The sequence below is a fragment of the Colletes latitarsis genome, chromosome 3 (assembly GCF_051014445.1).
Source record: "Colletes latitarsis isolate SP2378_abdomen chromosome 3, iyColLati1, whole genome shotgun sequence".
In the NCBI taxonomy this organism is placed as follows: domain Eukaryota; kingdom Metazoa; phylum Arthropoda; class Insecta; order Hymenoptera; family Colletidae; genus Colletes; species Colletes latitarsis.
This window is the reverse complement of record NC_135136.1, coordinates 25,780,273-26,068,630: the sequence shown is the minus strand read 5'-3', so window position 1 is coordinate 26,068,630 and position 288,358 is coordinate 25,780,273.

The window sequence follows — 288,358 nt, the reverse complement described above, 5'->3', positions numbered from 1 at the left end:
CACCGGTTAGGTCTGGGTTATGCCCGCATCTGGCTCATGATTTTGCCTTCTTCGCATACTTGTTGGCCAGATCCTGGGTTTTTTCAGGTTTGAATCACATAGTAATTACGATACCACACTGAAACAGTCCATTAAACTTGGTTTCGATCAACATATTAGAGGATAAGACCGGTTAGGTCTGGGTTAGTTCTGGGTTAGGTCTGGGTTATGCCCGCATCTGGCTCATGATTTTGCCTTCTTCGCACACTTGTTGTTCAGATCCTGGGTTTTTTCAGGTTTGAATCACATAGTAATTACGATACCACACTGAAACAGTCCATTAAACTTGGTTTCGATCAATATATTAGAGGATAAGACCGGTTAGGTCTGGGTTAGTTCTGGGTTAGGTCTGGGTTATGCCCGCATCTGGCTCATGATTGTGCCTTCTTCGCATACTTCTTGGCCAAATCCTGAGTTTTTTAGGGATTGACACACGTAGTAATGTGGTACCACGTTGAAACAGACAATTAAACGTGGTTCCGATCAATATTTTAGAGGATAACACCGGTTAGGTCTGGGTTAGGTCTGGGTTATGCCCCCATCTGGCTCATGATTTTGCCTTTTCCGCATTCTTGTTGGCCAGATCCTTGGTTTTCTCTGGTTTCAATCACGTAGTAACGTGGTACCACACTGAAACAGACAATTAAACCTGGTTTCGATCAATATTTTAGAGGATGAAACCGATTAGGTCTGGGTTAGGTCTGGGTTATGCCCGCATCTGGCTCATGATTTTGCCTTCTTCGCATACTTGTTGGTCAGATCCTGGGTTTTTTCGGGTATGAATCACGTAGTAATCATGGTACCACACTGAAACAGTCCATTAAACTTGGTTTCGATCAATATTTTAGTGGATAAGACCGGTTAGGTCTGGGTTAGGTCTGGGTTATGCCCGCATCTGGCTCATGATTTTGCTTTCTTCGCATACTTGTTGTTCAGATCCTGGGTTTTTTCGGGTTTGAATCACGTAGTAATCATGGTACCACACTGAAACAGTCCATTAAACTTGGTTTCGATCAATATTTTAGTGGATAAGACCGGTTAGGTCTGGGTTATGCCCGCATCTGGCTCATGATTTTGCCTTCTTCGCATTCTTGTTGGCCAGATCCTTGGTTTTCTCTAGTTTGAAACACGTAGTAATGTGGAGCCACACTGGAACAGACAATTACACCTGGTTTCGATCAATATTTTAGAGGATAAAAACCGGTTAGGTCTGGGTTATGCCCGCATCTGGCTCATGATTTTGCCTTTCCGCATTCTTGTTGGCCAGATCCTGGTTTTTCTCTGGCTTGAATCACGTAGTAATGTGGTACCACAATGAAACAGACAATTAAACCTGGTTTCGATCAATATTTTAGAGGATAACACCGGTTAGGTCTGGGTTAGGTCTGGGTTATGCCCGCATCTGGCTCATGATTTTGCCTTCTTCGCATACTTGTTGGCCAGATCCTGGGTTTTTTAGGGTTTGAATCACGTAGTAATGTGGTACCACGTTGAAACAATCAATTACACCTGGTCTCGATCAATATTTTAGAGGATAAAAACGGTTAGGTCTGGGTTAGGTCTGGGTTATGCCCGCATCTGGCTCATGATTTTGCCTTCTTCCATACTTGTTGGCCAGATCCATGGTTTTTTCGGGTTTGAATCACATAGTAATGTGGTACCATACAGTAACAGTCAATTAAACCTGGATTCGGTCAGTTTTTTAGTCGGGAACACCGGTTAGGTCTGGGTTAGGTCTGGGTTATGCCCGCATCTGGCTCATGATTTTGCCTTTTCCGCATTCTTGTTGGCCAGATCCTTGGTTTTCTCTGGTTTCAATCACGTAGTAATGTGGTACCACACTGAAACAGACAATTAAACCTGGTTTCGATCAATATTTTAGAGGATGAAACCGATTAGGTCTGGGTTAGGTCTGGGTTATGCCCGCATCTGGCTCATGATTTTGCCTTTCCGCATTCTTGTTGGCCAGATCCTGGTTTTTCTCTGGCTTGAATCACGTAGTAATGTGGTACCACACTGAAACTGACAATTAGAACTGGTTTCCATCAATATTTTAGAGGATCAGGCCGGTTAGGTCAAGGTTAGGTCTGGGTTATGCCCGCATCTGGCTCATGATTTTGCCTTCTTCCATACTTGTTGGCCAGATCCATGGTTTTTTCGGGTTTGAATCATGTAGTAATGTGACACCTCACTGAAACAGACAATTAAACGTGGTTCCGATCAATATTTTAGAGGATAACACCGGTTACGTCTGGGATTGGTCTGGGTTATGCCCCCTTCTGGCTCATGATTTTGCCTTTTCCGCATTCTTGTTGGCCAGATCCTTGGTTTTCTCTGGTTTGAATCATGTAGTAATGTGACACCTCACTGAAACAGACAATTAAACGTGGTTCTGATCAATATTTTAGAGGATAACACCGGTTAGGTCTGGGTTAGGTCTGGGTTATGCCCCCATCTGGCTCATGATTTTGCCTTTTCCGCATTCTTGTTGGCCAGATCCTTGGTTTTCTCTGGTTTCAATCTCGTAGTAATGTGGTACCACATTGAAGCAGACAATTAAACCTGGTTTCGGTCAATATTTTAGAGGATGAAACCGATTAGGTCTGGGTTAGGTCTGGGTTATGCCCGCATCTGGCTCATGATTTTGCCTTCTTCGCACACTTGTTGGTCAGATCCTGGGTTTTTTCGGGTATGAATCACGTAGTAATCATGGTACCACACTGAAACAGTCCATTAAACTTGGTTTCGATGAATATTTCAGTGGATAAGACCGATTAGGTCTGGGTTAGGTCTGGGTTATGCCCGCATCTGGCTCATGATTTTGCTTTCTTCGCATACTTGTTGTTCAGATCCTGGGTTTTTTCAGGTTTGAATCACATAGTAATTACGATACCACACTGAAACAGTCCATTAAACTTGGTTTCGATCAATATATTAGTGGATAAGACCGGTTAGGTCTGGGTTAGGTCTGGGTTATGCCCGCATCTGGCTCATGATTGTGCCTTCTTCGCACACTGTTGGTCAGATCCTGGGTTTTTTCGGGTATGAATCACGTAGTAATCATGGTACCACACTGAAACAGTCCATTAAACTTGGTTTCGATCAATATTTTAGTGGATAAGACCGGTTAGGTCTGGGTTAGGTCTGGGTTATGCCCGCATCTGGCTCATGATTTTGCCTTTCCGCATTCTTGTTGGCCAGATCCTGGTTTTTCTCTGGCTTGAATCACGTAGTAATGTGGTACCACACTGAAACTGACAATTAGAACTGGTTTCCATCAATATTTTAGAGGATCAGGCCGGTTAGGTCTGGGTTAGGTCTGGGTTATGCCCGCATCTGGCTCATGATTTTGCCTTCTTCCATACTTGTTGGCCAGATGCTGAGTTTTTTCGGGTTTGAATCACGTACTAATGTGGTACCACACTGAAACAGTCAATTAAACCTGGTTTCGATCCACATTTTAGGGGATAACACCGGTTTGGCCTGGGTTAGGTCTGGGTTATGCCCGCATCTGGCTCATGATTTTGCCTTCCTCGCATACTAATTGGCCAGATCCTGGTTTTTCTCTGGCTTGGATCACGTAGTAATGTGGTACGACACTGAAACTGACAATTAGACCTCGTTTCCATCAATATTTTAGAGGATAAGGCCGGTTAAGTCTGGGTTAGGTCTGGGTTATGCCCGCATCTGGCTCATGATTTTGCCTTCTTCGCATACTTGATGGCCAGATCCGAAGTTTTTTCGGGTTTGAATCACGTACTAATGTGGTACCACACTGAAACAGTCAATTAAACCTGGTTTCGATCCACATTTTAGGGGATAACACCAGTTAGGTCTGCGTTAGGTCTGGGTTATGCCCCCATTTGGCTCATGATTTTGCCTTCCTCGCATTCTTGTTGGCCAGATCCTTGGTTTTCTCTGGTTTCAATCACGCAGTAATGTGGTACCATAATGAAACAGACAATTAAACCTGGTTTCGATAAATATTTTAGAGGATAACACCGGTTAGGTCTGGTTTAGGTCTGGGTTATGCCCCCATCTGGCTCATGATTTTGCCTTTCCCGAATACTTGTTGGCCAGATCCTTGGTTTTCTCTGGTTTCAATCACGTAGTAATGTGTTACCACACTGAAACAGACAATTAAACCCGGTTTCGATGAGTATTTTAGAGGATAACACCGGTTAGGTCTGTGTTAGGTCTGGGTTATGCCCGCATCTGGCTCATGATTTTGCCTTCTTCGCATACTTGTTGGTCAGATCCTGGGTTTTTTTGGGTTTGAATCACGTAGTAATTACGGTACCACACTGAAACAGTCCATTAAACTTGCTTTCGATCAATATTTTAGAGGATAACACCGGTTGGGTCTGGGTTAGGTCTGGGTTATGCCCGCATCTGGCTCACGATTTTGCCTTCTTCGCATAGTTGTTGGCTAGATCCTGGGTTTTTTTGGATTTGAATCACGTAGTAATGTGGTACCACGTTGAAACAGTCAATTAAACCTGGTTTCGATCCACATTTTAAAGGATATCACTGGTGAGGTCTGGGTAAGGTCTGGGTTATGCCCGCATCTGGCTCATGATTTTGCCTTCTTCGCATAGTTGTTGGCTAGATCCTGGGTTTTTTTGGATTTGAATCACGTAGTACTGTGGTACCACGTTGAAACAGTCAACTAAACCAGGTTTCGATCAATATTTTAGAGGATAAAACCGGTTAGGTCTGGGTTAGGTCTGGGTTATGCCCACATAAGGCTCATGATTTTGCCTTCTTCGCATACTTGTTGGCCAGATCCTTGGTTTTCTCTGGTTTCAATCACGTAGTAATGTGTTACCACACTGAAACAGACAATTAAACCCGGTTTCGATGAGTATTTTAGAGGATAACACCGGTTAGGTCTGTGTTAGGTCTGGGTTATGCCCGCATCTGGCTCATGATTTTGCCTTCTTCGCATACTTGTTGGCCAGATCCTGGGTTTTTTAGGGTTTGAATCACGTAGTAATGTGGTATCACGTTGAAACAATCAATTACACCTGGTCTCGATAAATATTTTAGAGGATAAAAACGGTTAGGTCTGGGTTAGGTCTGGGTTATGCCCACATCAGGCTCATGATTTTGCCTTTCCCGAATACTTGTTGGCCAGATCCTTGGTTTTCTCTGGTTTCAATCACGTAGTAATGTGTTACCACACTGAAACAGACAATTAAACCCGGTTTCGATGAGTATTTTAGAGGATAACACCGGTTAGGTCTGTGTTAGGTCTGGGTTATGCCCGCATCTGGCTCATGATTTTGCCTTCTTCGCATACTTGTTGGCCAGATCCTGGGTTTTTTAGGTTTTGAATCACGTAGTAATGTGGTACCACGTTGAAACAATCAATTACACCTGGTCTCGATCAATATTTTAGAGGATAAAAACGGTTAGGTCTGGGTTAGGTCTGGGTTATGCCCACATCAGGCTCATGATTTTGCCTTCTTCGCATACTTGCAGGCCAGATCCATGGTTTTTTCGGGTTTGAATCACGTAGTAATGTGGTACCACACTGAAACAGACAATTAAACCCGGTTTCGATGAGTATTTTAGAGGATAACACCGGTTAGGTCTGTGTTAGGTCTGGGTTATGCCCGCATCTGGCTCATGATTTTGCCTTCTTCGCATACTTGTTGGCCAGATCCTGGGTTTTTTAGGGTTTGAATCACGTAGTAATGTGGTACCACGTTGAAACAGTCAACTAAACCAGGTTTCGATCAATATTTTAGAGGATAAAACCGGTTAGGTCTGGGTTAGGTCTGGGTTATGCCCACATCAGGCTCATGATTTTGCCTTCTTCGCATACTTGTTGGCCAGATCCTTGGTTTTCTCTGGTTTCAATCAAGTAGTAATGTGTTACCACACTGAAACAGACAATTAAACCCGATTTCGATGAGTATGTTAGAGGATAACACCGGTTAGGTCTGTGTTAGGTCTGGGTTATGCCCGCATCTGGCTCATGATTTTGCCTTCTTCGCATACTTGTTGGCCAGATCCTGGGTTTTTTAGGGTTTGAATCACGTAGTAATGTGGTACCACGTTGAAACAGTCAATTAAACCTGGTTTCGATCCACATTTTAAAGGATATCACTGGTGAGGTCTGGGTTAGGTCTGGGTTATGCCCGCATCTGGCTCATGATTTTGCCTTCTTCGCATAGTTGTTGGCTAGATCCTGGGTTTTTTTGGATTTGAATCACGTAGTACTGTGGTACCACGTTGAAACAGTCAACTAAACCAGGTTTCGATCAATATTTTAGAGGATAAAACCGGTTAGGTCTGGGTTAGGTCTGGGTTATGCCCACATCAGGCTCATGATTTTGCTTTCTTCGCATACTTGTTGGCCAGATCCTGGGTTTTTTAGGGTTTGAATCACGTAGTACTGTGGTACCACGTTGAAACAGTCAACTAAACCAGGTTTCGATCAATATTTTAGAGGATAAAACCGGTTAGGTCTGGGTTAGGTCTGGGTTATGCCCACATCAGGCTCATGATTTTGCCTTCCTCGCATTCTTGTTGGCCAGATCCTTGGTTTTCTCTGGTTTGAATCACGTAGTAATGTGGAGCCACACTGGAACAGACAATTAAACCTGGTTTCAATCAATATTTTAGAGGATAAAAACCGGTTAGGTCAGAGTTAGGTCTGGGTTATGCCCACATCAGGCTCATGATTTTGCCTTCCTCGCATTCTTGTTGGCCAGATCCTTGGTTTTCTCTGGCTTGAATCACGTAGTAATGTGGTACGACACTGAAACTGACAATTAGACCTCGTTTCCATCTATATTTTAGAGGATAAGGCCGGTTAAGTCTGGGTTAGGTCTGGGTTATGCCCGCATCTGGTTCATGATTTTGCCTTCTTCCCATACTTGATGGCCAGATCCTGGGTTTTTTAGGGTTTGAATCACGTAGTAATGTGGAACCACACTGAAACAGACAATTAAGCCTGGTTTCGATCAATATTTTAGAGGACAACACCGGTTAGGTCTGGGTTAGGTCTGGGTTATGCCCGCATCTGGCTCATGATTTTGCCTTCTTCGCATACTTGTTGGCCAGATCCTGGGTTTTTTCGGGTTTGAATCACGTAGTAATGTGGTACCACACAGTAACAGTCAATTAAACCTGGATTCGGTCAGTTTTTTAGTCGGGAACACCGGTTAGGTCTGGGTTAGGTCTGGGTTATGCCCCCTTCTGGCTCATGATTTTGCCTTTTCCGCATTCTTGTTGGCCAGATCCTTGGTTTTCTCTGGTTTGAATCATGTAGTAATGTGACACCTCACTGAAACAGACAATTAAACGTGGTTCTGATCAATATTTTAGAGGATAACACCGGTTAGGTCTGGGTTAGGTCTGGGTTATGCCCCCATCTGGCTCATGATTTTGCCTTTTCCGCATTCTTGTTGGCCAGATCCTTGGTTTTCTCTGGTTTCAATCTCGTAGTAATGTGGTACCACATTGAAGCAGACAATTAAACCTGGTTTCGGTCAATATTTTAGAGGATGAAACCGATTAGGTCTGGGTTAGGTCTGGGTTATGCCCGCATCTGGCTCATGATTTTGCCTTCTTCGCACACTTGTTGGTCAGATCCTGGGTTTTTTCGGGTATGAATCACGTAGTAATCATGGTACCACACTGAAACAGTCCATTAAACTTGGTTTCGATGAATATTTTAGTGTTTAAGACCGATTAGGTCTGGGTTAGGTCTGGGTTATGCCCGCATCTGGCTCATGATTTTGCTTTCTTCGCATACTTGTTGTTCAGATCCTGGGTTTTTTCAGGTTTGAATCACATAGTAATTACGATACCACACTGAAACAGTCCATTAAACTTGGTTTCGATCAATATATTAGAGGATAAGACCGGTTAGGTCTGGGTTAGTTCTGGGTTAGGTCTGGGTTATGCCCGCATCTGGCTCATGATTGTGCCTTCTTCGCACACTGTTGGTCAGATCCTGGGTTTTTTCGGGTATGAATCACGTAGTAATCATGGTACCACACTGAAACAGTCCATTAAACTTGGTTTCGATCAATATTTTAGTGGATAAGACCGGTTAGGTCTGGGTTAGGTCTGGGTTATGCCCGCATCTGGCTCATGATTTTGCCTTTCCGCATTCTTGTTGGCCAGATCCTGGTTTTTCTCTGGCTTGAATCACGTAGTAATGTGGTACCACACTGAAACTGACAATTAGAACTGGTTTCCATCAATATTTTAGAGGATCAGGCCGGTTAGGTCTGGGTTAGGTCTGGGTTATGCCCGCATCTGGCTCATGATTTTGCCTTCTTCCATACTTGTTGGCCAGATGCTGAGTTTTTTCGGGTTTGAATCACGTACTAATGTGGTACCACACTGAAACAGTCAATTAAACCTGGTTTCGATCCACATTTTAGGGGATAACACCGGTTTGGCCTGGGTTAGGTCTGGGTTATGCCCGCATCTGGCTCATGATTTTGCCTTCCTCGCATACTAATTGGCCAGATCCTGGTTTTTCTCTGGCTTGGATCACGTAGTAATGTGGTACGACACTGAAACTGACAATTAGACCTCGTTTCCATCAATATTTTAGAGGATAAGGCCGGTTAAGTCTGGGTTAGGTCTGGGTTATGCCCGCATCTGGCTCATGATTTTGCCTTCTTCGCATACTTGATGGCCAGATCCGAAGTTTTTTCGGGTTTGAATCACGTACTAATGTGGTACCACACTGAAACAGTCAATCAAACCTGGTTTCGATCCACATTTTAGGGGATAACACCGGTTAGGTCTGCGTTAGGTCTGGGTTATGCCCCCATTTGGCTCATGATTTTGCCTTCCTCGCATTCTTGTTGGCCAGATCCTTGGTTTTCTCTGGTTTCAATCACGCAGTAATGTGGTACCATAATGAAACAGACAATTAAACCTGGTTTCGATAAATATTTTAGAGGATAACACCGGTTAGGTCTGGTTTAGGTCTGGGTTATGCCCCCATCTGGCTCATGATTTTGCCTTTCCCGAATACTTGTTGGCCAGATCCTTGGTTTTCTCTGGTTTCAATCACGTAGTAATGTGTTACCACACTGAAACAGACAATTAAACCCGGTTTCGATGAGTATTTTAGAGGATAACACCGGTTAGGTCTGTGTTAGGTCTGGGTTATGCCCGCATCTGGCTCATGATTTTGCCTTCTTCGCATACTTGTTGGTCAGATCCTGGGTTTTTTTGGGTTTGAATCACGTAGTAATTACGGTACCACACTGAAACAGTCCATTAAACATGCTTTCGATCAATATTTTAGAGGATAACACCGGTTGGGTCTGGGTTAGGTCTGGGTTATGCCCGCATCTGGCTCACGATTTTGCCTTCTTCGCATAGTTGTTGGCTAGATCCTGGGTTTTTTTGGATTTGAATCACGTAGTAATGTGGTACCACGTTGAAACAGTCAATTAAACCTGGTTTCGATCCACATTTTAAAGGATATCACTGGTGAGGTCTGGGTAAGGTCTGGGTTATGCCCGCATCTGGCTCATGATTTTGCCTTCTTCGCATAGTTGTTGGCTAGATCCTGGGTTTTTTTGGATTTGAATCACGTAGTACTGTGGTACCACGTTGAAACAGTCAACTAAACCAGGTTTCGATCAATATTTTAGAGGATAAAACCGGTTAGGTCTGGGTTAGGTCTGGGTTATGCCCACATCAGGCTCATGATTTTGCCTTCTTCGCATACTTGTTGGCCAGATCCTTGGTTTTCTCTGGTTTCAATCACGTAGTAATGTGTTACCACACTGAAACAGACAATTAAACCCGGTTTCGATGAGTATTTTAGAGGATAACACCGGTTAGGTCTGTGTTAGGTCTGGGTTATGCCCGCATCTGGCTCATGATTTTGCCTTCTTCGCATACTTGTTGGCCAGATCCTGGGTTTTTTAGGGTTTGAATCACGTAGTAATGTGGTATCACGTTGAAACAATCAATTACACCTGGTCTCGATGAATATTTTAGAGGATAAAAACGGTTAGGTCTGGGTTAGGTCTGGGTTATGCCCACATCAGGCTCATGATTTTGCCTTTCCCGAATACTTGTTGGCCAGATCCTTGGTTTTCTCTGGTTTCAATCACGTAGTAATGTGTTACCACACTGAAACAGACAATTAAACCCGGTTTCGATGAGTATTTTAGAGGATAACACCGGTTAGGTCTGTGTTAGGTCTGGGTTATGCCCGCATCTGGCTCATGATTTTGCCTTCTTCGCATACTTGTTGGCCAGATCCTGGGTTTTTTAGGTTTTGAATCACGTAGTAATGTGGTACCACGTTGAAACAATCAATTACACCTGGTCTCGATCAATATTTTAGAGGATAAAAACGGTTAGGTCTGGGTTAGGTCTGGGTTATGCCCACATCAGGCTCATGATTTTGCCTTCTTCGCATACTTGCTGGCCAGATCCATGGTTTTTTCGGGTTTGAATCACGTAGTAATGTGGTACCACACTGAAACAGACAATTAAACCCGGTTTCGATGAGTATTTTAGAGGATAACACCGGTTAGGTCTGTGTTAGGTCTGGGTTATGCCCGCATCTGGCTCATGATTTTGCCTTCTTCGCATACTTGTTGGCCAGATCCTGGGTTTTTTAGGGTTTGAATCACGTAGTAATGTGGTACCACGTTGAAACAGTCAACTAAACCAGGTTTCGATCAATATTTTAGAGGATAAAACCGGTTAGGTCTGGGTTAGGTCTGGGTTATGCCCACATCAGGCTCATGATTTTGCCTTCTTCGCATACTTGTTGGCCAGATCCTTGGTTTTCTCTGGTTTCAATCACGTAGTAATGTGTTACCACACTGAAACAGACAATTAAACCCGATTTCGATGAGTATGTTAGAGGATAACACCGGTTAGGTCTGTGTTAGGTCTGGGTTATGCCCGCATCTGGCTCATGATTTTGCCTTCTTCGCATACTTGTTGCTCAGATCCTGGGTTTTTTAGGGTTTGAATCACGTAGTAATGTGGTACCACGTTGAAACAGTCAATTAAACCTGGTTTCGATCCACATTTTAAAGGATATCACTGGTGAGGTCTGGGTTAGGTCTGGGTTATGCCCGCATCTGGCTCATGATTTTGCCTTCTTCGCATAGTTGTTGGCTAGATCCTGGGTTTTTTTGGATTTGAATCACGTAGTACTGTGGTACCACGTTGAAACAGTCAACTAAACCAGGTTTCGATCAATATTTTAGAGGATAAAACCGGTTAGGTCTGGGTTAGGTCTGGGTTATGCCCACATCAGGCTCATGATTTTGCTTTCTTCGCATACTTGTTGGCCAGATCCTGGGTTTTTTAGGGTTTGAATCACGTAGTACTGTGGTACCACGTTGAAACAGTCAACTAAACCAGGTTTCGATCAATATTTTAGAGGATAAAACCGGTTAGGTCTGGGTTAGGTCTGGGTTATGCCCACATCAGGCTCATGATTTTGCCTTCCTCGCATTCTTGTTGGCCAGATCCTTGGTTTTCTCTGGTTTGAATCACGTAGTAATGTGGAGCCACACTGGAACAGACAATTAAACCTGGTTTCAATCAATATTTTAGAGGATAAAAACCGGTTAGGCCAGAGTTAGGTTTGCGTTTTGGCCGCATCTGGCTAATGATTTTACCTTCTTCGCATACTTGTTGGCCAGATCCTGGGTTTTTTAGGGTTTGAATCACGTAGTAATGTGGTACCACGTTGAAACAGTCAACTAAACCAGGTTTCGATCAATATTTTAGAGGATAACACCGGTTAGGTCTCGGTTAGGTCTGGGCTATGCCCGCATCTGGCTCATGATTCTGCCTTCTTCGCATAGATATTGCTCAGATCCTGGGAATTTCCCGGTTTGATTCACGTAGTAATGTGGTACCACACAGTAACAGTCAATTAAACATGGATTCCGTCAGTATTTTAATCGCTAACACCGGTTAGGTCTGGGTTAAGTCTGGGTTATGCCCGCATCTGGCTCATGTTTTTGACTTTTCCGCATACATCTTGGCCAGGTCCTGGGTTTTTTCGGGTTTGTATCGCGTCGTAATGTGGTACGACATTGAAACAGTCAATTAAACCTGGTTTCTATCCACATTTTAGAGGATAAAACCGGTTAGGTCTGAGTTAGGACTGGGTTATGCCCGCATCTGGCTCATGATTTTGCCTTCTTCGCATACTTGTTGGCCAGATCCTGGGTTTTTTAGGGTTTGAATCACGTAGTAATGTGGAACCACACTGAAACAGACAATTAAGCCTGGTTTCGACCAATATTTTAGAGGATAAATCTGAGTAGGTCTGGGTTAGGTCTGGGTTATGCCCGCATCTAGCTCATGATTTTGCGTTCTTCGCATACTTGTTGGCCAGGTCCTGGGAATTTTCGGGTTTGTACCACGTAGTAATGTGGTACCACACAGTAACAGTCAATTAAACCTGGATTCGGCCAGTATTTTAGTCGGTAAGACCGGTTAGGTCTGGGTTAGGTCTGGGTTATGCCCGCATCTGGCTCATGATTTCGCCTTTTCCGCATTCTTGTTGGCCAGATCGCGGGTTTTCCCTGGTTTGAAGCACGTAGTAATGTGACACCTCACTGAAACAGACAATTAAACCTGGTTCCGACCAATATTTTAGTCGGTAACACCGGTTAGGTCTGGGTTAAGTCTGGGTTATGCCCGCATCTGGCTCATGTTTTTGCCTTCTCCGCATACTTGTTGGCCAGGTCCTTGGTTTTTTCGGGTTTGAATCGCGTCGTAATGTGGTACGACATTGAAACAGTCAATTAAACCTGGTTTCTATCCACATTTTAGAGGATAAAACCGGTTAGGTCTGAGTTAGGACTGGGTTATGCCCGCATCTGGCTCATGATTTTGCCTTCTTCGCATACTTGTTGGCCAGATCCTGGGTTTTTTAGGGTTTGAATCACGTAGTAATGTGGAACCACACTGAAACAGACAAGTAAAGCTGGATTCGATCCACATTTTAGAGGATAAAACCGGTTAGGTCTGAGTTAGGACTGGGTTATGCCCGCATCTGGCTCATGATTTTGCCTTCTTCGCATACTTGTTGGCCAGATCCTGGGTTTTTTTGGGTTTGTATCACGTAGTAATGTGGAACCACACTGAAACAGACAATTAAGCCTGGTTTCGACCAATATTTTAGAGGATAAATCTGATTAGGTCTGGGTTAGGTCTGGGTTATGCCCGCATCTGGCTCATGATTTTGCGTTCTTCGCATACTTGTTGGCCAGGTCCTGGGAATATTCGGGTTTGTACCACGTAGTAATGTAGTACCACACAGTAACAGTCAATTAAACCTGGATTCGGTCAGTATTTTAGTCGGTAAGACCGGTTAGGTCTGGGTTAGGTCTGGGTTATGCCCGCATCTGGCTCATGATTTCGCCTTTTCCGCATTCTTCTTGGCCAGATCCTGGGTTTTCTCTGGTTTGAAACACGTAGTAATGTGACACCTCACTGAAACAGACAATTAAACCTGGTTCCGACCAATATTTTAGTCGGTAACACCGGTTAGGTCTGGGTTAAGTCTGGGTTATGCCCGCATCTGGCTCATGTTTTTGCCTTCTCCGCATACTTGTTGGCCAGGTCCTGGGTTTTTTCGGGTTTGAATCGCGTCGTAATGTTGTACGACATTGAAACAGTCAATTAAACCTGGATTCGGTCAGTATTTTAGTCGGTAAGACCGGTTAGGTATGGGTTAGGTCTGGGTTATGCCCGCATCTGGCTCATGTTTTTGCCTTTTCCGCATACTTGTTGGCCAGGTCCTGGGTTTTTTCGGGTTTGTATCGCGTCGTAATGTGGTACGACATTGAAACAGTCAATTAAACCTGGTTTCTATCCACATTTTAGAGGATAAAACCGGTTAGGTCTGAGTTAGGACTGGGTTATGCCCGCATCTGGCTCATGATTTTGCCTTCTTCGCATACTTGTTGGCCAGGTCCTGGGAATTTTCGGGTTTGTACCACGTAGTAATGTGGTACCACACAGTAACAGTCAATTAAACCTGGATTCGGCCAGTATTTTAGTCGGTAAGACCGGTTAGGTCTGGGTTAGGTCTGGGTTATGCCCGCATCTGGCTCATGATTTCGCCTTTTCCGCATTCTTGTTGGCCAGATCACGGGTTTTCCCTGGTTTGAAGCACGTAGTAATGTGACACCTCACTGAAACAGACAATTAAACCTGGTTCCGACCAATATTTTAGTCGGTAACACCGGTTAGGTCTGGGTTAAGTCTGGGTTATGCCCGCATCTGGCTCATGTTTTTGCCTTCTCCGCATACTTGTTGGCCAGGTCCTGGGTTTTTTCGGGTTTGAATCGCGTCGTAATGTTGTACGACATTGAAACAGTCAATTAAACCTGGTTTCTATCCACATTTTAAAGGATAAAACCGGTTAGGTCTGAGTTAGGACTGGGTTATGCCCGCATCTGGCTCATGATTTTGCCTTCTTCGCATACTTGTTGGCCAGATCCTGGGTTTTTTAGGGTTTGAATCACGTAGTAATGTGGAACCACACTGAAACAGACAATTAAAGCTGGATTCGATGCACATTTTAGAGGATAAAACCGGTTAGGTCTGAGTTAGGACTGGGTTATGCCCGCATCTGGCTCATGGTTTTGCCTTCTTCGCATACTTGTTGGCCAGATCCTGGGTTTTTTTGGGTTTGAATCACGTAGTAATGTGGAACCACACTGAAACAGACAATTAAGCCTGGTTTCGACCAATATTTTAGAGGATAAATCTGATTAGGTCTGGGTTAGGTCTGGGTTATGCCCGCATCTGGCTCATGATTTTGCGTTCTTCGCATACTTGTTGGCCAGGTCCCGGGAATATTCGGGTTTGTACCACGTAGTAATGTAGTACCACACAGTAACAGTCAATTAAACCTGGATTCGGTCAGTATTTTAGTCGGTAAGACCGGTTAGGTCCGGGTTAGGTCTGGGTTATGCCCGCATCTGGCTCATGATTTCGCCTTTTCCGCATTCTTGTTGGCCAGATCCTGGGTTTTCTCTGGTTTGAAACACGTAGTAATGTGACACCTCACTGAAACAGACAATTAAACCTGGTTCCGACCAATATTTTAGTCGGTAACACCGGTTAGGTCTGGGTTAGGCTTGGGTTATGCCCGCATCTGGCTCATGATTTTGCCCTTCCGCATTCTTGCTGGCCAGATCCTGGTTTTTCTCTGGCATGATCACGTAGTAATGTGGTACCACACTGAAACTGACAATTAGACCTGGTTTCCATCAATATTTTAGAGGATCAGACCGGTTAGGTCTGGGTTAGGCCTCGGTTATGCCCGCATCTGGCTCATGATTTTGCCTTCTTCGCATACTTGTTGGCCAGATCCTGGGTTTTTTAGGGTTTGAATCACGTAGTAATGTGGAACCACACTGAAACAGACAATTAAAGCTGGATTCGATGCACATTTTAGAGGATAAAACCGGTTAGGTCTGAGTTAGGACTGGGTTATGCCCGCATGTGACTCATGATTTTGCCTTTTCCGCATTCTTGTTGGCCGGATCCTTGGTTTTCTCTGGTATCAATCACGTAGTAATGTGGTACCACAATGAAACAGACAATTAAAATTGGTTTCGATCAATATTTTAGAGGATAACACCGGTTAGGTCTGGGTTAGGTCTGGGTTATGCCCGCATCTGGCTCATGATTTTGCCTTCTTCGCATCCTTGTTGGCCAGATCCTGAGTTTTTTCGGGTTTGAATCACATAGTAATGTGGTACCATAATGAAACAGACAATTAAACCTGGAATCGATCAATATTTAAGAGGATAACACCGGTTAGGTCTGGGTTAGGTCTGGGTTATGCCCCCATCTGGCTCATGATTTTGCCTTTTCCGAATTCTTGTTGGCCAGATCCTGGTTTTTCTCTGGCTTGAATCACGTAGTAATGTGGTACGACACTGAAACTGACAATTAAACCTGGTTTCGATCAATATTTTAGAGGATAAGACCGGTTAGGTCTGGGTTAGTTCTGGGTTAGGTCTGGGTTATGCCCGCATCTGTCTCATGATTGTGCCTTCTTCGCATACTTGTTGCTCAGATCCTGGGAATTTTCGGGTTTGAATCACGTAGTAATGTGGTACCACACAGTAACAGTCAATTAAACCCGGATTCGGTCAGTACTTTAGTCGGGAACACCGATTAGGACTGGGTTAGGTCTGGGTTATGCCCGCATCTGGCTCATGATTTTGCCTTCTTCGCATACTTGTTGGCCAGATCCTGGGTTTTTTCGGGTTTGAATCATGTAGTAATGTGGTACCACACAGTAACAGTCAATTAAACCTGGATTCGATCAATATTTTAGAGGATAAAACCGGTTAGGTCTGGGTTAGGTCTGGGTTATGCCCGCATCTGGCTCATGATTTTGCCTTCTTCGCATACTTGTTGGCCAGATCCTTGGTTTTTTCGGGTTTGGATCACGTACTAATGTGGTTCCACACTGAAACTGTCAATTAAACCTGGTTTCGATCCACATTTTAGAGGATAAAACCGGTTAGGTCTGAGTTAGGTCTGGGTTATGCCCGCATCTGGCTCATGATTTTGCCTTCTTCGCATACTTGTTGCCCAGATCCTTGTTTTTTTCGGGTTTGGATCACGTACTAATGTGGTTCCACACTGAAACAGTCAATTAAACCTGGTTTCGATCCACATTTTAGAGGATAAAACCGGTTAGGTCTGAGTTAGGACTGGGTTATGCCCGCATCTGGCTCATGATTTTGCCTTCTTCGCATACTTGTTGGCCAGGTCCTGGGAATTTTCGGGTTTGTACCACGTAGTAACGTGGTACCACACAGTAACAGTCAATTAAACCTGGATTCGGCCAGTATTTTAGTCGGTAAGACCGGTTAGGTCTGGGTTAGGTCTGGGTTATGCCCGCATCTGGCTCATGGTTTTGCCTTCTTCGCATACTTCTTGGCCAGATCCTGGGTTTTTTTGGGTTTGAATCACGTAGTAATGTGGAACCACACTGAAACAGACAATTAAGCCTGGTTTCGACCAATATTTTAGAGGATAAATCTGATTAGGTCTGGGTTAGGTCTGGGTTATGCCCGCATCTGGCTCATGATTTTGCGTTCTTCGCATACTTGTTGGCCAGGTCCCGGGAATATTCGGGTTTGTACCACGTAGTAATGTAGTACCACACAGTAACAGTCAATTAAACCTGGATTCGGTCAGTATTTTAGTCGGTAAGACCGGTTAGGTCCGGGTTAGGTCTGGGTTATGCCCGCATCTGGCTCATGATTTCGCCTTTTCCGCATTCTTGTTGGCCAGATCCTGGGTTTTCTCTGGTTTGAAACACGTAGTAATGTGACACCTCACTGAAACAGACAATTAAACCTGGTTCCGACCAATATTTTAGTCGGTAACACCGGTTAGGTCTGGGTTAGGCTTGGGTTATGCCCGCATCTGGCTCATGATTTTGCCCTTCCGCATTCTTGCTGGCCAGATCCTGGTTTTTCTCTGGCATGATCACGTAGTAATGTGGTACCACACTGAAACTGACAATTAGACCTGGTTTCCATCAATATTTTAGAGGATCAGACCGGTTAGGTCTGGGTTAGGTCTCGGTTATGCCCGCATCTGCCTCATGATTTTGCCTTCTTCGCATACTTGTTGGCCAGATCCATGGTTTTTTCGGGTTTGAATCACGTAGTAATGTGGTACCACACAGTAACAGTCAATTAAACCTGGATTCGGTCAGTTTTTTAGTCGGGAACACCGGTTAGGTCTGGGTTAGGTCTGGGTTATGCCCGCATGTGACTCATGATTTTGCCTTTTCCGCATTCTTGTTGGCCGGATCCTTGGTTTTCTCTGGTATCAATCACGTAGTAATGTGGTACCACAATGAAACAGACAATTAAAATTGGTTTCGATCAATATTTTAGAGGATAACACCGGTTAGGTCTGGGTTAGGTCTGGGTTATGCCCGCATCTGGCTCATGATTTTGCCTTCTTCGCATCCTTGTTGGCCAGATCCTGAGTTTTTTCGGGTTTGAATCACATAGTAATGTGGTACCATAATGAAACAGACAATTAAACCTGGTTTCGATCAATATTTAAGAGGATAACACCGGTTAGGTCTGGGTTAGGTCTGGGTTATGCCCCCATCTGGCTCATGATTTTGCCTTTTCCGAATTCTTGTTGGCCAGATCCTGGTTTTTCTCTGGCTTGAATCACGTAGTAATGTGGTACGACACTGAAACTGACAATTAAACCTGGTTTCGATCAATATTTTAGAGGATAAGACCGGTTAGGTCTGGGTTAGTTCTGGGTTAGGTCTGGGTTATGCCCGCATCTGGCTCATGATTGTGCCTTCTTCGCATACTTGTTGCTCAGATCCTGGGAATTTTCGGGTTTGAATCACGTAGTAATGTGGTACCACACAGTAACAGTCAATTAAACCTGGATTCGGTCAGTACTTTAGTCGGGAACACCGATTAGGACTGGGTTAGGTCTGGGTTATGCCCGCATCTGGCTCATGATTTTGCCTTCTTCGCATACTTGTTGGCCAGATCCTGGGTTTTTTCGGGTTTGAATCATGTAGTAATGTGGTACCACACAGTAACAGTCAATTAAACCTGGATTCGATCAATATTTTAGAGGATAAAACCGGTTAGGTCTGGGTTAGGTCTGGGTTATGCCCGCATCTGGCTCATGATTTTGCCTTCTTCGCATACTTGTTGGCCAGATCCTTGGTTTTTTCGGGTTTGGATCACGTACTAATGTGGTTCCACACTGAAACAGTCAATTAAACCTGGTTTCGATCCACATTTTAGAGGATAAAACCGGTTAGGTCTGAGTTAGGTCTGGGTTATGCCCGCATCTGGCTCATGATTTTGCCTTCTTCGCATACTTGTTGCCCAGATCCTTGTTTTTTTCGGGTTTGGATCACGTACTAATGTGGTTCCACACTGAAACAGTCAATTAAACCTGGTTTCGATCCACATTTTACAGGATAAAACCGGTTAGGTCTGAGTTAGGACTGGGTTATGCCCGCATCTGGCTCATGATTTTGCCTTCTTCGCATACTTGTTGGCCAGGTCCTGGGAATTTTCGGGTTTGTACCACGTAGTAATGTGGTACCACACAGTAACAGTCAATTAAACCTGGATTCGGCCAGTATTTTAGTCGGTAAGACCGGTTAGGTCTGGGTTAGGTCTGGGTTATGCCCGCATCTGGCTCATGATTTCGCCTTTTCCGCATTCTTGTTGGCCAGATCACGGGTTTTCCCTGGTTTGAAGCACGTAGTAATGTGACACCTCACTGAAACAGACAATTAAACCTGGTTCCGACCAATATTTTAGTCGGTAACACCGGTTAGGTCTGGGTTAAGTCTGGGTTATGCCCGCATCTGGCTCATGTTTTTGCCTTCTCCGCATACTTGTTGGCCAGGTCCTGGGTTTTTTCGGGTTTGAATCGCGTCGTAATGTTGTACGACATTGAAACAGTCAATTAAACCTGGTTTCTATCCACATTTTAAAGGATAAAACCGGTTAGGTCTGAGTTAGGACTGGGTTATGCCCGCATCTGGCTCATGATTTTGCCTTCTTCGCATACTTGTTGGCCAGATCCTGGGTTTTTTAGGGTTTGAATCACGTAGTAATGTGGAACCACACTGAAACAGACAATTAAGCCTGGTTTCGACCAATATTTTAGAGGATAAATCTGATTAGGTCTGGGTTAGGTCTGGGTTATGCCCGCATCTGGCTCATGATTTTGCGTTCTTCGCATACTTGTTGGCCAGGTCCCGGGAATATTCGGGTTTGTACCACGTAGTAATGTAGTACCACACAGTAACAGTCAATTAAACCTGGATTCGGTCAGTATTTTAGTCGGTAAGACCGGTTAGGTCCGGGTTAGGTCTGGGTTATGCCCGCATCTGGCTCATGATTTCGCCATTTCCGCATTCTTGTTGGCCAGATCCTGGGTTTTCTCTGGTTTGAAACACGTAGTAATGTGACACCTCACTGAAACAGACAATTAAACCTGGTTCCGACCAATATTTTAGTCGGTAACACCGGTTAGGTCTGGGTTAGGCTTGGGTTATGCCCGCATCTGGCTCATGATTTTGCCCTTCCGCATTCTTGCTGGCCAGATCCTGGTTTTTCTCTGGCATGATCACGTAGTAATGTGGTACCACACTGAAACTGACAATTAGACCTGGTTTCCATCAATATTTTAGAGGATCAGACCGGTTAGGTCTGGGTTAGGTCTCGGTTATGCCCGCATCTGGCTCATGATTTTGCCTTCTTCGCATACTTGTTGGCCAGATCCATGGTTTTTTCGGGTTTGAATCACGTAGTAATGTGGTACCACACAGTAACAGTCAATTAAACCTGGATTCGGTCAGTTTTTTAGTCGGGAACACCGGTTAGGTCTGGGTTAGGTCTGGGTTATGCCCGCATGTGACTCATGATTTTGCCTTTTCCGCATTCTTGTTGGCCGGATCCTTGGTTTTCTCTGGTATCAATCACGTAGTAATGTGGTACCACAATGAAACAGACAATTAAAATTGGTTTCGATCAATATTTAAGAGGATAACACCGGTTAGGTCTGGGTTAGGTCTGGGTTATGCCCCCATCTGGCTCATGATTTTGCCTTTTCCGAATTCTTGTTGGCCAGATCCTGGTTTTTCTCTGGCTTGAATCACGTAGTAATGTGGTACGACACTGAAACTGACAATTAAACCTGGTTTCGATCAATATTTTAGAGGATAAGACCGGTTAGGTCTGGGTTAGTTCTGGGTTAGGTCTGGGTTATGCCCGCATCTGGCTCATGATTGTGCCTTCTTCGCATACTTGTTGCTCAGATCCTGGGAATTTTCGGGTTTGAATCACGTAGTAATGTGGTACCACACAGTAACAGTCAATTAAACCTGGATTCGGTCAGTACTTTAGTCGGGAACACCGATTAGGACTGGGTTAGGTCTGGGTTATGCCCGCATCTGGCTCATGATTTTGCCTTCTTCGCATACTTGTTGGCCAGATCCTGGGTTTTTTCGGGTTTGAATCATGTAGTAATGTGGTACCACACAGTAACAGTCAATTAAACCTGGATTCGATCAATATTTTAGAGGATAAAACCGGTTAGGTCTGGGTTAGGTCTGGGTTATGCCCGCATCTGGCTCATGATTTTGCCTTCTTCGCATACTTGTTGGCCAGATCCTTGGTTTTTTCGGGTTTGGATCACGTACTAATGTGGTTCCACACTGAAACAGTCAATTAAACCTGGTTTCGATCCACATTTTAGAGGATAAAACCGGTTAGGTCTGAGTTAGGTCTGGGTTATGCCCGCATCTGGCTCATGATTTTGCCTTCTTCGCATACTTGTTGGCCAGATCCTTGTTTTTTTCGGGTTTGGATCACGTACTAATGTGGTTCCACACTGAAACAGTCAATTAAACCTGGTTTCGATCCACATTTTAGAGGATAAAACCGGTTAGGTCTGAGTTAGGTCTGGGTTATGCCCGCATCTGGCTCATGATTTTGCCCTCTTCGAATACTTGTTGGCCAGATCCTTGGTTTTTTCGGGTTGGATCACGTACTAATGTGGTACCACACTGAAACAGTCAATTAAAGCTGGATTCGATCCACATTTTAGAGGATAAGACCGGTTAGGTCTGAGTTAGGACTGGGTTATGCCCGCATCTGGCTCATGATTTTGCCTTCTTCGCATACTTGTTGGCCAGATCCTGGGTTTTGTTGGGTTTGAATCATGTAGTAATGTGGAACCACACTGAAACAGACAATTAAGCCTGGTTTCGACCAATATTTTAGAGGATAAATCTGATTAGGTCTGGGTTAGGTCTGGGTTATGCCCGCATCTGGCTCATGATTTTGCGTTCTTCGCATACTTGTTGGTCAGGTCCTGGGAATTTTCGGGTTTGTACCACGTAGTAATGTGGTACCACACAGTAACAGTCAATTAAACCTGGATTCGGTCAGTATTTTAGTCGGTATGACCGGTTAGGTCTGGGTTAGGTCTGGGTCATGCCCGCATCTGGCTCATGATTTCGCCTTTTCCGTATTCTTGTTGGCCAGATCCTGGGTTTTCTCTGGTTTGAAACACGTAGTAATGTGACACCTCACTGAAACAGACAATTAAACCTGGTTCCCAGCAATATTTTAGTCGGTAACACCGGTTAGGTCTGGGTTAGGCCTGGGTTATGCCCGCATCTGGCTCATGATTTTGCCTTTCCGCATTCTTGCTGGCCGGATCCTGGTTTTTCTCTGGCATGATCACGTAGTAATGTGGTACCACACTGAAACTGACAATTAGACCTGGTTTCCATCAATATTTTAGAGGATCAGACCGGTTAGGTCTGGGTTAGGTCTGGGTTATGCCCGCATCTGGCTCATGATTTTGCCTTCTTCGCATACTTGTTGGCCAGATCCTGGGTTTTTTAGGGTTTGAATCACGTAGTAATGTGGAACCACACTGAAACAGACAATTAAGCCTGGTTTCGACCAATATTTTAGAGGATAAATCTGATTAGGTCTGGGTTAGGTCTGGGTTATGCCCGCATCTGGCTCATGATTTTGCGTTCTTCGCATACTTATTGGCCAGGTCCCGGGAATATTCGGGTTTGTACCGCGTAGTAATGTAGTACCACACAGTAACAGTCGATTAAACCTGGATTCGGTCAGTATTTTAGTCGGTAAGACAGGTTAGGTCCGGGTTAGGTCTGGGTTATGCCCGCATCTGGCTCATGATTTCGCCATTTCCGCATTCTTGTTGGCCAGATCCTGGGTTTTCTCTGGTTTGAAACACGTAGTAATGTGACACCTCACTGAAACAGACAATTAAACCTGGTTCCGACCAATATTTTAGTCGGTAACACCGGTTAGGTCTGGGTTAGGCTTGGGTTATGCCCGCATCTGGCTCATGATTTTGCCCTTCCGCATTCTTGCTGGCCAGATCCTGGTTTTTCTCTGGCATGATCACGTAGTAATGTGGTACCACACTGAAACTGACAATTAGACCTGGTTTCCATCAATATTTTAGAGGATCAGACCGGTTAGGTCTGGGTTAGGTCTCGGTTATGCCCGCATCTGGCTCATGATTGTGCCTTCTTCGCATACTTGTTGCTCAGATCCTGGGAATTTTCGGGTTTGAATCACGTAGTAATGTGGTACCACACAGTAACAGTCAATTAAACCTGGATTCGGTCAGTTTTTTAGTCGGGAACACCGGTTAGGTCTGGGTTAGGTCTGGGTTATGCCCGCATGTGACTCATGATTTTGCCTTTTCCGCATTCTTGTTGGCCGGATCCTTGGTTTTCTCTGGTATCAATCACGTAGTAATGTGGTACCACAATGAAACAGACAATTAAAATTGGTTTCGATCAATATTTAAGAGGATAACACCGGTTAGGTCTGGGTTAGGTCTGGGTTATGCCCCCATCTGGCTCATGATTTTGCCTTTTCCGAATTCTTGTTGGCCAGATCCTGGTTTTTCTCTGGCTTGAATCACGTAGTAATGTGGTACGACACTGAAACTGACAATTAAACCTGGTTTCGATCAATATTTTAGAGGATAAGACCGGTTAGGTCTAGGTTAGTTCTGGGTTAGGTCTGGGTTATGCCCGCATCTGGCTCATGATTGTGCCTTCTTCGCATACTTGTTGCTCAGATCCTGGGAATTTTCGGGTTTGAATCACGTAGTAATGTGGTACCACACAGTAACAGTCAATTAAACCTGGATTCGGTCAGTACTTTAGTCGGGAACACCGATTAGGACTGGGTTAGGTCTGGGTTATGCCCGCATCTGGCTCATGATTTTGCCTTCTTCGCATACTTGTTGGCCAGATCCTGGGTTTTTTCGGGTTTGAATCATGTAGTAATGTGGTACCACACAGTAACAGTCAATTAAACCTGGATTCGATCAATATTTTAGAGGATAAAACCGGTTAGGTCTGGGTTAGGTCTGGGTTATGCCCGCATCTGGCTCATGATTTTGCCTTCTTCGCATACTTGTTGGCCAGATCCTTGGTTTTTTCGGGTTTGGATCACGTACTAATGTGGTTCCACACTGAAACAGTCAATTAAATCTGGTTTCGATCCACATTTTAGAGGATAAAACCGGTTAGGTCTGAGTTAGGTCTGGGTTATGCCCGCATCTGGCTCATGATTTTGCCTTCTTCGCATACTTGTTGGCCAGATCCTTGTTTTTTTCGGGTTTGGATCACGTACTAATGTGGTTCCACACTGAAACAGTCAATTAAACCTGGTTTCGATCCACATTTTAGAGGATAAAACCGGTTAGGTCTGAGTTAGGTCTGGGTTATGCCCGCATCTGGCTCATGATTTTGCCCTCTTCGCATACTTGTTGGCCAGATCCTTGGTTTTTTCGGGTTGGATCACGTACTAATGTGGTACCACACTGAAACAGTCAATTAAAGCTGGATTCGATCCACATTTTAGAGGATAAGACCGGTTAGGTCTGAGTTAGGACTGGGTTATGTCCGCATCTGGCTCATGATTTTGCCTTCTTCGCATACTTGTTGGCCAGATCCTGGGTTTTGTTGGGTTTGAATCATGTAGTAATGTGGAACCACACTGAAACAGACAATTAAGCCTGGTTTCGACCAATATTTTAGAGGATAAATCTGATTAGGTCTGGGTTAGGTCTGGGTTATGCCCGCATCTGGCTCATGATTTTGCGTTCTTCGCATACTTGTTGGTCAGGTCCTGGGAATTTTCGGGTTTGTACCACGTAGTAATGTGGTACCACACAGTAACAGTCAATTAAACCTGGATTCGGTCAGTATTTTAGTCGGTATGACCGGTTAGGTCTGGGTTAGGTCTGGGTCATGCCCGCATCTGGCTCATGATTTCGCCTTTTCCGTATTCTTGTTGGCCAGATCCTGGGTTTTCTCTGGTTTGAAACACGTAGTAATGTGACACCTCACTGAAACAGACAATTAAACCTGGTTCCCAGCAATATTTTAGTCGGTAACACCGGTTAGGTCTGGGTTAGGCCTGGGTTATGCCCGCATCTGGCTCATGATTTTGCCTTTCCGCATTCTTGCTGGCCGGATCCTGGTTTTTCTCTGGCATGATCACGTAGTAATGTGGTACCACACTGAAACTGACAATTAGACCTGGTTTCCATCAATATTTTAGAGGATCAGACCGGTTAGGTCTGGGTTAGGTCTGGGTTATGCCCGCATCTGGCTCATGATTTTGCCTTCTTCGCATACTTGTTGGCCAGATCCATGGTTTTTTCGGGTTTGTATCACGTAGTAATGTGGTACCACACAGAAACAGTCCGTTACACTTGGATTCGATCAATATTTTAGAGTACAACACCGGTTAGGTCTGGGTTAGGTCTGGGTTATGCCCGCATCTGGCTCATGATTTTGCCTTCTTCGCATACTTGTTGGCCAGATCCTTGGTTTTTTCGGGTTGGATCACGTACTAATGTGGTACCACACTGAAACAGTCAATTAAACCTGGATTCGATCAGTTTTTTAGTCGGGAACACCGGTTAGGTCTGGGTTAGGTCTGGGTTATGCCCGCATGTGACTCATGATTTTGCATTTTCCGCATTCTTGTTGGCCGGATCCTTGGTTCTCTCTGGTATCCATCACGTAGTAATGTGGTACCACAATGAAACAGACAATTAAACTTGGTTTCGATCAATATTTTAGAGGATAACACCGGTTAGGTCTGGGTTAGGTCTGGGTTATGCCCGCATCTGGCTCATGATTTTGCCTTCTTCGCATCCTTGTTGGCCAGATCCTGAGTTTTGTCGGGTTTGAATCACGTACAAATGTGGTTCCACACTGAAACAGTCAATTAAACCTGGTTTCGATCCACATTTTAGAGGATAACACCGGTTAGGTCTGGGTTAGGTCTGGGTTATGCCCGCATCTGGCTCATGATTTTGCCTTCTTCGCATCCTTGTTGGCCAGATCCTGAGTTTTTTCGGGTTTGAATCACGTACTAATGTGGTACCACACTGAAACAGTCAATTAAACCTGGTTTCGACCCACATTTTAGGGGATAACACCGGTTAGGTCTGCGTTAGGTCTGGGTTATGCCCCCATCTGGCTCATGATTTTGCCTTCTTCGCATTCTTGTTGGCCAGATCCTTGGTTTTCTCTGGTTTCAATCACATAGTAATGTGGTACCATAATGAAACAGACAATTAAACCTGGTTTCGATCAATATTTAAGAGGATAACACCGGTTAGGTCTGGGTTAGGTCTGGGTTATGCCCCCATCTGGCTCATGATTTTGCCTTTTCCGAATTCTTGTTGGCCAGATCCTGGTTTTTCTCTGGCATGAATCACGTAGTAATGTGGTACGACACTGAAACTGACAATTAGACCTGGTTTCCATCAATATTTTAGAGGATCAGACCGGTTAGGTCTGGGTTAGGTCTCGGTTATGCCCGCATCTGGCTCATGATTTTGCCTTCTTCGCATACTTGTTGGCCAGATCCATGGTTTTTTCGGGTTTGAATCACGTAGTAATGTGGTACCACACAGTAACAGTCAATTAAACCTGGATTCGGTCAGTTTTTTAGTCGGGAACACCGGTTAGGTCTGGGTTAGGTCTGGGTTATGCCCGCATGTGACTCATGATTTTGCCTTTTCCGCATTCTTGTTGGCCGGATCCTTGGTTTTCTCTGGTATCAATCACGTAGTAATGTGGTACCACAATGAAACAGACAATTAAAATTGGTTTCGATCAATATTTAAGAGGATAACACCGGTTAGGTCTGGGTTAGGTCTGGGTTATGCCCCCATCTGGCTCATGATTTTGCCTTTTCCGAATTCTTGTTGGCCAGATCCTGGTTTTTCTCTGGCTTGAATCACGTAGTAATGTGGTACGACACTGAAACTGACAATTAAACCTGGTTTCGATCAATATTTTAGAGGATAAGACCGGTTAGGTCTGGGTTAGTTCTGGGTTAGGTCTGGGTTATGCCCGCATCTGGCTCATGATTGTGCCTTCTTCGCATACTTGTTGCTCAGATCCTGGGAATTTTCGGGTTTGAATCACGTAGTAATGTGGTACCACACAGTAACAGTCAATTAAACCTGGATTCGGTCAGTACTTTAGTCGGGAACACCGATTAGGACTGGGTTAGGTCTGGGTTATGCCCGCATCTGGCTCATGATTTTGCCTTCTTCGCATACTTGTTGGCCAGATCCTGGGTTTTTTCGGGTTTGAATCATGTAGTAATGTGGTACCACACAGTAACAGTCAATTAAACCTGGATTCGATCAATATTTTAGAGGATAAAACCGGTTAGGTCTGGGTTAGGTCTGGGTTATGCCCGCATCTGGCTCATGATTTTGCCTTCTTCGCATACTTGTTGGCCAGATCCTTGGTTTTTTCGGGTTTGGATCACGTACTAATGTGGTTCCACACTGAAACAGTCAATTAAACCTGGATTCGGTCAGTTTTTTAGTCGGGAACACCGGTTAGGTCTGGGTTAGGTCTGGGTTATGCCCGCATGTGACTCATGATTTTGCCTTTTCCGCATTCTTGTTGGCCGGATCCTTGGTTTTCTCTGGTATCAATCACGTAGTAATGTGGTACCACAATGAAACAGACAATTAAAATTGGTTTCGATCAATATTTAAGAGGATAACACCGGTTAGGTCTGGGTTAGGTCTGGGTTATGCCCCCATCTGGCTCATGATTTTGCCTTTTCCGAATTCTTGTTGGCCAGATCCTGGTTTTTCTCTGGCTTGAATCACGTAGTAATGTGGTACGACACTGAAACTGACAATTAAACCTGGTTTCGATCAATATTTTAGAGGATAAGACCGGTTAGGTCTGGGTTAGTTCTGGGTTAGGTCTGGGTTATGCCCGCATCTGGCTCATGATTGTGCCTTCTTCGCATACTTGTTGCTCAGATCCTGGGAATTTTCGGGTTTGAATCACGTAGTAATGTGGTACCACACAGTAACAGTCAATTAAACCTGGATTCGGTCAGTACTTTAGTCGGGAACACCGATTAGGACTGGGTTAGGTCTGGGTTATGCCCGCATCTGGCTCATGATTTTGCCTTCTTCGCATACTTGTTGGCCAGATCCTGGGTTTTTTCGGGTTTGAATCATGTAGTAATGTGGTACCACACAGTAACAGTCAATTAAACCTGGATTCGATCAATATTTTAGAGGATAAAACCGGTTAGGTCTGGGTTAGGTCTGGGTTATGCCCGCATCTGGCTCATGATTTTGCCTTCTTCGCATACTTGTTGGCCAGATCCTTGGTTTTTTCGGGTTTGGATCACGTACTAATGTGGTTCCACACTGAAACAGTCAATTAAACCTGGTTTCGATCCACATTTTAGAGGATAAAACCGGTTAGGTCTGAGTTAGGTCTGGGTTATGCCCGCATCTGGCTCATGATTTTGCCTTCTTCGCATACTTGTTGGCCAGATCCTTGTTTTTTTCGGGTTTGGATCACGTACTAATGTGGTTCCACACTGAAACAGTCAATTAAACCTGGTTTCGATCCACATTTTAGAGGATAAAACCGGTTAGGTCTGAGTTAGGTCTGGGTTATGCCCGCATCTGGCTCATGATTTTGCCCTCTTCGCATACTTGTTGGCCAGATCCTTGGTTTTTTCGGGTTGGATCACGTACTAATGTGGTACCACACTGAAACAGTCAATTAAAGCTGGATTCGATCCACATTTTAGAGGATAAGACCGGTTAGGTCTGAGTTAGGACTGGGTTATGCCCGCATCTGGCTCATGATTTTGCCTTCTTCGCATACTTGTTGGCCAGATCCTGGGTTTTGTTGGGTTTGAATCATGTAGTAATGTGGAACCACACTGAAACAGACAATTAAGCCTGGTTTCGACCAATATTTTAGAGGATAAATCTGATTAGGTCTGGGTTAGGTCTGGGTTATGCCCGCATCTGGCTCATGATTTTGCGTTCTTCGCATACTTGTTGGTCAGGTCCTGGGAATTTTCGGGTTTGTACCACGTAGTAATGTGGTACCACACAGTAACAGTCAATTAAACCTGGATTCGGTCAGTATTTTAGTCGGTATGACCGGTTAGGTCTGGGTTAGGTCTGGGTCATGCCCGCATCTGGCTCATGATTTCGCCTTTTCCGTATTCTTGTTGGCCAGATCCTGGGTTTTCTCTGGTTTGAAACACGTAGTAATGTGACACCTCACTGAAACAGACAATTAAACCTGGTTCCCAGCAATATTTTAGTCGGTAACACCGGTTAGGTCTGGGTTAGGCCTGGGTTATGCCCGCATCTGGCTCATGATTTTGCCTTTCCGCATTCTTGCTGGCCGGATCCTGGTTTTTCTCTGGCATGATCACGTAGTAATGTGGTACCACACTGAAACTGACAATTAGACCTGGTTTCCATCAATATTTTAGAGGATCAGACCGGTTAGGTCTGGGTTAGGTCTGGGTTATGCCCGCATCTGGCTCATGATTTTGCCTTCTTCGCATACTTGTTGGCCAGATCCTGGGTTTTTTAGGGTTTGAATCACGTAGTAATGTGGAACCACACTGAAACAGACAATTAAGCCTGGTTTCGACCAATATTTTAGAGGATAAATCTGATTAGGTCTGGGTTAGGTCTGGGTTATGCCCGCATCTGGCTCATGATTTTGCGTTCTTCGCATACTTATTGGCCAGGTCCCGGGAATATTCGGGTTTGTACCACGTAGTAATGTAGTACCACACAGTAACAGTCAATTAAACCTGGATTCGGTCAGTATTTTAGTCGGTAAGACCGGTTAGGTCCGGGTTAGGTCTGGGTTATGCCCGCATCTGGCTCATGATTTCGCCATTTCCGCATTCTTGTTGGCCAGATCCTGGGTTTTCTCTGGTTTGAAACACGTAGTAATGTGACACCTCACTGAAACAGACAATTAAACCTGGTTCCGACCAATATTTTAGTCGGTAACACCGGTTAGGTCTGGGTTAGGCTTGGGTTATGCCCGCATCTGGCTCATGATTTTGCCCTTCCGCATTCTTGCTGGCCAGATCCTGGTTTTTCTCTGGCATGATCACGTAGTAATGTGGTACCACACTGAAACTGACAATTAGACCTGGTTTCCATCAATATTTTAGAGGATCAGACCGGTTAGGTCTGGGTTAGGTCTCGGTTATGCCCGCATCTGGCTCATGATTGTGCCTTCTTCGCATACTTGTTGCTCAGATCCTGGGAATTTTCGGGTTTGAATCACGTAGTAATGTGGTACCACACAGTAACAGTCAATTAAACCTGGATTCGGTCAGTTTTTTAGTCGGGAACACCGGTTAGGTCTGGGTTAGGTCTGGGTTATGCCCGCATGTGACTCATGATTTTGCCTTTTCCGCATTCTTGTTGGCCGGATCCTTGGTTTTCTCTGGTATCAATCACGTAGTAATGTGGTACCACAATGAAACAGACAATTAAAATTGGTTTCGATCAATATTTAAGAGGATAACACCGGTTAGGTCTGGGTTAGGTCTGGGTTATGCCCCCATCTGGCTCATGATTTTGCCTTTTCCGAATTCTTGTTGGCCAGATCCTGGTTTTTCTCTGGCTTGAATCACGTAGTAATGTGGTACGACACTGAAACTGACAATTAAACCTGGTTTCGATCAATATTTTAGAGGATAAGACCGGTTAGGTCTAGGTTAGTTCTGGGTTAGGTCTGGGTTATGCCCGCATCTGGCTCATGATTGTGCCTTCTTCGCATACTTGTTGCTCAGATCCTGGGAATTTTCGGGTTTGAATCACGTAGTAATGTGGTACCACACAGTAACAGTCAATTAAACCTGGATTCGGTCAGTACTTTAGTCGGGAACACCGATTAGGACTGGGTTAGGTCTGGGTTATGCCCGCATCTGGCTCATGATTTTGCCTTCTTCGCATACTTGTTGGCCAGATCCTGGGTTTTTTCGGGTTTGAATCATGTAGTAATGTGGTACCACACAGTAACAGTCAATTAAACCTGGATTCGATCAATATTTTAGAGGATAAAACCGGTTAGGTCTGGGTTAGGTCTGGGTTATGCCCGCATCTGGCTCATGATTTTGCCTTCTTCGCATACTTGTTGGCCAGATCCTTGGTTTTTTCGGGTTTGGATCACGTACTAATGTGGTTCCACACTGAAACAGTCAATTAAATCTGGTTTCGATCCACATTTTAGAGGATAAAACCGGTTAGGTCTGAGTTAGGTCTGGGTTATGCCCGCATCTGGCTCATGATTTTGCCTTCTTCGCATACTTGTTGGCCAGATCCTTGTTTTTTTCGGGTTTGGATCACGTACTAATGTGGTTCCACACTGAAACAGTCAATTAAACCTGGTTTCGATCCACATTTTAGAGGATAAAACCGGTTAGGTCTGAGTTAGGTCTGGGTTATGCCCGCATCTGGCTCATGATTTTGCCCTCTTCGCATACTTGTTGGCCAGATCCTTGGTTTTTTCGGGTTGGATCACGTACTAATGTGGTACCACACTGAAACAGTCAATTAAAGCTGGATTCGATCCACATTTTAGAGGATAAGACCGGTTAGGTCTGAGTTAGGACTGGGTTATGTCCGCATCTGGCTCATGATTTTGCCTTCTTCGCATACTTGTTGGCCAGATCCTGGGTTTTGTTGGGTTTGAATCATGTAGTAATGTGGAACCACACTGAAACAGACAATTAAGCCTGGTTTCGACCAATATTTTAGAGGATAAATCTGATTAGGTCTGGGTTAGGTCTGGGTTATGCCCGCATCTGGCTCATGATTTTGCGTTCTTCGCATACTTGTTGGTCAGGTCCTGGGAATTTTCGGGTTTGTACCACGTAGTAATGTGGTACCACACAGTAACAGTCAATTAAACCTGGATTCGGTCAGTATTTTAGTCGGTATGACCGGTTAGGTCTGGGTTAGGTCTGGGTCATGCCCGCATCTGGCTCATGATTTCGCCTTTTCCGTATTCTTGTTGGCCAGATCCTGGGTTTTCTCTGGTTTGAAACACGTAGTAATGTGACACCTCACTGAAACAGACAATTAAACCTGGTTCCCAGCAATATTTTAGTCGGTAACACCGGTTAGGTCTGGGTTAGGCCTGGGTTATGCCCGCATCTGGCTCATGATTTTGCCTTTCCGCATTCTTGCTGGCCGGATCCTGGTTTTTCTCTGGCATGATCACGTAGTAATGTGGTACCACACTGAAACTGACAATTAGACCTGGTTTCCATCAATATTTTAGAGGATCAGACCGGTTAGGTCTGGGTTAGGTCTGGGTTATGCCCGCATCTGGCTCATGATTTTGCCTTCTTCGCATACTTGTTGGCCAGATCCATGGTTTTTTCGGGTTTGTATCACGTAGTAATGTGGTACCACACAGAAACAGTCCGTTACACTTGGATTCGATCAATATTTTAGAGTACAACACCGGTTAGGTCTGGGTTAGGTCTGGGTTATGCCCGCATCTGGCTCATGATTTTGCCTTCTTCGCATACTTGTTGGCCAGATCCTTGGTTTTTTCGGGTTGGATCACGTACTAATGTGGTACCACACTGAAACAGTCAATTAAACCTGGATTCGATCAGTTTTTTAGTCGGGAACACCGGTTAGGTCTGGGTTAGGTCTGGGTTATGCCCGCATGTGACTCATGATTTTGCATTTTCCGCATTCTTGTTGGCCGGATCCTTGGTTCTCTCTGGTATCCATCACGTAGTAATGTGGTACCACAATGAAACAGACAATTAAACTTGGTTTCGATCAATATTTTAGAGGATAACACCGGTTAGGTCTGGGTTAGGTCTGGGTTATGCCCGCATCTGGCTCATGATTTTGCCTTCTTCGCATCCTTGTTGGCCAGATCCTGAGTTTTGTCGGGTTTGAATCACGTACTAATGTGGTTCCACACTGAAACAGTCAATTAAACCTGGTTTCGATCCACATTTTAGAGGATAACACCGGTTAGGTCTGGGTTAGGTCTGGGTTATGCCCGCATCTGGCTCATGATTTTGCCTTCTTCGCATCCTTGTTGGCCAGATCCTGAGTTTTTTCGGGTTTGAATCACGTACTAATGTGGTACCACACTGAAACAGTCAATTAAACCTGGTTTCGACCCACATTTTAGGGGATAACACCGGTTAGGTCTGCGTTAGGTCTGGGTTATGCCCCCATCTGGCTCATGATTTTGCCTTCTTCGCATTCTTGTTGGCCAGATCCTTGGTTTTCTCTGGTTTCAATCACATAGTAATGTGGTACCATAATGAAACAGACAATTAAACCTGGTTTCGATCAATATTTAAGAGGATAACACCGGTTAGGTCTGGGTTAGGTCTGGGTTATGCCCCCATCTGGCTCATGATTTTGCCTTTTCCGAATTCTTGTTGGCCAGATCCTGGTTTTTCTCTGGCATGAATCACGTAGTAATGTGGTACGACACTGAAACTGACAATTAAACCTGGTTTCGATCAATATTTTAGAGGATAAGACCGGTTAGGTCTGGGTTAGGTCTGGGTTAGGTCTGGGTTATGCCCGCATCGGGCTCATGATTCTGCTTTCTTCACATACTTATTGCTCAGATCCTGGGAATTTCCGGGTTTGATTCACGTAGTAATGTGGTACCACAGTAACAGTCAATTAAACCTGGATTCCGTCAGTATTTTAATCGCTAACACCGGTTAGGTCTGGGTTAAGTCTGGGTTATGCCCGCATCTGGCTCATGTTTTTGCCTTTTCCGCATACTTGTTGGCCAGGTCCTGGGTTTTTTCGGGTTTGAATCGCGTCGTAATGTGGTACCACATTGAAACAGTCAATTAAACCTGGTTTCTATCCACATTTTAAAGGATAACACTGGTTAGGTCTGGGTTATGCCCGCGTCTGGCTCATGATTTTGCCTTCTTCGCATACTTGTTGGCCAGATCCTGGGTTTTTTCGGGTTTGAATCATGTAGTAATGTGGTACCACACTGAAACAGTCAATTAAAGCTGGATTCGATCCACATTTTAGAGGATAAAACCGGTTAGGTCTGAGTTAGGACTGGGTTATGGCCGCATCTGGCTCATGATTTTGCCTTCTTCGCATACTTGTTGGCCAGATCCTGGGTTTTTTAGGGTTTGAATCACGTAGTAATGTGGAACCACACAGAAACAGACAATTAAGCCTGGTTTCGACCAATATTTTAGAGGATAAATCTGATTAGGTCTGGGTTTGGTCTGGGTTATGCCCGCATCTGGCTCATGATTTTGCGTTCTTCGCATACTTGTTGGCCAGGTCCTGGGAATTTCCGGGTTTGTACCACGTAGTAATGTGGTACCACACAGTAACAGTCAATTAAACCTGGATTCGGCCAGTATTTTAGTCGGTAAGACCGGTTAGGTCTGGGTTAGGTCTGGGTTATGCCCGCATCTGGCTCATGATTTCGCCTTTTCCGCATTCTTGTTGGCCAGATCACTGGTTTTCTCTGGTTTGAAACACGTAGTGATGTGACACCTCACTGAAACAGACAATTATACCTGGTTCCGACCAATATTTTAGTCGGTAACACCGGTTAGGTCTGGGTTCGGTCTGGGTTATGCCCGCATCTGGCTCATGATTTTGCCTTTCCGCATTCTTGCTGGCCAGATCCTGGTTTTTCTCTGGCTTGATCACGTAGTAATGTGGTACCACACTGAGACTGACAATTAGACCTGGTTTCCATCAATATTTTAGAGGACCAGGCCGGTTAGGTCTGGGTTAGGTCTAGGTTATGCCCGCATCTGGCTCATGATTTTGCCTTCTTCGCATACTTGTTGGCCAGTTCCTTGGTTTTCTCTGGTTTCAATCACGTAGTAATGTGGTACGACACTGAAACTGACAATTAGACCTCGTTTCCATCAATATTTTAGAGGATAAAACCGGTTAGGTCTGAGTTAGGACTGGGTTATGCCCGCATCTGGCTCATGATTTTGCCTTCTTCGCATACTTGTTGGCCAGATCCTGAGTTTTTTAAGGTTTGAATCACGTAGTAATGTGGTACCACGTTGAAACAGTCAATTAAACCTGGTTTCGATCAGTATTTTAGAGGATAACACCGGTTGGGTCTGGGTTAGGTTTGGGTTATGCCCACATCTGGCTCATGATTGTGCCTTCTTCGCATACTTGTTGCTCAGATCCTGGGAATTTCCGGGTTTGAATCACGTAGTAATGTGGTACCACACAGTAACAGTCAATTAAACCTGGATTCGGTCAGTATTTTAGGCGGGAACACCGGTTAGGTCTGGGTTAGGTCTGGGTTATGCCCGCATCTGACTCATGATTTTGCCTTTTCCGCATTCTTGTTGGCAGGATCCTTGGTTTTCTCTGGATTCAATCACGTAAGTAATGTGGTTCCACAATGAAACAGGCAATTAAACCTGGTTTCGATCAATATTTTAGAGGATAACACCGGTTTGGTCTGGGTTAGGTCTGGGTTATGCCCCCATCTGGCTCCTGATTTTGCTATTTCCGCATTCTTGTTGGCCAGATCCTTGGTCCTCTCTGGTTTGAAACATGTAGTAATGTGACACCTCACTGAAACAGACAATTAAACGTGGTTCCGATCAATATTTTAGAGGATAACACCGGTTACGCCTGGGTTAGGTCTGGGTTATGCCCGCATCTGGCTCGTGATTTTGCCTTCTTCGCATACTTGTTGGCCAGATCCTGGGTTTTTTAGGGTTTGAATCACGTAGTAATGTGGTACCACACTGAAACAGTCAATTGAACCTGGTTTCGATCCACATTTTAGAGGATAAAACCGGTTAAGTCTGTGTCAGGTCTGGGTTATGCCCGCATCTGGCTCATGATTTTGCCTTCTTCGCATACTTGTTGGCCAGATCCTTGGTTTCTTCGGATTTGTATCACGTAGTAATGTGGTACCACACAGTAACAGTCAATTAAACCTGGATTCGGTCAGTATTTTAGTCGGTAACACCGGTTAGGTCTGGGTTAGGTCTGGGTTAAGCCCGCATCTGGCTCATGATTTTGCGTTCTTCGCATACTGGTTGGCCAGATCCTGGGATTTCTCTGGTTTGAAACACGTAGCAATGTGACACCTTATTGAAACAGACAATTAAACCTGGTTCCGACCAATATTTTAGTCGGTAACACCGGTTAGGTCTGTGTTAGGTCTGGGTTATGACCGCATCTGGCTCATGATTTTGCCTTTTCCGCATTCTTGTTGGCCAGGTCCTGGGTTTTTTCGGGTTTGAATCACGCAGTAATGTGGTACCACACAGAAATAGTCCGTTAAACTTGGATTCGTTCAATATTTTAGAGTATAACACCGGTTAGGTCTGGGTTAGGTCTGGGTTATGCCCGCATCTGTCTCATGATTTTGCCGTTCCGCATTCTTGTTGGCCAGATCCTGGTTTTTCTCTAGCTTGAATCACGTAGTAATGTGGTACGACACTGAAACTGACAATTAGACCTGGTTTCCATCAATATTTTAGAGGATCAGACCGGTTAGGTCTGGGTTAGGTCTGGGTTATGCCCGCATCTGGCTCATGATTTTGCCTTCTTCGCATACTTGTTGGCCAGGTCCTGGGTTTTTTCGGGTTTGAATCGCGTCGTAATGTGGTACCACACAGTAACAGTCAATTAAACCTGGATTCGGTCAGTTTTTTAGTCGGGAACACCGGTTAGGTCTGGGTTAGGTCTGGGTTATGACCGCATGTGACTCATGATTTTGCATTTTCCGCATTCTTGTTGGCCGGATCCTTGGTTTTCTCTGGTATCCATCACGTAGTAATGTGGTACCACAATGAAACAGACAATTAAACTTGGTTTCGATCAATATTTTAGAGGATAACACCGGTTAGGTCTAGGTTAGGTCTGGGTTATGCCCGCATCTGGCTCATGGTTTTGCCTTCTTCGCATCCTTGTTGGCCAGATCCTGAGTTTTTTCGGGTTTGAATCACGTACTAATGTGGTACCACACTGAAACAGTCAATTAAACCTGGTTTCGACCCACATTTTAGGGGATAACACCGGTTAGGTCTGCGTTAGGTCTGGGTTATGCCCCCATCTGGCTCATGATTTTGCCTTCTTCGCATTCTTGTTGGCCAGATCCTTGGTTTTCTCTGGTTTCAATCACATAGTAATGTGGTACCATAATGAAACAGACAATTAAACCTGGTTTCGATCAATATTTAAGAGGATAACACCGGTTAGGTCTGGGTTAGGTCTGGGTTAGGTCTGGGTTATGCCCGCATCGGGCTCATGATTCTGCCTTCTTCGCATACTTATTGCTCAGATCCTGGGAATTTCCGGGTTTGATTCACGTAGTAATGTGGTACCACAGTAACAGTCAATTAAACCTGGATTCCGTCAGTATTTTAATCGCTAACACCGGTTAGGTCTGGGTTAAGTCTGGGTTATGCCCGCATCTGGCTCATGTTTTTGCCTTTTCCGCATACTTGTTGGCCAGGTCCTGGGTTTTTTCGGGTTTGAATCGCGTCGTAATGTGGTACCACATTGAAACAGTCAATTAAACCTGGTTTCTATCCACATTTTAAAGGATAACACTGGTTAGGTCTGGGTTATGCCCGCGTCTGGCTCATGATTTTGCCTTCTTCGCATACTTGTTGGCCAGATCCTGGGTTTTTTCGGGTTTGAATCATGTAGTAATGTGGTACCACACTGAAACAGTCAATTAAAGCTGGATTCGATCCACATTTTAGAGGATAAAACCGGTTAGGTCTGAGTTAGGACTGGGTTATGCCCGCATCTGGCTCATGATTTTGCCTTCTTCGCATACTTGTTGGCCAGATCCTGGGTTTATTAGGGTTTGAATCACGTAGTAATGTGGAACCACACAGAAACAGACAATTAAGCCTGGTTTCGACCAATGTTTTAGAGGATAAATCTGATTAGGTCTGGGTTAGGTCTGGGTTATGACCGCATCTGGCTCATGATTTTGCCTTTTCCGCATTCTTGTTGGCCAGATCCTGGGTTTTTTCGGGTTTGAATCACGCAGTAATGTGGTACCACGCAGAAACAGTCCGTTAAACTTGGATTCGATCAATATTTTAGAGTATAACACCGGTTAGCTCTGGGTTAGGCCTGGGTTATGCCCGCATCTGGCTCATGATTTTGCCTTTCCACATTCTTGCTGGCCAGATCCTGGTTTTTCTCTGGCTTGATCACGTAGTAATGTGGTACCACACTGAGACTGACAATTAGACCTGGTTTCCATCAATATTTTAGAGGACCAGGCCGGTTAGGTCTGGGTTAGGTCTGGATTATGCCCGCATCTGGCCCATGATTTTGCCTTCTTCGCATACTTGTTGGCCAGATCCATGGTTTTTTCGGGTTTGTATCACATAGTAATGTGGTACCACACTGAAACAGACAATTAAACCTGGTTTCGATCAATATTTTAGAGGATAACACCGGTTAGGTCTGGGTTAGGTCTGGGTTATGCCGGAATCTGGCTCATGATTTTGCCTTCTTCGCATTCTTGTTGGCCAGTTCCTTGGTTTTCTCTGGTTTCAATCACGTAGTAATGTGGTACGACACTGAAACTGACAATTAGACCTCGTTTCCATCAACATTTTAGAGGATAAAACCAGTTAGGTCTGAGTTAGGACTGGGTTATGCCCGCATCTGGCTCATGATTTTGCCTTCTTCGCATTCTTGTTGGCCAGATCCTGGGTTTTCCCTGGTTTGAAACACGTAGCAATGTGACACCTTATTGAAACAGACAATTAAACCTGGTTCCGACCAATATTTTAGTCGGTAACACCGGTTAGGTCTGTGTTAGGTCTGGGTTATGGCCGCATCTGGCTCATGATTTTGCCATTTCCGCATTCTTGTTGGCCAGATCCTTGGTTCTCTCTGGTTTGAAACATGTAGTAATGTGACACCTCACTGAAACAGACAATTAAACGTGGTTCCGATCAATATTTTAGAGGATAACACCGGTTACGTCTGGGTTAGGTCTGGGTTATGCCCGCATCTGGCTCGTGATTTTGCCTTCTTCGCATACTTGTTGGCCAGATCCTGGGTTTTTTAGGGTTTGAATCACGTAGTAATGTGGTACCACACTGAAACAGTCAATTAAACCTGGTTTCGATCCACATTTTGGAGGATAAAACAGGTTAGGTCTGTGTCAGGTCTGGGTTAAGCCCGCATCTGGCTCATGATTTTGCCTTCTTCCCATACTTGTTGGCCAGATCCATGGTTTTTTCGGGTTTGAATCACGTAGTAATGTGGTACCACACAGTAACAGTCAATTAAACCTGGATTCGGTCAGTTTTTTAGTCGGGAACACCGGTTAGGTCTGGGTTATGCCCGCATGTGACTCATGATTTTGCCTTCTTCGCATTCTTGTTGGCCAGATCCTTGGTTTTCTCTGGTTTCAATCACATAGTAATGTGGTACCATAATGAAACAGACAATTAAACCTGGTTTCGATCAATATTTAAGAGGATAACACCGGTTAGGTCTGGGTTAGGTCTGGGTTATGCCCCCATCTGGCTCATGATTTTGCCTTTTCCGAATTCTTGTTGGCCAGATCCTGGTTTTTCTCTGGCTTGAATCACGTAGTAATGTGGTACGACACTGAAACTGACAATTAAACCTGGTTTCGATCAATATTTTAGAGGATAAGGCCGGTTAGGTCTGGGTTAGGTCTGGGTTATGCCCGCATCTGACTCATGATTTTGCCTTTTCCGCATTCTTGTTGGCCAGATCCTGGTTTTTCTCTAGCTTGAATCACGTAGTAATGTGGTACGACACTGAAACTGACAATTAGACCTGGTTTCCATCAATATTTTAATGGATCAGACCGGTTAGGTCTGGGTTAGGTCTGGGTTATGCCCGCATCTGGCTCCTGATTTTGCCATTTCCGCATTCTTGTTGGCCGGATCCTTGGTTTTCTCTGGTTTGAATCATGTAGTAATGTGACACCTCACTGAAACACACAATTAAACGTGGTTCCGATCAATATTTTAGAGGATAACACCGGTTACGTCTGGGTTTGGTCTGGGTTATGCCCCCATCTGGCTCATGATTTTGCCTTTTCCGCATTCTTGTTGGCCAGATCCTTGGTTTTCTCTGGTTTCAATCACGTAGTAATGTGGTACGACACTGAAACTGACAATTAGACCTCGTTTCCATCAATATTTTAGAGGATAAGACCGGTTAGGTCTGGGTTAGGTATGGGTTATGCCCGCATCTGGCTCATGATTTTGCCTTCTTCGCATACTTGTTGGCCAGATCCTGAGTTCTTTAAGGTTTGAATCACGTAGTAATGTGGTACCACGTTGAAACAGTCAATTAAACCTGGTTTCGATCAGTATTTTAGAGGATAACACCGGTTGGGTCTGGGTTAGGTTTGGGTTATGCCCGCATCTGGCTCATGATTGTGCCTTCTTCGCATACTTGTTGCTCAGATCCTGGGAATTTCCGGGTTTGAATCACGTAGTAATGTGGTACCACACAGTAACAGTCAATTAAACCTGGATACGGTCAGTATTTTAGTCAGGAACACCGGTTAGGTCTGGGTTAGGTCTGGGTTATGCCCGCATCTGACTCATGATTTTGCCTTTTCCGCATTCTTGTTGGCAGGATCCTTGGTTTTCTCTGGATTCAATCACGTAAGTAATGTGGTTCCACAATGAAACAGGCAATTAAACCTGGTTTCGATCAATATTTTAGAGGATAACACCGGTTAGGTCTGGGTTAGGTCTGGGTTATGCCCGCATCTGGCTCGTGATTTTGCCTTCTTCGCATACTTGTTGGGCAGATCCTGGGTTTTTTAGGGTTTGAATCACGTAGTAATGTGGTACCACACTGAAACAGTCAATTAAACCTGGTTTCGATCCACATTTTAGAGGATAAAACCGGTTAGGTCTGAGTCAGGTCTGGTTTATGCCCGCATCTGGCTCATGATTTTGCCTTCTTCGCATACTTGTTGGCCAGATCCTTGGTTTTTTCGGGTTTGTATCATGTAGTAATGTGATACCACACAGTAACAGTCAATTAAACCTGGATTCGGTCAGTATTTTAGTCGGTAACACCGGTTAGGTCTGGGTTAGGTCTGGGTTAAGCCCGCATCTGGCTCATGATTTTGCGTTCTTCGCATACTTGTTGGCCAGATCCTGGGTTTTCTCTGGTTTGAAACACGTAGCAATGTGACACCTTACTGAAACAGACAATTAAACCTGGTTCCGACCAATATTTTAGTCGGTAACACCGGTTAGGTCTGTGTTAGGTCTGGGTTATGACCGCATGTGACTCATGATTTTGCCTTCTTCGCATACTTGTTGGCCAGATCCATGGTTTTTTCGGGTTTGAATCACGTAGTAATGTGGTACCACACAGTAACAGTCATTTAAACCTGGATTCGGTCAGTTTTTTAGTCGGGAACGCCGGTTAGGTCTGGGTTAGGTCTGGGTTATGCCCGCATGTGACTCATGATTTTGCCTTTTCCGCATTCTTGATGGCCGGATCCTTGGTTTTCTCTGGTATCAATCACGTAGTAATTTGGTACCACAATGAAACAGACAATTAAACTTGGTTTCGATCAATATTTTAGAGGATGACACCGGTTAGGTGTGGGTTAGGTCTGGGTTATGCCCGCATCTGGCTCATGATTTTGCCTTCTTCGCATCCTTGTTGGCCAGATCCTGAGTTTTTTCGGGTTTGAATCACGTACTAATGTGGTACCACACTGAAACAGTCAATTAAACCTGGTTTCGATCCACATTTTAGAGGATAAAACCGGTTAGGTCTGAGTCAGGTCTGGGTTATGCCCGCATGTGACTCATGATTTTGCCTTTTCCGCATTCTTGTTGGCCAGGTCCTTGGTTTTCTCTGGTTTCAATCACGTAGTAATTTGGTACCACAATGAAACAGACAATTAAACCTGGTTTCGATCCACATTTTAGAGGATAAAACCGGTTAGGTCTGAGTCAGGTCTGGGTTATGCCCGCATCTGGCTCATGATTTTGCCTTCTTCGCATACTTGTTGGCCAGATTCTTGGTTTTTTCGGGTTTGTATCACGTAGTAATGTGATACCACACAGTAACAGTCAATTAAACCTGGATTCGGTCAGTATTTTAGTCGGTAACACCGGTTAGGTCTGGGTTAGGTCTGGGTTAAGCCCGCATCTGGCTCATGATTTTGCGTTCTTCGCATACTTGTTGGCCAGATCCTGGGTTTTCTCTGGTTTGAAACACGTAGCAATGTGACACCTTACTGAAACAGACAATTAAACCTGGTTCCGACCAATATTTTAGTCGGTAACACCGGTTAGGTCTGTGTTAGGTCTGGGTTATGACCGCATGTGACTCATGATTTTGCCTTTTCCGCATTCTTGATGGCCGGATCCTTGGTTTTCTCTGGTATCAATCACGTAGTAATTTGGTACCACAATGAAACAGACAATTAAACTTGGTTTCGATCAATATTTTAGAGGATGACACCGGTTAGGTCTGGGTTAGGTCTGGGTTATGCCCGCATCTGGCTCATGATTTTGCCTTCTTCGCATCCTTGTTGGCCAGATCCTGAGTTTTTTCGGGTTTGAATCACGTACTAATGTGGTACCACACTGAAACAGTCAAATAAATCTGGTTTCGACCCACATTTTAGGGGATAACACCGGTTAGGTCTGCGTTAGGTCTGGGTTATGCCCCCATCTGGCTCATGATTTTGCCTTCTTCGCATTCTTGTTGGCCAGGTCCTTGGTTTTCTCTGGTTTCAATCACATAGTAATGTGGTACCATAATGAAACAGACAATTAAACCTGGTTTCGATCAATATTTAAGAGGATAACACCGGTTAGGTCTGGGTTAGGTCTGGGTTATGCCCCCATCTGGCTCATGATTTTGCCTTTTCCGAATTCTTGGTGGCCAGATCCTGGATTTTCTCTGGCTTGAATCACGTAGTAATGTGGTACGACACTGAAACTGACAATTAAACCTGGTTTCGATCAATATTTTAGAGGATAAGACCGGTTAGGTCTGGGTTAGGTCTGGGTTATGCCCGCATCGGGCTCATGATTGCGCCTTCTTCGCATACTCGTTGGCCAAATCCTGAGTTTTTTAGGGTTTGAATCACCTAGTAATGTGGTACCACGTTGAAACAGTCAATTAAACCTGGTTTCGATCAGTATTTTAGAGGATAACACCGGTTAGGTCTGTGTAAGGTTTGGGTTATGCCCGCATCTGGCTCATGATTTTGCCTTTTCCTAATTCTTGTTGGCCGGATCCTTGGTTTTCTCTGGTTTGAATCATGTAGTAATGTGACACCTCACTGAAACAGACAATTAAACGTGGTTCCGATCAATATTTTAGAGGATAACACCGGTTACGTCTGGGTTTGGTCTGGGTTATGCTCCCATCTGGCTCATGATTTTGCCTTTTCCGCATTCTTGTTGGCCAGATCCTTGGTTTTCTCTGGTTTGAATCATGTAGTAATGTGACACCTCACTGAAACAGACAATTAAACGTGGTTCTGATCAATATTTTAGAGGACAACACCGGTTAGGTCTGGGTTAGGTCTGGGTTATGCCCCCATCTGGCTCATGATTTTGCCTTTTCCGCATTCATGTTGGCCATGTCCTTGGTTTTCTCTGGTTTCAATCACGTAGTAATGTGGTACCACACTGAAGCAGACAATTAAACCTGGTTTCGATCAATATTTTAGAAGATAACACCGGTTAGGTCTGGGTTAGGTTTGGGTTATGCCCGCATCTGGCTCATGATTTTGCCTTTTCCGCATTCTTGTTGGACAGATCCTTGGTTTTCTCTGGATTCAATCACGTAAGTAATGTGGTTCCACAATGAAACAGGCAATTAAACCTGGTTTCGATCAATATTTTAGAGGATAACACCGGTTAGGTCTGGGTTAGGTCTGGGTTATGCCCGCATCTGGCTCGTGATTTTGCCTTCTTCGCATACTTGTTGGCCAGATCCTGGGTTTTTTAGGGTTTGAATCACGTAGTAATGTGGTACCACACTGAAACAGTCAATTAAACCTGGTTTCGATCCACATATTAGAGGATAAAACCGGTTAGGTCTGAGTCAGGTCTGGGTTATGCCCGCATCTGGCTCATGATTTTGCCTTCTTCGCATACTTGTTGGCCAGATCCTTGGTTTTTTCGGGTTTGTATCACGTAGTAATGAGATACCACACAGTAACAGTCAATTAAACCTGGATTCGGTCAGTATTTTAGTCGGTAACACCGGTTAGGTCTGGGTTAGGTCTGGGTTAAGCCCGCATCTGGCTCATGATTTTGCGTTCTTCGCATACTTGTTGGCCAGATCCTGGGTTTTCTCTGGTTTGAAACACGTAGCAATGTGACACCTTACTGAAACAGACAATTAAACCTGGTTCCGACCAATATTTTAGTCGGTAACACCGGTTAGGTCTGTGTTAGGTCTGGGTTATGACCGCATGTGACTCATGATTTTGCCTTCTTCGCATACTTGTTGGCCAGATCCATGGTTTTTTCGGGTTTGAATCACGTAGTAATGTGGTACCACACAGTAACAGTCATTTAAACCTGGATTCGGTCAGTTTTTTAGTCGGGAACGCCGGTTAGGTCTGGGTTAGGTCTGGGTTATGCCCGCATGTGACTCATGATTTTGCCTTTTCCGCATTCTTGATGGCCGGATCCTTGGTTTTCTCTGGTATCAATCACGTAGTAATTTGGTACCACAATGAAACAGACAATTAAACTTGGTTTCGATCAATATTTTAGAGGATGACACCGGTTAGGTCTGGGTTAGGTCTGGGTTATGCCCGCATCTGGCTCATGATTTTGCCTTCTTCGCATCCTTGTTGGCCAGATCCTGAGTTTTTTCGGGTTTGAATCACGTACTAATGTGGTACCACACTGAAACAGTCAAATAAATCTGGTTTCGACCCACATTTTAGGGGATAACACCGGTTAGGTCTGCGTTAGGTCTGGGTTATGCCCCCATCTGGCTCATGATTTTGCCTTCTTCGCATTCTTGTTGGCCAGGTCCTTGGTTTTCTCTGGTTTCAATCACATAGTAATGTGGTACCATAATGAAACAGACAATTAAACCTGGTTTCGATCAATATTTAAGAGGATAACACCGGTTAGGTCTGGGTTAGGTCTGGGTTATGCCCCCATCTGGCTCATGATTTTGCCTTTTCCGAATTCTTGGTGGCCAGGTCCTGGATTTTCTCTGGCTTGAATCACGTAGTAATGTGGTACGACACTGAAACTGACAATTAAACCTGGTTTCGATCAATATTTTAGAGGATAAGACCGGTTAGGTCTGGGTTAGGTCTGGGTTATGCCCGCATCGGGCTCATGATTGTGCCTTCTTCGCATACTCGTTGGCCAAATCCTGAGTTTTTTAGGGTTTGAATCACGTAGTAATGTGGTACCACGTTGAAACAGTCAATTAAACCTGGTTTCGATCAGTATTTTAGAGGATAACACCGGTTAGGTCTGGGTAAGGTTTGGGTTATGCCCGCATCTCGCTCATGATTTTGCCTTTTCCTAATTCTTGTTGGCCGGATCCTTGGTTTTCTCTGGTCTGAATCATGTAGTAATGTCACACCTCACTGAAACAGACAATTAAACGTGGTTCTGATCAATATTTTAGAGGACAACACCGGTTAGGTCTGGGTTAGGTCTGGGTTATGCCCCCATCTGGCTCATGATTTTGCCTTTTCCGCATTCATGTTGGCCAGGTCCTTGGTTTTCTCTGGTTTCAATCACGTAGTAATGTGGTACCACACTGAAGCAGACAATTAAACCTGGTTTCGATCAATATTTTAGTGTATGAAACCGATTAGGTCTGGGTTAGGTCTGGGTTATGCACGCATCTGGCTCATGATTTTGCCTTCTTCGCATACTTGTTGGTCAGATCCTGGGTTTTTTCGGGTATGAATCACGTAGTAATTATAGTACCACACTGAAACAGTCCATTAAACTTGGTTTCGATCAATATTTTAGAGGATAAAACCGGTTAGGTCTGGGTTAGGTCTGGGTTATGCCCCCATCTGGCTCATGATTTTGCCTTTTCCGCATTCTTGTTGGCCAGATCCTTGGTTTTCTCTGGTTTGAATCATGTAGTAATGTGACACCTCACTGAAACAGACAATTAAACGTGGTTCTGATCAATATTTTAGAAGATAACACCGGTTAGGTCTGGGTTAGGTTTGGGTTATGCCCGCATCTGGCTCATGATTTTGCCTTTTCCGCATTCTTGTTGGCCAGTTCCTTGGTTTTCTCTGGTTTGAATCATGTAGTAATGTGACACCTCACTGAAACAGACAATTAAACGTGGTTCCGATCAATATTTTAGAGGATAACACCGGTTACGTCTGGGTTTGGTCTGGGTTATGCCCCCATCTGGCTCATGATTTTGCCTTTTCCGCATTCTTGTTGGGCAGATCCTTGGTTTTCTCTGGTTTGAATCATGTAGTAATGTGACACCTCACTGAAACAGACAATTAAACGTGGTTCTGATCAATATTTTAGAGGACAACACCGGTTAGGTCTGGGTTAGGTCTGGGTTATGCCCCCATCTGGCTCATGATTTTGCCTTTTCCGCATTCTTGTTGGACAGATCCTTGGTTTTCTCTGGTTTCAATCACGTAGTAATGTGGTACCTCACTGAAACAGACAATTAAACCTGGTTTCGATCAATATTTTAGAGGATGAAACCGATTAGGTCTGGGTGAGGTCTGGGTGATGCCCGCATCTGGCTCATGATTTTGACTTCTTCGCATACTTGTTGGTCAGATCCTGGGTTTTTTCGGGTATGAATCACGTAGTAATTATGGTACCACACTGAAACAGTCCATTAAACCTGGATTCGGTCAGTATTTTAGTCGGGAACACCGGTTAGGTCTGGGTTAGGTCTGGGTTATGTCCGCATCTGGCTCATTATTGTGCCTTTTCCGCATTCATGTTGGCCAGATCCTTGGTTTTCTCTGGTTTGAAACACGTAGTAATGTGACACCTCACTGAAACAGACAATTAAACCTGGTTCCGACCAATATTTTAGTTGGTAACACCGGTTAGGTCTGGGTTAGTTCTGGGTTTTGACCGCATCTGGCTCATGATTTTGCCTTTTCCGCATTCTTGTTGGACAGATCCTGCGTTTTTTCGGGTTTGAATCACGCAGTAATGTGGTACCACACAGAAACAGTCCGTTAAACTTGGATTCGATCAATATTTTAGAGTATAACACCGGTTAGGTCTGGGTTAGGTCTGGGTTATGCCCGCATCTGGCTCATGATTTTGCCTTTCCGCATTCTTGTTGGCCAGATCCTGGTTCTCCTCTGGCTTGAATCACGGAGTAATGTGGTACCACACTGAAACTGACAATTAGACCTGGTTTCCATCAATATTTTAGAGGAGCAGACCGGTTAGGTCTGGGTTAGGTCTGGGTTATGCCCGCATCTGGCTCATGATTTTGCCTTCTTCGCATACTTGTTGGCCAGATCCATGGTTTTTTCGGGTTTGAATCACGTAGTAATGTGGTACCACACAGTAACAGTCAACTAAACCTGGATTCGGTCAGTTTTTTACTCGGGAACACCGGTTAGGTCTGGGTTAGGTCTGGGTTATGCCCGCATGTGACTCATGATTATGCATTTTCCGCATTTTAGTTGGCCGGATCCTTGGTTTTCTCTGGTATCAATCACGTAGCAATGTGGTACCACAATGAAACAGACAATTAAACCTGGTTTCGATCAATATTTTAGAGGATAACACCGGTTAGGTCTGGGTTAGGTCTGGGTTATGCCCGCATCTGGCTCATGATTTTGCCTTCTTCGCATCCTTGTTGGCCAGATCCTGGGTTTTTTCGGGTTTGAATCACGTACTAATGTGGTACCACACTGAATCTGTCAATTAAACCTGGTTTCGATCCACATTTTAGGGGATAACACCGGTTAGGTCTGGGTTAGGTCTGGGTTATGCCCGCATCTGGCTCATGATTTTGCCTTCCTCGCATACTAGTTGGCCAGACCCTGGTTTTTCTCTGGCTTGAATCACGTAGTCATGTGGTGCGACACTGAAACTGACAATTAGACCTCGTTTCCATCAATATTTTAGAGGATAAGGCCGGTTAGGTCTGGGTTAGGTCTGGGTTATGCCAGCATCTGGCTCATGATTTTGCCTTCTTCGCATACTTGTTGTTCAGATCCTGGGTTTTTTCGGGTTTGAATCACGTAGTAATTATGGTACCACACTGAAACAGTCCATTAAACCTGGTTTCGATCAATATTTAAGAGGATAACACCGGTTAGGTCTGGGTTAGGTCTGGGTTATGCCCCCATCTGGCTCATGATTTTGCCTTTTCCGAATTCTTGTTGGCCAGATCCTGGTTTTTCTCTGGCTTGTATCACGTAGTAATGTGGTACGATACCGAAACTGACAATTAAACCTGGTTTCGATCAATATTTTAGAGGATAAGACCGGTTAGGTCTGGGTTAGGTCTGGGTTATGCCCGCATCGTGCTCATGATTGTGCCTTCTTCGCATACTCGTTGGCCAAATCCTGAGTTTTTTAGGGTTTGAATCACGTAGTAATGTGGTACCACGTTGAAACAGTCAATTAAACCTGGTTTCGATCAGTATTTTAGAGGATAACACCGGTTAGGTCTGGGTAAGGTTTGGGTTATGCCCGCATCTGGCTCATGATTTTGACTTTTCCTAATTCTTGTTGGCCGGATCCTTGGTTTTCTCTGGTTTGAATCATGTAGTAATGTGACACCACACTGAAACAGTCCATTAAACTTGGTTTCGATCAATATTTTAGAGGATAAACCCGGTTAGGTCTGGGTTAGGTCTGGGTTATGCCCCCATCTGGCTCATGATTTTGCCTTTTCCGCATTCTTGTTGGCCAGATCCTTGGTTTTCTCTGGTTTGAATCATGTAGTAATGTGACACCTCACTGAAACAGACAATTAAACGTGGTTCTGATCAATATTTTAGAAGATAACACCGGTTAGGTCTGGGTTTGGTCTGGGTTATGCCCCCATCTGGCTCATGATTTTGCCTTTTCCGCATTCTTGTTGGACAGATCCTGGGTTTTTTCGGGTTTGAATCACGCAGTAATGTGACACCTCACTGAAACAGACAATTAAACGTGGTTCTGATCAATATTTTAGAAGATAACACCGGTTAGGTCTGGGTTAGGTTTGGGTTATGCCCGCATCTGGCTCATGATTTTGCCTTTTCCGCATTCTTGTTGGCCAGATCCTTGGTTTTCTCTGGTTTGAATCATGTAGTAATGTGACACCTCACTGAAACAGACAATTAAACGTGGTTCTGATCGATATTTTAGAAGATAACACTGTTTAGGTCTGGGTTAGGTTTGGGTTATGCCCGCATATGGCTCATGATTTTGCCTTTTCCGCATTCTTGTTGGACAGATCCTTGGTTTTCTCTGGTATCAATCACGTAGCAATGTGGTACCACAATGAAACAGACAATTAAACCTGGTTTCGATCAGTATTTTAGAGGATAACACCGGTTAGGTCTGGGTTAGGTCTGGGTTATGCCCGCATCTGGCTCATGATTTTGCCTCCTTCGCATCCTTGTTAGCCAGATCCTGGGTTTTTTCGGGTTTGAATCACGTACTAATGTGGTACCACACTGAATCTGTCAATTAAACCTGGTTTCGATCCACATTTTAGGGGATAACACCGGTTAGGTCTGGGTTAGGTCTGGGTTATGCCCGCATCTGGCTCATGATTTTGCCTTCCTCGCATACTAGTTGGCCAGACCCTGGTTTTTCTCTGGCTTGAATCACGTAGTCATGTGGTGCGACACTGAAACTGACAATTAGACCTCGTTTCCATCAATATTTTAGAGGATAAGACCGGTTAAGTCTGGGTTAGGTCTGGGTTATGCCAGCATCTGGCTCATGATTTTGCCTTCTTCGCATACTTGTTGTTCAGATCCTGGGTTTTTTCGGGTTTGAATCACGTAGTAATTACGGTACCACACTGAAACAGTCCATTAAACTTGGTTTCGATCAATATTTTAGAGGATAAGACCGGTTAGTTCTGGGTTAGGTCTGGGTTATGCCCGCATCTGCCTCATGATTGTGCCTTCTTCGCATACTTGTTGCTCAGATCCTGGGAATTTCCGGGTTTGAATCACGTAGTAATGTGGTACCACACAGTAACAGTCAATTAAACCTGGATTCTTGTTGGCCAGATCCTTGGTTTTCTCTGGTTTGAAACATGTAGTAATGTGACACCTCACTGAAACAGACAATTAAACGTGGTTCTGATCAATATTTTAGAGGATAACACCGGTTACGTCTGGGTTAGGTCTGGATTATGCCCGCATCTGGCTCATGCTTTTGCCTTCTTCGCATACTTGTTGGTCAGATCCTGGGTTTTTTCGGGTTTGAATCACGTAGTAATTATGGTACCACACTGAAACAGTCCATTAATCCTGGTTTCGATCAATATTTAAGAGGATAACACCGGTTAGGTCTGGGTTAGGTCTGGGTTATGCCCCCATCTGGCTCATGATTTTGCCTTTTCCGAATTCTTGTTGGCCAGATCCTGGTTTTTCTCTGGCTTGTATCACGTAGTAATGTGGTACGACACCGAAACTGACAATTAAACCTGGTTTCGATCAATATTTTAGAGGATAAGACCGGTTAGGTCTGGGTTAGGTCTGGGTTATGCCCGCATCGTGCTCATGATTGTGCCTTCTTCGCATACTCGTTGGCCAAATCCTTGGTTTTCTCTGGTTTGAATCATGTAGTAATGTGACACCTCACTGTAACAGACAATTAAACGTGGTTCTGATCAATATTTTAGAAGATAACACCGGTTAGGTCTGGGTTAGGTTTGGGTTATGCCCGCATCTGGCTCATGATTTTGCCTTTTCCGCATTCTTGTTGGCCAGATCCTGGGTTTTTTCGGGTTTGAATCACGCAGTAATGTGGTTCCACACAGAAACAGTCCGTTAAACTTGGATTCGATCAATATTTTAGAGTATAACACCGGTTAGGTCTGGGTTTGGTCTGGGTTATGCCCCCATCTGGCTCATGATTTTGCCTTTTCCGCATTCTTGTTGGACAGATCCTGGGTTTTTTCGGGTTTGAATCACGCAGTAATGTGACACCTCACTGAAACAGACAATTAAACGTGGTTCTGATCAATATTTTAGAAGATAACACCGGTTAGGTCTGGGTTAGGTTTGGGTTATGCCCGCATCTGGCTCATGATTTTGCCTTTTCCGCATTCTTGTTGGCCAGATCCTTGGTTTTCTCTGGTTTGAATCATGTAGTAATGTGACACCTCACTGAAACAGACAATTAAACGTGGTTCTGATCGATATTTTAGAAGATAACACCGTTTAGGTCTGGGTTAGGTTTGGGTTATGCCCGCATCTGGCTCATGATTTTGCCTTTTCCGCATTCTTGTTGGACAGATCCTTGGTTTTCTCTGGTATCAATCACGTAGCAATGTGGTACCACAATGAAACAGACAATTAAACCTGGTTTCGATCAATATTTTAGAGGATAACACCGGTTAGGTCTGGGTTAGGTCTGGGTTATGCCCGCATCTGGCTCATGATTTTGCCTTCTTCGCATCCTTGTTAGCCAGATCCTGGGTTTTTTCGGGTTTGAATCACGTACTAATGTGGTACCACACTGAATCTGTCAATTAAACCTGGTTTCGATCCACATTTTAGGGGATAACACCGGTTAGGTCTGGGTTAGGTCTGGGTTATGCCCGCATCTGGCTCATGATTTTGCCTTCCTCGCATACTAGTTGGCCAGACCCTGGTTTTTCTCTGGCTTGAATCACGTAGTCATGTGGTGCGACACTGAAACTGACAATTAGACCTCGTTTCCATCAATATTTTAGAGGATAAGACCGGTTAAGTCTGGGTTAGGTCTGGGTTATGCCAGCATCTGGCTCATGCTTTTGCCTTCTTCGCATACTTGTTGTTCAGATCCTGGGTTTTTTCGGGTTTGAATCACGTAGTAATTACGGTACCACACTGAAACAGTCCACTAAACTTGGTTTCGATCAATATTTTAGAGGATAAGACCGGTTAGTTCTGGGTTAGGTCTGGGTTATGCCCGCATCTGCCTCATGATTGTGCCTTCTTCGCATACTTGTTGCTCAGATCCTGGGAATTTCCGGGTTTGAATCACGTAGTAATGTGGTACCACACAGTAACAGTCAATTAAACCTGGATTCTTGTTGGCCAGATCCTTGGTTTTCTCTTGTTTGAAACATGTAGTAATGTGACACCTCACTGAAACAGACAATTAAACGTGGTTCTGATCAATATTTTAGAGGATAACACCGGTTACGTCTGGGTTAGGTCTGGATTATGCCCGCATCTGGCTCATGCTTTTGCCTTCTTCGCATACTTGTTGGTCAGATCCTGGGTTTTTTCGGGTTTGAATCACGTAGTAATTATGGTACCACACTGAAACAGTCCATTAAACTTGGTTTCGATCAATATTTCAGAGGATAACACCGGTTAGGTCTGGGTTAGGTTTGGGTTATGCCCGCATCTGGCTCATGATTTTGCCTTTTCCGCATACTTGTTGGTCAGATCCTGGGTTTTTTCGGGTTTGAATCACGTAGTAATTATGGTACCACACTGAAACAGTCCATTAAACCTGGTTTCGATCAATATTTAAGAGGATAACACCGGTTAGGTCTGGGTTAGGTCTGGGTTATGCCCCCATCTGGCTCATGATTTTGCCTTTTCCGAATTCTTGTTGGCCAGATCCTGGTTTTTCTCTGGCTTGTATCACGTAGTAATGTGGTACGACACCGAAACTGACAATTAAACCTGGTTTCGATCAATATTTTAGAGGATAAGACCGGTTAGGTCTGGGTTAGGTCTGGGTTATGCCCGCATCTGGCTCATTATTGTGCCTTTTCCGCATTCTTCTTGGCCAGATCCTTGGTTTTCTCTGGTTTGAATCATGTAGTAATGTGACACCTCACTGAAACAGACAATTAAACGTGGTTCCGATCAATATTTTAGACGATAACACCGGTTACGTCAGGGTTAGGTCTGGGTTACGCCCCCATCTGGCTCATGATTTTGCCTTTTCCGCATTCTTGTTGGACAGATCCTGGGTTTTTTCGGGTTTGAATCACGCAGTAATGTGACACCTCACTGAAACAGACAATTAAACGTGGTTCTGATCAATATTTTAGAAGATAACACCGGTTAGGTCTGGGTTAGGTTTGGGTTATGCCCGCATCTGGCTCATGATTTTGCCTTTTCCGCATTCTTGTTGGCCAGATCCTTGGTTTTCTCTGGTTTGAATCATGTAGTAATGTGACACCTCACTGAAACAGACAATTAAACGTGGTTCTGATCGATATTTTAGAAGATAACACCGTTTAGGTCTGGGTTAGGTTTGGGTTATGCCCGCATCTGGCTCATGATTTTGCCTTTTCCGCATTCTTGTTGGACAGATCCTTGGTTTTCTCTGGTATCAATCACGTAGCAATGTGGTACCACAATGAAACAGACAATTAAACCTGGTTTCGATCAATATTTTAGAGGATAACACCGGTTAGGTCTGGGTTAGGTCTGGGTTATGCCCGCATCTGGCTCATGATTTTGCCTTCTTCGCATCCTTGTTAGCCAGATCCTGGGTTTTTTCGGGTTTGAATCACGTACTAATGTGGTACCACACTGAATCTGTCAATTAAACCTGGTTTCGATCCACATTTTAGGGGATAACACCGGTTAGGTCTGGGTTAGGTCTGGGTTATGCCCGCATCTGGCTCATGATTTTGCCTTCCTCGCATACTAGTTGGCCAGACCCTGGTTTTTCTCTGGCTTGAATCACGTAGTCATGTGGTGCGACACTGAAACTGACAATTAGACCTCGTTTCCATCAATATTTTAGAGGATAAGACCGGTTAAGTCTGGGTTAGGTCTGGGTTATGCCAGCATCTGGCTCATGATTTTGCCTTCTTCGCATACTTGTTGTTCAGATCCTGGGTTTTTTCGGGTTTGAATCACGTAGTAATTACGGTACCACACTGAAACAGTCCATTAAACTTGGTTTCGATCAATATTTTAGAGGATAAGACCGGTTAGTTCTGGGTTAGGTCTGGGTTATGCCCGCATCTGCCTCATGATTGTGCCTTCTTCGCATACTTGTTGCTCAGATCCTGGGAATTTCCGGGTTTGAATCACGTAGTAATGTGGTACCACACAGTAACAGTCAATTAAACCTGGATTCTTGTTGGCCAGATCCTTGGTTTTCTCTTGTTTGAAACATGTAGTAATGTGACACCTCACTGAAACAGACAATTAAACGTGGTTCTGATCAATATTTTAGAGGATAACACCGGTTACGTCTGGGTTAGGTCTGGATTATGCCCGCATCTGGCTCATGCTTTTGCCTTCTTCGCATACTTGTTGGTCAGATCCTGGGTTTTTTCGGGTTTGAATCACGTAGTAATTATGGTACCACACTGAAACAGTCCATTAAACTTGGTTTCGATCAATATTTCAGAGGATAACACCGGTTAGGTCTGGGTTAGGTTTGGGTTATGCCCGCATCTGGCTCATGATTTTGCCTTTTCCGCATACTTGTTGGTCAGATCCTGGGTTTTTTCGGGTTTGAATCACGTAGTAATTATGGTACCACACTGAAACAGTCCATTAAACCTGGTTTCGATCAATATTTAAGAGGATAACACCGGTTAGGTCTGGGTTAGGTCTGGGTTATGCCCCCATCTGGCTCATGATTTTGCCTTTTCCGAATTCTTGTTGGCCAGATCCTGGTTTTTCTCTGGCTTGTATCACGTAGTAATGTGGTACGACACCGAAACTGACAATTAAACCTGGTTTCGATCAATATTTTAGAGGATAAGACCGGTTAGGTCTGGGTTAGGTCTGGGTTATGCCCGCATCTGGCTCATTATTGTGCCTTTTCCGCATTCTTCTTGGCCAGATCCTTGGTTTTCTCTGGTTTGAATCATGTAGTAATGTGACACCTCACTGAAACAGACAATTAAACGTGGTTCCGATCAATATTTTAGACGATAACACCGGTTACGTCAGGGTTAGGTCTGGGTTACGCCCCCATCTGGCTCATGATTATGCCTTTACCGCATTCTTGTTGGCCAGATCCTTGGTTTTCTCCGGTTTCAATCACGTAGTAATGTGGTACCACAATGAAACAGACAATTAAACCTGGTTTCGATCAATATTTTAAAGGATAACACCGGTTAGGTCTGGGTTAGGTCTGGGTTATGCCCGCATCTGGCTCATGATTTTGCCTCCTTCGCAGACCACACAGATACAGTCCATTAAACCTGGATTCGGTCAGTATTTTAGTCGGGAACACCGGTTAGGTCTGGGTTATGTCCGCATCTGGCTCATTATTGTGCCTTTTCCGCATTCATGTTGGCCAGATCCTTGGTTTTCTCTGGTTTGAAACACGTAGTAATGTGACACCTCACTGAAACAGACAATTAAACGTGGTTCTGATCAATATTTTAGAGGATAACACCGGTTACGTCTGGGTTAGGTCTGGATTATGCCCGCATCTGGCTCATGCTTTTGCCTTCTTCGCATACTTGTTGGTCAGATCCTGGGTTTTTTCGGGTTTGAATCACGTAGTAATTATGGTACCACAATGAAACAGTCCATTAAACTTGGTTTCGATCAATATTTCAGAGGATAACACCGGTTAGGTCTGGGTTAGGTCTGGGTTATGCCCGCATCTGGCTCATGATTTTGCCTTCTTCGCATACTTGTTGGTCAGATCATGGGTTTTTTCGGGTATGAATCACGTAGTAATTATGCTACCACACTGAAACAGTCCATAAAACTTGGTTTCGATCAATATTTTAGAGGATAAGACCGGTTAGGTCTGGGTTATGCCCGCATCTGGCTCATTATTGTGCCTTTTCCGCATTCTTCTTGGCCAGATCCTTGGTTTTCTCTGGTTTGAATCATGTAGTAATGTGACACCTCACTGAAGCAGACAATTAAACGTGGTTCCGATCAATATTTTAGACGATAACACCGGTTACGTCAGGGTTAGGTCTGGGTTACGCCCCCATCTGGCTCATGATTATGCCTTTACCGCATTCTTGTTGGCCAGATCCTTGGTTTTCTCCGGTTTCAATCACGTAGTAATGTGGTACCACAATGAAACAGACAATTAAACCTGGTTTCGATCAATATTTTAGAGGATAACACCGGTTAGGTCTGGGTTAGGTCTGGGTTATGACCGCATCTGGCTCATGATTTTGCCTCTTCCGCATTCTTGTTGGCCAGGTCCTGGGTTTTTTCGGGTTTGAATCACGCAGTAATGTGGTACCACACAGAAACAGTCGGTTAAACTTGGATTCGATCAATATTTTAGAGTATAACACCGGTTAGGTCTGGGTTAGGTCTGGGTTATGCCCGCATCTGGCTCATGATTTTGCCTTCTTCGCATACTTGTTGGCCAGATCCATGGTTTTTTAGGGTTTGAATCACGTAGTAATGTGGTACCACACAGTAACAGTCATTTAAACCTGGATTCGGTCAGTTTTTTAGTCGGGAACGCCGGTTAGGTCTGGGTTAGGTCTGGGTTATGCCCGCATGTGACTCATGATTTTGCCCTTTCCGCATTCTTGATGGCCGGATCCTTGGTTTTCTCTGGTATCAATCACGTAGTAATTTGGTACCACAATGAAACAGACAATTAAACTTGGTTTCGATCAATATTTTAGGGGATAACACCGGTTAGGTCTGCGTTAGGTCTGGGTTATGCCCCCAACTGGCTCATGATTTTGCCTTCTTCGCATTCTTGTTGGCCAGGTCCTTGGTTTTCTCTGGTTTCAATCACATAGTAATGTGGTACCATAATGAAACAGACAATTAAACCTGGTTTCGATCAATATTTAAGAGGATAACACCGGTTAGGTCTGGGTTAGGTCTGGGTTATGCCCCCATCTGGCTCATGATTTTGCCTTTTCCGAATTCTTGGTGGCCGGATCCTGGTTTTTCTCTGGCTTGAATCACGTAGTAATGTGGTACGACACTGAAACTGACAATTAAACCTGGTTTCGATCAATATTTTAGAGGATAAGACCGGTTAGGTCTGGGTTAGGTCTGGGTTATGCCCGCATCGGGCTCATGATTGTGCCTTCTTCGCATACTCGTTGGCCAAATCCTGAGTTTTTTAGGGTTTGAATCACGTAGTAATGTGGTACCACGTTGAAACAGTCAATTAAACCTGGTTTCGATCAGTATTTTAGAGGATAACACCGGTTAGGTCTGGGTAAGGTTTGGGTTATGCCCGCATCTGGCTCATGATTTTGCCTTTTCCTAATTCCTGTTGGCCGGATCCTTGGTTTTCTCTGGTTTGAATCATGTAGTAATGTGACACCTCACTGAAACAGACAATTAAACGTGGTTCCGATCAATATTTTAGAGGATAACACCGGTTACGTCTGGGTTTGGTCTGGGTTATGCCCCCATCTGGCTCATGATTTTGCCTTTTCCGCATTCTTGTTGGCCAGATCCTTGGTTTTCTCTGGCTTGAATCATGTAGTAATGTGACACCTCACTGAAACAGACAATTAAACGTGGTTCTGATCAATATTTTAGAGGACAACACCGGTTAGGTCTGGGTTAGGTCTGGGTTATGCCCCCATCTGGCTCATGATTTTGCCTTTTCCGCATTCATGTTGGCCAGATCCTTGGTTTTCTCTGGTTTCAATCGCGTAGTAATGTGGTACCACACTGAAGCAGACAATTAAACCTGGTTTCGATCAATATTTTAGTGTATGAAACCGATTAGGTCTGGGTTAGGTCTGGGTTATGCACGCATCTGGCTCATGATTTTGCCTTCTTCGCATACTTGTTGGTCAGATCCTGGGTTTTTTCGGGTATGAATCACGTAGTAATTATAGTACCACACTGAAACAGTCCATTAAACTTGGTTTCGATCAATATTTTAGAGGATAAAACCGGTTAGGTCTGGGTTAGGTCTGGGTTATGCCCCCATCTGGCTCATGATTTTGCCTTTTCCGCATTCTTGTTGGCCAGATCCTTGGTTTTCTCTGGTTTGAATCATGTAGTAATGTGACACCTCACTGAAACAGACAATTAAACCTGGTTTCGATCAATATTTTAGAGGATGAAACCGATTAGGTCTGGGTGAGGTCTGGGTGATGCCCGCATCTGGCTCATGATTTTGACTTCTTCGCATACTTGTTGGTCAGATCCTGGGTTTTTTCGGGTATGAATCACGTAGTAATTATGGTACCACACTGAAACAGTCCATTAAACCTGGATTCGGTCAGTATTTTAGTCGGGAACACCGGTTAGGTCTGGGTTATGTCCGCATCTGGCTCATTATTGTGCCTTTTCCGCATTCATGTTGGCCAGATCCTTGGTTTTCTCTGGTTTGAAACACGTAGTAATGTGACACCTCACTGAAACAGACAATTAAACCTGGTTTCGATCAATATTTTAGAGGATGAAACCGATTAGGTCTGGGTGAGGTCTGGGTGATGCCCGCATCTGGCTCATGATTTTGACTTCTTCGCATACTTGTTGGTCAGATCCTGGGTTTTTTCGGGTATGAATCACGCAGTAATGTGGTACCACACAGAAACAGTCCGTTAAACTTGGATTCGATCAATATTTTAGAGTATAACACCGGTTAGGTCTGGGTTAGGTCTGGGTTATGCCCGCATCTGGCTCATGATTTTGCCTTTCCGCATTCTTGTTGGCCAGATCCTGGTTCTTCTCTGGCTTGAATCACGGAGTAATGTGGTACCACACTGAAACTGACAATTAGACCTGGTTTCCATCAATATTTTAGAGGAGCAGACCGGTTAGGTCTGGGTTAGGTCTGGGTTATGCCCGCATCTGGCTCATGATTTTGCCTTCTTCGCATACTTGTTGGCCAGATCCATGGTTTTTTCGGGTTTGAATCACGTAGTAATGTGGTACCACACAGTAACAGTCAACTAAACCTGGATTCGGTCAGTTTTTTAGTCGGGAACACCGGTTAGGTCTGGGTTAGGTCTGGGTTATGCCCGCATGTGACTCATGATTATGCCTTTTCCGCATTTTAGTTGGCCGGATCCTTGGTTTTCTCTGGTATCAATCACGTAGCAATGTGGTACCACAATGAAACAGACAATTAAACCTGGTTTCGATCAATATTTTAGAGGATAACACCGGTTAGGTCTGGGTTAGGTCTGGGTTATGCCCGCATCTGGCTCATGATTTTGCCTTCTTCGCATACTTGTTGGCCAGATCCTGAGTTTTTTCGGGTTTGAATCACGTACTAATGTGGTACCACACTGAAACAGTCAATTAAACCTGGTTTCGATCCACATTTTAGGGGATAACACCGGTTAGGTCTGGGTTAGGTCTGGGTTATGCCCGCATCTGGCTCATGATTTTGCCTTCCTCGCATACTAGTTGGCCAGATCCTTGGTTTTCTCTGGTTTGAATCATGTAGTAATGTGACACTTCACTGAAACAGACAATTAAACGTGGTTCTGATCAATATTTTAGAAGATAACACCGGTTAGGTCTGGGTTAGGTCTGGGTTATGCCCGCATCTGACTCATGATTTTGTCTTTTCCGCATTCTTGTTGGCCAGATCCTTGGTTTTCTCTGGTTTGAATCATGTAGTAATGTGACACCTCACTGAAACAGACAATTAAACGTGGTTCTGATCAATATTTTAGAAGATAACACCGGTTAGGTCTGGGTTAGGTCTGGGTTATGCCCGCATCTGACTCATGATTTTGTCTTTTCCGCATTCTTGTTGGCCGGATCCTTGGTTTTCTCTGGTTTCAATCACGTAGTAATGTGGTACCACACTGAAACAGACAATTAAACCTGCTTTCGATCAATATTTTAGAGGATAACACCGGTTAGGTCTGGGTTAGGTCTGGGTTATGCCCGCATCTGGCTCATGATTTTGCCTTCTTCGCATTCTTGTTGGCCAGATCCTTGGCTTTCTCTGGTTTCAATCACGTAGTAATGTGGTACCACACTGAAACGGACAATTAAACATGGTTTCGATCAATATTTTAGAGGATGAAGCCGATTAGGTCTGGGTTAGGTCTGGGTTATGCCAGCATCTGGCTCATGATTTTGCCTTCTTCGCATACTTGTTGTTCAGATCCTGGGTTTTTTCGGGTTTGAATCACGTAGTAATTACGGTACCACACTGAAACAGTCCATTAAACTTGGTTTCGATCAATATTTTAGAGGATAAGACCGGTTAGTTCTGGGTTAGGTCTGGGTTATGCCCGCATCTGCCTCATGATTGTGCCTTCTTCGCATACTTGTTGCTCAGATCCTGGGAATTTCCGGGTTTGAATCACGTAGTAATGTGGTACCACACAGTAACAGTCAATTAAACCTGGATTCGGTCAGTATTTTAGTCGGGAACACTGGTTAGGTCTGGGTTAGGTCTGGGTTATGCCCGCATCTGACTCATGATTTTGCCTTCTTCGCATACTTGTTGGCCAGATCCATGGTTTTTTCGGGTTTGAATCACGTAGTAATGTGGTACCACACAGTAACAGTCAACTAAACCTGGATTCGGTCAGTTTTTTAGTCGGGAACACCGGTTAGGTCTGGGTTAGGTCTGGGTTATGCCCGCATGTGACTCATGATTTTGCCTTCTTCGCATACTTGTTGGTCAGATCCTGGGTTTTTTCGGGTATGAATCACGTAGTAATTATAGTACCACACTGAAACAGTCCATTAAACTTGGTTTCGATCAATATTTTAGAGGATAAAACCGGTTAGGTCTGGGTTAGGTCTGGGTTATGCCCCCATCTGGCTCATGATTTTGCCTTTTCCGCATTCTTGTTGGCCAGATCCTTGGTTTTCTCTGGTTTGAATCATGTAGTAATGTGACACCTCACTGAAACAGACAATTAAACCTGGTTTCGATCAATATTTTAGAGGATGAAACCGATTAGGTCTGGGTGAGGTCTGGGTGATGCCCGCATCTGGCTCATGATTTTGACTTCTTCGCATACTTGTTGGTCGGATCCTGGGTTTTTTCGGGTATGAATCACGTAGTAATTATGGTACCACACTGAAACAGTCCATTAAACCTGGATTCGGTCAGTATTTTGGTCGGGAACACCGGTTAGGTCTGGGTTAGGTCTGGGTTATGTCCGCATCTGGCTCATTATTGTGCCTTTTCCGCATTCATGTTGGCCAGATCCTTGGTTTTCTCTGGTTTGAAACACGTAGTAATGTGACACCTCACTGAAACAGACAATTAAACCTGGTTTCGATCAATATTTTAGAGGATGAAACCGATTAGGTCTGGGTGAGGTCTGGGTGATGCCCGCATCTGGCTCATGATTTTGACTTCTTCGCATACTTGTTGGTCAGATCCTGGGTTTTTTCGGGTATGAATCACGCAGTAATGTGGTACCACACAGAAACAGTCCGTTAAACTTGGATTCGATCAATATTTTAGAGTATAACACCGGTTAGGTCTGGGTTAGGTCTGGGTTATGCCCGCATCTGGCTCATGATTTTGCCTTTCCGCATTCTTGTTGGCCAGATCCTGGTTCTTCTCTGGCTTGAATCACGGAGTAATGTGGTACCACACTGAAACTGACAATTAGACCTGGTTTCCATCAATATTTTAGAGGAGCAGACCGGTTAGGTCTGGGTTAGGTCTGGGTTATGCCCGCATCTGGCTCATGATTTTGCCTTCTTCGCATACTTGTTGGCCAGATCCATGGTTTTTTCGGGTTTGAATCACGTAGTAATGTGGTACCACACAGTAACAGTCAACTAAACCTGGATTCGGTCAGTTTTTTAGTCGGGAACACCGGTTAGGTCTGGGTTAGGTCTGGGTTATGCCCGCATGTGACTCATGATTATGCCTTTTCCGCATTTTAGTTGGCCGGATCCTTGGTTTTCTCTGGTATCAATCACGTAGCAATGTGGTACCACAATGAAACAGACAATTAAACCTGGTTTCGATCAATATTTTAGAGGATAACACCGGTTAGGACTGGGTTAGGTCTGGGTTATGCCCGCATCTGGCTCGTGATTTTGCCTTTTTCGCATCCTTGTTGGCCAGATCCTGGGTTTTTTCGGGTTTGAATCACGTACTAATGTGGTACCACACTGAATCTGTCAATTAAACCCGGTTTCGATCCACATTTTAGGGGATAACACCGGTTAGGTCTGGGTTAGGTCTGGGTTATGCCCGCATCTGGCTCATGATTTTGCCTTCCTCGCATACTAGTTGGCCAGACCCTGGTTTTTCTCTGGCTTGAATCACGTAGTAATGTGGTGCGACACTGAAACTGACAATTAGACCTCGTTTCCATCAATATTTTAGAGGATAAGACCGGTTAGGTCTGGGTTAGGTCTGGGTTATGCCCGCATCTGGCTCATGATTTTGCCTTCTTCGCATACTTGTTGGCCAGATCCTGAGTTTTTTCGGGTTTGAATCACGTACTAATGTGGTACCACACTGAAACAGTCAATTAAACCTGGTTTCGATCCACATTTTAGGGGATAACACCGGTTAGGTCTGGGTTAGGTCTGGGTTATGCCCGCATCTGGCTCATGATTTTGCCTTCCTCGCATACTAGTTGGCCAGATCCTTGGTTTTCTCTGGTTTGAATCATGTAGTAATGTGACACTTCACTGAAACAGACAATTAAACGTGGTTCTGATCAATATTTTAGAAGATAACACCGGTTAGGTCTGGGTTAGGTCTGGGTTATGCCCGCATCTGACTCATGATTTTGTCTTTTCCGCATTCTTGTTGGCCAGATCCTTGGTTTTCTCTGGTTTGAATCATGTAGTAATGTGACACCTCACTGAAACAGACAATTAAACGTGGTTCTGATCAATATTTTAGAAGATAACACCGGTTAGGTCTGGGTTAGGTCTGGGTTATGCCCGCATCTGACTCATGATTTTGTCTTTTCCGCATTCTTGTTGGCCGGATCCTTGGTTTTCTCTGGTTTCAATCACGTAGTAATGTGGTACCACACTGAAACAGACAATTAAACCTGCTTTCGATCAATATTTTAGAGGATAACACCGGTTAGGTCTGGGTTAGGTCTGGGTTATGCCCGCATCTGGCTCATGATTTTGCCTTCTTCGCATTCTTGTTGGCCAGATCCTTGGCTTTCTCTGGTTTCAATCACGTAGTAATGTGGTACCACACTGAAACGGACAATTAAACCTGGTTTCGATCAATATTTTAGAGGATGAAGCCGATTAGGTCTGGGTTAGGTCTGGGTTATGCCAGCATCTGGCTCATGATTTTGCCTTCTTCGCATACTTGTTGTTCAGATCCTGGGTTTTTTCGGGTTTGAATCACGTAGTAATTACGGTACCACACTGAAACAGTCCATTAAACTTGGTTTCGATCAATATTTTAGAGGATAAGACCGGTTAGTTCTGGGTTAGGTCTGGGTTATGCCCGCATCTGCCTCATGATTGTGCCTTCTTCGCATACTTGTTGCTCAGATCCTGGGAATTTCCGGGTTTGAATCACGTAGTAATGTGGTACCACACAGTAACAGTCAATTAAACCTGGATTCGGTCAGTATTTTAGTCGGGAACACCGGTTAGGTCTGGGTTAGGTCTGGGTTATGCCCGCATCTGACTCATGATTTTGCCTTTTCCGCATTCTTGTTGGCCGGATCCATGGTTTTCTCTGGATTCAATCACGTAAGTAATGTGGTTCCACAATGAAACAGGCAATTAAACCTGGTTTCGATCAATATTTTAGAGGATAACACCGGTTAGGTCTGGGTTAGGTCTGGGTTATGCCCCCATCTGGCTCCTGATTTTGCCTTTTCCGCATTCTTGTTGGCCAGATCCTTGGTTTTCTCTGGTTTGAAACATGTAGTAATGTGACACCTCACTGAAACAGACAATTAAACCTGGTTTCGATCAATATTTTAGACGATAACACCGGTTACGTCAGGGTTAGGTCTGGGTTACGCCCCCATCTGGCTCATGATTATGCCTTTACCGCATTCTTGTTGGCCAGATCCTTGGTTTTCTCCGGCTTCAATCACGTAGTAATGTGGTACCACAATGAAACAGACAATTAAACCTGGTTTCGATCAATATTTTAGAGGATAACACCGGTTAGGTCTGGGTTAGGTCTGGGTTATGCCCGCATCTGGCTCATGATTTTGCCTTCTTCGCATACTTGTTGGTCAGATCATGGGTTTTTTCGGGTATGAATCACGTAGTAATTATGCTACCACACTGAAACAGTCCATAAAACTCGGTTTCGATCAATATTTTAGAGGATAAGACCGGTTAGGTCTGGGTTAGGTCTGGGTTATGCCCGCATCTGGCTCATTATTGTGCCTTTTCCGCATTCTTCTTGGCCAGATCCTTGGTTTTCTCTGGTTTGAATCATGTAGTAATGTGACACCTCACTGAAACAGACAATTAAACGTGGTTCCGATCAATATTTTAGACAATAACACCGGTTACGTCTGGGTTAGGTCTGGGTTACGCCCCCATCTGGCTCATGATTATGCCTTTACCGCATTCTTGTTGGCCAGATCCTTGGTTTTCTCCGGCTTCAATCACGTAGTAATGTGGTACCACAATGAAACAGACAATTAAACCTGGTTTCGATCAATATTTTAGAGGATAACACCGGTTAGGTCTGGGTTAGGTCTGGGTTATGCCCGCATCTGGCTCATGATTTTGCCTCCTTCGCATACTTGTTGTTCAGATCCTGGGTTTTTTCGGGTTTGAATCACGTAGTAATTACTGTACCACACTGAAACAGTCCATTAAACTAGGTTTCGATCAATATTTTAGGGGATAACACCGGTTAGGTCTGGGTTAGGTCTGGGTTATGCCCGCATCTGGCTCATGATTTTGCCTTCCTCGCATACTAGTTGGCCAGACCCTGGTTTTTCTCTGGCTTGAATCACGTAGTCATGTGGTGCGACACTGAAACTGACAATTAGACCTCGTTTCCATCAATATTTTAGAGGATAAGACCGGTTAAGTCTGGGTTAGGTCTGGGTTATGCCAGCATCTGGCTCATGATTTTGCCTTCTTCGCATACTTGTTGTTCAGATCCTGGGTTTTTTCGGGTTTGAATCACGTAGTAATTACGGTACCACACTGAAACAGTCCTTTAAACTTGGTTTCGATCAATATTTTAGAGGATAAGACCGGTTAGTTCTGGGTTAGGTCTGGGTTATGCCCGCATCTGCCTCATGATTGTGCCTTCTTCGCATACTTGTTGGTCAGATCATGGGTTTTTTCGGGTATGAATCACGTAGTAATTATGCTACCACACTGAAACAGTCCATAAAACTTGGTTTCGATCAATATTTTAGAGGATAAGACCGGTTAGGTCTGGGTTAGGTCTGGGTTATGCCCGCATCTGGCTCATTATTGTGCCTTTTCCGCATTCTTCTTGGCCAGATCCTTGGTTTTCTCTGGTTTGAATCATGTAGTAATGTGACACCTCACTGAAACAGACAATTAAACGTGGTTCCGATCAATATTTTAGACGATAACACCGGTTACGTCAGGGTTAGGTCTGGGTTACGCCCCCATCTGGCTCATGATTATGCCTTTACCGCATTCTTGTTGGCCAGATCCTTGGTTTTCTCCGGTTTCAATCACGTAGTAATGTGGTACCACAATGAAACAGACAATTAAACCTGGTTTCGATCAATATTTTAGAGGATAACACCGGTTAGGTCTGGGTTAGGTCTGGGTTATGCCCGCATCTGGCTCATGATTTTGCCTCCTTCGCAGACCACACAGTAACAGTCAATTAAACCTGGATTCGGTCAGTATTTTAGTCGGTAACACCGGTTAGGTCTGGGTTAGGTCTGGGTTAAGCCCGCATCTGGCTCATGATTTTGCGTTCTTCGCATACTTGTTGGCCAGATCCTGGGTTTTCTCTGGTTTGAAACACGTAGCAATGTGACACCTTACTGAAACAGACAATTAAACCTGGTTCCGACCAATATTTTAGTCGGTAACACCGGTTAGGTCTGTGTTAGGTCTGGGTTATGACCGCATCTGGCTCATGATTTTGCCTCTTCCGCATTCTTGTTGGCCAGGTCCTGGGTTTTTTCGGGTTTGAATCACGCAGTAATGTGGTACCACACAGAAACAGTCGGTTAAACTTGGATTCGATCAATATTTTAGAGTATAACACCGGTTAGGTCTGGGTTAGGTCTGGGTTATGCCCGCATCTGGCTCATGATTTTGCCTTCTTCGCATACTTGTTGGCCAGATCCATGGTTTTTTCGGGTTTGAATCACGTAGTAATGTGGTACCACACAGTAACAGTCATTTAAACCTGGATTCGGTCAGTTTTTTAGTCGGGAACGCCGGTTAGGTCTGGGTTAGGTCTGGGTTATGCCCGGATGTGACTCATGATTTTGCCTTTTCCGCATTCTTGATGGCCGGATCCTTGGTTTTCTCTGGTATCAATCACGTAGTAATTTGGTACCACAATGAAACAGACAATTAAACTTGGTTTCGATCAATATTTTAGGGGATAACACCGGTTAGGTCTGCGTTAGGTCTGGGTTATGCCCCCATCTGGCTCATGATTTTGCCTTCTTCGCATTCTTGTTGGCCAGGTCCTTGGTTTTCTCTGGTTGCAATCACATAGTAATGTGGTACCATAATGAAACAGACAATTAAACCTGGTTTCGATCAATATTTAAGAGGATAACACCGGTTAGGTCTGGGTTAGGTCTGGGTTATGCCCCCATCTGGCTCATGATTTTGCCTTTTCCGAATTCTTGGTGGCCGGATCCTGGTTTTTCTCTGGCTTGAATCACGTAGTAATGTGGTACGACACTGAAACTGACAATTAAACCTGGTTTCGATCAATATTTTAGAGGATAAGACCGGTTAGGTCTGGGTTAGGTCTGGGTTATGCCCGCATCGGGCTCATGATTGTGCCTTCTTCGCATACTCGTTGGCCAAATCCTGAGTTTTTTAGGGTTTGAATCACGTAGTAATGTGGTACCACGTTGAAACAGTCAATTAAACCTGGTTTCGATCAGTATTTTAGAGGATAACACCGGTTAGGTCTGGGTAAGGTTTGGGTTATGCCCGCATCTGGCTCATGATTTTGCCTTTTCCTAATTCCTGTTGGCCGGATCCTTGGTTTTCTCTGGTTTGAATCATGTAGTAATGTGACACCTCACTGAAACAGACAATTAAACGTGGTTCCGATCAATATTTTAGAGGATAACACCGGTTACGTCTGGGTTTGGTCTGGGTTATGCCCCCATCTGGCTCATGATTTTGCCTTTTCCGCATTCTTGTTGGCCAGATCCTTGGTTTTCTCTGGTTTGAATCATGTAGTAATGTGACACCTCACTGAAACAGACAATTAAACGTGGTTCTGATCAATATTTTAGAGGACAACACCGGTTAGGTCTGGGTTAGGTCTGGGTTATGCCCCCATCTGGCTCATGATTTTGCCTTTTCCGCATTCATGTTGGCCAGATCCTTGGTTTTCTCTGGTTTCAATCACGTAGTAATGTGGTACCACACTGAAGCAGATAATTAAACCTGGTTTCGATCAATATTTTAGTGTATGAAACCGATTAGGTCTGGGTTAGGTCTGGGTTATGCACGCATCTGGCTCATGATTTTGCCTTCTTCGCATACTTGTTGGTCAGATCCTGGGTTTTTTCGGGTATGAATCACGTAGTAATTATAGTACCACACTGAAACAGTCCATTAAACTTGGTTTCGATCAATATTTTAGAGGATAAAACCGGTTAGGTCTGGGTTAGGTCTGGGTTATGCCCCCATCTGGCTCATGATTTTGCCTTTTCCGCATTCTTGTTGGCCAGATCCTTGGTTTTCTCTGGTTTGAATCATGTAGTAATGTGACACCTCACTGAAACAGACAATTAAACGTGGTTCCGATCAATATTTTAGAGGATAACACCGGTTACGTCTGGGTTTGGTCTGGGTTATGCCCCCATCTGGCTCATGATTTTGCCTTTTCCGCATTCTTGTTGGCCAGATCCTTGGTTTTCTCCGGCTTCAATCACGTAGTAATGTGGTACCACAATGAAACAGACAATTAAACCTGGTTTCGATCAATATTTTAGAGGATAACACCGGTTAGGTCTGGGTTAGGTCTGGGTTATGCCCCCATCTGGCTCCTGATTTTGCCTTTTCCGCATTCTTGTTGGCCAGATCCTTGGTTTTCTCTGGTTTGAAACATGTAGTAATGTGACACCTCACTGAAACAGACAATTAAACCTGGTTTCGATCAATATTTTAGACGATAACACCGGTTACGTCTGGGTTAGGTCTGGGTTACGCCCCCATCTGGCTCATGATTATGCCTTTACCGCATTCTTGTTGGCCAGATCCTTGGTTTTCTCCGGCTTCAATCACGTAGTAATGTGGTACCACAATGAAACAGACAATTAAACCTGGTTTCGATCAATATTTTAGAGGATAACACCGGTTAGGTCTGGGTTAGGTCTGGGTTATGCCCGCATCTGGCTCATGATTTTGCCTTCTTCGCATACTTGTTGGTCAGATCATGGGTTTTTTCGGGTATGAATCACGTAGTAATTATGCTACCACACTGAAACAGTCCATAAAACTCGGTTTCGATCAATATTTTAGAGGATAAGACCGGTTAGGTCTGGGTTAGGTCTGGGTTATGCCCGCATCTGGCTCATTATTGTGCCTTTTCCGCATTCTTCTTGGCCAGATCCTTGGTTTTCTCTGGTTTGAATCATGTAGTAATGTGACACCTCACTGAAACAGACAATTAAACGTGGTTCCGATCAATATTTTAGACAATAACACCGGTTACGTCTGGGTTAGGTCTGGGTTACGCCCCCATCTGGCTCATGATTATGCCTTTACCGCATTCTTGTTGGCCAGATCCTTGGTTTTCTCCGGCTTCAATCACGTAGTAATGTGGTACCACAATGAAACAGACAATTAAACCTGGTTTCGATCAATATTTTAGAGGATAACACCGGTTAGGTCTGGGTTAGGTCTGGGTTATGCCCGCATCTGGCTCATGATTTTGCCTCCTTCGCATACTTGTTGTTCAGATCCTGGGTTTTTTCGGGTTTGAATCACGTAGTAATTACTGTACCACACTGAAACAGTCCATTAAACTAGGTTTCGATCAATATTTTAGGGGATAACACCGGTTAGGTCTGGGTTAGGTCTGGGTTATGCCCGCATCTGGCTCATGATTTTGCCTTCCTCGCATACTAGTTGGCCAGACCCTGGTTTTTCTCTGGCTTGAATCACGTAGTCATGTGGTGCGACACTGAAACTGACAATTAGACCTCGTTTCCATCAATATTTTAGAGGATAAGACCGGTTAAGTCTGGGTTAGGTCTGGGTTATGCCAGCATCTGGCTCATGATTTTGCCTTCTTCGCATACTTGTTGTTCAGATCCTGGGTTTTTTCGGGTTTGAATCACGTAGTAATTACGGTACCACACTGAAACAGTCCTTTAAACTTGGTTTCGATCAATATTTTAGAGGATAAGACCGGTTAGTTCTGGGTTAGGTCTGGGTTATGCCCGCATCTGCCTCATGATTGTGCCTTCTTCGCATACTTGTTTGTCAGATCATGGGTTTTTTCGGGTATGAATCACGTAGTAATTATGCTACCACACTGAAACAGTCCATAAAACTTGGTTTCGATCAATATTTTAGAGGATAAGACCGGTTAGGTCTGGGTTAGGTCTGGGTTATGCCCGCATCTGGCTCATTATTGTGCCTTTTCCGCATTCTTCTTGGCCAGATCCTTGGTTTTCTCTGGTTTGAATCATGTAGTAATGTGACACCTCACTGAAACAGACAATTAAACGTGGTTCCGATCAATATTTTAGACGATAACACCGGTTACGTCAGGGTTAGGTCTGGGTTACGCCCCCATCTGGCTCATGATTATGCCTTTACCGCATTCTTGTTGGCCAGATCCTTGGTTTTCTCCGGTTTCAATCACGTAGTAATGTGGTACCACAATGAAACAGACAATTAAACCTGGTTTCGATCAATATTTTAGAGGATAACACCGGTTAGGTCTGGGTTAGGTCTGGGTTATGCCCGCATCTGGCTCATGATTTTGCCTCCTTCGCAGACCACACAGTAACAGTCAATTAAACCTGGATTCGGTCAGTATTTTAGTCGGTAACACCGGTTAGGTCTGGGTTAGGTCTGGGTTAAGCCCGCATCTGGCTCATGATTTTGCGTTCTTCGCATACTTGTTGGCCAGATCCTGGGTTTTCTCTGGTTTGAAACACGTAGCAATGTGACACCTTACTGAAACAGACAATTAAACCTGGTTCCGACCAATATTTTAGTCGGTAACACCGGTTAGGTCTGTGTTAGGTCTGGGTTATGACCGCATCTGGCTCATGATTTTGCCTCTTCCGCATTCTTGTTGGCCAGGTCCTGGGTTTTTTCGGGTTTGAATCACGCAGTAATGTGGTACCACACAGAAACAGTCGGTTAAACTTGGATTCGATCAATATTTTAGAGTATAACACCGGTTAGGTCTGGGTTAGGTCTGGGTTATGCCCGCATCTGGCTCATGATTTTGCCTTCTTCGCATACTTGTTGGCCAGATCCATGGTTTTTTCGGGTTTGAATCACGTAGTAATGTGGTACCACACAGTAACAGTCATTTAAACCTGGATTCGGTCAGTTTTTTAGTCGGGAACGCCGGTTAGGTCTGGGTTAGGTCTGGGTTATGCCCGGATGTGACTCATGATTTTGCCTTTTCCGCATTCTTGATGGCCGGATCCTTGGTTTTCTCTGGTATCAATCACGTAGTAATTTGGTACCACAATGAAACAGACAATTAAACTTGGTTTCGATCAATATTTTAGGGGATAACACCGGTTAGGTCTGCGTTAGGTCTGGGTTATGCCCCCATCTGGCTCATGATTTTGCCTTCTTCGCATTCTTGTTGGCCAGGTCCTTGGTTTTCTCTGGTTGCAATCACATAGTAATGTGGTACCATAATGAAACAGACAATTAAACCTGGTTTCGATCAATATTTAAGAGGATAACACCGGTTAGGTCTGGGTTAGGTCTGGGTTATGCCCCCATCTGGCTCATGATTTTGCCTTTTCCGAATTCTTGGTGGCCGGATCCTGGTTTTTCTCTGGCTTGAATCACGTAGTAATGTGGTACGACACTGAAACTGACAATTAAACCTGGTTTCGATCAATATTTTAGAGGATAAGACCGGTTAGGTCTGGGTTAGGTCTGGGTTATGCCCGCATCGGGCTCATGATTGTGCCTTCTTCGCATACTCGTTGGCCAAATCCTGAGTTTTTTAGGGCTTGAATCACGTAGTAATGTGGTACCACGTTGAAACAGTCAATTAAACCTGGTTTCGATCAGTATTTTAGAGGATAACACCGGTTAGGTCTGGGTAAGGTTTGGGTTATGCCCGCATCTGGCTCATGATTTTGCCTTTTCCTAATTCCTGTTGGCCGGATCCTTGGTTTTCTCTGGTTTGAATCATGTAGTAATGTGACACCTCACTGAAACAGACAATTAAACGTGGTTCCGATCAATATTTTAGAGGATAACACCGGTTACGTCTGGGTTTGGTCTGGGTTATGCCCCCATCTGGCTCATGATTTTGCCTTTTCCGCATTCTTGTTGGCCAGATCCTTGGTTTTCTCTGGTTTGAATCATGTAGTAATGTGACACCTCACTGAAACAGACAATTAAACGTGGTTCTGATCAATATTTTAGAGGACAACACCGGTTAGGTCTGGGTTAGGTCTGGGTTATGCCCCCATCTGGCTCATGATTTTGCCTTTTCCGCATTCATGTTGGCCAGATCCTTGGTTTTCTCTGGTTTCAATCACGTAGTAATGTGGTACCACACTGAAGCAGATAATTAAACCTGGTTTCGATCAATATTTTAGTGTATGAAACCGATTAGGTCTGGGTTAGGTCTGGGTTATGCACGCATCTGGCTCATGATTTTGCCTTCTTCGCATACTTGTTGGTCAGATCCTGGGTTTTTTCGGGTATGAATCACGTAGTAATTATAGTACCACACTGAAACAGTCCATTAAACTTGGTTTCGATCAATATTTTAGAGGATAAAACCGGTTAGGTCTGGGTTAGGTCTGGGTTATGCCCCCATCTGGCTCATGATTTTGCCTTTTCCGCATTCTTGTTGGCCAGATCCTTGGTTTTCTCTGGTTTGAATCATGTAGTAATGTGACACCTCACTGAAACAGACAATTAAACGTGGTTCCGATCAATATTTTAGAGGATAACACCGGTTACGTCTGGGTTTGGTCTGGGTTATGCCCCCATCTGGCTCATGATTTTGCCTTTTCCGCATTCTTGTTGGCCAGATCCTTGGTTTTCTCTGGTTTGAATCATGTAGTAATGTGACACCTCACTGAAACAGACAATTAAACGTGGTTCCCATCAATATTTTAGAGGATAACACCGGTTACGTCTGGGTTTGGTCTGGGTTATGCCCGCATCTGGCTCATGATTTTGCCTTTTCCGCATTCTTGTTGGCCAGATCCTTGGTTTTCTCTGGTTTGAATCATGTAGTAATGTGACACCTCACTGAAACAGACAATTAAACGTGGTTCTGATCAATATTTTAGAAGATAACACCGTTTAGGTCTGGGTTAGGTTTGGGTTACGCCCGCATCTGGCTCATGATTTTGCCTTTTCCGCATTCTTGTTGGACAGATCCTTGATTTTCTCTGGTTTCAATCACGTAGTAATGTGGTACCTCACTGAAACAGACAATTAAACGTGGTTCTGATCAATATTTTAGAAGATAACACCGTTTAGGTCTGGGTTAGGTTTGGGTTACGCCAGCATCTGGCTCATGATTTTGCCTTTTCCGCATTCTTGTTGGACAGATCCTTGGTTTTCTCTGGTTTCAATCACGTAGTAATGTGGTACCTCACTGAAACAGACAATTAAACGTGGTTCTGATCAATATTTTAGAAGATAACACCGTTTAGGTCTGGGTTAGGTTTGGGTTACGCCCGCATCTGGCTCATGATTTTGCCTTTTCCGCATTCTTGTTGGCCAGATCCTTGGTTTTCTCTGGTTTCAATCACGTAGTAATGTGGTACCTCACTGAAACAGACAATTAAACGTGGTTCTGATCAATATTTTAGAAGATAACACCGTTTAGGTCTGGGTTAGGTTTGGGTTACGCCCGCATCTGGCTCATGATTTTGCCTTTTCCGCATTCTTGTTGGCCAGATCCTTGGTTTTCTCTGGTTTGAATCATGTAGTAATGTGACACCTCACTGAAACAGACAATTAAACGTGGTTTTGATCAATATTTTAGAAGATAACACCGTTTAGGTCTGGGTTAGGTCTGGGTTATGCCCGCATCTGGCTCATGATTTTGCCTTTCCGCATTCTTGTTGGCCAGATCCTGGTTCTTCTCTGGCTTGAATCACGGAGTAATGTGGTACCACACTGAAACTGACAATTAGACCTGGTTTCCATCAATATTTTAGAGGAGCAGACCGGTTAGGTCTGGGTTAGGTCTGGGTTATGCCCGCATCTGGCTCATGATTTTGCCTTCTTCGCATACTTGTTGGCCAGATCCATGGTTTTTTCGGGTTTGAATCACGTAGTAATGTGGTACCACACAGTAACAGTCAACTAAACCTGGATTCGGTCAGTTTTTTAGTCGGGAACACCGGTTAGGTCTGGGTTAGGTCTGGGTTATGCCCGCATGTGACTCATGATTATGCCTTTTCCGCATTTTTGTTGGCCGGATCCTTGGTTTTCTCTGGTATCAATCACGCAGCAATGTGGTACCACAATGAAACAGACAATTAAACCTGCTTTCGATCAATATTTTAGAGGATAACACCGGTTAGGTCTGGGTTAGGTCTGGGTTATGCCCGCATCTGGCTCATGATTTTGCCTTCTTCGCATTCTTGTTGGCCAGATCCTTGGCTTTCTCTTGTTTCAATCACGTAGTAATGTGGTACCACACTGAAACGGACAATTAAACATGGTTTCGATCAATATTTTAGAGGATGAAGCCGATTAGGTCTGGGTTAGGTCTGGGTTATGCCCGCATCTGACTCATGATTTTGCCTTCTTCGCATACTTGTTGGCCAGATCCATGGTTTTTTCGGGTTTGAATCACGTAGTAATGTGGTACCACACAGTAACAGTCAACTAAACCTGGATTCGGTCAGTTTTTTAGTCGGGAACACCGGTTAGGTCTGGGTTAGGTCTGGGTTATGCCCGCATGTGACTCATGATTTTGCCTTCTTCGCATACTTGTTGGTCAGATCCTGGGTTTTTTCGGGTATGAATCACGTAGTAATTATAGTACCACACTGAAACAGTCCATTAAACTTGGTTTCGATCAATATTTTAGAGGATAAAACCGGTTAGGTCTGGGTTAGGTCTGGGTTATGCCCCCATCTGGCTCATGATTTTGCCTTTTCCGCATTCTTGTTGGCCAGATCCAAGGTTTTCTCTGGTTTGAATCATGTAGTAATGTGACACCTCACTGAAACAGACAATTAAACGTGGTTCCGATCAATATTTTAGAGGATAACACCGGTTACGTCTGGGTTTGGTCTGGGTTATGCCCCCATCTGGCTCATGATTTTGCCTTTTCCGCATTCTTGTTGGCCAGATCCTTGGTTTTCTCTGGTTTGAATCATGTAGTAATGTGACACCTCTCTGAAACAGACAATTAAACCTGGTTTCGATCAATATTTTACAGGATGAAACCGATTAGGTCTGGGTGAGGTCTGGGTGATGCCCGCATCTGGCTCATGATTTTGACTTCTTCGCATACTTGTTGGACAGATCCTGGGTTTTTTCGGGTATGAATCACGTAGTAATTATGGTACCACACTGAAACAGTCCATTAAACCTGGATTCGGTCAGTATTTTAGTCGGGAACACCGGTTAGGTCTGGGTTAGGTCTGGGTTATGTCCGCATCTGGCTCATTATTGTGCCTTTTCCGCATTCATGTTGGCCAGATCCTTGGTTTTCTCTGGTTTGAAACACGTAGTAATGTGACACCTCACTGAAACAGACAATTAAACCTGGTTTCGATCAATATTTTAGAGGATGAAACCGATTAGGTCTGGGTGAGGTCTGGGTGATGCCCGCATCTGGCTCATGATTTTGACTTCTTCGCATACTTGTTGGTCAGATCCTGGGTTTTTTCGGGTATGAATCACGCAGTAATGTGGTACCACACAGAAACAGTCCGTTAAACTTGGATTCGATCAATATTTTAGAGTATAACACCGGTTAGGTCTGGGTTAGGTCTGGGTTATGCCCGCATCTGGCTCATGATTTTGCCTTTCCGCATTCTTGTTGGCCAGATCCTGTTTCTTCTCTGGCTTGAATCACGGAGTAATGTGGTACCACACTGAAACTGACAATTAGACCTGGTTTCCATCAATATTTTAGAGGAGCAGACCGGTTAGGTCTGGGTTAGGTCTGGGTTATGCCCGCATCTGGCTCATGATTTTGCCTTCTTCGCATACTTGTTGGCCAGATCCATGGTTTTTTCGGGTTTGAATCACGTAGTAATGTGGTACCACACAGTAACAGTCAACTAAACCTGGATTCGGTCAGTTTTTAGTCGGGAACACCGGTTAGGTCTGGGTTAGGTCTGGGTTATGCCCGCATGTGACTCATGATTATGCCTTTTCCGCATTTTAGTTGGCCGGATCCTTGGTTTTCTCTGGTATCAATCACGTAGAAATGTGGTACCACAATGAAACAGACAATTAAACCTGGTTTCGATCAATATTTTAGAGGCTAACACCGGTTAGGTCTGGGTTAGGTCTGGGTTATGCCCGCATCTGGCTCATGATTTTGCCTTTTTCGCATCCTTGTTGGCCAGATCCTGGGTTTTTTCGGGTTTGAATCACGTACTAATGTGGTACCACACTGAATCTGTCAATTAGACCTGGTTTCGATCCACATTTTAGGGGATAACACCGGTTAGGTCTGGGTTAGGTCTGGGTTATGCCCGCATCTGGCTCATGATTTTGCCTTCCTCGCATACTAGTTGGCCAGACCCTGGTTTTTCTCTGGCTTGAATCACGTAGTAATGTGGTGCGACACTGAAACTGACAATTAGACCTCGTTTCCATCAATATTTTAGAGGATAAGACCGGTTAGGTCTGGGTTAGGTCTGGGTTATGCCCGCATCTGGCTCATGATTTTGCCTTCTTCGCATACTTGTTGGCCAGATCCTGAGTTTTTTCGGGTTTGAATCACGTACTAATGTGGTACCACACTGAAACAGTCAATTAAACCTGGTTTCGATCCACATTTTAGGGGATAACACCGGTTAGGTCTGGGTTAGGTCTGGGTTATGCCCGCATCTGGCTCATGATTTTGCCTTCCTCGCATACTAGTTGGCCAGATCCTTGGTTTTCTCTGGTTTGAATCATGTAGTAATGTGACACTTCACTGAAACAAACAATTAAACGTGGTTCTGATCAATATTTTAGAAGATAACACCGGTTAGGTCTGGGTTAGGTCTGGGTTATGCCCGCATCTGACTCATGATTTTGTCTTTTCCGCATTCTTGTTGGCCAGATCCTTGGTTTTCTCTGGTTTGAATCATGTAGTAATGTGACACCTCACTGAAACAGACAATTAAACGTGGTTCTGATCAATATTTTAGAAGATAACACCGGTTAGGTCTGGGTTAGGTCTGGGTTATGCCCGCATCTGACTCATGATTTTGTCTTTTCCGCATTCTTGTTGGCCGGATCCTTGGTTTTCTCTGGTTTCAATCACGTAGTAATGTGGTACCACACTGAGACAGACAATTAAACCTGCTTTCGATCAATATTTTAGAGGATAACACCGGTTAGGTCTGGGTTAGGTCTGGGTTATGCCCGCATCTGGCTCATGATTTTGCCTTCTTCGCATTCTTGTTGGCCAGATCCTTGGCTTTCTCTGGTTTCAATCACGTAGTAATGTGGTACCACACTGAAACGGACAATTAAACATGGTTTCGATCAATATTTTAGAGGATGAAGCCGATTAGGTCTGGGTTAGGTCTGGGTTATGCCAGCATCTGGCTCATGATTTTGCCTTCTTCGCATACTTGTTGTTCAGATCCTGGGTTTTTTCGGGTTTGAATCACGTAGTAATTACGGTACCACACTGAAACAGTCCATTAAACTTGGTTTCGATCAATATTTTAGAGGATAAGACCGGTTAGTTCTGGGTTAGGTCTGGGTTATGCCCGCATCTGCCTCATGATTGTGCCTTCTTCGCATACTTGTTGCTCAGATCCTGGGAATTTCCGGGTTTGAATCACGTAGTAATGTGGTACCACACAGTAACAGTCAATTAAACCTGGATTCGGTCAGTATTTTAGTCGGGAACACCGGTTAGGTCTGGGTTAGGTCTGGGTTATGCCCGCATCTGACTCATGATTTTGCCTTTTCCGCATTCTTGTTGGCCGGATCCATGGTTTTCTCTGGATTCAATCACGTAAGTAATGTGGTTCCACAATGAAACAGGCAATTAAACCTGGTTTCGATCAATATTTTAGAGGATAGCACCGGTTAGGTCTGGGTTAGGTCTGGGTTATGCCCCCATCTGGCTCCTGATTTTGCCTTTTCCGCATTCTTGTTGGCCAGATCCTTGGTTTTCTCTGGTTTGAAACATGTAGTAACGTGACACCTCACTGAAACAGACAATTAAACCTGGTTTCGATCAATATTTTAGACGATAACACCGGTTACGTCAGGGTTAGGTCTGGGTTACGCCCCCATCTGGCTCATGATTATGCCTTTACCGCATTCTTGTTGGCCAGATCCTTGGTTTTCTCCGGCTTCAATCACGTAGTAATGTGGTACCACAATGAAACAGACAATTAAACCTGGTTTCGATCAATATTTTAGAGGATAACACCGGTTAGGTCTGGGTTAGGTCTGGGTTATGCCCGCATCTGGCTCATGATTTTGCCTTCTTCGCATACTTGTTGGTCAGATCATGGGTTTTTTCGGGTATGAATCACGTAGTAATTATGCTACCACACTGAAACAGTCCATAAAACTCGGTTTCGATCAATATTTTAGGGGATAAGACCGGTTAGGTCTGGGTTAGGTCTGGGTTATGCCCGCATCTGGCTCATTATTGTGCCTTTTCCGCATTCTTCTTGGCCAGATCCTTGGTTTTCTCTGGTTTGAATCATGTAGTAATGTGACACCTCACTGAAACAGACAATTAAACGTGGTTCCGATCAATATTTTAGACGATAACACCGGTTACGTCTGGGTTAGGTCTGGGTTACGCCCCCATCTGGCTCATGATTATGCCTTTACCGCATTCTTGTTGGCCAGATCCTTGGTTTTCTCCGGCTTCAATCACGTAGTAATGTGGTACCACAATGAAACAGACAATTAAACCTGGTTTCGATCAATATTTTAGCGGATAACACCGGTTAGGTCTGGGTTAGGTCTGGGTTATGCCCGCATCTGGCTCATGATTTTGCCTCCTTCGCATACTTGTTGTTCAGATCCTGGGTTTTTTCGGGTTTGAATCACGTAGTAATTACTGTACCACACTGAAAGAGTCCATTAAACTAGGTTTCGATCAATATTTTAGGGGATAACACCGGTTAGGTCTGGGTTAGGTCTGGGTTATGCCCGCATCTGGCTCATGATTTTGCCTTCCTCGCATACTAGTTGGCCAGACCCTGGTTTTTCTCTGGCTTGAATCACGTAGTCATGTGGTGCGACACTGAAACTGACAATTAGACCTCGTTTCCATCAATATTTTAGAGGATAAGACCGGTTAAGTCTGGGTTAGGTCTGGGTTATGCCAGCATCTGGCTCATGATTTTGCCTTCTTCGCATACTTGTTGTTCAGATCCTGGGTTTTTTCGGGTTTGAATCACGTAGTAATTACGGTACCACACTGAAACAGTCCATTAAACTTGGTTTCGATCAATATTTTAGAGGATAAGACCGGTTAGTTCTGGGTTAGGTCTGGGTTATGCCCGCATCTGGCTCATTATTGTGCCTTTTCCGCATTCTTCTTGGCCAGATCCTTGGTTTTCTCTGGTTTGAATCATGTAGTAATGTGACACCTCACTGAAACAGACAATTAAACGTGGTTCTGATCAATATTTTAGACGATAACACCGGTTACGTCAGGGTTAGGTCTGGGTTACGCCCCCATCTGGCTCATGATTATGCCTTTACCGCATTCTTGTTGGCCAGATCCTTGGTTTTCTCCGGTTTCAATCACGTAGTAATGTGGTACCACAATGAAACAGACAATTAAACCTGGTTTCGATCAATATTTTAGAGGATAACACCGGTTAGGTCTGGGTTAGGTCTGGGTTATGCCCGCATCTGGCTCATGATTTTGCCTCCTTCGCAGACCACACAGTAACAGTCAATTAAACCTGGATTCGGTCAGTATTTTAGTCGGTAACACCGGTTAGGTCTGGGTTAGGTCTGGGTTAAGCCCGCATCTGGCTCATGATTTTGCGTTCTTCGCATACTTGTTGGCCAGATCCTGAGTTTTCTCTGGTTTGAAACACGTAGCAATGTGACACCTTACTGAAACAGACAATTAAACCTGGTTCCGACCAATATTTTAGTCGGTAACACCGGTTAGGTCTGTGTTAGGTCTGGGTTATGACCGCATCTGGCTCATGATTTTGCCTCTTCCGCATTCTTGTTGGCCAGGTCCTGGGTTTTTTCGGGTTTGAATCACGCAGTAATGTGGTACCACACAGAAACAGTCGGTTAAACTTGGATTCGATCAATATTTTAGAGTATAACACCGGTTAGGTCTGGGTTAGGTCTGGGTTATGCCCGCATCTGGCTCATGATTTTGCCTTCTTCGCATACTTGTTGGCCAGATCCATGGTTTTTTCGGGTTTGAATCACGTAGTAATGTGGTACCACACAGTAACAGTCATTTAAACCTGGATTCGGTCAGTTTTTTAGTCGGGAACGCCGGTTAGGTCTGGGTTAGGTCTGGGTTATGCCCGGATGTGACTCATGATTTTGCCTTTTCCGCATTCTTGATGGCCGGATCCTTGGTTTTCTCTGGTATCAATCACGTAGTAATTTGGTACCACAATGAAACAGACAATTAAACTTGGTTTCGATCAATATTTTAGGGGATAACACCGGTTAGGTCTGCGTTAGGTCTGGGTTATGCCCCCATCTGGCTCATGATTTTGCCTTCTTCGCATTCTTGTTGGCCAGGTCCTTGGTCTTCTCTGGTTTCAATCACATAGTAATGTGGTACCATAATGAAACAGACAATTAAACCTGGTTTCGATCAATATTTAAGAGGATAACACCGGTTAGGTCTGGGTTAGGTCTGGGTTATGCCCCCATCTGGCTCATGATTTTGCCTTTTCCGAATTCTTGGTGGCCGGATCCTGGTTTTTCTCTGGCTTGAATCACGTAGTAATGTGGTACGACACTGAAACTGACAATTAAACCTGGTTTCGATCAATATTTTAGAGGATAAGACCGGTTAGGTCTGGGTTAGGTCTGGGTTATGCCCGCATCGGGCTCATGATTGTGCCTTCTTCGCATACTCGTTGGCCAAATCCTGAGTTTTTTAGGGTTTGAATCACGTAGTAATGTGGTACCACGTTGAAACAGTCAATTAAACCTGGTTTCGATCAGTATTTTAGAGGATAACACCGGTTAGGTCTGGGTAAGGTTTGGGTTATGCCCGCATCTGGCTCATGATTTTGCCTTTTCCTAATACCTGTTGGCCGGATCCTTGGTTTTCTCTGGTTTGAATCATGTAGTAATGTGACACCTCACTGAAACAGACAATTAAACGTGGTTCCGATCAATATTTTAGAGGATAACACCGGTTACGTCTGGGTTTGGTCTGGGTTATGCCCCCATCTGGCTCATGATTTTGCCTTTTCCGCATTCTTGTTGGCCAGATCCTTGGTTTTCTCTGGTTTGAATCATGTAGTAATGTGACACCTCACTGAAACAGACAATTAAACGTGGTTCTGATCAATATTTTAGAGGACAACACCGGTTAGGTCTGGGTTAAGTCTGGGTTATGCCCCCATCTGGCTCATGATTTTGCCTTTTCCGCATTCATGTTGGCCAGATCCTTGGTTTTCTCTGGTTTCAATCACGTAGTAATGTGGTACCACACTGAAGCAGATAATTAAACCTGGTTTCGATCAATATTTTAGTGTATGAAACCGATTAGGTCTGGGTTAGGTCTGGGTTATGCACGCATCTGGCTCATGATTTTGCCTTCTTCGCATACTTGTTGGTCAGATCCTGGGTTTTTTCGGGTATGAATCACGTAGTAATTATAGTACCACACTGAAACAGTCCATTAAACGTGGTTCCCATCAATATTTTAGAGGATAACACCGGTTACGTCTGGGTTTGGTCTGGGTTATGCCCGCATCTGGCTCATGATTTTGCCTTTTCCGCATTCTTGTTGGCCAGATCCTTGGTTTTCTCTGGTTTGAATCATGTAGTAATGTGACACCTCACTGAAACAGACAATTAAACGTGGTTCTGATCAATATTTTAGAAGATAACACCGTTTAGGTCTGGGTTAGGTTTGGGTTACGCCCGCATCTGGCTCATGATTTTGCCTTTTCCGCATTCTTGTTGGACAGATCCTTGGTTTTCTCTGGTTTCAATCACGTAGTAATGTGGTACCTCACTGAAACAGACAATTAAACGTGGTTCTGATCAATATTTTAGAAGATAACACCGTTTAGGTCTGGTTTAGGTTTGGGTTACGCCCGCATCTGGCTCATGATTTTGCCTTTTCCGCATTCTTGTTGGACAGATCCTTGGTTTTCTCTGGTTTCAATCACGTAGTAATGTGGTACCTCACTGAAACAGACAATTAAACGTGGTTCTGATCAATATTTTAGAAGATAACACCGTTTAGGTCTGGGTTAGGTTTGGGTTACGCCCGCATCTGGCTCATGATTTTGCCTTTTCCGCATTCTTGTTGGACTGATCCTGGGTTTTTTCGGGTTTGAATCACGCAGTAATGTGGTACCACACAGAAACAGTCCGTTAAACTTGGATTCGATCAATATTTTAGAGTATAACACCGGTTAGGTCTGGGTTAGGTCTGGGTTATGCCCGCATCTGGCTCATGATTTTGCCTTTCCGCATTCTTGTTGGCCAGATCCTGGTTCTTCTCTGGCTTGAATCACGGAGTAATGTGGTACCACACTGAAACTGACAATTAGACCTGGTTTCCATCAATATTTTAGAGGAGCAGACCGGTTAGGTCTGGGTTAGGTCTGGGTTATGCCCGCATGTGACTCATGATTATGCCTTTTCCGCATTTTAGTTGGCCGGATCCTTGGTTTTCTCTGGTATCAATCACGCAGCAATGTGGTACCACAGTGAAACAGACAATTAAACCTGGTTTCGATCAATATTTTAGAGGATAACACCGGTTAGGTCTGGGTTAGGTCTGGGTTATGCCCGCATCTGGCTCATGATTTTGCCTTCTTCGCATACTTGTTGGCCAGATCCATGGTTTTTTCGGGTTTGAATCACGTAGTAATGTGGTACCACACAGTAACAGTCAACTAAACCTGGATTCGGTCAGTTTTTTAGTCGGGAACACCGGTTAGGTCTGGGTTAGGTCTGGGTTATGCCCGCATGTGACTCATGATTATGCCTTTTCCGCATTTTTGTTGGCCGGATCCTTGGTTTTCTCTGGTATCAATCACGCAGCAATGTGGTACCACAATGAAACAGACAATTAAACTTGGTTTCGATCAATATTTTAGAGGATAAAACGGATTAGGTCTGGGTTAGGTCTGGGTTATGCCCGCAACTGGCTAATGATTTTGCACTCTTCGCATACTTGTTGGTCAGATCCTGGGTTTTTTCTGGTTTGAATCACGTAGTAATTATGGTACCACACTGGAACAGTCCATTAAACTTGGTTTCGATCAATATTTTAGAGGATGAGACCGGTTAGGTCTGTGTTAGGTCTGGGTTATGCCCGCATCTGGCTCATGATTTTGCCTTCTTCGCATTCTTGTTGGCCAGATCCTTGGTTTTCTCTGGTTTGAATCATGTAGTAATGTGGAGCCACACTGGAACAGTCCATTAAACTTGGTTTTTATCAATATTTTAGAGGATAAAACGGATTAGGTCTGGGTTAGGTCTGGGTTATGCCCGCAACTGGCTAATGATTTTGCACTCTTCGCATACTTGTTGGTCAGATCCTGGGTTTTTTCTGGTTTGAATCACGTAGTAATTATGGTACCACACTGAAACTGACAATTAGACCTGGTTTCCATCAATATTTTAGAGGAGCAGACCGGTTAGGTCTGGGTTAGGTCTGGGTTATGCCCGCATCTGGCTCATGATTTTGCCTTCTTCGCATACTTGTTGGCCAGATCCATGGTTTTTTCGGGTTTGAATCACGTAGTAATGTGGTACCACACAGTAACAGTCAACTAAACCTGGATTCGGTCAGTTTTTTAGTCGGGAACACCGGTTAGGTCTGGGTTAGGTCTGGGTTAGGTCTGGGTTATGCCCGCATGTGACTCATGATTATGCCTTTTCCGCATTTTTGTTGGCCGGATCCTTGGCTTTCTCTGGTATCAATCACGTAGCAATGTGGCACCACAATGAAACAGACAATTAAACCTGGTTTCGATCAATATTTTAGAGGATAACACCGGTTAGGTCTGGGTTAGGTCTGGGTTATGCCCGCATCTGGCTCATGATTTTGCCTTCTTCGCATCCTTGTTGGCCAGATCCTGCGTTTTTTCGGGTTTGAATCACGTACTAATGTGGTACCACACTGAAACTGTCAATTAAACCTGGTTTCGATCCACATTTTAGGGGATAACACCGGTTTGGTCTGGGTTAGGTCTGGGTTATGCCCGCATCTGGCTCATGATTTTGCCTTCCTCGCATACTAGTTGGCCAGACCCTGGTTTTTCTCTGGCATGAATCACGTAGTAATGTGGTACGACACTGAAACTGACAATTAGACCTCGTTTCCATCAATATTTTAGAGGATAAGACCGGTTAGGTCTGGGTTAGGTCTGGGTTATGCCCGCATCTGGCTCATGATTTTGCCTTCTTCGCATACTTGTTGGCCAGGTCCTGAGTTTTTTCGGGTTTGAATAACGTACTAATGTGGTACCACACTGAAACAGTCAATTAAACCTGGTTTCGATCCACATTTTAGGGGATAACACCGGTTAGGTCTGGGTTAGGTCTGGGTTATGCCCGCATCTGGCTCATGATTATGCCTTCCTCGCATACTAGTTGGCCAGATCCTGGTTTTTCTCTGGCATGAATCACGTAGTAATGTGGTACGACACTGAAACTGACAATTAGACCTCGTTTCCATCAATATTTTAGAGGATAACACCGGTTAGGTCTGGGTTAGGTCTGGGTTATGCCCCCATCTGGCTCATGATTTTGCCTTTTCCGCATTCTTGTTGGCCAGATCCTTGGTTTTCTCTGGTTTGAACCATGTAGTAATGTGACAACTCACTGAAACAGACAATTAAACGTGGTTCTGATCAATATTTTAGAAGATAACACCGGTTAGGTCTGGGTTAGGTCTGGGTTATGCCCCCATCTGGCTCATGATTTTGCCTTTTCCGCATTCTTGTTGGCCAGATCCTTGGTTTTCTCTGGTTTGAACCATGTAGTAATGTGACAACTCACTGAAACAGACAATTAAACGTGGTTCTGATCAATATTTTAGAAGATAACACCGGTTAGGTCTGGGTTAGGTCTGGGTTATGCCCGCATCTGGCTCATGATTTTGCCTTCTTCGCATTCTTGTTGGCCAGATCCTTGGCTTTCTCTGGTTTCAATCACGGAGTAATGTGGTACCACACTGAAACGGACAATTAAACATGGTTTCGATCAATATTTTAGAGGATGAAGCCGATTAGTTCTGGGTTAGGTCTGGGTTATGCCCGCATCTGCCTCATGATTGTGCCTTCTTCGCATACTTGTTGCTCAGATCCTGGGAATTTCCGGGTTTGAATCACGTAGTAATGTGGTACCACACAGTAACAGTCAATTAAACCTGGATTCGGTCAGTATTTTAGTCGGGAACACCGGTTAGGTCTTGGTTAGGTCTGGGTTATGCCCGCATCTGACTCATGATTTTGCCTTTTCCGCATTCTTGTTGGCCGGATCCTTGGTTTTCTCTGGATTCAATCACGTAAGTAATGTGGTTCCACAATGATACAGGCAATTAAACCTGGTTTCGATCAATATTTTAGAGGATAACACCGGTTAGGTCTGGGTTAGGTGTGGGTTATGCCCCCATCTGGCTCCTGATTTTGCCTTTTCCGCATTCTTGTTGGCCAGATCCTTCGTTTTCTCTGGTTTGAAACATGTAGTAATGTGACACCTCACTGAAACAGACAATTAAACGTGGTTCTGATCAATATTTTAGAGGATAACACCGGTTACGTCTGGGTTAGGTCTGGGTTATGCCCGCATCTGGCTCATGCTTTTGCCTTCTTCGCATACTTGTTGGTCAGATCCTGGGTTTTTTCGGGTTTGAATCACGTAGTAATTATGGTACCACACTGAAACAGTCCATTAAACTTGGTTTCGATCAATATTTCAGAGGATAACACCGGTTAGGTCTGGGTTAGGTCTGGGTTATGCCCGCATCTGGCTCATGATTTTGCCTTCTTCGCATACTTGTTGGTCAGATCATGGGTTTTTTCGGGTATGAATCACGTAGTAATTATGCTACCACACTGAAACAGTCCATAAAACTTGGTTTCGGTCAATATTTTAGAGGATAAGACCGGTTAGGTCTGGGTTAGGTCTGGGTTATGCCCGCATCTGGCTCATTATTGTGCCTTTTCCGCATTCTTCTTGGCCAGATCCTTAGTTTTCTCTGGTTTGAATCATGTAGTAATGTGACACCTCACTGAAACAGACAATCAAACGTGGTTCCGATCAATATTTTAGACGATAACACCGGTTACGTCAGGGTTAGGTCTGGGTTACGCCCCCATCTGGCTCATGATTATGCCTTTACCGCATTCTTGTTGGCCAGATCCTTGGTTTTCTCCGGTTTCAATCACGTAGTAATGTGGTACCACAATGAAACAGACAATTAAACCTGGTTTCGATCAATATTTTAGAGGATAACACCGGTTAGGTCTGGGTTAGGTCTGTGTTATGCCCGCATCTGGCTCATGATTTTGCCTCCTTCGCATACTTGTTGTTCAGATCCTGGGTTTTTTCGAATTTGAATCACGTAGTAATTACTGTACCACACTGAAACAGTCCATTAAACTAGGTTTCGATCAATATTTTAGGGGATAACACCGGTTAGGTCTGGGTTAGGTCCTGGTTATGCCCGCATCTGGCTCATGATTTTGCCTTCTTCGCATTTTGTTGGCCAGATCCTTGGTTTTCTCTGGTTTGAATCATGTAGTAATGTGGAGCCACACTGCAACAGTCCATTAAACTTGGTTTCGATCAATATTTTAGAGGATAAAACCGATTAGGTCTGGGTTAGGTCTGGGTTATGCCCGCAACTGGCTCATGATTTAGCATTCTTCGCATACTTGTTGGTCAGATCATGGGTTTTTTCGGGTATGAATCACGTAGTAATTATGCTACCACACTGAAACAGTCCATTAAACTTGGTTTCGATCAATATTTTAGAGGATAACACCGGTTAGGTCTGGGTTAGGTCTGGGTTATGCCCGCATCTGGCCCATGATTTTGCCTTCTTCGAACACTTGTTGGACAGATCCTTGGTTTTCTCTGGTTTGAATAACGTAGTAATGTGGTACCACACAGTAACAGTCAATTAAACGTGGTTCCGATCAATATTTTAGACGATAACACCGGTTACGTCAGGGTTAGGTCTGGGTTACGCCCCCATCTGGCTCATGATTTTGCCTTTACCGCATTCTTGTTGGCCAGATCCTTGGTTTTCGCCGGTTTCAATCACGTAGTAATGTGGTACCACAATGAAACAGACAATTAAACCTGGTTTCGATCAATATTTTAGAGGATAACACCGGTTAGGTCTGGGTTAGGTCTGGGTTATGCCCGCATCTGGCTCATGATTTTGCCTCCTTCGCATACTTGTTGTTCAGATCCTGGGTTTTTTCGGGTTTGAATCACGTAGTAATTACTGTACCACACTGAAACAGTCCATTAAACTAGGTTTCGATCAATATTTTAGGGGATAACACCGGTTAGGTCTGGGTTAGGTCTGGGTTATGCCCGCATCTGGCTCAAGATTTTGCCTTCTTCGCATTTTGTTGGCCAGATCCTTGGTTTTCTCTGGTTTGAATCATGTAGTAATGTGGAGCCACACTGCAACAGTCCATTAAACTTGGTTTCGATCAATATTTTAGAGGATAAAACCGATTAGGTCTGGGTTAGGTCTGGGTTATGCCCGCAACTGGCTCATGATTTAGCATTCTTCGCATACTTGTTGGTCAGATCATGGGTTTTTTCGGGTATGAATCACGTAGTAATTATGCTACCACACTGAAACAGTCCATTAAACTTGGTTTCGATCAATATTTTAGAGCATAACACCGGTTAGGTCTGGGTTAGGTCTGGGTTATGCCCGCATCTGGCTCATGATTTCGCCTTTTCCGCATTCTTTTTGGCCAGATCCTTGGTTTTTTCGGGTTTGGATCACGTACTAATGTGGTACCACACTGAAACAATCAATTAAACCTGGTTTCGATCCACATTTTAGAGGATAAAACCGGTTAGGTCTGAGTTATGTCTGGGTTATGCCCGCATCTGGCTCATGATTTTGCATTCTTCGCATACTTGTTGGTCAGATCCTGGGTTTATTCGGGTTTGAATCAGGTAGTAATTATGGTACCACACTGAAACAGTCCAATAAACTTGGTTTCGATCAATATTTTAGAGGATAACAACGGTTAGGTCTGGGTTAGGTCTGGGTTATGCCCGCATCTGGCTCATGATTTTGCCTTCTTCGCATTCTTGTTGGCCAGATCCTTGGTTTTCTCTGGTTTGAATCATGTAGTAATGTGGAGCCACACAAGGAACAGTCCATTAAACTTGGTTTCGATCAATATTTTAGAGGATAAAACGGATTAGGTCTGGGTTAGGTCTGGGTTATGCCCGCAACTGGCTAATGATTTTGCACTCTTCGCATACTTGTTGGTCAGATCCTGGGTTTTTTCTGGTTTGAATCACGTAGTAATTATGGTACCACACTGGAACAGTCCATTAAACTTGGTTTCGATCAATATTTTAGAGGATGAGACCGGTTAGGTCTGGGTTAGGTCTGGGTTATGCCCGCATCTGGCTCATGATTTTGCCTTCTTCGCATTCTTGTTGGCCAGATCCTTGGTTTTCTCTGGTTTGACTCATGTAGTAATGTGGAGCCACACTGGAACAGTCCATTAAACTTGGTTTCGATCAATATTTTAGAGGATAAAACCGATTAGGTCTGGGTTAGGTCTGGGTTATGCCCGCAACTGGCTAATGATTTTGCACTCTTCGCATACTTGTTGGTCAGATCCTGGGTTTTTTTCTGGTTTGAATCACGTAGTAATTATGGTACCACACTGAAACTGACAATTAGACCTGGTTTCCATCAATATTTTAGAGGAGCAGACCGGTTAGGTCTGGGTTAGGTCTGGGTTATGCCCGCATCTGGCTCATGATTTTGCCTTCTTCGCATACTTGTTGGCCAGATCCATGGTTTTTTCGGGTTTGAATCACGTAGTAATGTGGTACCACACAGTAACAGTCAACTAAACCTGGATTCGGTCAGTTTTTTAGTCGGGAACACCGGTTAGGTCTGGGTTAGGTCTGGGTTATGCCCGCATGTGACTCATGATTATGCCTTTTCCGCATTTTTGTTGGCCGGATCCTTGGTTTTCTCTGGTATCAATCACGTAGCAATGTGGTACCACAATGAAACAGACAATTAAACCTGGTTTCGATCAATATTTTAGAGGATAACACCGGTTAGGTCTGGGTTAGGTCTGGGTTATGCCCGCATCTGGCTCATGATTTTGCCTTTTCCGCATTCTTGTTGGACAGATCCTGGGTTTTTTCGGGTATGAATCACGTAGTAATTATAGTACCACACTGAAACAGTCCATTAAACTTGGTTTCGATCAATATTTTAGAGGATAAAACCGGTTAGGTCTGGGTTAGGTCTGGGTTATGCCCCCATCTGGCTCATGATTTTGCCTTTTCCGCATTCTTGTTGGCCAGATCCTTGGTTTTCTCTGGTTTGAATCATGTAGTAATGTGACACCTCACTGAAACAGACAATTAAACGTGGTTCCGATCAATATTTTAGAGGATAACACCGGTTACGTCTGGGTTTGGTCTGGGTTATGCCCCCATCTGGCTCATGATTTTGCCTTTTCCGCATTCTTGTTGGCCAGATCCTTGGTTTTCTCTGGTTTGAATCATGTAGTAATGTGACACCTCACTGAAACAGACAATTAAACGTGGTTCCGATCAATATTTTAGAGGATAACACCGGTTACGTCTGGGTTTGGTCTGGGTTATGCCCGCATCTGGCTCATGATTTTGCCTTTTCCGCATTCTTGTTGGCCAGATCCTTGGTTTTCTCTGGTTTGAATCATGTAGTAATGTGACACCTCACTGAAACAGACAATTAAACGTGGTTCTGATCAATATTTTAGAAGATAACACCGTTTAGGTCTGGGTTAGGTTTGGGTTACGCCCGCATCTGGCTCATGATTTTGCCTTTTCCGCATTCTTGTTGGACAGATCCTTGGTTTTCTCTGGTTTCAATCACGTAGTAATGTGGTACCTCACTGAAACAGACAATTAAACGTGGTTCTGATCAATATTTTAGAAGATAACACCGTTTAGGTCTGGGTTAGGTTTGGGTTACGCCCGCATCTGGCTCATGATTTTGCCTTTTCCGCATTCTTGTTGGACAGATCCTTGGTTTTCTCTGGTTTCAATCACGTAGTAATGTGGTACCTCACTGAAACAGACAATTAAACGTGGTTCTGATCAATATTTTAGAAGATAACACCGTTTAGGTCTGGGTTAGGTTTGGGTTACGCCCGCATCTGGCTCATGATTTTGCCTTTTCCGCATTCTTGTTGGCCAGATCCTTGGTTTTCTCTGGTTTGAATCATGTAGTAATGTGACACCTCACTGAAACAGACAATTAAACGTGGTTCTGATCAATATTTTAGAAGATAACACCGTTTAGGTCTGGGTTAGGTTTGGGTTACGCCCGCATCTGGCTCATGATTTTGCCTTTTCCGCATTCTTGTTGGACAGATCCTTGGTTTTCTCTGGTTTCAATCACGTAGTAATGTGGTACCTCACTGAAACAGACAATTAAACGTGGTTCTGATCAATATTTTAGAAGATAACACCGTTTAGGTCTGGGTTAGGTTTGGGTTACGCCCGCATCTGGCTCATGATTTTGCCTTTTCCGCATTCTTGTTGGACAGATCCTGGGTTTTTTCGGGTTTGAATCACGCAGTAATGTGGTACCACACAGAAACAGTCCGTTAAACTTGGATTCGATCAATATTTTAGAGTATAACACCGGTTAGGTCTGGGTTAGGTCTGGGTTATGCCCGCATCTGGCTCATGATTTTGCCTTTCCGCATTCTTGTTGGCCAGATCCTGGTTCTTCTCTGGCTTGAATCACGGAGTAATGTGGTACCACACTGAAACTGACAATTAGACCTGGTTTCCATCAATATTTTAGAGGAGCAGACCGGTTAGGTCTGGGTTAGGTCTGGGTTATGCCCGCATCTGGCTCATGATTTTGCCTTCTTCGCATACTTGTTGGCCAGATCCATGGTTTTTTCGGGTTTGAATCACGTAGTAATGTGGTACCACACAGTAACAGTCAACTAAACCTGGATTCGGTCAGTTTTTTAGTCGGGAACACCGGTTAGGTCTGGGTTAGGTCTGGGTTATGCCCGCATGTGACTCATGATTATGCCTTTTCCGCATTTTAGTTGGCCGGATCCTTGGTTTTCTCTGGTTTGAATCATGTAGTAATGTGACACCTCACTGAAACAGACAATTAAACGTGGTTTCGATCAATATTTTAGAGGATAACACCGGTTAGGTCTGGGTTAGGTCTGGGTTATGCCCGCATCTGGCTCATGATTTTGCCTTCTTCGCATACTTGTTGGCCAGATCCATGGTTTTTTCGGGTTTGAATCACGTAGTAATGTGGTACCACACAGTAACAGTCAACTAAACCTGGATTCGGTCAGTTTTTTAGTCGGGAACACCGGTTAGGTCTGGGTTAGGTCTGGGTTATGCCCGCATGTGACTCATGATTATGCCTTTTCCGCATTTTTGTTGGCCGGATCCTTGGTTTTCTCTGGTATCAATCACGTAGCAATGTGGTACCACAATGAAACAGACAATTAAACTTGGTTTCGATCAATATTTTAGAGGATAAAACGGATTAGGTCTGGGTTAGGTCTGGGTTATGCCCGCAACTGGCTAATGATTTTGCACTCTTCGCATACTTGTTGGTCAGATCCTGGGTTTTTTCTGGTTTGAATCACGTAGTAATTATGGTACCACACTGGAACAGTCCATTAAACTTGGTTTCGATCAATATTTTAGAGGATGAGACCGGTTAGGTCTGGGTTAGGTCTGGGTTATGCCCGCATCTGGCTCATGATTTTGCCTTCTTCGCATTCTTGTTGGCCAGATCCTTGGTTTTCTCTGGTTTGAATCATGTAGTAATGTGGAGCCACACTGGAACAGTCCATTAAACTTGGTTTCGATCAATATTTTAGAGGATAAAACGGATTAGGTCTGGGTTAGGTCTGGGTTATGCCCGCAACTGGCTAATGATTTTGCACTCTTCGCATACTTGTTGGTCAGATCCTGGGTTTTTTCTGGTTTGAATCACGTAGTAATTATGGTACCACACTGAAACTGACAATTAGACCTGGTTTCCATCAATATTTTAGAGGAGCAGACCGGTTAGGTCTGGGTTAGGTCTGGGTTATGCCCGCATCTGGCTCATGATTTTGCCTTATTCGCATACTTGTTGGCCAGATCCATGGTTTTTTCGGGTTTGAATCACGTAGTAATGTGGTACCACACAGTAACAGTCAACTAAACCTGGATTCGGTCAGTTTTTTAGTCGGGAACACCGGTTAGGTCTGGGTTAGGTCTGGGTTATGCCCGCATGTGACTCATGATTATGCCTTTTCCGCATTTTTGTTGGCCGGATCCTTGGTTTTCTCTGGTATCAATCACGTAGCAATGTGGTACCACAATGAAACAGACAATTAAACCTGGTTTCGATCAATATTTTAGAGGATAACACCGGTTAGGTCTGGGTTAGGTCTGGGTTATGCCCGCATCTGGCTCATGATTTTGCCTTCTTCGCATCCTTGTTGGCCAGATCCTGCGTTTTTTCGGGTTTGAATCACGTACTAATGTGGTACCACACTGAAACTGTCAATTAAACCTGGTTTCGATCCACATTTTAGGGGATAACACCGGTTAGGTCTGGGTTAGGTCTGGGTTATGCCCGCATCTGGCTCATGATTTTGCCTTCCTCGCATACTAGTAGGCCAGACCCTGGTTTTTCTCTGGCATGAATCACGTAGTAATGTGGTACGACACTGAAACTGACAATTAGACCTCGTTTCCATCAATATTTTAGAGGATAAGACCGGTTAGGTCTGGGTTAGGTCTGGGTTATGCCCGCATCTGGCTCATGATTTTGCCTTCTTCGCATACTTGTTGGCCAGGTCCTGAGTTTTTTCGGGTTTGAATCACGTACTAATGTGGTACCACACTGAAACAGTCAATTAAACCTGGTTTCGATCCACATTTTAGGGGATAACACCGGTTAGGTCTGGGTTAGGTCTGGGTTATGCCCGCATCTGGCTCATGATTTTGCCTTCCTCGCATACTAGTTGGCCAGATCCTGGTTTTTCTCTGGCATGAATCACGTAGTAATGTGGTACGACACTGAAACTGACAATTAGACCTCGTTTCCATCAATATTTTAGAGGATAACACCGGTTAGGTCTGGGTTAGGTCTGGGTTATGCCCCCATCTGGCTCATGATTTTGCCTTTTCCGCATTCTTGTTGGCCAGATCCTTGGTTTTCTCTGGTTTGAATCATGTAGTAATGTGACACCTCACTGAAACAGACAATTAAACGTGGTTCTGATCAATATTTTAGAAGATAACACCGGTTAGGTCTGGGTTAGGTCTGGGTTATGCCCGCATCTGACTCATGATTTTGCCTTTTCCGCATTCTTGTTGGCCGGATCCTTGGTTTTCTCTGGTTTCAATCACGTAGTAATGTGGTACCACACTGAAACAGACAATTAAACCTGCTTTCGATCAATATTTTAGAGGATAACACCGGTTAGGTCTGGGTTAGGTCTGGGTTACGCCCGCATCTGGCTCATGATTTTGCCTTCTTCGCATTCTTGTTGGCCAGATCCTTGGCTTTCTCTGGTTTCAATCACGGAGTAATGTGGTACCACACTGAAACGGACAATTAAACATGGTTTCGATCAATATTTTAGAGGATGAAGCCGATTAGGTCTGGGTTAGGTCTGGGTTATGCCCGCATCTGGCTCATGATTTTGCCTTCTTCGCATACTTGTTGTTCAGATCCTGGGTTTTTTCGGGTTTGAATCACGTAGTAATTACGGTACCACACTGAAACAGTCCATTAAACTTGGTTTCGATCAGTATTTTAGAGGATAAGACCGGTTAGTTCTGGGTTAGGTCTGGGTTATGCCCGCATCTGCCTCATGATTGTGCCTTCTTCGCATACTTGTTGCTCAGATCCTGGGAATTTCCGGGTTTGAATCACGTAGTAATGTGGTACCACACAGTAACAGTCAATTAAACCTGGATTCGGTCAGTATTTTAGTCGGGAACACCGGTTAGGTCTTGGTTAGGTCTGGGTTATGCCCGCATCTGACTCATGATTTTGCCTTTTCCGCATTCTTGTTGGCCGGATCCTTGGTTTTCTCTGGATTCAATCACGTAAGTAATGTGGTTCCACAATGAAACAGGCAATTAAACCTGGTTTCGATCAATATTTTAGAGGATAACACCGGTTAGGTCTGGGTTAGGTGTGGGTTATGCCCCCATCTGGCTCCTGATTTTGCCTTTTCCGCATTCTTGTTGGCCAGATCCTTGGTTTTCTCTGGTTTGAAACATGTAGTAATGTGACACCTCACTGAAACAGACAATTAAACGTGGTTCTGATCAATATTTTAGAGGATAGCACCGGTTACGTCTGGGTTAGGTCTGGGTTATGCCCGCATCTGGCTCATGCTTTTGCCTTCTTCGCATACTTGTTGGTCAGATCCTGGGTTTTTTCGGGTTTGAATCACGTAGTAATTATGGTACCACACTGAAACAGTCCATTAAACTTGGATTCGATCAATATTTCAGAGGATAACACCGGTTAGGTCTGGGTTAGGTCTGGGTTATGCCCGCATCTGGCTCATGATTTTGCCTTCTTCGCATACTTGTTGGTCAGATCATGGGTTTTTTCGGGTATGAATCACGTAGTAATTATGCTACCACACTGAAACAGTCCATAAAACTTGATTTCGATCAATATTTTAGAGGATAAGACCGGTTAGGTCTGGGTTAGGTCTGGGTTATGCCCGCATCTGGCTCATTATTGTGCCTTTTCCGCATTCTTCTTGGCCAGATCCTTAGTTTTCTCTGGTTTGAATCATGTAGTAATGTGACACCTCACTGAAACAGACAATCAAACGTGGTTCCGATCAATATTTTAGACGATAACACCGGTTACGTCAGGGTTAGGTCTGGGTTACGCCCCCATCTGGCTCATGATTATGCCTTTACCGCATTCTTGTTGGCCAGATCCTTGGTTTTCTCCGGTTTCAATCACGTAGTAATGTGGTACCACAATGAAACAGACAATTAAACCTGGTTTCGATCAATATTTTAGAGGATAACACCGGTTAGGTCTGGGTTAGATCTGTGTTATGCCCGCATCTGGCTCATGATTTTGCCTCCTTCGCATACTTGTTGTTCAGATCCTGGGTTTTTTCGGGTTTGAATCACGTAGTAATTACTGTACCACACTGAAACAGTCCATTAAACTAGGTTTCGATCAATATTTTAGGGGATAACACCGGTTAGGTCTGGGTTAGGTCCTGGTTATGCCCGCATCTGGCTCATGATTTTGCCTTCTTCGCATTTTGTTGGCCAGATCCTTGGTTTTCTCTGGTTTGAATCATGTAGTAATGTGGAGCCACACTGCAACAGTCCATTAAACTTGGTTTCGATCAATATTTTAGAGGATAAAACCGATTAGGTCTGGGTTAGGTCTGGGTTATGCCCGCAACTGGCTCATGATTTAGCATTCTTCGCATACTTGTTGGTCAGATCATGGGTTTTTTCGGGTATGAATCACGTAGTAATTATGCTACCACACTGAAACAGTCCATTAAACTTGGTTTCGATCAATATTTTAGAGGATAACACCGGTTAGGTCTGGGTTAGGTCTGGGTTATGCCCGCATCTGGCCCATGATTTTGCCTTCTTCGAACACTTGTTGGACAGATCCTTGGTTTTCTCTGGTTTGAATAACGTAGTAATGTGGTACCACACAGTAACAGTCAATTAAACCTGGATTCGGTCAGTATTTTAGTCGGTAACACCGGTTAGGTCTGGGTTAGGTCTGGGTTATGCCCGCATCTGGCTCATGATTTCGCCTTTTCCGCATTCTTTTTGGCCAGATCCTTGGTTTTTTCGGGTTTGGATCACGTACTAATGTGGTACCACACTGAAACAATCAATTAAACCTGGTTTCGATCCACATTTTAGAGGATAAAACCGGTTAGGTCTGAGTTAGGTCTGGGTTATGCCCGCATCTGGCTCATGATTTTGCATTGTTCGCGTACTTGTTGGTCAGATCCTGGGTTTATTCGGGTTTGAATCAGGTAGTAATTATGGTACCACACTGAAACAGTCCAATAAACTTGGTTTCGATCAATATTTTAGAGGATAACAACGGTTAGGTCTGGGTTAGATCTGGGTTATGCCCGCATCTGGCTCATTATTGTGCCTTTTCCGCATTCTTCTTGGCCAGATCCTTGGTTTTCTCTGGTTTGAATCATGTAGTAATGTGACACCGCACTGAAACAGAGAATTAAACGTGGTTCCGATCAATATTTTAGACGATAACACCGGTTACGTCAGGGTTAGGTCTGGGTTACGCCCCCATCTGGCTCATGATTTTGCCTTTACCGCATTCTTGTTGGCCAGATCCTTGGTTTTCTCCGGTTTCAATCACGTAGTAATGTGGTACCACAATGAAACAGACAATTAAACCTGGTTTCGATCAATATTTTAGAGGATAACACCGGTTAGGTCTGGGTTAGGTCTGGGTTATGCCCGCATCTGGCTCATGATTTTGCCTCCTTCGCATACTTGTTGTTCAGATCCTGGGTTTTTTCGGGTTTGAATCACGTAGTAATTACTGTACCACACTGAAACAGTCCATTAAACTAGGTTTCGATCAATATTTTAGGGGATAACACCGGTTAGGTCTGGGTTAGGTCTGGGTTATGCCCGCATCTGGCTCATGATTTTGCCTTCTTCGCATTTTGTTGGCCAGATCCTTGGTTTTCTCTGGTTTGAATCATGTAGTAATGTGGAGCCACACTGCAACAGTCCATTAAACTTGGTTTCGATCAATATTTTAGAGGATAAAACCGATTAGGTCTGGGTTAGGTCTGGGTTATGCCCGCAACTGGCTCATGATTTAGCATTCTTCGCATACTTGTTGGTCAGATCCTTGGTTTTCTCTGGTATCAATCACGTAGCAATGTGGTACCACAATGAAACAGACAATTAAACCTGGTTTCGATCAATATTTTAGAGGATAACACCGGTTAGGTCTGGGTTAGGTCTGGGTTATGCCCGCATCTGGCTCATGATTTTGCCTTCTTCGCATCCTTGTTGGCCAGATCCTGCGTTTTTTCGGGTTTGAATCACGTACTAATGTGGTACCACACTGAAACTGTCAATTAAACCTGGTTTCGATCCACATTCTAGGGGATAACACCGGTTAGGTCTGGGTTAGGTCTGGGTTATGCCCGCATCTGGCTCATGATTTTGCCTTCCTCGCATACTAGTTGGCCAGACCCTGGTTTTTCTCTGGCATGAATCACGTAGTAATGTGGTACGACACTGAAACTGACAATTAGACCTCGTTTCCATCAATATTTTAGAGGATAAGACCGGTTAGGTCTGGGTTAGGTCTGGGTTATGCCCGCATCTGGCTCATGATTTTGCCTTCCTCGCATACTAGTTGGCCAGACCCTGGTTTTTCTCTGGCATGAATCACGTAGTAATGTGGTACGACACTGAAACTGACAATTAGACCTCGTTTCCATCAATATTTTAGAGGATAACACCGGTTAGGTCTGGGTTATGCCCCCATCTGGCTCATGATTTTGCCTTTTCCGCATTCTTGTTGGCCAGATCCTTGGTTTTCTCTGGTTTGAATCATGTAATAATGTGACACCTCACTGAAACAGACAATTAAACGTGGTTCCGATCAATATTTTAGAGGATAACACCGGTTACGTCTGGGTTTGGTCTGGGTTATGCCCCCATCTGGCTCATGATTTTGCCTTTTCCGCATTCTTGTTGGCCAGATCCTTGGTTTTCTCTGGTTTGAATCATGTAGTAATGTGACACCTCACTGAAACAGACAATTAAACGTGGTTCTGATCAATATTTTAGAAGATAACACCGGTTAGGTCTGGGTTAGGTCTGGGTTATGCCCGCATCTGACTCATGATTTTGCCTTTTCCGCATTCTTGTTCGCCGGATCCTTGGTTTTCTCTGGTTTCAATCACGTAGTAATGTGGTACCACACTGAAACAGACAATTAAACCTGCTTTCGATCAATATTTTAGAGGATAACACCGGTTAGGTCTGGGTTAGGTCTGGGTTATGCCCGCATCTGGCTCATGATTTTGCCTTCTTCGCATTCTTGTTGGCCAGATCCTTGGCTTTCTCTGGTTTCAATCACGTAGTAATGTGGTACCACACTGAAACGGACAATTAAAAATGGTTTCGATCAATATTTTAGAGGATGAAGCCGATTAGGTCTGGGTTAGGTCTGGGTTATGCCCGCATCTGGCTCATGATTTTGCCTTCTTCGCATACTTGTTGTTCAGATCCTGGGTTTTTTCGGGTTTGAATCACGTAGTAATTACGGTACCACACTGAAACAGTCCATTAAACTTGGTTTCGATCAATATTTTAGAGGATAAGACCGGTTAGTTCTGGGTTAGGTCTGGGTTATGCCCGCATCTGCCTCATGATTGTGCCTTCTTCGCATACTTGTTGCTCAGATCCTGGGAATTTCCGGGTTTGAATCACGTAGTAATGTGGTACCACACAGTAACAGTCAATTAAACCTGGATTCGGTCAGTATTTTAGTCGGGAACACCGGTTAGGTCTTGGTTAGGTCTGGGTTATGCCCGCATCTGGCTCATGATTTTGCCTTCTTCGCATACTTGTTGGTCAGATCCTGGGTTTTTTCGGGTTTGAATCACGTAGTAATTATGGTACCACACTGAAACAGTCCATTAAACTTGGTTTCGATCAATATTTCAGAGGATAACACCGGTTAGGTCTGGGTTAGGTCTGGGTTATGCCCGCATCTGGCTCATGATTTTGCCTTCTTCGCATACTTGTTGGTCAGATCATGGGTTTTTTCGGGTATGAATCACGTAGTAATTATGCTACCACACTGAAACAGTCCATTAAACTTGGTTTCGATCAATATTTCAGAGGATAACACCGGTTAGGTCTGGGTTAGGTCTGGGTTATGCCCGCATCTGGCTCATGATTTTGCCTTCTTCGCATACTTGTTGTTCAGATCCTGGGTTTATTCGGGTTTGAATCAGGTAGTAATTATGGTACCACACTGAAACAGTCCAATAAACTTGGTTTCGATCAATATTTTAGAGGATAACAACGGTTAGGTCTGGGTTAGATCTGGGTTATGCCCGCATCTGGCTCATTATTGTGCCTTTTCCGCATTCTTCTTGGCCAGATCCTTGGTTTTCTCTTGTTTGAATCATGTAGTAATGTGACACCTCACTGAAACAGACAATTAAACGTGGTTCCGATCAATATTTTAGACGATAACACCGGTTACGTCAGGGTTAGGTCTGGGTTACGCCCCCATCTGGCTCATGATTATGCCTTTACCGCATTCTTGTTGGCCAGATCCTTGGTTTTCTCCGGTTTCAATCACGTAGTAATGTGGTACCACAATGAAACAGACAATTAAACCTGGTTTCGATCAATATTTTAGAGGATAACACCGGTTAGGTCTGGGTTAGGTCTGGGTTATGCCCGCATCTGGCTCATGATTTTGCCTCCTTCGCATACTTGTTGTTCAGATCCTGGGTTTTTTCGGGTTTGAATCACGTAGTAATTACTGTACCACACTGCAACAGTCCATTAAACTTGGGTTGGATCAATATTTTAGAGGATAAAACCGATTAGGTCTGGGTTAGGTCTGGGTTATGCCCGCAACTGGCTCATGATTTAGCATTCTTCGCATACTTGTTGGTCAGATCATGGGTTTTTTCGGGTATGAATCACGTAGTAATTATGCTACCACACTGAAACAGTCCATTAAACTTGGTTTCGATCAATATTTTAGAGGATAACACCGGTTATGTCTGGGTTAGGTCTGGGTTATGCCCGCATCTGGCTCATGATTTCGCCTTTTCCGCATTCTTTTTGGTCAGATCCTTGGTTTTTTCGGGTTTGGATCACGTACTAATGTGGTACCACACTGAAACAATCAATTAAACCTGGTTTCGATCCACATTTTAGAGGATAAAACCGGTTAGGTCTGAGTTATGTCTGGGTTATGCCCGCATCTGGCTCATGATTTTGCCTTCATCGCATACTTGTTGGTCAGATCATGGGTTTTTTCGGGTATGAATCACGTAGTAATTATGCTACCACACTGAAACAGTCCATTAAACTTGGTTTCGATCAATATTTTAGAGCATAACACCGGTTAGGTCTGGGTTAGGTCTGGGTTATGCCCGCATCTGGCTCATGATTTCGCCTTTTCCGCATTCTTTTTGGCCAGATCCTTGGTTTTTTCGGGTTTGGATCACGTACTAATGTGGTACCACACTGAAACAATCAATTAAACCTGGTTTCGATCCACATTTTAGAGGATAAAACCGGTTAGGTCTGAGTTATGTCTGGGTTATGCCCGCATCTGGCTCATGATTTTGCATTCTTCGCATACTTGTTGGTCAGATCCTGGGTTTATTCGGGTTTGAATCAGGTAGTAATTATGGTACCACACTGAAACAGTCCAATAAACTTGGTTTCGATCAATATTTTAGAGGATAACAACGGTTAGGTCTGGGTTAGGTCTGGGTTATGCCCGCATCTGGCTCATGATTTTGCCTTCTTCGCATTCTTGTTGGCCAGATCCTTGGTTTTCTCTGGTTTGAATCATGTAGTAATGTGGAGCCACACAAGGAACAGTCCATTAAACTTGGTTTCGATCAATATTTTAGAGGATAAAACGGATTAGGTCTGGGTTAGGTCTGGGTTATGCCCGCAACTGGCTAATGATTTTGCACTCTTCGCATACTTGTTGGTCAGATCCTGGGTTTTTTCTGGTTTGAATCACGTAGTAATTATGGTACCACACTGGAACAGTCCATTAAACTTGGTTTCGATCAATATTTTAGAGGATGAGACCGGTTAGGTCTGGGTTAGGTCTGGGTTATGCCCGCATCTGGCTCATGATTTTGCCTTCTTCGCATTCTTGTTGGCCAGATCCTTGGTTTTCTCTGGTTTGACTCATGTAGTAATGTGGAGCCACACTGGAACAGTCCATTAAACTTGGTTTCGATCAATATTTTAGAGGATAAAACCGATTAGGTCTGGGTTAGGTCTGGGTTATGCCCGCAACTGGCTAATGATTTTGCACTCTTCGCATACTTGTTGGTCAGATCCTGGGTTTTTTTCTGGTTTGAATCACGTAGTAATTATGGTACCACACTGAAACTGACAATTAGACCTGGTTTCCATCAATATTTTAGAGGAGCAGACCGGTTAGGTCTGGGTTAGGTCTGGGTTATGCCCGCATCTGGCTCATGATTTTGCCTTTTCCGCATTCTTGTTGGCCGGATCCTTGGTTTTCTCTGGTTTCAATCACGTAGTAATGTGGTACCACACTGAAACAGACAATTAAACCTGCTTTCGATCAATATTTTAGAGGATAACACCGGTTAGGTCTGGGTTAGGTCTGGGTTATGCCCCCATCTGGCTCCTGATTTTGCCTTTTCCGCATTCTTGTTGGCCAGATCCTTGGTTTTCTCTGGTTTGAAACATGTAGTAATGTGACACCTCACTGAAACAGACAATTAAACGTGGTTCTGATCAATATTTTAGAGGATAACACCGGTTACGTCTGGGTTAGGTCTGGGTTATGCCCGCATCTGCCTCATGATTGTGCCTTCTTCGCATACTTGTTGCTCAGATCCTGGGAATTTCCGGGTTTGAATCACGTAGTAATGTGGTACCACACAGTAACAGTCAATTAAACCTGGATTCGGTCAGTATTTTAGTCGGGAACACCGGTTAGGTCTTGGTTAGGTCTGGGTTATGCCCGCATCTGACTCATGATTTTGCCTTTTCCGCATTCTTGTTGGCCGGATCCTTGGTTTTCTCTGGTTTGAATCATGTAGTAATGTGACACCTCACTGAAACAGACAATTAAACGTGGTTCCGATCAATATTTTAGACGATAACACCGGTTACGTCAGGGTTAGGTCTGGGTTACGCCCCCACCTGGCTCATGATTATGCCTTTACCGCATTCTTGTTGGCCAGATCCTTGGTTTTCTCCGGTTTCAATCACGTAGTAATGTGGTACGACAATGAAACAGACAATTAAACCTGGTTTCGATCAATATTTTAGAGGATAACACCGGTTAGGTCTGGGTTAGGTCTGTGTTATGCCCGCATCTGGCTCATGATTTTGCCTCCTTCGCATACTTGTTGTTCAGATCCTGGGTTTTTTCGGGTTTGAATCACGTAGTAATTACTGTACCACACTGAAACAGTCCATTAAACTAGGTTTCGATCAATATTTTAGGGGATAACACCGGTTAGGTCTGGGTTAGGTCTGGGTTATGCCCGCATCTGGCTCATGATTTTGCCTTCTTCGCATTTTGTTGGCCAGATCCTTGGTTTTCTCTGGTTTGAATCATGTAGTAATGTGGAGCCACACTGCAACAGTCCATTAAACTTGGTTTCGATCAATATTTTAGAGGATAAAACCGATTAGGTCTGGGTTAGGTCTGGGTTATGCCCGCAACTGGCTCATGATTTAGCATTCTTCGCATACTTGTTGGTCAGATCATGGGTTTTTTCGGGTATGAATCACGTAGTAATTATGCTACCACACTGAAACAGTCCATTAAACTTGGTTTCGATCAATATTTTAGAGGATAACACCGGTTAGGTCTGGGTTAGGTCTGGGTTATGCCCGCATCTGGCCCATGATTTTGCCTTCTTCGAACACTTGTTGGACAGATCCTTGGTTTTCTCTGGTTTGAATAACGTAGTAATGTGGTACCACACAGTAACAGTCAATTAAACCTGGATTCGGTCAGTATTTTACTCGGTAACACCGGTCAGGTCTGGGTTAGGTCTGGGTTATGCCCGCATCTGGCTCATGATTTCGCCTTTTCCGCATTCTTTTTGGCCAGATCCTTGGGTTTTTCGGGTTTGGATCACGTACTAATGTGGTACCACACTGAAACAATCAATTAAACCTGGTTTCGATCCACATTTTAGAGGATAAAACCGGTTAGGTCTGAGTTAGGTCTGGGTTATGCCCGCATCTGGCTCATGATTTTGCATTCTTCGCATACTTGTTGGTCAGATCCTGGGTTTATTCGGGTTTGAATCAGGTAGTAATTATGGTACCACACTGAAACAGTCCAATAAACTCGGTTTCGATCAATATTTTAGAGGATAACAACGGTTAGGTCTGGGTTAGATCTGGGTTATGCCCGCATCTGGCTAATTATTGTGCCTTTTCCGCATTCTTCTTGGCCAGATCCTTGGTTTTCTCTGGTTTGAGTCATGTAGTAATGTGACACCTCACTGAAACAGACAATTAAACGTGGTTCCGATCAATATTTTAGACGATAACACCGGTTACGTCAGGGTTAGGTCTGGGTTACGCCCGCAACTGGCTAATGATTTTGCACTCTTCGCATACTTGTTGGTCAGATCCTGGGTTTTTTCTGGTTTGAATCACGTAGTAATTATGGTACCACACTGGAACAATCCATTAAACTTGGTTTCGATCAATATTTTAGAGGATGAGACCGGTTAGGTCTGGGTTAGGTCTGGGTTATGCCCGCATCTGGCTCATTATTATGCCCTTTCCGCATTCTTGTTGGCCAGATCCTTGGTTTTCTCTGGTTTGAATCATGTAGTAATGTGACACCTCACTGAAACAGACAATTAAACGTGGTTCCGATCAATATTTTAGAGGATAACACCGGTTACGTCAGGGCTAGGTCTGGGTTACGCCCCCATCTGGCTCATGATTATGCCTTTACCGCATTCTTGTTGGCCAGATCCTTGGTTTTCTCCGGTTTCAATCACGTAGTAATGTGGTACCACAATGAAACAGACAATTAAACCTGGTTTTGATCAATATTTTAGAGGATAACACCGGTTAGGTCTGGGTTAGGTCTGGGTTATGCCCGCATCTGGCTCATGATTTTGCCTTCTTCGAACACTTGTTGGACAGATCCTTGGTTTTCTTTGGTTTGAATAACGTAGTAATGTGGTACCACACAGTAACAGTCAATTAAACCTGGATTCGGTCAGTATTTTAGTCGGTAACACCGGTTAGGTCTGGGTTAGGTCTGGGTTATGCCCGCAACTGGCTAATGATTTTGCATTCTTCGCATACTTGTTGGTCAGATCCTGGGTTTTTTCTGGTTTGAATCACGTAGTAATTATGGTACCACACTGGAACAGTCCATTAAACTTGGTTTCGATCAATATTTTAGAGGTTAACACCGGTTAGGTCTGGGTTAGGTCTGGGTTATAACCGTATCTGGTTCATTATTTTGCCTTTTCCGCATTCTTGTTGGCCAGATCCTGGGTTTTTTCGGGTTTGAATCACGCAGTAATGTGGTACCACACAGAAACAGTCCGTTACACTTGGATTCGATCAATATTTTAGAGTATAACACCGGTTAGGTCTGGGTTAGGTCTGGGTTATGCCCACATCTGGCTCTTGATTTTGCCTTCTTCGCATAGTTGTTGGCCAGATCCTGGGAATTTTCGGGTTTGTATCACGCAGTAATGTGGTACCACACAGTAACAGTCAACTAAACCTGGATTCGGTCAGTTTTTTAGTCGGGAACACCGGTTAGGTCTGGGTTAGGTCTGGGTTATGCCCGCATCTGGCTCATTATTGTGCCTTTTCCGCATTCTTCTTGGCCAGATCCTTGGTTTTCTCTGGTTTGAATCATGTAGTAATGTGACACCTCACTAAAACAGACAATCAAACGTGGTTCCGATCAATATTTTAGAGGATAACACCGGTTACGTCTGGGTTAGGTCTGGGTTATGCCCCCATCTGGCTCATAATTTTGCCTTTTCCGCATTCTTGTTGGCCAGATCCTTGGTTTTCTCTGGTTTGAATCATGTAGTAATGTGACACCTCACTGAAACAGCCAATCAAACGTGGTTCCGATCAATATTTTAGAGGATAACACCGGTTACGTCAGGGTTAGGTCTGGGTTACGCCCCCATCTGGCTCATGATTATGCCTTTACCGCATTCTTGTTGGCCAGATCCTTGGTTTTCTCCGGTTTCAATCACGTAGTAATGTGGTACCACAATGAAACAGACAATTAAACCTGGTTTCGATCAATATTTTAGAGGATAACACCGGTTACGTCTGGGTTGGGTCTGGGTTATGCCCCCATCTGGCTCATAATTTTGCCTTTTCCGCATTCTTGTTGGCCAGATCCTTGGTTTTCTCTGGTTTCAATCATGTAGTAATGTGACACCTCACTAAAACAGCCCGTTACACTTGGATTCGATCAATATTTTAGAGGATAAGACCGGTTAGGTCTGGGTTAGGTCTGGGTTATGCCCGCATCTGGCTCATGATTTTGCCTTCTTCGCATACTTGTTGGTCAGATCCTGGGTTTTTTCTGGTTTGCATCACATAGTAATTATGGTACGACACTGGAACAGTCCATTAAACTTGGTTCCGATCAATATTTTAGAGGATAACACCGGTTAGGTCTGGGTTAGGTCTGGGTTATAACCGCATCTGGCTCATGATTTTGCCTTTTCCGCATTCTTGTTGGCCAGATCCTGGGTTTTTTCGGGTTTGAATCACGCAGTAATGTGGTACCACACAGAAACAGTCCGTTACACTTGGATTCGATCAATATTTTAGAGTATAACACCGGTTAGGTCTGGGTTAGGTCTGGGTTATGCCCGCATCTGGCTCATGATTTTGCCTTCTTCGCATAGTTGTTGGCCAGATCCTGGGAATTTTCGGGTTTGTATCACGTAGTAATGTTGTACCACACAGTAACAGTCACTTAAACCTGGATTCGGTCAGTATTTTAGTCGGTAACACCGGTTAGGTCTGGGTTAGGTCTGGGTTATGCCCGCATCTGGCTCATGATTTTGCCTGCTACGCATACTTGTTGTTCAGATCCTGGGTTTTTTCGGGTTTGAATCACGTAGTAATTACGGTACCACACTGAAACAGCCCATTAAACTTGGTTTCGATCAATATTTTAGAGGATAAGACCGGTTAGGTCTGGGTTAGGTCTGGGTTATGCCCGCATCTGGCTCATGATTGTGCCTTCTTCGCATACTTGTTCCTCAGATCCTGGGAATTTCCGGGTTTGAATCACGTAGTAATGTGGTACCACACAGTAACAGTCAATTAAACCTGGATTCGGTCAGTATTTTAGTCGGGAACACCGGTTAGGTCTGGGTTAGGTCTGGGTTATGCCCGCATCTGGCTCATGATTGTGCCTTCTTCGCATACTTGTTGCTCAGATCCTGGGTTTTTTTCGGGTTTGAATCACGTAGTAATTACGGTACCACACTGAAACAGTCCATTAAACTTGGTTTCGATCAATATTTTAGAGGATAAGACCGGTTAGTTCTGGGTTAGGTCTGGGTTATGCCCGCATCTGGCTCATGATTGTGCCTTCTTCGCATTCTTGTTGGCCAGATCCTTGGTTTTCTCTGGTTTGAAACATGTAGTAATGTGACACCTCACTGAAACAGACAATTAAACGTGGTTCTGATCAATATTTTAGAGGATAACACCGGTTACGTCTGGGTTAGGTCTGGGTTATGCCCGCATCTGGCTCATGCTTTTGCCTTCTTCGCATACTTGTTGGTCAGATCCTGGGTTTTTTCGGGTTTGAATCACGTAGTAATTATGCTACCACACTGAAACAGTCCATAAAACATGGTTTCGATCAATATTTTAGAGGATAAGACCGGTTAGGTCTGGGTTAGGTCTGCGTTATGCCCGCATCTGGCTCATTATTGTGCCTTTTCCGCATTCTTGTTGGCCAGATCCTTGGTTTTCTCCGGTTTCAATCACGTAGTAATGTTGTACCACAATGAAACAGACAATTAAACCTGGTTTCGATCAATATTTTAGAGGATAACACCGGTTAGGTCTGGGTTAGGTCTGGGTTATGCCCGCATCTGGCTCATGATTTTGCCTTCTTCGCATTTTGTCGGCCAGATCCTTGGTTTTCTCTGGTTTGAATCATGTAGTAATGTGGAGCCACACTGCAACAGTCCATTAAAGTTGGTTTCGATCAATATTTTAGAGGATAAGACCGGTTAGGTCTGGGTTAGGTCTGGGTTATGCCCGCATCTGGCTCATGATTTTGCCTTCTTCGCATACTTGTTGGTCAGATCCTGGGTTTTTTCTGGTTTGCATCACATAGTAATTATGGTACCACACTGGAACAGTCCATTAAACTTGGTTCCGATCAATATTTTAGAGTATAACACCGGTTAGGTCTGGGTTAGGTCTGGGTTATGCCCGCATCTGGCTCATGATTTTGCCTTCTTCGCATTTTGTCGGCCAGATCCTTGGTTTTCTCTGGTTTGAATCATGTAGTAATGTGGAGCCACACTGCAACAGTCCATTAAAGTTGGTTTCGATCAATATTTTAGAGGATAAGACCGGTTAGTTCTGGGTTAGGTCTGGGTTATGCCCGCATCTGGCTCATGATTTCGCCTTTTCCGCATTCTTGTTGGCCAGATCCTTGGTTTTTTCGGGTTTGGATCACGTACTAATGTGGTACCACACTGAAACAATCAATTAAACCTGGTTTCGATCCACATTTTAGAGGATAAAACCGGTTAGGTCTGAGTTAGGTCTGGGTTATGCCCGCATCTGGCTCATGATTTTGCATTCTTCGCATACTTGTTGGTCAGATCCTGGGTTTATTCGGGTTTGAATCAGGTAGTAATTATGGTACCACACTGAAACAGTCCAATAAACTTGGTTTCTATCAATATTTTAGAGGATAACAACGGTTAGGTCTGGGTTAGGTCTGGGTTATGCCCGCATCTGGCTCATGATTTTGCCTTCTTCGCATTCTTGTTGGCCAGATCCTTGGTTTTCTCTGGTTTGAATCATGTAGTAATGTGGAGCCACACTGGAACAGCCCATTAAACTTGGTTTCGATCAATATTTTAGAGGATAAAACGGATTAGGTCTGGGTTAGGTCTGGGTTATGCCCGCAACGGGCTAATGATTTTGCATTCTTCGCATACTTGTTGGTCAGATCCTGGGTTTTTTCTGGTTTGAATCACGTAGTAATTATGGTACCACACTGGAACAGTCCATTAAACTTGGTTTCGATCAATATTTTAGAGGTTAACAGAGGTTAGGTCTGGGTTAGGTCTGGGTTATAATCGCATCTGGCTCATGATTTTGCCTTTTCCACATTCTTGTCGGCCAGATCCTGGGTTTTTTCGGGTTTGAATCACGCAGTAATGTGGTACCACACAGAAACAGTCCGTTACACTTGGATTCGATCAATATTTTAGAGTATAACACCGGTTAGGTCTGGGTTAGGTCTGGGTTATGCCCGCATCTGGCTCATGATTTTGCCTTCTTCGCATGGTTGTTGGCCAGATCCTGGGAATCTTCGGGTTTGTATCACGTAGTAATGTGGTACCACACAGTAACAGTCAATTAAACCTGGATTCGGTCAGTATTTTAGTCGGTAACACCGGTTAGGTCTGGGTTAGGTCTGGGTTATGCCCGCATCTGGCTCATGATTTTGCCTTCTTCGCATACTTATTGGCCAGATCCTGGGTTTTTTAGGGTTTGAATCACGTAGTAATGTGGTACCACAATGAAACAGTCAATTAAACCTGGTTGCGATCCACATTTTAAAGGATAACACTGGTTAGGTCTGGGTTAGGTCTGGGTTATGCCCGCATCTGGCTCATGATTGTGCCTTCTTCGCATACTTGTTGCTCAGATCCTGGGAATTTCCGGGTTTGAATCACGTAGTAATGTGGTACCACACAGTAACAGTCAATTAAACCTGGCTCCGGTCAGTATTTTAGTCGGGAACACCGGTTAGGTCTGGGTTAGGTCTGGGTTAGGTCTGGGTTATGCCCGCATCTGACTCATAATTTTGCATTCTTCGCATACTTGTTGGTCAGATCCTGGGTTTATTCGGGTTTGAATCAGGTAGTATTTATGGTACCACACTTTTTTTTTTTTTTTTTTTTTTGTCGTGGGGAAAATCTTCGAAAGACTCCCTCCCACCTCCTTGGGGAGAGGTGGGAGGGGTGTGTGGGATTCCCCGCGCCCGTATAACGACAGGCGCGGGACCTACCCACTAAAAACCCCACGGTGACCCTTCGGCACGCTTTGGGAGGATACCGGGAATCGCTCGAAGCATTCTTCCGGTATCCTCCCCGTGCCCGCGCTTTCGCGCCCATCCCCCGGGGGGACAATCGGTCCCCCCAGTAGACACTCTGCCTCATAGCGGCGGGACGGGGCCACTCCATCCCGCCGCTATCCGTCCCGGGGCCGCGTTTAGTGGCGGCTGCGAGCCCCAACTTGCAACCGCCCGCGACCCCGTTTCCACCCCTCGGCGGCCGGGCGTTCATGGCCGCACCAGACCGCCGAGGGTGCCTCCCCTTGCGTCGGACCGGAAGGGGGAAGCACTTCTACCCCCAACCGGTCCGACCCGGCGCCGCCTGGCGGGAGGAGGGTCCCCTCAGGACCCCCCTCCCAGCCTAGGTCATGCGCCACGCCGAGGCGGCCGCCCGCGACGCCTCGCGACCGGGCGACGACCTCGGGCCACCGCACGAGCGCGAGCTTCAGCGCGCCGCTGAAGCTCGCGCTCCCTCCCCGCGGCCTCCTTCTGCAACATTACGTTCTCGCAGAAGGAGGCCACGGCCCTCCACTTCTCCTCGCTGCCGAGCATGGCGCGCACCACGCCCGGCAGCGAGACATCCCGCCCGACGACGCCGACCAGGACACGGCGCTCCCCCTCCCACGCGGGGCATACCTCCAGGGTATGATCCGCCGTGTCCTGCTCAGCGTCGCAGTGGCAGCAACGCGCCGTTGGCTCCTTCCCTATCCGGCACAGGTATCTTCCGAAGCTGCCATGCCCGGAAACTACCTGTGCCATCCGGTAGGTGAGGCTGCCATGGCCTCTGTCCAGCCACTCCTTCAGGAGTGGCCGAACCGCCCCGACAGTCCGGTGCCCCGCGGTTGGCAGAGCCAGCCGCTCCTGCCACGCGAGCAACACGGACTGCCGGGCCTGGCGCTTCAAATCGCCCCAAGCAGGTTCCTGCCCGCCCGGGACCGCCCCCACCCCCGGGCGACGGTCGACGCGGTGCCGGTACATCACCGCGTGCGACCGCGCGAGCAGGTCCATGGGCGGCATCCCCGCTAGAACCGTCGCCGCCTCATGTGACATGGTCCGATACCCGCGGACGACCCTGAGCGCCATGCGCCTCTGCACCCGACGCAGCATAGTCATGCTGCGCCGGGTGGCAGCCAGGTCGTCCGCCCAGACGGGGGCCCCGTATAGGGCCACCGACTGGACCATTGCCACATAGAGGCGACGATCTCGGCCCGCCGGGCCCCCCAGGTTGGGCAGGATCCGGCCCAGAGCCGCAACCATCCTTTCCAACCGGGGGACCAGGCAGCGGAAATGCTCCTCGAAACGCCAGTGGCTATCGAGGATCAGCCCTAGATACCTGATCTGGGGCTTCACCTCGATGTCAGCCCCACCCACCCGGATCAGAGGGGGTGGCGGATCCTGTCGAGGTGAATGAAACGCAATCACCTCGGTCTTATGGACCGCCACCGTCATCCCCATCCCCCTGATCCGGTCGACGACGCGTTGCGACCCCTCCTCCGCGCGACGCATGGCCCTCCCCCAGTGCGCCCCGACGGCCAGCACCAGTGTGTCATCCGCATAACACACCGTGCTAACGCCGTCGGGGAGGCCGGCCCGCAACACCGAGTCGTACGCGATGTTCCACAGGAGTGGCCCGAGGACCGACCCCTGCGGAACACCGCAGTACACCTCCCTCCGCATATCACCATCCCGGCCCGGATACTCGATCCACCTGCCGCGGAGATAATCCCCGACGACCGCCCTGAGACAAGGGGGGACCCGATGATGTTCGAGTCCCCTCCTTATCTCTTCCCAGGGGAGGGTGTTAAAGGCATTGGCAATATCCAAGGATATTGCCAATGCCACCCCTCCCCGGGAGACGGCCGCCCCCGAGAGGGCCCTCACACGACCTATCGCGTCGATAGTCGATCGGCCCCCCCGGAAACCGAACTGGCAGTCGGCCAGACCGGGATCACCCCGCGACAGGTGCTCGACGAGGCGGGCAGCAATCACCCGCTCGAAGAGCTTGCCCACCTCATCGAGGAGACAAATGGGCCGGTATGCGGAGGGAGACTCCGCGGGCCGACCCTCCTTCCGGAGGAGGACCATCCTCGCCACCTTCCAACTGGGGGGGAATCGCCCGTCCCTCAGGCAGCGGTCGAACAACCGCCTGAGGTCGGCCCCAAGGACGCCCTGGGTCAAGACCCAAACCCGGCCGGGCACACCATCCGGACCCGGGGCCGTGTTACGAACCCCGAGCCGTCTGATGGCCGCTGCCAGCTCCTCCTGCGTGACCCCCAGCTCGGCCGTCCACTCCACTGGGACAGCCGCCGCCGCCGGAGGACGCGGTCCCCTCTCCCCAATTGGGAAGAGTGTATTGACCACGTCCTCCAGCAGCCGGGGGTCAAGACCCTCGGTGACGGGGGGCGCCCACGGGCGGAGCTTATTCAGCACCACCTTATATGGGCGCCCCCATGGATCGTCATCAAGGGTCTGGAGGAGCTCCTTCCATGCCCGGGTCTTGGCCCGTTTGATGGCGACCTGCAGAGCAACCCGCGCCACGCGGTATGCTCCATACAGGTCATCAGCTGCCCTCGCTCGCGCCACGCCGTCGCCTGTACGTTGACGACGGCGCGCGCGGGTGTACTGGCGTCGGGCGCGGACAGTCGCGACTCGCAACTCCGCGATCGCGTCCGACCACCAGTACACCGCCCGGCGAGGAGAAGCCCGCCCGACCCGAGGCATCGCCGCGTCGCAAATACCCGCGACCAATGCTCCGAGCCGGGCGACCTCCTCCTCTATGCTCGGCAACTCGGCCGCTCCCTGCGGCCAAGTTGCAGCGAGGGCAGCTGCCATCAGGGCGTCCTTGTCCAGGCGCCGAAGCGCCCAGCGGCGTGGTGGGGTGCCACGCAGGCGGCCGTGTCGGGATGCACTCGCGGCGGCAGAGACCTCCATCCGGATGTACCGGTGATCGGAGAGTGTCTCTGCCCCCGCGACCACGTGCCAACCCGACACCATGCGCACGGCGTTGGGGGTCGCGAATCCAACATCCACGATGGACCCCCCATATCGCCGCACGCATGTGTGCTCCGACCCCCGGTTCAATACCCGGAGGTCGAGCCCCGCCGCCCAATCGCCCAGGATCCCGCCGCGAACGGAGGTCCTGGGGGATCCCCAAGCCACCGACTTGGCATTAAAATCCCCCAGGACCAGCACCGGCCGGGCCGCGTAGCGCTGCACGCATGCCGCGACCTCGGCCAAGTACAGCTCGAACGCAGCGTGACCGCTACGGGGCGAAATGTAGCACCCCACCACAGCGACTCCCCCCCAGTCCACGGCGACGAATCCCCGACCGCGCTCCAACAAGGAGAACGGTGGGGACCCGTCGCCCCCTCCCCATACCGTCGCCACCAAGCCGTCCGCGTCGCCCACCCAATGAGGGTGATCAGGGACGCGGTACGGCTCGGCGGCGACCGCCAGGCCAACCCCCCACTCCGCGAGGACTTGGGACATCAAGTCCTGTGCCGCGCGGCAGTGGTTGAGGTTGGCCTGGAGGAGGAGGCGGGGCGGCATTAATTAATGGCCGCGCCAGCCTCCTCCCGGCCGTCCGTCCCCGTAGCACCGTCCACCTCCATGGAGGACGATGCCACCGCCCTCGGCACCGGAGCCGGTGCAGCCCGCCTCTTCCTCTCCTTCCGGGAGGGGGGGGAGCACTTCTTGCTCCCCACCCTGTGATCGGCTGGCCTCCCCATGTCCGCACACAGCGGGCAGTGGGGGGCCGCCGAGCACTGGCTCGCACGGTGCTCTTTGGCACCGCAGCGGTAACACTGACCGCTGCGGTCCACCGGCGAGGTGCACCACTGCCTCACGTGCCCCAATTCGAGGCAGCGGTGACACTGGAGCGGGCGCGGCGCGAGGATTTCCACTCGCGCCGAAACCCACCCCACCAACACCCTCCCGGATTCCGCCACCTTACGGGCGGCGGAGAGGGGGCACCGGGCCCACACCGACCCGAGGCCGGAGGGCGACCTGCGGATCTCTCCGATCCGCAGGTCCTCCACAGGACAGTCCCCCGCCCTCGCAAGGGCACGGGACACATCCTGTGCGCTGACCGAGTCGTCCAGCCCACAAACGCGCATCTCCGTGCGCTTCGTGGGCCGGGCGACCCGGACACCTCGCTCGCCCAGCTGCTCTCGGAGCCTCTGGGCGAGACGATCCGCCTTCGCGCCGCCTTCTGCACCGGGGATCTCCAGCAAGAGACCCCCGGTCACGGCCCTCTTCGCCCTCACGGAGGCGATGCCCAGCTCTTCCAGGGAGATATTCTCCCTGGCGAGCCGCATCGCCTCCGCGAGGGTCAGGTCGCCCCCCTGCGCAACGGTCAGCGTCACCGCTGCCGTTTTTGGGGGACGACCTGGTCGTGCCTTCCCGACCTTCGCGGCCTTTACCTTGGCCGCCGGCGGCGGAGGCGGAGGCCGCGGTTGCGAGGCCTTCCTCGCCGCCCGCTTCGCCTTCCGCCCCACCACCTCACTCCACGCCACCCCCCCTTGGGAGGGTGCCGTGGAGGACGCGACCACCGCGACCACGGGTACACCACCCCCCTTGGGGGTCGCGACCCGGGGCCCTGGTGCCGCAACGCTGGGCGGAGCCTTCACTCCGCCCTTCTTTGCCTTCCCCGAATGTACCGGAACAGGTCGGGGAGGCACCGCCTTCCTGCTGACCGCTCTTCCGGCGAGGAGCTCCTCCCGGAAGGCGGCCAGCTTGCCATCAAACATGTCCCCAATCCTCCTCAGAAGATCGTCTTCTGAGGAGGACGGGGACTTCTTCACGGGCGGAGTGCGGGTGGAGGGGCCCGCGGTGCCCCGCACCACTGCCGCCGCACTCCGCTTATTTACCTCCGCCGAGGGACGCGGCGGTGGAGGAGGAGGGAGGATGGGAGAGAGGGCCGCGCTGTTCCACAGCGCCTCTGCCCTCCTCCTCCCCTGTCGCTCCTCCTCCAACAGGAGCTGCAGACGGGCGTTCCGCCCTCTGAGCTCCCGCGCCGCCTCCCTCATTTCCTCCGCCGCGGCCTTCAGGGCCTCCGCGCCACCGCTTTTCTGCCCCTTAAAGGCGCAGGCAGCGGCGACTTTCTCCACCCGCCTCAGGGACGAGGAGATCCTCTCCGATATCTCCTCGGTCACCTCGTCCCTGAGGCAACTCAGCCTCACCGACGGGCTCATCGCCCCGCCCACCTCGACGACGGCCTGCCCCGCCCTCTTCCTCTTAGAGCCTATGAGGCTCCTGGTGGAGGAGAAGGACGAGACTGACGCAGTCTCGTCGTCCTCCTCCACCTTCCACGAAGCCGGGCCAGGCGCTGGAGGCGGCGCGAGCGCCGTCACTCCAGTCCCAACACCGCCTTCGTCCTCCCCCTCTGACTTACCCCGTCCCATCCCCGTTTTAATATTGAACTCCATAATATTCCCACGAGCAGGTCGGAAGAAAAGGTCCGCCCGGGCAGAGCCGCCTTACCCGGGTAAGCCTATATACTCCGGGGGTTCGGCAGGTTCCCCGGAGGTGGTCGCTTGGGATTGGGCCTTCTCCCCCAACCATGCATCCCATCGCCGCGCACCATAGCTTAGGATTGGAACGCGATTTTATAGAGTCGCCATACTCGTGGCCCAGGCGGTTAAGCCAAGACCCCCGTTCCTCCTGCCGTCACGTACCATTCACAAAACCAATAGGGAATTGTGAATGGGTCGTTGTGACGACCAACAGGAGGCTTACGGTGTGTGTATGACTCGGGTACCCCGGGTTCGTTAAGCCCGTACTGCAGCTGAAAGGCTGGCAGCCCCTGAGGGGTATGGTACCACACTGAAACAGGCCATTAAACTTGGTTTCGATCAATATTTTAGTCGGTAACACCGGTTAGGTCTGGGTTAGGTCTGGGTTATGCCCGCATCTGGCTCATAATTTTGCCTTCTTCGCATTCTTGTTGGCCAGATCCTTGGTTTTCTCTGGTTTGAATCACGTAGTAATGTGGAGCCACACTGGAACAGTTACATTAAACTTAGTTTCGATCAATATTTTAGAGGATAAAGCCGATTAGGTCTGGGTTAGGTCTGGGTTATGCCCGCAACTGGCTCATGATTTTGGATTCTTCGCGTACTTGTTGGTCAGATCCTGGGTTTTTTCGGATTTGAATCACGTAGTAATTATGGCACCACTCTGGAACAGTCCATTAAACCTGGTTTCGATCAATATTTTAGAGGATAACACCGGTTAGGTCTGGGTTAGGTCTGGGTTATGCCCGCATCTGGCCCATGATTTTGCCTTCTTCGAACACCTGCTGGACAGATCCTTGGTTTTCTCTGGTTTGAATCACGTAGTAATGTGGTACCACACAGTAACAGTCAATTAAACCTGGATTCGGTCAGTATTTTAGTCGGTAACACCGGTTAGGTCTGGGTTAGGTCTGGGTTATGCCCGCATCTGGCTCATGATTTCGCCTTTTCCGCATTCTTTTTGGCCAGATCCTTGGTTTTTTCGGGTTTGGATCACGTACTAATGTGGTACCACACTGAAACAATCAATTAAACCTGGTTTCGATCCACATTTTAGAGGATAAAACCGGTTAGGTCTGAGTTAGGTCTGGGTTATGCCCGCATCTGGCTCATGATTTTGCATTCTTCGCATATTTGTTGGTCAGATCCTGGGTTTATTCGGGTTTGAATCAGGTAGTAATTATGGTACCACACTGAAACAGTCCAATAAACTTGGTTTCGATCAATATTTTAGAGGATAACAACGGTTAGGTCTGGGTTATGCCCGCATCTGGCTCATGATTTTGCCTTCTTCGCATTCTCGTTTGCCAGATCCTTGGTTTTCTCTGGTTTGAATCAAGTAGTAATGTGGAGCCACACTGGAACAGTCCATTAAACTTGGTTTCGATCAATATTTTAGAGGATAAAACGGATTAGGTCTGGGTTAGGTCTGGGTTATGCCCGCAACTGGCTAATGATTTTGCATTCTTCGCATGGTTGTTGGCCAGATCCTGGGAATCTTCGGGTTTGTATCACGTAGTAATGTGGTACCACACAGTAACAGTCAATTAAACCTGGATTCGGTCAGTATTTTAGTCGGTAACACCGGTTAGGTCTGGGTTAGGTCTGGGTTACGCCCGCATCTGGCTCATTATTTTGCCTTCTTCGCATACTTATTGGCCAGATCCTGGGTTTTTTAGGGTTTGAATCGCGTAGTAATGTGGTACCACAATGAAACAGTCAATTAAACCTGGTTTCGATCCACATTTTAAAGGATAACACTGGTTAGGTCTGGGTTAGGTCTGGGTTATGCCCGCATCTGGCTCATGATTGTGCCGTCTTCGCATACTTGTTGCTCAGATCCTGGGAATTTCCGGGTTTGAATCACGTAGTAATGTGGTACCACACAGTAACAGTCAATTAAACCTGGCTCCGGTCAGTATTTTAGTCGGGAACACCGGTTAGGTCTGGGTTAGGTCTGGGTTAGGTCTGGGTTATGCCCGCATCTGACTCATGATTTTGCATTCTTCGCATACTTGTTGGTCAGATCCTGGGTTTATTCGGGTTTGAATCAGGTAGTATTTATGGTACCACACTGAAACGGGCCATTAAACTTGGTTTCGATCAATACTTTAGTCGGTAACACCGGTTAGGTCTGGGTTAGGTCTGGGTTATGCCCGCATCTGGCTCATGATTTTGCCTTTTCCGCATACTTGTTGGCCAGGTCCTGGGCTTTTTCGGGTTTGAATCGCGTCGTAATGTGGTACCACATTGAAACAGTCAATTAAACCTGGTTTCGATCCACATTTTAAAGGATAAGACTGGTTAGGTCTGGGTTATGCCCGCGTCTGGCTCATGATCTTGCCTCCTTCGCATACTTGTTGGCCAGGTCCTTGGTTTTCTCGAGTTTGTATCACGTACTAATGTGGTACCACACTGAAACAATCAATTAAACCTGGTTTCGATCCACATTTTAGAGGATAAAACACGTTAGGTCTGAGTTAGGTCTGGGTTATGCCCGCATCTGGCTCATGATTTTGCATTCTTCGCATACTTGTTGGTCAGATCCTGGGATTATTCGGGTTTGAATCAGGTAGTATTTATGCTACCACACTGAAACAGGCCATTAAACTTGGTTTCGATCAATATTTTAGTCGGTAACACCGGTTAGGTCTGGGTTAGGTCTGGGTTATGCCCGCATCTGGCTCATAATTTTGCCTTCTTCGCATTCTTGTTGGCCAGATCCTTGGTTTTCTCTGGTTTGAATCACGTAGTAATGTGGAGACACACTGGAACAGTTACATTAAACTTAGTTTCGATCAATATTTTAGAGGATAAAGCCGATTAGGTCTGGGTTAGGTCTGGGTTATGCCCGCAACTGGCTCATGATTTTGGATTCTTCGCGTACTTGTTGGTCAGATCCTGGGTTTTTTCGGGTTTGAATCACGTAGTAATTATGGCACCACTCTGGAACAGTCCATTAAACTTGGTTTCGATCAATATTTTAGAGGATAACTCCGGTTAGGTCTGGGTTAGGTCGGGGTTATGCCCGCATCTGGCTCATGATTTTGCCTTTTCCGCATTCTTGTTGGCCAGATCCTTGGTTTTCTCTGGATTGAAACACGTAGTAATGTGACACCTCACTGAAACAGACAATTAAACCTGGTTCCGACCAATATTTTAGGCGGTAACACCGGTTAGGTCTGGGTTAGGTCTGGGTTATGCCCAAATCTGGCTCATGATTTTGCTTTCTTCGCAAACTTGTTGGCCAGATCCTGGGTTTTTTCGGGTTTGAATCACGTAGTAATATGGTACCACATTGAAACAGTCAATTAAACCTGGTTTCGATCCACATTTTAAAGGATAACGCTGGTTAGGTCTGGGTTAGGTCAGGGTTATGCCTGCATCTGGCTCATGATTTTGCCTTCTTCCCATAGTTGTTGGCCAGATCCTGGGATTTTCGGGTTTGTATCACGTAGTAATGTGGTACCACACAGTAACAGTCAATTAAACCTGGATTCGATCAATATTTTGGAGGATAACACCGGTTAGGTCTGGGTTAAGTCTGGGTTATGCCCGCATCTGGCTCATGATTTTGCCTTCTTCGCATATTTGTTGGCCAGATCATGGGTTTTTTTCGGGTTTGAATCACGTAGTAATGTTGTACCACACTGAAACAGTCGATTAAACTTGGTTTCGATCAATATTTTAGAGGATAACACCGGTTAGGTCTGGGTTAGGTCTGGGTTATGCCCGCATCTGGCTCATGATTTTGCATTCTTCGCATACTTGTTGGTCAGATCCTGGGTATTTTCGGGTTTGTATCACGTAGTAATGTGGTACCACACAGTAACAGTCAATTAAACCTGGATTCGATCCACATTTTAGAGGATAACACCGGTTAGGTCTGGGTTAGGTCTGGGTTATGCCCACATCAGGCTCATGATTTTGCCTTCTTCGCATACTTGTTGGGCAGATCCTTGGTTTTTTAAGGTTTGGATCACGTACTAATGTGGTACCACACTGAAGCAGTCAATTAAACCTTGTTTCGATCCACATTTTAGGGGATAACACCGGTTAGGTCTGGGTTAGGTCTGGGTTATGCCCGCATCTGGCTCATGATTTTGCATTCTTCGCATACTTGTTGGTCAGATCCTGGGAATTTTCGGGTTTGTATCACGTAGTAATGTGGTAACACACAGTAACAGTCAATTAAATCTGGATTCGGTCAGTATTTTAGTCGGTAACACCAGTTAGGTCTGGGTTAGGTCTGGGTTATGCCCGCATCTGGCTCATGATTTCGCCTTTTCCGCATTCTTGTTGACCAGATCCTGGGTTTTTTCGGGTTTGAATCACGCAGTAATGTGGTACCACACAGAAACAGTCCATTAAACTTGGTTTCGATCAATATTTTAGAGGATAACACTGGTTAGGTCTGGGTTAGGTCTGGGTTATGCCCGCATCTGGCCCATGATTTTGCCTTCTTCGAACACTTGTTGGACAGATCCTTGGTTTTCTCTGGTTTGAATAACGTAGTAATGTGGTACCACACACTAACATTCAATTAAACCTGGATTCGGTCAGTATTTTAGTCGGTAACACCGGTTAGGTCTGGGTTAGGTCTGGGTTATGCCCGCATCTGGCTAATGATTTTACCTTCTTCACATAGTTGTTGGCCAGATCCTGGGTTTTTTCGGGTATTAATCACGTAGTAATGTGGTACCACACACTAACAGACAATTAAACCTGGTTTCGATCCACATTTTAGAGGATCAAACCGGTTAGGTCTGGGTTAGGTCTGGGTTATGCCCACATCAGGCTCATGATTTTGCCTTCCTCGCATTCTTGTTGGCCAGATCCTTGGTTTTCTCTGGTTTGAATCACGTACTAATGTGGTACCACACTGAAACAGTCAATTAAACCTGGTTTCGGTCTGTATTTTAGTCCGTAACACGGGCTTGGTCTGGGTTAGGTCTGGGTTATGCCCGCATCTGGCTAATGATTTTACATTCTTCGCATAGTTGTTGGCCAGATCCTGGGTTTTTTCGGGTATTAATCACGTAGTAATGTGGTACCACACAGTAACAGTCAATTAAACCTGGTTTCGATCCACATTTTAGAGGATAAAACCGGTTAGGTTTGAGTTAGGTCTGGGTTATGCCCGCATCTGGCTCATCATTTCGCCTTTTCCGCAATCTTGTTGACCAGATCCTGGGTTTTTTCGGTTTTGAATCATGCAGTAATGTGGTACCACACAGAAACAGTCCATTAAACTTGGTTTCGATCAATATTTTAGAGGATAACACTGGTTAGGTCTGGGTTAGGTCTGGGTTATGCCCGCAAGTGGCCCATGATTTTGCCTTCTTCGAACACTTGTTGGTCAGATCCTTGGTTTTCTCTGGTTTGAATAACGTAGTAATGTGGTACCACACACTAACAGTCAATTAAACCTGGATTCGGTCAGTATTTTAATCGGTAACACCGGTTAGGTCTGGGTTAGGTCTGTGTTATGCCCTCATCTGGCTAATGATTTTACCTTCTTCGCATAGTTGTTGGCCAGATCCTGGGTTTTTTCGGGTATTAATCACGTAGTAATGTGGTACCACACGGTAACAGTCAATTAAACCTGGTTTCGATACACATTTCAGAGGATAAAACCGGTTAGGTCTGGGTTAGGTCTGGGTTATGCCCACATCAGGCTCATGATTTTGCCTTCTTCGCATACTTGTTGGCCAGATCCTTGGTTTTTTCGGGTTTGGATCCCGTACTAATGTGGTACCACACTGAAACAATCAATTAAACCTGGATTCGATCCACATTTTAGGGGATAACACCGGTCAGGTCTGGGTTAGGTCTGGGTTATGACCGCATCTGGCTCATGATTTTGCCTTCTTCGCATACTTGTTGGTCAGATCCTGGGAATTTTCGGGTTTGTATCATGTAGTAATGTGGTAACACACAGTAACAGTCAATTAAACCTGGATTCGATCAATATTTTGGAGGATAACACCGGTTAGGTCTGGGTTAGGTCTGGGTTATGCCCGCATCTGGCTCATGATTTTGCATTCTTCGCATAGTTGTTGGCCAGATCCTGGGTTTTTTCGGGTTTGAATCACGTACTAATATGATACCACACTGAAGCAGTCAATTAAACCTGGTTTCGATCCACATTTTAGGGGATAACACCGGTTAGGTCTGGGTTAGGTCTGGGTTATGCCCGCATCTGGCTCATGATTTTGCATTCGTCGCATACTTGTTGGTCAGATCCTGGGAATTTTCGGGTTTGTATCATGTAGTAATGTGGTAACACACAGTAACAGTCAATTAAACTTGGTTTCGATCAATATTTTAGTGGATAACACTGGATAGGTCTGGGTTAGGTCTGGGTTATGCCCTCGCGGAGGAAGGGACGGCACGAGTCGTTGCCGAAGTGGAGCGTCTGGGGTTGCGCGTGGCACCCCAGAAGACCGAGGCCATCTGGCTGTGTAACGTCAGTGGTCGCGGGGTGCCGCGCCAGGCGTCTCTACGGGTGGGCGGAGCCCAAGTCGCGGTGGGGCGCCGGATGAAGTATCTGGGCCTCACCCACGACAGCTACTGGCGGTTCGGGCATCATTTGGAAGGGTTGGGTCCCCGTATCGAGAGGGCAGTGGCCGCGTTAGGCCGCATAATGCCTAATCTCGGGGGACCCAACATGGCGGCACGGCGGCTGTATTTGGGAGTCGTCCGATCCATGGCGCTTTATGGCGCGCCGATATGGGCCGGCGGTCTGATGGCCAATCGGCGGGGTGCATTTGTACTCCGTCGGTTACAGAGGTTGGTCGCCATCAGAGTCGTGCGGGGTTATCGCACGATCTCCTACACAGCCGCCACCTTGCTAGCGGGTTCCGCTCCGTTTCACCTGCTGGCGAAAATGGACGCAGAGGTGTATCAAAGCCTCTGCAACCTTCGCCAGCGGGGCGTGGACCCGCATGGCGAGGAGGCCGCCAGGGCCCGGAGCCAGGCGCGGCGACGCGTCTATAGTCGGTGGCTGGTCTGGTTATCGAAGCCAGACCAGCAGGATGATCGCGTCGCCGCGGCGGTCCGCCCAGTGTTTTATGCCTGGGTGGGCCGTAGCTGGGGTACGCCCACCTACCGCCTGACACAGGTACTGACCGGACACGGTTGCTTCGGTCGGTACCTGCATCGGATAGGGCGGGAGGCGACGGCTGCGTGCCATCATTGCAGGGGAAGGGAGGACACCGCGCAGCACACGTTGGAAATTTGTCCGGCGTGGGCAGCTCAGCGCGGTGTCCTCGTTAGAGCGATTGGAGCGGACCTCTCGCTGCCGGCCGTCATACGGGCAATGGTCGGCAGCGAGGAGGCGTGGGCGGCCATGGCCTTGTTTTGCGAAGAGGTCATGGCCGCCAAGGAAGACGCCGAGAGGGCGCGTGAGAAGGTGGGGGGCAGGCGGCGACGCCGACCGTAAGACCTTCCACCGCTCCCCGTGGCAGGGGGAGCGCGAAGGGGTCGGTGATGGTGTTTGTGGTGCGAGGTGAGGGACTTTATTCCCTCATTCCCTCTCGCACCCAGCCCATCACCGGACCGGGGGCCCGTGACAGGGGCCCCATTTAGCGGGGGCGGCAGTATTAGCCGGCCCCGCAGCCGTGGTCGCGATCGGGTGGGGGCCCGGTCGCGGCTAGTAGCAACGGCACGAGTGGGGCGACGTCGCGTGTGACCGCGCGGCGTCGCCGGGGGGCAATCAATCATGGTTGCCCCCCATCGGGGGAGGAGGATCACATCTCCTCCCCCGGGAAGGGCCCGTAGTAGGGCGTTGCGCCAACGGGGAGAGTCACGGTAGTATCGCTAGTTTGGTTCCCGTGACTCTCCCCAGGTAAAGGGCGCAGGCGGTCACCGTGGTGTTTTAGCCGGTAAGAGTCCGGCACTACCCCGGCCTCCCCCCCAGGGAGCCGGGGTGTCCATGAGGATTTCACCACGATAAAAAAAAAAAAAAAAAAAAGGTCTGGGTTATGCCCGCATCTGACCCACGATTTTGCTTTCTTCGCAAACTTGTTGGCCAGATCCTGGGTTTTTTCGGGTTTGAATCACGTAGTAATGTGGTACCACATTGAAACAGTCAATTAAACCTGGTTTCGATCCACATTTTAAAGGATAACACTGGTTAGGTCTGGGTTAGGTCAGTGTTATGCCCGCATCTGGCTCATGAATTTGCCTTCTTCCCATAGTTGTTGGCCAGATCCTGGGATTTTCGGGTTTGTATCACGTAGTAATGTGGTACCACACAGTAACAGTCAATTAAACCTGGATTCGATCAATATTTTGGAGGATAACACCGGTTAGGTCTGGGTTAGGTCTGGGTTATGCCCGCATCTGGCTCATGATTTTGCCTTCTTCGCATACTTGTTGGCCAGATCATGGGTTTTTTTCGGGTTTGAATCACGTAGTAATGTTGTACCACACTGAATCAGTCTATTAAACTTGGTTTCGATCAATATTTTAGATGATAACACCGGTTAGGTCTGGGTTAGGTCTAGGTTATGCTCGCATCTGGCTCATGATTTCGCCTTTTCCGCATTCTTGTTGGCCAGATCCCGGGTTTTTTCGGGTTTGAATCACGCAGTAATGTGGTACCACACTGAAACAGACAATTAAACCTGGTTTCGATCAATATTTTAGAGGATGAAACCGATTAGGTCTGGGTTAGGTCTGGGTTATGCCCGCATCTGACTCATGATTTTGCCTTTTCCGCATTCTTGTTGGCCGGATCCTTGGTTTTCTCTGGTTTCAATCACGTAGTAATGTGGTACCACACTGAAACAGACAATTAAACCTGCTTTCGATCAATATTTTAGAGGATAACACCGGTTAGGTCTGGGTTAGGTCTGGGTTATGCTCGCATCTGGCTCATGATTTTGCCTTCTTCGCATTCTTGTTGGCCAGATCCTTGGTTTTCTCTGGTTTGAATCATGTAGTAATGTGACACCTCACTGAAACAGACAACTAAACGTGGTTCTGATCAATATTTTAGAAGATAACACCGGTTAGGTCTGGGTTAGGTCTGGGTTATGCCCGCATCTGACTCATGATTTTGCCTTTTCCGCATTCTTGTTGGCCAGATCCTTGGTTTTCTCCGGTTTCAATCACGTAGTAATGTGGTACCACAATGAAACAGACAATTAAACCTGGTTTCGATCAATATTTTAGAGGATAACACCGGTTAGGTCTGGGTTAGATCTGGGTTATGCCCGCATCTGGCTCATTATTGTGCCTTTTCCGCATTCTTCTTGGCCAGATCCTTGGTTTTCTGTGGTTTGAGTCATGTAGTAATGTGACACCTCACTGAAACAGACAATTAAACGTGGTTCCGATCAATATTTTAGACGATAACACCGGTTACGTCAGGGTTAGGTCTGGGTTACGCCCGCAACTGGCTAATGATTTTGCACTCTTCGCATACTTGTTGGTCAGATCCTGGGTTTTTTCTGGTTTGAATCACGTAGTAATTATGGTACCACACTGGAACAATCCATTAAACTTGGTTTCGATCAATATTTTAGAGGATGAGACCGGTTAGGTCTGGGTTAGGTCTGGGTTATGCCCGCATCTGGCTCATGATTTTGCCTTTTCCGCATTCTTGTTGGCCGGATCCTTGGTTTTCTCTGGTTTCAATCACGTAGTAATGTGGTACCACACTGAAACAGACAATTAAACCTGCTTTCGATCAATATTTTAGAGGATAACACCGGTTAGGTCTGGGTTAGGTCTGGGTTATGCCCGCATCTGGCTCATGATTTTGCCTTCTTCGCATTCTTGTTGGCCAGATCCTTGGCTTTCTCTGGTTTCAATCACGTAGTAATGTGGTACCACACTGAAACAGACAATTAAACCTGCTTTCGATCAATATTTTAGAGGATAACACCGGTTAGGTCTGGGTTAGGTCTGGGTTATGCCCGCATCTGGCTCATGATTTTGCCTTCTTCGCATTCTTGTTGGCCAGATCCTTGGTTTTCTCCGGTTTCAATCACGTAGTAATGTGGTACCACAATGAAACAGACAATTAAACCTGGTTTCGATCAATATTTTAGAGGATAACACCGGTTAGGTCTGGGTTAGATCTGGGTTATGCCCGCATCTGGCTCATTATTGTGCCTTTTCCGCATTCTTCTTGGCCAGATCCTTGGTTTTCTCTGGTTTGAGTCATGTAGTAATGTGACACCTCACTGAAACAGACAATTAAACGTGGTTCCGATCAATATTTTAGACGATAACACCGGTTACGTCAGGGTTAGGTCTGGGTTACGCCCGCAACTGGCTAATGATTTTGCACTCTTCGCATACTTGTTGGTCAGATCCTGGGTTTTTTCCGGTTTGAATCACGTAGTAATTATGGTACCACACTGGAACAATCCATTAAACTTGGTTTCGATCAATATTTTAGAGGATGAAACCGATTAGGTCTGGGTTAGGTCTGGGTTATGCCCGCATCTGACTCATGATTTTGCCTTTTCCGCATTCTTGTTGGCCGGATCCTTGGTTTTCTCTGGTTTCAATCACGTAGTAATGTGGTACCACACTGAAACAGACAATTAAACCTGCTTTCGATCAATATTTTAGAGGATAACACCGGTTAGGTCTGGGTTAGGTCTGGGTTATGCCCGCATCTGGCTCATGATTTTGCCTTCTTCGCATTCTTGTTGGCCAGATCCTTGGCTTTCTCTGGTTTCAATCACGTAGTAATGTGGTACCACACTGAAACGGACAATTAAACATGGTTTCGATCAATATTTTAGAGGATGAAGCCGATTAGGTCTGGGTTAGGTCTGGGTTATGCCCGCATCTGGCTCATTATTGTGCCTTTTCCGCATTCTTCTTGGCCAGATCCTTGGTTTTCTCTGGTTTGAATCATGTAGTAATGTGATACCTCACTGAAACAGACAATTAAACGTGGTTCCGATCAATATTTTAGACGATAACACCGGTTACGTCAGGGTTAGGTCTGGGATACGCCCCCATCTGGCTCATGATTATGCCTTTACCGCATTCTTGTTGGCCAGATCCTTGGTTTTCTCCGGTTTCAATCACGTAGTAATGTGGTACCACAATGAAACAGACAATTAAACCTGGTTTCGATCAATATTTTAGAGGATAACACCGGTTAGGTCTGGGTTAGGTCTGTGTTATGCCCGCATCTGGCTCATGATTTTGCCTCCTTCGCATACTTGTTGTTCAGATCCTGGGTTTTTTCGGGCTTGAATCACGTAGTAATTACTGTACCACACTGAAACAGTCCATTAAACTAGGTTTCGATCAATATTTTAGGGGATAACACCGGTTAGGTCTGGGTTAGGTCTGGGTTATGCCCGCATCTGGCTCATGATTTTGCCTTCTTCGCATTTTGTTGGCCAGATCCTTGGTTTTCTCTGGTTTGAATCATGTAGTAATGTGGAGCCACACTGCAACAGTCCATTAAACTTGGTTTCGATCAATATTTTAGAGGATAAAACCGATTAGGTCTGGGTTAGGTCTGGGTTATGCCCGCAACTGGCTCATGATTTAGCATTCTTCGCATACTTGTTGGTCAGATCATGGGTTTTTTCGGGTATGAATCACGTAGTAATTATGCTACCACACTGAAACAGTCCATTAAACTTCGTTTCGATCAATATTTTAGAGGATAACACCGGTTACGTCTGGGTTAGGTCTGGGTTATGCCCGCATCTGGCCCATGATTTTGCCTTCTTCGAACACTTGTTGGACAGATCCTTGGTTTTCTCTGGTTTGAATAACGTAGTAATGTGGTACCACACAGTAACAGTCAATTAAACCTGGATTCGGTCAGTATTTTACTCGGTAACACCGGTTAGGTCTGGGTTAGGTCTGGGTTATGCCCGCATCTGGCTCATGATTTCGCCTTTTCCGCATTCTTTTTGGCCAGATCCTTGGTTTTTTCGGGTTTGGATCACGTACTAATATGGTACCACACTGAAACAATCAATTAAACCTGGTTTCGATCCACATTTTAGAGGATAATACCGGTTAGGTCTGAGTTAGGTCTGGGTTATGCCCGCATCTGGCTCATGATTTTGCATTCTTCGCATACTTGTTGGTCAGATCCTGGGTTTATTCGGGTTTGAATCAGGTAGTAATTATGGTACCACACTGAAACAGTCCAATAAACTTGGTTTCGATCAATATTTTAGAGGATAACAACGGTTAGGTCTGGGTTAGATCTGGGTTATGCCCGCATCTGGCTCATTATTGTGCCTTTTCCGCATTCTTCTTGGCCAGATCCTTGGTTTTCTCTGGTTTGAGTCATGTAGTAATGTGACACCTCACTGAAACAGACAATTAAACGTGGTTCCGATCAATATTTTAGACGATAACACCGGTTACGTCAGGGTTAGGTCTGGGTTACGCCCGCAACTGGCTAATGATTTTGCACTCTTCGCATACTTGTTGGTCAGATCCTGGGTTTTTTCTGGTTTGAATCACGTAGTAATTATGGTACCACACTGGAACAATCCATTAAACTTGGTTTCGATCAATATTTTAGAGGATGAGACCGGTTAGGTCTGGGTTAGGTCTGGGTTATGCCCGCATCTGGCTCATTAATGTGCCCTTTCCGCATTCTTGTTGGCCAGATCCTTGGTTTTCTCTGGTTTGAATCATGTAGTAATGTGACACCTCACTGAAACAGACAATTAAACGTGGTTCCGATCAATATTTTAGAGGATAACACCGGTTACGTCAGGGTTAGGTTTGGGTTACGCCCCCATCTGGCTCATGATTATGCCTTTACCGCATTCTTGTTGGCCAGATCCTTGGTTTTCTCCGGTTTCAATCACGTAGTAATGTGGTACCACAATGAAACAGACAATTAAACCTGGTCTCGATCAATATTTTAGAGGATAACACCGGTTAGGTCTGGGTTAGGTCTGGGTTATGCCCGCATCTGGTTCATGATTTTGCCTCCTTCGCATACTTGTTTTTCAGATCCTGGGTTTTTTCGGGTTTGAATCACGTAGTAATTACGGTACCACACTGAAACAGACCATTAAACTAGGTTTCGATCAATATTTTAGAGGATAACACCGGTTAGGTCTGGGTTAGGTCTGGGTTATGCCCGCATCTGGCCCATGATTTTGCCTTCTTCGAACACTTGTTGGACAGATCCTTGGTTTTCTCTGGTTTGAATAACGTAGTAATGTGGTACCACACAGTAACAGTCAACTAAACCTGGATTCGGTCAGTATTATAGTCGGTAACACCGGTTAGGTCTGGGTTAGGTCTGGGTTATGCCCGCAACTGGCTAATGATTTTGCATTCTTCGCATACTTGTTGGTCAGATCCTGGGTTTTTTCTGGTTTGAATCACGTAGTAATTATGGTACCACACTGGAACAGTCCATTAAACTTTGTTTCGATCAATATTTTAGAGGATAAAACCGATTAGGTCTGGGTTAGGTCTGGGTTATGCCCGCAACTGGCTAATGATTTTGCATTCTTCGCATACTTGTTGGTCAGATCCAGGTTTTTTTCTGGTTTGAATCACGTAGTAATTATGGTACCACACTGGAACAGTCCATTAATCTTGGTTTCGATCAATATTTTAGAGGTTAACACCGGTTAGGTCTGGGTTAGGTCTGGGTTATAACCGCATCTGGCTCATTATTTTGCCTTTTCCGCATTCTTGTTGGCCGGATCCTTGGTTTTCTCTGGTTTCAATCACGTAGTAATGTGGTACCACACTGAAACAGACAATTAAACCTGCTTTCGATCAATATTTTAGAGGATAACACCGGTTAGGTCTGGGTTAGGTCTGGGTTATGCCCGCATCTGGCTCATGATTTCGCCTTTTCCGCATTCTTGTTGGCCAGATCCTTGGTTTTCTCTGGTTTGAATCATGTAGTAATGTGGAGCCACACTGGAACAGTCCATTAAACTTTGTTTCGATGAATATTTTAGAGGATAAAACCGATTAGGTCTGGGTTAGGTCTGGGTTATGCCCGCAACTGGCTAATGATTTTGCATTCTTCGCATACTTGTTGGTCAGATCCAGGTTTTTTTCTGGTTTGAATCACGTAGTAATTATGGTACCACACTGGAACAGTCCATTAAACTTGGTTTCGATCAATATTTTAGAGGTTATCACCGGTTAGGTCTGGGTTAGGTCTGGGTTATAACCGCATCTGGCTCATGATTTTGCCTTTCCGCATTCTTGTTGGCCAGATCCTGGGTTTTTTCGGGTTTGAATCACGCAGTAATGTGGTACCACACAGAAACAGCCCGTTACACTTGGATTCGATCAATATTTTAGAGTATAACACCGGTTAGGTCTGGGTTAGGTCTGGGTTATGCCCGCATCTGGCTCATGATTTTGCATTCTTCGCATACTTGTTGGTCAGATCCTGGGTTTATTCGGGTTTGAATCAGGTAGTAATTATGGTACCACACTGAAACAGTCCAATAAACTTGGTTTCGATCACTATTTTAGAGGATAACACCGGTTAGGTCTGGGTTAGGTCTGAGTTATGCCCGCATCTGGCTCATGATTTTGCCTTCTTCGCATTTTGTTGGCCAGATCCTTGGTTTTCTCTGGTTTGAATCATGTAGTAATGTGGAGCCACACTGGAACAGTCCATTAAACTTGGTTCCGATCAATATTTTAGAGGATAACACCGGTTAGGTCTGGGTTAGGTCTGGGTTAGGTCTGGGTTATAACCGCATCTGGCTCATGATTTTGCCTTTTCCGCATTCTTGTTGGCCAGATCCTGGGTTTTTTCGGGTTTGAATCACGCAGTAATGTGGTACCACACAGAAACAGTCCGTTACACTTGGATTCGATCAATATTTTAGAGTATAACACCGGTTAGGTCTGGGTTAGGTCTGGGTTATGCCCGCATCTGGCTCATGATTTTGCCTTCTTCGCATAGTTGTTGGCCAGATCCTGGGAATTTTCGGGTTTGTATCACGTAGTAATGTTGTACCACACAGTAACAGTCACTTAAACCTGGATTCGGTCAGTATTTTAGTCGGTAACACCGGTTAGGTCTGGGTTAGGTCTGGGTTATGCCCGCATCTGGCTCATGATTTTGCCTGCTACGCATACTTGTTGTTCAGATCCTGGGTTTTTTCGGGTTTGAATCACGTAGTAATTACGGTACCACACTGAAACAGCCCATTAAACTTGGTTTCGATCAATATTTTAGAGGATAAGACCGGTTAGGTCTGGGTTAGGTCTGGGTTATGCCCGCATCTGGCTCATGATTGTGCCTTCTTCGCATACTTGTTCCTCAGATCCTGGGAATTTCCGGGTTTGAATCACGTAGTAATGTGGTACCACACAGTAACAGTCAATTAAACCTGGATTCGGTCAGTATTTTAGTCGGGAACACCGGTTAGGTCTGGGTTAGGTCTGGGTTATGCCCGCATCTGGCTCATGATTGTGCCTTCTTCGCATACTTGTTGCTCAGATCCTGGGTTTTTTTCGGGTTTGAATCACGTAGTAATTACGGTACCACACTGAAACAGTCCATTAAACTTGGTTTCGATCAATATTTTAGAGGATAAGACCGGTTAGGTCTGGGTTAGGTCTGCGTTATGCCCGCATCTGGCTCATTATTGTGCCTTTTCCGCATTCTTGTTGGCCAGATCCTTGGTTTTCTCCGGTTTCAATCACGTAGTAATGTTGTACCACAATGAAACAGACAATTAAACCTGGTTTCGATCAATATTTTAGAGGATAACACCGGTTAGGTCTGGGTTAGGTCTGGGTTATGCCCGCATCTGGCTCATGATTTTGCCTTCTTCGCATTTTGTTGGCCAGATCCTTGGTTTTCTCTGGTTTGAATCATGTAGTAATGTGGAGCCACACTGCAACAGTCCATTAAAGTTGGTTTCGATCAATATTTTAGAGGATAAAACAGATTAGGTCTGGGTTAGGTCTGGGTTATGCCCGCAACTGGCTCATGATTTAGCATTCTTCGCATACTTATTGGTCAGATCATGGGTTTTTTCGGGTATGAATCACGTAGTAATTATGCTACCACACTGAAACAGTCCATTAAACTTGGTTTCGATCAATATTTTAGAGGATAACACCGGCTAGGTCTGGGTTAGGTCTGGGTTATGCCCGAATCTGGCCCATGATTTTGCCTTCTTCGAACACTTGTTGGACAGATCCTTGGTTTTCTCTGGTTTGAATAACGTAGTAATGTGGTACCACACAGTAACAGTCAATTAAACCTGGATTCGGTCAGTATTTTAGTCGGTAACACCGGTTAGGTCTGGGTTAGGTCTGGGTTATGCCCGCATCTGGCTCATGATTTCGCCTTTTCCGCATTCTTGTTGGCCAGATCCTTGGTTTTTTCGGGTTTGGATCACGTACTAATGTGGTACCACACTGAAACAATCAATTAAACCTGGTTTCGATCCACATTTTAGAGGATAAAACCGGTTAGGTCTGGGTTAGGTCTGGGTTATGCCCGCAACGGGCTAATGATTTTGCATTCTTCGCATACTTGTTGGTCAGATCCTGGGTTTATTCGGGTTTGAATCAGGTAGTAATTATGGTACCACACTGAAACAGTCCAATAAACTTGGTTTCGATCAATATTTTAGAGGATAACAACGGTTAGGTCTGGGTTAGGTCTGGGTTATGCCCGCATCTGGCTCATGATTTTGCCTTCTTCGCATTCTTGTTGGCCAGATCCTTGGTTTTCTCTGGTTTGAATCAGGTAGTAATGTGGAGCCACACTGGAACAGCCCATTAAACTTGGTTGCGATCAATATTTTAGAGGATAAAACGGATTAGGTCTGGGTTAGGTCTGGGTTATGCCCGCATCTGGCTCATGATTTTGCCTTCTTCGCATTTTGTTGGCCAGATCCTTGGTTTTCTCTGGTTTGAATCATGTACTAATGTGGTACCACACTGAAACAATCAATTAAACCTGGTTTCGATCCACATTTTAGAGGATAAAACCGGTTAGGTCTGGGTTAGGTCTGGGTTATGCCCGCAACGGGCTAATGATTTTGCATTCTTCGCATACTTGTTGGTCAGATCCTGGGTTTTTTCTGGTTTGAATCACGTAGTAATTATGGCACCACACTGGAACAGTCCATTAAACTTGGTTTCGATCAATATTTTAGAGGTTAACAGAGGTTAGGTCTGGGTTAGGTCTGGGTTATAATCGCATCTGGCTCATGATTTTGCCTTTTCCGCATTCTTGTCGGCCAGATCCTGGGTTTTTTCGGGTTTGAATCACGCAGTAATGTGGTACCACACAGAAACAGTCCGTTACACTTGGATTCGATCAATATTTTAGAGTATAACACCGGTTAGGTCTGGGTTAGGTCTGGGTTATGCCCGCATCTGGCTCATGATTTCGCCTTCTTCGCATGGTTGTTGGCCAGATCCTGGGAATCTTCGGGTTTGTATCACGTAGTAATGTGGTACCACACAGTAACAGTCAATTAAACCTGGATTCGGTCAGTATTTTAGTCGGTAACACCGGTTAGGTCTGGGTTAGGTCTGGGTTATGCCCGCATCTGGCTCATGATTTTGCCTTCTTCGCATACTTATTGGCCAGATCGTGGGTTTTTTAGGGTTTGAATCACGTAGTAATGTGGTACCACAATGAATCAGTCAATTAAACCTGGTTTCGATCCACATTTTAAAGGATAACACTGGTTAGGTCTGGGTTAGGTCTGGGTTATGCCCGCATCTGGCTCATGATTGTGCCTTCTTCGCATACTTGTTGCGCAGATCCTGGGAATTTCCGGGTTTGAATCACGTAGTAATGTGGTACCACACAGTAACAGTCAATTAAACCTGGCTCCGGTCAGTATTTTAGTCGGGAACACCGGTTAGGTCTGGGTTAGGTCTGGGTTAGGTCTGGGTTATGCCCGCATCTGACTCATAATTTTGCATTCTTCGCATACTTGTTGGTCAGATCCTGGGTTTATTCGGGTTTGAATCAGGTAGTATTTATGGTACCACACTGAAACAGGCCATTAAACTTGGTTTCGATCAATATTTTAGTCGGTAACACCGGTTAGGTCTGGGTTAGGTCTGGGTTATGCCCGCATCTGGCTCATAATTTTGCCTTCTTCGCATTCTTGTTGGCCAGATCCTTGGTTTTCTCTGGTTTGAATCACGTAGTAATGTGGAGCCACACTGGAACAGTTACATTAAACTTAGTTTCGATCAATATTTTAGAGGATAAAGCCGATTAGGTCTGGGTTAGGTCTGGGTAATGCCCGCAACTGGCTCATGATTTTGGATTCTTCGCGTACTTGTTGGTCTGATCCTGGGTTTTTTCGGGTTTGAATCACGTAGTAATTATGGCACCACTCTGGAACAGTCCATTAAACTTGGTTTCGATCAATATTTTAGAGGATAACACCGGTTAGGTCTGGGTTAAGTCTGGGTTATGCCCGCATCTGGCCCATGATTTTGCCTTCTTCGAACACTTGCTGGACAGATCCTTGGTTTTCTCTGGTTTGAATCACGTAGTAATGTGGTACCACACAGTAACAGTCAATTAAACCTGGATTCGGTCAGTATTTTAGTCGGTAACACCGGTTAGGTCTGGGTTAGGTCTGGGTTATGCCCGCATCTGGCTCATGATTTCGCCTTTTCCGTATTCTTTTTGGCCAGATCCTTGGTTTTTTCGGGTTTGGATCACTTACTAATGTGGTACCACACTGAAACAATCAATTAAACCTGGTTTCGATCCACATTTTAGAGGATAAAACCGGTTAGGTCTGAGTTAGGTCTGGGTTATGCCCGCATCTGGCTCATGATTTTGCCTTTTCCGCATACTTGTTGGCCAGGTCCTGGGCTTTTTCGGGTTTGAATCGCGTCGTAATGTGGTACCACATTGAAACAGTCAATTAAACCTGGTTTCGATCCACATTTTAAAGGATAAGACTGGTTAGGTCTGGGTTATGCCCGCATCTGGCTCATTATTTTGCCTTCTTCGCATACTTATTGGCCAGATCCTGGGTTTTTTAGGGTTTGAATCACGTAGTAATGTGGTACCACACTGAAACAATCAATTAAACCTGGTTTCGATCCACATTTTAGAGGATAAAACAGGTTAGGTCTGAGTTAGGTCTGGGTTATGCCCGCATCTGGCTCATGATTTTGCATTCTTCGCATACTTGTTGGTCAGATCCTGGGTTTATTCGGGTTTGAATCAGGTAGTATTTATGCTACCACACTGAAACAGGCCATTAAACTTGGTTTCGATCAATATTTTAGTCGGTAACACCGGTTAGGTCTGGGTTAGGTCTGGGTTATGCCCGCATCTGGCTCATAATTTTGCCTTCTTCGCATTCTTGTTGGCCAGATCCTTGGTTTTCTCTGGTTTGAATCACGTAGTAATGTGGAGACACACTGGAACAGTTACATTAAACTTAGTTTCGATCAATATTTTAGAGGATAAAGCCGATTAGGTCTGGGTTAGGTCTGGGTTATGCCCGCAACTGGCTCATGATTTTGGATTCTTCGCGTACTTGTTGGTCAGATCCTGGGTTTTTTCGGGTTTGAATCACGTAGTAATATGGTACCACATTGAAACAGTCAATTAAACCTGGTTTCGATCCACATTTTAAAGGATAACGCTGGTTAGGTCTGGGTTAGGTCAGGGTTATGCCCGCATCTGGCTCATGATTTTGCCTTCTTCCCATAGTTGTTGGCCAGATCCTGGGATTTTCGGGTTTCTATCACGTAGTAATGTGGTACCACACAGTAACAGTCAATTAAACCTGGATTCGATCAATATTTTGAAGGATAACACCGGTTAGGTCTGGGTTAAGTCTGGGTTATGCCCGCATCTGGCTCATGATTTTGCCTTCTTCGCATATTTGTTGGCCAGATCATGGGTTTTTTTCGGGTTTGAATCACGTAGTAATGTTGCACCACACTGAAACAGTCGATTAAACTTGGTTTCGATCAATATTTTAGAGGATAACACCGGTTAGGTCTGGGTTAGGTCTGGGTTATGCCCGCATCTGGCTCATGATTTTGCATTCTTCGCATACTTGTTGGTCAGATCCTGGGTATTTTCGGGTTTGTATCACGTAGTAATGTGGTACCACACAGTACCAGTCAATTAAACCTGGATTCGATCCACATTTTAGAGGATAACACCGGTTAGGTCTGGGTTAGGTCTGGGTTATGCCCACATCAGGCTCATGATTTTGCCTTCTTCGCATACTTGTTGGCCAGATCCTTGGTTTTTTAAGGTTTGGATCACGCAGTAATGTGGCACCACACAGAAACAGTCCATTAAACTTGGTTTCGATCAATATTTTAGAGGATAACACTGGTTAGGTCTGGGTTAGGTCTGGGTTATGCCCGCATCTGGCCCATGATTTTGCCTTCTTCGAACACTTGTTGGACAGATCCTTGGTTTTCTCTGGTTTGAATAACGTAGTAATGTGGTACCACACACTAACATTCAATTAAACCTGGATTCGGTCAGTATTTTAGTCGGTAACACCGGTTAGGTCTGGGTTAGGTCTGGGTTATGCCCGCATCTGGCTAATTATTTTACCTTCTTCACATAGTTGTTGGCCAGATCCTGGGTTTTTTCGGGTATTAATCACGTAGTAATGTGGTACCACACAGTAACAGTCAATTAAACCTGGTTTCGATCCACATTTTAGAGGATCAAACCGGTTAGGTCTGGGTTAGGTCTGGGTTATGCCCACATCAGGCTCATGATTTTGCCTTCCTCGCATTCTTGTTGGCCAGATCCTTGGTTTTCTCTGGTTTGAATCACGTACTAATGTGGTACCACACTGAAACCGTCAATTAAACCTGGTTTCGGTCTGTATTTTAGTCCGTAACACGGGCTAGGTCTGGGTTAGGTCTGGGTTATGCCCGCATCTGGCTAATGATTTTACCTTCTTCGCATAGTTGTTGGCCAGATCCTGGGTTTTTTCGGGTATTAATCACGTAGTAATGTGGTACCACACAGTAACAGTCAATTAAACCTGGTTTCGATCCACATTTTAGAGGATAAAACCGGTTAGGTTTGAGTTAGGTCTGGGTTATGCCCGCATCTGGCTCATCATTTCGCCTTTTCCGCATTCTTGTTGACCAGATCCTGGGTTTTTTCGGTTTTGAATCATGCAGTAATGTGGTACCACACAGAAACAGTCCATTAAACTTGGTTTCGATCAATATTTTAGAGGATAACACTGGTTAGGTCTGGGTTAGGTCTGGGTTATGCCCGCAAGTGGCCCATGATTTTGCCTTCTTCGAACACTTGTTGGTCAGATCCTTGGTTTTCTCTGGTTTGAATAACGTAGTAATGTGGTACCACACACTAACAGTCAATTAAACCTGGATTCGGTCAGTATTTTAGTCGGTAACACCGGTTAGGTCTGGGTTAGGTCTGTGTTATGCCGTCATCTGGCTAATGATTTTACCTTCTTCGCATAGTTGTTGGCCAGATCCTGGGTTTTTTCGGGTATTAATCACGTAGTAATGTGGTACCACACAGTAACAGTCAATTAAACCTGGTTTCGATACACATTTCAGAGGATAAAACCGGTTAGGTCTGGGTTAGGTCTGGGTTATGCCCACATCAGGCTCATGATTTTGCCTTCTTCGCATACTTGCTGGCCAGATCCTTGGTTTTTTCGGGTTTGGATCCCGTACTAATGTGGTACCACACTGAAACAATCAATTAAACCTGGATTCGATCCACATTTTAGGGGATAACAGCGGTTAGGTCTGGGTTAGGTCTGGGTTATGCCCGCATCTGGCTCATGATTTTGCCTCCTTCGTAAAATTGTTGGCCAGGTCCTGGGAATTTTCGGGTTTGTATCACGTAGTAATGTGGTAACACACACTAACAGTCAATTAAACCTGGATTCGGTCAGTATTTTAGTCGGTAACACCGGTTAGGTCTGGGTTAGGTCTGGGTTATGACCGCATCTGGCTCATGATTTTGCATTCTTCGCATAGTTGTTGGCCAGATCCTGGGTTTTTTCGGGTTTGAATCACGTACTAATATGATACCACACTGAAGCAGTCAATTAAACCTGGTTTCGATCCACATTTTAGGGGATAACACCGGTTAGGTCTGGGTTAGGTCTGGGTTATGCCCGCATCTGACCCATGATTTTGCTTTCTTCGCAAACTTGTTGGCCAGATCCTGGGTTTTTTCGGGTTTGAATCACGTAGTAATGTGGTACCACATTGAAACAGTCAATTAAACCTGGTTTCGATCCACATTTTAAAGGATAACACTGGTTAGGTCTGGGTTAGGTCAGTGTTATGCCCGCATCTGGCTCATGAATTTGCCTTCTTCCCATAGTTGTTGGCCAGATCGTGGGATTTTCGGGTTTGTATCACGTAGTAATGTGGTACCACACAGTAACAGTCAATTAAACCTGGATTCGATCAATATTTTGGAGGATAACACCGGTTAGGTCTGGGTTAGGTCTGGGTTATGCCCGCATCTGGCTCATGATTTTGCCTTCTTCGCATATTTGTTGGCCAGATCATGGGGTTTTTTCGGGTTTGAATCACGTAGTAATGTTGTACCACACTGAATCAGTCTATTAAACTTGGTTTCGATCAATATTTTAGATGATAACACCGGTTAGGTCTGGGTTAGGTCTGGGTTATGCTCGCATCTGGCTCATGATTTCGCCTTTTCCGCATTCTTGTTGGCCAGAACCCGGGTTTTTTCGGGTTTGAATCACGCAGTAATGTGGTACCACACTGAAACAGACAATTAAACCTGGTTTCGATCAATATTTTAGAGGATGAAACCGATTAGGTCTGGGTTAGGTCTGGGTTATGCCCGCATCTGGATCATGATTTTGCCTTCTTCGCATTCTTGTTGGCCAGATCCTTGGTTTTCTCTGGATTGAAACACGTAGTAATGTGACACCTCACTGAAACAGACAATTAAACCTGGTTCCGACCAATATTTTAGGCGGTAACACCGGTTAGGTCTGGGTTAGGTCTGGGTTATGACCGCATCTGGCTCATGATTTTGCATTCTTCGCATAGTTGTTGGCCAGATCCTGGGTTTTTTCGGGTTTGAATCACGTACTAATATGATACCACACTGAAGCAGTCAATTAAACCTGGTTTCGATCCACATTTTAGGGGATAACACCCGTTAGGTCTGGGTTAGGTCTGGGTTATGCCCGCATCTGGCTCATGATTTTGCATTCGTCGCATACGTGTTGGTCAGATCCTGGGAATTTTCGGGTTTGTATCATGTAGTAATGTGGTAACACACAGTAACAGTCAATTAAACTTGGTTTCGATCAATATTTTAGAGGATAACACTGGATAGGTCTGGGTTAGGTCTGGGTTATGCCCGCATCTGACCCATGATTTTGCTTTCTTCGCAAACTTGTTGGCCAGATCCTGGGTTTTTTCGGGTTTGAATCACGTAGTAATGTGGTACCACATTGAAACAGTCAATTAAACCTGGTTTCGATCCACATTTTAAAGGATAACACTGGTTAGGTCTGGGTTAGGTCAGTGTTATGCCCGCATCTGGCTCATGAATTTGCCTTCTTCCCATAGTTGTTGGCCAGATCGTGGGATTTTCGGGTTTGTATCACGTAGTAATGTGGTACCACACAGTAACAGTCAATTAAACCTGGATTCGATCAATATTTTGGAGGATAACACCGGTTAGGTCTGGGTTAGGTCTGGGTTATGCCCGCATCTGGCTCATGATTTTGCCTTCTTCGCATATTTGTTGGCCAGATCATGGGGTTTTTTCGGGTTTGAATCACGTAGTAATGTTGTACCACACTGAATCAGTCTATTAAACTTGGTTTCGATCAATATTTTAGATGATAACACCGGTTAGGTCTGGGTTAGGTCTGGGTTATGCTCGCATCTGGCTCATGATTTCGCCTTTTCCGCATTCTTGTTGGCCAGAACCCGGGTTTTTTCGGGTTTGAATCACGCAGTAATGTGGTACCACACTGAAACAGACAATTAAACCTGGTTTCGATCAATATTTTAGAGGATGAAACCGATTAGGTCTGGGTTAGGTCTGGGTTATGCCCGCATCTGGATCATGATTTTGCCTTCTTCGCATTCTTGTTGGCCAGATCCTTGGTTTTCTCTGGATTGAAACACGTAGTAATGTGACACCTCACTGAAACAAACAATTAAACCTGGTTCCGACCAATATTTTAGGCGGTAACACCGGTTAGGTCTGGGTTAGGTCTGGGTTATGACCGCATCTGGCTCATGATTTTGCATTCTTCGCATAGTTGTTGGCCAGATCCTGGGTTTTTTCGGGTTTGAATCACGTACTAATATGATACCACACTGAAGCAGTCAATTAAACCTGGTTTCGATCCACATTTTAGGGGATAACACCGGTTAGGTCTGGGTTAGGTCTGGGTTATGCCCGCATCTGGCTCATGATTTTGCATTCGTCGCATACTTGTTGGTCAGATCCTGGGAATTTTCGGGTTTGTATCATGTAGTAATGTGGTAACACACAGTAACAGTCAATTAAACTTGGTTTCGATCAATATTTTAGAGGATAACACTGGATAGGTCTGGGTTAGGTCTGGGTTATGCCCGCATCTGACCCATGATTTTGCTTTCTTCGCAAACTTGTTGGCCAGATCCTGGGTTTTTTCGGGTTTGAATCACGTAGTAATGTGGTACCACATTGAAACAGTCAATTAAACCTGGTTTCGGTCTGTATTTTAGTCGGTAACACGGGCTAGGTCTGGGTTAGGTCTGGGTTATGCCCGCAGCTGGCTAATGATTTTACCTTCTTCGCATAGTTGTTGGCCAGATCCTGGGTTTTTTCGGGTTTGAATCACGTAGTAATGTGGTACCACACAGTAACAGTAAATTAAACCTGGATTCGGTCAGTATTTTAGTCGGTAACACCGGTTAGGTCTGGGTTAGGTCTGGGTTATGCCCGCATCTGGCTCATGATTTTGCCTTCTTCGTAAAGTTGTTGGCCAGGTCCTTGGTTTTCTCTGGTTTGAATAACGTAGTAATGTGGTACCACACACTAACAGTCAATTAAACCTGGATTCGGTCAGTATTTTAGTCGGTAACACCGGTTAGGTCTGGGTTAGGTCTGTGTTATGCCCTCATCTGGCTAATGAATTCACCTTCTTCGCATAGTTGTTGGCCAGATCCTGGGTTTTTTCGGGTATTAATCACGTAGTAATGTGGTACCACACAGTAACAGTCAATTAAACCTGGTTTCGATACACATTTCAGAGGATAAAACCGGTTAGGTCTGGGTTAGGTCTGGGTTATGCCCACATCAGGCTCATGATTTTGCCTTCTTCGCATACTTGTTGGCCAGATCCTTGGTTTTTTCGGGTTTGGATCCCGTACTAATGTGGTACCACACTGAAACAATCAATTAAACCTGGATTCGATCCACATTTTAGGGGATAACACCGGTTAGGTCTGGATTAGGTCTGGGTTATGCCCGCATCTGGCTCATGATTTTGCCTCCTTTGCATAGTTGATGGCCAGATCCTGGGTTTTTTTTGGATTTGAATCACGTAGTAATGTGGTGCCACGTTGAAACAGTCAATTAAACCTGGTTTCGATCAATATTTTAGAGGATAACACTGGTTAGTTCTGGGTTAGGTCTGGGTTATGCCCGCATCTGGCTCATGATTTTGCCTTCTTCGTAAAGTTGTTGGCCAGGTCCTGGGAATTTTCGGGTTTGTATCACGTAGTAATGTGGTACCACACAGTAACAGTCAATTAAACCTGGATTCGGTCAGTATTTTAGTCGGTAACACCGGTTAGGTCTGGGTTAGGTCTGGGTTATGCCCGCATCTGGCTTATGATTTCGCCTTTTCCGCATTCTTGTTGACCAGATCCTGGGTTTTTTCGGTTTTGAATCACGCAGTAATGTGGTACCACACAGCAACAGTCCATTAAACTTGGTTTCGATCAATATTTTAGAGGATAACACAGGTTAGTTCTGGGATAGGTCTGGGTTATGCCCGCATGTGGCCCATGATTTTGCCTTCTTCGCATACTTGTTGGCCAGATCCTTGGTTTTTTAAGGTTTGAATCACGTACTAATGTGGTACCACACTGAAACAGTCAATTACACCTGGTTTCGGTCTGTATTTTAGTCGGTAACACGGGCTAGGTCTGGGTTAGGTCTGGGTTATGCCCGCATCTGGCTAATGAATTTACCTTCTTCGCATAGTTGTTGGCCAGATCCTGGGTTTTTTCGGGTATTAATCACGTAGTAATGTGGTACCACACAGTAACAGTCAATTAAACCTGGATTCGGTCAGTATTTTAGTCGGTAACACCGGTTAGGTCTGGGTTAGGTCTGGGTTATGCCCGCATCTGGCTCATGATTTCGCCTTTTCCGCATTCTTGTTGACTAGATCCTGGGTTTTTTCGGTTTTGAATCTCGCAGTAATGTGGGACCACACAGAAACAGTCCATTAAACTTGGTTTCGATCGATATTTTAGAGGATAACACTGGTTAGGTCTGGGTTAGGTCTGGGTTATGCCCGCATGTGGCCTTGATTTTGCCTTCTTCGAACACTTGTTGGTCAGATCCTTGGTTTTCTCTGGTTTGAATAACGTAGTAATGTGGTACCACACACTAACAGTCAATTAAACCTGGATTCGGTCAGTATTTTAGTCGGTAACACCGGTTAGGTCTGGGTTAGGTCTGTGTTATGCCCTCATCTGGCTAATGATTATACCTTCTTCGCATAGTTGTTGGCCAGATCCTGGGTTTTTTCGGGTATTAATCACGTAGTAATGTGGTACCATACAGTAACAGTCAATTAAACCTGGTTTCGGTCAGTATTTTAGTCGGTAACACCGGTTAGGTCTGGGTTAGGTCTGGGTTATGCCCGCATCTGGCTCATGATTTTGCATTCTTCGCATAGTTGTTGGCCAGATCCTGGGTTTTTTCGGGTATTAATCACGTAGTAATGTGGTACCACACAGTAACAGTCAATTAAACCTGGTTTCGAGCTTCATATTAGAGGATAAAACCGGTTAGGTCTGGGTTATGCCCACATCAGGCTCATGATTTTGCCTTCCTCGCATTCTTGTTGGCCAGATCCTTGGTTTTCTCTGGTTTGAATCACGTACTAATGTGGTACCACACTGAAACAGTCAATTAAACCTGGTTTCGGTCTGTATTTTAGTCGGTAACACGGGCTAGGTCTGGGTTAGGTCTGGGTTATGCCCGCAGCTAGCTAATGATTTTACATTCTTCGCATAGTTGTTGGCCAGATCCTGGGTTTTTTCGGGTATTAATCACGTAGTAATGTGGTACCACACAGTAACAGTCAATTAAACCTGGTTTCGATCCACATTTTAGAGGATAAAACCGGTTAGGTCTGAGTTAAGTCTGGGTTATGCCCGCATCTGGCTCATGATTTTGCCTTCTTCGTAAAGTTGTTGGCCAGGTCCTGGGAATTTTCGGGTTTGAATCACGTAGTAATGTGGTACCACACAGTAACAGACAATTAAACCTGGATTCGGTCAGTATTTTAGTCGGTAACACCGGTTAGGTCTGGGTTAGGTCTGGGTTATGCCCGCATCTGGCTCATGATTTTGCCTTCTTCGTAAAGTTGTTGGCCAGGTCCTTGGTTTTCTCTGGTTTGAATAACGTAGTAATGTGGTACCACACAGTAACAGTCAATTAAACCTGGTTTCGGTCAGTATTTTAGTCGGTAACACCGGTTAGGTCTGGGTTAGGTCTGGGTTATGCCCGCATCTGGCTCATGATTTTGCATTCTTCGCATAGTTGTTGGCCAGATCCTGGGTTTTTTCGGGTATTAATCACGTAGTAATGTGGTACCACACAGTAACAGTCAATTAAACCTGGTTTCGAGCTTCATATTAGAGGATAAAACCGGTTAGGTCTGGGTTATGCCCACATCAGGCTCATGATTTTGCCTTCCTCGCATTCTTGTTGGCCAGATCCTTGGTTTTCTCTGGTTTGAATCACGTACTAATGTGGTACCACACTGAAACAGTCAATTAAACCTGGTTTCGGTCTGTATTTTAGTCGGTAACACGGGTTAGGTCTGGGTTAGGTCTGGGTTATGCCCGCAGCTAGCTAATGATTTTACATTCTTCGCATAGTTGTTGGCCAGATCCTGGGTTTTTTCGGGTATTAATCACGTAGTAATGTGGTACCACACAGTAACAGTCAATTAAACCTGGTTTCGATCCACATTTTAGAGGATAACACCGGTTAGGTCTGGGTTAGATCTGGGTTATGCCCGCATCTGGCTCATGATTTTGCCTCCTTCGCATAGTTGATGGCCAGATCCTGGGTTTTTTTGGATTTGAATCACGTAGTAATGTGGTGCCACGTTGAAACAGTCAATTAAACCTGGTTTCGATCAATATTTTAGAGGATAACACTGGTTAGTTCTGGGTTAGGTCTGGGTTATGCCCGCATCTGGCTCATGATTTTGCCTTCTTCGTAAAGTTGTTGGCCAGGTCCTGGGAATTTTCGGGTTTGTATCACGTAGTAATGTGGTACCACACAGTAACAGTCAATTAAACCTGGATTCGGTCAGTATTTTAGTCGATAACACCGGTTAGGTCTGGGTTAGGTCTGGGTTATGCCCGCATCTGGCTCATGATTTCGCCTTTTCCGCATTCTTGTTGACCAGATCCTGGGTTTTTTCGGTTTTGAATCACGCAGTAATGTGGTACCACACAGCAACAGTCCATTAAACTTGGTTTCGATCAATATTTTAGAGGATAACACTGGTTAGTTCTGGGATAGGTCTGGGTTATGCCCGCATGTGGCCCATGATTTTGCCTTCTTCGCATACTTGTTGGCCAGATCCTTGGTTTTTTAAGGTTTGAATCACGTACTAATGTGGTACCACACTGAAACAGTCAATTAAACCTGGTTTCGGTCTGTATTTTAGTCGCTAACACGGGCTAGGTCTGGGTTAGGTCTGGGTTATGCCCGCATCTGGCTTATGAGTTTACCTTCTTCGCATAGTTGTTGGCCAGATCCTGGGTTTTCTCTGGCTTGAATCACGTAGTAATGTGGTACCACACTGAAACTGACAATTAGACCTGGTTTCCCACAATATTTTAGAGGACAACACCGGTTAGGTCTGGGTTAGGTCTAGGTTATGCCCGCATCTGGCTCATGATTTTGCCTTCTTCGCATACTTCTTGGCCAGATCCTTGGTTTTCTCTGGTTTGAATCACGTAGTAATGTGGAGCCACACTGGAACAGACAATTAAACTTGGTTTCGATCAATATTTTAGAGGATAACACTGGTTATGTCTGAGTTAGGACTGGGTTATGCCCGCATCTGGCCCATGATTTTGCATTCTTCGCATACTTGTTGGTCAGATCCTGGGTATTTTCGGGTTTGTATCACGTAGTAATGTGGTACCACACTGTAACAGTCAATTAAACCTGGATTCGATCCACATTTTAGGGGATAACACCGGTTAGGTCTGGGTTAGGTCTGGGTTATGCCCGCATCTGGCTCATGATTTTGCCTCCTTCGCATACTTGTTGGCCAGATCCTTGGTTTTTTCGGGTTTGGATCACGTACTAATGTGGTACCACACTGAAGCAGTCAATTAAACCTGGTTTCGATCCACATTTTAGGGGATAACACCCGTTAGGTCTGGGTTAGGTCTGGGTTATGCCCGCATCTGGCTCATGATTTTGCATTCTTCGCATAGTTGTTGGCCAGATCCTGGGTTTTTTCGGGTTTGGATCACGTACTAATGTGGTACCACACTGAAGCAGTCAATTAAACCTGGTTTCGATCCACATTTTAGGGGATAACACCGGTTAGGTCTGGGTTAGGTCTGGGTTATGCCCGCATCTGGCTCATGATTTTGCATTCTTCGCATACTTGTTGGTCAGATCCTGGGAATTTTCGGGTTTGTATCACGTAGTAATGTGGTAACACACAGTAACAGTCAATTAAATCTGGATTCGGTCAGTATTTTAGTCGGTAACACCAGTTAGGTCTGGGTTAGGTCAGGGTTATGCCCGCATCTGGCTCATGATTTCGCCTTTTCCGCATTCTTGTTGACCAGATCCTGGGTTTTTTCGGGTTTGAATCGCGCAGTAATTTGGTACCACACAGAAACAGTCCATTAAACTTGGTTTCGATCAATATTTTAGAGGATAACACTGGTTAGGTCTGGGTTAGGTCTGGGTTATGCCCGCATCTGGCCCATGATTTTGCCTTCTTCGAACACTTGATGGACAGATCCTTGGTTTTCTCTGGTTTGAATAACGTAGTAATGTGGTACCACACTGAAACAGTCAATTAAACCTGGTTTCGGTCTGTATTTTAGTCGGTAACACGGGCTAGGTCTGGGTTAGGTCTGGGTTATGCCCGCATCTGGCTTATGATTTTACCTTCTTCGCATAGTTGTTGGCCAGATCCTGGGTTTTTTCGGGTATTAATCACGTAGTAATGTGGTACCACACAGTAACAGTCAATTAAACCTGGATTCGGTCAGTATTTTAGTCGGTAACACCGGTTAGGTCTGGGTTAGGTCTGGGTTATGCCCGCATCTGGCTCATGATTTCGCCTTTTCCGCATTCTTGTTGACTAGATCCTGGGTTTTTTCGGTTTTGAATCACGCAGTAATGTGGGGCCACACAGAAACAGTCCATTAAACTTGGTTTCGATCAATATTTTAGAGGATAACACTGGTTAGGTCTGGGTTAGGTCTGGGTTATGCCCGCATCAGGCTCATGATTTTGTCTTTTCCGCATTCTTGTTGGCCAGATCATGGGTTTTCTCTGGCTTGAATCGCGCAGTAATGTGGTACCACACTGAAACTGACAATTAGACCTGGTTTCCCACAATATTTTAGAGGACAACACCGGTTAGGTCTGGGTTAGGTCTAGGTTATGCCCGCATCTGGCTCATGATTTTGCCTTCTTCGCATACTTCTTGGCCAGATCCTTGGTTTTCTCTGGTTTGAATCACGTAGTAATGTGGAGCCACACTGGAACAGACAATTAAACTTGGTTTCGATCAATATTTTAGAGGATAACACTGGTTATGTCTGAGTTAGGACTGGGTTATGCCCGCATCTGGCCCATGATTTTGCATTCTTCGCATACTTGTTGGTCAGATCCTGGGTATTTTCGGGTTTGTATCACGTAGTAATGTGGTACCACACTGTAACAGTCAATTAAACCTGGATTCGATCCACATTTTAGGGGATAACACCGGTTAGGTCTGGGTTAGGTCTGGGTTATGCCCGCATCTGGCTCATGATTTTGCCTCCTTCGCATACTTGTTGGCCAGATCCTTGGTTTTTTCGGGTTTGGATCACGTACTAATGTGGTACCACACTGAAGCAGTCAATTAAACCTGGTTTCGATCCACATTTTAGGGGATAGCACCCGTTAGGTCTGGGTTAGGTCTGGGTTATGCCCGCATCTGGCTCATGATTTTGCATTCTTCGCATAGTTGTTGGCCAGATCCTGGGTTTTTTCGGGTTTGGATCACGTACTAATGTGGTACCACACTGAAACTGACAATTAGACCTGGTTTCCCACAATATTTTAGAGGACAACACCGATTAGGTCTGGGTTAGGTCTAGGTTATGCCCGCATCTGGCTCATGATTTTGCCTTCTTCGCATACTTCTTGGCCAGATCCTTGGTTTTCTCTGGTTTGAATCACGTAGTAATGTGGAGCCACACTGGAACAGACAATTAAACTTGGTTTCGATCAATATTTTAGAGGATAACACTGGTTATGTCTGAGTTAGGACTGGGTTATGCCCGCATCTGGCCCATGATTTTGCATTCTTCGCATACTTGTTGGTCAGATCCTGGGTATTTTCGGGTTTGTATCACGTAGTAATGTGGTACCACACTGTAACAGTCAATTAAACCTGGATTCGATCCACATTTTAGGGGATAACACCGGTTAGGTCTGGGTTAGGTCTGGGTTATGCCCGCATCTGGCTCATGATTTTGCCTCCTTCGCATACTTGTTGGCCAGATCCTTGGTTTTTTCGGGTTTGGATCACGTACTAATGTGGTACCACACTGAAGCAGTCAATTAAACCTGGTTTCGATCCACATTTTAGGGGATAACACCCGTTAGGTCTGGGTTAGGTCTGGGTTATGCCCGCATCTGGCTTATGATTTTGCATTCTTCGCATACTTGTTGGCCAGATCCTTGGTTTTTTCGGGTTTGGATCACGTACTAATGTGGTACCACACTGAAGCAGTCAATTAAACCTGGTTTCGATCCACATTTTAGGGGATAACACCCGTTAGGTCTGGGTTAGGTCTGGGTTATGCCCGCATCTGGCTCATGATTTTGCATTCTTCGCATACTTGTTGGCCAGATCCTTGGTTTTTTCGGGTTTGGATCACGTACTAATGTGGTACCACACTGAAGCAGTCAATTAAACCTGGTTTCGATCCACATTTTAGGGGATAACACCCGTTAGGTCTGGGTTAGGTCAGGGTTATGCCCGCATCTGGCTCATGATTTCGCCGTTTCCGCATTCTTGTTGACCAGATCCTGGGTTTTTTCGGGTTTGAATCGCGCAGTAATTTGGTACCACACAGAAACAGTCCATTAAACTTGGTTTCGATCAATATTTTAGAGGATAACACTGGTTAAGTCTGGGTTAGGTCTGGGTTATGCCCGCATCTGGCCCATGATTTTGCCTTCTTCGAACACTTGTTGGACAGATCCTTGGTTTTCTCTGGTTTGAATAACGTAGTAATGTGGTACCACACACTAACATTCAATTAAACCTGGATTCGGTCAGTATTTTAGTCGGTAACACCGGTTAGGTCTGGGTTAGGTCTGGGTTATGCCCGCATCTGGCTAATGATTTTACCTTCTTCGCATAGTTGTTGGCCAGATCCTGGGTTTTTTCGGGTATTAATCACGTAGTAATGTGGTACCACACAGTAACAGTCAATTAAACCTGGTTTCGATACACATTTCAGAGGATAAAACCGGTTAGGTCTGGGTTAGGTCTGGGTTATGCCCACATCAGGCTCATGATTTTGCCTTCTTCGCATACTTGTTGGCCAGATCCTTGGTTTTTTCGGGTTTGGATCCCGTACTAATGTGGTACCACACTGAAACAATCAATTAAACCTGGATTCGATCCACATTTTAGAGGATAACACCGGTTAGGTCTGGGTTAGGTCTGGGTTATGCCCGCATCTGGCTCATGATTTTGCCTCCTTCGCATAGTTGATGGCCAGATCCTGGGTTTTTTTGGATTTGAATCACGTAGTAAAGTGGTGCCACGTTGAAACAGTCAATTAAACCTGGTTTCGATCAATATTTTAGAGGATAACACTGGTTAGTTCTGGGTTAGGCCTGGGTTATGCCCGCATCTGGCTCATGATTTTGCCTTCTTCGTAAAGTTGTTGGCCAGGTCCTGGGAATTTTCGGGTTTGTATCACGTAGTAATGTGGTACCACACAGTAACAGTCAATGAAACCTGGATTCGGTCAGTATTTTAGTCGGTAACACAAGTTAGGTCTGGGTTAGGTCTGGGTTATGCCCGCATCTGGCTCATGATTTCGCCTTTTCCGCATTCTTGTTGACCAGATCCTGGGTTTTTTCGGTTTTGAATCACGCAGTAATGTGGTACCACACAGCAACAGTCCATTAAACTTGGTTTCGATCAATATTTTAGAGGATAACACTGGTTAGTTCTGGGATAGGTCTGGGTTATGCCCGCATGTGGCCCATGATTTTGCCTTCTTCGCATACTTGTTGGCCAGATCCTTGGTTTTTTAAGGTTTGAATCACGTACTAATGTGGTACCACACTGAAACAGTCAATTAAACCTGGTTTCGGTCTGTATTTTAGTCGGTAACACGGGCTAGGTCTGGGTTAGGTCTGGGTTATGCCCGCATCTGGCTAATGATTTTACCTTCTTCGCATAGTTGTTGGCCAGATCCTGGGTTTTTTCGGGTATTAATCACGTAGTAATGTGGTACCACACAGTAACAGTCAATTAAACCTGGTTTCGATCCACATTTTAGAGGATAAAACCGGATAGGTCTGAGTTAGGTCTGGGTTATGCCCGCATCTGGCTCATGATTTTGCCTTCTTCGTAAAGTTGTTGGCCAGGTCCTTGGAATTTTCGGGTTTGTATCACGTAGTAATGTGGTACCACACAGTAACAGTCAATTAAACCTGGTTTCGATACACATTTCAGAGGATAAAACCGGTTAGGTCTGGGTTAGGTCTGGGTTGTGCCCGCATCTGGCTCATGATTTTGCATTCTTCGCATAGTTGTTGGCCAGATCCTGGGTTTTTTCGGGTTTGGATCACGTACTAATGTGGTACCACACTGAAGCAGTCAATTAAACCTGGTTTCGATCCACATTTTAGCGGATAACACCGGTTAGGCTTGGGTTAGGTCTGGGTTATGCCCGCATCTGGCTCATGATTTTGCATTCTTCGCATACTTGTTGGTCAGATCCTGGGAATTTTCGGGTTTGTATCACGTAGTAATGTGGTAACACACAGTAACAGTCAATTAAACCTGGATTCGGTCAGTATTTTAGTCGGTAACACCAGTTAGGTCTGGGTTAGGTCTGGGTTATGCCCGCATCTGGCTCATGATTTCGCCTTTTCCGCATTCTTGTTGACCAGGTCCTGGGTTTTTTCGGGTTTGAATCACGCAGTAATGTGGTACCACACAGAAACAGTCCATTAAACTTGGTTTCGATCAATATTTTAGAGGATAACACTGGTTAGGTCTGGGTTAGGTCTGGGTTATGCCCGCATCTGGCCCATGATTTTGCCTTCTTCGAACACTTGTTGGACAGATCCTCGGTTTTCTCTGGTTTGAATAACGTAGTAATGTGGTACCACACACTAACAGTCAATTAAACCTGGATTCGGTCAGTATTTTAGTCGGTAACACCGGTTAGGTCTGGGTTAGGTCAGGGTTATGCCCGCATCTGGCTCATGATTTTGCATTCTTCGCATACTTGTTGGTCAGATCCTGGGAATTTTCGGGTTTGTATCACGTAGTAATGTGGTAACACACAGTAACAGTCAATTAAATCTGGATTCGGTCAGTATTTTAGTCGGTAACACCAGTTAGGTCTGGGTTAGGTCAGGGTTATGCCCGCATCTGGCTCATGATTTCGCCTTTTCCGCATTCTTGTTGACCAGATCCTGGGTTTTTTCGGGTTTGAATCGCGCAGTAATTTGGTACCACACAGAAACAGTCCATTAAACTTGGTTTCGATCAATATTTTAGAGGATAACACTGGTTAGGTCTGGGTTAGGTCTGGGTTATGCCCGCATCTGGCCCATGATTTTGCCTTCTTCGAACACTTGTTGGACAGATCCTTGGTTTTCTCTGGTTTGAATAACGTAGTAATGTGGTACCACACACTAACATTCAATTAAACCTGGATTCGGTCAGTATTTTAGTCGGTAACACCGGTTAGGTCTGGGTTAGGTCTGGGTTATGCCCGCATCTGGCTAATGATTTTACCTTCTTCGCATAGTTGTTGGCCAGATCCTGGGTTTTTTCGGGTACTAATCACGTAGTAATGTGGTACCACACAGTAACAGTCAATTAAACCTGGTTTCGATCCACATTTTAGAGGATAAAACCGGTTAGGTCTGGGTTAGGTCTGGGTTATGCCCACATCAGCCACATGATTTTGCATTCCTCGCATTCTTGTTGGCCAGATCCTTGGTTTTCTCTGGTTTGAATCACGTACTAATGTGGTACCACACTGAAACAGTCAATTAAACCTGGTTTCGGTCTGTATTTTAGTCGGTAACACGGGCTAGGTCTGGGTTAGGTCTGGGTTATGCCCGCATCTGGCTAATGATTTCACCTTCTTCGCATAGTTGTTGGCCAGACCCTGGGTTTTTTCGGGTATTAATCACGTAGTAATGTGGTACCACACAGTAACAGTCAATTAAACCTGGTTTCGATCCACATTTTAGAGGATAAAACCGGATAGGTCTGAGTTAGGTCTGGGTTATGCCCGCATCTGGCTCATGATTTTGCCTTCTTCGTAAAGTTGTTGGCCAGGTCCTTGGAATTTTCGGGTTTGTATCACGTAGTAATGTGGTACCACACAGTAACAGTCAATTAAACCTGGTTTCGATACACATTTCAGAGGATAAAACCGGTTAGGTCTGGGTTAGGTCTGGGTTGTGCCCGCATCTGGCTCATGATTTTGCATTCTTCGCATAGTTGTTGGCCAGATCCTGGGTTTTTTCGGGTTTGGATCACGTACTAATGTGGTACCACACTGAAGCAGTCAATTAAACCTGGTTTCGATCCACATGTTAGCGGATAACACCGGTTAGGCTTGGGTTAGGTCTGGGTTATGCCCGCATCTGGCTCATGATTTCGCCTTTTCCGCATTCTTGTTGACCAGATCCTGGGTTTTTTCGGGTTTGAATCACGCAGTAATGTGGTACCACACAGAAACAGTCCATTAAACTTGGTTTCGATCAATATTTTAGAGGATAACACGGGTTAGGTCTGGGTTATGCCCGCATCTGGCCCATGATTTTGCCTTCTTCGAACACTTGTTGGACAGATCCTCGGTTTTCTCTGGTTTGAATAACGTAGTAATGTGGTACCACACACTAACAGTCAATTAAACCTGGATTCGGTCAGTATTTTAGTCGGTAACACCGGTTAGGTCTGGGTTAGGTCAGGGTTATGCCCGCATCTGGCTCATGATTTTGCATTCTTCGCATAGTTGTTGGCCAGATCCTGGGTTTTTTCGGGTTTGAATCACGTACTAATATGATACCACACTGAAGCAGTCAATTAAACCTGGTTTCGATCCACATTTTAGGGGATAACACCGGTTAGGTCTGGGTTAGGTCTGGGTTATGCCCGCATCTGGCTCATGATTTTGCATTCGTCGCATACTTGTTGGTCAGATCCTGGGAATTTTCGGGTTTGAATCACGTAGTGATGGGGCACCACACAGTAACAGTCAATTAAACCTGGATTCGGTCAGTATTTTAGTCGGTAACACCGGTTACGTCTGGGTTAGGTCTGTGTTATGCCCTCATCTGGCTAATGATTTTACCTTCTTAGCATAGTTGTTGGCCAGATCCTGGGTTTTTTCGGGTGTTAATCACGTAGTAATGGGGCACCACACAGTAACACACAATTAAACCTGGTTTCGATCCACATTTTAGAGGATAAAACCGGTTAGGTCTGGGTTAGGTCTGGGTTATGCCCACATCAGGCTCATGATTTTGCCTTCCTCGCATTCTTGTTCGCCAGATCCTTGGTTTTCTCTGGTTTGAATCACGTACTAATGTGGTACCACACTGAGACAGTCAATTAAACCTTGTTTCGGTCTGTATTTAAGTCGGTAACACGGGCTAGGTCTGGGCTAGGTCTGGGTTATGCCCGCATCTGGCTAATGATTTTACCTTCTTCGCATAGTTGTTGGCCAGATCCTGGGTTTTTTCGGGTAATAATCACGTAGTAATGTGGTACCACACAGTAACAGTCAATTAAACCTGGATTCGATCCACATTTTAGAGGATAATACCGGTTAGGTCTGAGTTAGGTCTGGGTTATGCCCGCATCTGGCTCATGATTTCGCCTTTTCCGCATTCTTGTTGACCAGATCCCGGGTTTTTTCGGGTTTGAATCACGCAGTAATGTGGTACCACACAGAAACAGTCCATTAAACTTGGTTTCGATCAATATATTAGAGGATAACACTGGTTAGGTCTGGGTTCGGTCTGAGTTATGCCCGCATCTGGCCCATGATTTTGCCTTCTTCGAACACTTGTTGGACAGATCCTTGGTTTTCTCTGGTTTGAATAACGTAGTAATGTGGTACCACACACTAACATTCAATTAAACCTGGATTCGGTCAGTATTTTAGTCGGTAACACCGGTTAGGTCTGGGTTAGGTCTGGGTTATGCCCGCATCTGGCTAATTATTTTACCTTCTTAGCATAGTTGTTGGCCAGATCCTGGGTTTTTTCGGGTATTAATCACGTAGCAATGTGGCACCACACAGTAACAGACAATTAAACCTGGTTTCGATCCACATTTTAGAGGATAAAACCGGTTAGGTCTGGGTTAGGTCTGGGTTATGCCCGCATCTGGCTCATGATTTTGCCTTCTTCGCATACTTGTTGGTCAGATCCTGGGTTTTTTCGGGTTTGAATCACGTAGTAATTACGGTACCACACTGAAAGAGTCCATTAAACTTGGGGTCGATCAATATTTTAGAGGATAAGACAGGTTAGGTGTGGGTTAGGTCTGGGTTATGCCCGCATCTGGCTCATGATTGTGCCTTCTTCGCATACTTGTTGCTCAGATCCTGGGAATTTCCGGGTTTGAATCACGTAGTAATGTGGTACCACACTGTAACAGTCAATTACACCTGGCTCCGGTCAGTATTTTAGTCGGGAACACCGGTTAGGTCTGGGTTAGGTCAGGGTTATGCCCGCATCAGGCTCATGATTTTGTCTTTTCCGCATTCTTGTTGGCCAGATCATGGGTTTTCTCTGGCTTGAATCACGCAGTAATGTGGTACCACACAGAAACAGTCCGTCAAACTTGGTTTCGAACAATATTTTAGAGGATAACACCGGTTAGGTCTGGGTTAGGTCTGGGTTATGCCCGCATCTGGCTCATGATTTTGCCTTCTTCGCATAGTTGATGGCCAGATCCTGGGTTTTTTTGGATTTGAATCACGTAGTAATGTGGTGCCACGTTGAAACAGTCAATTAAACCAGGTTCCGATCAATATTTTAGTCGGTAACACCGGTTAGGTCTGGGTTAGGTCAGGGTTATGCCCGCATCAGGCTCATGCTTTTGGCTTTTCCGCATTCTTGTTGGCCAGGTCATGGGTATTCTCTGGCTTGAATCACGTAGTAATGTGGTACCACACTGAAACTCACAATTAGACCTGGTTTCCCACAATATTTTAGAGGACAACACCGGTTAGGTCTGGGTTAGGTCTGGGTTATGCCCGCATCTGGCTCATGATTTTGCCTTCTTCGTAAAGTTGTTGGCCAGGTCCTGGGAATTTTCGGGTTTGTATCACGTAGTAATGTGGTACCACACAGTAACAGTCAATTAAACCTGGATTCGGTCAGTATTTTAGTCGGTAACACCGGTTAGGTCTGGGTTAGGTCTGGGTTATGCCCGCATCTGGCTCATGATTTTGCCTTCTTCGTAAAGTTGTTGGCCAGGTCCTTGGTTTTCTCTGGTTTGAATAACGTAGTAATGTGGTACCACACACTAACAGTCAATTAAACCTGGATTCGGTCAGTATTTTAGTCGGTAACACCGGTTAGGTCTGGGTTAGGTCTGTGTTATGCCCTCATCTGGCTAATGATTTTACCTTCTTCGCATAGTTGTTGGCCAGATCCTGGGTTTTTTCGGGTATTAATCACGTAGTAATGTGGTACCACACAGTAACAGTCAATTAAACCTGGTTTCGATACACATTTCAGAGGATAAAACCGGTTAGGTCTGGGTTAGGTCTGGGTTATGCCCACATCAGGCTCATGATTTTGCCTTCTTCGCATACTTGTTGGCCAGATCCTTGGTTTTTTCGGGTTTGGATCCCGTACTAATGTGGTACCACACTGAAACAATCAATTAAACCTGGATTCGATCCACATTTTAGGGGATAACACCGGTTAGGTCTGGGTTAGGTCTGGGTTATTCCCGCATCTGGCTCATGATTTTGCCTCCTTCGCATAGTTGATGGCCAGATCCTGGGTTTTTTTGGATTTGAATCACGTAGTAATGTGGTGCCACGTTGAAACAGTCAATTAAAGCTGGTTTCGATCAATATTTTAGAGGATAAAACCGGTTAGGTTTGGGTTAGGTCTGGGTCATGCCCGCATCTGGCTCATGATTTTGCCTTCTTCGTAAAGTCGTTGGCCAGGTCCTGGGAATTTTCGGGTTTGTATCACGTAGTAATGTGGTACCACACAGTAACAGTCAATTAAACCTGGATTCGGTCAGTATTTTAGTCGGTAACACCGGTTAGGTCTGGGTTAGGTCTGGGTTATGCCCGCATCTGGCTCATGATTTCGCCTTTTCAGCATTCTTGTTGACCAGATCCTGGATTTTTCGGTTTTGAATCACGCAGTAATGTGGTACCACACAGAAACAGTCCATTAAACTTGGTTTCGATCAATATTTTAGAGGATAACACTGGTTAGTTCTGGGTTAGGTCAGGGTTATGCCCGCATCTGGCTCATGATTTTGCCTTCTTCGTAAAGTTGTTGGCCAGGTCCTGGGAATTTTCGGGTTTGTATCACGTAGTAATGTGGTACCACACAGTAACAGTCTATTAAACCTGGATTCGGTCAGTATTTTAGTCGGTAACACCGGTTAGGTCTGGGTTAGGTCTGGGTTATGCCCGCATATGGCTCATGATTTCGCCTTTTCCGCATTCTTGTTGACTAGATCCTGGGTTTTTTCGGTTTTGAATCACGCAGTAATGTGGGACCACACAGAAACAGTCCATTAAACTTGGTTTCGATCAATATTTTAGAGGATAACACTGGTTAGGTCTGGGTTAGGTCTGGGTTATGCCCGCATCAGGCTCATGATTTTGTCTTTTCCGCATTCTTGTTGGCCAGATCATGGGATTTCTCTGGCTTGAATCACGCAGTAATGTGGTACCACACAGAAACAGTCCGTTAAACTTGGTTTCGAACAATATTTTAGAGGATAACACCGGTTAGGTCTGGGTTAGGTCTGGGTTATGCCCGCATCTGGCTCATGATTTTGCCTTCTTCGCATAGTTGATGGCCAGATCCTGGGTTTTCTCTGGCTTGAATCACGTAGTAATGTGGTACCACACTGAAACTGACAATTAGGCCTGGTTTCCCACAATATTTTAGAGGACAACACCGGTTAGGTCTGGGTTAGGTCTAGGTTATGCCCGCATCTGGCTCATGATTTTGCCTTCTTCGCATACTTCTTGGCCAGATCCTTGGTTTTCTCTGGTTTGAATCACGTAGTAATGTGGAGCCACACTGGAACAGACAATTAAACTTGGTTTCGATCAATATTTTAGAGGATAACACTGGTTATGTCTGAGTTAGGTCTGGGTTATGCCCGCATCTGGCCCATGATTTTGCATTCTTCGCATACTTGTTGGTCAGATCCTGGGTATTTGCGGGTTTGTATCACGTAGTAATGTGGTACCACACTGAAGCAGTCAATTAAACCTGGTTTCGATCCACATTTTAGGGGATAACACCGGTTAGGTCTGGGTTAGGTCTGGGTTATGCCCGCATCTGGCTCATGATTTTGCATTCCTCGCATTCTTGTTGGCCAGATCCTTGGTTTTCTCTGGTTTGAATCACGTACTAATGTGGTACCACACTGAAACAGTCAATTAAACCTGGTTTCGGTCTGTATTTTAGTCGGTAACACGGGCTCGGTCTGGGTTAGGTCTGGGTTATGCCCGCATCTGGCTAATGATTTTACCTTCTTCGCATAGTTGTTGGCCAGATCCTGGGTTTTTTCGGGTATTAATCACGTAGTAATGTGGTACCACACAGTAACAGTCAATTAAACCTGGTTTCGATCCACAATTTAGAGGATAAAACCGGATAGGTCTGAGTTAGGTCTGGGTTATGCCCGCATCTGGCTCATGATTTTGCCTTCTTCGTAAAGTTGTTGGCCAGGTCCTTGGAATTTTCGGGTTTGTATCACGTAGTAATGTGGTACCACACAGTAACAGTCAATTAAACCTGGTTTCGATACACATTTCAGAGGATAAAACCGGTTAGGTCTGGGTTAGGTCTGGGTTATGCCCACATCAGGCTCATGATTTTGCCTTCTTCGCATACTTGTTGGCTAGATCCTTGGTTTTTTCGGGTTTGGATCCCGTACTAATGTGGTACCACACTGAAACAATCAATTAAACCTGGATTCGATCCTCATTTTAGGGGATAACACCGGTTAGGTCTGGGTTAGGTCTGGGTTATGCCCGCATCTGGCTCATGTTTTTGCCTGCTTCGCATAATTGTTGGCCAGATCCTTGGTTTTTTCGGGTATGGATCACGTACTAATGTGGTACCACACTGAAGCAGTCAATTAAACCTGGTTTCGATCCACATTTTAGGGGATAACATCGGTTAGGTCTGGGTTAGGTCTGGGTTGTGCCCGCATCTGGCTCATGATTTTGCATTCTTCGCATAGTTGTTGGCCAGATCCTGGGTTTTTTCGGGTTTGGATCACGTACTAATGTGGTACCACACTGAAGCAGTCAATAAAACCTGGTTTCGATCCACATTTTAGCGGATAACACCGGTTAGGCTTGGGTTAGGTCTGGGTTATGCCCGCATCTGGCTCATGATTTTGCATTCTTCGCATACTTGTTGGTCTGATCCTGGGAATTTTCGGGTTTGTATCACGTAGTAATGTGGTAACACACAGTAACAGTCAATTAAACCTGGATTCGGTCAGTATTTTAGTCGGTAACACCAGTTAGGTCTGGGTTAGGTCTGGGTTATGCCCGCATCTGGCTCATGATTTCGCCTTTTCCGCATTCTTGTTGACCTGATCCTGGGTTTTTTCGGTTTTGAATCACGCAGTAATGTGGTACCACACAGAAACAGTCCATTAAACTTGGTTTCGATCAATATTTTAGAAGATAACACTGGTTAGGTCTGGGTTAGGTCTGGGTTATGCCCGCATGTGGCCCATGATTTTGCCTTCTTCGAACACTTGTTGGACAGATCCTTGGTTTTCTCTGGTTTGAATAACGTAGTAATGTGGTACCACACACTAACAGTCAATTAAACGTGGATTCGGTCCGTATTTTAGTCGGTGACACCGGTTAGGTCTGGGTTAGGTCTGGGTTATGCCCACATCAGGCTCATGATTTTGCCTTCTTCGCATACTTGTTGGCCAGATCCTTGGTTTTTTCGGGTTTGGATCCCGTACTAATGTGGTAACATACTGAAACAATCAATTAAACCTGGTTTCGATCCACATTTTAGGGGGTAACACCGGTTAGGTCTGGGTTAGGTCTGGGTTATGCCCGCATCTGGCTCATAATTTTGCATTCGTCGCATACTTGTTGGTCAGATCCTGGGAATTTTCGGGTTTGTATCACGTAGTAATGTGGTACCACACACTAACATTCAATTAAACCTGGATTCGGTCAGTATTTTAGTCGGTAACACCGGTTACGTCTGGGTTAGGTCTGTGTTATGCCCTCATCTGGCTAATGATTTTACCTTCTTAGCATAGTTGTTGGCCAGATCCTGGGTTTTTTCGGGTATTAATCACGTAGTAATGGGGCACCACACAGTAACACACAATCAAACCTGGTATCGATCCACATTTTAGAGGATAAAACCGGTTAGGTCTGGGTTAGGTCTGGGTTATGCCCACATCAGGCTCACGATTTTGCCTTCCTCGCATTCTTGTTGGCCAGATCCTTGGTTTTCTCTGGTTTGAATCACGTACTAATGTGGTACCACACTGAAACAGTCAATTAAACCTGGTTTCGGTCTGTATTTTAGTCGGTAACACGGGCTAGGTCTGAGTTAGGTCTGGGTTATGCCCGCATCTGGCCCATGATTTCGCCTTTTCCGCATAGTTGTTGGCCAGATCCTGGGTTTTTTCGGGTATTAATCACGTAGTAATGTGGTACCACACAGTAACAGTCAATTAAACCTGGTTTCGATACACATATCAGAGGATAAAACCGGTTAGGTCTGGGTTAGGTCTGGGTTATGCCCACATCAGGCTCATGATTTTGCCTTCTTCGCATACTTGTTGGCCAGATCCTTGGTTTTTTCGGGTTTGGATCCCGTACTAGTGTGGTACCACACTGAAACAATCAATTAAACCTGGATTCGATCCACATTTTAGGGGATCACACCGTTAGGTCTGGGTTAGGTCTGGGTTATGCCCGCATCTGGCTCATGATTTTGCCTCCTTCGCATAGTTGATGGCCAGATCCTGGGTTTTTTTGGATTTGAATCACGTAGTAATGTGGTGCCACGTTGAAACAGTAAATTAAACCTGGTTTCGATCAATATTTTAGAGGATAAAACCGGTTAGGTCTGGGTTAGGTCTGGGTCATGCCCGCATCTGGCTCATGATTTTGCCTTCTTCGTAAAGTTGTTGGCCAGGTCCTGGGAATTTTCGGGTTTGTATCACGTAGTAATGTGGTACCACACAGTAACAGTCAATTAAACCTGGATTCGGTCAGTATTTTAGTCGGTAACACCGGTTAGGTCTGGGTTAGGTCTGGGTTATGCCCGCATCTGGCTCATGATTTCGCCTTTTCAGCATTCTTGTTGACCAGATCCTGGGTTTTTTCGGTTTTGAATCACGCAGTAATGTGGTACCACACAGAAACAGTCCATTAAACTTGGTTTCGATCAATATTTTAGAGGATAACACTGGTTAGTTCTGGGTTAGGTCTGGGTTATGCCCGCATCTGGCTCATGATTTTGCCTTCTTCGTAAAGTTGTTGGCCAGGTCCTTGGAATTTTCGGGTTTGTATCACGTAGTAATGTGGTACCACACAGCAACAGTCAATTAAACCTGGATTCGGTCAGTATTTTAGTCGGTAACACCGGTTAGGTCTGGGTAAGGTCTGGGTTATGCCCGCATCTGGCTCATGATTTCGCCTTTTCCGCATTCTTGTTGACCAGATCCTGGGTTTTTTCGGTTTTGAATCACGCAGTAATGCGGTACCACACAGCAACAGTTCATTAAACTTGGTTTCGATCAATATTTTAGAGGGTAACACTGGTTAGTTCTGGGATAGGTCTGGGTTATGCCCGCATGTGGCCCATGATTTTGCCTTCTTCGCATACTTGTTGGCCAGATCCTTGGTTTTTTAAGGTTTGAATCACGTACTAATGTGGTACCACACTGAAACAGTCAATTAAACCTGGTTTCGGTCTGTATTTTAGTCGGTAACACGGGCTAGGTCTGGGTTAGGTCTGGGTTATGCCCGCATCTCGCTAATGATTTTACCTTCTTCGCATAGTTGTTGGCCAGATCCTGGGTTTTTTCGGGTATTAATCACGTAGTAATGTTGTACCACACAGTAACAGTCAATTAAACCTGGTTTCGATACACATTTCAGAGGATAAAACCGGTTAGGTCTGGGTTAGGTCTGGGTTATGCCCACATCAGGCTCACGATTTTGCCTTCTTCACATACTTGTTGGCCAGATCCTTGGTTTTCGGGTTTGGATCCCGTACTAATGTGGTACCACACTGAAACAATCAATTAAACCTGGTTTCGATCCACATTTTAGAGGATAAAACCGGTTAGGTCTGAGTTAGGTCTGGGTTATGCCCGCATCTGGCTCATGATTTTGCATTCTTCGCATACTTGTTGGTCAGATCCTGGGAATTTTCGGGTTTGTATCACGTAGTAATGTGGTACCACACAGTAACAGTCAATTAAACCTGGATTCGGTCAGTATTTTAGTCGGTAACACCGGTTAGGTCTGGGTTAGGTCTGGGTTATGCCCGCATCTGGCTAATGATTTTACCTTCTTCGCATAGTTGTTGGCCAGATCCTGGGTTTTTTCGGGTATTAATCACGTAGTAATGTGGTACCACACAGTAACAGTCAATTAAACCTGGTTACGATCCACATTTTAGAGGATAAAACCGGTTAGGTCTGGGTTAGGTCTGGGTTATGCCCACATCAGGCTCATGATTTTGCCTTCCTCGCATTCTTGTTGGCCAGGTCCTTGGATTTCTCTGGTTTGAATCACGTACTAATGTGGTACCACACTGAAACAGTCAATTAAACCTGGTTTCGATCAATATTTTAGAGGATGAAACCGATTAGGTCTGGGTTAGGTCTGGGTTATGCCCGCATCTGGCTCATGATTTTGCCTTCTTCGCATACTTGTTGGTCAGATCCGGGTTTTATCGGGTTTGAATCACGTAGTAATTACGGTACCACACTGAAAGAGTCCATTAAACTTGGGGTCGATCAATATTTTAGAGGATAAGACAGGTTAGGTGTGGGTTAGGTCTGGGTTATGCCCGCATCTGGCTCATGATTGTGCCTTCTTCGCATACTTGTTGCTCAGATCCTGGAAATTTCCGGGTTTGAATCACGTAGTAATGTGGTACCACACAGTAACAGTCAATTACACCTGGCTCCGGTCAGTATTTTAGTCGGTAACACCGGTTAGGTCTGGGTTAGGTCAGGGTTATGCCCGCATCTGGCTCATGATTTAGCATTCTTCGCATAGTTGTTGGCCAGATCCTGGGTTTTTTCGGGTTTGGATCACGTACTAATGTGGTACCACACTGAAGCAGTCAATTAAACCTGGTTTCGATCCACATTTTAGGGGATAACACCGGTTAGGTCTGGGTTAGGTCTGGGTTATGCCCGCATCTGGCTCATGATTTTGCATTCTTCGCATACTTGTTGGTCAGATCCTGGGAATTTTCGGGTTTGTATCACGTAGTAATGTGGTAACACACAGTAACAGTCAATTAAATCTGGATTCGGTCAGTATTTTAGTCGGTAACACCAGTTAGGTCTGGGTTAGGTCTGGGTTATGCCCGCATCTGGCTCATGATTTCGCCTTTTCCGCATTCTTGTTGACCAGATCCTGGGTTTTTTCGGGTTTGAATCACGCAGTAATGTGGTACCACACAGAAACAGTCCATTAAACTTGGTTTCGATCAATATTTTAGAGGATAACACTGGTTAGGTCTGGGTTAGGTCTGGGTTATGCCCGCATCTGGCCCATGATTTTGCCTTCTTCGAACACTTGTTGGACAGATCCTTGGTTTTCTCTGGTTTGAATAACGTAGTAATGTGGTACCACACACTAACATTCAATTAAACCTGGATTCGGTCAGTATTTTAGTCGGTAACACCGGTTAGGTCTGGGTTAGGTCTGGGTTATGCCCGCATCTGGCTAATGATTTTACCTCCTTCACATAGTTGTTGGCCAGATCCTGGGTTTTTTCGGGTATTAATCACGTAGTAATGTGGTACCACACACTACTAGACAATTAAACCTGGTTTCGATCCACATTTTAGAGGATAAAACCGGTTAGGTCTGGGTTAGGTCTGGGTTAAGTCTGGGTTATGCCCACATCAGGCTCATGATTTTGCCTTCTTCGCATACTTGTTGGCCAGATCCTTGGTTTTTTCGGGTTTGGATCCCGTACTAATGTGGTACCACACTGAAACAATCAATTATACCTGGATTCGATCCACATTTTAGGGGATAACACCGGTTAGGTCTGGGTTAGGTCTGGGTTATGCCCGCATCTGGCTCATGATTTTGCCTCCTTCGCATAATTGTTGGCCAGATCCTTGGTTTTTTCGGGTTTGGATCACGTACTAATGTGGTACCACACTGAAGCAGTCAATTAAACCTGGTTTCGATCCACATTTTAGGGGATAACACCGGTTAGGTCTGGGTTAGGTCTGGGTTGTGCCCGCATCTGGCTCATGATTTTGCATTCTTCGCATAGTTGTTGGCCAGATCCTGGGTTTTTTCGGGTTTGGATCACGTACTAATGCGGTACCACACTGAAGTAGTCAATTAAACCTGGTTTCGATCCACATTTTAGGGGATAACCCCGGTTAAGTTTGGGTTAGGTCTGGGTTATGCCCGCATCTGGCTCATGATTTTGCATTTTTCGCATACTTGTTGGTCAGATCCTGGGAATTTTCGGGTTTGTATCACGTAGTAATGTGGTAACACACAGTAACAGTCAATTAAACCTGGATTCGGTCAGTATTTTAGTCGGTAACACCAGTTAGGTCTGGGTTAGGTCTGGGTTATGCCCGCATCTGGCTCATGATTTTGGCTTTTCCGCATTCTTGTTGGCCAGATCATGGGTTTTCTCTGGCTTGAATCACGCAGTAATGTGGTACCACACAGTAGCAGTCAATTAAACCTGGTTTCGATACACATTTCAGAGGATAAAACCGGTTAGGTCTGTGTTAGGTCTGGGTTATGCCCACATCAGGCTCATGATTTTGCCTTCTTCGCATACTTGTTGGCCAGATCCTTGGTTTTTTAAGGTTTGGATCACGTACTAATGTGATACCACACTGAAACAATCAATTAAACCTGGTTTCGATCCACATTTTAGAGGATAAAACCGGTTAGGTCTGAGTTTGGTCTGGGTTATGCCCGCATCTGGCTCATGATTTTGCATTCTTCGCATACTTGTTGGTCAGATCCTGGGTATTTTCGGGTTTGTATCACGTAGTAATGTGGTACCACACTGTAACAGTCAATTAAACCTGGATTCGATCCACATTTTAGGGGATAACACCGGTTAGGTCTGGGTTAGGTCTGGGTTATGCCCGCATCTGGCTCATGATTTTGCCTCCTTCGCATACTTGTTGGCCAGATCCTTGGTTCTTTCGGGTTTGGATCACGTACTAATGTGGTACCACACTGAAGCAGTCAATTAAACCTGGTTTCGATCCACATTTTAGGGGATTACACCGGTTAGGTCTGGGTTAGGTCTGGGTTATGCCCGCATCTGGCTCATGATTTTGCATTCTTCGCATAGTTGTTGGCCAGATCCTGGTTTTTTAGGGTTTGGATCACGTAGTAATGTGGTACCACACTGTAACAGTCAATTAAACCTGGATTCGATCCACATTTTAGGGGATAACACCGGTTAGGTCTGGGTTAGGTCTGGGTTATGCCCGCATCTGGCTCATGATTTCGCCTTTTCCGCATTCTTGTTGACCTGATCCTGGGTTTTTTCGGTTTTGAATCACACCGTAATGTGGTACCACACAGAAACAGTCCATTAAACTTGGTTTCGATCAATATTTTAGAGGATAACACTGGTTAGGTCTGGGTTAGGTCTGGGTTATGCCCGCATCTGACCCATGATTTTGCCTTCTTCGAACACTTGTTGGACAGATCCTTGGTTTTCTCTGGTTTGAATAACGTAGTAATGTGGTACCACACACTAACAGTCAATTAAACCTGGATTCGGTCAGTATTTTAGTCGGTAACACCGGTTAGGTCTGGATTAGGTCTGGGTTATGCCCGCATCTGGCTAATGATTTTACCTTCTTCGCATAGTTGTTGGCCAGATCCTGGGTTTTTTCGGGTATTAATCACGTAGTAATGTGGTACCACACAGTAACAGTCAATTAAACCTGGTTTCGATCCACATTTTAGAGGATAAAACCGGTTAGGTCTGGGTTAGGTCTGGGTTATGCCCACATCAGGCTCATGATTTTGCCTCCTTCGCATAATTGTTGGCCAGATCCTTGGTTTTTTCGGGTTTGGATCACGTACTAATGTGGTACCACACTGAAGCAGTCAATTAAACCTGGTTTCGATCCACATTTTAGGGGATAACACCGGTTAGGTCTGGGTTAGGTCTGGGTTGTGCCCGCATCTGGCTCATGATTTTGCATTCTTCGCATAGTTGTTGGCCAGATCCTGGGTTTTTTCGGGTTTGGATCACGTACTAATGCGGTACCACACTGAAGCAGTCAATTAAACCTGGTTTCGATCCACATTTTAGGGGATAACCCCGGTTAAGTTTGGGTTAGGTCTGGGTTATGCCCGCATCTGGCTCATGATTTTGCATTTTTCGCATACTTGTTGGTCAGATCCTGGGAATTTTCGGGTTTGTATCACGTAGTAATGTGGTAACACACAGTAACAGTCAATTAAACCTGGATTCGGTCAGTATTTTAGTCGGTAACACCAGTTAGGTCTGGGTTAGGTCTGGGTTATGCCCGCATCTGGCTCATGATTTTGGCTTTTCCGCATTCTTGTTGGCCAGATCATGGGTTTTCTCTGGCTTGAATCACGCAGTAATGTGGTACCACACAGTAGCAGTCAATTAAACCTGGTTTCGATACACATTTCAGAGGATAAAACCGGTTAGGTCTGTGTTAGGTCTGGGTTATGCCCACATCAGGCTCATGATTTTGCCTTCTTCGCATACTTGTTGGCCAGATCCTTGGTTTTTTAAGGTTTGGACCACGTACTAATGTGATACCACACTGAAACAATCAATTAAACCTGGTTTCGATCCAGATTTTAGAGGATAAAACCGGTTAGGTCTGAGTTTGGTCTGGGTTATGCCCGCATCTGGCTCATGATTTTGCATTCTTCGCATACTTGTTGGTCAGATCCTTGGTTTTCTCTGGTTTGAATAACGTAGTAATGTGGTACCACACACTAACAGTCAACTAAACGTGGATTCGGTCCGTATTTTAGTCGGTGACACCGGTTAGGTCTGGGTTTGGTCTGTGTTATGCCCTCATCTGGCTAGTGATTTTACCTTCTTCGCATAGTTGTTCGCCAGATCCTGGGTTGTTTCGGGAATTAATCAGGTAGTAATGTGGTACCACACAGTAACAGTCAATTAAACCTGGTTTCGATACACATTTCAGAGGATAAAACCGGTTAGGTCCGGGTTAGGTCTGGGTTATGCCCAAATCAGGCTCATGATTTTGCCTTCTTCTCATACTTGTTGGCCAGATCCTTGGTTTTTTCGGGTTTGGATCCCGTACTAATGTGGTACCACACTGAAACAATCAATTAAACCTGGTTTCGATCCACATTTTAGAGGATAATACCGGTTAGGTCTGAGTTAGGTCTGGGTTATGCCCGCATCTGGCTCATGATTTTGCATTCTTCGCATACTTGTTGGTCAGATCCTGGGAATTTTCGGGTTTGAATCACGTACTAATATGATACCACACTGAAGCAGTCAATTAAACCTGGTTTCGACCCACATTTTAGGGGATAACACCGGTTAGGTCTGGGTTAGGTCTGGGTTATGCCCGCATCTGGCTCATGATTTTGCATTCGTCGCATACTTGTTGGTCAGATCCTGGGTTTTATCGGTTTTGAATCACACAGTAATGTGGTACCACACAGAAACAGTCCATTAAACTTGGTTTCGATCAATATTTTAGAGGATAACACTGGTTAGGTCTGGGTTAGGTCTGGGTTATGCCCGCATCTGACCCATGATTTTGCCTTCTTCGAACACTTGTTGGACAGATCCTTGGTTTTCTCTGGTTTGAATAACGTAGTAATGTGGTACCACACACTAACAGTCAATTAAACCTGGATTCGGTCAGTATTTTAGTCGGTAACACCGGTTAGGTCTGGGTTAGGTCTGTGTTATGCCCTCATCTGGCTAATGATTTTACCTTCTTAGCATAGTTGTTGGCCAGATCCTGGGTTTTTTCGGGTATTAATCACGTAGTAATGAGGCACCACACAGTAACAGACAATTAAACCTGGTTTCGATCCACATTTTAGAGGATAAAACCGGTTAGGTCTGGGTTAGGTCTGGGTTATGCCCACATCAGGCTCATGATTTTGCCTTCCTCGCATTCTTGTTCGCCAGATCCTTGGTTTTCTCTGGTTTGAATCACGTACTAATGTGGTACCACACTGAAACAGTCAATTAAACCTGGTTTCGGTCTGTATTTTAGTCGGTAACACGGGCTAGGTCTGGGTTAGGTCTGGGTTATGCCCGCATCTGGCTAATGATTTTACCTTCTTCGCATAGTTGTTGGCCAGATCCTGGGTTTTTTCGGGTATTAATCACGTAGTAATGTGGTACCACACAGTAACAGTCAATTAAACCTGGATTCGATCCACATTTTAGAGGATAATACCGGTTAGGTCTGAGTTAGGTCTGGGTTATGCCCGCATCTGGCTCATGATTTTGCATTCGTCGCATACTTGTTGGTCAGATCCTGGGTTTTTTCGGTTTTGAATCACACCGTAATGTGGTACCACACAGAAACAGTCCATTAAACTTGGTTTCGATCAATATTTTAGAGGATAACACTGGTTAGGTCTGGGTTAGGTCTGGGTTATGCCCGCATCTGACCCATGATTTTGCCTTCTTCGAACACTTGTTGGACAGATCCTTGGTTTTCTCTGGTTTGAATAACGTAGTAATGTGGTACCACACACTAACAGTCAATTAAACCTGGATTCGGTCAGTATTTTAGTCGGTAACACCGGTTAGGTCTGGATTAGGTCTGGGTTATGCCCGCATCTGGCTAATGATTTTACCTTCTTCGCATAGTTGTTGGCCAGATCCTGGGTTTTTTCGGGTATTAATCACGTAGTAATGTGGTACCACACAGTAACAGTCAATTAAACCTGGTTTCGATCCACATTTTAGAGGATAAAACCGGTTAGGTCTGGGTTAGGTCTGGGTTATGCCCACATCAGGCTCATGATTTTGCCTTCCTCGCATTCTTGTTGGCCAGATCCTTGGATTTCTCTGGTTTGAATCACGTACTAATGTGGTACCATACAGTAACAGTCAATTAAACCTGGTTTCGATCCACATTTTAGAGGATAAAACCGGTTAGGTCTGAGTTAGGTCTGGGTTATGCCCGCATCTGGCTCATGCTTTTGCATTCTTCGCATACTTGTTGGTCAGATCCTGGGAATTTTCGGGTTTTTTATCACGTAGTAATGTGGTAACACACAGTAACAGTCAATTAAACCTGGATTCGGTCAGTATTTTAGTCGGTAACACCGGTTAGGTCTGGGTTAGGTCTGGGTTATGCCCGCAACTGGCTCATGATTTTGCATTCTTGGAATACTTGTTGGTCAGATCCTGGGTTTTTTCTGGTTTGAATCACGTAGTAATTATGGTACCACACTGGAACAGTCCATTAAACTTGGTTTCGATCAATATTTTAGAGGATAACACCGGTTAGGTCTGGGTTAGGTCTGGGTTATAACCGCATCTGGCTCATGATTTTGCCTTTTCCGCATTCTTGTTGGCCAGATCCTGGGTTTTTTCGGGTTTGAATCACGCAGTAATGTGGTATCACACAGAAACAGTCCGTTACACTTGGATTCGATCAATATTTTAGAGTATAACACCGGTTAGGTCTGGGTTAGGTCTGGGTTATGCCCGCATCTGGCTCATGATTTTGCCTTCTTCGCATAGTTGTTGGCCAGATCCTGGGAATTTTCGGGTTTGTATCACGTAGTAATGTGGTACCACACAGTAACAGTCAATTAAACCTGGATTCGGTCAGTATTTTAGTCGGTAACACCGGTTCGGTCTGGGTTAGGTCTGGGTTATGCCTGCATCAGGCTCATGATTTTGCCTTCTTCGCATACTTGTTGGCCAGAACCTGGGTTTTTTAGGGTTTGAATCACGTAGTAATGTGGTACCACGTTGAAACAGTCAATTAAACCTGGTTTCGATCAATATTTTAGAGGATAATACCGGTTAGGTCTGAGTTAGGTCTGGGTTATGCCCGCATCTGGCTCATGATTTTGCATTCGTCGCATACTTGTTGGTCAGATCCTGGGTTTTTTCGGTTTTGAATCACACCGTAATGTGGTACCACACAGAAACAGTCCATTAAACTTGGTTTCGATCAATATTTTAGAGGATAACACTGGTTAGGTCTGGGTTAGGTCTGGGTTATGCCCGCATCTGACCCATGATTTTGCCTTCTTCGAACACTTGTTGGACAGATCCTTGGTTTTCTCTGGTTTGAATAACGTAGTAATGTGGTACCACACACTAACAGTCAATTAAACCTGGATTCGGTCAGTATTTTAGTCGGTAACACCGGTTAGGTCTGGATTAGGTCTGGGTTATGCCCGCATCTGGCTAATGATTTTACCTTCTTCGCATAGTTGTTGGCCAGATCCTGGGTTTTTTCGGGTATTAATCACGTAGTAATGTGGTACCACACAGTAACAGTCAATTAAACCTGGTTTCGATCCACATTTTAGAGGATAAAACCGGTTAGGTCTGGGTTAGGTCTGGGTTATGCCCACATCAGGCTCATGATTTTGCCTTCCTCGCATTCTTGTTGGCCAGATCCTTGGATTTCTCTGGTTTGAATCACGTACTAATGTGGTACCATACAGTAACAGTCAATTAAACCTGGTTTCGATCCACATTTTAGAGGATAAAACCGGTTAGGTCTGAGTTAGGTCTGGGTTATGCCCGCATCTGGCTCATGATTTTGCATTCTTCGCATACTTGTTGGTCAGATCCTGGGAATTTTCGGGTTTTTTATCACGTAGTAATGTGGTAACACACAGTAACAGTCAATTAAACCTGGATTCGGTCAGTATTTTAGTCGGTAACACCGGTTAGGTCTGGGTTAGGTCTGGGTTATGCCCGCAACTGGCTCATGATTTTGCATTCTTGGAATACTTGTTGGTCAGATCCTGGGTTTTTTCTGGTTTGAATCACGTAGTAATTATGGTACCACACTGGAACAGTCCATTAAACTTGGTTTCGATCAATATTTTAGAGGATAACAGCGGTTAGGTCTGGGTTAGGTCTGGGTTATAACCGCATCTGGCTCATGATTTTGCCTTTTCCGCATTCTTGTTGGCCAGATCCTGGGTTTTTTCGGGTTTGAATCACGCAGTAATGTGGTATCACACAGAAACAGTCCGTTACACTTGGATTCGATCAATATTTTAGAGTATAACACCGGTTAGGTCTGGGTTAGGTCTGGGTTATGCCCGCATCTGGCTCATGATTTTGCCTTCTTCGCATAGTTGTTGGCCAGATCCTGGGAATTTTCGGGTTTGTATCACGTAGTAATGTGGTACCACACAGTAACAGTCAATTAAACCTGGATTCGGTCAGTATTTTAGTCGGTAACACCGGTTCGGTCTGGGTTAGGTCTGGGTTATGCCTGCATCAGGCTCATGATTTTGCCTTCTTCGCATACTTGTTGGCCAGAACCTGGGTTTTTTAGGGTTTGAATCACGTAGTAATGTGGTACCACGTTGAAACAGTCAATTAAACCTGGTTTCGATCAATATTTTAGAGGATAAAACCGGTTAGGTCTGAGTTAGGTCTGGGTTATGCCCGCATCTGGCTCATGATTTTGCCTCCTTCGCATACTTGTTGGCCAGATCCTGGGTTTTTTTCGGGTTTGAATCACGTAGTAATGTTGTACCACACTGAAATAGACGATTAAACTTGGTTTCGATCAATATTTTAGAGGATAACACCGGTTAGGTCTGGGTTAGGTCTGGGTTATGCCCGCATCTGGCTCATGATTTTGCGTTCTTCGCATACTTGTTGGCCAGATCCTGGGAATTTTCGGGTTTGTATCACGTAGTAATGTGGTACCACACAGTAACAGTCAATTAAACCTGGATTCGGTCAGTATTTTAGTCGGTAACACCGGTTAGGTCTGGGTTAGGTCTGGGTTATGACCGCATCTGGCTCATGATTTTGCCTTTTCCGCATTCTTGTTGGCCAGATCCTGGATTTTTTCGGGTTTGAATCACGCAGTAATGTGGTACCACACAGAAACAGTCCGTTAAACTTGGTTTCGATCAATATTTTAGAGGATAACACCGGTTAGGCCTGGGTTAGGTCTGGGTTATGCCCGCATCTGGCTCATGATTTTGCGTTCTTCGCATACTTGTTGGCCAGATCCTGGGTTTTTTTAGGGTTTGAATCACGTAGTAATGTGGTACCACAACGAAACAGACAATTAAACCTGGTTTCGATCCACATTTTAAAGGATAACACTGGTTAGGTCTGGGTTAGGTCTGGGTTATGCCCGCATCTGGCTCATGATTTTGCCTTCTTCGCATAGTTGTTGGCCAGATCCTGGGAATTTTCGTGATTGTATCTCGTAGTAATGTGACACCTCACTGAAACAGACAATTAAACCTGGTTCCGACCAATATTTTAGTCGGTAACTCAGGTTAGGTCTGGATTAGGTCTGGGTTATGCCCGCATCTGGCTCATGATTTTGCCTTCTTCGCATAGTTGTTGGCCAGATCCTGGGTTATTTCGGGTTTGAATCACGTACTAATATGATACCACACTGAAACAGTCAATTAAACCTGGTTTCGACCCACATTTTAGGGGATAACACCGGTTAGGTCTGGGTTAGGTCTGGGTTATGCCCGCATCTGGCTCATGATTTTGCATTCGTCGCATACTTGTTGGTCAGATCCTGGGTTTTATCGGTTTTGAATCACACAGTAATGTGGTACCACACAGAAACAGTCCATTAAACTTGGTTTCGATCAATATTTTAGAGGATAACACTGGTTAGGTCTGGGTTAGGTCTGGGTTATGCCCGCATCTGACCCATGATTTTGCCTTCTTCGAACACTTGTTGGACAGATCCTTGGTTTTCTCTGGTTTGAATAACGTAGTAATGTGGTACCACACACTAACAGTCAATTAAACCTGGATTCGGTCAGTATTTTAGTCGGTAACACCGGTTAGGTCTGGGTTAGGTCTGTGTTATGCCCTCATCTGGCTAATGATTTTACCTTCTTAGCATAGTTGTTGGCCAGATCCTGGGTTTTTTCGGGTATTAATCACGTAGTAATGGGGCACCACACAGTAACAGACAATTAAACCTGGTTTCGATCCACATTTTAGAGGATAAAACCGGTTAGGTCTGGGTTAGGTCTGGGTTATGCCCACATCAGGCTCATGATTTTGCCTTCCTCGCATTCTTGTTCGCCAGATCCTTGGTTTTCTCTGGTTTGAATCACGTACTAATGTGGTACCACACTGAAACAGTCAATTAAACCTGGTTTCGGTCTGTATTTTAGTCGGTAACACGGGCTAGGTCTGGGTTAGGTCTGGGTTATGCCCGCATCTGGCTAATGATTTTACCTTCATCGCATAGTTGTTGGCCAGATCCTGGGTTTTTTCGGGTATTAGTCACGTAGTAATGTGGTACCACACAGTAACAGTCAATTAAACCTGGATTCGATCCACATTTTAGAGGATAATACCGGTTAGGTCTGAGTTAGGTCTGGGTTATGCCCGCGTCTGGCTCATGATTTTGCATACTTCGCATACTTGTTGGTCAGATCCTGGGAATTTTCGGGTTTGTATCACGTAGTAATGTGGTACCACACAGTAACAGTCAATTAAACCTGGATTCGGTCAGTATTTTAGTCGGTAACACCGGTTAGGTCTGGGTTAGGTCTGGTTTATGCCCGCATCTGGCTCATGATCTTGCATCCTTCGCATAGTTGTTGGCCAGATCCTGGGTTTTTTAGGGTTTGAATCACGTACTAATATGATACCACACTGAAGCAGTCAATTAAACCTGGTTTCGATCCACATTTTAGGGGATAACACCGGTTAGGTCAGGGTTAGGTCTGGGTTATGCCCGCATCTGGCTCATGATTTTGCATTCGTCGCATACTTGTTGGTCAGATCCTGGGTTTTTTCGGTTTTGAATCACACAGTAATGTGGTACCACACAGAAACAGTCCATTAAACTTGGTTTCGATCAATATTTTAGAGGATAACACTGGTTAGGTCTGGGTTAGGTCTGGGTTATGCCCGCATCTGACCCATGATTTTGCCTTCTTCGAACACTTGTTGGACAGATCCTTGGTTTTCTCTGGTTTGAATAACGTAGTAATGTGGTACCATACAGTAACAGTCAATTAAACCTGGTTTCGATCCACATTTTAGAGAATAAAACCGGTTAGGTCTGAGTTAGGTCTGGGTTATGCCCGCATCTGGCTCGTGATTTTGCATTCTTCGCATACTTGTTGGCCAGATCCTGGGTTTTTTTAGGGTTTGAATCACGTAGTAATGTGGTACCACACAGAAACAGACAATTAAACCTGGTTTCGATCCACATTTTAAAGGATAACACTGGTTAGGTCTGGGTTAGGTCTGGGTTATGCCCGCATCTGGCTCATGATTTTGCCTTCTTCGCATAGTTGTTGGCCAGATCCTGGGAATTTTCGTGATTGTATCTCGTAGTAATGTGGTACCACACAGTAACAGTCAATTAAACCTGGATTCGGTCAGTATTTTAGTCGGTAACACCGGTTCGGTCTGGGTTAGGTCTGGGTTATGCCTGCATCAGGCTCATGATTTTGCCTTCTTCGCATACTTGTTGGCCAGATCCTGGGTTTTTTAGGGTTTGAATCACGTAGTAATGTGGTACCACGTTGAAACAGTCAATTAAACCTGGTTTCGATCAATATTTTAGAGGATAAAACCGGTTAGGTCTGAGTTAGGTCTGGGTTATGCCCGCATCTGGCTCATGATTTTGCCTCCTTCGCATACTTGTTGGCCAGATCCTGGGTTTTTTTCGGGTTTGAATCACGTAGTAATGTTGTACCACACTGAAATAGTCGATTAAACTTGGTTTCGATCAATATTTTAGAGGATAACACCGGTTAGGTCTGGGTTAGGTCTGGGTTATGCCCGCATCTGGCTCATGATTTTGCGTTCTTCGCATACTTGTTGGCCAGATCCTGGGAATTTTCGGGTTTGTATCACGTAGTAATGTGGTACCACACAGTAACAGTCAATTAAACCTGGATTCGGTCAGTATTTTAGTCGGTAACACCGGTTAGGTCTGGGTTAGGTCTGGGTTATGACCGCATCTGGCTCATGATTTTGCCTTTTCCGCATTCTTGTTGGCCAGATCCTGGATTTTTTCGGGTTTGAATCACGCAGTAATGTGGTACCACACAGAAACAGTCCGTTAAACTTGGTTTCGATCAATATTTTAGAGGATAACACCGGTTAGGCCTGGGTTAGGTCTGGGTTATGCCCGCATCTGGCTCATGATTTTGCGTTCTTCGCATACTTGTTGGCCAGATCCTGGGTTTTTTTAGGGTTTGAATCACGTAGTAATGTGGTACCACAACGAAACAGACAATTAAACCTGGTTTCGATCCACATTTTAAAGGATAACACTGGTTAGGTCTGGGTTAGGTCTGGGTTATGCCCGCATCTGGCTCATGATTTTGCCTTCTTCGCATAGTTGTTGGCCAGATCCTGGGAATTTTCGTGATTGTATCTCGTAGTAATGTGACACCTCACTGAAACAGTCAATTAAACCTGGTTTCGACCCACATTTTAGGGGATAACACCGGTTAGGTCTGGGTTAGGTCTGGGTTATGCCCGCATCTGGCTCATGATTTTGCATTCGTCGCATACTTGTTGGTCAGATCCTGGGTTTTATCGGTTTTGAATCACACAGTAATGTGGTACCACACAGAAACAGTCCATTAAACTTGGTTTCGATCAATATTTTAGAGGATAACACTGGTTAGGTCTGGGTTAGGTCTGGGTTATGCCCGCATCTGACCCATGATTTTGCCTTCTTCGAACACTTGTTGGACAGATCCTTGGTTTTCTCTGGTTTGAATAACGTAGTAATGTGGTACCACACACTAACAGTCAATTAAACCTGGATTCGGTCAGTATTTTAGTCGGTAACACCGGTTAGGTCTGGGTTAGGTCTGTGTTATGCCCTCATCTGGCTAATGATTTTACCTTCTTAGCATAGTTGTTGGCCAGATCCTGGGTTTTTTCGGGTATTAATCACGTAGTAATGGGGCACCACACAGTAACAGACAATTAAACCTGGTTTCGATCCACATTTTAGAGGATAAAACCGGTTAGGTCTGGGTTAGGTCTGGGTTATGCCCACATCAGGCTCATGATTTTGCCTTCCTCGCATTCTTGTTCGCCAGATCCTTGGTTTTCTCTGGTTTGAATCACGTACTAATGTGGTACCACACTGAAACAGTCAATTAAACCTGGTTTCGGTCTGTATTTTAGTCGGTAACACGGGCTAGGTCTGGGTTAGGTCTGGGTTATGCCCGCATCTGGCTCATGATCTTGCATCCTTCGCATAGTTGTTGGCCAGATCCTGGGTTTTTTAGGGTTTGAATCACGTACTAATATGATACCACACTGAAGCAGTCAATTAAACCTGGTTTCGATCCACATTTTAGGGGATAACACCGGTTAGGTCAGGGTTAGGTCTGGGTTATGCCCGCATCTGGCTCATGATTTTGCATTCGTCGCATACTTGTTGGTCAGATCCTGGGTTTTTTCGGTTTTGAATCACACAGTAATGTGGTACCACACAGAAACAGTCCATTAAACTTGGTTTCGATCAATATTTTAGAGGATAACACTGGTTAGGTCTGGGTTAGGTCTGGGTTATGCCCGCATCTGACCCATGATTTTGCCTTCTTCGAACACTTGTTGGACAGATCCTTGGTTTTCTCTGGTTTGAATAACGTAGTAATGTGGTACCATACAGTAACAGTCAATTAAACCTGGTTTCGATCCACATTTTAGAGAATAAAACCGGTTAGGTCTGAGTTAGGTCTGGGTTATGCCCACATCTGGCTCATGATTTTGCATTCTTCGCATACTTGTTGGTCAGATCCTGGGAATTTTCGGGTTTTGTATCACGTAGTAATGTGGTAACACACAGTAACAGACAATTAAACTTGGTTTCGATCAATATTTTAGAGGATAACACTGGATAGGTCTGGGTTAGGTCTGGGTTATGCCCGCATCTGACCCATGATTTTGCCTTCTTCGAACACTTGTTGGACAGATCCTTGGTTTTCTCTGGTTTGAATAACGTAGTAATGTGGTACCACACACTAACAGTCAATTAAACCTGGATTCGGTCAGTATTTTAGTCGGTAACACCGGTTAGGTCTGGGTTAGGTCTGTGTTATGCCCTCATCTGGCTAATGATTTTACCTTCTTAGCATAGTTGTTGGCCAGATCCTGGGTTTTTTCGGGTATTAATCACGTAGTAATGGGGCACCACACAGTAACAGACAATTAAACCTGGTCTCGATCCACTTTTTAGAGGATAAAACCGGTTAGGTCTGGGTTAGGTCTGGGTTATGCCCACATCAGGCTCATGATTTTGCCTTCCTCGCATTCTTGTTCGCCAGATCCTTGGTTTTCTCTGGTTTGAATCACGTACTAATGTGGTACCACACTGAAACAGTCAATTAAACCTGGTTTCGGTCTGTATTTTAGTCGGTAACACGGGCTAGGTCTGGGTTAGGTCTGGGTTATGCCCTCATCTGGCTCATGATTTTGCCTTTTCCGCATTCTTATTGGCCAGATCCTGGGTTTTTTCGGGGTTGAATCACGTAGTAATGTGGTATCACACAGAAACAGTCCGTTACACTTGGATTCGATCAATATTTTAGAGTATAACACCGGTTAGGTCTGGGTTAGGTCTGGGTTATGCCCGAATCTGGCTCATGATTTTGCCTTCTTCGCATACTTGTTGGCCAGATCCTGGGTTTTTTTAGGGTTTGAATCACGTAGTAATGTGGTACCACAATGAAACAGACAATTAAACCTGGTTTCGATCCACATTTTAAAGGATAACACTGGTTATGTCTGGGTTAGGTCTGGGTTATGCCCGCATCTGGCTCATGATTTTGCCTTCTTCGCATAGTTGTTGGCCAGATCCTGGGAATTTTCGGGTTTGTATCACGTAGTAATGTGGTACCACACAGTAACAGTCAATTATACCTGGATTCGGTCAGTATTTTAGTCGGTAACACCGGTTAGGTCTGGGTTAGGTCTGGGTTATGCCCGCATCTGGCTCATGATTTTGCCTTCTTCGCATACTTGTTGGCCAGATCCTGGGTTTTTTTAGGGTTTGAATCACGTAGTAATGTGGTACCACAATGAAACAGACAATTAAACCTGGTTTCGATCCACATTTTAAAGGATAACACTGGTTAGGTCTGGGTTAGGTCTGGGTTATGCCTTCCTCGCTCATGATTTTGCCTTCCTCGCATTCTTGTTCGCCAGATCCTTGGTTTTCTCTGGTTTGAATCACGTACTAATGTGGTACCACACTGAAGCAGTCAATTAAACCTGGTTTCGGTCTGTATTTTAGTCGGTAACACGGGCTAGGTCTGGGTTAGGTCTGGGTTATGCCCGCATCTGGCTCATGATTTTGCCTTTTCCGCATTCTTATTGGCCAGATCCTGGGTTTTTTCGGGGTTGAATCACGTAGTAATGTGGTACCACACAGTAACAGTCAATTAAACCTGGATTCGGTCAGTATTTTAGTCGGTAACACCGGTTAGGTCTGGGTTAGGTCTGGGTTATGACCGCATCTGGCTCATGATTTTGCCTTTTCCGCATTCTTGTTGGCCAGATCCTGGATTTTTTCGGGTTTGAATCACGCAGTAATGTGGTACCACACAGAAACAGTCCGTTAAACTTGGATTCGATCAATATTTTAGAATATAACACCGGTTAGGTCTCGGTTAGGTCTGGGTTATGCCCGCATCTGGCTCATGATTTTGCCTTCTTCGCATAGTTGTTGGCCAGATCCTGGGAATTTTCGGGTTTGTATCACGTAGTAATGTGGTACCACACAGTAACAGTCAATTAAACCTGGATTCGGTCAGTATTTTAGTCGGTAACACCGGTTAGGTCTGGGTTAGGTCTGGGTTATGCCCGCATCTGGCTCATGATTTTGCCTTCTTCGCATTCTTGTTGGCCAGATCCCGGGTTTTTTCGGGTTTGAATCACGCAGTAATGTGGTACCACACAGAAACAGTCAATTAATCCTGGTTTCGATCCACATTTTAGAGGATAAAACCGGTTAGGTCTGGGTAAGGTCTGGGTTATGCCCGCATCTGGCTCACGATTTCGCCTATTCCGCATTCTAGTTGGCCATATCCCGGGTTTTTTCGGGTTTTAATCACGCAGTAATGTGATACCACACAGAAACAGTCAATTAATCCTGGTTTCGATCCACATTTTAGAGGATAAAACCGGTTAGGTCTGGGTAAGGTCTGGGTTATGCCCGCATCTGGCTCATGATTTTGCCTTCTTCGCATAGTTGTTGGCCAGATCCTGGGTTTTTTCGGGTTTGAATCACGTAGTAATGTGGTACCACACAGTAACAGTCAATTAAACCTGGATTCGGTCAGTATTTTAGTCGGGAACACCGGTTAGGTCTGGGTTAGGTCTGGGTTATGCCAGCATCTGGCTCATGATTTTGCATTCTTCGCATACTTGTTGGTCAGATCCTGGGAATTTTCGGGTTTGTATCACGTAGTAATGTGGTAACACACAGTAACAGTCAATTAAACCTGGATTCGGTCAGTATTTTAGTCGGTAACACCAGTTAGGTCTGGGTTAGGTCTGGGTTATGCCCGCATCTGGCTAATGATTTTACCTTCTTCGCGTAGTTGTTGGCCAGATCCTGGGTTTTTTAGGTTTTGAATCACGTAGTAATGTGGTACCACGTTGAAACAATCAATTACACCTGGTCTCGATCAATATTTTAGAGGATAAAAACGGTTAGGTCTGGGTTAGGTCTGGGTTATGCCCACATCAGGCTCATGATTTTGCCTTCTTCGCATACTTGCTGGCCAGATCCATGGTTTTTTCGGGTTTGAATCACGTAGTAATGTGGTACCACACTGAAACAGACAATTAAACCCGGTTTCGATGAGTATTTTAGAGGATAACACCGGTTAGGTCTGTGTTAGGTCTGGGTTATGCCCGCATCTGGCTCATGATTTTGCCTTCTTCGCATACTTGTTGGCCAGATCCTGGGTTTTTTAGGGTTTGAATCACGTAGTAATGTGGTACCACGTTGAAACAGTCAACTAAACCAGGTTTCGATCAATATTTTAGAGGATAAAACCGGTTAGGTCTGGGTTAGGTCTGGGTTATGCCCACATCAGGCTCATGATTTTGCCTTCTTCGCATACTTGTTGGCCAGATCCTTGGTTTTCTCTGGTTTCAATCACGTAGTAATGTGTTACCACACTGAAACAGACAATTAAACCCGATTTCGATGAGTATGTTAGAGGATAACACCGGTTAGGTCTGTGTTAGGTCTGGGTTATGCCCGCATCTGGCTCATGATTTTGCCTTCTTCGCATACTTGTTGGCCAGATCCTGGGTTTTTTAGGGTTTGAATCACGTAGTAATGTGGTACCACGTTGAAACAGTCAATTAAACCTGGTTTCGATCCACATTTTAAAGGATATCACTGGTGAGGTCTGGGTTAGGTCTGGGTTATGCCCGCATCTGGCTCATGATTTTGCCTTCTTCGCATAGTTGTTGGCTAGATCCTGGGTTTTTTTGGATTTGAATCACGTAGTACTGTGGTACCACGTTGAAACAGTCAACTGAACCAGGTTTCGATCAATATTTTAGAGGATAAAACCGGTTAGGTCTGGGTTAGGTCTGGGTTATGCCCACATCAGGCTCATGATTTTGCTTTCTTCGCATACTTGTTGGCCAGATCCTGGGTTTTTTAGGGTTTGAATCACGTAGTACTGTGGTACCACGTTGAAACAGTCAACTAAACCAGGTTTCGATCAATATTTTAGAGGATAAAACCGGTTAGGTCTGGGTTAGGTCTGGGTTATGCCCACATCAGGCTCATGATTTTGCCTTCCTCGCATTCTTGTTGGCCAGATCCTTGGTTTTCTCTGGTTTGAATCACGTAGTAATGTCGAGCCACACTGGAACAGACAATTAAACCTGGTTTCAATCAATATTTTAGAGGATAAAAACCGGTTAGGTCAGAGTTAGGTCTGGGTTATGCCCACATCAGGCTCATGATTTTGCCTTCCTCGCATTCTTGTTGGCCAGATCCTTGGTTTTCTCTGGCTTGAATCACGTAGTAATGTGGTACGACACTGAAACTGACAATTAGACCTCGTTTCCATCTATATTTTAGAGGATAAGGCCGGTTAAGTCTGGGTTAGGTCTGGGTTATGCCCGCATCTGGTTCATGATTTTGCCTTCTTCCCATACTTGATGGCCAGATCCTGGGTTTTTTAGGGTTTGAATCACGTAGTAATGTGGAACCACACTGAAACAGACAATTAAGCCTGGTTTCGATCAATATTTTAGAGGACAACACCGGTTAGGTCTGGGTTAGGTCTGGGTTATGCCCGCATCTGGCTCATGATTTTGCCTTCTTCGCATACTTGTTGGCCAGATCCTGGGTTTTTTCGGGTTTGAATCACGTAGTAATGTGGTACCACACAGTAACAGTCAATTAAACCTGGATTCGGTCAGTTTTTTAGTCGGGAACACCGGTTAGGTCTGGGTTAGGTCTGGGTTATGCCCCATTCTGGCTCATGATTTTGCCTTTTCCGCATTCTTGTTGGCCAGATCCTTGGTTTTCTCTGGTTTGAATCATGTAGTAATGTGACACCTCACTGAAACAGACAATTAAACGTGGTTCTGATCAATATTTTAGAGGATAACACCGGTTAGGTCTGGGTTAGGTCTGGGTTATGCCCCCATCTGGCTCATGATTTTGCCTTTTCCGCATTCTTGTTGGCCAGATCCTTGGTTTTCTCTGGTTTCAATCTCGTAGTAATGTGGTACCACATTGAAGCAGACAATTAAACCTGGTTTCGGTCAATATTTTAGAGGATGAAACCGATTAGGTCTGGGTTAGGTCTGGGTTATGCCCGCATCTGGCTCATGATTTTGCCTTCTTCGCACACTTGTTGGTCAGATCCTGGGTTTTTTCGGGTATGAATCACGTAGTAATCATGGTACCACACTGAAACAGTCCATTAAACTTGGTTTCGATGAATATTTTAGTGGATAAGACCGATTAGGTCTGGGTTAGGTCTGGGTTATGCCCGCATCTGGCTCATGATTTTGCTTTCTTCGCATACTTGTTGTTCAGATCCTGGGTTTTTTCAGGTTTGAATCACATAGTAATTACGATACCACACTGAAACAGTCCATTAAACTTGGTTTCGATCAATATATTAGAGGATAAGACCGGTTAGGTCTGGGTTAGTTCTGGGTTAGGTCTGGGTTATGCCCGCATCTGGCTCATGATTGTGCCTTCTTCGCACACTGTTGGTCAGATCCTGGGTTTTTTCGGGTATGAATCACGTAGTAATCATGGTACCACACTGAAACAGGCCATTAAACTTGGTTTCGATCAATATTTTAGTGGATAAGACCGGTTAGGTCTGGGTTAGGTCTGGGTTATGCCCGCATCTGGCTCATGATTTTGCCTTTCCGCATTCTTGTTGGCCAGATCCTGGTTTTTCTCTGGCTTGAATCACGTAGTAATGTGGTACCACACTGAAACTGACAATTAGAACTGGTTTCCATCAATATTTTAGAGGATCAGGCCGGTTAGGTCTGGGTTAGGTCTGGGTTATGCCCGCATCTGGCTCATGATTTTGCCTTCTTCCATACTTGTTGGCCAGATGCTGAGTTTTTTCGGGTTTGAATCACGTACTAATGTGGTACCACACTGAAACAGTCAATTAAACCTGGTTTCGATCCACATTTTAGGGGATAACACCGGTTTGGCTTGGGTTAGGTCTGGGTTATGCCCGCATCTGGCTCATGATTTTGCCTTCCTCGCATACTAATTGGCCAGATCCTGGTTTTTCTCTGGCTTGGATCACGTAGTAATGTGGTACGACACTGAAACTGACAATTAGACCTCGTTTCCATCAATATTTTAGAGGATAAGGCCGGTTAAGTCTGGGTTAGGTCTGGGTTATGCCCGCATCTGGCTCATGATTTTGCCTTCTTCGCATACTTGATGGCCAGATCCGAAGTTTTTTCGGGTTTGAATCACGTACTAATGTGGTACCACACTGAAACAGTCAATTAAACCTGGTTTCGATCCACATTTTAGGGGATAACACCGGTTAGGTCTGCGTTAGGTCTGGGTTATGCCCCCATTTGGCTCATGATTTTGCCTTCCTCGCATTCTTGTTGGCCAGATCCTTGGTTTTCTCTGGTTTCAATCACGCAGTAATGTGGTACCATAATGAAACAGACAATTAAACCTGGTTTCGATAAATATTTTAGAGGATAACACCGGTTAGGTCTGGTTTAGGTCTGGGTTATGCCCCCATCTGGCTCATGATTTTGCCTTTCCCGAATACTTGTTGGCCAGATCCTTGGTTTTCTCTGGTTTCAATCACGTAGTAATGTGTTACCACACTGAAACAGACAATTAAACCCGGTTTCGATGAGTATTTTAGAGGATAACACCGGTTAGGTCTGTGTTAGGTCTGGGTTATGCCCGCATCTGGCTCATGATTTTGCCTTCTTCGCATACTTGTTGGTCAGATCCTGGGTTTTTTTGGGTTTGAATCACGTAGTAATTACGGTACCACACTGAAACAGTCCATTAAACTTGCTTTCGATCAATATTTTAGAGGATAACACCGGTTGGGTCTGGGTTAGGTCTGGGTTATGCCCGCATCTGGCTCACGATATTGCCTTCTTCGCATAGTTGTTGGCTAGATCCTGGGTTTTTTTGGATTTGAATCACGTAGTAATGTGGTACCACGTTGAAACAGTCAATTAAACCTGGTTTCGATCCACATTTTAAAGGATATCACTGGTGAGGTCTGGGTAAGGTCTGGGTTATGCCCGCATCTGGCTCATGATTTTGCCTTCTTCGCATAGTTGTTGGCTAGATCCTGGGTTTTTTTGGATTTGAATCACGTAGTACTGTGGTACCACGTTGAAACAGTCAACTAAACCAGGTTTCGATCAATATTTTAGAGGATAAAACCGGTTAGGTCTGGGTTAGGTCTGGGTTATGCCCACATCAGGCTCATGATTTTGCCTTCTTCGCATACTTGTTGGCCAGATCCTTGGTTTTCTCTGGTTTCAATCACGTAGTAATGTGTTACCACACTGAAACAGACAATTAAACCCGGTTTCGATGAGTATTTTAGAGGATAACACCGGTTAGGTCTGTGTTAGGTCTGGGTTATGCCCGCATCTGGCTCATGATTTTGCCTTCTTCGCATACTTGTTGGCCAGATCCTGGGTTTTTTAGGGTTTGAATCACGTAGTAATGTGGTATCACGTTGAAACAATCAATTACACCTGGTCTCGATGAATATTTTAGAGGATAAAAACGGTTAGGTCTGGGTTAGGTCTGGGTTATGCCCACATCAGGCTCATGATTTTGCCTTTCCCGAATACTTGTTGGCCAGATCCTTGGTTTTCTCTGGTTTCAATCACGTAGTAATGTGTTACCACACTGAAACAGACAATTAAACCCGGTTTCGATGAGTATTTTAGAGGATAACACCGGTTAGGTCTGTGTTAGGTCTGGGTTATGCCCGCATCTGGCTCATGATTTTGCCTTCTTCGCATACTTGTTGGCCAGATCCTGGGTTTTTTAGGTTTTGAATCACGTAGTAATGTGGTACCACGTTGAAACAATCAATTACACCTGGTCTCGATCAATATTTTAGAGGATAAAGACGGTTAGGTCTGGGTTAGGTCTGGGTTATGCCCACATCAGGCTCATGATTTTGCCTTCTTCGCATACTTGCTGGCCAGATCCATGGTTTTTTCGGGTTTGAATCACGTAGTAATGTGGTACCACACTGAAACAGACAATTAAACCCGGTTTCGATGAGTATTTTAGAGGATAACACCGGTTAGGTCTGTGTTAGGTCTGGGTTATGCCCGCATCTGGCTCATGATTTTGCCTTCTTCGCATACTTGTTGGCCAGATCCTGGGTTTTTTAGGGTTTGAATCACGTAGTAATGTGGTACCACGTTGAAACAGTCAACTAAACCAGGTTTCGATCAATATTTTAGAGGATAAAACCGGTTAGGTCTGGGTTAGGTCTGGGTTATGCCCACATCAGGCTCATGATTTTGCCTTCTTCGCATACTTGTTGGCCAGATCCTTGGTTTTCTCTGGTTTCAATCACGTAGTAATGTGTTACCACACTGAAACAGACAATTAAACCCGATTTCGATGAGTATGTTAGAGGATAACACCGGTTAGGTCTGTGTTAGGTCTGGGTTATGCCCGCATCTGGCTCATGATTTTGCCTTCTTCGCATACTTGTTGGCCAGATCCTGGGTTTTTTAGGGTTTGAATCACGTAGTAATGTGGTACCACGTTGAAACAGTCAATTAAACCTGGTTTCGATCCACATTTTAAAGGATATCACTGGTGAGGTCTGGGTTAGGTCTGGGTTATGCCCGCATCTGGCTCATGATTTTGCCTTCTTCGCATAGTTGTTGGCTAGATCCTGGGTTTTTTTGGATTTGAATCACGTAGTACTGTGGTACCACGTTGAAACAGTCAACTAAACCAGGTTTCGATCAATATTTTAGAGGATAAAACCGGTTAGGTCTGGGTTAGGTCTGGGTGATGCCCACATCAGGCTCATGATTTTGCTTTCTTCGCATACTTGTTGGCCAGATCCTGGGTTTTTTAGGGTTTGAATCACGTAGTACTGTGGTACCACGTTGAAACAGTCAACTAAACCAGGTTTCGATCAATATTTTAGAGGATAAAACCGGTTAGGTCTGGGTTAGGTCTGGGTTATGCCCACATCAGGCTCATGATTTTGCCTTCCTCGCATTCTTGTTGGCCAGATCCTTGGTTTTCTCTGGTTTGAATCACGTAGTAATGTGGAGCCACACTGGAACAGACAATTAAACCTGGTTTCAATCAATATTTTAGAGGATAAAAACCGGTTAGGTCAGAGTTAGGTCTGGGTTATGCCCACATCAGGCTCATGATTTTGCCTTCCTCGCATTCTTGTTGGCCAGATCCTTGGTTTTCTCTGGCTTGAATCACGTAGTAATGTGGTACGACACTGAAACTGACAATTAGACCTCGTTTCCATCTATATTTTAGAGGATAAGGCCGGTTAAGTCTGGGTTAGGTCTGGGTTATGCCCGCATCTGGTTCATGATTTTGCCTTCTTCCCATACTTGATGGCCAGATCCTGGGTTTTTTAGGGTTTGAATCACGTAGTAATGTGGAACCACACTGAAACAGACAATTAAGCCTGGTTTCGATCAATATTTTAGAGGACAACACCGGTTAGGTCTGGGTTAGGTCTGGGTTATGCCCGCATCTGGCTCATGATTTTGCCTTCTTCGCATACTTGTTGGCCAGATCCTGGGTTTTTTCGGGTTTGAATCACGTAGTAATGTGGTACCATAATGAAACAGACAATTAAACCTGGTTTCGATCAATATTTTAGAGGATAACACCGGTTAGGTCTGGTTTAGGTCTGGGTTATGCCCCCATCTGGCTCATGATTTTGCCTTTCCCGAATACTTGTTAGCCAGATCCTTGGTTTTCTCTGGTTTCAATCACGTAGTAATGTGTTACCACACTGAAACAGACAATTAAACCCGGTTTCGATGAGTATTTTAGAGGATAACACCGGTTAGGTCTGTGTTAGGTCTGGGTTATGCCCGCATCTGGCTCATGATTTTGCCTTCTTCGCATACTTGTTGGTCAGATCCTGGGTTTTTTTGGATTTGAATCACGTTGTAATTACGGTACCACACTGAAACAGTCCATTAAACTTGCTTTCGATCAATATTTTAGAGGATAACACCGGTTAGGTCTGGGTTAGGTCTGGGTTATGCCCGCATCTGGCTCATGACTCTGCCTTCTTCGCATACTTGTTGCTCAGATCCTGGGAATTTGCGGGTTTGAATCACGTAGTAATGTGGTACCACATTGAAACAGTCAATTAAACCTGGTTTCGATCCACATTTTAAAGGATATGACTGGTGAGGTCTGGGTTAGGTCTGGGTTATGCCCGCATCTGGCTCATGATTTTGCCCTCTTCGCATAGTTGTTGGCTAGATCCTGGGTTTTTTTGGATTTGAATCACGTAGTAATGTGGTACCACGTTGAAACAGTCAATTAAACCTGGTTTCGATCAATATTTTAGTCGGTAACACCGGTTAGGTCTGGGTTAGGTCAGGGTTATGCCCGCATCAGGCTCATGATTTTGGCTTTTCCGCATTCTTGTTGGCCAGATCATGGGTTTCCTGTGGCTTGAATCACGTAGTAATGTGGTACCACACTGAAACTGACAATTAGACCTGGTTTCCCACAATATTTTGGAGGACAACACCGGTTAGGTCTGGGTTAGGTCTGGGTTATGCCCACATCAGGCTCATGATTTTGCCTTCCTCGCATTCTTGTTGGCCAGATCCTTGGTTTTCTCTGGTTTGAATCACGTAGTAATGTGGAGCCACACTGGAACAGACAATTAAACCTGGTTTCAATCAATATTTTAGAGGATAAAAACCGGTTAGGCCAGAGTTAGGTTTGCGTTTTGGCCGCATCTGGCTAATGATTTTACCTTCTTCGCATACTTGTTGGCCAGATCCTGGGTTTTTTAGGGTTTGAATCACGTAGTAATGTGGTACCACGTTGAAACAGTCAACTAAACCAGGTTTCGATCAATATTTTAGAGGATAAAACCGGTTAGGTCTGGGTTAGGTCTAGGTTATGCCCGCATCTCGCTCATGATTTTGCCTTCTTCGCATACTTGTTGGCCAGATCCTGGGTTTTTTCGGGTTTGAATCACGTAGTAATTATGGTACCACACTGAAACAGTTCATTAAACTTGGTTTCGATCAATATTTTAGAGGATAACACCGGTTAGGTCTCGGTTAGGTCTGGGCTATGCCCGCATCTGGCTCATGATTCTGCCTTCTTCGCATAGATATTGCTCAGGTCCTGGGAATTTCCCGGTTTGATTCACGTAGTAATGTGGTACCACACAGTAACAGTCAATTAAACATGGATTCCGTCAGTATTTTAATCGCTAACACCGGTTAGGTCTGGGTTAAGTCTGGGTTATGCCCGCATCTGGCTCATGTTTTTGACTTTTCCGCATACATCTTGGCCAGGTCCTGGGTTTTTTCGGGTTTGTATCGCGTCGTAATGTGGTACGACATTGAAACAGTCAATTAAACCTGGTTTCTATCCACATTTTAGAGGATAAAACCGGTTAGGTCTGAGTTAGGACTGGGTTATGCCCGCATCTGGCTCATGATTTTGCCTTCTTCGCATACTTGTTGGCCAGATCCTGGGTTTTTTAGGGTTTGAATCACGTAGTAATGTGGAACCACACTGAAACAGACAATTAAGCCTGGTTTCGACCAATATTTTAGAGGATAAATCTGAGTAGGTCTGGGTTAGGTCTGGGTTATGCCCGCATCTAGCTCATGATTTTGCGTTCTTCGCATACTTGTTGGCCAGGTCCTGGGAATTTTCGGGTTTGTACCACGTAGTAATGTGGTACCACACAGTAACAGTCAATTAAACCTGGATTCGGCCAGTATTTTAGTCGGTAAGACCGGTTAGGTCTGGGTTAGGTCTGGGTTATGCCCGCATCTGGCTCATGATTTCGCCTTTTCCGCATTCTTGTTGGCCAGATCACGGGTTTTCCCTGGTTTGAAGCACGTAGTAATGTGACACCTCACTGAAACAGACAATTAAACCTGGTTCCGACCAATATTTTAGTCGGTAACACCGGTTAGGTCTGGGTTAAGTCTGGGTTATGCCCGCATCTGGCTCATGTTTTTGCCTTCTCCGCATACTTGTTGGCCAGGTCCTTGGTTTTTTCGGGTTTGAATCGCGTCGTAATGTGGTACGACATTGAAACAGTCAATTAAACCTGGTTTCTATCCACATTTTAGAGGATAAAACCGGTTAGGTCTGAGTTAGGACTGGGTTATGCCCGCATCTGGCTCATGATTTTGCCTTCTTCGCATACTTGTTGGCCAGATCCTGGGTTTTTTAGGGTTTGAATCACGTAGTAATGTGGAACCACACTGAAACAGACAAGTAAAGCTGGATTCGATCCACATTTTAGAGGATAAAACCGGTTAGGTCTGAGTTAGGACTGGGTTATGCCCGCATCTGGCTCATGATTTTGCCTTCTTCGCATACTTGTTGGCCAGATCCTGGGTTTTTTTGGGTTTGTATCACGTAGTAATGTGGAACCACACTGAAACAGACAATTAAGCCTGGTTTCGACCAATATTTTAGAGGATAAATCTGATTAGGTCTGGGTTAGGTCTGGGTTATGCCCGCATCTGGCTCATGATTTTGCGTTCTTCGCATACTTGTTGGCCAGGTCCTGGGAATATTCGGGTTTGTACCACGTAGTAATGTAGTACCACAAAGTAACAGTCAATTAAACCTGGATTCGGTCAGTATTTTAGTCGGTAAGACCGGTTAGGTCTGGGTTAGGTCTGGGTTATGCCCGCATCTGGCTCATGATTTCGCCTTTTCCGCATTCTTCTTGGCCAGATCCTGGGTTTTCTCTGGTTTGAAACACGTAGTAATGTGACACCTCACTGAAACAGACAATTAAGCCTGGTTTCGACCAATATTTTAGAGGATAAATCTGATTAGGTCTGGGTTAGGTCTGGGTTATGCCCGCATCTGGCTCATGATTTTGCGTTCTTCGCATACTTGTTGGCCAGGTCCTGGGAATATTCGGGTTTGTACCACGTAGTAATGTAGTACCACACAGTAACAGTCAATTAAACCTGGATTCGGTCAGTATTTTAGTCGGTAAGACCGGTTAGGTATGGGTTAGGTCTGGGTTATGCCCGCATCTGGCTCATGTTTTTGCCTTTTCCGCATACTTGTTGGCCAGGTCCTGGGTTTTTTCGGGTTTGTATCGCGTCGTAATGTGGTACGACATTGAAACAGTCAATTAAACCTGGTTTCTATCCACATTTTAGAGGATAAAACCGGTTAGGTCTGAGTTAGGACTGGGTTATGCCCGCATCTGGCTCATGTTTTTGCCTTCTCCGCATACTTGTTGGCCAGGTCCTGGGTTTTTTCGGGTTTGAATCGCGTCGTAATGTTGTACGACATTGAAACAGTCAATTAAACCTGGTTTCTATCCACATTTTAAAGGATAAAACCGGTTAGGTCTGAGTTAGGACTGGGTTATGCCCGCATCTGGCTCATGATTTTGCCTTCTTCGCATACTTGTTGGCCAGATCCTGGGTTTTTTAGGGTTTGAATCACGTAGTAATGTGGAACCACACTGAAACAGACAATTAAAGCTGGATTCGATGCACATTTTAGAGGATAAAACCGGTTAGGTCTGAGTTAGGACTGGGTTATGCCCGCATCTGGCTCATGGTTTTGCCTTCTTCGCATACTTGTTGGCCAGATCCTGGGTTTTTTTGGGTTTGAATCACGTAGTAATGTGGAACCACACTGAAACAGACAATTAAGCCTGGTTTCGACCAATATTTTAGAGGATAAATCTGATTAGGTCTGGGTTAGGTCTGGGTTATGCCCGCATCTGGCTCATGATTTTGCGTTCTTCGCATACTTGTTGGCCAGGTCCCGGGAATATTCGGGTTTGTACCACGTAGTAATGTAGTACCACACAGTAACAGTCAATTAAACCTGGATTCGGTCAGTATTTTAGTCGGTAAGACCGGTTAGGTCCGGGTTAGGTCTGGGTTATGCCCGCATCTGGCTCATGATTTCGCCTTTTCCGCATTCTTGTTGGCCAGATCCTGGGTTTTCTCTGGTTTGAAACACGTAGTAATGTGACACCTCACTGAAACAGACAATTAAACCTGGTTCCGACCAATATTTTAGTCGGTAACACCGGTTAGGTCTGGGTTAGGCTTGGGTTATGCCCGCATCTGGCTCATGATTTTGCCCTTCCGCATTCTTGCTGGCCAGATCCTGGTTTTTCTCTGGCATGATCACGTAGTAATGTGGTACCACACTGAAACTGACAATTAGACCTGGTTTCCATCAATATTTTAGAGGATCAGACCGGTTAGGTCTGGGTTAGGTCTCGGTTATGCCCGCATCTGGCTCATGATTTTGCCTTCTTCGCATACTTGTTGGCCAGATCCTGGGTTTTTTAGGGTTTGAATCACGTAGTAATGTGGAACCACACTGAAACAGACAATTAAAGCTGGATTCGATGCACATTTTAGAGGATAAAACCGGTTAGGTCTGAGTTAGGACTGGGTTATGCCCGCATGTGACTCATGATTTTGCCTTTTCCGCATTCTTGTTGGCCGGATCCTTGGTTTTCTCTGGTATCAATCACGTAGTAATGTGGTACCACAATGAAACAGACAATTAAAATTGGTTTCGATCAATATTTTAGAGGATAACACCGGTTAGGTCTGGGTTAGGTCTGGGTTATGCCCGCATCTGGCTCATGATTTTGCCTTCTTCGCATCCTTGTTGGCCAGATCCTGAGTTTTTTCGGGTTTGAATCACATAGTAATGTGGTACCATAATGAAACAGACAATTAAACCTGGAATCGATCAATATTTAAGAGGATAACACCGGTTAGGTCTGGGTTAGGTCTGGGTTATGCCCCCATCTGGCTCATGATTTTGCCTTTTCCGAATTCTTGTTGGCCAGATCCTGGTTTTTCTCTGGCTTGAATCACGTAGTAATGTGGTACGACACTGAAACTGACAATTAAACCTGGTTTCGATCAATATTTTAGAGGATAAGACCGGTTAGGTCTGGGTTAGTTCTGGGTTAGGTCTGGGTTATGCCCGCATCTGTCTCATGATTGTGCCTTCTTCGCATACTTGTTGCTCAGATCCTGGGAATTTTCGGGTTTGAATCACGTAGTAATGTGGTACCACACAGTAACAGTCAATTAAATCTGGATTCGGTCAGTACTTTAGTCGGGAACACCGATTAGGACTGGGTTAGGTCTGGGTTAGGCCCGCATCTGGCTCATGATTTTGCCTTCTTCGCATACTTGTTGGCCAGATCCTGGGTTTTTTCGGGTTTGAATCATGTAGTAATGTGGTACCACACAGTAACAGTCAATTAAACCTGGATTCGATCAATATTTTAGAGGATAAAACCGGTTAGGTCTGGGTTAGGTCTGGGTTATGCCCGCATCTGGCTCATGATTTTGCCTTCTTCGCATACTTGTTGGCCAGATCCTTGGTTTTTTCGGGTTTGGATCACGTACTAATGTGGTTCCACACTGAAACTGTCAATTAAACCTGGTTTCGATCCACATTTTAGAGGATAAAACCGGTTAGGTCTGAGTTAGGTCTGGGTTATGCCCGCATCTGGCTCATGATTTTGCCTTCTTCGCATACTTGTTGCCCAGATCCTTGTTTTTTTCGGGTTTGGATCACGTACTAATGTGGTTCCACACTGAAACAGTCAATTAAACCTGGTTTCGATCCACATTTTAGAGGATAAAACCGGTTAGGTCTGAGTTAGGACTGGGTTATGCCCGCATCTGGCTCATGATTTTGCCTTCTTCGCATACTTGTTGGCCAGGTCCTGGGAATTTTCGGGTTTGTACCACGTAGTAACGTGGTACCACACAGTAACAGTCAATTAAACCTGGATTCGGCCAGTATTTTAGTCGGTAAGACCGGTTAGGTCTGGGTTAGGTCTGGGTTATGCCCGCATCTGGCTCATGATTTCGCCTTTTCCGCATTCTTGTTGGCCAGATCACGGGTTTTCCCTGGTTTGAAGCACGTAGTAATGTGACACCTCACTGAAACAGACAATTAAACCTGGTTCCGACCAATATTTTAGTCGGTAACACCGGTTAGGTCTGGGTTAAGTCTGGGTTATGCCCGCATCTGGCTCATGTTTTTGCCTTCTCCGCATACTTGTTGGCCAGGTCCTGGGTTTTTTCGGGTTTGAATCGCGTCGTAATGTTGTACGACATTGAAACAGTCAATTAAACCTGGTTTCTATCCACATTTTAAAGGATAAAACCGGTTAGGTCTGAGTTAGGACTGGGTTATGCCCGCATCTGGCTCATGATTTTGCCTTCTTCGCATACTTGTTGGCCAGATCCTGGGTTTTTTAGGGTTTGAATCACGTAGTAATGTGGAACCACACTGAAACAGACAATTAAAGCTGGATTCGATGCACATTTTAGAGGATAAAACCGGTTAGGTCTGAGTTAGGACTGGGTTATGCCCGCATCTGGCTCATGGTTTTGCCTTCTTCGCATACTTCTTGGCCAGATCCTGGGTTTTTTTGGGTTTGAATCACGTAGTAATGTGGAACCACACTGAAACAGACAATTAAGCCTGGTTTCGACCAATATTTTAGAGGATAAATCTGATTAGGTCTGGGTTAGGTCTGGGTTATGCCCGCATCTGGCTCATGATTTTGCGTTCTTCGCATACTTGTTGGCCAGGTCCCGGGAATATTCGGGTTTGTACCACGTAGTAATGTAGTACCACACAGTAACAGTCAATTAAACCTGGATTCGGTCAGTATTTTAGTCGGTAAGACCGGTTAGGTCCGGGTTAGGTCTGGGTTATGCCCGCATCTGGCTCATGATTTCGCCTTTTCCGCATTCTTGTTGGCCAGATCCTGGGTTTTCTCTGGTTTGAAACACGTAGTAATGTGACACCTCACTGAAACAGACAATTAAACCTGGTTCCGACCAATATTTTAGTCGGTAACACCGGTTAGGTCTGGGTTAGGCTTGGGTTATGCCCGCATCTGGCTCATGATTTTGCCCTTCCGCATTCTTGCTGGCCAGATCCTGGTTTTTCTCTGGCATGATCACGTAGTAATGTGGTACCACACTGAAACTGACAATTAGACCTGGTTTCCATCAATATTTTAGAGGATCAGACCGGTTAGGTCTGGGTTAGGTCTCGGTTATGCCCGCATCTGCCTCATGATTTTGCCTTCTTCGCATACTTGTTGGCCAGATCCATGGTTTTTTCGGGTTTGAATCACGTAGTAATGTGGTACCACACAGTAACAGTCAATTAAACCTGGATTCGGTCAGTTTTTTAGTCGGGAACACCGGTTAGGTCTGGGTTAGGTCTGGGTTATGCCCGCATGTGACTCATGATTTTGCCTTTTCCGCATTCTTGTTGGCCGGATCCTTGGTTTTCTCTGGTATCAATCACGTAGTAATGTGGTACCACAATGAAACAGACAATTAAAATTGGTTTCGATCAATATTTTAGAGGATAACACCGGTTAGGTCTGGGTTAGGTCTGGGTTATGCCCGCATCTGGCTCATGATTTTGCCTTCTTCGCATCCTTGTTGGCCAGATCCTGAGTTTTTTCGGGTTTGAATCACATAGTAATGTGGTACCATAATGAAACAGACAATTAAACCTGGTTTCGATCAATATTTAAGAGGATAACACCGGTTAGGTCTGGGTTAGGTCTGGGTTATGCCCCCATCTGGCTCATGATTTTGCCTTTTCCGAATTCTTGTTGGCCAGATCCTGGTTTTTCTCTGGCTTGAATCACGTAGTAATGTGGTACGACACTGAAACTGACAATTAAACCTGGTTTCGATCAATATTTTAGAGGATAAGACCGGTTAGGTCTGGGTTAGTTCTGGGTTAGGTCTGGGTTATGCCCGCATCTGGCTCATGATTGTGCCTTCTTCGCATACTTGTTGCTCAGATCCTGGGAATTTTCGGGTTTGAATCACGTAGTAATGTGGTACCACACAGTAACAGTCAATTAAACCTGGATTCGGTCAGTACTTTAGTCGGGAACACCGATTAGGACTGGGTTAGGTCTGGGTTATGCCCGCATCTGGCTCATGATTTTGCCTTCTTCGCATACTTGTTGGCCAGATCCTGGGTTTTTTCGGGTTTGAATCATGTAGTAATGTGGTACCACACAGTAACAGTCAATTAAACCTGGATTCGATCAATATTTTAGAGGATAAAACCGGTTAGGTCTGGGTTAGGTCTGGGTTATGCCCGCATCTGGCTCATGATTTTGCCTTCTTCGCATACTTGTTGGCCAGATCCTTGGTTTTTTCGGGTTTGGATCACGTACTAATGTGGTTCCACACTGAAACAGTCAATTAAACCTGGTTTCGATCCACATTTTAGAGGATAAAACCGGTTAGGTCTGAGTTAGGTCTGGGTTATGCCCGCATCTGGCTCATGATTTTGCCTTCTTCGCATACTTGTTGCCCAGATCCTTGTTTTTTTCGGGTTTGGATCACGTACTAATGTGGTTCCACACTGAAACAGTCAATTAAACCTGGTTTCGATCCACATTTTACAGGATAAAACCGGTTAGGTCTGAGTTAGGACTGGGTTATGCCCGCATCTGGCTCATGATTTTGCCTTCTTCGCATACTTGTTGGCCAGGTCCTGGGAATTTTCGGGTTTGTACCACGTAGTAATGTGGTACCACACAGTAACAGTCAATTAAACCTGGATTCGGCCAGTATTTTAGTCGGTAAGACCGGTTAGGTCTGGGTTAGGTCTGGGTTAAGCCCGCATCTGGCTCATGATTTCGCCTTTTCCGCATTCTTGTTGGCCAGATCACGGGTTTTCCCTGGTTTGAAGCACGTAGTAATGTGACACCTCACTGAAACAGACAATTAAACCTGGTTCCGACCAATATTTTAGTCGGTAACACCGGTTAGGTCTGGGTTAAGTCTGGGTTATGCCCGCATCTGGCTCATGTTTTTGCCTTCTCCGCATACTTGTTGGCCAGGTCCTGGGTTTTTTCGGGTTTGAATCGCGTCGTATTGTTGTACGACATTGAAACAGTCAATTAAACCTGGTTTCTATCCACATTTTAAAGGATAAAACCGGTTAGGTCTGAGTTAGGACTGGGTTATGCCCGCATCTGGCTCATGATTTTGCCTTCTTCGCATACTTGTTGGCCAGATCCTGGGTTTTTTAGGGTTTGAATCACGTAGTAATGTGGAACCACACTGAAACAGACAATTAAGCCTGGTTTCGACCAATATTTTAGAGGATAAATCTGATTAGGTCTGGGTTAGGTCTGGGTTATGCCCGCATCTGGCTCATGATTTTGCGTTCTTCGCATACTTGTTGGCCAGGTCCCGGGAATATTCGGGTTTGTACCACGTAGTAATGTAGTACCACACAGTAACAGTCAATTAAACCTGGATTCGGTCAGTATTTTAGTCGGTAAGACCGGTTAGGTCCGGGTTAGGTCTGGGTTATGCCCGCATCTGGCTCATGATTTCGCCATTTCCGCATTCTTGTTGGCCAGATCCTGGGTTTTCTCTGGTTTGAAACACGTAGTAATGTGACACCTCACTGAAACAGACAATTAAACCTGGTTCCGACCAATATTTTAGTCGGTAACACCGGTTAGGTCTGGGTTAGGCTTGGGTTATGCCCGCATCTGGCTCATGATTTTGCCCTTCCGCATTCTTGCTGGCCAGATCCTGGTTTTTCTCTGGCATGATCACGTAGTAATGTGGTACCACACTGAAACTGACAATTAGACCTGGTTTCCATCAATATTTTAGAGGATCAGACCGGTTAGGTCTGGGTTAGGTCTCGGTTATGCCCGCATCTGGCTCATGATTTTGCCTTCTTCGCATACTTGTTGGCCAGATCCATGGTTTTTTCGGGTTTGAATCACGTAGTAATGTGGTACCACACAGTAACAGTCAATTAAACCTGGATTCGGTCAGTTTTTTAGTCGGGAACACCGGTTAGGTCTGGGTTAGGTCTGGGTTATGCCCGCATGTGACTCATGATTTTGCCTTTTCCGCATTCTTGTTGGCCGGATCCTTGGTTTTCTCTGGTATCAATCACGTAGTAATGTGGTACCACAATGAAACAGACAATTAAAATTGGTTTCGATCAATATTTAAGAGGATAACACCGGTTAGGTCTGGGTTAGGTCTGGGTTATGCCCCCATCTGGCTCATGATTTTGCCTTTTCCGAATTCTTGTTGGCCAGATCCTGGTTTTTCTATGGCTTGAATCACGTAGTAATGTGGTACGACACTGAAACTGACAATTAAACCTGGTTTCGATCAATATTTTAGAGGATAAGACCGGTTAGGTCTGGGTTAGTTCTGGGTTAGGTCTGGGTTATGCCCGCATCTGGCTCATGATTGTGCCTTCTTCGCATACTTGTTGCTCAGATCCTGGGAATTTTCGGGTTTGAATCACGTAGTAATGTGGTACCACACAGTAACAGTCAATTAAACCTGGATTCGGTCAGTACTTTAGTCGGGAACACCGATTAGGACTGGGTTAGGTCTGGGTTATGCCCGCATCTGGCTCATGATTTTGCCTTCTTCGCATACTTGTTGGCCAGATCCTGGGTTTTTTCGGGTTTGAATCATGTAGTAATGTGGTACCACACAGTAACAGTCAATTAAACCTGGATTCGATCAATATTTTAGAGGATAAAACCGGTTAGGTCTGGGTTAGGTCTGGGTTATGCCCGCATCTGGCTCATGATTTTGCCTTCTTCGCATACTTGTTGGCCAGATCCTTGGTTTTTTCGGGTTTGGATCACGTACTAATGTGGTTCCACACTGAAACAGTAAATTAAACCTGGTTTCGATCCACATTTTAGAGGATAAAACCGGTTAGGTCTGAGTTAGGTCTGGGTTATGCCCGCATCTGGCTCATGATTTTGCCTTCTTCGCATACTTGTTGGCCAGATCCTTGTTTTTTTCGGGTTTGGATCACGTACTAATGTGGTTCCACACTGAAACAGTCAATTAAACCTGGTTTCGATCCACATTTTAGAGGATAAAACCGGTTAGGTCTGAGTTAGGTCTGGGTTATGCCCGCATCTGGCTCATGATTTTGCCCTCTTCGCATACTTGTTGGCCAGATCCTTGGTTTTTTCGGGTTGGATCACGTACTAATGTGGTACCACACTGAAACAGTCAATTAAAGCTGGATTCGATCCACATTTTAGAGGATAAGACCGGTTAGGTCTGAGTTAGGACTGGGTTATGCCCGCATCTGGCTCATGATTTTGCCTTCTTCGCATACTTGTTGGCCAGATCCTGGGTTTTGTTGGGTTTGAATCATGTAGTAATGTGGAACCACACTGAAACAGACAATTAAGCCTGGTTTCGACCAATATTTTAGAGGATAAATCTGATTAGGTCTGGGTTAGGTCTGGGTTATGCCCGCATCTGGCTCATGATCTTGCGTTCTTCGCATACTTGTTGGTCAGGTCCTGGGAATTTTCGGGTTTGTACCACGTAGTAATGTGGTACCACACAGTAACAGTCAATTAAACCTGGATTCGGTCAGTATTTTAGTCGGTATGACCGGTTAGGTCTGGGTTAGGTCTGGGTCATGCCCGCATCTGGCTCATGATTTCGCCTTTTCCGTATTCTTGTTGGCCAGATCCTGGGTTTTCTCTGGTTTGAAACACGTAGTAATGTGACACCTCACTGAAACAGACAATTAAACCTGGTTCCCAGCAATATTTTAGTCGGTAACACCGGTTAGGTCTGGGTTAGGCCTGGGTTATGCCCGCATCTGGCTCATGATTTTGCCTTTCCGCATTCTTGCTGGCCGGATCCTGGTTTTTCTCTGGCATGATCACGTAGTAATGTGGTACCACACTGAAACTGACAATTAGACCTGGTTTCCATCAATATTTTAGAGGATCAGACCGGTTAGGTCTGGGTTAGGTCTGGGTTATGCCCGCATCTGGCTCATGATTTTGCCTTCTTCGCATACTTGTTGGCCAGATCCATGGTTTTTTCGGGTTTGTATCACGTAGTAATGTGGTACCACACAGAAACAGTCCGTTACACTTGGATTCGATCAATATTTTAGAGTACAACACCGGTTAGGTCTGGGTTAGGTCTGGGTTATGCCCGCATCTGGCTCATGATTTTGCCTTCTTCGCATACTTGTTGGCCAGATCCTTGGTTTTTTCGGGTTGGATCACGTACTAATGTGGTACCACACTGAAACAGTCAATTAAACCTGGATTCGATCAGTTTTTTAGTCGGGAACACCGGTTAGGTCTGGGTTAGGTCTGGGTTAGGTCTGGGTTATGCCCGCATGTGACTCATGATTTTGCATTTTCCGCATTCTTGTTGGCCGGATCCTTGGTTCTCTCTGGTATCCATCACGTAGTAATGTGGTACCACAATGAAACAGACAATTAAACTTGGTTTCGATCAATATTTTAGAGGATAACACCGGTTAGGTCTGGGTTAGGTCTGGGTTATGCCCGCATCTGGCTCATGATTTTGCCTTCTTCGCATCCTTGTTGGCCAGATCCTGAGTTTTGTCGGGTTTGAATCACGTACTAATGTGGTTCCACACTGAAACAGTCAATTAAACCTGGTTTCGATCCACATTTTAGAGGATAACACCGGTTAGGTCTGGGTTAGGTCTGGGTTATGCCCGCATCTGGCTCATGATTTTGCCTTCTTCGCATCCTTGTTGGCCAGATCCTGAGTTTTTTCGGGTTTGAATCACGTACTAATGTGGTACCACACTGAAACAGTCAATTAAACCTGGTTTCGACCCACATTTTAGGGGATAACACCGGTTAGGTCTGCGTTAGGTCTGGGTTATGCCCCCATCTGGCTCATGATTTTGCCTTCTTCGCATTCTTGTTGGCCAGATCCTTGGTTTTCTCTGGTTTCAATCACATAGTAATGTGGTACCATAATGAAACAGACAATTAAACCTGGTTTCGATCAATATTTAAGAGGATAACACCGGTTAGGTCTGGGTTAGGTCTGGGTTATGCCCCCATCTGGCTCATGATTTTGCCTTTTCCGAATTCTTGTTGGCCAGATCCTGGTTTTTCTCTGGCTTGAATCACGTAGTAATGTGGTACGACACTGAAACTGACAATTAAACCTGGTTTCGATGAATATTTTAGAGGATAAGACCGGTTAGGTCTGGGTTAGTTCTGGGTTAGGTCTGGGTTATGCCCGCATCTGGCTCATGATTGTGCCTTCTTCGCATACTTGTTGCTCAGATCCTGGGAATTTTCGGGTTTGAATCACGTAGTAATGTGGTACCACACAGTAACAGTCAATTAAACCTGGATTCGGTCAGTACTTTAGTCGGGAACACCGATTAGGACTGGGTTAGGTCTGGGTTATGCCCGCATCTGGCTCATGATTTTGCCTTCTTCGCATACTTGTTGGCCAGATCCTGGGTTTTTTCGGGTTTGAATCATGTAGTAATGTGGTACCACACAGTAACAGTCAATTAAACCTGGATTCGATCAATATTTTAGAGGATAAAACCGGTTAGGTCTGGGTTAGGTCTGGGTTATGCCCGCATCTGGCTCATGATTTTGCCTTCTTCGCATACTTGTTGGCCAGATCCTTGGTTTTTTCGGGTTTGGATCACGTACTAATGTGGTTCCACACTGAAACAGTCAATTAAACCTGGTTTCGATCCACATTTTAGAGGATAAAACCGGTTAGGTCTGAGTTAGGTCTGGGTTATGCCCGCATCTGGCTCATGATTTTGCCTTCTTCGCATACTTGTTGGCCAGATCCTTGTTTTTTTCGGGTTTGGATCACGTACTAATGTGGTTCCACACTGAAACAGTCAATTAAACCTGGTTTCGATCCACATTTTAGAGGATAAAACCGGTTAGGTCTGAGTTAGGTCTGGGTTATGCCCGCATCTGGCTCATGATTTTGCCCTCTTCGCATACTTGTTGGCCAGATCCTTGGTTTTTTCGGGTTGGATCACGTACTAATGTGGTACCACACTGAAACAGTCAATTAAAGCTGGATTCGATCCACATTTTAGAGGATAAGACCGGTTAGGTCTGAGTTAGGACTGGGTTATGCCCGCATCTGGCTCATGATTTTGCCTTCTTCGCATACTTGTTGGCCAGATCCTGGGTTTTGTTGGGTTTGAATCATGTAGTAATGTGGAACCACACTGAAACAGACAATTAAGCCTGGTTTCGACCAATATTTTAGAGGATAAATCTGATTAGGTCTGGGTTAGGTCTGGGTTATGCCCGCATCTGGCTCATGATTTTGCGTTCTTCGCATACTTGTTGGTCAGGTCCTGGGAATTTTCGGGTTTGTACCACGTAGTAATGTGGTACCACACAGTAACAGTCAATTAAACCTGGATTCGGTCAGTATTTTAGTCGGTATGACCGGTTAGGTCTGGGTTAGGTCTGGGTCATGCCCGCATCTGGCTCATGATTTCGCCTTTTCCGTATTCTTGTTGGCCAGATCCTGGGTTTTCTCTGGTTTGAAACACGTAGTAATGTGACACCTCACTGAAACAGACAATTAAACCTGGTTCCCACCAATATTTTAGTCGGTAACACCGGTTAGGTCTGGGTTAGGCCTGGGTTATGCCCGCATCTGGCTCATGATTTTGCCTTTCCGCATTCTTGCTGGCCGGATCCTGGTTTTTCTCTGGCATGATCACGTAGTAATGTGGTACCACACTGAAACTGACAATTAGACCTGGTTTCCATCAATATTTTAGAGGATCAGACCGGTTAGGTCTGGGTTAGGTCTGGGTTATGCCCGCATCTGGCTCATGATTTTGCCTTCTTCGCATACTTGTTGGCCAGATCCATGGTTTTTTCGGGTTTGTATCACGTAGTAATGTGGTACCACACAGAAACAGTCCGTTACACTTGGATTCGATCAATATTTTAGAGTACAACACCGGTTAGGTCTGGGTTAGGTCTGGGTTATGCCCGCATCTGGCTCATGATTTTGCCTTCTTCGCATACTTGTTGGCCAGATCCTTGGTTTTTTCGGGTTGGATCACGTACTAATGTGGTACCACACTGAAACAGTCAATTAAACCTGGATTCGATCAGTTTTTTAGTCGGGAACACCGGTTAGGTCTGGGTTAGGTCTGGGTTATGCCCGCATGTGACTCATGATTTTGCATTTTCCGCATTCTTGTTGGCCGGATCCTTGGCTCTCTCTGGTATCCATCACGTAGTAATGTGGTACCACAATGAAACAGACAATTAAACTTGGTTTCGATCAATATTTTAGAGGATAACACCGGTTAGGTCTGGGTTAGGTCTGGGTTATGCCCGCATCTGGCTCATGATTTTGCCTTCTTCGCATCCTTGTTGGCCAGATCCTGAGTTTTGTCGGGTTTGAATCACGTACTAATGTGGTTCCACACTGAAACAGTCAATTAAACCTGGTTTCGATCCACATTTTAGAGGATAACACCGGTTAGGTCTGGGTTAGGTCTGGGTTATGCCCGCATCTGGCTCATGATTTTGCCTTCTTCGCATCCTTGTTGGCCAGATCCTGAGTTTTTTCGGGTTTGAATCACGTACTAATGTGGTACCACACTGAAACAGTCAATTAAACCTGGTTTCGACCCACATTTTAGGGGATAACACCGGTTAGGTCTGCGTTAGGTCTGGGTTATGCCCCCATCTGGCTCATGATTTTGCCTTCTTCGCATTCTTGTTGGCCAGATCCTTGGTTTTCTCTGGTTTCAATCACATAGTAATGTGGTACCATAATGAAACAGACAATTAAACCTGGTTTCGATCAATATTTAAGAGGATAACACCGGTTAGGTCTGGGTTAGGTCTGGGTTATGCCCCCATCTGGCTCATGATTTTGCCTTTTCCGAATTCTTGTTGGCCAGATCCTGGTTTTTCTCTGGCATGAATCACGTAGTAATGTGGTACGACACTGAAACTGACAATTAAACCTGGTTTCGATCAATATTTTAGAGGATAAGACCGGTTAGGTCTGGGTTAGGTCTGGGTTAGGTCTGGGTTATGCCCGCATCGGGCTCATGATTCTGCTTTCTTCACATACTTATTGCTCAGATCCTGGGAATTTCCGGGTTTGATTCACGTAGTAATGTGGTACCACAGTAACAGTCAATTAAACCTGGATTCCGTCAGTATTTTAATCGCTAACACCGGTTAGGTCTGGGTTAAGTCTGGGTTATGCCCGCATCTGGCTCATGTTTTTGCCTTTTCCGCATACTTGTTGGCCAGGTCCTGGGTTTTTTCGGGTTTGAATCGCGTCGTAATGTGGTACCACATTGAAACAGTCAATTAAACCTGGTTTCTATCCACATTTTAAAGGATAACACTGGTTAGGTCTGGGTTATGCCCGCGTCTGGCTCATGATTTTGCCTTCTTCGCATACTTGTTGGCCAGATCCTGGGTTTTTTCGGGTTTGAATCATGTAGTAATGTGGTACCACACTGAAACAGTCAATTAAAGCTGGATTCGATCCACATTTTAGAGGATAAAACCGGTTAGGTCTGAGTTAGGACTGGGTTATGCCCGCATCTGGCTCATGATTTTGCCTTCTTCGCATACTTGTTGGCCAGATCCTGGGTTTTTTAGGGTTTGAATCACGTAGTAATGTGGAACCACACAGAAACAGACAATTAAGCCTGGTTTCGACCAATATTTTAGAGGATAAATCTGATTAGGTCTGGGTTTGGTCTGGGTTATGCCCGCATCTGGCTCATGATTTTGCGTTCTTCGCATACTTGTTGGCCAGGTCCTGGGAATTTCCGGGTTTGTACCACGTAGTAATGTGGTACCACACAGTAACAGTCAATTAAACCTGGATTCGGCCAGTATTTTAGTCGGTAAGACCGGTTAGGTCTGGGTTAGGTCTGGGTTATGCCCGCATCTGGCTCATGATTTCGCCTTTTCCGCATTCTTGTTGGCCAGATCACTGGTTTTCTCTGGTTTGAAACACGTAGTGATGTGACACCTCACTGAAACAGACAATTATACCTGGTTCCGACCAATATTTTAGTCGGTAACACCGGTTAGGTCTGGGTTCGGTCTGGGTTATGCCCGCATCTGGCTCATGATTTTGCCTTTCCGCATTCTTGCTGGCCAGATCCTGGTTTTTCTCTGGCTTGATCACGTAGTAATGTGGTACCACACTGAGACTGACAATTAGACCTGGTTTCCATCAATATTTTAGAGGACCAGGCCGGTTAGGTCTGGGTTAGGTCTGGGTTATGCCCGCATCTGGCTCATGATTTTGCCTTCTTCGCATACTTGTTGGCCAGATCCATGGTTTTTTCGGGTTTGTATCACGTAGTAATGTGGTACCACACTGAAACAGACAATTAAACCTGGTTTCGATCAATATTTTAGAGGATAACACCGGTTAGGTCTGGGTTAGGTCTGGGTTATGCCGGAATCTGGCTCATGATTTTGCCTTCTTCGCATTCTTGTTGGCCAGTTCCTTGGTTTTCTCTGGTTTCAATCACGTAGTAATGTGGTACGACACTGAAACTGACAATTAGACCTCGTTTCCATCAATATTTTAGAGGATAAAACCGGTTAGGTCTGAGTTAGGACTGGGTTATGCCGGCATCTGTCTCATGATTTTGCCTTCTTCGCATACTTGTTGGCCAGATCCTGAGTTTTTTAAGGTTTGAATCACGTAGTAATGTGGTACCACGTTGAAACAGTCAATTAAACCTGGTTTCGATCTGTATTTTAGAGGATAACACCGGTTGGGTCTGGGTTAGGTTTGGGTTATGCCCACATCTGGCTCATGATTGTGCCTTCTTCGCATACTTGTTGCTCAGATCCTGGGAATTTCCGGGTTTGAATCACGTAGTAATGTGGTACCACACAGTAACAGTCAATTAAACCTGGATTCGGTCAGTATTTTAGGCGGGAACACCGGTTAGGTCTGGGTTAGGTCTGGGTTATGCCCGCATCTGACTCATGATTTTGCCTTTTCCGCATTCTTGTTGGCAGGGTCCTTGGTTTTCTCTGGATTCAATCACGTAAGTAATGTGGTTCCACAATGAAACAGGCAATTAAACCTGGTTTCGATCAATATTTTAGAGGATAACACCGGTTTGGTCTGGGTTAGGTCTGGGTTATGCCCCCATCTGGCTCCTGATTTTGCTATTTCCGCATTCTTGTTGGCCAGATCCTTGGTCCTCTCTGGTTTGAAACATGTAGTAATGTGACACCTCACTGAAACAGACAATTAAACGTGGTTCCGATCAATATTTTAGAGGATAACACCGGTTACGCCTGGGTTAGGTCTGGGTTATGCCCGCATCTGGCTCGTGATTTTGCCTTCTTCGCATACTTGTTGGCCAGATCCTGGGTTTTTTAGGGTTTGAATCACGTAGTAATGTGGTACCACACTGAAACAGTCAATTGAACCTGGTTTCGATCCACATTTTAGAGGATAAAACCGGTTAAGTCTGTGTCAGGTCTGGGTTATGCCCGCATCTGGCTCATGATTTTGCCTTCTTCGCATACTTGTTGGCCAGATCCTTGGTTTCTTCGGATTTGTATCACGTAGTAATGTGGTACCACACAGTAACAGTCAATTAAACCTGGATTCGGTCAGTATTTTAGTCGGTAACACCGGTTAGGTCTGGGTTAGGTCTGGGTTAAGCCCGCATCTGGCTCATGATTTTGCGTTCTTCGCATACTGGTTGGCCAGATCCTGGGTTTTCTCTGGTTTGAAACACGTAGCAATGTGACACCTTATTGAAACAGACAATTAAACCTGGTTCCGACCAATATTTTAGTCGGTAACACCGGTTAGGTCTGTGTTAGGTCTGGGATATGACCGCATCTGGCTCATGATTTTGCCTTTTCCGCATTCTTGTTGGCCAGGTCCTGGGTTTTTTCGGGTTTGAATCACGCAGTAATGTGGTACCACACAGAAATAGTCCGTTAAACTTGGATTCGTTCAATATTTTAGAGTATAACACCGGTTAGGTCTGGGTTAGGTCTGGGTTATGCCCGCATCTGGCTCATGATTTTGCCTTCTTCGCATACTTGTTGGCCAGGTCCTGGGTTTTTTCGGGTTTGAATCGCGTCGTAATGTGGTACCACACAGTAACAGTCAATTAAACCTGGATTCGGTCAGTTTTTTAGTCGGGAACACCGGTTAGGTCTGGGTTAGGTCTGGGTTATGACCGCATGTGACTCATGATTTTGCATTTTCCGCATTCTTGTTGGCCGGATCCTTGGTTTTCTCTGGTATCCATCACGTAGTAATGTGGTACCACAATGAAACAGACAATTAAACTTGGTTTCGATCAATATTTTAGAGGATAACACCGGTTAGGTCTGGGTTAGGTCTGGGTTATGCCCGCATCTGGCTCATGGTTTTGCCTTCTTCGCATCCTTGTTGGCCAGATCCTGAGTTTTTTCGGGTTTGAATCACGTACTAATGTGGTACCACACTGAAACAGTCAATTAAACCTGGCTTCGACCCACATTTTAGGGGATAACACCGGTTAGGTCTGCGTTAGGTCTGGGTTATGCCCCCATCTGGCTCATGATTTTGCCTTCTTCGCATTCTTGTTGGCCAGATCCTTGGTTTTCTCTGGTTTCGATCACATAGTAATGTGGTACCATAATGAAACAGACAATTAAACCTGGTTTCGATCAATATTTAAGAGGATAACACCGGTTAGGTCTGGGTTAGGTCTGGGTTAGGTCTGGGTTATGCCCGCATCGGGCTCATGATTCTGCCTTCTTCGCATACTTATTGCTCAGATCCTGGGAATTTCCGGGTTTGATTCACGTAGTAATGTGGTACCACAGTAACAGTCAATTAAACCTGGATTCCGTCAGTATTTTAATCGCTAACACCGGTTAGGTCTGGGTTAAGTCTGGGTTATGCCCGCATCTGGCTCATGTTTTTGCCTTTTCCGCATACTTGTTGGCCAGGTCCTGGGTTTTTTCGGGTTTGAATCGCGTCGTAATGTGGTACCACATTGAAACAGTCAATTAAACCTGGTTTCTATCCACATTTTAAAGGATAACACTGGTTAGGTCTGGGTTATGCCCGCGTCTGGCTCATGATTTTGCCTTCTTCGCATACTTGTTGGCCAGATCCTGGGTTTTTTCGGGTTTGAATCATGTAGTAATGTGGTACCACACTGAAACAGTCAATTAAAGCTGGATTCGATCCACATTTTAGAGGATAAAACCGGTTAGGTCTGAGTTAGGACTGGGTTATGCCCGCATCTGGCTCATGATTTTGCCTTCTTCGCATACTTGTTGGCCAGATCCTGGGTTTATTAGGGTTTGAATCACGTAGTAATGTGGAACCACACAGAAACAGACAATTAAGCCTGGTTTCGACCAATGTTTTAGAGGATAAATCTGATTAGGTCTGGGTTAGGTCTGGGTTATGACCGCATCTGGCTCATGATTTTGCCTTTTCCGCATTCTTGTTGGCCAGATCCTGGGTTTTTTCGGGTTTGAATCACGCAGTAATGTGGTACCACGCAGAAACAGTCCGTTAAACTTGGATTCGATCAATATTTTAGAGTATAACACCGGTTAGCTCTGGGTTAGGCCTGGGTTATGCCCGCATCTGGCTCATGATTTTGCCTTTCCACATTCTTGCTGGCCAGATCCTGGTTTTTCTCTGGCTTGATCACGTAGTAATGTGGTACCACACTGAGACTGACAATTAGACCTGGTTTCCATCAATATTTTAGAGGACCAGGCCGGTTAGGTCTGGGTTAGGTCTGGATTATGCCCGCATCTGGCTCATGATTTTGCCTTCTTCGCATACTTGTTGGCCAGATCCTGGGTTTATTAGGGTTTGAATCACGTAGTAATGTGGAACCACACAGAAACAGACAATTAAGCCTGGTTTCGACCAATGTTTTAGAGGATAAATCTGATTAGGTCTGGGTTAGGTCTGGGTTATGACCGCATCTGGCTCATGATTTTGCCTTTTCCGCATTCTTGTTGGCCAGATCCTTGGTCCTCTCTGGTTTGAAACATGTAGTAATGTGACACCTCACTGAAACAGACAATTAAACGTGGTTCCGATCAATATTTTAGAGGATAACACCGGTTACGCCTGGGTTAGGTCTGGGTTATGCCCGCATCTGGCTCATGATTTTGCGTTCTTCGCATACTTGTTGGCCAGGTCCTTGGAATTTCCGGGTTTGTACCACGTAGTAATGTGGTACCACACAGTAACAGTCAATTAAACCTGGATTCGGCCAGTATTTTAGTCGGTAAGACCTGTTAGGTCTGGGTTAGGTCTGGGTTATGCCCGCATCTGGCTCATGATTTTGCCTTTTCCGCATTCTTGTTGGCCAGATCCTGGGTTTTTTCGGGTTTGAATCACGCAGTAATGTGGTACCACGCAGAAACAGTCCGTTAAACTTGGATTCGATCAATATTTTAGAGTATAACACCGGTTAGCTCTGGGTTAGGCCTGGGTTATGCCCGCATCTGGCTCATGATTTTGCCTTTCCACATTCTTGCTGGCCAGATCCTGGTTTTTCTCTGGCTTGATCACGTAGTAATGTGGTACCACACTGAGACTGACAATTAGACCTGGTTTCCATCAATATTTTAGAGGACCAGGCCGGTTAGGTCTGGGTTAGGTCTGGATTATGCCCGCATCTGGCTCATGATTTTGCCTTCTTCGCATACTTGTTGGCCAGATCCATGGTTTTTTCGGGTTTGTATCACATAGTAATGTGGTACCACACTGAAACAGACAATTAAACCTGGTTTCGATCAATATTTTAGAGGATAACACCGGTTAGGTCTGGGTTAGGTCTGGGTTATGCCGGAATCTGGCTCATGATTTTGCCTTCTTCGCATTCTTGTTGGCCAGTTCCTTGGTTTTCTCTGGTTTCAATCACGTAGTAATGTGGTACGACACTGAAACTGACAATTAGACCTCGTTTCCATCAATATTTTAGAGGATAAAACCAGTTAGGTCTGAGTTAGGACTGGGTTATGCCCGCATCTGGCTCATGATTTTGCCTTCTTCGCATTCTTGTTGGCCAGATCCTGGGTTTTCCCTGGTTTGAAACACGTAGCAATGTGACACCTTATTGAAACAGACAATTAAACCTGGTTCCGACCAATATTTTAGTCGGTAACACCGGTTAGGTCTGTGTTAGGTCTGGGTTATGGCCGCATCTGGCTCATGATTTTGCCTTTTCCGCATTCTTGTTGGCCAGGTCCTGGGTTTTTTCGGGTTTGAATCACGCAGTAATGTGGTACCACACAGAAACAGTCCGTTAAACTTGGATTCGTTCAATATTTTAGGCGGGAACACCGGTTAGGTCTGGGTTAGGGCTGGGTTATGCCCGCATCTGACTCATGATTTTGCCTTTTCCGCATTCTTGTTGGCCAGATCCTGGTTTTTCTCTAGCTTGAATCACGTAGTAATGTGGTACGACACTGAAACTGACAATTAGACCTGGATTCGGTCAGTATTTTAGGCGGGAACACCGGTTAGGTCTGGGTTAGGTCTGGGTTAAGCCCGCATCTGGCTCATGATTTTGCGTTCTTCGCATACTTGTTGGCCAGATCCTGGGTTTTCCCTGGTTTGAAACACGTAGCAATGTGACACCTTATTGAAACAGACAATTAAACCTGGTTCCGACCAATATTTTAGTCGGTAACACCGGTTAGGTCTGTGTTAGGTCTGGGTTATGGCCGCATCTGGCTCATGATTTTGCCTTTTCCGCATTCTTGTTGGCCAGGTCCTGGGTTTTTTCGGGTTTGAATCACGCAGTAATGTGGTACCACACAGAAACAGTCCGTTAAACTTGGATTCGTTCAATATTTTAGTCGGTAACACCGGTTAGGTCTGTGTTAGGTCTGGGTTATGGCCGCATCTGGCTCATGATTTTGCCTTTTCCGCATTCTTGTTGGCCAGATCCTTGGTCCTCTCTGGTTTGAAACATGTAGTAATGTGACACCTCACTGAAACAGACAATTAAACGTGGTTCCGATCAATATTTTAGAGGATAACACCGGTTACGCCTGGGTTAGGTTTGGGTTATGCCCACATCTGGCTCATGATTGTGCCTTCTTCGCATACTTGTTGCCCAGATCCTGGGAATTTCCGGGTTTGAATCACGTAGTAATGTGGTACCACACAGTAACAGTCAATTAAACCTGGATTCGGTCAGTATTTTAGGCGGGAACACCGGTTAGGTCTGGGTTAGGTCTGGGTTATGCCCGCATCTGACTCATGATTTTGCCTTTTCCGCATTCTTGTTGGCAGGATCCTTGGTTTTCTCTGGATTCAATCACGTAAGTAATGTGGTTCCACAATGAAACAGGCAATTAAACCTGGTTTCGATCAATATTTTAGAGGATAACACCGGTTAGGTCTGGGTTAGGTCTGGGTTATGCCCCCATCTGGCTCCTGATTTTGCCATTTCCGCATTCTTGTTGGCCAGATCCTTGGTCCTCTCTGGTTTGAAACATGTAGTAATGTGACACCTCACTGAAACAGACAATTAAACGTGGTTCCGATCAATATTTTAGAGGATAACACCGGTTACGCCTGGGTTAGGTCTGGGTTATGTCCGCATCTGGCTCGTGATTTTGCCTTCTTCGCATACTTGTTGGCCAGATCCTGGGTTTTTTAGGGTTTGAATCACGTAGTAATGTGGTACCACACTGAAACAGTCAATTGAACCTGGTTTCGATCCACATTTTAGAGGATAAAACCGGTTAGGTCTGTGTCAGGTCTGGGTTATGCTCGCATCTGGCCCATGATTTTGCCTTCTTCGCATACTTGTTGGCCAGATCCTTGGTTTTTTCGGATTTGTATCACGTAGTAATGAGGTACCACACAGTAACAGTCAATTAAACCTGGATTCGGTCAGTATTTTAGTCGGTAACACCGGTTAGGTCTGGGTTAGGTCTGGGTTAAGCCCGCATCTGGCTCATGATTTTGCGTTCTTCGCATACTTGTTGGCCAGATCCTGGGTTTTCCCTGGTTTGAAACACGTAGCAATGTGACACCTTATTGAAACAGACAATTAAACCTGGTTCCGACCAATATTTTAGTCGGTAACACCGGTTAGGTCTGTGTTAGGTCTGGGTTATGGCCGCATCTGGCTCATGATTTTGCCTTTTCCGCATTCTTGTTGGCCAGGTCCTGGGTTTTTTCGGGTTTGAATCACGCAGTAATGTGGTACCACACAGAAACAGTCCGTTAAACTTGGATTCGTTCAATATTTTAGGCGGGAACACCGGTTAGGTCTGGGTTAGGGCTGGGTTATGCCCGCATCTGACTCATGATTTTGCCTTTTCCGCATTCTTGTTGGCCAGATCCTGGTTTTTCTCTAGCTTGAATCACGTAGTAATGTGGTACGACACTGAAACTGACAATTAGACCTGGTTTCCATCAATATTTTAATGGATCAGACCGGTTAGGTCTGGGTTATGCCCGCATCTGGCTCCTGATTTTGCCATTTCCGCATTCTTGTTGGCCAGATCCTTGGTTCTCTCTGGTTTGAAACATGTAGTAATGTGACACCTCACTGAAACAGACAATTAAACGTGGTTCCGATCAATATTTTAGAGGATAACACCGGTTACGTCTGGGTTAGGTCTGGGTTATGCCCGCATCTGGCTCGTGATTTTGCCTTCTTCGCATACTTGTTGGCCAGATCCTGGGTTTTTTAGGGTTTGAATCACGTAGTAATGTGGTACCACACTGAAACAGTCAATTAAACCTGGTTTCGATCCACATTTTGGAGGATAAAACAGGTTAGGTCTGTGTCAGGTCTGGGTTAAGCCCGCATCTGGCTCATGATTTCGCCTTCTTCCCATACTTGTTGGCCAGATCCATGGTTTTTTCGGGTTTGAATCACGTAGTAATGTGGTACCACACAGTAACAGTCAATTAAACCTGGATTCGGTCAGTTTTTTAGTCGGGAACACCGGTTAGGTCTGGGTTATGCCCGCATGTGACTCATGATTTTGCCTTCTTCGCATTCTTGTTGGCCAGATCCTTGGTTTTCTCTGGTTTCAATCACATAGTAATGTGGTACCATAATGAAACAGACAATTAAACCTGGTTTCGATCAATATTTAAGAGGATAACACCGGTTAGGTCTGGGTTAGGTCTGGGTTATGCCCCCATCTGGCTCATGATTTTGCCTTTTCCGAATTCTTGTTGGCCAGATCCTGGTTTTTCTCTGGCTTGAATCACGTAGTAATGTGGTACGACACTGAAACTGACAATTAAACCTGGTTTCGATCAATATTTTAGAGGATAAGGCCGGTTAGGTCTGGGTTAGGTCTGGGTTATGCCCGCATCTGACTCATGATTTTGCCTTTTCCGCATTCTTGTTGGCCAGATCCTGGTTTTTCTCTAGCTTGAATCACGTAGTAATGTGGTACGACACTGAAACTGACAATTAGACCTGGTTTCCATCAATATTTTAATGGATCAGACCGGTTAGGTCTGGGTTAGGTCTGGGTTATGCCCGCATCTGGCTCCTGATTTTGCCATTTCCGCATTCTTGTTGGCCGGATCCTTGGTTTTCTCTGGTTTGAATCATGTAGTAATGTGACACCTCACTGAAACACACAATTAAACGTGGTTCCGATCAATATTTTAGAGGATAACACCGGTTACGTCTGGGTTTGGTCTGGGTTATGCCCCCATCTGGCTCATGATTTTGCCTTTTCCGCATTCTTGTTGGCCAGATCCTTGGTTTTCTCTGGTTTCAATCACGTAGTAATGTGGTACGACACTGAAACTGACAATTAGACCTCGTTTCCATCAATATTTTAGAGGATAAGACCGGTTAGGTCTGGGTTAGGTATGGGTTATGCCCGCATCTGGCTCATGATTTTGCCTTCTTCGCATACTTGTTGGCCAGATCCTGAGTTCTTTAAGGTTTGAATCACGTAGTAATGTGGTACCACGTTGAAACAGTCAATTAAACCTGGTTTCGATCAGTATTTTAGAGGATAACACCGGTTGGGTCTGGGTTAGGTTTGGGTTATGCCCGCATCTGGCTCATGATTGTGCCTTCTTCGCATACTTGTTGCTCAGATCCTGGGAATTTCCGGGTTTGAATCACGTAGTAATGTGGTACCACACAGTAACAGTCAATTAAACCTGGATACGGTCAGTATTTTAGTCAGGAACACCGGTTAGGTCTGGGTTAGGTCTGGGTTATGCCCGCATCTGACTCATGATTTTGCCTTTTCCGCATTCTTGTTGGCAGGATCCTTGGTTTTCTCTGGATTCAATCACGTAAGTAATGTGGTTCCACAATGAAACAGGCAATTAAACCTGGTTTCGATCAATATTTTAGAGGATAACACCGGTTAGGTCTGGGTTAGGTCTGGGTTATGCCCGCATCTGGCTCATGATTTTGCCTTCTTCGCATACTTGTTGGCCAGATCCTGAGTTCTTTAAGGTTTGAATCACGTAGTAATGTGGTACCACGTTGAAACAGTCAATTAAACCTGGTTTCGATCAGTATTTTAGAGGATAACACCGGTTGGGTCTGGGTTAGGTTTGGGTTATGCCCGCATCTGGCTCATGATTGTGCCTTCTTCGCATACTTGTTGCTCAGATCCTGGGAATTTCCGGGTTTGAATCACGTAGTAATGTGGTACCACACAGTAACAGTCAATTAAACCTGGATACGGTCAGTATTTTAGTCAGGAACACCGGTTAGGTCTGGGTTAGGTCTGGGTTATGCCCGCATCTGACTCATGATTTTGCCTTTTCCGCATTCTTGTTGGCAGGATCCTTGGTTTTCTCTGGATTCAATCACGTAAGTAATGTGGTTCCACAATGAAACAGGCAATTAAACCTGGTTTCGATCAATATTTTAGAGGATAACACCGGTTAGGTCTGGGTTAGGTCTGGGTTATGCCCGCATCTGGCTCGTGATTTTGCCTTCTTCGCATACTTGTTGGGCAGATCCTGGGTTTTTTAGGGTTTGAATCACGTAGTAATGTGGTACCACACTGAAACAGTCAATTAAACCTGGTTTCGATCCACATTTTAGAGGATAAAACCGGTTAGGTCTGAGTCAGGTCTGGGTTATGCCCGCATCTGGCTCATGATTTTGCCTTCTTCGCATACTTGTTGGCCAGATCCTTGGTTTTTTCGGGTTTGTATCATGTAGTAATGTGATACCACACAGTAACAGTCAATTAAACCTGGATTCGGTCAGTATTTTAGTCGGTAACACCGGTTAGGTCTGGGTTAGGTCTGGGTTAAGCCCGCATCTGGCTCATGATTTTGCGTTCTTCGCATACTTGTTGGCCAGATCCTGGGTTTTCTCTGGTTTGAAACACGTAGCAATGTGACACCTTACTGAAACAGACAATTAAACCTGGTTCCGACCAATATTTTTGTCGGCAACACCGGTTAGGTCTGTGTTAGGTCTGGGTTATGACCGCATGTGACTCATGATTTTGCCTTCTTCGCATACTTGTTGGCCAGATCCATGGTTTTTTCGGGTTTGAATCACGTAGTAATGTGGTACCACACAGTAACAGTCATTTAAACCTGGATTCGGTCAGTTTTTTAGTCGGGAACGCCGGTTAGGTCTGGGTTAGGTCTGGGTTATGCCCGCATGTGACTCATGATTTTGCCTTTTCCGCATTCTTGATGGCCGGATCCTTGGTTTTCTCTGGTATCAATCACGTAGTAATTTGGTACCACAATGAAACAGACAATTAAACTTGGTTTCGATCAATATTTTAGAGGATGACACCGGTTAGGTCTGGGTTAGGTCTGGGTTATGCCCGCATCTGGCTCATGATTTTGCCTTCTTCGCATCCTTGTTGGCCAGATCCTGAGTTTTTTCGGGTTTGAATCACGTACTAATGTGGTACCACACTGAAACAGTCAATTAAACCTGGTTTCGATCCACATTTTAGAGGATAAAACCGGTTAGGTCTGAGTCAGGTCTGGGTTATGCCCGCATGTGACTCATGATTTTGCCTTTTCCGCATTCTTGTTGGCCAGGTCCTTGGTTTTCTCTGGTTTCAATCACGTAGTAATTTGGTACCACAATGAAACAGACAATTAAACCTGGTTTCGATCCACATTTTAGAGGATAAAACCGGTTAGGTCTGAGTCAGGTCTGGGTTATGCCCGCATCTGGCTCATGATTTTGCCTTCTTCGCATACTTGTTGGCCAGATTCTTGGTTTTTTCGGGTTTGTATCACGTAGTAATGTGATACCACACAGTAACAGTCAATTAAACCTGGATTCGGTCAGTATTTTAGTCGGTAACACCGGTTAGGTCTGGGTTAGGTCTGGGTTAAGCCCGCATCTGGCTCATGATTTTGCGTTCTTCGCATACTTGTTGGCCAGATCCTGGGTTTTCTCTGGTTTGAAACACGTAGCAATGTGACACCTTACTGAAACAGACAATTAAACCTGGTTCCGACCAATATTTTAGTCGGTAACACAGGTTAGGTCTGTGTTAGGTCTGGGTTATGACCGCATGTGACTCATGATTTTGCCTTTTCCGCATTCTTGATGGCCGGATCCTTGGTTTTCTCTGGTATCAATCACGTAGTAATTTGGTACCACAATGAAACAGACAATTAAACTTGGTTTCGATCAATATTTTAGAGGATGACACCGGTTAGGTCTGGGTTAGGTCTGGGTTATGCCCGCATCTGGCTCATGATTTTGCCTTCTTCGCATCCTTGTTGGCCAGATCCTGAGTTTTTTCGGGTTTGAATCACGTACTAATGTGGTACCACACTGAAACAGTCAAATAAATCTGGTTTCGACCCACATTTTAGGGGATAACACCGGTTAGGTCTGCGTTAGGTCTGGGTTATGCCCCCATCTGGCTCATGATTTTGCCTTCTTCGCATTCTTGTTGGCCAGGTCCTTGGTTTTCTCTGGTTTCAATCACATAGTAATGTGGTACCATAATGAAACAGACAATTAAACCTGGTTTCGATCAATATTTAAGAGGATAACACCGGTTAGGTCTGGGTTAGGTCTGGGTTATGCCCCCATCTGGCTCATGATTTTGCCTTTTCCGAATTCTTGGTGGCCAGATCCTGGATTTTCTCTGGCTTGAATCACGTAGTAATGTGGTACGACACTGAAACTGACAATTAAACCTGGTTTCGATCAATATTTTAGAGGATAAGACCGGTTAGGTCTGGGTTAGGTCTGGGTTATGCCCGCATCGGGCTCATGATTGCGCCTTCTTCGCATACTCGTTGGCCAAATCCTGAGTTTTTTAGGGTTTGAATCACCTAGTAATGTGGTACCACGTTGAAACAGTCAATTAAACCTGGTTTCGATCAGTATTTTAGAGGATAACACCGGTTAGGTCTGTGTAAGGTTTGGGTTATGCCCGCATCTGGCTCATGATTTTGCCTTTTCCTAATTCTTGTTGGCCGGATCCTTGGTTTTCTCTGGTTTGAATCATGTAGTAATGTGACACCTCACTGAAACAGACAATTAAACGTGGTTCCGATCAATATTTTAGAGGATAACACCGGTTACGTCTGGGTTTGGTCTGGGTTATGCTCCCATCTTGCTCATGATTTTGCCTTTTCCGCATTCTTGTTGGCCAGATCCTTGGTTTTCTCTGGTTTGAATCATGTAGTAATGTGACACCTCACTGAAACAGACAATTAAACGTGGTTCTGATCAATATTTTAGAGGACAACACCGGTTAGGTCTGGGTTAGGTCTGGGTTATGCCCCCATCTGGCTCATGATTTTGCCTTTTCCGCATTCATGTTGGCCAGGTCCTTGGTTTTCTCTGGTTTCAATCACGTAGTAATGTGGTACCACACTGAAGCAGACAATTAAACCTGGTTTCGATCAATATTTTAGAAGATAACACCGGTTAGGTCTGGGTTAGGTTTGGGTTATGCCCGCATCTGGCTCATGATTTTGCCTTTTCCGCATTCTTGTTGGACAGATCCTTGGTTTTCTCTGGATTCAATCACGTAAGTAATGTGGTTCCACAATGAAACAGGCAATTAAACCTGGTTTCGATCAATATTTTAGAGGATAACACCGGTTAGGTCTGGGTTAGGTCTGGGTTATGCCCGCATCTGGCTCGTGATTTTGCCTTCTTCGCATACTTGTTGGCCAGATCCTGGGTTTTTTAGGGTTTGAATCACGTAGTAATGTGGTACCACACTGAAACAGTCAATTAAACCTGGTTTCGATCCACATATTAGAGGATAAAACCGGTTAGGTCTGAGTCAGGTCTGGGTTATGCCCGCATCTGGCTCATGATTTTGCCTTCTTCGCATACTTGTTGGCCAGATCCTTGGTTTTTTCGGGTTTGTATCACGTAGTAATGAGATACCACACAGTAACAGTCAATTAAACCTGGATTCGGTCAGTATTTTAGTCGGTAACACCGGTTAGGTCTGGGTTAGGTCTGGGTTAAGCCCGCATCTGGCTCATGATTTTGCGTTCTTCGCATACTTGTTGGCCAGATCCTGGGTTTTCTCTGGTTTGAAACACGTAGCAATGTGACACCTTACTGAAACAGACAATTAAACCTGGTTCCGACCAATATTTTAGTCGGTAACACCGGTTAGGTCTGTGTTAGGTCTGGGTTATGACCGCATGTGACTCATGATTTTGCCTTCTTCGCATACTTGTTGGCCAGATCCATGGTTTTTTCGGGTTTGAATCACGTAGTAATGTGGTACCACACAGTAACAGTCATTTAAACCTGGATTCGGTCAGTTTTTTAGTCGGGAACGCCGGTTAGGTCTGGGTTAGGTCTGGGTTATGCCCGCATGTGACTCATGATTTTGCCTTTTCCGCATTCTTGATGGCCGGATCCTTGGTTTTCTCTGGTATCAATCACGTAGTAATTTGGTACCACAATGAAACAGACCATTAAACTTGGTTTCGATCAATATTTTAGAGGATGACACCGGTTAGGTCTGGGTTAGGTCTGGGTTATGCCCGCATCTGGCTCATGATTTTGCCTTCTTCGCATCCTTGTTGGCCAGATCCTGAGTTTTTTCGGGTTTGAATCACGTACTAATGTGGTACCACACTGAAACAGTCAAATAAATCTGGTTTCGACCCACATTTTAGGGGATAACACCGGTTAGGTCTGCGTTAGGTCTGGGTTATGCCCCCATCTGGCTCATGATTTTGCCTTCTTCGCATTCTTGTTGGCCAGGTCCTTGGTTTTCTCTGGTTTCAATCACATAGTAATGTGGTACCATAATGAAACAGACAATTAAACCTGGTTTCGATCAATATTTAAGAGGATAACACCGGTTAGGTCTGGGTTAGGTCTGGGTTATGCCCCCATCTGGCTCATGATTTTGCCTTTTCCGAATTCTTGGTGGCCAGGTCCTGGATTTTCTCTGGCTTGAATCACGTAGTAATGTGGTACGACACTGAAACTGACAATTAAACCTGGTTTCGATCAATATTTTAGAGGATAAGACCGGTTAGGTCTGGGTTAGGTCTGGGTTATGCCCCCATCTGGCTCATGATTTTGCCTTTTCCGCATTCATGTTGGCCAGGTCCTTGGTTTTCTCTGGTTTGAATCATGTAGTAATGTGACACCTCACTGAAACAGACAATTAAACGTGGTTCCGATCAATATTTTAGAGGATAACACCGGTTACGTCTGGGTTTGGTCTGGGTTATGCCCCCATCTGGCTCATGATTTTGCCTTTTCCGCATTCTTGTTGGGCAGATCCTTGGTTTTCTCTGGTTTGAATCATGTAGTAATGTGACACCTCACTGAAACAGACAATTAAACGTGGTTCTGATCAATATTTTAGAGGACAACACCGGTTAGGTCTGGGTTAGGTCTGGGTTATGCCCCCATCTGGCTCATGATTTTGCCTTTTCCGCATTCTTGTTGGACAGATCCTTGGTTTTCTCTGGTTTCAATCACGTAGTAATGTGGTACCTCACTGAAACAGACAATTAAACCTGGTTTCGATCAATATTTTAGAGGATGAAACCGATTAGGTCTGGGTGAGGTCTGGGTGATGCCCGCATCTGGCTCATGATTTTGACTTCTTCGCATACTTGTTGGTCAGATCCTGGGTTTTTTCGGGTATGAATCACGTAGTAATTATGGTACCACACTGAAACAGTCCATTAAACCTGGATTCGGTCAGTATTTTAGTCGGGAACACCGGTTAGGTCTGGGTTAGGTCTGGGTTATGTCCGCATCTGGCTCATTATTGTGCCTTTTCCGCATTCATGTTGGCCAGATCCTTGGTTTTCTCTGGTTTGAAACACGTAGTAATGTGACACCTCACTGAAACAGACAATTAAACCTGGTTCCGACCAATATTTTAGTTGGTAACACCGGTTAGGTCTGGGTTAGTTCTGGGTTTTGACCGCATCTGGCTCATGATTTTGCCTTTTCCGCATTCTTGTTGGACAGATCCTGCGTTTTTTCGGGTTTGAATCACGCAGTAATGTGGTACCACACAGAAACAGTCCGTTAAACTTGGATTCGATCAATATTTTAGAGTATAACACCGGTTAGGTCTGGGTTAGGTCTGGGTTATGCCCGCATCTAGCTCATGATTTTGCCTTTCCGCATTCTTGTTGGCCAGATCCTGGTTCTCCTCTGGCTTGAATCACGGAGTAATGTGGTACCACACTGAAACTGACAATTAGACCTGGTTTCCATCAATATTTTAGAGGAGCAGACCGGTTAGGTCTGGGTTAGGTCTGGGTTATGCCCGCATCTGGCTCATGATTTTGCCTTCTTCGCATACTTGTTGGCCAGATCCATGGTTTTTTCGGGTTTGAATCACGTAGTAATGTGGTACCACACAGTAACAGTCAACTAAACCTGGATTCGGTCAGTTTTTTAGTCGGGAACACCGGTTAGGTCTGGGTTAGGTCTGGGTTATGCCCGCATGTGACTCATGATTATGCATTTTCCGCATTTTAGTTGGCCGGATCCTTGGTTTTCTCTGGTATCAATCACGTAGCAATGTGGTACCACAATGAAACAGACAATTAAACCTGGTTTCGATCAATATTTTAGAGGATAACACCGGTTAGGTCTGGGTTAGGTCTGGGTTATGCCCGCATCTGGCTCATGATTTTGCCTTCTTCGCATCCTTGTTGGCCAGATCCTGGGTTTTTTCGGGTTTGAATCACGTACTAATGTGGTACCACACTGAATCTGTCAATTAAACCTGGTTTCGATCCACATTTTAGGGGATAACACCGGTTAGGTCTGGGTTAGGTCTGGGTTATGCCCGCATCTGGCTCATGATTTTGCCTTCCTCGCATACTAGTTGGCCAGACCCTGGTTTTTCTCTGGCTTGAATCACGTAGTCATGTGGTGCGACACTGAAACTGACAATTAGACCTCGTTTCCATCAATATTTTAGAGGATAAGGCCGGTTAGGTCTGGGTTAGGTCTGGGTTATGCCAGCATCTGGCTCATGATTTTGCCTTCTTCGCATACTTGTTGTTCAGATCCTGGGTTTTTTCGGGTTTGAATCACGTAGTAATTATGGTACCACACTGAAACAGTCCATTAAACCTGGTTTCGATCAATATTTAAGAGGATAACACCGGTTAGGTCTGGGTTAGGTCTGGGTTATGCCCCCATCTGGCTCATGATTTTGCCTTTTCCGAATTCTTGTTGGCCAGATCCTGGTTTTTCTCTGGCTTGTATCACGTAGTAATGTGGTACGACACCGAAACTGACAATTAAACCTGGTTTCGATCAATATTTTAGAGGATAAGACCGGTTAGGTCTGGGTTAGGTCTGGGTTATGCCCGCATCGTGCTCATGATTGTGCCTTCTTCGCATACTCGTTGGCCAAATCCTGAGTTTTTTAGGGTTTGAATCACGTAGTAATGTGGTACCACGTTGAAACAGTCAATTAAACCTGGTTTCGATCAGTATTTTAGAGGATAACACCGGTTAGGTCTGGGTAAGGTTTGGGTTATGCCCGCATCTGGCTCATGATTTTGACTTTTCCTAATTCTTGTTGGCCGGATCCTTGGTTTTCTCTGGTTTGAATCATGTAGTAATGTGACACCACACTGAAACAGTCCATTAAACTTGGTTTCGATCAATATTTTAGAGGATAAAACCGGTTAGGTCTGGGTTAGGTCTGGGTTATGCCCCCATCTGGCTCATGATTTTGCCTTTTCCGCATTCTTGTTGGCCAGATCCTTGGTTTTCTCTGGTTTGAATCATGTAGTAATGTGACACCTCACTGAAACAGACAATTAAACGTGGTTCTGATCAATATTTTAGAAGATAACACCGGTTAGGTCTGGGTTAGGTTTGGGTTATGCCCGCATCTGGCTCATGATTTTGCCTTTTCCGCATTCTTGTTGGCCAGATCCTGGGTTTTTTCGGGTTTGAATCACGCAGTAATGTGGTACCACACAGAAACAGTCCGTTAAACTTGGATTCGATCAATATTTTAGAGTATAACACCGGTTAGGTCTGGGTTTGGTCTGGGTTATGCCCCCATCTGGCTCATGATTTTGCCTTTTCCGCATTCTTGTTGGACAGATCCTGGGTTTTTTCGGGTTTGAATCACGCAGTAATGTGACACCTCACTGAAACAGACAATTAAACGTGGTTCTGATCAATATTTTAGAAGATAACACCGGTTAGGTCTGGGTTAGGTTTGGGTTATGCCCGCATCTGGCTCATGATTTTGCCTTTTCCGCATTCTTGTTGGCCAGATCCTTGGTTTTCTCTGGTTTGAATCATGTAGTAATGTGACACCTCACTGAAACAGACAATTAAACGTGGTTCTGATCGATATTTTAGAAGATAACACTGTTTAGGTCTGGGTTAGGTTTGGGTTATGCCCGCATCTGGCTCATGATTTTGCCTTTTCCGCATTCTTGTTGGACAGATCCTTGGTTTTCTCTGGTATCAATCACGTAGCAATGTGGTACCACAATGAAACAGACAATTAAACCTGGTTTCGATCAATATTTTAGAGGATAACACCGGTTAGGTCTGGGTTAGGTCTGGGTTATGCCCGCATCTGGCTCATGATTTTGCCTTCTTCGCATCCTTGTTAGCCAGATCCTGGGTTTTTTCGGGTTTGAATCACGTACTAATGTGGTACCACACTGAATCTGTCAATTAAACCTGGTTTCGATCCACATTTTAGGGGATAACACCGGTTAGGTCTGGGTTAGGTCTGGGTTATGCCCGCATCTGGCTCATGATTTTGCCTTCCTCGCATACTAGTTGGCCAGACCCTGGTTTTTCTCTGGCTTGAATCACGTAGTCATGTGGTGCGACACTGAAACTGACAATTAGACCTCGTTTCCATCAATATTTTAGAGGATAAGACCGGTTAAGTCTGGGTTAGGTCTGGGTTATGCCAGCATCTGGCTCATGATTTTGCCTTCTTCGCATACTTGTTGTTCAGATCCTGGGTTTTTTCGGGTTTGAATCACGTAGTAATTACGGTACCACACTGAAACAGTCCATTAAACTTGGTTTCGATCAATATTTTAGAGGATAAGACCGGTTAGTTCTGGGTTAGGTCTGGGTTATGCCCGCATCTGCCTCATGATTGTGCCTTCTGTGCATACTTGTTGCTCAGATCCTGGGAATTTCCGGGTTTGAATCACGTAGTAATGTGGTACCACACAGTAACAGTCAATTAAACCTGGATTCTTGTTGGCCAGATCCTTGGTTTTCTCTGGTTTGAAACATGTAGTAATGTGACACCTCACTGAAACAGACAATTAAACGTGGTTCTGATCAATATTTTAGAGGATAACACCGGTTACGTCTGGGTTAGGTCTGGATTATGCCCGCATCTGGCTCATGCTTTTGCCTTCTTCGCATACTTGTTGGTCAGATCCTGGGTTTTTTCGGGTTTGAATCACGTAGTAATTATGGTACCACACTGAAACAGTCCATTAAACCTGGTTTCGATCAATATTTAAGAGGATAACACCGGTTAGGTCTGGGTTAGGTCTGGGTTATGCCCCCATCTGGCTCATGATTTTGCCTTTTCCGAATTCTTGTTGGCCAGATCCTGGTTTTTCTCTGGCTTGTATCACGTAGTAATGTGGTACGACACCGAAACTGACAATTAAACCTGGTTTCGATCAATATTTTAGAGGATAAGACCGGTTAGGTCTGGGTTAGGTCTGGGTTATGCCCGCATCGTGCTCATGATTGTGCCTTCTTCGCATACTCGTTGGCCAAATCCTTGGTTTTCTCTGGTTTGAATCATGTAGTAATGTGACACCTCACTGTAACAGACAATTAAACGTGGTTCTGATCAATATTTTAGAAGATAACACCGGTTAGGTCTGGGTTAGGTTTGGGTTATGCCCGCATCTGGCTCATGATTTTGCCTTTTCCGCATTCTTGTTGGCCAGATCCTGGGTTTTTTCGGGTTTGAATCACGCAGTAATGTGGTTCCACACAGAAACAGTCCGTTAAACTTGGATTCGATCAATATTTTAGAGTATAACACCGGTTAGGTCTGGGTTTGGTCTGGGTTATGCCCCCATCTGGCTCATGATTTTGCCTTTTCCGCATTCTTGTTGGACAGATCCTGGGTTTTTTCGGGTTTGAATCACGCAGTAATGTGACACCTCACTGAAACAGACAATTAAACGTGGTTCTGATCAATATTTTAGAAGATAACACCGGTTAGGTCTGGGTTAGGTTTGGGTTATGCCCGCATCTGGCTCATGATTTTGCCTTTTCCGCATTCTTGTTGGCCAGATCCTTGGTTTTCTCTGGTTTGAATCATGTAGTAATGTGACACCTCACTGAAACAGACAATTAAACGTGGTTCTGATCGATATTTTAGAAGATAACACCGTTTAGGTCTGGGTTAGGTTTGGGTTATGCCCGCATCTGGCTCATGATTTTGCCTTTTCCGCATTCTTGTTGGACAGATCCTTGGTTTTCTCTGGTATCAATCACGTAGCAATGTGGTACCACAATGAAACAGACAATTAAACCTGGTTTCGATCAATATTTTAGAGGATAACACCGGTTAGGTCTGGGTTAGGTCTGGGTTATGCCCGCATCTGGCTCATGATTTTGCCTTCTTCGCATCCTTGTTAGCCAGATCCTGGGTTTTTTCGGGTTTGAATCACGTACTAATGTGGTACCACACTGAATCTGTCAATTAAACCTGGTTTCGATCCACATTTTAGGGGATAACACCGGTTAGGTCTGGGTTAGGTCTGGGTTATGCCCGCATCTGGCTCATGATTTTGCCTTCCTCGCATACTAGTTGGCCAGACCCTGGTTTTTCTCTGGCTTGAATCACGTAGTCATGTGGTGCGACACTGAAACTGACAATTAGACCTCGTTTCCATCAATATTTTAGAGGATAAGACCGGTTAAGTCTGGGTTAGGTCTGGGTTATGCCAGCATCTGGCTCATGCTTTTGCCTTCTTCGCATACTTGTTGTTCAGATCCTGGGTTTTTTCGGGTTTGAATCACGTAGTAATTACGGTACCACACTGAAACAGTCCATTAAACTTGGTTTCGATCAATATTTTAGAGGATAAGACCGGTTAGTTCTGGGTTAGGTCTGGGTTATGCCCGCATCTGCCTCATGATTGTGCCTTCTTCGCATACTTGTTACTCAGATCCTGGGAATTTCCGGGTTTGAATCACGTAGTAATGTGGTACCACACAGTAACAGTCAATTAAACCTGGATTCTTGTTGGCCAGATCCTTGGTTTTCTCTTGTTTGAAACATGTAGTAATGTGACACCTCACTGAAACAGACAATTAAACGTGGTTCTGATCAATATTTTAGAGGATAACACCGGTTACGTCTGGGTTAGGTCTGGATTATGCCCGCATCTGGCTCATGCTTTTGCCTTCTTCGCATACTTGTTGGTCAGATCCTGGGTTTTTTCGGGTTTGAATCACGTAGTAATTATGGTACCACACTGAAACAGTCCATTAAACTTGGTTTCGATCAATATTTCAGAGGATAACACCGGTTAGGTCTGGGTTAGGTTTGGGTTATGCCCGCATCTGGCTCATGATTTTGCCTTTTCCGCATACTTGTTGGTCAGATCCTGGGTTTTTTCGGGTTTGAATCACGTAGTAATTATGGTACCACACTGAAACAGTCCATTAAACCTGGTTTCGATCAATATTTAAGAGGATAACACCGGTTAGGTCTGGGTTAGGTCTGGGTTATGCCCCCATCTGGCTCATGATTTTGCCTTTTCCGAATTCTTGTTGGCCAGATCCTGGTTTTTCTCTGGCTTGTATCACGTAGTAATGTGGTACGACACCGAAACTGACAATTAAACCTGGTTTCGATCAATATTTTAGAGGATAAGACCGGTTAGGTCTGGGTTAGGTCTGGGTTATGCCCGCATCTGGCTCATTATTGTGCCTTTTCCGCATTCTTCTTGGCCAGATCCTTGGTTTTCTCTGGTTTGAATCATGTAGTAATGTGACACCTCACTGAAACAGACAATTAAACGTGGTTCCGATCAATATTTTAGACGATAACACCGGTTACGTCAGGGTTAGGTCTGGGTTACGCCCCCATCTGGCTCATGATTTTGCCTTTTCCGCATTCTTGTTGGACAGATCCTGGGTTTTTTCGGGTTTGAATCACGCAGTAATGTGACACCTCACTGAAACAGACAATTAAACGTGGTTCTGATCAATATTTTAGAAGATAACACCGGTTAGGTCTGGGTTAGGTTTGGGTTATGCCCGCATCTGGCTCATGATTTTGCCTTTTCCGCATTCTTGTTGGCCAGATCCTTGGTTTTCTCTGGTTTGAATCATGTAGTAATGTGACACCTCACTGAAACAGACAATTAAACGTGGTTCTGATCGATATTTTAGAAGATAACACCGTTTAGGTCTGGGTTAGGTTTGGGTTATGCCCGCATCTGGCTCATGATTTTGCCTTTTCCGCATTCTTGTTGGACAGATCCTTGGTTTTCTCTGGTATCAATCACGTAGCAATGTGGTACCACAATGAAACAGACAATTAAACCTGGTTTCGATCAATATTTTAGAGGATAACACCGGTTAGGTCTGGGTTAGGTCTGGGTTATGCCCGCATCTGGCTCATGATTTTGCCTTCTTCGCATCCTTGTTAGCCAGATCCTGGGTTTTTTCGGGTTTGAATCACGTACTAATGTGGTACCACACTGAATCTGTCAATTAAACCTGGTTTCGATCCACATTTTAGGGGATAACACCGGTTAGGTCTGGGTTAGGTCTGGGTTATGCCCGCATCTGGCTCATGATTTTGCCTTCCTCGCATACTAGTTGGCCAGACCCTGGTTTTTCTCTGGCTTGAATCACGTAGTCATGTGGTGCGACACTGAAACTGACAATTAGACCTCGTTTCCATCAATATTTTAGAGGATAAGACCGGTTAAGTCTGGGTTAGGTCTGGGTTATGCCAGCATCTGGCTCATGATTTTGCCTTCTTCGCATACTTGTTGTTCAGATCCTGGGTTTTTTCGGGTTTGAATCACGTAGTAATTACGGTACCACACTGAAACAGTCCATTAAACTTGGTTTCGATCAATATTTTAGAGGATAAGACCGGTTAGTTCTGGGTTAGGTCTGGGTTATGCCCGCATCTGCCTCATGATTGTGCCTTCTTCGCATACTTGTTGCTCAGATCCTGGGAATTTCCGGGTTTGAATCACGTAGTAATGTGGTACCACACAGTAACAGTCAATTAAACCTGGATTCTTGTTGGCCAGATCCTTGGTTTTCTCTTGTTTGAAACATGTAGTAATGTGACACCTCACTGAAACAGACAATTAAACGTGGTTCTGATCAATATTTTAGAGGATAACACCGGTTACGTCTGGGTTAGGTCTGGATTATGCCCGCATCTGGCTCATGCTTTTGCCTTCTTCGCATACTTGTTGGTCAGATCCTGGGTTTTTTCGGGTTTGAATCACGTAGTAATTATGGTACCACACTGAAACAGTCCATTAAACTTGGTTTCGATCAATATTTCAGAGGATAACACCGGTTAGGTCTGGGTTAGGTTTGGGTTATGCCCGCATCTGGCTCATGATTTTGCCTTTTCCGCATACTTGTTGGTCAGATCCTGGGTTTTTTCGGGTTTGAATCACGTAGTAATTATGGTACCACACTGGAACAGTCCATTAAACCTGGTTTCGATCAATATTTAAGAGGATAACACCGGTTAGGTCTGGGTTAGGTCTGGGTTATGCCCCCATCTGGCTCATGATTTTGCCTTTTCCGAATTCTTGTTGGCCAGATCCTGGTTTTTCTCTGGCTTGTATCACGTAGTAATGTGGTACGACACCGAAACTGACAATTAAACCTGGTTTCGATCAATATTTTAGAGGATAAGACCGGTTAGGTCTGGGTTAGGTCTGGGTTATGCCCGCATCTGGCTCATTATTGTGCCTTTTCCGCATTCTTCTTGGCCAGATCCTTGGTTTTCTCTGGTTTGAATCATGTAGTAATGTGACACCTCACTGAAACAGACAATTAAACGTGGTTCCGATCAATATTTTAGACGATAACACCGGTTACGTCAGGGTTAGGTCTGGGTTACGCCCCCATCTGGCTCATCATTATGCCTTTACCGCATTCTTGTTGGCCAGATCCTTGGTTTTCTCCGGTTTCAATCACGTAGTAATGTGGTACCACAATGAAACAGACAATTAAACCTGGTTTCGATCAATATTTTAAAGGATAACACCGGTTAGGTCTGGGTTAGGTCTGGGTTATGCCCGCATCTGGCTCATGATTTTGCCTCCTTCGCAGACCACACAGATACAGTCCATTAAACCTGGATTCGGTCAGTATTTTAGTCGGGAACACCGGTTAGGTCTGGGTTAGGTCTGGGTTATGTCCGCATCTGGCTCATTATTGTGCCTTTTCCGCATTCATGTTGGCCAGATCCTTGGTTTTCTCTGGTTTGAAACACGTAGTAATGTGACACCTCACTGAAACAGACAATTAAACGTGGTTCTGATCAATATTTTAGAGGATAACACCGGTTACGTCTGGGTTAGGTCTGGATTATGCCCGCATCTGGCTCATGCTTTTGCCTTCTTCGCATACTTGTTGGTCAGATCCTGGGTTTTTTCGGGTTTGAATCACGTAGTAATTATGGTACCACAATGAAACAGTCCATTAAACTTGGTTTCGATCAATATTTCAGAGGATAACACCGGTTAGGTCTGGGTTAGGTCTGGGTTATGCCCGCATCTGGCTCATGATTTTGCCTTCTTCGCATACTTGTTGGTCAGATCATGGGTTTTTTCGGGTATGAATCACGTAGTAATTATGCTACCACACTGAAACAGTCCATAAAACTTGGTTTCGATCAATATTTTAGAGGATAAGACCGGTTAGGTCTGGGTTATGCCCGCATCTGGCTCATTATTGTGCCTTTTCCGCATTCTTCTTGGCCAGATCCTTGGTTTTCTCTGGTTTGAATCATGTAGTAATGTGACACCTCACTGAAGCAGACAATTAAACGTGGTTCCGATCAATATTTTAGACGATAACACCGGTTACGTCAGGGTTAGGTCTGGGTTACGCCCCCATCTGGCTCATGATTATGCCTTTACCGCATTCTTGTTGGCCAGATCCTTGGTTTTCTCCGGTTTCAATCACGTAGTAATGTGGTACCACAATGAAACAGACAATTAAACCTGGTTTCGATCAATATTTTAGAGGATAACACCGGTTAGGTCTGGGTTAGGTCTGGGTTATGACCGCATCTGGCTCATGATTTTGCCTCTTCCGCATTCTTGTTGGCCAGGTCCTGGGTTTTTTCGGGTTTGAATCACGCAGTAATGTGGTACCACACAGAAACAGTCGGTTAAACTTGGATTCGATCAATATTTTAGAGTATAACACCGGTTAGGTCTGGGTTAGGTCTGGGTTATGCCCGCATCTGGCTCATGATTTTGCCTTCTTCGCATACTTGTTGGCCAGATCCATGGTTTTTTCGGGTTTGAATCACGTAGTAATGTGGTACCACACAGTAACAGTCATTTAAACCTGGATTCGGTCAGTTTTTTAGTCGGGAACGCCGGTTAGGTCTGGGTTAGGTCTGGGTTATGCCCGCATGTGACTCATGATTTTGCCTTTTCCGCATTCTTGATGGCCGGATCCTTGGTTTTCTCTGGTATCAATCACGTAGTAATTTGGTACCACAATGAAACAGACAATTAAACTTGGTTTCGATCAATATTTTAGGGGATAACACCGGTTAGGTCTGCGTTAGGTCTGGGTTATGCCCCCATCTGGCTCATGATTTTGCCTTCTTCGCATTCTTGTTGGCCAGGTCCTTGGTTTTCTCTGGTTTCAATCACATAGTAATGTGGTACCATAATGAAACAGACAATTAAACCTGGTTTCGATCAATATTTAAGAGGATAACACCGGTTAGGTCTGGGTTAGGTCTGGGTTATGCCCCCATCTGGCTCATGATTTTGCCTTTTCCGAATTCTTGGTGGCCGGATCCTGGTTTTTCTCTGGCTTGAATCACGTAGTAATGTGGTACGACACTGAAACTGACAATTAAACCTGGTTTCGATCAATATTTTAGAGGATAAGACCGGTTAGGTCTGGGTTAGGTCTGGGTTATGCCCGCATCGGGCTCATGATTGTGCCTTCTTCGCATACTCGTTGGCCAAATCCTGAGTTTTTTAGGGTTTGAATCACGTAGTAATGTGGTACCACGTTGAAACAGTCAATTAAACCTGGTTTCGATCAGTATTTTAGAGGATAACACCGGTTAGGTCTGGGTAAGGTTTGGGTTATGCCCGCATCTGGCTCATGATTTTGCCTTTTCCTAATTCCTGTTGGCCGGATCCTTGGTTTTCTCTGGTTTGAATCATGTAGTAATGTGACACCTCACTGAAACAGACAATTAAACGTGGTTCCGATCAATATTTTAGAGGATAACACCGGTTACGTCTGGGTTTGGTCTGGGTTATGCCCCCATCTGGCTCATGATTTTGCCTTTTCCGCATTCTCGTTGGCCAGATCCTTGGTTTTCTCTGGCTTGAATCATGTAGTAATGTGACACCTCACTGAAACAGACAATTAAACGTGGTTCTGATCAATATTTTAGAGGACAACACCGGTTAGGTCTGGGTTAGGTCTGGGTTATGCCCCCATCTGGCTCATGATTTTGCCTTTTCCGCATTCATGTTGGCCAGATCCTTGGTTTTCTCTGGTTTCAATCACGTAGTAATGTGGTACCACACTGAAGCAGACAATTAAACCTGGTTTCGATCAATATTTTAGTGTATGAAACCGATTAGGTCTGGGTTAGGTCTGGGTTATGCACGCATCTGGCTCATGATTTTGCCTTCTTCGCATACTTGTTGGTCAGATCCTGGGTTTTTTCGGGTATGAATCACGTAGTAATTATAGTACCACACTGAAACAGTCCATTAAACTTGGTTTCGATCAATATTTTAGAGGATAAAACCGGTTAGGTCTGGGTTAGGTCTGGGTTATGCCCCCATCTGGCTCATGATTTTGCCTTTTCCGCATTCTTGTTGGCCAGATCCTTGGTTTTCTCTGGTTTGAATCATGTAGTAATGTGACACCTCACTGAAACAGACAATTAAACCTGGTTTCGATCAATATTTTAGAGGATGAAACCGATTAGGTCTGGGTGAGGTCTGGGTGATGCCCGCATCTGGCTCATGATTTTGACTTCTTCGCATACTTGTTGGTCAGATCCTGGGTTTTTTCGGGTATGAATCACGCAGTAATGTGGTACCACACAGAAACAGTCCGTTAAACTTGGATTCGATCAATATTTTAGAGTATAACACCGGTTAGGTCTGGGTTAGGTCTGGGTTATGCCCGCATCTGGCTCATGATTTTGCCTTTCCGCATTCTTGTTGGCCAGATCCTGGTTCTTCTCTGGCTTGAATCACGGAGTAATGTGGTACCACACTGAAACTGACAATTAGACCTGGTTTCCATCAATATTTTAGAGGAGCAGACCGGTTAGGTCTGGGTTAGGTCTGGGTTATGCCCGCATCTGGCTCATGATTTTGCCTTCTTCGCATACTTGTTGGCCAGATCCATGGTTTTTTCGGGTTTGAATCACGTAGTAATGTGGTACCACACAGTAACAGTCAACTAAACCTGGATTCGGTCAGTTTTTTAGTCGGGAACACCGGTTAGGTCTGGGTTAGGTCTGGGTTATGCCCGCATGTGACTCATGATTATGCCTTTTCCGCATTTTAGTTGGCCGGATCCTTGGTTTTCTCTGGTATCAATCACGTAGCAATGTGGTACCACAATGAAACAGACAATTAAACCTGGTTTCGATCAATATTTTAGAGGATAACACCGGTTAGGTCTGGGTTAGGTCTGGGTTATGCCCGCATCTGGCTCATGATTTTGCCTTCTTCGCATACTTGTTGGCCAGATCCTGAGTTTTTTCGGGTTTGAATCACGTACTAATGTGGTACCACACTGAAACAGTCAATTAAACCTGGTTTCGATCCACATTTTAGGGGATAACACCGGTTAGGTCTGGGTTAGGTCTGGGTTATGCCCGCATCTGGCTCATGATTTTGCCTTCCTCGCATACTAGTTGGCCAGATCCTTGGTTTTCTCTGGTTTGAATCATGTAGTAATGTGACACTTCACTGAAACAGACAATTAAACGTAGTTCTGATCAATATTTTAGAAGATAACACCGGTTAGGTCTGGGTTAGGTCTGGGTTATGCCCGCATCTGACTCATGATTTTGTCTTTTCCGCATTCTTGTTGGCCAGATCCTTGGTTTTCTCTGGTTTGAATCATGTAGTAATGTGACACCTCACTGAAACAGACAATTAAACGTGGTTCTGATCAATATTTTAGAAGATAACACCGGTTAGGTCTGGGTTAGGTCTGGGTTATGCCCGCATCTGACTCATGATTTTGTCTTTTCCGCATTCTTGTTGGCCGGATCCTTGGTTTTCTCTGGTTTCAATCACGTAGTAATGTGGTACCACACTGAAACAGACAATTAAACCTGCTTTCGATCAATATTTTAGAGGATAACACCGGTTAGGTCTGGGTTAGGTCTGGGTTATGCCCGCATCTGGCTCATGATTTTGCCTTCTTCGCATTCTTGTTGGCCAGATCCTTGGCTTTCTCTGGTTTCAATCACGTAGTAATGTGGTACCACACTGAAACGGACAATTAAACATGGTTTCGATCAATATTTTAGAGGATGAAGCCGATTAGGTCTGGGTTAGGTCTGGGTTATGCCAGCATCTGGCTCATGATTTTGCCTTCTTCGCATACTTGTTGTTCAGATCCTGGGTTTTTTCGGGTTTGAATCACGTAGTAATTACGGTACCACACTGAAACAGTCCATTAAACTTGGTTTCGATCAATATTTTAGAGGATAAGACCGGTTAGTTCTGGGTTAGGTCTGGGTTATGCCCGCATCTGCCTCATGATTGTGCCTTCTTCGCATACTTGTTGCTCAGATCCTGGGAATTTCCGGGTTTGAATCACGTAGTAATGTGGTACCACACAGTAACAGTCAATTAAACCTGGATTCGGTCAGTATTTTAGTCGGGAACACTGGTTAGGTCTGGGTTAGGTCTGGGTTATGCCCGCATCTGACTCATGATTTTGCCTTCTTCGCATACTTGTTGGCCAGATCCATGGTTTTTTCGGGTTTGAATCACGTAGTAATGTGGTACCACACAGTAACAGTCAACTAAACCTGGATTCGGTCAGTTTTTTAGTCGGGAACACCGGTTAGGTCTGGGTTAGGTCTGGGTTATGCCCGCATGTGACTCATGATTTTGCCTTCTTCGCATACTTGTTGGTCAGATCCTGGGTTTTTTCGGGTATGAATCACGTAGTAATTATAGTACCACACTGAAACAGTCCATTAAACTTGGTTTCGATCAATATTTTAGAGGATAAAACCGGTTAGGTCTGGGTTAGGTCTGGGTTATGCCCCCATCTGGCTCATGATTTTGCCTTTTCCGCATTCTTGTTGGCCAGATCCTTGGTTTTCTCTGGTTTGAATCATGTAGTAATGTGACACCTCACTGAAACAGACAATTAAACCTGGTTTCGATCAATATTTTAGAGGATGAAACCGATTAGGTCTGGGTGAGGTCTGGGTGATGCCCGCATCTGGCTCATGATTTTGACTTCTTCGCATACTTGTTGGTCAGATCCTGGGTTTTTCGGGTATGAATCACGTAGTAATTATGGTACCACACTGAAACAGTCCATTAAACCTGGATTCGGTCAGTATTTTAGTCGGGAACACCGGTTAGGTCTGGGTTAGGTCTGGGTTATGTCCGCATCTGGCTCATTATTGTGCCTTTTCCGCATTCATGTTGGCCAGATCCTTGGTTTTCTCTGGTTTGAAACACGTAGTAATGTGACACCTCACTGAAACAGACAATTAAACCTGGTTTCGATCAATATTTTAGAGGATGAAACCGATTAGGTCTGGGTGAGGTCTGGGTGATGCCCGCATCTGGCTCATGATTTTGACTTCTTCGCATACTTGTTGGTCAGATCCTGGGTTTTTTCGGGTATGAATCACGCAGTAATGTGGTACCACACAGAAACAGTCCGTTAAACTTGGATTCGATCAATATTTTAGAGTATAACACCGGTTAGGTCTGGGTTAGGTCTGGGTTATGCCCGCATCTGGCTCATGATTTTGCCTTTCCGCATTCTTGTTGGCCAGATCCTGGTTCTTCTCTGGCTTGAATCACGGAGTAATGTGGTACCACACTGAAACTGACAATTAGACCTGGTTTCCATCAATATTTTAGAGGAGCAGACCGGTTAGGTCTGGGTTAGGTCTGGGTTATGCCCGCATCTGGCTCATGATTTTGCCTTCTTCGCATACTTGTTGGCCAGATCCATGGTTTTTTCGGGTTTGAATCACGTAGTAATGTGGTACCACACAGTAACAGTCAACTAAACCTGGATTCGGTCAGTTTTTTAGTCGGGAACACCGGTTAGGTCTGGGTTAGGTCTGGGTTATGCCCGCATGTGACTCATGATTATGCCTTTTCCGCATTTTAGTTGGCCGGATCCTTGGTTTTCTCTGGTATCAATCACGTAGCAATGTGGTACCACAATGAAACAGACAATTAAACCTGGTTTCGATCAATATTTTAGAGGATAACACCGGTTAGGACTGGGTTAGGTCTGGGTTATGCCCGCATCTGGCTCGTGATTTTGCCTTTTTCGCATCCTTGTTGGCCAGATCCTGGGTTTTCTCTGGTTTGAATCATGTAGTAATGTGACACCTCACTGAAACAGACAATTAAACGTGGTTCTGATCAATATTTTAGAGGATGAAACCGATTAGGTCTGGGTGAGGTCTGGGTGATGCCCGCATCTGGCTCATGATTTTGTCTTTTCCGCATTCTTGTTGGCCAGATCCTTGGTTTTCTCTGGTTTGAATCATGTAGTAATGTGACACCTCACTGAAACAGACAATTAAACGTGGTTCTGATCAATATTTTAGAAGATAACACCGGTTAGGTCTGGGTTAGGTCTGGGTTATGCCCGCATCTGACTCATGATTTTGTCTTTTCCGCATTCTTGTTGGCCGGATCCTTGGTTTTCTCTGGTTTCAATCACGTAGTAATGTGGTACCACACTGAAACAGACAATTAAACCTGCTTTCGATCAATATTTTAGAGGATAACACCGGTTAGGTCTGGGTTAGGTCTGGGTTATGCCCGCATCTGGCTCATGATTTTGCCTTCTTCGCATTCTTGTTGGCCAGATCCTTGGCTTTCTCTGGTTTCAATCACGTAGTAATGTGGTACCACACTGAAACGGACAATTAAACATGGTTTCGATCAATATTTTAGAGGATGAAGCCGATTAGGTCTGGGTTAGGTCTGGGTTATGCCAGCATCTGGCTCATGATTTTGCCTTCTTCGCATTATTGTTGTTCAGATCCTGGGTTTTTTCGGGTTTGAATCACGTAGTAATTACGGTACCACACTGAAACAGTCCATTAAACTTGGTTTCGATCAATATTTTAGAGGATAAGACCGGTTAGTTCTGGGTTAGGTCTGGGTTATGCCCGCATCTGCCTCATGATTGTGCCTTCTTCGCATACTTGTTGCTCAGATCCTGGGAATTTCCGGGTTTGAATCACGTAGTAATGTGGTACCACACAGTAACAGTCAATTAAACCTGGATTCGGTCAGTATTTTAGTCGGGAACACCGGTTAGGTCTGGGTTAGGTCTGGGTTATGCCCGCATCTGACTCATGATTTTGCCTTTTCCGCATTCTTGTTGGCCGGATCCATGGTTTTCTCTGGATTCAATCACGTAAGTAATGTGGTTCCACAATGAAACAGGCAATTAAACCTGGTTTCGATCAATATTTTAGAGGATAACACCGGTTAGGTCTGGGTTAGGTCTGGGTTATGCCCCCATCTGGCTCCTGGTTTTGCCTTTTCCGCATTCTTGTTGGCCAGATCCTTGGTTTTCTCTGGTTTGAAACATGTAGTAATGTGACACCTCACTGAAACAGACAATTAAACCTGGTTTCGATCAATATTTTAGACGATAACACCGGTTACGTCAGGGTTAGGTCTGGGTTACGCCCCCATCTGGCTCATGATTATGCCTTTACCGCATTCTTGTTGGCCAGATCCTTGGTTTTCTCCGGCTTCAATCACGTAGTAATGTGGTACCACAATGAAACAGACAATTAAACCTGGTTTCGATCAATATTTTAGAGGATAACACCGGTTAGGTCTGGGTTAGGTCTGGGTTATGCCCGCATCTGGCTCATGATTTTGCCTTCTTCGCATACTTGTTGGTCAGATCATGGGTTTTTTCGGGTATGAATCACGTAGTAATTGTGCTACCACACTGAAACAGTCCATAAAACTCGGTTTCGATCAATATTTTAGAGGATAAGACCGGTTAGGTCTGGGTTAGGTCTGGGTTATGCCCGCATCTGGCTCATTATTGTGCCTTTTCCGCATTCTTCTTGGCCAGATCCTTGGTTTTCTCTGGTTTGAATCATGTAGTAATGTGACACCTCACTGAAACAGACAATTAAACGTGGTTCCGATCAATATTTTAGACAATAACACCGGTTACGTCTGGGTTAGGTCTGGGTTACGCCCCCATCTGGCTCATGATTATGCCTTTACCGCATTCTTGTTGGCCAGATCCTTGGTTTTCTCCGGCTTCAATCACGTAGTAATGTGGTACCACAATGAAACAGACAATTAAACCTGGTTTCGATCAATATTTTAGAGGATAACACCGGTTAGGTCTGGGTTAGGTCTGGGTTATGCCCGCATCTGGCTCATGATTTTGCCTCCTTCGCATACTTGTTGTTCAGATCCTGGGTTTTTTCGGGTTTGAATCACGTAGTAATTACTGTACCACACTGAAACAGTCCATTAAACTAGGTTTCGATCAATATTTTAGGGGATAACACCGGTTAGGTCTGGGTTAGGTCTGGGTTATGCCCGCATCTGGCTCATGATTTTGCCTTCCTCGCATACTAGTTGGCCAGACCCTGGTTTTTCTCTGGCTTGAATCACGTAGTCATGTGGTGCGACACTGAAACTGACAATTAGACCTCGTTTCCATCAATATTTTAGAGGATAAGACCGGTTAAGTCTGGGTTAGGTCTGGGTTATGCCAGCATCTGGCTCATGATTTTGCCTTCTTCGCATACTTGTTGTTCAGATCCTGGGTTTTTTCGGGTTTGAATCACGTAGTAATTACGGTACCACACTGAAACAGTCCTTTAAACTTGGTTTCGATCAATATTTTAGAGGATAAGACCGGTTAGTTCTGGGTTAGGTCTGGGTTATGCCCGCATCTGCCTCATGATTGTGCCTTCTTCGCATACTTGTTGGTCAGATCATGGGTTTTTTCGGGTATGAATCACGTAGTAATTATGCTACCACACTGAAACAGTCCATAAAACTTGGTTTCGATCAATATTTTAGAGGATAAGACCGGTTAGGTCTGGGTTAGGTCTGGGTTATGCCCGCATCTGGCTCATTATTGTGCCTTTTCCGCATTCTTCTTGGCCAGATCCTTGGTTTTCTCTGGTTTGAATCATGTAGTAATGTGACACCTCACTGAAACAGACAATTAAACGTGGTTCCGATCAATATTTTAGACGATAACACCGGTTACGTCAGGGTTAGGTCTGGGTTACGCCCCCATCTGGCTCATGATTATGCCTTTACCGCATTCTTGTTGGCCAGATCCTTGGTTTTCTCCGGTTTCAATCACGTAGTAATGTGGTACCACAATGAAACAGACAATTAAACCTGGTTTCGATCAATATTTTAGAGGATAACACCGGTTAGGTCTGGGTTAGGTCTGGGTTATGCCCGCATCTGGCTCATGATTTTGCCTCCTTCGCAGACCACACAGTAACAGTCAATTAAACCTGGATTCGGTCAGTATTTTAGTCGGTAACACCGGTTAGGTCTGGGTTAGGTCTGGGTTAAGCCCGCATCTGGCTCATGATTTTGCGTTCTTCGCATACTTGTTGGCCAGATCCTGGGTTTTCTCTGGTTTGAAACACGTAGCAATGTGACACCTTACTGAAACAGACAATTAAACCTGGTTCCGACCAATATTTTAGTCGGTAACACCGGTTAGGTCTGTGTTAGGTCTGGGTTATGACCGCATCTGGCTCATGATTTTGCCTCTTCCGCATTCTTGTTGGCCAGGTCCTGGGTTTTTTCGGGTTTGAATCACGCAGTAATGTGGTACCACACAGAAACAGTCGGTTAAACTTGGATTCGATCAATATTTTAGAGTATAACACCGGTTAGGTCTGGGTTAGGTCTGGGTTATGCCCGCATCTGGCTCATGATTTTGCCTTCTTCGCATACTTGTTGGCCAGATCCATGGTTTTTTCGGGTTTGAATCACGTAGTAATGTGGTACCACACAGTAACAGTCATTTAAACCTGGATTCGGTCAGTTTTTTAGTCGGGAACGCCGGTTAGGTCTGGGTTAGGTCTGGGTTATGCCCGGATGTGACTCATGATTTTGCCTTTTCCGCATTCTTGATGGCCGGATCCTTGGTTTTCTCTGGTATCAATCACGTAGTAATTTGGTACCACAATGAAACAGACAATTAAACTTGGTTTCGATCAATATTTTAGGGGATAACACCGGTTAGGTCTGCGTTAGGTCTGGGTTATGCCCCCATCTGGCTCATGATTTTGCCTTCTTCGCATTCTTGTTGGCCAGGTCCTTGGTTTTCTCTGGTTGCAATCACATAGTAATGTGGTACCATAATGAAACAGACAATTAAACCTGGTTTCGATCAATATTTAAGAGGATAACACCGGTTAGGTCTGGGTTAGGTCTGGGTTATGCCCCCATCTGGCTCATGATTTTGCCTTTTCCGAATTCTTGGTGGCCGGATCCTGGTTTTTCTCTGGCTTGAATCACGTAGTAATGTGGTACGACACTGAAACTGACAATTAAACCTGGTTTCGATCAATATTTTAGAGGATAAGACCGGTTAGGTCTGGGTTAGGTCTGGGTTATGCCCGCATCGGGCTCATGATTGTGCCTTCTTCGCATACTCGTTGGCCAAATCCTGAGTTTTTTAGGGTTTGAATCACGTAGTAATGTGGTACCACGTTGAAACAGTCAATTAAACCTGGTTTCGATCAGTATTTTAGAGGATAACACCGGTTAGGTCTGGGTAAGGTTTGGGTTATGCCCGCATCTGGCTCATGATTTTGCCTTTTCCTAATTCCTGTTGGCCGGATCCTTGGTTTTCTCTGGTTTGAATCATGTAGTAATGTGACACCTCACTGAAACAGACAATTAAACGTGGTTCCGATCAATATTTTAGAGGATAACACCGGTTACGTCTGGGTTTGGTCTGGGTTATGCCCCCATCTGGCTCATGATTTTGCCTTTTCCGCATTCTTGTTGGCCAGATCCTTGGTTTTCTCTGGTTTGAATCATGTAGTAATGTGACACCTCACTGAAACAGACAATTAAACGTGGTTCTGATCAATATTTTAGAGGACAACACCGGTTAGGTCTGGGTTAGGTCTGGGTTATGCCCCCATCTGGCTCATGATTTTGCCTTTTCCGCATTCATGTTGGCCAGATCCTTGGTTTTCTCTGGTTTCAATCACGTAGTAATGTGGTACCACACTGAAGCAGATAATTAAACCTGGTTTCGATCAATATTTTAGTGTATGAAACCGATTAGGTCTGGGTTAGGTCTGGGTTATGCACGCATCTGGCTCATGATTTTGCCTTCTTCGCATACTTGTTGGTCAGATCCTGGGTTTTTTCGGGTATGAATCACGTAGTAATTATAGTACCACACTGAAACAGTCCATTAAACTTGGTTTCGATCAATATTTTAGAGGATAAAACCGGTTAGGTCTGGGTTAGGTCCGGGTTATGCCCCCATCTGGCTCATGATTTTGCCTTTTCCGCATTCTTGTTGGCCAGATCCTTGGTTTTCTCTGGTTTGAATCATGTAGTAATGTGACACCTCACTGAAACAGACAATTAAACGTGGTTCCGATCAATATTTTAGAGGATAACACCGGTTACGTCTGGGTTTGGTCTGGGTTATGCCCCCATCTGGCTCATGATTTTGCCTTTTCCGCATTCTTGTTGGCCAGATCCTTGGTTTTCTCTGGTTTGAATCATGTAGTAATGTGACACCTCACTGAAACAGACAATTAAACGTGGTTCCCATCAATATTTTAGAGGATAACACCGGTTACGTCTGGGTTTGGTCTGGGTTATGCCCGCATCTGGCTCATGATTTTGCCTTTTCCGCATTCTTGTTGGCCAGATCCTTGGTTTTCTCTGGTTTGAATCATGTAGTAATGTGACACCTCACTGAAACAGACAATTAAACGTGGTTCTGATCAATATTTTAGAAGATAACACCGTTTAGGTCTGGGTTAGGTTTGGGTTACGCCCGCATCTGGCTCATGATTTTGCCTTTTCCGCATTCTTGTTGGACAGATCCTTGATTTTCTCTGGTTTCAATCACGTAGTAATGTGGTACCTCACTGAAACAGACAATTAAACGTGGTTCTGATCAATATTTTAGAAGATAACACCGTTTAGGTCTGGGTTAGGTTTGGGTTACGCCAGCATCTGGCTCATGATTTTGCCTTTTCCGCATTCTTGTTGGACAGATCCTTGGTTTTCTCTGGTTTCAATCACGTAGTAATGTGGTACCTCACTGAAACAGACAATTAAACGTGGTTCTGATCAATATTTTAGAAGATAACACCGTTTAGGTCTGGGTTAGGTTTGGGTTACGCCCGCATCTGGCTCATGATTTTGCCTTTTCCGCATTCTTGTTGGCCAGATCCTTGGTTTTCTCTGGTTTCAATCACGTAGTAATGTGGTACCTCACTGAAACAGACAATTAAACGTGGTTCTGATCAATATTTTAGAAGATAACACCGTTTAGGTCTGGGTTAGGTTTGGGTGACGCCCGCATCTGGCTCATGATTTTGCCTTTTCCGCATTCTTGTTGGCCAGATCCTTGGTTTTCTCTGGTTTGAATCATGTAGTAATGTGACACCTCACTGAAACAGACAATTAAACGTGGTTTTGATCAATATTTTAGAAGATAACACCGTTTAGGTCTGGGTTAGGTCTGGGTTATGCCCGCATCTGGCTCATGATTTTGCCTTTCCGCATTCTTGTTGGCCAGATCCTGGTTCTTCTCTGGCTTGAATCACGGAGTAATGTGGTACCACACTGAAACTGACAATTAGACCTGGTTTCCATCAATATTTTAGAGGAGCAGACCGGTTAGGTCTGGGTTAGGTCTGGGTTATGCCCGCATCTGGCTCATGATTTTGCCTTCTTCGCATACTTGTTGGCCAGATCCATGGTTTTTTCGGGTTTGAATCACGTAGTAATGTGGTACCACACAGTAACAGTCAACTAAACCTGGATTCGGTCAGTTTTTTAGTCGGGAACACCGGTTAGGTCTGGGTTAGGTCTGGGTTATGCCCGCATGTGACTCATGATTATGCCTTTTCCGCATTTTTGTTGGCCGGATCCTTGGTTTTCTCTGGTATCAATCACGCAGCAATGTGGTACCACAATGAAACAGACAATTAAACCTGCTTTCGATCAATATTTTAGAGGATAACACCGGTTAGGTCTGGGTTAGGTCTGGGTTATGCCCGCATCTGGCTCATGATTTTGCCTTCTTCGCATTCTTGTTGGCCAGATCCTTGGCTTTCTCTTGTTTCAATCACGTAGTAATGTGGTACCACACTGAAACGGACAATTAAACATGGTTTCGATCAATATTTTAGAGGATGAAGCCGATTAGGTCTGGGTTAGGTCTGGGTTATGCCCGCATCTGACTCATGATTTTGCCTTCTTCGCATACTTGTTGGCCAGATCCATGGTTTTTTCGGGTTTGAATCACGTAGTAATGTGGTACCACACAGTAACAGTCAACTAAACCTGGATTCGGTCAGTTTTTTAGTCGGGAACACCGGTTAGGTCTGGGTTAGGTCTGGGTTATGCCCGCATGTGACTCATGATTTTGCCTTCTTCGCATACTTGTTGGTCAGATCCTGGGTTTTTTCGGGTATGAATCACGTAGTAATTATAGTACCACACTGAAACAGTCCATTAAACTTGGTTTCGATCAATATTTTAGAGGATAAAACCGGTTAGGTCTGGGTTAGGTCTGGGTTATGCCCCCATCTGGCTCATGATTTTGCCTTTTCCGCATTCTTGTTGGCCAGATCCAAGGTTTTCTCTGGTTTGAATCATGTAGTAATGTGACACCTCACTGAAACAGACAATTAAACGTGGTTCCGATCAATATTTTAGAGGATAACACCGGTTACGTCTGGGTTTGGTCTGGGTTATGCCCCCATCTGGCTCATGATTTTGCCTTTTCCGCATTCTTGTTGGCCAGATCCTTGGTTTTCTCTGGTTTGAATCATGTAGTAATGTGACACCTCACTGAAACAGACAATTAAACCTGGTTTCGATCAATATTTTAGAGGATGAAACCGATTAGGTCTGGGTGAGGTCTGGGTGATGCCCGCATCTGGCTCATGATTTTGACTTCTTCGCATACTTGTTGGACAGATCCTGGGTTTTTTCGGGTATGAATCACGTAGTAATTATGGTACCACACTGAAACAGTCCATTAAACCTGGATTCGGTCAGTATTTTAGTCGGGAACACCGGTTAGGTCTGGGTTAGGTCTGGGTTATGTCCGCATCTGGCTCATTATTGTGCCTTTTCCGCATTCATGTTGGCCAGATCCTTGGTTTTCTCTGGTTTGAAACACGTAGTAATGTGACACCTCACTGAACAGACAATTAAACCTGGTTTCGATCAATATTTTAGAGGATGAAACCGATTAGGTCTGGGTGAGGTCTGGGTGATGCCCGCATCTGGCTCATGATTTTGACTTCTTCGCATACTTGTTGGTCAGATCCTGGGTTTTTTCGGGTATGAATCACGCAGTAATGTGGTACCACACAGAAACAGTCCGTTAAACTTGGATTCGATCAATATTTTAGAGTATAACACCGGTTAGGTCTGGGTTAGGTCTGGGTTATGCCCGCATCTGGCTCATGATTTTGCCTTTCCGCATTCTTGTTGGCCAGATCCTGGTTCTTCTCTGGCTTGAATCACGGAGTAATGTGGTACCACACTGAAACTGACAATTAGACCTGGTTTCCATCAATATTTTAGAGGAGCAGACCGGTTAGGTCTGGGTTAGGTCTGGGTTATGCCCGCATCTGGCTCATGATTTTGCCTTCTTCGCATACTTGTTGGCCAGATCCATGGTTTTTTCGGGTTTGAATCACGTAGTAATGTGGTACCACACAGTAACAGTCAACTAAACCTGGATTCGGTCAGTTTTTTAGTCGGGAACACCGGTTAGGTCTGGGTTAGGTCTGGGTTATGCCCGCATGTGACTCATGATTATGCCTTTTCCGCATTTTAGTTGGCCGGATCCTTGGTTTTCTCTGGTATCAATCACGTAGAAATGTGGTACCACAATGAAACAGACAATTAAACCTGGTTTCGATAAATATTTTAGAGGATAACACCGGTTAGGTCTGGGTTAGGTCTGGGTTATGCCCGCATCTGGCTCATGATTTTGCCTTTTTCGCATCCTTGTTGGCCAGATCCTGGGTTTTTTCGGGTTTGAATCACGTACTAATGTGGTACCACACTGAATCTGTCAATTAAACCTGGTTTCGATCCACATTTTAGGGGATAACACCGGTTAGGTCTGGGTTAGGTCTGGGTTATGCCCGCATCTGGCTCATGATTTTGCCTTCCTCGCATACTAGTTGGCCAGACCCTGGTTTTTCTCTGGCTTGAATCACGTAGTAATGTGGTGCGACACTGAAACTGACAATTAGACCTCGTTTCCATCAATATTTTAGAGGATAAGACCGGTTAGGTCTGGGTTAGGTCTGGGTTATGCCCGCATCTGGCTCATGATTTTGCCTTCTTCGCATACTTGTTGGCCAGATCCTGAGTTTTTTCGGGTTTGAATCACGTACTAATGTGGTACCACACTGAAACAGTCAATTAAACCTGGTTTCGATCCACATTTTAGGGGATAACACCGGTTAGGTCTGGGTTAGGTCTGGGTTATGCCCGCATCTGGCTCATGATTTTGCCTTCCTCGCATACTAGTTGGCCAGATCCTTGGTTTTCTCTGGTTTGAATCATGTAGTAATGTGACACTTCACTGAAACAAACAATTAAACGTGGTTCTGATCAATATTTTAGAAGATAACACCGGTTAGGTCTGGGTTAGGTCTGGGTTATGCCCGCATCTGACTCATGATTTTGTCTTTTCCGCATTCTTGTTGGCCAGATCCTTGGTTTTCTCTGGTTTGAATCATGTAGTAATGTGACACCTCACTGAAACAGACAATTAAACGTGGTTCTGATCAATATTTTAGAAGATAACACCGGTTAGGTCTGGGTTAGGTCTGGGTTATGCCCGCATCTGACTCATGATTTTGTCTTTTCCGCATTCTTGTTGGCCGGATCCTTGGTTTTCTCTGGTTTCAATCACGTAGTAATGTGGTACCACACTGAAACAGACAATTAAACCTGCTTTCGATCAATATTTTAGAGGATAACACCGGTTAGGTCTGGGTTAGGTCTGGGTTATGCCCGCATCTGGCTCATGATTTTGCCTTCTTCGCATTCTTGTTGGCCAGATCCTTGGCTTTCTCTGGTTTCAATCACGTAGTAATGTGGTACCACACTGAAACGGACAATTAAACATGGTTTCGATCAATATTTTAGAGGATGAAGCCGATTAGGTCTGGGTTAGGTCTGGGTTATGCCAGCATCTGGCTCATGATTTTGCCTTCTTCGCATACTTGTTGTTCAGATCCTGGGTTTTTTCGGGTTTGAATCACGTAGTAATTACGGTACCACACTGAAACAGTCCATTAAACTTGGTTTCGATCAATATTTTAGAGGATAAGACCGGTTAGTTCTGGGTTAGGTCTGGGTTATGCCCGCATCTGCCTCATGATTGTGCCTTCTTCGCATACTTGTTGCTCAGATCCTGGGAATTTCCGGGTTTGAATCACGTAGTAATGTGGTACCACACAGTAACAGTCAATTAAACCTGGATTCGGTCAGTATTTTAGTCGGGAACACCGGTTAGGTCTGGGTTAGGTCTGGGTTATGCCCGCATCTGACTCATGATTTTGCCTTTTCCGCATTCTTGTTGGCCGGATCCATGGTTTTCTCTGGATTCAATCACGTAAGTAATGTGGTTCCACAATGAAACAGGCAATTAAACCTGGTTTCGATCAATATTTTAGAGGATAACACCGGTTAGGTCTGGGTTAGGTCTGGGTTATGCCCCCATCTGGCTCCTGATTTTGCCTTTTCCGCATTCTTGTTGGCCAGATCCTTGGTTTTCTCTGGTTTGAAACATGTAGTAATGTGACACCTCACTGAAACAGACAATTAAACCTGGTTTCGATCAATATTTTAGACGATAACACCGGTTACGTCAGGGTTAGGTCTGGGTTACGCCCCCATCTGGCTCATGATTATGCCTTTACCGCATTCTTGTTGGCCAGATCCTTGGTTTTCTCCGGCTTCAATCACGTAGTAATGTGGTACCACAATGAAACAGACAATTAAACCTGGTTTCGATCAATATTTTAGAGGATAACACCGGTTAGGTCTGGGTTAGGTCTGGGTTATGCCCGCATCTGGCTCATGATTTTGCCTTCTTCGCATACTTGTTGGTCAGATCATGGGTTTTTTCGGGTATGAATCACGTAGTAATTATGCTACCACACTGAAACAGTCCATAAAACTCGGTTTCGATCAATATTTTAGAGGATAAGACCGGTTAGGTCTGGGTTAGGTCTGGGTTATGCCCGCATCTGGCTCATTATTGTGCCTTTTCCGCATTCTTCTTGGCCAGATCCTTGGTTTTCTCTGGTTTGAATCATGTAGTAATGTGACACCTCACTGAAACAGACAATTAAACGTGGTTCCGATCAATATTTTAGACGATAACACCGGTTACGTCTGGGTTAGGTCTGGGTTACGCCCCCATCTGGCTCATGATTATGCCTTTACCGCATTCTTGTTGGCCAGATCCTTGGTTTTCTCCGGCTTCAATCACGTAGTAATGTGGTACCACAATGAAACAGACAATTAAACCTGGTTTCGATCAATATTTTAGCGGATAACACCGGTTAGGTCTGGGTTAGGTCTGGGTTATGCCCGCATCTGGCTCATGATTTTGCCTCCTTCGCATACTTGTTGTTCAGATCCTGGGTTTTTTCGGGTTTGAATCACGTAGTAATTACTGTACCACACTGAAAGAGTCCATTAAACTAGGTTTCGATCAATATTTTAGGGGATAACACCGGTTAGGTCTGGGTTAGGTCTGGGTTATGCCCGCATCTGGCTCATGATTTTGCCTTCCTCGCATACTAGTTGGCCAGACCCTGGTTTTTCTCTGGCTTGAATCACGTAGTCATGTGGTGCGACACTGAAACTGACAATTAGACCTCGTTTCCATCAATATTTTAGAGGATAAGACCGGTTAAGTCTGGGTTAGGTCTGGGTTATGCCAGCATCTGGCTCATGATTTTGCCTTCTTCGCATACTTGTTGTTCAGATCCTGGGTTTTTTCGGGTTTGAATCACGTAGTAATTACGGTACCACACTGAAACAGTCCATTAAACTTGGTTTCGATCAATATTTTAGAGGATAAGACCGGTTAGTTCTGGGTTAGGTCTGGGTTATGCCCGCATCTGGCTCATTATTGTGCCTTTTCCGCATTCTTCTTGGCCAGATCCTTGGTTTTCTCTGGTTTGAATCATGTAGTAATGTGACACCTCACTGAAACAGACAATTAAACGTGGTTCTGATCAATATTTTAGACGATAACACCGGTTACGTCAGGGTTAGGTCTGGGTTACGCCCCCATCTGGCTCATGATTATGCCTTTACCGCATTCTTGTTGGCCAGATCCTTGGTTTTCTCCGGTTTCAATCACGTAGTAATGTGGTACCACAATGAAACAGACAATTAAACCTGGTTTCGATCAATATTTTAGAGGATAACACCGGTTAGGTCTGGGTTAGGTCTGGGTTATGCCCGCATCTGGCTCATGATTTTGCCTCCTTCGCAGACCACACAGTAACAGTCAATTAAACCTGGATTCGGTCAGTATTTTAGTCGGTAACACCGGTTAGGTCTGGGTTAGGTCTGGGTTAAGCCCGCATCTGGCTCATGATTTTGCGTTCTTCGCATACTTGTTGGCCAGATCCTGGGTTTTCTCTGGTTTGAAACACGTAGCAATGTGACACCTTACTGAAACAGACAATTAAACCTGGTTCCGACCAATATTTTAGTCGGTAACACCGGTTAGGTCTGTGTTAGGTCTGGGTTATGACCGCATCTGGCTCATGATTTTGCCTCTTCCGCATTCTTGTTGGCCAGGTCCTGGGTTTTTTCGGGTTTGAATCACGCAGTAATGTGGTACCACACAGAAACAGTCGGTTAAACTTGGATTCGATCAATATTTTAGAGTATAACACCGGTTAGGTCTGGGTTAGGTCTGGGTTATGCCCGCATCTGGCTCATGATTTTGCCTTCTTCGCATACTTGTTGGCCAGATCCATGGTTTTTTCGGGTTTGAATCACGTAGTAATGTGGTACCACACAGTAACAGTCATTTAAACCTGGATTCGGTCAGTTTTTTAGTCGGGAACGCCGGTTAGGTCTGGGTTAGGTCTGGGTTATGCCCGGATGTGACTCATGATTTTGCCTTTTCCGCATTCTTGATGGCCGGATCCTTGGTTTTCTCTGGTATCAATCACGTAGTAATTTGGTACCACAATGAAACAGACAATTAAACTTGGTTTCGATCAATATTTTAGGGGATAACACCGGTTAGGTCTGCGTTAGGTCTGGGTTATGCCCCCATCTGGCTCATGATTTTGCCTTCTTCGCATTCTTGTTGGCCAGGTCCTTGGTCTTCTCTGGTTTCAATCACATAGTAATGTGGTACCATAATGAAACAGACAATTAAACCTGGTTTCGATCAATATTTAAGAGGATAACACCGGTTAGGTCTGGGTTAGGTCTGGGTTATGCCCCCATCTGGCTCATGATTTTGCCTTTTCCGAATTCTTGGTGGCCGGATCCTGGTTTTTCTCTGGCTTGAATCACGTAGTAATGTGGTACGACACTGAAACTGACAATTAAACCTGGTTTCGATCAATATTTTAGAGGATAAGACCGGTTAGGTCTGGGTTAGGTCTGGGTTATGCCCGCATCGGGCTCATGATTGTGCCTTCTTCGCATACTCGTTGGCCAAATCCTGAGTTTTTTAGGGTTTGAATCACGTAGTAATGTGGTACCACGTTGAAACAGTCAATTAAACCTGGTTTCGATCAGTATTTTAGAGGATAACACCGGTTAGGTCTGGGTAAGGTTTGGGTTATGCCCGCATCTGGCTCATGATTTTGCCTTTTCCTAATACCTGTTGGCCGGATCCTTGGTTTTCTCTGGTTTGAATCATGTAGTAATGTGACACCTCACTGAAACAGACAATTAAACGTGGTTCCGATCAATATTTTAGAGGATAACACCGGTTACGTCTGGGTTTGGTCTGGGTTATGCCCCCATCTGGCTCATGATTTTGCCTTTTCCGCATTCTTGTTGGCCAGATCCTTGGTTTTCTCTGGTTTCAATCACGTAGTAATGTGGTACCTCACTGAAACAGACAATTAAACGTGGTTCTGATCAATATTTTAGAAGATAACACCGTTTAGGTCTGGGTTAGGTTTGGGTTACGCCCGCATCTGGCTCATGATTTTGCCTTTTCCGCATTCTTGTTGGACAGATCCTTGGTTTTCTCTGGTTTCAATCACGTAGTAATGTGGTACCTCACTGAAACAGATAATTAAACCTGGTTTCGATCAATATTTTAGTGTATGAAACCGATTAGGTCTGGGTTAGGTCTGGGTTATGCACGCATCTGGCTCATGATTTTGCCTTCTTCGCATACTTGTTGGTCAGATCCTGGGTTTTTTCGGGTATGAATCACGTAGTAATTATAGTACCACACTGAAACAGTCCATTAAACGTGGTTCCCATCAATATTTTAGAGGATAACACCGGTTACGTCTGGGTTTGGTCTGGGTTATGCCCGCATCTGGCTCATGATTTTGCCTTTTCCGCATTCTTGTTGGCCAGATCCTTGGTTTTCTCTGGTTTGAATCATGTAGTAATGTGACACCTCACTGAAACAGACAATTAAACGTGGTTCTGATCAATATTTTAGAAGATAACACCGTTTAGGTCTGGGTTAGGTTTGGGTTACGCCCGCATCTGGCTCACGATTTTGCCTTTTCCGCATTCTTGTTGGACAGATCCTTGGTTTTCTCTGGTTTCAATCACGTAGTAATGTGGTACCTCACTGAAACAGACAATTAAACGTGGTTCTGATCAATATTTTAGAAGATAACACCGTTTAGGTCTGGGTTAGGTTTGGGTTACGCCCGCATCTGGCTCATGATTTTGCCTTTTCCGCATTCTTGTTGGACAGATCCTTGGTTTTCTCTGGTTTCAATCACGTAGTAATGTGGTACCTCACTGAAACAGACAATTAAACGTGGTTCTGATCAATATTTTAGAAGATAACACCGTTTAGGTCTGGGTTAGGTTTGGGTTACGCCCGCATCTGGCTCATGATTTTGCCTTTTCCGCATTCTTGTTGGACTGATCCTGGGTTTTTTCGGGTTTGAATCACGCAGTAATGTGGTACCACACAGAAACAGTCCGTTAAACTTGGATTCGATCAATATTTTAGAGTATAACACCGGTTAGGTCTGGGTTAGGTCTGGGTTATGCCCGCATCTGGCTCATGATTTTGCCTTTCCGCATTCTTGTTGGCCAGATCCTGGTTCTTCTCTGGTTTGAATCATGTAGTAATGTGGAGCCACACTGGAACAGTCCATTAAACTTGGTTTTGATCAATATTTTAGAGGATAAAACGGATTAGGTCTGGGTTAGGTCTGGGTTATGCCCGCAACTGGCTAATGATTTTGCACTCTTCGCATACTTGTTGGTCAGATCCTGGGTTTTTTCTGGTTTGAATCACGTAGTAATTATGGTACCACACTGAAACTGACAATTAGACCTGGTTTCCATCAATATTTTAGAGGAGCAGACCGGTTAGGTCTGGGTTAGGTCTGGGTTATGCCCGCATCTGGCTCATGATTTTGCCTTCTTCGCATACTTGTTGGCCAGATCCATGGTTTTTTCGGGTTTGAATCACGTAGTAATGTGGTACCACACAGTAACAGTCAACTAAACCTGGATTCGGTCAGTTTTTTAGTCGGGAACACCGGTTAGGTCTGGGTTAGGTCTGGGTTAGGTCTGGGTTATGCCCGCATGTGACTCATGATTATGCCTTTTCCGCATTTTTGTTGGCCGGATCCTTGGCTTTCTCTGGTATCAATCACGTAGCAATGTGGCACCACAATGAAACAGACAATTAAACCTGGTTTCGATCAATATTTTAGAGGATAACACCGGTTAGGTCTGGGTTAGGTCTGGGTTATGCCCGCATCTGGCTCATGATTTTGCCTTCTTCGCATCCTTGTTGGCCAGATCCTGCGTTTTTTCGGGTTTGAATCACGTACTAATGTGGTACCACACTGAAACTGTCAATTAAACCTGGTTTCGATCCACATTTTAGGGGATAACACCGGTTTGGTCTGGGTTAGGTCTGGGTTATGCCCGCATCTGGCTCATGATTTTGCCTTCCTCGCATACTAGTTGGCCAGACCCTGGTTTTTCTCTGGCATGAATCACGTAGTAATGTGGTACGACACTGAAACTGACAATTAGACCTCGTTTCCATCAATATTTTAGAGGATAAGACCGGTTAGGTCTGGGTTAGGTCTGGGTTATGCCCGCAACTGGCTCATGATTTAGCATTCTTCGCATACTTGTTGGTCAGATCATGGGTTTTCTCGGGTATGAATCACGTAGTAATTATGCTACCACACTGAAACAGTCCATTAAACTTGGTTTCGATCAATATTTTAGAGCATAACACCGGTTAGGTCTGGGTTAGGTCTGGGTTATGCCCGCATCTGGCTCATGATTTCGCCTTTTCCGCATTCTTTTTGGCCAGATCCTTGGTTTTTTCGGGTTTGGATCACGTACTAATGTGGTACCACACTGAAACAATCAATTAAACCTGGTTTCGATCCACATTTTAGAGGATAAAACCGGTTAGGTCTGAGTTATGTCTGGGTTATGCCCGCATCTGGCTCATGATTTTGCATTCTTCGCATACTTGTTGGTCAGATCCTGGGTTTATTCGGGTTTGAATCAGGTAGTGATTATGGTACCACACTGAAACAGTCCAATAAACTTGGTTTCGATCAATATTTTAGAGGATAACAACGGTTAGGTCTGGGTTAGGTCTGGGTTATGCCCGCATCTGGCTCATGATTTTGCCTTCTTCGCATTCTTGTTGGCCAGATCCTTGGTTTTCTCTGGTTTGAATCATGTAGTAATGTGGAGCCACACAAGGAACAGTCCATTAAACTTGGTTTCGATCAATATTTTAGAGGATAAAACGGATTAGGTCTGGGTTAGGTCTGGGTTATGCCCGCAACTGGCTAATGATTTTGCACTCTTCGCATACTTGTTGGTCAGATCCTGGGTTTTTTCTGGTTTGAATCACGTAGTAATTATGGTACCACACTGGAACAGTCCATTAAACTTGGTTTCGATCAATATTTTAGAGGATGAGACCGGTTAGGTCTGGGTTAGGTCTGGGTTATGCCCGCATCTGGCTCATGATTTTGCCTTCTTCGCATTCTTGTTGGCCAGATCCTTGGTTTTCTCTGGTTTGACTCATGTAGTAATGTGGAGCCACACTGGAACAGTCCATTAAACTTGGTTTCGATCAATATTTTAGAGGATAAAACCGATTAGGTCTGGGTTAGGTCTGGGTTATGCCCGCAACTGGCTAATGATTTTGCACTCTTCGCATACTTGTTGGTCAGATCCTGGGTTTTTTTCTGGTTTGAATCATGTAGTAATGTGACACCTCACTAAAACAGACAATCAAACGTGGTTCCGATCAATATTTTAGAGGATAACACCGGTTAGGTCTGGGTTAGGTCTGGGTTATGCCCGCATCTGGCTCATGATTTTGCCTTCTTCGCATACTTGTTGGCCAGATCCATGGTTTTTTCGGGTTTGAATCACGTAGTAATGTGGTACCACACAGTAACAGTCAACTAAACCTGGATTCGGTCAGTTTTTTAGTCGGGAACACCGGTTAGGTCTGGGTTAGGTCTGGGTTATGCCCGCATGTGACTCATGATTATGCCTTTTCCGCATTTTTGTTGGCCGGATCCTTGGTTTTCTCTGGTATCAATCACGTAGCAATGTGGTACCACAATGAAACAGACAATTAAACCTGGTTTCGATCAATATTTTAGAGGATAACACCGGTTAGGTCTGGGTTAGGTCTGGTTTATGCCCGCATCTGGCTCATGATTTTGCCTTTTCCGCATTCTTGTTGGACAGATCCTGGGTTTTTTCGGGTATGAATCACGTAGTAATTATAGTACCACACTGAAACAGTCCATTAAACTTGGTTTCGATCAATATTTTAGAGGATAAAACCGGTTAGGTCTGGGTTAGGTCTGGGTTATGCCCCCATCTGGCTCATGATTTTGCCTTTTCCGCATTCTTGTTGGCCAGATCCTTGGTTTTCTCTGGTTTGAATCATGTAGTAATGTGACACCTCACTGAAACAGACAATTAAACGTGGTTCCGATCAATATTTTAGAGGATAACACCGGTTACGTCTGGGTTTGGTCTGGGTTATGCCCCCATCTGGCTCATGATTTTGCCTTTTCCGCATTCTTGTTGGCCAGATCCTTGGTTTTCTCTGGTTTGAATCATGTAGTAATGTGACACCTCACTGAAACAGACAATTAAACGTGGTTCCGATCAATATTTTAGAGGATAACACCGGTTACGTCTGGGTTTGGTCTGGGTTATGCCCGCATCTGGCTCATGATTTTGCCTTTTCCGCATTCTTGTTGGCCAGATCCTTGGTTTTCTCTGGTTTGAATCATGTAGTAATGTGACACCTCACTGAAACAGACAATTAAACGTGGTTCTGATCAATATTTTAGAAGATAACACCGTTTAGGTCTGGGTTAGGTTTGGGTTACGCCCGCATCTGGCTCATGATTTTGCCTTTTCCGCATTCTTGTTGGACAGATCCTTGGTTTTCTCTGGTTTCAATCACGTAGTAATGTGGTACCTCACTGAAACAGACAATTAAACGTGGTTCTGATCAATATTTTAGAAGATAACACCGTTTAGGTCTGGGTTAGGTTTGGGTTACGCCCGCATCTGGCTCATGATTTTGCCTTTTCCGCATTCTTGTTGGACAGATCCTTGGTTTTCTCTGGTTTCAATCACGTAGTAATGTGGTACCTCACTGAAACAGACAATTAAACGTGGTTCTGATCAATATTTTAGAAGATAACACCGTTTAGGTCTGGGTTAGGTTTGGGTTACGCCCGCATCTGGCTCATGATTTTGCCTTTTCCGCATTCTTGTTGGCCAGATCCTTGGTTTTCTCTGGTTTGAATCATGTAGTAATGTGACACCTCACTGAAACAGACAATTAAACGTGGTTCTGATCAATATTTTAGAAGATAACACCGTTTAGGTCTGGGTTAGGTTTGGGTTACGCCCGCATCTGGCTCATGATTTTGCCTTTTCCGCATTCTTGTTGGACAGATCCTTGGTTTTCTCTGGTTTCAATCACGTAGTAATGTGGTACCTCACTGAAACAGACAATTAAACGTGGTTCTGATCAATATTTTAGAGTATAACACCGGTTAGGTCTGGGTTAGGTCTGGGTTATGCCCGCATCTGGCTCATGATTTTGCCTTTCCGCATTCTTGTTGGCCAGATCCTGGTTCTTCTCTGGCTTGAATCACGGAGTAATGTGGTACCACACTGAAACTGACAATTAGACCTGGTTTCCATCAATATTTTAGAGGAGCAGACCGGTTAGGTCTGGGTTAGGTCTGGGTTATGCCCGCATCTGGCTCATGATTTTGCCTTCTTCGCATACTTGTTGGCCAGATCCATGGTTTTTTCGGGTTTGAATCACGTAGTAATGTGGTACCACACAGTAACAGTCAACTAAACCTGGATTCGGTCAGTTTTTTAGTCGGGAACACCGGTTAGGTCTGGGTTAGGTCTGGGTTATGCCCGCATGTGACTCATGATTATGCCTTTTCCGCATTTTAGTTGGCCGGATCCTTGGTTTTCTCTGGTATCAATCACGCAGCAATGTGGTACCACAATGAAACAGACAATTAAACCTGGTTTCGATCAATATTTTAGAGGATAACACCGGTTAGGTCTGGGTTAGGTCTGGGTTATGCCCGCATCTGGCTCATGATTTTGCCTTCTTCGCATACTTGTTGGCCAGATCCATGGTTTTTTCGGGTTTGAATCACGTAGTAATGTGGTACCACACAGTAACAGTCAACTAAACCTGGATTCGGTCAGTTTTTTAGTCGGGAACACCGGTTAGGTCTGGGTTAGGTCTGGGTTATGCCCGCATGTGACTCATGATTATGCCTTTTCCGCATTTTTGTTGGCCGGATCCTTGGTTTTCTCTGGTATCAATCACGTAGCAATGTGGTACCACAATGAAACAGACAATTAAACTTGGTTTCGATCAATATTTTAGAGGATAAAACGGATTAGGTCTGGGTTAGGTCTGGGTTATGCCCGCAACTGGCTAATGATTTTGCACTCTTCGCATACTTGTTGGTCAGATCCTGGGTTTTTTCTGGTTTGAATCACGTAGTAATTATGGTACCACACTGGAACAGTCCATTAAACTTGGTTTCGATCAATATTTTAGAGGATGAGACCGGTTAGGTCTGGGTTAGGTCTGGGTTATGCCCGCATCTGGCTCATGATTTTGCCTTCTTCGCATTCTTGTTGGCCAGATCCTTGGTTTTCTCTGGTTTGAATCATGTAGTAATGTGGAGCCACACTGGAACAGTCCATTAAACTTGGTTTCGATCAATATTTTAGAGGATAAAACGGATTAGGTCTGGGTTAGGTCTGGGTTATGCCCGCATCTGGCTCATGATTTTGCCTTCTTCGCATTCTTGTTGGCCAGATCCTTGGTTTTCTCTGGTTTGAATCATGTAGTAATGTGGAGCCACACTGGAACAGTCCATTAAACTTGGTTTCGATCAATATTTTAGAGGATAAAACGGATTAGGTCTGGGTTAGGTCTGGGTTATGCCCGCAACTGGCTAATGATTTTGCACTCTTCGCATACTTGTTGGTCAGATCCTGGGTTTTTTCTGGTTTGAATCACGTAGTAATTATGGTACCACACTGAAACTGACAATTAGACCTGGTTTCCATCAATATTTTAGAGGAGCAGACCGGTTAGGTCTGGGTTAGGTCTGGGTTATGCCCGCATGTGACTCATGATTATGCCTTTTCCGCATTTTTGTTGGCCGGATCCTTGGTTTTCTCTGGTATCAATCACGTAGCAATGTGGTACCACAATGAAACAGACAATTAAACCTGGTTTCGATCAATATTTTAGAGGATAACACCGGTTAGGTCTGGGTTAGGTCTGGGTTATGCCCGCATCTGGCTCATGATTTTGCCTTCTTCGCATCCTTGTTGGCCAGATCCTGCGTTTTTTCGGGTTTGAATCACGTACTAATGTGGTACCACACTGAAACTGTCAATTAAACCTGGTTTCGATCCACATTTTAGGGGATAACACCGGTTAGGTCTGGGTTAGGTCTGGGTTATGCCCGCATCTGGCTCATGATTTTGCCTTCCTCGCATACTAGTTGGCCAGACCCTGGTTTTTCTCTGGCATGAATCACGTAGTAATGTGGTACGACACTGAAACTGACAATTAGACCTCGTTTCCATCAATATTTTAGAGGATAAGACCGGTTAGGTCTGGGTTAGGTCTGGGTTATGCCCGCATCTGGCTCATGATTTTGCCTTCTTCGCATACTTGTTGGCCAGGTCCTGAGTTTTTTCGGGTTTGAATCACGTACTAATGTGGTACCACACTGAAACAGTCAATTAAACCTGGTTTCGATCCACATTTTAGGGGATAACACCGGTTAGGTCTGGGTTAGGTCTGGGTTATGCCCGCATCTGGCTCATGATTTTGCCTTCCTCGCATACTAGTTGGCCAGATCCTGGTTTTTCTCTGGCATGAATCACGTAGTAATGTGGTACGACACTGAAACTGACAATTAGACCTCGTTTCCATCAATATTTTAGAGGATAACACCGGTTAGGTCTGGGTTAGGTCTGGGTTATGCCCCCATCTGGCTCATGATTTTGCCTTTTCCGCATTCTTGTTGGCCAGATCCTTGGTTTTCTCTGGTTTGAATCATGTAGTAATGTGACACCTCACTGAAACAGACAATTAAACGTGGTTCTGATCAATATTTTAGAAGATAACACCGGTTAGGTCTGGGTTAGGTCTGGGTTATGCCCGCATCTGACTCATGATTTTGCCTTTTCCGCATTCTTGTTGGCCGGATCCTTGGTTTTCTCTGGTTTCAATCACGTAGTAATGTGGTACCACACTGAAACAGACAATTAAACCTGCTTTCGATCAATATTTTAGAGGATAACACCGGTTAGGTCTGGGTTAGGTCTGGGTTATGCCCGCATCTGGCTCATGATTTTGCCTTCTTCGCATTCTTGTTGGCCAGATCCTTGGCTTTCTCTGGTTTCAATCACGGAGTAATGTGGTACCACACTGAAACGGACAATTAAACATGGTTTCGATCAATATTTTAGAGGATGAAGCCGATTAGGTCTGGGTTAGGTCTGGGTTATGCCCGCATCTGGCTCATGATTTTGCCTTCTTCGCATACTTGTTGTTCAGATCCTGGGTTTTTTCGGGTTTGAATCACGTAGTAATTACGGTACCACACTGAAACAGTCCATTAAACTTGGTTTCGATCAGTATTTTAGAGGATAAGACCGGTTAGTTCTGGGTTAGGTCTGGGTTATGCCCGCATCTGCCTCATGATTGTGCCTTCTTCGCATACTTGTTGCTCAGATCCTGGGAATTTCCGGGTTTGAATCACGTAGTAATGTGGTACCACACAGTAACAGTCAATTAAACCTGGATTCGGTCAGTATTTTAGTCGGGAACACCGGTTAGGTCTTGGTTAGGTCTGGGTTATGCCCGCATCTGACTCATGATTTTGCATTTTCCGCATTCTTGTTGGCCGGATCCTTGGTTTTCTCTGGTTTGAATCATGTAGTAATGTGACACCTCACTGAAACAGACAATTAAACGTGGTTCCGATCAATATTTTAGACGATAACACCGGTTACGTCAGGGTTAGGTCTGGGTTACGCCCCCACCTGGCTCATGATTATGCCTTTACCGCATTCTTGTTGGCCAGATCCTTGGTTTTCTCCGGTTTCAATCACGTAGTAATGTGGTACGACAATGAAACAGACAATTAAACCTGGTTTCGATCAATATTTTAGAGGATAACACCGGTTAGGTCTGGGTTAGGTCTGTGTTATGCCCGCATCTGGCTCATGATTTTGCCTCCTTCGCATACTTGTTGTTCAGATCCTGGGTTTTTTCGGGTTTGAATCACGTAGTAATTACTGTACCACACTGAAACAGTCCATTAAACTAGGTTTCGATCAATATTTTAGGGGATAACACCGGTTAGGTCTGGGTTAGGTCTGGGTTATGCCCGCATCTGGCTCATGATTTTGCCTTCTTCGCATTTTGTTGGCCAGATCCTTGGTTTTCTCTGGTTTGAATCATGTAGTAATGTGGAGCCACACTGCAACAGTCCATTAAACTTGGTTTCGATCAATATTTTAGAGGATAAAACCGATTAGGTCTGGGTTAGGTCTGGGTTATGCCCGCAACTGGCTCATGATTTAGCATTCTTCGCATACTTGTTGGACAGATCATGGGTTTTTTCGGGTATGAATCACGTAGTAATTATGCTACCACACTGAAACAGTCCATTAAACTTGGTTTCGATCAATATTTTAGAGGATAACACCGGTTAGGTCTGGGTTAGGTCTGGGTTATGCCCGCATCTGGCCCATGATTTTGCCTTCTTCGAACACTTGTTGGACAGATCCTTGGTTTTCTCTGGTTTGAATAACGTAGTAATGTGGTACCACACAGTAACAGTCAATTAAACCTGGATTCGGTCAGTATTTTACTCGGTAACACCGGTCAGGTCTGGGTTAGGTCTGGGTTATGCCCGCATCTGGCTCATGATTTCGCCTTTTCCGCATTCTTTTTGGCCAGATCCTTGGGTTTTTCGGGTTTGGATCACGTACTAATGTGGTACCACACTGAAACAATCAATTAAACCTGGTTTCGATCCACATTTTAGAGGATAAAACCGGTTAGGTCTGAGTTAGGTCTGGGTTATGCCCGCATCTGGCTCATGATTTTGCATTCTTCGCATACTTGTTGGTCAGATCCTGGGTTTATTCGGGTTTGAATCAGGTAGTAATTATGGTACCACACTGAAACAGTCCAATAAACTCGGTTTCGATCAATATTTTAGAGGATAACAACGGTTAGGTCTGGGTTAGATCTGGGTTATGCCCGCATCTGGCTAATTATTGTGCCTTTTCCGCATTCTTCTTGGCCAGATCCTTGGTTTTCTCTGGTTTGAGTCATGTAGTAATGTGACACCTCACTGAAACAGACAATTAAACGTGGTTCCGATCAATATTTTAGACGATAACACCGGTTACGTCAGGGTTAGGTCTGGGTTACGCCCGCAACTGGCTAATGATTTTGCACTCTTCGCATACTTGTTGGTCAGATCCTGGGTTTTTTCTGGTTTGAATCACGTAGTAATTATGGTACCACACTGGAACAATCCATTAAACTTGGTTTCGATCAATATTTTAGAGGATGAGACCGGTTAGGTCTGGGTTAGGTCTGGGTTATGCCCGCATCTGGCTCATTATTATGCCCTTTCCGCATTCTTGTTGGCCAGATCCTTGGTTTTCTCTGGTTTGAATCATGTAGTAATGTGACACCTCACTGAAACAGACAATTAAACGTGGTTCCGATCAATATTTTAGAGGATAACACCGGTTACGTCAGGGCTAGGTTTGGGTTACGCCCCCATCTGGCTCATGATTATGCCTTTACCGCATTCTTGTTGGCCAGATCCTTGGTTTTCTCCGGTTTCAATCACGTAGTAATGTGGTACCACAATGAAACAGACAATTAAACCTGGTTTTGATCAATATTTTAGAGGATAACACCGGTTAGGTCTGGGTTAGGTCTGGGTTATGCCCGCATCTGGCTCATGATTTTGCCTTCTTCGAACACTTGTTGGACAGATCCTTGGTTTTCTTTGGTTTGAATAACGTAGTATTGTGGTACCACACAGTAACAGTCAATTAAACCTGGATTCGGTCAGTATTTTAGTCGGTAACACCGGTTAGGTCTGGGTTAGGTCTGGGTTATGCCCGCAACTGGCTAATGATTTTGCATTCTTCGCATACTTGTTGGTCAGATCCTGGGTTTTTTCTGGTTTGAATCACGTAGTAATTATGGTACCACACTGGAACAGTCCATTAAACTTGGTTTCGATCAATATTTTAGAGGTTAACACCGGTTAGGTCTGGGTTAGGTCTGGGTTATAACCGTATCTGGTTCATTATTTTGCCTTTTCCGCATTCTTGTTGGCCAGATCCTGGGTTTTTTCGGGTTTGAATCACGCAGTAATGTGGTACCACACAGAAACAGTCCGTTACACTTGGATTCGATCAATATTTTAGAGTATAACACCGGTTAGGTCTGGGTTAGGTCTGGGTTATGCCCACATCTGGCTCTTGATTTTGCCTTCTTCGCATAGTTGTTGGCCAGATCCTGGGAATTTTCGGGTTTGTATCACGCAGTAATGTGGTACCACACAGTAACAGTCAACTAAACCTGGATTCGGTCAGTTTTTTAGTCGGGAACACCGGTTAGGTCTGGGTTAGGTCTGGGTTATGCCCGCATCTGGCTCATTATTGTGCCTTTTCCGCATTCTTCTTGGCCAGATCCTTGGTTTTCTCTGGTTTGAATCATGTAGTAATGTGACACCTCACTAAAACAGACAATCAAACGTGGTTCCGATCAATATTTTAGAGGATAACACCGGTTAGGTCTGGGTTAGGTCTGGGTTATGCCCGCATCTGGCTCATGATTTTGCCTTCTTCGCATACTTGTTGGCCAGATCCATGGTTTTTTCGGGTTTGAATCACGTAGTAATGTGGTACCACACAGTAACAGTCAACTAAACCTGGATTCGGTCAGTTTTTTAGTCGGGAACACCGGTTAGGTCTGGGTTAGGTCTGGGTTATGCCCGCATGTGACTCATGATTATGCCTTTTCCGCATTTTTGTTGGCCGGATCCTTGGTTTTCTCTGGTATCAATCACGTAGCAATGTGGTACCACAATGAAACAGACAATTAAACCTGGTTTCGATCAATATTTTAGAGGATAACACCGGTTAGGTCTGGGTTAGGTCTGGGTTATGCCCGCATCTGGCTCATGATTTTGCCTTTTCCGCATTCTTGTTGGACAGATCCTGGGTTTTTTCGGGTATGAATCACGTAGTAATTATAGTACCACACTGAAACAGTCCATTAAACTTGGTTTCGATCAATATTTTAGAGGATAAAACCGGTTAGGTCTGGGTTAGGTCTGGGTTATGCCCCCATCTGGCTCATGATTTTGCCTTTTCCGCATTCTTGTTGGCCAGATCCTTGGTTTTCTCTGGTTTGAATCATGTAGTAATGTGACACCTCACTGAAACAGACAATTAAACGTGGTTCCGATCAATATTTTAGAGGATAACACCGGTTACGTCTGGGTTTGGTCTGGGTTATGCCCCCATCTGGCTCATGATTTTGCCTTTTCCGCATTCTTGTTGGCCAGATCCTTGGTTTTCTCTGGTTTGAATCATGTAGTAATGTGACACCTCACTGAAACAGACAATTAAACGTGGTTCCGATCAATATTTTAGAGGATAACACCGGTTACGTCTGGGTTTGGTCTGGGTTATGCCCGCATCTGGCTCATGATTTTGCCTTTTCCGCATTCTTGTTGGCCAGATCCTTGGTTTTCTCTGGTTTGAATCATGTAGTAATGTGACACCTCACTGAAACAGACAATTAAACGTGGTTCTGATCAATATTTTAGAAGATAACACCGTTTAGGTCTGGGTTAGGTTTGGGTTACGCCCGCATCTGGCTCATGATTTTGCCTTTTCCGCATTCTTGTTGGACAGATCCTTGGTTTTCTCTGGTTTCAATCACGTAGTAATGTGGTACCTCACTGAAACAGACAATTAAACGTGGTTCTGATCAATATTTTAGAAGATAACACCGTTTAGGTCTGGGTTAGGTTTGGGTTACGCCCGCATCTGGCTCATGATTTTGCCTTTTCCGCATTCTTGTTGGACAGATCCTTGGTTTTCTCTGGTTTCAATCACGTAGTAATGTGGTACCTCACTGAAACAGACAATTAAACGTGGTTCTGATCAATATTTTAGAAGATAACACCGTTTAGGTCTGGGTTAGGTTTGGGTTACGCCCGCATCTGGCTCATGATTTTGCCTTTTCCGCATTCTTGTTGGCCAGATCCTTGGTTTTCTCTGGTTTGAATCATGTAGTAATGTGACACCTCACTGAAACAGACAATTAAACGTGGTTCTGATCAATATTTTAGAAGATAACACCGTTTAGGTCTGGGTTAGGTTTGGGTTACGCCCGCATCTGGCTCATGATTTTGCCTTTTCCGCATTCTTGTTGGACAGATCCTTGGTTTTCTCTGGTTTCAATCACGTAGTAATGTGGTACCTCACTGAAACAGACAATTAAACGTGGTTCTGATCAATATTTTAGAGTATAACACCGGTTAGGTCTGGGTTAGGTCTGGGTTATGCCCGCATCTGGCTCATGATTTTGCCTTCTTCGCATACTTGTTGGCCAGATCCATGGTTTTTTCGGGTTTGAATCACGTAGTAATGTGGTACCACACAGTAACAGTCAACTAAACCTGGATTCGGTCAGTTTTTTAGTCGGGAACACCGGTTAGGTCTGGGTTAGGTCTGGGTTATGCCCGCATGTGACTCATGATTATGCCTTTTCCGCATTTTAGTTGGCCGGATCCTTGGTTTTCTCTGGTATCAATCACGCAGCAATGTGGTACCACAATGAAACAGACAATTAAACCTGGTTTCGATCAATATTTTAGAGGATAACACCGGTTAGGTCTGGGTTAGGTCTGGGTTATGCCCGCATCTGGCTCATGATTTTGCCTTCTTCGCATACTTGTTGGCCAGATCCATGGTTTTTTCGGGTTTGAATCACGTAGTAATGTGGTACCACACAGTAACAGTCAACTAAACCTGGATTCGGTCAGTTTTTTAGTCGGGAACACCGGTTAGGTCTGGGTTAGGTCTGGGTTATGCCCGCATGTGACTCATGATTATGCCTTTTCCGCATTTTTGTTGGCCGGATCCTTGGTTTTCTCTGGTATCAATCACGTAGCAATGTGGTACCACAATGAAACAGACAATTAAACTTGGTTTCGATCAATATTTTAGAGGATAAAACGGATTAGGTCTGGGTTAGGTCTGGGTTATGCCCGCAACTGGCTAATGATTTTGCACTCTTCGCATACTTGTTGGTCAGATCCTGGGTTTTTTCTGGTTTGAATCACGTAGTAATTATGGTACCACACTGGAACAGTCCATTAAACTTGGTTTCGATCAATATTTTAGAGGATGAGACCGGTTAGGTCTGGGTTAGGTCTGGGTTATGCCCGCATCTGGCTCATGATTTTGCCTTCTTCGCATTCTTGTTGGCCAGATCCTTGGTTTTCTCTGGTTTGAATCATGTAGTAATGTGGAGCCACACTGGAACAGTCCATTAAACTTGGTTTCGATCAATATTTTAGAGGATAAAACGGATTAGGTCTGGGTTAGGTCTGGGTTATGCCCGCATCTGGCTCATGATTTTGCCTTCTTCGCATTCTTGTTGGCCAGATCCTTGGTTTTCTCTGGTTTGAATCATGTAGTAATGTGGAGCCACACTGGAACAGTCCATTAAACTTGGTTTCGATCAATATTTTAGAGGATAAAACGGATTAGGTCTGGGTTAGGTCTGGGTTATGCCCGCAACTGGCTAATGATTTTGCACTCTTCGCATACTTGTTGGTCAGATCCTGGGTTTTTTCTGGTTTGAATCACGTAGTAATTATGGTACCACACTGAAACTGACAATTAGACCTGGTTTCCATCAATATTTTAGAGGAGCAGACCGGTTAGGTCTGGGTTAGGTCTGGGTTATGCCCGCATGTGACTCATGATTATGCCTTTTCCGCATTTTTGTTGGCCGGATCCTTGGTTTTCTCTGGTATCAATCACGTAGCAATGTGGTACCACAATGAAACAGACAATTAAACCTGGTTTCGATCAATATTTTAGAGGATAACACCGGTTAGGTCTGGGTTAGGTCTGGGTTATGCCCGCATCTGGCTCATGATTTTGCCTTCTTCGCATCCTTGTTGGCCAGATCCTGCGTTTTTTCGGGTTTGAATCACGTACTAATGTGGTACCACACTGAAACTGTCAATTAAACCTGGTTTCGATCCACATTTTAGGGGATAACACCGGTTAGGTCTGGGTTAGGTCTGGGTTATGCCCGCATCTGGCTCATGATTTTGCCTTCCTCGCATACTAGTTGGCCAGACCCTGGTTTTTCTCTGGCATGAATCACGTAGTAATGTGGTACGACACTGAAACTGACAATTAGACCTCGTTTCCATCAATATTTTAGAGGATAAGACCGGTTAGGTCTGGGTTAGGTCTGGGTTATGCCCGCATCTGGCTCATGATTTTGCCTTCTTCGCATACTTGTTGGCCAGGTCCTGAGTTTTTTCGGGTTTGAATCACGTACTAATGTGGTACCACACTGAAACAGTCAATTAAACCTGGTTTCGATCCACATTTTAGGGGATAACACCGGTTAGGTCTGGGTTAGGTCTGGGTTATGCCCGCATCTGGCTCATGATTTTGCCTTCCTCGCATACTAGTTGGCCAGATCCTGGTTTTTCTCTGGCATGAATCACGTAGTAATGTGGTACGACACTGAAACTGACAATTAGACCTCGTTTCCATCAATATTTTAGAGGATAACACCGGTTAGGTCTGGGTTAGGTCTGGGTTATGCCCCCATCTGGCTCATGATTTTGCCTTTTCCGCATTCTTGTTGGCCAGATCCTTGGTTTTCTCTGGTTTGAATCATGTAGTAATGTGACACCTCACTGAAACAGACAATTAAACGTGGTTCTGATCAATATTTTAGAAGATAACACCGGTTAGGTCTGGGTTAGGTCTGGGTTATGCCCGCATCTGACTCATGATTTTGCCTTTTCCGCATTCTTGTTGGCCGGATCCTTGGTTTTCTCTGGTTTCAATCACGTAGTAATGTGGTACCACACTGAAACAGACAATTAAACCTGCTTTCGATCAATATTTTAGAGGATAACACCGGTTAGGTCTGGGTTAGGTCTGGGTTATGCCCGCATCTGGCTCATGATTTTGCCTTCTTCGCATTCTTGTTGGCCAGATCCTTGGCTTTCTCTGGTTTCAATCACGGAGTAATGTGGTACCACACTGAAACGGACAATTAAACATGGTTTCGATCAATATTTTAGAGGATGAAGCCGATTAGGTCTGGGTTAGGTCTGGGTTATGCCCGCATCTGGCTCATGATTTTGCCTTCTTCGCATACTTGTTGTTCAGATCCTGGGTTTTTTCGGGTTTGAATCACGTAGTAATTACGGTACCACACTGAAACAGTCCATTAAACTTGGTTTCGATCAGTATTTTAGAGGATAAGACCGGTTAGTTCTGGGTTAGGTCTGGGTTATGCCCGCATCTGCCTCATGATTGTGCCTTCTTCGCATACTTGTTGCTCAGATCCTGGGAATTTCCGGGTTTGAATCACGTAGTAATGTGGTACCACACAGTAACAGTCAATTAAACCTGGATTCGGTCAGTATTTTAGTCGGGAACACCGGTTAGGTCTTGGTTAGGTCTGGGTTATGCCCGCATCTGACTCATGATTTTGCCTTTTCCGCATTCTTGTTGGCCGGATCCTTGGTTTTCTCTGGATTCAATCACGTAAGTAATGTGGTTCCACAATGAAACAGGCAATTAAACCTGGTTTCGATCAATATTTTAGAGGATAACACCGGTTAGGTCTGGGTTAGGTGTGGGTTATGCCCCCATCTGGCTCCTGATTTTGCCTTTTCCGCATTCTTGTTGGCCAGATCCTTGGTTTTTTCGGGTTTGAATCACGTAGTAATTATGGTACCACACTGAAACAGTCCATTAAACTTGGATTCGATCAATATTTCAGAGGATAACACCGGTTAGGTCTGGGTTAGGTCTGGGTTATGCCCGCATCTGGCTCATGATTTTGCCTTCTTCGCATACTTGTTGGTCAGATCATGGGTTTTTTCGGGTATGAATCACGTAGTAATTATGCTACCACACTGAAACAGTCCATAAAACTTGATTTCGATCAATATTTTAGAGGATAAGACCGGTTAGGTCTGGGTTAGGTCTGGGTTATGCCCGCATCTGGCTCATTATTGTGCCTTTTCCGCATTCTTCTTGGCCAGATCCTTAGTTTTCTCTGGTTTGAATCATGTAGTAATGTGACACCTCACTGAAACAGACAATCAAACGTGGTTCCGATCAATATTTTAGACGATAACACCGGTTACGTCAGGGTTAGGTCTGGGTTACGCCTCCATCTGGCTCATGATTATGCCTTTACCGCATTCTTGTTGGCCAGATCCTTGGTTTTCTCCGGTTTCAATCACGTAGTAATGTGGTACCACAATGAAACAGACAATTAAACCTGGTTTCGATCAATATTTTAGAGGATAACACCGGTTAGGTCTGGGTTAGATCTGTGTTATGCCCGCATCTGGCTCATGATTTTGCCTCCTTCGCATACTTGTTGTTCAGATCCTGGGTTTTTTCGGGTTTGAATCACGTAGTAATTACTGTACCACACTGAAACAGTCCATTAAACTAGGTTTCGATCAATATTTTAGGGGATAACACCGGTTAGGTCTGGGTTAGGTCCTGGTTATGCCCGCATCTGGCTCATGATTTTGCCTTCTTCGCATTTTGTTGGCCAGATCCTTGGTTTTCTCTGGTTTGAATCATGTAGTAATGTGGAGCCACACTGCAACAGTCCATTAAACTTGGTTTCGATCAATATTTTAGAGGATAAAACCGATTAGGTCTGGGTTAGGTCTGGGTTATGCCCGCAACTGGCTCATGATTTAGCATTCTTCGCATACTTGTTGGTCAGATCATAGGTTTTTTCGGGTATGAATCACGTAGTAATTATGCTACCACACTGAAACAGTCCATTAAACTTGGTTTCGATCAATATTTTAGAGGATAACACCGGTTAGGTCTGGGTTAGGTCTGGGTTATGCCCGCATCTGGCCCATGATTTTGCCTTCTTCGAACACTTGTTGGACAGATCCTTGGTTTTCTCTGGTTTGAATAACGTAGTAATGTGGTACCACACAGTAACAGTCAATTAAACCTGGATTCGGTCAGTATTTTAGTCGGTAACACCGGTTAGGTCTGGGTTAGGTCTGGGTTATGCCCGCATCTGGCTCATGATTTCGCCTTTTCCGCATTCTTTTTGGCCAGATCCTTGGTTTTTTCGGGTTTGGATCACGTACTAATGTGGTACCACACTGAAACAATCAATTAAACCTGGTTTCGATCCACATTTTAGAGGATAAAACCGGTTAGGTCTGAGTTAGGTCTGGGTTATGCCCGCATCTGGCTCATGATTTTGCATTGTTCGCGTACTTGTTGGTCAGATCCTGGGTTTATTCGGGTTTGAATCAGGTAGTAATTATGGTACCACACTGAAACAGTCCAATAAACTTGGTTTCGATCAATATTTTAGAGGATAACAACGGTTAGGTCTGGGTTAGATCTGGGTTATGCCCGCATCTGGCTCATTATTGTGCCTTTTCCGCATTCTTCTTGGCCAGATCCTTGGTTTTCTCTGGTTTGAATCATGTAGTAATGTGACACCGCACTGAAACAGAGAATTAAACGTGGTTCCGATCAATATTTTAGACGATAACACCGGTTACGTCAGGGTTAGGTCTGGGTTACGCCCCCATCTGGCTCATGATTTTGCCTTTACCGCATTCTTGTTGGCCAGATCCTTGGTTTTCTCCGGTTTCAATCACGTAGTAATGTGGTACCACAATGAAACAGACAATTAAACCTGGTTTCGATCAATATTTTAGAGGATAACACCGGTTAGGTCTGGGTTAGGTCTGGGTTATGCCCGCATCTGGCTCATGATTTTGCCTCCTTCGCATACTTGTTGTTCAGATCCTGGGTTTTTTCGGGTTTGAATCACGTAGTAATTACTGTACCACACTGAAACAGTCCATTAAACTAGGTTTCGATCAATATTTTAGGGGATAACACCGGTTAGGTCTGGGTTAGGTCTGGGTTATGCCCGCATCTGGCTCATGATTTTGCCTTCTTCGCATTTTGTTGGCCAGATCCTTGGTTTTCTCTGGTTTGAATCATGTAGTAATGTGGAGCCACACTGCAACAGTCCATTAAACTTGGTTTCGATCAATATTTTAGAGGATAAAACCGATTAGGTCTGGGTTAGGTCTGGGTTATGCCCGCAACTGGCTCATGATTTAGCATTCTTCGCATACTTGTTGGTCAGATCCTTGGTTTTCTCTGGTATCAATCACGTAGCAATGTGGTACCACAATGAAACAGACAATTAAACCTGGTTTCGATCAATATTTTAGAGGATAACACCGGTTAGGTCTGGGTTAGGTCTGGGTTATGCCCGCATCTGGCTCATGATTTTGCCTTCTTCGCATCCTTGTTGGCCAGATCCTGCGTTTTTTCGGGTTTGAATCACGTACTAATGTGGTACCACACTGAAACTGTCAATTAAACCTGGTTTCGATCCACATTCTAGGGGATAACACCGGTTAGGTCTGGGTTAGGTCTGGGTTATGCCCGCATCTGGCTCATGATTTTGCCTTCCTCGCATACTAGTTGGCCAGACCCTGGTTTTTCTCTGGCATGAATCACGTAGTAATGTGGTACGACACTGAAACTGACAATTAGACCTCGTTTCCATCAATATTTTAGAGGATAAGACCGGTTAGGTCTGGGTTAGGTCTGGGTTATGCCCGCATCTGGCTCATGATTTTGCCTTCCTCGCATACTAGTTGGCCAGACCCTGGTTTTTCTCTGGCATGAATCACGTAGTAATGTGGTACGACACTGAAACTGACAATTAGACCTCGTTTCCATCAATATTTTAGAGGATAACACCGGTTAGGTCTGGGTTATGCCCCCATCTGGCTCATGATTTTGCCTTTTCCGCATTCTTGTTGGCCAGATCCTTGGTTTTCTCTGGTTTGAATCATGTAATAATGTGACACCTCACTGAAACAGACAATTAAACGTGGTTCCGATCAATATTTTAGAGGATAACACCGGTTACGTCTGGGTTTGGTCTGGGTTATGCCCCCATCTGGCTCATGATTTTGCCTTTTCCGCTTTCTTGTTGGCCAGATCCTTGGTTTTCTCTGGTTTGAATCATGTAGTAATGTGACACCTCACTGAAGCAGACAATTAAACGTGGTTCTGATCAATATTTTAGAAGATAACACCGGTTAGGTCTGGGTTAGGTCTGGGTTATGCCCGCATCTGACTCATGATTTTGCCTTTTCCGCATTCTTGTTCGCCGGATCCTTGGTTTTCTCTGGTTTCAATCACGTAGTAATGTGGTACCACACTGAAACAGACAATTAAACCAGCTTTCGATCAATATTTTAGAGGATAACACCGGTTAGGTCTGGGTTAGGTCTGGGTTATGCCCGCATCTGGCTCATGATTTTGCCTTCTTCGCATTCTTGTTGGCCAGATCCTTGGCTTTCTCTGGTTTCAATCACGTAGTAATGTGGTACCACACTGAAACGGACAATTAAACATGGTTTCGATCAATATTTTAGAGGATGAAGCCGATTAGGTCTGGGTTAGGTCTGGGTTATGCCCGCATCTGGCTCATGATTTTGCCTTCTTCGCATACTTGTTGTTCAGATCCTGGGTTTTTTCGGGTTTGAATCACGTAGTAATTACGGTACCACACTGAAACAGTCCATTAAACTTGGTTTCGATCAATATTTTAGAGGATAAGACCGGTTAGTTCTGGGTTAGGTCTGGGTTATGCCCGCATCTGCCTCATGATTGTGCCTTCTTCGCATACTTGTTGCTCAGATCCTGGGAATTTCCGGGTTTGAATCACGTAGTAATGTGGTACCACACAGTAACAGTCAATTAAACCTGGATTCGGTCAGTATTTTAGTCGGGAACACCGGTTAGGTCTTGGTTAGGTCTGGGTTATGCCCGCATCTGGCTCATGATTTTGCCTTCTTCGCATACTTGTTGGTCAGATCCTGGGTTTTTTCGGGTTTGAATCACGTAGTAATTATGGTACCACACTGAAACAGTCCATTAAACTTGGTTTCGATCAATATTTCAGAGGATAACACCGGTTAGGTCTGGGTTAGGTCTGGGTTATGCCCGCATCTGGCTCATGATTTTGCCTTCTTCGCATACTTGTTGGTCAGATCATGGGTTTTTTCGGGTATGAATCACGTAGTAATTATGCTACCACACTGAAACAGTCCATTAAACTTGGTTTCGATCAATATTTCAGAGGATAACACCGGTTAGGTCTGGGTTAGGTCTGGGTTATGCCCGCATCTGGCTCATGATTTTGCCTTCATCGCATACTTGTTGTTCAGATCCTGGGTTTATTCGGGTTTGAATCAGGTAGTAATTATGGTACCACACTGAAACAGTCCAATAAACTTGGTTTCGATCAATATTTTAGAGGATAACAACGGTTAGGTCTGGGTTAGATCTGGGTTATGCCCGCATCTGGCTCATTATTGTGCCTTTTCCGCATTCTTCTTGGCCAGATCCTTGGTTTTCTCTTGTTTGAATCATGTAGTAATGTGACACCTCACTGAAACAGACAATTAAACGTGGTTCCGATCAATATTTTAGACGATAACACCGGTTACGTCAGGGTTAGGTCTGGGTTACGCCCCCATCTGGCTCATGATTATGCCTTTACCGCATTCTTGTTGGCCAGATCCTTGGTTTTCTCCGGTTTCAATCACGTAGTAATGTGGTACCACAATGAAACAGACAATTAAACCTGGTTTCGATCAATATTTTAGAGGATAACACCGGTTAGGTCTGGGTTAGGTCTGGGTTATGCCCGCATCTGGCTCATGATTTTGCCTCCTTCGCATACTTGTTGTTCAGATCCTGGGTTTTTTCGGGTTTGAATCACGTAGTAATTACTGTACCACACTGCAACAGTCCATTAAACTTGGGTTGGATCAATATTTTAGAGGATAAAACCGATTAGGTCTGGGTTAGGTCTGGGTTATGCCCGCAACTGGCTCATGATTTAGCATTCTTCGCATACTTGTTGGTCAGATCATGGGTTTTTTCGGGTATGAATCACGTAGTAATTATGCTACCACACTGAAACAGTCCATTAAACTTGGTTTCGATCAATATTTTAGAGGATAACACCGGTTATGTCTGGGTTAGGTCTGGGTTATGCCCGCATCTGGCTCATGATTTCGCCTTTTCCGCATTCTTTTTGGTCAGATCCTTGGTTTTTTCGGGTTTGGATCACGTACTAATGTGGTACCACACTGAAACAATCAATTAAACCTGGTTTCGATCCACATTTTAGAGGATAAAACCGGTTAGGTCTGAGTTATGTCTGGGTTATGCCCGCATCTGGCTCATGATTTTGCCTTCATCGCATACTTGTTGGTCAGATCCTGGGTTTATTCGGGTTTGAATCAGGTAGTAATTATGGTACCACACTGAAACAGTCCAATAAACTTGGTTTCGATCAATATTTTAGAGGATAACAACGGTTAGGTCTGGGTTAGGTCTGGGTTATGCCCGCATCTGGCTCATGATTTTGCCTTCTTCGCATTTTGTTGGCCAGATCCTTGGTTTTCTCTGGTTTGAATCATGTAGTAATGTGGAGCCACACTGGAACAGTCCATTAAACTTGGTTTCGATCAATATTTTAGAGGATAAAACGGATTAGGTCTGGTTTAGGTCTAGGTTATGCCCGCAACTGGCTAATGATTTTGCACTCTTCGCATACTTGTTGGTCAGATCCTGGGTTTTTTCTGGTTTGAATCACGTAGTAATTATGGTACCACACTGGAACAGTCCATTAAACTTGGTTTCGATCAATATTTCAGAGCATGAGACCGGTTAGATCTGGGTTAGGTCTGGGTTATGCCCGCATCTGGCTCATGATTTTGCCTTCTTCGCATTCTTGTTGGCCAGATCCTTGGTTTTCTCTGGTTTGAATCATGTAGTAATGTGGAGCCACACTGGAACAGTCCATTAAACTTGGTTTCGATCAATATTTTAGAGGATAAAACGGATTAGGTCTGGGTTAGGTCTGGGTTATGCCCGCAACTGGCTAATGATTTTGCACTCTTCGCATACTTGTTGGTCAGATCCTGGGTTTTTTCTGGTTTGAATCACGTAGTAATTATGGTACCACACTGAAACTGACAATTAGACCTGGTTTCCATCAATATTTTAGAGGAGCAGACCGGTTAGGTCTGGGTTAGGTCTGGGTTATGCCCGCATCTGGCTCATGATTTTGCCTTCTTCGCATTCTTGTTGGCCAGATCCTGGTTTTTCTCTGGCATGAATCACGTAGTAATGTGGTACGACACTGAAACTGACAATTAGACCTCGTTTCCATCAATATTTTAGAGGATAACACCGGTTAGGTCTGGGTTAGGTCTGGGCTATGCCCCCATCTGGCTCATGATTTTGCCTTTTCCGCATTCTTGTTGGCCAGATCCTTGGTTTTCTCTGGTTTGAATCATGTAGTAATGTGACACCTCACTGAAACAGACAATTAAACGTGGTTCCGATCAATATTTTAGAGGATAACACCGGTTACGTCTGGGTTTGGTCTGGGTTATGCCCCCATCTGGCTCATGATTTTGCATTTTCCGCATTCTTGTTGGCCAGATCCTTGGTTTTCTCTGGTTTAAATCATGTAGTAATGTGACACCTCACTGAAACAGCCAATTAAACGTGGTTCTGATCAATATTTTAGAAGATAACACCGGTTAGGTCTGGGTTAGGTCTGGGTTATGCCCGCATCTGACTCATGATTTTGCCTTTTCCGCATTCTTGTTGGCCGGATCCTTGGTTTTCTCTGGTTTCAATCACGTAGTAATGTGGTACCACACTGAAACAGACAATTAAACCTGCTTTCGATCAATATTTTAGAGGATAACACCGGTTAGGTCTGGGTTAGGTCTGGGTTATGCCCCCATCTGGCTCCTGATTTTGCCTTTTCCGCATTCTTGTTGGCCAGATCCTTGGTTTTCTCTGGTTTGAAACATGTAGTAATGTGACACCTCACTGAAACAGACAATTAAACGTGGTTCTGATCAATATTTTAGAGGATAACACCGGTTACGTCTGGGTTAGGTCTGGGTTATGCCCGCATCTGCCTCATGATTGTGCCTTCTTCGCATACTTGTTGCTCAGATCCTGGGAATTTCCGGGTTTGAATCACGTAGTAATGTGGTACCACACAGTAACAGTCAATTAAACCTGGATTCGGTCAGTATTTTAGTCGGGAACACCGGTTAGGTCTTGGTTAGGTCTGGGTTATGCCCGCATCTGACTCATGATTTTGCATTTTCCGCATTCTTGTTGGCCGGATCCTTGGTTTTCTCTGGTTTGAATCATGTAGTAATGTGACACCTCACTGAAACAGACAATTAAACGTGGTTCCGATCAATATTTTAGACGATAACACCGGTTACGTCAGGGTTAGGTCTGGGTTACGCCCCCACCTGGCTCATGATTATGCCTTTACCGCATTCTTGTTGGCCAGATCCTTGGTTTTCTCCGGTTTCAATCACGTAGTAATGTGGTACGACAATGAAACAGACAATTAAACCTGGTTTCGATCAATATTTTAGAGGATAACACCGGTTAGGTCTGGGTTAGGTCTGTGTTATGCCCGCATCTGGCTCATGATTTTGCCTCCTTCGCATACTTGTTGTTCAGATCCTGGGTTTTTTCGGGTTTGAATCACGTAGTAATTACTGTACCACACTGAAACAGTCCATTAAACTAGGTTTCGATCAATATTTTAGGGGATAACACCGGTTAGGTCTGGGTTAGGTCTGGGTTATGCCCGCATCTGGCTCATGATTTTGCCTTCTTCGCATTTTGTTGGCCAGATCCTTGGTTTTCTCTGGTTTGAATCATGTAGTAATGTGGAGCCACACTGCAACAGTCCATTAAACTTGGTTTCGATCAATATTTTAGAGGATAAAACCGATTAGGTCTGGGTTAGGTCTGGGTTATGCCCGCAACTGGCTCATGATTTAGCATTCTTCGCATACTTGTTGGACAGATCATGGGTTTTTTCGGGTATGAATCACGTAGTAATTATGCTACCACACTGAAACAGTCCATTAAACTTGGTTTCGATCAATATTTTAGAGGATAACACCGGTTAGGTCTGGGTTAGGTCTGGGTTATGCCCGCATCTGGCCCATGATTTTGCCTTCTTCGAACACTTGTTGGACAGATCCTTGGTTTTCTCTGGTTTGAATAACGTAGTAATGTGGTACCACACAGTAACAGTCAATTAAACCTGGATTCGGTCAGTATTTTACTCGGTAACACCGGTCAGGTCTGGGTTAGGTCTGGGTTATGCCCGCATCTGGCTCATGATTTCGCCTTTTCCGCATTCTTTTTGGCCAGATCCTTGGGTTTTTCGGGTTTGGATCACGTACTAATGTGGTACCACACTGAAACAATCAATTAAACCTGGTTTCGATCCACATTTTAGAGGATAAAACCGGTTAGGTCTGAGTTAGGTCTGGGTTATGCCCGCATCTGGCTCATGATTTTGCATTCTTCGCATACTTGTTGGTCAGATCCTGGGTTTATTCGGGTTTGAATCAGGTAGTAATTATGGTACCACACTGAAACAGTCCAATAAACTCGGTTTCGATCAATATTTTAGAGGATAACAACGGTTAGGTCTGGGTTAGATCTGGGTTATGCCCGCATCTGGCTAATTATTGTGCCTTTTCCGCATTCTTCTTGGCCAGATCCTTGGTTTTCTCTGGTTTGAGTCATGTAGTAATGTGACACCTCACTGAAACAGACAATTAAACGTGGTTCCGATCAATATTTTAGACGATAACACCGGTTACGTCAGGGTTAGGTCTGGGTTACGCCCGCAACTGGCTAATGATTTTGCACTCTTCGCATACTTGTTGGTCAGATCCTGGGTTTTTTCTGGTTTGAATCACGTAGTAATTATGGTACCACACTGGAACAATCCATTAAACTTGGTTTCGATCAATATTTTAGAGGATGAGACCGGTTAGGTCTGGGTTAGGTCTGGGTTATGCCCGCATCTGGCTCATTATTATGCCCTTTCCGCATTCTTGTTGGCCAGATCCTTGGTTTTCTCTGGTTTGAATCATGTAGTAATGTGACACCTCACTGAAACAGACAATTAAACGTGGTTCCGATCAATATTTTAGAGGATAACACCGGTTACGTCAGGGCTAGGTTTGGGTTACGCCCCCATCTGGCTCATGATTATGCCTTTACCGCATTCTTGTTGGCCAGATCCTTGGTTTTCTCCGGTTTCAATCACGTAGTAATGTGGTACCACAATGAAACAGACAATTAAACCTGGTTTTGATCAATATTTTAGAGGATAACACCGGTTAGGTCTGGGTTAGGTCTGGGTTATGCCCGCATCTGGCTCATGATTTTGCCTTCTTCGAACACTTGTTGGACAGATCCTTGGTTTTCTTTGGTTTGAATAACGTAGTATTGTGGTACCACACAGTAACAGTCAATTAAACCTGGATTCGGTCAGTATTTTAGTCGGTAACACCGGTTAGGTCTGGGTTAGGTCTGGGTTATGCCCGCAACTGGCTAATGATTTTGCATTCTTCGCATACTTGTTGGTCAGATCCTGGGTTTTTTCTGGTTTGAATCACGTAGTAATTATGGTACCACACTGGAACAGTCCATTAAACTTGGTTTCGATCAATATTTTAGAGGTTAACACCGGTTAGGTCTGGGTTAGGTCTGGGTTATAACCGTATCTGGTTCATTATTTTGCCTTTTCCGCATTCTTGTTGGCCAGATCCTGGGTTTTTTCGGGTTTGAATCACGCAGTAATGTGGTACCACACAGAAACAGTCCGTTACACTTGGATTCGATCAATATTTTAGAGTATAACACCGGTTAGTTCTGGGTTAGGTCTGGGTTATGCCCACATCTGGCTCTTGATTTTGCCTTCTTCGCATAGTTGTTGGCCAGATCCTGGGAATTTTCGGGTTTGTATCACGCAGTAATGTGGTACCACACAGTAACAGTCAACTAAACCTGGATTCGGTCAGTTTTTTAGTCGGGAACACCGGTTAGGTCTGGGTTAGGTCTGGGTTATGCCCGCATCTGGCTCATTATTGTGCCTTTTCCGCATTCTTCTTGGCCAGATCCTTGGTTTTCTCTGGTTTGAATCATGTAGTAATGTGACACCTCACTAAAACAGACAATCAAACGTGGTTCCGATCAATATTTTAGAGGATAACACCGGTTACGTCTGGGTTAGGTCTGGGTTATGCCCCCATCTGGCTCATAATTTTGCCTTTTCCGCATTCTTGTTGGCCAGATCCTTGGTTTTCTCTGGTTTGAATCATGTAGTAATGTGACACCTCACTGAAACAGCCAATCAAACGTGGTTCCGATCAATATTTTAGAGGATAACACCGGTTACGTCAGGGTTAGGTCTGGGTTACGCCCCCATCTGGCTCATGATTATGCCTTTACCGCATTCTTGTTGGCCAGATCCTTGGTTTTCTCCGGTTTCAATCACGTAGTAATGTGGTACCACAATGAAACAGACAATTAAACCTGGTTTCGATCAATATTTTAGAGGATAACACCGGTTACGTCTGGGTTGGGTCTGGGTTATGCCCCCATCTGGCTCATAATTTTGCCTTTTCCGCATTCTTGTTGGCCAGATCCTTGGTTTTCTCTGGTTTCAATCATGTAGTAATGTGACACCTCACTAAAACAGCCCGTTACACTTGGATTAGATCAATATTTTAGAGGATAAGACCGGTTAGGTCTGGGTTAGGTCTGGGTTATGCCCGCATCTGGCTCATGATTTTGCCTTCTTCGCATACTTGTTGGTCAGATCCTGGGTTTTTTCTGGTTTGCATCACATAGTAATTATGGTACCACACTGGAACAGTCCATTAAACTTGGTTCCGATCAATATTTTAGAGGATAACACCGGTTAGGTCTGGGTTAGGTCTGGGTTATAACCGCATCTGGCTCATGATTTTGCCTTTTCCGCATTCTTGTTGGCCAGATCCTGGGTTTTTTCGGGTTTGAATCACGCAGTAATGTGGTACCACACAGAAACAGTCCGTTACACTTGGATTCGATCAATATTTTAGAGTATAACACCGGTTAGGTCTGGGTTAGGTCTGGGTTATGCCCGCATCTGGCTCATGATTTTGCCTTCTTCGCATAGTTGTTGGCCAGATCCTGGGAATTTTCGGGTTTGTATCACGTAGTAATGTTGTACCACACAGTAACAGTCACTTAAACCTGGATTCGGTCAGTATTTTAGTCGGGAACACCGGTTAGGTCTGGGTTAGGTCTGGGTTATGCCCGCATCTGGCTCATGATTGTGCCTTCTTCGCATACTTGTTGCTCAGATCCTGGGTTTTTTCGGGTTTGAATCACGTAGTAATTACGGTACCACACTGAAACAGCCCATTAAACTTGGGTTCGATCAATATTTTAGAGGATAAGACCGGTTAGTTCTGGGTTAGGTCTGGGTTATGCCCGCATCTGGCTCATGATTGTGCCTTCTTCGCATTCTTGTTGGCCAGATCCTTGGTTTTCTCTGGTTTGAAACATGTAGTAATGTGACACCTCACTGAAACAGACAATTAAACGTGGTTCTGATCAATATTTTAGAGGATAACACCGGTTACGTCTGGGTTAGGTCTGGGTTATGCCCGCATCTGGCTCATGCTTTTGCCTTCTTCGCATACTTGTTGGTCAGATCCTGGGTTTTTTCGGGTTTGAATCACGTAGTAATTATGCTACCACACTGAAACAGTCCATAAAACATGGTTTCGATCAATATTTTAGAGGATAACACCGGTTAGGTCTGGGTTAGGTCTGGGTTATGCCCGCATCTGGCTCATGATTTTGCCTTCTTCGCATTTTGTCGGCCAGATCCTTGGTTTTCTCTGGTTTGAATCATGTAGTAATGTGGAGCCACACTGCAACAGTCCATTAAAGTTGGTTTCGATCAATATTTTAGAGGATAAAACCGATTAGGTCTGGGTTAGGTCTGGGTTATGCCCGCAACTGGCTCATGATTTAGCATTCTTCGCATACTTGTTGGTCAGATCATGGGTTTTTTCGGGTATGAATCACGTAGCAATTATGCCACCACACTGAAACAGTCCATTAAACTTGGTTTCGATCAATATTTTAGAGGATAACACCGGCTAGGTCTGGGTTAGGTCTGGGTTATGCCAGCATCTGGCCCATGATTTTGCCTTCTTCGAACACTTGTTGGACAGATCCTTGGTTTTCTCTGGTTTGAATAACGTAGTAATGTGGTACCACACAGTAACAGTCAATATAGCCTGGATTCGGTCAGTATTTTAGTCGGTAACACCGGTTAGGTCTGGGTTAGGTCTGGGTTATGCCCGCATCTGGCTCATGATTTCGCCTTTTCCGCATTCTTGTTGGCCAGATCCTTGGTTTTTTCGGGTTTGGATCACGTACTAATGTGGTACCACACTGAAACAATCAATTAAACCTGGTTTCGATCCACATTTTAGAGGATAAAACCGGTTAGGTCTGAGTTAGGTCTGGGTTATGCCCGCATCTGGCTCATGATTTTGCATTCTTCGCATACTTGTTGGTCAGATCCTGGGTTTATTCGGGTTTGAATCAGGTAGTAATTATGGTACCACACTGAAACAGTCCAATAAACTTGGTTTCTATCAATATTTTAGAGGATAACAACGGTTAGGTCTGGGTTAGGTCTGGGTTATGCCCGCATCTGGCTCATGATTTTGCCTTCTTCGCATTCTTGTTGGCCAGATCCTTGGTTTTCTCTGGTTTGAATCATGTAGTAATGTGGAGCCACACTGGAACAGCCCATTAAACTTGGTTTCGATCAATATTTTAGAGGATAAAACGGATTAGGTCTGGGTTAGGTCTGGGTTATGCCCGCAACGGGCTAATGATTTTGCATTCTTCGCATACTTGTTGGTCAGATCCTGGGTTTTTTCTGGTTTGAATCACGTAGTAATTATGGTACCACACTGGAACAGTCCATTAAACTTGGTTTCGATCAATATTTTAGAGGTTAACAGAGGTTAGGTCTGGGTTAGGTCTGGGTTATAATCGCATCTGGCTCATGATTTTGCCTTTTCCGCATTCTTGTCGGCCAGATCCTGGGTTTTTTCGGGTTTGAATCACGCAGTAATGTGGTACCACACAGAAACAGTCCGTTACACTTGGATTCGATCAATATTTTAGAGTATAACACCGGTTAGGTCTGGGTTAGGTCTGGGTTATGCCCGCATCTGGCTCATGATTTTGCCTTCTTCGCATGGTTGTTGGCCAGATCCTGGGAATCTTCGGGTTTGTATCACGTAGTAATGTGGTACCACACAGTAACAGTCAATTAAACCTGGATTCGGTCAGTATTTTAGTCGGTAACACCGGTTAGGTCTGGGTTAGGTCTGGGTTATGCCCGCATCTGGCTCATGATTTTGCCTTCTTCGCATACTTATTGGCCAGATCCTGGGTTTTTTAGGGTTTGAATCACGTAGTAATGTGGTACCACAATGAAACAGTCAATTAAACCTGGTTGCGATCCACATTTTAAAGGATAACACTGGTTAGGTCTGGGTTAGGTCTGGGTTATGCCCGCATCTGGCTCATGATTGTGCCTTCTTCGCATACTTGTTGCTCAGATCCTGGGAATTTCCGGGTTTGAATCACGTAGTAATGTGGTACCACACAGTAACAGTCAATTAAACCTGGCTCCGGTCAGTATTTTAGTCGGGAACACCGGTTAGGTCTGGGTTAGGTCTGGGTTAGGTCTGGGTTATGCCCGCATCTGACTCATAATTTTGCATTCTTCGCATACTTGTTGGTCAGATCCTGGGTTTATTCGGGTTTGAATCAGGTAGTATTTATGGTACCACACTTTTTTTTTTTTTTTTTTTTTTGTCGTGGGGAAAATCTTCGAAAGACTCCCTCCCACCTCCTTGGGGAGAGGTGGGAGGGGTGTGTGGGATTCCCCGCGCCCGTATAACGACAGGCGCGGGACCTACCCACTAAAAACCCCACGGTGACCCTTCGGCACGCTTTGGGAGGATACCGGGAATCGCTCGAAGCATTCTTCCGGTATCCTCCCCGTGCCCGCGCTTTCGCGCCCATCCCCCGGGGGGACAATCGGTCCCCCCAGTAGACACACTGCCTCATAGCGGCGGGACGGGGCCACTCCATCCCGCCGCTATCCGTCCCGGGGCCGCGTTTAGTGGCGGCTGCGAGCCCCAACTTGCAACCGCCCGCGACCCCGTTTCCACCCCTCGGCGGCCGGGCGTTCATGGCCGCACCAGACCGCCGAGGGTGCCTCCCCTTGCGTCGGACCGGTAGGGGGAAGCACTTCTACCCCCAACCGGTCCGACCCGGCGCCGCCTGGCGGGAGGAGGGTCCCCTCAGGACCCCCCTCCCAGCCTAGGTCATGCGCCACGCCGAGGCGGCCGCCCGCGACGCCTCGCGACCGGGCGACGACCTCGGGCCACCGCACGAGCGCGAGCTTCAGCGGCGCGCTGAAGCTCGCGCTCCCTCCCCGCGGCCTCCTTCTGCAACATTACGTTCTCGCAGAAGGAGGCCACGGCCCTCCACTTCTCCTCGCTGCCGAGCATGGCGCGCACCACGCCCGGCAGCGAGACATCCCGCCCGACGACGCCGACCAGGACACGGCGCTCCCCCTCCCATGCGGGGCATACCTCCAGGGTATGATCCGCCGTGTCCTGCTCAGCGTCGCAGTGGCAGCAACGCGCCGTTGGCTCCTTCCCTATCCGGCACAGGTATCTTCCGAAGCTGCCATGCCCGGAAACTACCTGTGCCATCCGGTAGGTGAGGCTGCCATGGCCTCTGTCCAGCCACTCCTTCAGGAGTGGCCGAACCGCCCCGACAGTCCGGTGCCCCGCGGTTGGCAGAGCCAGCCGCTCCTGCCACGCGAGCAACACGGACTGCCGGGCCTGGCGCTTCAAATCGCCCCAAGCAGGTTCCTGCCCGCCCGGGACCGCCCCCACCCCCGGGCGACGGTCGACGCGGTGCCGGTACATCACCGCGTGCGACCGCGCGAGCAGGTCCATGGGCGGCATCCCCGCTAGAACCGTCGCCGCCTCATGTGACATGGTCCGATACCCGCGGACGACCCTGAGCGCCATGCGCCTCTGCACCCGACGCAGCATAGTCATGCTGCGCCGGGTGGCAGCCAGGTCGTCCGCCCAGACGGGGGCCCCGTATAGGGCCACCGACTGGACCATTGCCACATAGAGGCGACGATCTCGGCCCGCCGGGCCCCCCAGGTTGGGCAGGATCCGGCCCAGAGCCGCAACCATCCTTTCCAACCGGGGGACCAGGCAGCGGAAATGCTCCTCGAAACGCCAGTGGCTATCGAGGATCAGCCCTAGATACCTGATCTGGGGCTTCACCTCGATGTCAGCCCCACCCACCCGGATCAGAGGGGGTGGCGGATCCTGCCGAGGTGAATGAAACGCAATCACCTCGGTCTTATGGACCGCCACCGTCATCCCCATCCCCCTGATCCGGTCGACGACGCGTTGCGACCCCTCCTCCGCGCGACGCATGGCCCTCCCCCAGTGCGCCCCGACGGCCAGCACCAGTGTGTCATCCGCATAACACACCGTGCTAACGCCGTCGGGGAGGCCGGCCCGCAACACCGAGTCGTACGCGATGTTCCACAGGAGTGGCCCGAGGACCGACCCCTGCGGAACACCGCAGTACACCTCCCTCCGCATATCACCATCCCGGCCCGGATACTCGATCCACCTGCCGCGGAGATAATCCCCGACGACCGCCCTGAGACAAGGGGGGACCCGATGATGTTCGAGTCCCCTCCTTATCTCTTCCCAGGGGAGGGTGTTAAAGGCATTGGCAATATCCAAGGATATTGCCAATGCCACCCCTCCCCGGGAGACGGCCGCCCCCGAGAGGGCCCTCACACGACCTATCGCGTCGATAGTCGATCGGCCCCCCCGGAAACCGAACTGGCAGTCGGCCAGACCGGGATCACCCCGCGACAGGTGCTCGACGAGGCGGGCAGCAATCACCCGCTCGAAGAGCTTGCCCACCTCATCGAGGAGACAAATGGGCCGGTATGCGGAGGGAGACTCCGCGGGCCGACCCTCCTTCCGGAGGAGGACCATCCTCGCCACCTTCCAACTGGGGGGGAATCGCCCGTCCCTCAGGCAGCGGTCGAACAACCGCCTGAGGTCGGCCCCAAGGACGCCCTGGGTCAAGACCCAAACCCGGCCGGGCACACCATCCGGACCCGGGGCCGTGTTACGAACCCCGAGCCGTCTGATGGCCGCTGCCAGCTCCTCCTGCGTGACCCCCAGCTCGGCCGTCCACTCCACTGGGACAGCCGCCGCCGCCGGAGGACGCGGTCCCCTCTCCCCAATTGGGAAGAGTGTATTGACCACGTCCTCCAGCAGCCGGGGGTCAAGACCCTCGGTGACGGGGGGCGCCCACGGGCGGAGCTTATTCAGCACCACCTTATATGGGCGCCCCCATGGATCGTCATCAAGGGTCTGGAGGAGCTCCTTCCATGCCCGGGTCTTGGCCCGTTTGATGGCGACCTGCAGAGCAACCCGCGCCACGCGGTATGCTCCATACAGGTCATCAGCTGCCCTCGCTCGCGCCACGCCGTCGCCTGTACGTTGACGACGGCGCGCGCGGGTGTACTGGCGTCGGGCGCGGACAGTCGCGACTCGCAACTCCGCGATCGCGTCCGACCACCAGTACACCGCCCGGCGAGGAGAAGCCCGCCCGACCCGAGGCATCGCCGCGTCGCAAATACCCGCGACCAATGCTCCGAGCCGGGCGACCTCCTCCTCTATGCTCGGCAACTCGGCCGCTCCCTGCGGCCAAGTTGCAGCGAGGGCAGCTGCCATCAGGGCGTCCTTGTCCAGGCGCCGAAGCGCCCAGCGGCGTGGTGGGGTGCCACGCAGGCGGCCGTGTCGGGATGCACTCGCGGCGGCAGAGACCTCCATCCGGATGTACCGGTGATCGGAGAGTGTCTCTGCCCCCGCGACCACGTGCCAACCCGACACCATGCGCACGGCGTTGGGGGTCGCGAATCCAACATCCACGATGGACCCCCCATATCGCCGCACGCATGTGTGCTCCGACCCCCGGTTCAATACCCGGAGGTCGAGCCCCGCCGCCCAATCGCCCAGGATCCCGCCGCGAACGGAGGTCCTGGGGGATCCCCAAGCCACCGACTTGGCATTAAAATCCCCCAGGACCAGCACCGGCCGGGCCGCGTAGCGCTGCACGCATGCCGCGACCTCGGCCAAGTACAGCTCGAACGCAGCGTGACCGCTACGGGGCGAAATGTAGCACCCCACCACAGCGACTCCCCCCCAGTCCACGGCGACGAATCCCCGACCGCGCTCCAACAAGGAGAACGGTGGGGACCCGTCGCCCCCTCCCCATACCGTCGCCACCAAGCCGTCCGCGTCGCCCACCCAATGAGGGTGATCAGGGACGCGGTACGGCTCGGCGGCGACCGCCAGGCCAACCCCCCACTCCGCGAGGACTTGGGACATCAAGTCCTGTGCCGCGCGGCAGTGGTTGAGGTTGGCCTGGAGGAGGAGGCGGGGCGGCATTAATTAATGGCCGCGCCAGCCTCCTCCCGGCCGTCCGTCCCCGTAGCACCGTCCACCTCCATGGAGGACGATGCCACCGCCCTCGGCACCGGAGCCGGTGCAGCCCGCCTCTTCCTCTCCTTCCGGGAGGGGGGGGAGCACTTCTTGCTCCCCACCCTGTGATCGGCTGGCCTCCCCATGTCCGCACACAGCGGGCAGTGGGGGGCCGCCGAGCACTGGCTCGCACGGTGCTCTTTGGCACCGCAGCGGTAACACTGACCGCTGCGGTCCACCGGCGAGGTGCACCACTGCCTCACGTGCCCCAATTCGAGGCAGCGGTGACACTGGAGCGGGCGCGGCGCGAGGATTTCCACTCGCGCCGAAACCCACCCCACCAACACCCTCCCGGATTCCGCCACCTTACGGGCGGCGGAGAGGGGGCACCGGGCCCACACCGACCCGAGGCCGGAGGGCGACCTGCGGATCTCTCCGATCCGCAGGTCCTCCACAGGACAGTCCCCCGCCCTCGCAAGGGCACGGGACACATCCTGTGCGCTGACCGAGTCGTCCAGCCCACAAACGCGCATCTCCGTGCGCTTCGTGGGCCGGGCGACCCGGACACCTCGCTCGCCCAGCTGCTCTCGGAGCCTCTGGGCGAGACGATCCGCCTTCGCGCCGCCTTCTGCACCGGGGATCTCCAGCAAGAGACCCCCGGTCACGGCCCTCTTCGCCCTCACGGAGGCGATGCCCAGCTCTTCCAGGGAGATATTCTCCCTGGCGAGCCGCATCGCCTCCGCGAGGGTCAGGTCGCCCCCCTGCGCAACGGTCAGCGTCACCGCTGCCGTTTTTGGGGGACGACCTGGTCGTGCCTTCCCGACCTTCGCGGCCTTTACCTTGGCCGCCGGCGGCGGAGGCGGAGGCCGCGGTTGCGAGGCCTTCCTCGCCGCCCGCTTCGCCTTCCGCCCCACCACCTCACTCCACGCCACCCCCCCTTGGGAGGGTGCCGTGGAGGACGCGACCACCGCGACCACGGGTACACCACCCCCCTTGGGGGTCGCGACCCGGGGCCCTGGTGCCGCAACGCTGGGCGGAGCCTTCACTCCGCCCTTCTTTGCCTTCCCCGAATGTACCGGAACAGGTCGGGGAGGCACCGCCTTCCTGCTGACCGCTCTTCCGGCGAGGAGCTCCTCCCGGAAGGCGGCCAGCTTGCCATCAATCATGTCCCCAATCCTCCTCAGAAGATCGTCTTCTGAGGAGGACGGGGACTTCTTCACGGGCGGAGTGCGGGTGGAGGGGCCCGCGGTGCCCCGCACCACTGCCGCCGCACTCCGCTTATTTACCTCCGCCGAGGGACGCGGCGGTGGAGGAGGAGGGAGGATGGGAGAGAGGGCCGCGCTGTTCCACAGCGCCTCTGCCCTCCTCCTCCCCTGTCGCTCCTCCTCCAACAGGAGCTGCAGACGGGCGTTCCGCCCTCTGAGCTCCCGCGCCGCCTGCCTCATTTCCTCCGCCGCGGCCTTCAGGGCCTCCGCGCCACCGCTTTTCTGCCCCTTAAAGGCGCAGGCAGCGGCGACTTTCTCCACCCGCCTCAGGGACGAGGAGATCCTCTCCGATATCTCCTCGGTCACCTCGTCCCTGAGGCAACTCAGCCTCACCGACGGGCTCATCGCCCCGCCCACCTCGACGACGGCCTGCCCCGCCCTCTTCCTCTTAGAGCCTATGAGGCTCCTGGTGGAGGAGAAGGACGAGACTGACGCAGTCTCGTCGTCCTCCTCCACCTTCCACGAAGCCGGGCCAGGCGCTGGAGGCGGCGCGAGCGCCGTCACTCCAGTCCCAACACCGCCTTCGTCCTCCCCCTCTGACTTACCCCGTCCCATCCCCGTTTTAATATTGAACTCCATAATATTCCCACGAGCAGGTCGGAAGAAAAGGTCCGCCCGGGCAGAGCCGCCTTACCCGGGTAAGCCTATATACTCCGGGGGTTCGGCAGGTTCCCCGGAGGTGGTCGCTTGGGATTGGGCCTTCTCCCCCAACCATGCATCCCATCGCCGCGCACCATAGCTTAGGATTGGAACGCGATTTTATAGAGTCGCCATACTCGTGGCCCAGGCGGTTAAGCCAAGACCCCCGTTCCTCCTGCCGTCACGTACCATTCACAAAACCAATAGGGAATTGTGAATGGGTCGTTGTGACGACCAACAGGAGGCTTACGGTGTGTGTATGACTCGGGTACCCCGGGTTCGTTAAGCCCGTACTGCAGCTGAAAGGCTGGCAGCCCCTGAGGGGTATGGTACCACACTGAAACAGGCCATTAAACTTGGTTTCGATCAATATTTTAGTCGGTAACACCGGTTAGGTCTGGGTTAGGTCTGGGTTATGCCCGCATCTGGCTCATAATTTTGCCTTCTTCGCATTCTTGTTGGCCAGATCCTTGGTTTTCTCTGGTTTGAATCACGTAGTAATGTGGAGCCACACTGGAACAGTTACATTAAACTTAGTTTCGATCAATATTTTAGAGGATAAAGCCGATTAGGTCTGGGTTAGGTCTGGGTTATGCCCGCAACTGGCTCATGATTTTGGATTCTTCGCGTACTTGTTGGTCAGATCCTGGGTTTTTTCGGATTTGAATCACGTAGTAATTATGGCACCACTCTGGAACAGTCCATTAAACCTGGTTTCGATCAATATTTTAGAGGATAACACCGGTTAGGTCTGGGTTAGGTCTGGGTTATGCCCGCATCTGGCCCATGATTTTGCCTTCTTCGAACACCTGCTGGACAGATCCTTGGTTTTCACTGGTTTGAATCACGTAGTAATGTGGTACCACACAGTAACAGTCAATTAAACCTGGATTCGGTCAGTATTTTAGTCGGTAACACCGGTTAGGTCTGGGTTAGGTCTGGGTTATGCCCGCATCTGGCTCATGATTTCGCCTTTTCCGCATTCTTTTTGGCCAGATCCTTGGTTTTTTCGGGTTTGGATCACGTACTAATGTGGTACCACACTGAAACAATCAATTAAACCTGGTTTCGATCCACATTTTAGAGGATAAAACCGGTTAGGTCTGAGTTAGGTCTGGGTTATGCCCGCATCTGGCTCATGATTTTGCATTCTTCGCATATTTGTTGGTCAGATCCTGGGTTTATTCGGGTTTGAATCAGGTAGTAATTATGGTACCACACTGAAACAGTCCAATAAACTTGGTTTCGATCAATATTTTAGAGGATAACAACGGTTAGGTCTGGGTTATGCCCGCATCTGGCTCATGATTTTGCCTTCTTCGCATTCTCGTTTGCCAGATCCTTGGTTTTCTCTGGTTTGAATCAAGTAGTAATGTGGAGCCACACTGGAACAGTCCATTAAACTTGGTTTCGATCAATATTTTAGAGGATAAAACGGATTAGGTCTGGGTTAGGTCTGGGTTATGCCCGCAACTGGCTAATGATTTTGCATTCTTCGCATGGTTGTTGGCCAGATCCTGGGAATCTTCGGGTTTGTATCACGTAGTAATGTGGTACCACACAGTAACAGTCAATTAAACCTGGATTCGGTCAGTATTTTAGTCGGTAACACCGGTTAGGTCTGGGTTAGGTCTGGGTTATGCCCGCATCTGGCTCATTATTTTGCCTTCTTCGCATACTTATTGGCCAGATCCTGGGTTTTTTAGGGTTTGAATCGCGTAGTAATGTGGTACCACAATGAAACAGTCAATTAAACCTGGTTTCGATCCACATTTTAAAGGATAACACTGGTTAGGTCTGGGTTAGGTCTGGGTTATGCCCGCATCTGGCTCATGATTGTGCCGTCTTCGCATACTTGTTGCTCAGATCCTGGGAATTTCCGGGTTTGAATCACGTAGTAATGTGGTACCACACAGTAACAGTCAATTAAACCTGGCTCCGGTCAGTATTTTAGTCGGGAACACCGGTTAGGTCTGGGTTAGGTCTGGGTTAGGTCTGGGTTATGCCCGCATCTGACTCATGATTTTGCATTCTTCGCATACTTGTTGGTCAGATCCTGGGTTTATTCGGGTTTGAATCAGGTAGTATTTATGGTACCACACTGAAACGGGCCATTAAACTTGGTTTCGATCAATACTTTAGTCGGTAACACCGGTTAGGTCTGGGTTAGGTCTGGGTTATGCCCGCATCTGGCTCATGATTTTGCCTTTTCCGCATACTTGTTGGCCAGGTCCTGGGCTTTTTCGGGTTTGAATCGCGTCGTAATGTGGTACCACATTGAAACAGTCAATTAAACCTGGTTTCGATCCACATTTTAAAGGATAAGACTGGTTAGGTCTGGGTTATGCCCGCGTCTGGCTCATGATCTTGCCTCCTTCGCATACTTGTTGGCCAGGTCCTTGGTTTTCTCGAGTTTGTATCACGTACTAATGTGGTACCACACTGAAACAATCAATTAAACCTGGTTTCGATCCACATTTTAGAGGATAAAACAGGTTAGGTCTGAGTTAGGTTTGGGTTATGCCCGCATCTGGCTCATGATTTTGCATTCTTCGCATACTTGTTGGTCAGATCCTGGGTTTATTCGGGTTTGAATCAGGTAGTATTTATGCTACCACACTGAAACAGGCCATTAAACTTGGTTTCGATCAATATTTTAGTCGGTAACACCGGTTAGGTCTGGGTTAGGTCTGGGTTATGCCCGCATCTGGCTCATAATTTTGCCTTCTTCGCATTCTTGTTGGCCAGATCCTTGGTTTTCTCTGGTTTGAATCACGTAGTAATGTGGAGACACACTGGAACAGTTACATTAAACTTAGTTTCGATCAATATTTTAGAGGATAAAGCCGATTAGGTCTGGGTTAGGTCTGGGTTATGCCCGCAACTGGCTCATGATTTTGGATTCTTCGCGTACTTGTTGGTCAGATCCTGGGTTTTTTCGGGTTTGAATCACGTAGTAATTATGGCACCACTCTGGAACAGTCCATTAAACTTGGTTTCGATCAATATTTTAGAGGATAACTCCGGTTAGGTCTGGGTTAGGTCGGGGTTATGCCCGCATCTGGCTCATGATTTTGCCTTTTCCGCATTCTTGTTGGCCAGATCCTTGGTTTTCTCTGGATTGAAACACGTAGTAATGTGACACCTCACTGAAACAGACAATTAAACCTGGTTCCGACCAATATTTTAGGCGGTAACACCGGTTAGGTCTGGGTTAGGTCTGGGTTATGCCCAAATCTGGCTCATGATTTTGCTTTCTTCGCAAACTTGTTGGCCAGATCCTGGGTTTTTTCGGGTTTGAATCACGTAGTAATATGGTACCACATTGAAACAGTCAATTAAACCTGGTTTCGATCCACATTTTAAAGGATAACGCTGGTTAGGTCTGGGTTAGGTCAGGGTTATGCCTGCATCTGGCTCATGATTTTGCCTTCTTCCCATAGTTGTTGGCCAGATCCTGGGATTTTCGGGTTTGTATCACGTAGTAATGTGGTACCACACAGTAACAGTCAATTAAACCTGGATTCGATCAATATTTTGGAGGATAACACCGGTTAGGTCTGGGTTAAGTCTGGGTTATGCCCGCATCTGGCTCATGATTTTGCCTTCTTCGCATATTTGTTGGCCAGATCATGGGTTTTTTTCGGGTTTGAATCACGTAGTAATGTTGTACCACACTGAAACAGTCGATTAAACTTGGTTTCGATCAATATTTTAGAGGATAACACCGGTTAGGTCTGGGTTAGGTCTGGGTTATGCCCGCATCTGGCTCATGATTTTGCATTCTTCGCATACTTGTTGGTCAGATCCTGGGTATTTTCGGGTTTGTATCACGTAGTAATGTGGTACCACACAGTAACAGTCAATTAAACCTGGATTCGATCCACATTTTAGAGGATAACACCGGTTAGGTCTGGGTTAGGTCTGGGTTATGCCCACATCAGGCTCATGATTTTGCCTTCTTCGCATACTTGTTGGGCAGATCCTTGGTTTTTTAAGGTTTGGATCACGTACTAATGTGGTACCACACTGAAGCAGTCAATTAAACCTTGTTTCGATCCACATTTTAGGGGATAACACCGGTTAGGTCTGGGTTAGGTCTGGGTTATGCCCGCATCTGGCTCATGATTTTGCATTCTTCGCATACTTGTTGGTCAGATCCTGGGAATTTTCGGGTTTGTATCACGTAGTAATGTGGTAACACACAGTAACAGTCAATTAAATCTGGATTCGGTCAGTATTTTAGTCGGTAACACCAGTTAGGTCTGGGTTAGGTCTGGGTTATGCCCGCATCTGGCTCATGATTTCGCCTTTTCCGCATTCTTGTTGACCAGATCCTGGGTTTTTTCGGGTTTGAATCACGCAGTAATGTGGTACCACACAGAAACAGTCCATTAAACTTGGTTTCGATCAATATTTTAGAGGATAACACTGGTTAGGTCTGGGTTAGGTCTGGGTTATGCCCGCATCTGGCCCATGATTTTGCCTTCTTCGAACACTTGTTGGACAGATCCTTGGTTTTCTCTGGTTTGAATAACGTAGTAATGTGGTACCACACACTAACAGTCAATTAAACCTGGATTCGGTCAGTATTTTAATCGGTAACACCGGTTAGGTCTGGGTTAGGTCTGTGTTATGCCCTCATCTGGCTAATGATTTTACCTTCTTCGCATAGTTGTTGGCCAGATCCTGGGTTTTTTCGGGTATTAATCACGTAGTAATGTGGTACCACACGGTAACAGTCAATTAAACCTGGTTTCGATACACATTTCAGAGGATAAAACCGGTTAGGTCTGGGTTAGGTCTGGGTTATGCCCACATCAGGCTCATGATTTTGCCTTCTTCGCATACTTGTTGGCCAGATCCTTGGTTTTTTCGGGTTTGGATCCCGTACTAATGTGGTACCACACTGAAACAATCAATTAAACCTGGATTCGATCCACATTTTAGGGGATAACACCGGTCAGGTCTGGGTTAGGTCTGGGTTATGACCGCATCTGGCTCATGATTTTGCCTTCTTCGCATACTTGTTGGTCAGATCCTGGGAATTTTCGGGTTTGTATCATGTAGTAATGTGGTAACACACAGTAACAGTCAATTAAACCTGGATTCGATCAATATTTTGGAGGATAACACCGGTTAGGTCTGGGTTAGGTCTGGGTTATGCCCGCATCTGGCTCATGATTTTGCATTCTTCGCATAGTTGTTGGCCAGATCCTGGGTTTTTTCGGGTTTGAATCACGTACTAATATGATACCACACTGAAGCAGTCAATTAAACCTGGTTTCGATCCACATTTTAGGGGATAACACCGGTTAGGTCTGGGTTAGGTCTGGGTTATGCCCGCATCTGGCTCATGATTTTGCATTCGTCGCATACTTGTTGGTCAGATCCTGGGAATTTTCGGGTTTGTATCATGTAGTAATGTGGTAACACACAGTAACAGTCAATTAAACTTGGTTTCGATCAATATTTTAGTGGATAACACTGGATAGGTCTGGGTTAGGTCTGGGTTATGCCCTCGCGGAGGAAGGGACGGCACGAGTCGTTGCCGAAGTGGAGCGTCTGGGGTTGCGCGTGGCACCCCAGAAGACCGAGGCCATCTGGCTGTGTAACGTCAGTGGTCGCGGGGTGCCGCGCCAGGCGTCTCTACGGGTGGGCGGAGCCCAAGTCGCGGTGGGGCGCCGGATGAAGTATCTGGGCCTCACCCACGACAGCTACTGGCGGTTCGGGCATCATTTGGAAGGGTTGGGTCCCCGTATCGAGAGGGCAGTGGCCGCGTTAGGCCGCATAATGCCTAATCTCGGGGGACCCAACATGGCGGCACGGCGGCTGTATTTGGGAGTCGTCCGATCCATGGCGCTTTATGGCGCGCCGATATGGGCCGGCGGTCTGATGGCCAATCGGCGGGGTGCATTTGTACTCCGTCGGTTACAGAGGTTGGTCGCCATCAGAGTCGTGCGGGGTTATCGCACGATCTCCTACACAGCCGCCACCTTGCTAGCGGGTTCCGCTCCGTTTCACCTGCTGGCGAAAATGGACGCAGAGGTGTATC